Raw genomic sequence first — 266,003 nt, 5'->3', positions numbered from 1 at the left:
TGTTCTGATCATTTGTGATATCTTTACCACACTCTCCAACAATAGCAGCTTTTGAAACCTATGACTTGTGCCAGGATCTAAGCTGCTGACAGAGCTGAAGAGCTCCATGGCTTGTTGCATGTCTTGACAGACAGCTGATCCCCTGCTATGTTCTGTTTGTCTTTCTTCGCTGGCTGTAGCTGCGCTGTCTTCTGAGGCTCTTTCTTGCCTCCAAGGAAAGACATCAAGACGTTATGTTCTCACTTGTGTGGTGCAAAATGTCCATGAGAGATTGGCCATTATCAAAACATATTTGATAGGAACTTTGTTCCAATTAACATGAAATGTTTCAGCTGACACACGAGTTGTCATCTTTTACAGTGACTGCTTGTTAATGATCACAAATGACTGCTGTCCACTCTCCTGGAAGCAGAGGCATCTGTCTCTCTTAACTATGCGTGCAGTAGAGAGGCTGGGCTAGAGCAGTGCGGTAACATTCAGAAAGGGTAACCAAAACTAGAAATGACCTATTGTGGATGTTTCTGGGTAGTTAAAACAACAGATGAGCTGTATGGAAAGAAACTTGAAATTACGAGAAGTGCAGAGGTATGGTTGGACTGGGACAGCTGACTTTGTCATCACATCACCCATCTGTTTAATAACTTTATCAATGACATAGACAGTGGAATCTAGTGCACCCTCAGCCAGTTTGCAGATGACACCGAGCTAAGTGGTGCAATTGATAGGACAAAAAGAAGGGATGCCATGTGAAGGGACCTGGACAAGCTTGAGAACCTTGTCCTCCTCTGGTCTGCCCTTGTGAGGCCCCACCTGAGCACTGTGTTCAGGTCTGGGGCCCCCAGCACAAGAAGGGTCCTGTTAGAGTGGGTCCAGAGAAGAGCTACGAGGATGATCAGGGGGTTGGAGCACCTCTCCTATGAAGAAAGGCTGAGAGAGCTGGGGACCTTCAACCTGCAGAAGAGATGGCTCTAAGGACACCTCATTGTGGCCTTAGTGATAGGATGAGGGGGAACAATTTCAAACTAGAAGAGGGGAGATTTAGATGAGATGTTAGGAAGAAATTCTTCACTCGGAGGGTGGTGAGGCACTGAACAGGCTGCCTAGAGAAGCTGTGGATGCCCCAGCCCTGGAGGTGTTCAAGGCCAGGATGGATGAGGCCCTGGACAAGCTGGTCTGGTGGGTGGCATCCCTGCCCATGGCAGGGTTTAGAAATGGATGGGCTTTAAGGTCCATTCCAACCCAAACCATTCTGTGATTCTATGATGCTGCTGAAGCTGCTGGCATACCCACTAGTTATACCAGTCCACCTGACTCCATCAGAAGAGAAGGCCACGCATGGTTATGGTGCAAGGCCTACAAACTCTCATCTTGAAGAGCTGAACTCCCACAGAAGCCTACAGAGCCAGTGCAGATGAAGAGGGGCTTTTGTGAAAAGACCAACTATTACTGTCCTGTTACACACCTGGTACTTTCTATAGTTTTGTTCAGCATGTAGAGTGCACAATGAACAAACAAATGTGCTTAGGTCTTTGATCCTATTGTTGGAAAAGGTTTGGGAATCCCTGTTTTAAAATCTCAAAGTAGTTAGGTGGAGATTCTAATTAGCAGGTAGGAAAAGCCAGATCTTTTCATTCACTTCACAGGGAGCTTCCCAGCTCAGTATTTCTTTTGGAGGAGTATGGGTTCTGGAGCCAAACTTTAGCTCCCTCTTCTGAAATTTTTGCCCTGCATCCTTGTCTTCACTTTAATTTCACACTCAAAATGGAATCCATGCAGGCTGAGCTGAAGAGTGATGCAGGCACAGACCCTGATTGCTGTGAGTCAGTTTTAAGCAAGCCCCTAGTTAGCCAAGAGATCAAGAAAGCCTCTTAACTTCATGTATCTCCAAGTGGTGAGACCAAGGATTGGCAGCATCCAGCCAGATAGGTGGGGGAAAGGAGGGACAGGGACTTTTTGTAATACATTTATATCTTCAGCGAGTGTTCACAGCCACATTCGACACAAAAACTTTGTCACAGGGGTAGGCATTGGACAATGGAATAAAGTTTTAATGCAAACAAGAGATTTGTGTTGTATTTTTAATACTAATTTCAAACTCCATGATGAGGTATTTACCTCTGAAAAACGTGTTCTCTCCAGGTGTTGGGCAAAATGCCAGAATTACCAGTTGAAATTTTCTGGCTGTATTATATAGGAGATAATGCGTAATGGACTCTTTCAGCCTTGAAATCTTTTAAATTGATTAACTGTATTAAACAATAGTTTTAAATCACTTTTCTCTCCTCTTTCATCCATGAGCACTGTCAAGGAAGGTCTTGGCATTGAAATAGCCATTATTTAAATGATGCCCTCAAGCACAGGAAGATATATGAGAAGCAAAAGACTCCAGAGGAACTTACCAACTTTGTACTGCTATATAGTTTCTTGTTTTTATTATGTGTAGCTAAATGGAAAAAAACATCTTATTTTCTGGCTATGCTAAATCAATCAAGTGAATGCTAACGTCCCGCTAGCTGCAGCAATTCTGCTGGAATTGAACTAACAGAGACAATGCCCAGAGCTGAGCTGACATCATTGTAGATGGCTCCAATGTGCAAATACAACAGAAAGAGAATACGAACTAGCCATTTAATGCTATCTCTCTCGGAAGGACAGGAAAAAAAGAATCATTATTGATCAAATAGAAACAGACAGGGAAAAAAAAAAAAGCCAGAGGCAGAGAAATCTTATTTTTCAAGCTCCCAAAGAAAAGAAAAAAGTGATGACGAAAATAGAATTCTATCAGAAAGAATGGGTTCTTAATAGTCTTTTAAAATAAAATGCATGAAGCAGTGATGAAGTTATTTTGCTGCATCCCTAAGGAGTTTGCTTTTGCCAGTCTGAGCCCCTAGCACTTGGAAAAATACCTCTGCAGAAAATGATGGTCTCAGCAGAGCTTTTCAGGCTAAGATCACATAGGTAAGAAGCCCTGTTGTGAGCAGCAGTGACAAAGACAGCCCCGTGGCACACAGACAAGCCAGAATGGGAGCTTTGCTCTTTGGGCACTGCCTTGATGGGATTTACAGACAGTTCGTGGTGCCTGAGCACAGGGGTAGGTTTGTGGTTTGGCTTACAGGAATTCTGGGCCTGGGTCAGAAAACCTGTAGACCTTGCCTCAGTTTGGTTACCTGCTGCCTGGAGATGCACAAGTGTTTCTGTCATAGTATTAGTATATAGTCTAGTAAATAGCAAATAGTTATTGCTAGTAGATGGAAAGACCTGTGAATTTCTGTTGATGTTATCGTATTATGGGAAGAGGAAGAAGAGAAAGGGTGGAAATAGAAGAGCTTTAGCAGGCCTGAATGTCAATAGCTTCCATGAGATGCTTTGCCGAGCTAAATGTTGACATCCTTCTGACACGGAAAGTGAGGTTGTGAAATAGATTCTTCAAGCAGACATTTGCTTTCCTATACCAATGTTGAAGGAGGAGACTCCTGAGCTATATGTGCAGAGGCCAAACAAATGTGTCTGCTAGCTACACGTATTTGCAGCAAGCTGGAATTATTCATGATGTTAGAACAGCAACTCAGCAACTGTTCTGCAGCTGTAGATCTGTGATTTAGGGGAGGGGAGATGTACCAGGAACATTATATGCCTGGTCCTGGGGTTAGGGGACAAACTGCTTCATCTTTACCTGCTAGATGAGGACCCAAAAAGAGGGAGCTATTTCTGTCCGGGAGGGGATTGTGTTGCTCTGGGACTGTGATCAGATGCAGAAGCTTTATGCTTTATGCTTTCACGTGAAGCAGGTGTGAGAAACACTCTGTAGCCAATAACTTAGGCTCAGGCGAGGATCTCAGTGAAGTAGTAATTTATTCGCGATTGCAATGGCGGGCGTCCCACAAGCAGGGGCGCACCTACTGGTTCCAAAACACAGTTTATATACTTTTTGATGACAGGACCCTCCCCTGTTTACGCCCCTGGCAGATAGGGGACAATTTCATCCGGCCCCAAAGGGGCCCACCGCTGCCCAGAGCCAAGCCATGAGCAACACAGTCTGTGCCTCTGTGAGAGCACATCCACGAAAACAAACAAACAAAAACCTGCTGCTCAACAGCAGCTGGGAGAGCGAAGAGTGAGAAACCTCCCCGCAGACACCAAAGTCAGCACAGAAGGAGGGGGTGGAGGTGCTCCAGGCGCCAGAGCCGAAGTCCCCTGCGGCCTGTGGAGAGGCCCCTGGTGGAGCAGGCTGCCATCCTCCCCCTCCCCCCCGTCCCCCCCGCCCTTTCTCGATACTTGGGAAACTGACCAAACACCACAACAAATATACCAAAACTTCTAGACTGTTACTTAGATAATGCCTACATCCTCTTTCCCTGCTCATTCAACTTTCCCAACTCATTCAAAAAACAGCTCTGTCAAACATTACATACCACACCTTTAACACCTTCAATAACCCTTTTTAACACTTCTTTTCATCTTTCTCCAGCCTGTACTTTCTCTCCTCCTATTCCTATTTGAAGTGGCCAGCCTGGCCACACTTCAAAGCCTGTCCCTGAGCTTTCCTTGCCTGCCATTCCTCCATCTCTCTTCCTCTCCTTTCCATCCTGGCCCTGACTCCTCCTGAAAATTTTCTTCCTCTTTCTCCAACCTTCTGCCTCACTACCTGCTACACTGTCAATACCATTAGTTTTGCTCTCTGCTTTTCCTTCTCAACTCCTCTCCCGACACACACCTTCAGGGCCTCCCACAGGAGGGCCCCCCACAGTGACTGTTCACTACATCCCCACACCTTCTGAAGCTTTTTCTGCATATCTTGCCAGGCTTTAATCACAAAATGAACTTTCAAGAGCCCTTGAGATATCGGGTCCTCAGGATTCATCCACGAGTACTTTCTCATTCTGACCCCAAGTCTCTCATATGATTTCTGTGTTGCGCATTATTATTATTCCAGCCAGGATCGGCAAGTGGTTATTTCTGCCCTGCCGGTATTACCCCTGGTCCTGGAGGATGAGCTCTTTCCCATTCTTGTATAGCAGCTCTCCTCCTGATCATTCCCATTTCTTTCCCTGTAAACAACATATTTATATACATAATTCCTCCCCAAGAGTATAAGTTAGGTCCTAGGAACTGGTCTAGTAATTCAGCTAGCCTGTCGGGGTCCTCAGTTAAAGACTTCATCTCCTTCTTAAAACTCCTAACCTCTCTGCCAGTAAGGAGAGGGGGGAGTTCACCTAAGAGGATACACAGTTAGTGTTAGTACTGTTAGTATCAGGGAAGGCAAAATTCTCAGTATCTCTTCTACCTTGTTCCAATTCTTGCCAGAGCCTAGAGTACGCTCTTCTCTAGGGACAGTGTTAATTGCAGTCCCTGTCTCCCTTCCTGGAGCGACTGCTGCTGCCACCGGTGCAATATTAGGATTATAGGGAGCATAACTTGGCTCCTCCAAAAAAAAAAAAAAAAAAAAGTAATCTTATTGTTTACACATAAATTTAAAGCCTGAATTTTCATCAGGCCTGTATTTTGGCCAAAATACTGCTGTTTCCTTAATTGGTTCTTTTGTCCAGACTGATACACAATATTTAACCTTTTTTTTTTTATCATCTCCTCCAATTTTGAGATTATTTTTCCAATTTCTTATCATTCTTCAGGAAGAACTGTCGGTAGGCACTCCCCCAGGGATATTTCCCTGTCCCCTGGAACTCATATTTCCCATTTTTCCTAGCCCTTGTCAGTGTGCTGCTACAGAAATTTCCCTCCTGCAGGGTACCACACACTAACGTTCCGATTCTGGAAAATGGGGGTGTACTGCCAAGCACTTCCCCGTGCAAGGGGCACCGCACACCTATGAGTTTACCAGATTCCCTGGTGTACTGCCAAGCACTTCCCCGTACAAGGGCTACCGCACACCAAATTTCCCTGGTGTACTGCCAAGCACTTCCCTGTGCAAGGGCTTACCATACACCAATTTCCCGAGACTCTTCCTTTCTCTCCCTTATCTCACGCTTCGTCCGTCTCTGGCCGTGCCCCTCGTGGAGCTACGGAACCGCAGATCAGGACTCCACACTCGCTTCATACAAAAGTACGTCTCAATCACACGTCACACAGAGTCTCACCTGACCCCCAAGGCAATACGTAATATTTCTGACCTTGGTCTGTGCACAGAGTTACCGGATCAATTCTTAAACCCGGAGTGCCTACCTTCTTCCCTTTCCCACTACTTCATGGATCTTGCCTCTTTAATCAGTCTCGGGCCCTCTGTCAGCTCTCCGCAGAACCGCCACCGTCGATGCACAGGACCGCTGAAATCAGCGGGGCATGCCTTCCTGCTGCTGCGGCGGTGGGGCTCCCCGGTAGGTGACTGGATCCCAGACAAGCCCCCAGATTGTGAGAAACACTCTGTAGTCAATAACTTAGGCTCAGGCGAGGATCTCAGTGAAGTAGTAATTTATTCGCGATTGCAATGGCGGGCGTCCCACAAGCAGGAGCGCACCTACTGGTTCCAAAACACAGTTTATATACTTTTTGATGACAGGACCCTCCCGTGTTTCCCCAGTGGAGTGGGTAATCCAGGTTCACAATCTATCTGATGCTTCACAGACAATGCATGGCCTTCAGTTGCTCGCCTGTTAAATTTCAAATTTCTTTTGACTTTTTTTGCTGCTTGAAGTGGTAATGTTTCTTCACTTACCTGACTTGACTTAACACCATGATTTTCACCTAATTGTTCTAAGGAGTCTGGTTGTCTGCATTTTACAAGGTCGCCTGCTAAGTTTTCTTATCACTGCAAGCATATCTCAATACTCCATTCCTTACCTTTAAACAACGTAACTCTGCAAAAACAGCATTTTTATTCCCACAATTCCCCCCGTTTTTTTTTTATAAATTGTTGATTTTTGCAAAACTTTTCTCTAAGGTGTAATTTGGTAGATATCTTCTTCTTCTTCACCTTCTTTGCTTTCCATCTCCTCTAATATCATCACCTTATCTGAGTTAGGTGGTGGCTTCATGGTCATTTGTTTCAATAGTGCAGTTTTAATTAACCACTGTACTAGTCCTCTTACACAGGGGATAATGCAACAACCAACGGCTGTCAAAACTCCTGCTACTACGATCAAGGATGTACATATGCCTAATTTTTCTGCCAATTCACTGGCAAGGGTGGTAAACCCTTGCAATGCTCTAGTTACTATGCCATCCGGGGCAGTATTGTTGGGTATAAAAGTGCAACAATGGTTGCTCAGTTCACACACACACACACACCTCCTTTCTCCGCAAGCACCATATCTAATGCTATTCTGTTTTCCCGAGCCATTTTGCTGGTGGCATCTAGTTGTTCAGCGATTCCTCTTATTGCATCCCTTGTATAATTTATGAATCTTTGCTGATTATAATAAATATAATTAATCCAATCCACATTCTTATTGATTGTTACCCATCAGAACAGTGACTCAAACCCTGCAGCAATTTGATTCTTGGCTTCCTGTTCATTGGGAAATCCTCTAGGCACCCCAATAGAATCTATGTACGCTCTATCATCAAATAATACTCCTAAGCTTCTTTTACTTCTTCTGGGTATTTGGGATGTTTCTCTTTCAAATGCCAGGGTGAAGGGTATAGCTAATTGAACAAGTGCACAAGTGCCTTCCCAGTTAGATGGCAGGGTGGACCGTAAGATCTTCCCTCCACAGTACCACCAGAGATCTGCCCTGGGGATCTCAAGTCTTGAATAGTTTCCCATCAAGTCCTCGGTAGCATTCAAGGTCCTCGTGCACAAGGCAAATTCTCCCAGATGCCGGGTAGCACTCACACCCTGCCGTGAGAGGCAAGCTGTATGGTTACCTATAGCTGTGGAGAATACAGGGGGAGCCCTGATATTGCTATCATGCAAGGAAGGGAACAGCAAAGAGAGAGACTTACAGGCCTCATTTCTCCAGGCAGTCTTTTCTTGGTACAATGCAATCATACATCGCATCCCCTGGGAATCCTTGGTCCACCCCAATGGGCAGGGCACTAACTGGGCAATCGGTCATCCCGAGGCACAAGCATAGCAATTGCTGTGGTTGAGACTCTGGACAGGATATTTGACCCATTCTATCCAGGCATTCACATCCCCATACCCCGTTTCAATCCCAAATGTTTGAACTGTTGCATTTCAAAGAGGGCCTCCTGTTTTCTCTCCTGTTTTCTCCTTGAGTTTCTCCCTTTCTCTGATGGCAATAGAGGATCGTTTCCATACAGCTATTCTCAATCTGGCTGTTTGGTTTCTCCCAGTTATTTGTTCTCTCTGCTCAATTGTCGTTGGGCATTTAAATCTCCATAACCTGACACCTCACAAGCATCAAACATGACAGATAGTGGTACATAACCCTCTGTCACATTCACCCATATTTTTATGGGGTATCCCGTCTTACTATTATCTGGTCATGCCTTTTCCAAGTTGCCAATTGACCAAGGCTTTCTCTGAGGCCTACAGTCACTAAAAACAAAATTAATAATTGATTTTTCCCTGTCATTATTTTTAAACCTTAGGTTTCCAAATAATTATCAATACAAAGAATAAGATGTACACTACTACTATAACAAAAACCCCTTGGGAGCACGTCAATTCGCTATAGGTCTGTCCTTTCTCTCAATCACAAGTCATATTCATTAGTTACCTGTGAAAATCACAGAATCACAGAATCGTCTAGGTTGGAAGAGACCTCCAAGATCATCTAGTCCAACCTCTGTCCTAACACTAACAAGTCCTCCACTAAACCATATCACTAAGGGCTACATCTAAACGTCTTTTAAAGACCTCCAGGGATGGCGACTCAACCACCTCCCTGGGCAGCCCATTCCAATGCCTAACAACCCTTTCAGTAAAGAAGTTCTTCCTAACATCCAACCTAAACCTCCCCTGGCGCAACTTTAGCCCATTCCCCCTCGTCCTGTCACCAGGCACGTGGGAGAATAGACCAACCTCCACCTCTCTACAGCCTCCTTTAAGGTACCTATAGAGAGCGATGAGGTCTCCCCTGAGCCTCCTCTTCTCCAGGCTGAACAACCCCAGCTCCCTCAGCCGCTCCTTGTAAGACTTGTTCTCCAGACCCCTCACCAGCTTCGTTGCCCTCCTCTGGACTCTCTCAAGCACCTCCATGTCCTTCTTGTAGCGAGGGGCTCAAAACTGAACACAGTACTCGAGGTGCGGCCTCACCAGAGCCGAGTACAGGGGGACAATCACCTCCCTAGACCTGCTGGCCACACTGCTTCTTATGCAAGCCAGGATGCTGTTGGCCTTCTTGGCCACCTGAGCACACTGCTGGCTCATATTCAGCTGCCTATCAACCGGTACTCCTAGGTCCTTCTCTGCCAGGCAGCTTTCCAGCCACTCATCTCCCAGCCTGTAGCACTGCTTGGGGTTGTTACGCCCCAGATGCAGGACCCGGCATTTAGCCTTGTTGAACTTCATGCAGTTGACCTCAGCCCATCGGTCCAGCCTATCCAGATCCTCCTGCAGAGCCTTCCTTCCCTCGAGCAGATCGACATACGCACCTAACTTGGTGTCATCTGCAAACTTACTGAGGGTGCACTCGATCCCCTCATCCAGGTTATCAATAAAGATATTAAAGAGGACCGGCCCCAGCACTGAGCCCTGGGGGACTCCACTAGTAACCGGCCTCCAACTGGATTTGGCTCCATTCACCACAACTCTTTGGGCCCGGCCATCCAGCCGGTTTTTAACCCAAGAACAAGGATGTAAGCAGTGCTAACAGTGTATGATGTGAGCAGGGAGTAACGCAGGCTGCAGGCAAAAGGGGAGGGCACAGAGGGTCTGAGATTGCTGTGTTTGAGATCAGTCATGTCAGATTTTAGCTTCTTTCCCTTTCAAACAGATATTGACAGCGCTGCGTTGCTTCATGGGTGCTCAGTTTGGCCACTCCAAGAGTGCTGTCTGGTTTCTTTCTGTCTGGTTTGTAAATAATGAGCTTTTCTAGACTCCTGACTTGCACAGCCTTGTGCTACTGCAGCTTCTGTGCTGCAGCCTTTAGCAGAGGCTCTGCTGTCAACAACAACCACAGCACTCCCGAGCTTTGCCTTTTATCGGCCTTTTTGGAAACCTTTTCCATATACAAAGGTGCCTCTTTGCTCCTTAGCGCTATGGTAATCTCTCCAGCATGCCAACAGCCTAATCCTACAGGAGGGGGCACCAGGAGAAATGTGCCTGGGGGATCCCTGACCCTACAGCTTGGTGCTGCTGCTGGCTCCCTGCAGCACTGCCAGCCTGGACAGCAGCAAGCACTGGTGGAGGGGATGCTTCATAGGTGCTTCATAGTCTGCTCTGTTCTCACCTCGTTTCTGTAGAGCTTACTTGCACTTTATCCTCTATATGTGGACTTAAAAAAAAAGTTCAATATTTAACATGCCCATGATTATGAGAGCACACTCATAGTTTCAGCTGTTGATAAGCTGACTCATGAATGATGGTGCCCTAATTTCACACTCATATCTACACATCTACCTTAAGGCCAGAATAACACAGTTGCTCCTTATTACTCCTTCTTTCACCTGGGCTTAATTTTGTTACCCATTATTCTGAAGAGTTTTTCATGAGAACAAGTTATGGATGTTTGGGTCAGTTATCTCAGTACAAGAGGCTGTGAGACTGCTATGGAAGAAAAGAAAAATATGTTTAGGAATGTGAATTGTCAGTGATGTACAGTATCAATTCACATTCTAAAAGATTGAATTAAAAGTGATAATTATGTGCTGTTTTTGCTGCTTAAGTGGTTTAATGCCATTAAGACTTTGCTGCTTAATGGAAAAGCTTAGAATCAGACTAGCATGGGAATACTAAAAATTTTAATGGATTTCTGTTCAAGTTGTTCTTCCTATTAGGAAACAAATGTACCAAAATATATAACTAGGTCTTTGAATTCAATTATTAATCCTCTCTCCTAATTTGAAGAGCAAAATTATCATTTAACAGCAGTTCTCTGAAATGGAATTTTAATGATACTAGTCATCTTGGAGTTGAACATGATTTTTCCCAGTCGGAACAAAGTTAGAGGATTCTTAGTGCTGAATCAGTTTTAGACATTAATCCTAAGCAGTTAAAATTATACTGTCAAAAGCAGGTCTTGAACATCTATCAAACAGAAACATTTTCAGTGCATTCTCATGTGTTATCTGGCTTCACTGTATGAGAAAAAGGCTTTGGAAAGTGGTAATTGGAACGGGATTGTAGGAGTAATGTATGGGAAGAGAACTACAGCATATACTTGGAAGGATTTGCAGTGGTCAGATCCATGGCTCTAACATAGATCTGATGGGCTTTGTCAAAATGGGATCCTGTCTACCCAAAGAAATGTGTTGTAGTTTAGGTGAAGTGCTTGTTTTGACTGTGGAATGAGAGAGGAAAGCAGGCAGAAGACTGCCAACAGTTGGTGGCTCACCCTTCTACAGGCTGGTGCTGAAGCAAATGGATTGAGGTGTAACTCAGGCTCCGTGAGTGGGGATGGAGACATTCATGGCTTATAGTGAGCTGCCCTGGGTTACAACTGCTATTGCAAATTCAAAACCAGGAATAATCCCCAGGAAGAATCTGCAAAACTCTCTAGGAAGAATCCAGATAATGGTGGGATGACCCGATTAAAAAACTTGTCCCGTTTCATGGTTAGTCCCGTATTTCCAGCTGCAGCTGCATCTGATTATTCCCTGGGATTTTCTTCCATCCCCTCTAAAAGGGATATAAACTCTATGGAGATCCAGGCAGGTTTTTGCTCAGTGAGGTTAACTACCAAAGCTACTTTGTTCTCAGTGCTTAATGGCAGCTGTTTGTGCTTTATGATTCCTATCCTGGAAAATTAAAGTTAGTAGTTATACTCCACAATGCTGTGCTATTTGGGACAACAGTAATTTGCCAGGAGCAACTTCATGACACATCTGAAAATGAAGTCATCTCTTTGGGCCAGCAAGACGTCAGTCCCTTCACTCTGGTAGTATTTTAGGATTTTAAACAGTATGACTGAAGTTGATACTGACTAAGAGGCTTGCTTGGCCTGTTAGTAATAGTAAACAGAATACCCACAATTACAGCTTGCTTATTTGGATTATTACTTTTTTTTTTCATGTATTTGTATTTTGTTTTGCTTCTTTCCATGCTTTAATGACCAAAAAATGTAAAAGATGTATCTTGTATGTTCCCAAGATCTTTCTGATGGAAGTATCAGGACCTCCTTTACAGTGGTACTCAATTTTCCTGACTTACAGCAGCACAGCAGAGCAGTCTTTTAACTGAAAAAATACTGTGAGATAGAATTCCTTTCCCTTTGAAATTGAGAAATTGCTATAAGTTGACAGAAATGCTTATAATGCAAGTAACCATCTTGCAAGTCTGACTCTGAGGTTCATGGATGTTATTGGGATCAATGGATATGTTGCCTTTTCATCTTCTATGATCCCAAATTGTCTGTCAGGGGTAGCTAGGCTAATTGTAGGACTTCTTCTCTCTGGTGATTTTTCTGGTTGGAAGTCCATCAGGAATACCACCATGATCAACATGAATATAGGTCCCAACGTCATTCCCCCTCCTTGATTTGAAGTGAAAGGTAGGTTGGAATACAGGATCAAGCCCTTAATTTGTTACTTACATTTGATTTGAAGCTTAGTGTTCAAGGTTAAGCTAAAAGGTTAAGGGAATAATTCATGCCTGTGAACAACTCATCATGTTAGACAGAAAGTAATTTGGTCCAAGGCACAGCATGTTGGAAGATTGCCACTTCCTTTCTTTTTCAGCGCTCTTCTGTATTCTCACTCCTTTTAAACAGTCTCCTCACCGCTTTTTGTGTGTAACTGGGCTTCCTTTCTGAAGCCTTCCCAAATTCAAACTGAATTGGGCAATAATTTCCTATTTGTGTTTGATACAAAAGTTTTCAAAAGAACTTCACAGACACTAATCAGGGTAAAAATGAAAATCTAAAATCTGTCTTACTCTAATGTTTCCTTTGGAAACCATTTAATTTCTTACAAGCACACTTTGGCAGATGATGTGGCCCTTAAAGTAATAAATCACAGGAACATAAGACACTTCAGTGCAGCTGCAACATGGCTAGTTAGGATCCTATTCAAGAAAAAGGCTTAGGCAGTGTATTTTCTTTCCTATATCCTGCTGTACTATTTCTCCCCCTTATAGATCATGTGAAAAGACTCTCAGAATGCTCTTATAATTGTCTCCTTAGAGTTACAATCTGCAAATGCTTTTTTTTCTAAAAGATAAAAATACCCAAATCTTAATGGAGCTTTTTTAAATGGCACATCGTTAACTCTCCAACCTTCTTCACAGTTTTGTAAATCTCTTTAATAAGGGTGAGGAGAAGCTTAGACAGGTCTCTTTGATTAAAGATTTGACCTGGAATTACTTTGATTTTGTATTATGGAATCAGCAGGTTTACTGTGGCAGCCTTAACAGAGAATCTTTTCAAGTGTTTTGCAGGTAGAGCTGTAAAGAGAGTAAATGCTATATAAAACTTCCTAAAAAAACACAGCAGAACCAGTTAACCATCAGAACACTATATTGAAAAGATGTATCCACAGAGCATGGGGAACAAACTACCTTGCTACTTTACAGCCTGAATTTGCAATTCCTGTGAGCTCCTGTGGCAGAGTTTCAAGAAGAGGAGGCTGGATTCAGTGATCCATGGTGTCCCTTCAACCCTGTGCCCAGGGTTCCTGTGAAATTCTAACAGTTCTGAGAAATGACTCAATTCAGCAAGAAATATAATCAAGCCAGTGAGTTTCATGGAACCGAACATGCTCAGTGCTCTGTCACCATGCATGACTTGGCTCAGAGGAAGTAACCAAGGACACAAGAGCCTGTGATGCCTTTTAACCCCACTAATATCAAGTCCTATGGCTACAAGTTTCTTAGAAGTTGATGTTCCTCTCCACAACACCTAACTCTCTGCTGCCTGAACACATTTGCTGTATTTGTCAATAGGATCTCTAAAGCTTAGGCAAAACTTTCAGTATGAGGCAGTAAGTCTACACTGGGTTTATTGTACAATATTTAATAAAACCCAACTAAAAAAAAATAAAATCTCTCTCTCTCTCTCTCTCTCTCTTTTTGCTTTCATGGCCTGAATACACTGACAACATCCCTGTAACTGTCAGCTAGGAACAGAAACCTGCACAGAGAAATTAGCACTGCTGTAGAGGTAGCCTTTGCTCTGGAGAGTCTTAAGTCTGTTTGCTAGGCCCGTATGTCTCACGTCAGCATGATGGAGCGTGCCTTATATGTAGTTAAATCTGGAAGACCTGGAAGCATAACCACAGTGTTAAGAACACCATTATAGAGTCAGCAAGGGAGTCAGTCTTAATTTTCCCTGTTTGCCCATTCTTCCTGGTTGTTGTGTGCTGCAGAATTGCAAATGGTGTGTATAGAGCAGCAAGTGTGTGCACATTTGAGCTACTCATTCACTGCAAGCTGATGCCAGCTGAACTTGCCATGAAAACAACACCATCTCACTAGTATGGATGACCCTGCCCATGAGACAGGGTGTCTATATGTTCCCTTTCCTTAGCTGCCCCCAGCCCCTGCTGCTCTCCTTTGCTGAGGTGCCAGAACACGTTCTTTGAGACTCGCCTTGTGCTGGAGGTAAGTGAGTGCAGCCCCAAGAAGGAGGGCTGGTCTCCTTTCTCCTCTCCCACCAGCACCAGGTACAGGAGCAGCTCTTCCCAGACATGCAGGGCAGCTCCACATCGGTACTTTGCTGGGCAGATGGGAGCACTGCTGGTGGGGAAGGGGAAAATGTAAGAATAGAGTGTGTTTTTCCTCCCCCAACTGCTAGACCAGAAAGACCATTCAAAGAGGGCTCAGATCTGGAGGAGGGAAGCAGGGAAGACTCCCAAAAGGAGCGGACACAGTAGAGATGGTGAGAAATAGGCCATGAAGGTGACACTGCAGATAGCTTTTCAGCCTTAAAGAAAAGTAAAAAGTCTTCATGGCTCCTGAAGGAAAGCCTTTCCAGTGGCTGTGGGTAGTTATTTTTGTCAATTTGCAGGGAATATTAAAAAAAAAAAAAAAAAAAAAGACTTCTGGTAGTATGTTCTGATAAAATGTTCTTTCCCCCCTGCAATGACAGCATTAAAGATGCTGCAAGTGAATTTATTAGACTCTTGTGTACCACATGCGCATCCTACTCCAGAACTTGATGGGTGAATGTAGACAGATATTTCTGCAGGATGTTCAATGGTTTTAATCCCTCCTGAGGTTGGTGACAGAGGAGGTTTCAGCCCTTATCAGGGGCCCTTAGCATTTTCTTAGAATAAGCCCCATTTCTAGAGACCCTGGGGAAACTGAGCGCTGATTGGTTTAGTCTGATTAGGTTGCGGCAAGGCTGAAATACTGTTGAGGGAAACAGTGCTGCAGAGGTGCTTGAACAAGAAAAATACCGAAGGTGATCCCAGAAGTAGCTGGTATTCAAAGCACAGCTCAGGTAAGGACACAGCACATCTAATGGGACAGGGTAGAGGACACGGAGCACTAGCAGTGCTGCGTTCAGAGAGCTGTGCCAGATTCACCTCTATAGGCTTCCCGAAAACCTTAGAGTTTTTGGATATTTGCAGATTTGTTACTATTTCTTTTGAGGAAAGATGGTAGATATACATTCCTTAAGTAGCAGCATCTGGGTACCTGCCTCTGGATGCGGCCAAATAGGAGGGTTCAACAGCAAGCTGAACAAAGTAAAGCATTTAGCTGATTCTGCTGTAGGAGTGGGATGCATCTCCTCTATGACTCCCTGGCAATCTGCATACATCCTCCTGAAGAGAGGTGTGATTATTCCTGCCTGTGACAGTCTTTTTGGAAAGGCAATTGCAGTGCTTAAGTCTAATCAAATGCCAGATGACAGGAGCCAGGACAAACCCTCAGTCTCTGTGCAGTGCCGGTGTAACTAGGGAGGTGGTGTGACAGTAATCAAATGAAATGGCTCCAGGTCACTGTTGCCCTTTGTTTCAGTGGGGAATGCTGGCCTTCATCCTGGGTTTGATCCAGCTGCTATTAATATGATGCAAAAACACTCACAAACTTTTCTATTATAATATATATCTCTATAAAGATCAGATCCATAATGTTTGTTGCCAAAGTATGTTGTGCTACCTGTGCACTGTTTTCACAGACATCAGTGAGATCAGATGATCACATCTGCTTAAGAAAAAAATCTCGTGATTCTCTCCTGATTGGTACAGAGTTTTAAAACAATGGTGGAGCATCTAAAGGGACAGTGCTGAGACAAGTCCAGCTGCTTTACAGGTGAGGGGATTATTCACCCCGTCCATGTTTTAGGCATGCAATCTTTTGGCACTCTGAATCACCACCTCTGTTGGAAGCATTCCCCTCTCTCCCCCTGCATTTTCCTCACAGGGAATACAAACTTCTATCTTTGGATATGGCTTTGAAAACCTGAACAGGCTGCCCCTTCACGCCCACAAAGCTAGAGTACAAAAAATAAAAATATTACCTTCTATTCCTTGGAGCTCTGACATCTCTCTCCTGTTCTTGATTTTCATACTGTGCCATTTCCTCATCTATTTTACTGAGTGCATAGGAGCCTTTATTGCTTCAAGTATTTAGATAGAATGAAAACTATTGCTTAAATGAATAGCTCCTGAAATTGTTTCCTTGCTGGGAATCGTTAATATGCCATATGGATTCAACTCATGTATCTGAGCTAATATTGCACCCTGAATTGCTAAAACAATTTATTTTGAACCCTTAACACTTTATTGAACAGGAGAGGATGATTTTTCTTTTTTTTTTAAGTAGTCGAGGCTTCAAATGTGTCTATGCCAGAGTCATTCAAGATATCACCTGTGTGCATTTCCTTCTCCCAGGGTGTTACATATTTTACTCTCCCACCGATGGTCTGAGGACATTTTGCAAAGTTATTGTCTATTCAGATGAGGGGAAAAGGAGGCATAAGAAATGTCACAATGTCTCATGCAGAGCTGAGAACAGAACTGCCCTCTGGCTTCCTAGGACACCAGCAAGCCTCTCCACCTCCCTGGATGGTGGTCCAGAAACCTGTATTGCTCAGGAACAGGGCTCTCTGCAGCACTCAGAAGTCAGCAGGCAATTCAGCAGGACCTGGCCAGAGTAGCTAGTGTTGGGAGGGTTGGAAAAGGCTGAAATAAAAGGGTGAAGCAGGGTAAGGATAAGAGATTGGAGCTGATGGAAGTTTCAAGGCAAGCACCACCTTTGAGTAGCTGACAGTGTTCTCTCAGCATACTGCAAATGCAGAATTAAACGTACTGGCTTTAATCACCTTCCTCAAGTCTTTCTGATGTTTACCTGCTATATGCAAGGAAATAGTCACTCTAGCTCAGCTGACAAATGGTAGTTCATTAGGATATGGTAATTTGATTGCTTGTTATTGTCTTTCTCTGCTCTTAGTATCTGAGAGTATTCTAAACCGTAAGGGAAATAATCTGTCCCGATTTATGTCACCAAAAAAAAAAATTATCCCAAAGGAAGATTAATTCCAAGAAACAAAATTGTCTGTTAACATAAATGGCTGTTAGCTGTAGTGAGCATTAAACCCAAATGTATCCATTCTCTCCACGTGGCACCACAGTTTTTAGTACAGAGGCTTGAGTGCTACATTAAAGCTGAAAGAGAGCTTTATGGCTCAGCTAGGCATCGAAATGGTACCGGTTCGGAAAGCCTGACAGACGAGACAGGCTAAAGAAGAATAGGTGAATCAAAGCTGAGGGTAGAACACTAACTCAGCCCCAATACACCCATTGCTCCTATGGTTTAGGAACGATACTTCTGTTGATTTACTTGCCTTGCCTTGTCTCAGGAGATGAGGTCTGTAACAATGATTGAGAGCTCCCTCCTGAACCTGTGTGGACTTGCTCAACAAGGGGATTAAAACTGGATTTCACCTCAGTAGCTCACGCAGTCTAGCACCAGGAAGCCTGCTGTTAGCAGGGTAGATCAGTTGCCTGGCGTGTGCCTGTGCATCCTTATGAGCTAGAGAGGTGTGTCCCAGTTTTAGGGCAGAGGTGCTCAGGCTGCAGCTTGAAAGCCTGCTGTGGCTGGCTGGGTTGGGCCTCTGGGAGAACAGATTTAGGGAAGGGAAAAAAACTGCTGAGGAACAGCATCTGGGAGAGTGAGGAGTGAGAACCAGCCCTGCAGAGACCAAGCGCAGTGAGAAAGAAGGGCTCCAGGCACACAGCAGAAGTTCCCCTGCGGCCTGTGGACAGGCCCCTGGTGGAGCAGGCTGTCCCCCTGCACCCATGGGTCCCACACGGAGCAGATCTCCACGCTGCAGCCCGTGGAGGAGCCCCCGGTGGAGCAGGTGGATGTGGCCTGGAGAAGGCTGCGGCTCTTGGAGAGCCCCCGCAGGAGCAGGCCCCAGGCCGGAGCTGCAGCCCGTGGGGAGGAGCCCACGCAGGAGCAGGGGTCTGGGGGGAGCTGCTGCCCGTGGGGGACCCATGCTGGAGCAGTTTGCTCCTGGGGGATGGACCCCATGGTACGGAGCCATGTGGGAGCAGTTCTTGAAGAGCTGCTGCCTGTGGGCAGCCCATGTAGGATCAGTTCGGGAAGGACAGCATCCCGTGGGAGGAACCCCACATGGAGCAGGGGCAGAGAATGACTGTGAAGGAGTGGCGGAGATGAAGCATGGACTGACCCCATTCTTCTCCTGTGCCGCTCAGGGAGGACACAAAAGAGGGTGGATGGGGCGGAAGATGGTTTTATTTTGTTTTTAGTTTCTCACTGTGCTAGTCCACTAGTGATAGGTAATAAATTTTATTAATCTCCCTACTCTGAGTCTGTTTTGCCCGTGACAATAACTGATGAGTGATCTCCCTGTCCTCATCTCAGCCCTTGAGACCTTTTCATCGTATTTTCTCCCCCTTTCCCTTTGAGGAAGGGCAGCGAGAGAGCAGCTGCAGTGGAGTGCAGCTGCCCAGCAGGGTAAAAACACTACAGGGGCCGTGCATTCACAGGAACCATTCTGCATGCTGGCAAGCAACCACAGAGTTCACGCCTGACTACAGCACTTCAGCTCTGCAATAAGCACATTTTCCTCAGCTGCAGGAGCTCTTCTCCTACACTTGCAGAGCAAAGCCTGTTTGTCTAGCAGGTGTCAGGGCTGCACAGTCAGCTCAGCGTGGTGAGAGGAGATGCGTTTATTTTTAAGCATCTCTCTTTCTGAAAGCGGGAAGGTAACAGATAGATTCACCTCAATAAAAAGAGTACTGTTCTTCCCCAAGCTTCTAGTCAATACCACAGCTTGTTCTGAGCCAGTCCCATGGGCTGGATGAGTACATTGTTAGAAGCCCTTGCAACACGCAAGCAAAACAGACCCCAAAGGAGCTGACCGTGTTTTGGGAGAGAAAGAACTGTCTGAAAGCTTCATCCTTTGTTCAGGTATGGGTTATTCTATTGCCTGTCATATTTTAACTCCAGTTGCCCTTCAAGCACATATCTAAACTCTTGCCAGTAAGGGATCTTGTAAGTCATTTCATTCCAACTGCTTGAAATCTGATGTTGAAGGACTGGTGATAAAATACCATGCATTAAAATTAAATTGGGAAACTAGCAGCGTGATACAAAATAAAGGGCAGGGTTGTATGTATATGGCTCTTGGCACAATATTAGTTTTGGTCTGTGAAGAGCATTCCCACGAAGTAAATAAATACAAAAATTTGCACAAAGCTTCCCTACTCAAAGCACTCATTCTCCTAGTGACACTCCTAGCCTACCTCTTAGCTCTGCAGCACTTTCTGAAAGATCTTGTTTGCTCTGGATGGGCTGGGGGTGGTGGAAATTATCTCCATTCACAAGATGCAGTGGGACATGGTATTCTATTTTAAGAACAAAAGTCAGATTTCTCTAAGTACAGCTAATGGACTGAATGTTTGATGTAGAGCCCACACAGGTCACTCAGTGATGGTGAAATAACATTATGAGACTTAAACCTTAACAGGTTCCTCGCTCAGTAGCTGTCTTAGAAATAAGCTGTCCTCCTAAATGCTTTAGTCTTTTGAGCTCTGCTGAGTGCTGGGCTGCACACTGTGCTCTCACAACACACCAGTACCAGAGCAAATGCTCCCTGGCAATGGGATGGGGTGCTAAGCAGTGAAAAGGATGGGTAGGAAACCTCTTTTGTTCCTTGCTTCCTTTCCTCTTGTCAGATTGAACAAATGACCCTGATACTTGGGAACACTGTACAGAAACAGCAGGTGTGTATAGGTCAAGCCTAACCATTCTAGCTGGAGTAGGGACTGTCATGTTTGACTTTTTTTTTTTCTTTTATTTCTTTTTCTCGTACAGACGGCTTATTTTATCTTGAGTCCAGTTATATTCACATCTGTGAATCTCTGTGAAACAAAGATGTTTGTGTTTATAGGTGGGAGCTGAGGCTTTTTGTAGAAGATGAGTTATAAAGTGCTTAATTAGGAGGGTGGAGAGCTTGAAATGAAACCTACACCTTGCCATTGAGAGTGGCATCGTGCTCCTCAGCTGTATTGATTAATTCATGCTGCCTTGAAATGCTATTGTGCAGGTTACCTCACCTCTAGCAAATGGTGTTGTTTTTATAATGAAGTGGAAAGGGTTTGGAATAATGAGACACAAAAATAATCACTGTGGTGGAGCAATAGAAAACTCCCATCTTCTTAAAAGATGTATGAAGTGCCTTTTCCTGTGCGATTGGTCAGCACAATGATAGGATAGCATATCACACTGACTGCTCTGCTTTCTTCCATCCGAGATGACGGTGGGAAGGCAATCTCTGAAATGAAGATGAGAACACAGTGAGGGTACTTAAACTGACTACAGGCTCCTTGATCAATGTGATGAGTAAACTCAGACCATGAACAATATATCACAAAAGCACACAGATTACGTTCTCCTTGAAGAGGGATGAGAAGGGAGCCAATGCTTATATCCCCCCCCCAAAAAAAACACACCAAAACCAACCCTCAAAAGTCTGTCAGGCTATTTTGTGGTTATTTTGAAAAAAAAGCAACCTACCAGGCATCTAGGCCTGTTTTCTGAGAGAAAGGAAACCAAATCTCTTTATATTAGAATGGTGGAATAGTCCCAGGGGCATCTCTATCTTATGGTGTATTCACTGTAGGAAGAAACAGGAGGAGAGAAGAGGAGGGAGACTTTTCTCCTTGACAATAGTCTGGTCATCTGTGTAAACTAAGTCTTTGTGATTGCAAATATTTATTTGAGCAGAATGCAAGGGAAGATCAAAACTATTTTATCACATCTGGTGAATAAAGAGGGATGAAGGAAGTTGTTTAGGTACAAGGATTTCACTGCCTTTGAGACAGCATTTCCTATAGCAGCAGAAATTGCCAGCTGCTAGCCAGAATTCTTTTTCTTATTTTTTTTTTTATTTAAAACAGGAAAAAAAAATCTCTACCATTGTAATGGTTCTGAACATTTACATATTATCCTCTGTTTCATACCCTCCAAATACCCTCCAAACCCTCCAAGCTCTGAGTAACTTCAGATTCTGTTAAGTACCAATGCACTTAATGATATTTGCTCCTTACAAATGGGATAGTCTCAGGTTCATTTTGAATTGTAATCCTTAGAGCTATTGCCTTCTTACAGATCCAGGTGAATGCAGGGGTAGCTGGAGAGGCATCTTGTAAGAGAGGATACAACCAGACTAGGCTGGATATGGTACTGTGCTGGCACAGGTATGGCCTTAGCATGGAGTAGAAGACTTGTGCTCTGTCTGCACTTGCATTTTCCAGAAAGCCCCAAATGACTTGCCAGGAATAGAAACACGGTCTGCATGGTGGTAATGATCTTTTTGCTCTCTGCGTGTGTTTTTGAGATGAATACATGCTAAAACTAACCCGCTAGCCATAAAAATCAGTAAAAATTACCCTGCTTGAAATAAAAATGTCAGACCCACTTGGTCTTATTTAAGAGGAAAAAGTCATCATGTGCACTGACGATGAGGCCTGTGGGAAAGAGATTTTAGGAGATTCTCTGTATTCTGTCTCAGTGCAGCACTGATGGCTACTTTGAAGCAGAGCTACTTAAAATAATAGTTTGATGGCTTCATTAAACTCTAAGTTTCTCCAATGGAAAGTGTAGTCCAGAGAGAAGTATTTTTAGTATACTCTTAAAAAGTCAACAGCCCATCCCTTCCTGATGTGTACCCTTGACTGTGAGAACAAATTGTACTGTAACTACTCTGAGTCCCATTCTTGTTGAAAGAGACAAAGTATTCCTCTAAATAAAAATAATAACAATATAAAAGGCTTTATTTGTCTAAACATTTCTGTATAACCTGAATTAGAGAACTGTGGATTTGGGTCCCAGTGTAATATGGATGCAATTGCAAAAATCAATGCATAAAACAGAGCCTAGAAAAGAATTGTATTTAACAGGAGACAGAAAATCAAAACAGATTCCAAACAAATTAGAAATTAAGACCGCAGCAGCTTGAGCCGAGTTTGCCTTATGGGGAAAGCTTATTAATGTAACTAAGGTGATTTTTTCTTTTTCTTTTTTTTTTTCTCTCTCTCTCTTTTTTTTTTTTTTTCCAGAACTCCCCATCAGTAGTATTTGCCCATGTCACATCTCTGTTCTGTGACTTGATATGGCAATGAGAACAGCAGATCAACAACAATAAAATGACAAGATAATTAAAGCTTTACTTTACAACATGTGGGAACTTCAAAGATATTAGAAGGTGCTGATACAAACTCTGAGCAACTGAGCTGTAGCAATATCACAGAACTGAAGCAATATAGCTTTTAGTCTAGAGAAATATGCTGTATTTCCCAGATCTAATAACGTATATTGCATCCTTAATTTGTTTTAGAAAAAAAGATCCAAGTGCTTTGCATTTGTTTAGCCCAATCCAGTCTTAACCTTTGCTAAAATGAAAGGGTCTTGCATGTCATATAGAGGAAAATCTACCAAATATATAGCTTTTGGAAAAGAACGGTCATTTGTGGTTACAATATTGGAGTTGTGGACACTATAGGCCTCTCCATAATAAGAAATCCACTCTCTTTCATATAGGTTCATTTCATTTAAAAATCACTGGAAGTGTTATAACTGTTCACTATCTAAACTATTACTAGGAGGATACGGTTCAGGGGAGACCTTATTGCTGTCTGCAGCTGCCTGACTGGAGAACATGGAGGAGACAAGTCCAAGCTCTTCTCAGAGGAGCACAGTGATGGGACAAGAGGCAATGGGTGCACACTGGAACATGGGACGTTCCGGTTGATTATAAGGAAAAACTCTTCTACCACAATGGTGACCAGAGAGGTTATGGGATCTCTGTCCTTGGACGTGTTTGAGCCTGAGCTGGATGGGTCCCGGAACAACCTGCTCTAATTCAGTCCGCTTCGAGCAGGACCTCAGAAGGTCCCTCTCAGCTTAAATTATTCTGTGACTCTATGATTTTTGAGATTGGAGCTAGATCCTTAACTTCTGAACTAATGTTTATTATCTTTAGTAGTACTAATATATGCATATATACATATATATAATCTCTTGACTGTCTGTAGCAGATGAAATAACTGGAAGGCATTTGACTTGACATTATATATAGCAAAATGGTGCACCAGGTTCATTATGTGTCAGGCTGTTCTTCATGGAGTCTGGAAGTAAAGAAACAACCATGGGATTGTTGCAGTATTTCCCAAAGTCAGCACAGCTGGATAATGGGATTTAGTATGCTGACTTGTGGAGCTGAAAAATGATAACTGGAAAGATAAACCTCTCCTAATTAAAAACAAACAAACAAACAAACAAAACCAGCATGGTATGAAGTTGCTTTTGTGTCTATGCTATGGTAAAAGTAGGAGCAACTTCTGTGTTACAGATTGATACTGGAACGTATTTTACCCTGAGTTTATGTTGGATTTCAACACAGATCTAGATGTTTCTCCAGTGCTTTCCTTCAGGCAACCTATTTTATGGACTGCTCTGTTCCTGTGCCCAGTTCTGCCACTCACCTTTCTGACCCTAAACCATTTCTGGGTGCTAGCATCAATTACTGAGCAGCATGTGCTTTGTGCTTTGCTGTCTTTTCTGACTGAGATTTTTTCTGCCTGCAGCAGATGAAGGAGCTTGTACAAAGTCAGCTGTTTTTTTACAGCCGTCCAGCAGTCCATTAAATGTCTGCTCTGGATACCTGAAGTCCATGGGTCCATTCAGTTTGTTAGTTCAGAAGCTTTTAGTGCACTAAAACACCACTATCCCCTTTCTCCCTTCAGTTACTACAGCATCCTTTAAGCCTCCTCTTTGTTTCATTCATTTTGCAAAATAAAATATGTAATGAGCCCCAGTCATGATCTTCCAACTGTTTGCCTGGTTGCAAACTGTCATTTCCAAGAGGATATATTAATGGTGCTGTTATCCCTTGATCATGTCAATTTTAATGCATGCAAGTGCTGTTTCTGCCTCATTCCCACATAATTACAAGCCTGTGTTTGGCAAATGAGGATATGTTTGCTTTCTTGATTAAGAAGGTTCTAAAATTTTTTTGCATGCTTGGTAGGAAATAACTTATGAAAAGAGCTAGTTTTAGAAGAGAAGCCCAGCAGTAGAGATTTTTAGATTTCCCTAATACTTTCCTCTGCTGGGCAGAAAGCAGTTTGTGAATGCTAATGAAATCAGCTTTGCATTACCCCAGTGAAGTAGCTGTGCATTATTCCCACAAGGAGATGGAAGCACAGTGTGATTAAGTGACTTGTCTGCATTCGTATGGCTGCTGGGATTCCAGTATTTGCTCAGGTGTTGGCTCACAGCACTAGACCCAAGGGCCAATTTGGGATACAGTAAAATTTTTCTTCTTTCATTGTAATGAAAGACTTGGTAATTTTTTTTCATTCCTTTTTTTTTTTTTTTTAATTTTTAACTTATTGAAATTTTTTAAATTTTCTCACATCTGAGGGAATGGATGGTGGGCTGTATATATATCCTCATTTATTTCCACTCTGAGCCCTGCCTGGATCACAAAGGAAGGAGCTGTCCCTTAGAGCCAATCAGTGGTGTCCCATAGTTCAAATTCCCCTGGTAAGCCACCATTTTAATGGCATTTTTCTCTGATGAGCCTTCTGATGTCCCTTCATAGCTCTTGTATAGTCAGGATCATGCGTTTCAAACTAGCTTCTTTTACTGCAGCATTAAAAGAGTCATCTAGTCTATTCCCTCCTATTGCATACTCCTGATTATTTTTTACTGAAGTTGTTTTAGTAACTTTAAATAGTTTTGTTTCTAAAACAAAATATTATTATAATAACTTTTGTCTGTATGAACTTCAGTTTTTTTAAGTTTTTCTGGAGGAACTTGGAGCGTTGGAAGGAGTTGGCTATGGAGGGCCCAAGCCATTTCTTGGTGTACACATACAGTCCAATATTCAAATAGTCCATGGATCTGTTCAGGCAGATTTGTTGAGATCTGGGGACAGTGACACATATGGGGGTCTGTTGGCTGTGTGTGTGTTCAGTTCAGGAAAGCTGCTGAGATCCTCCACTGTGTAAAATGAAGCTGCTGTCTTGGAATCAGCAGTGCTGCAGCTGCTTAACCACAGTGCTGCTTACCAGCCAGCTACAAGACCGATACTCTTATACGCTACCCTGCAGAGAATTGCATAAATTAGAGACCATGCAAGGAGGCCAATAAACACGTTAATTTAGTGGTTGATAAGTGCTGCTGATTCCCATGCTTCTTCCAGGATATAATTCTCTAAACACCCATGTCACAGAGGTGACCACTAATCCCCAGTTCACCGGCAGTGGTGCTGCACCTGGTAACTTGGGGCCGTAGCAGCAGGGAGCTACTTATTATCTCAGTATTTTTTTTTAAGGAGACAGAGGTAATCAGTTGAATGACAGGCTGACTGTGATGCCAAGTGGTCTATTGTGTGCTAACCCCAGTGACAGATGAATGCATGCTTCAAAGAACCAGCATGCCAGCAAGCAGCAACAGGAGTGTATCTAACGCTGGCTGGCTGGTTGGGGGACAAGGAGAAACAGCAGATGGTCCCTTGCATCTGATGCTGTTGTCTCCTGTGCTGACAGCGGGGTCCTTGTGACCAGTATCAGAAAATGAGATTATTCCTGCTGCTTTAGGAGGGATTTCTGTTTATCCTGACAAGGGGAAAATGAACAACTTTTGTCAGAGTTTGTAATGCAGCTCTCAGATCGCAGAGCAGCACTGACTGGGAGGGCAAGGTGGTTCCTGTCTTGGGATGTGAGCGCAGGCCGCGATCAAGGCCTGCGGCCCAGGCTCTGGCATGCGAGCTCCATCCATCCAGGATCTTGGGATCTGCTGCACTGCCCTTCCACCTCACTAAAAATCCAGTAGCTTTTGTATGAAACCATGCCCAGGGCAGTCTGCCAATTACTGTTCATCTGAAAATGGCATTAACCAGCAAGCGTGTGCTTGTGTATGTGCTGGGAAACAGGGGAGAAGAAACAGTCCAACACCAGGTTTTGATTTAGGCTTTGGGGATGTACAAGCCTCCACACAACATGCTTTCTGTGACACATACGTACTGAGACACATTTACATGGCAACTATTATGGTGCATGTTGTTTGTGATTGGGACTGCAGACAGTACTAATTTTCTCCTTGAAAGGCAACAAGCTCTAAATTGCATCAAAAGACCCAGAAAACTTATGAATAACTTTCTATGGCTGTGTGTTTGCTTGTGGCATGAGTCCCTCCTCCAGTTCCTTAGTCTGCTTACCTTCAAAATTTAGGGTGGTTTCTGAAGCCCCAAGTAATGGAGACATGCGCCCACATAAGCATTTGACAGAGATTGTGTTGTTTTGTCAGTTTTCTCACTATTGTAACAAATTACCTTAGTAGTATTAGTGTTATTATTATTATTGTTGTTGTTGTTGTTGTTATTTTTTTGGGCAGAAGGGAGGCAAAGAGTACTTTGCTGTCTTAACAGCCTCAGCCCTCACAGAATCAGTTAAAATGGAAAGTTACTGCAGTGTGAAGATCAGAGCAAAGGCTCTGACAGAGTGCAGCTGGTTCAAATCATCATTGATTAATCTATCATCTCTGATTGAAAATTGGTGGTGTGACGCTGTCAGAGTCATTTCATACAGGACAAGTCTGATGGTGGTTATTCCTTGAGTGGCTTGGCTTTCACCCTCCTTTGCACCGAACTCTCAGAGTGCAGTGGAGAGCCACGGGAGGCCTCTAGGGCATTCTAGAAGACACTAGGGGCCACTGCGAGACTTTTGCGGGGGGGGGGGGGGGGGGGGGGGCGGAGTTAGAGGACACTGGGGTGCCCTGATAGACATGGACAGGCACTGGAGCACACTGGAGATTCATGGGAGGTGTGTAGTGAGCACTGGAAGGACTTTATAGGACACTGGAGAGCCTTAAAAGGTCTCTAGCTGGCGCTAGAGCACACTCAAATGCTCTGGGAGGCCTTAAGTGTGCACTAGAGAGCCCTGAGAGGCCTACACGGGGGCAGTAAATGTTACATACAGTAAGGGTCCCTGGGAGGCCTCTAGGGTGTATTCTTGTGTCCCCTTGTGTCCTCTACTGCCACCTCGAGGCCTTCTTCCTCTTGTGAGCCCTGGAAGTCACCTAGAACCTCCTTTTGGATTATATCACTTTCCCAAGGCCACCTAGGACCTGTCAGTTAGCTGTAGGATTACCTAGAAACCTCCCAGGGATGCCAGTGCACACTCTTATGTGACCTAGAGGCCTCACAGTGCCCCTAGAATTTTCCAGGACTTTCCAGTATGCTCCAGCACCGCTCAGAATTCCCAGAGCCCCCTGGTGTTTTTAATGCACTCTGGAGACCTCACAGGTGTCTACAGTGGCTTCTAGTACAGCTTAGAAGTCTCCCAGGATACTCTAGAGGCCTACCAGCGCCTTTCACTGTAAGCTCATTTGTTCTATAGTCCTACTAGTGCAACCTTAAGTCTTCCCAGGGATTATTACTGGAATCTACTTCCCCCTAGAGGTCTCACTGGGCTATCCAGTGCATTCTAGGACATGCTAGAGGCCCCCCAGAGTCCCCTGGTGTGCTATGTTGCCTGCTTGAGGCCTTTCACGGATGTCTGCTGTCCTCTTGGATGCCCTAGAGGCTTCTCAGTGCAGCCTCGAGGCCTCCTGTTGCACTATGGTGTGATCTAATGCAATCAGGCGGAGCCACAGGGCCTCCCAGTGGACTCTAGTATGCCCTGAAGGACTTGCTGGACTCCCCAGTGTTTTCTAGAGTATCCAGCAGGCTTCCTAATGCTCTTCAATGTGCTATAGTGCTTTCTACATTCCTCCCAAGCCTCAGAGTACAATCTTGTGTTCCCTAGCTGCTTCGGAGGGCCTCCCAGTAAACTCTATCGCATCCCAGGCCCTCCCAGATAGCTCTAGGATGCGCTAGAGACCTGAGGAACCCCACTGCACTCAAGAGAGTGCTAGAGGTCTCCCAGAGGCCCCCTGGGCCTCCTGGTGTAATCTGGCACCTTCTGGAACATTCCCATGGCCCTCCCAGTGTGCTCTGATGCCCCTGTAGACCTCACAAGGCTCTCAAGTGTGCTCTAGCATCCCCTAGAAACTTTCCAGGGCAATATAGAGGCCTTGGAAAGTTTCCTTTAACCTCTAGTATCCCTTGCAGGCTTCTGAAGGCCCCTCATTACACTTCACAGAACACTAGAGGCCTCCCAGTGCACCCTAGAGTTTTCCGGGGCCTACCAGTGTAGTCCAACACCCCCGGAAAACTGTCAGGGCTGCTCAGTGTGCTCTAATACTTCCCGGAGAACTCACGGGACTCTACAGTGTGTTCCAGAGTCCCACAGAAGATTCCCAGGGCACTCTTGAGGCATCCCAGGGCCAGCAGAGCACTCTGGATTGCTGGACGGTCCTGCTAGTGCACCATAGAGGCCTCCAGAGGACAGCAGATTACACTACGGTTCCCTCGAAGGGCTCTCTAGTGCACAGTAGGGCCCACTAGAGGCCTCCCGGGGTCTCCCAGTGTGCTCAAAGGACAAGTAGAGTGATCACAGGGCTCTCCACTGTCCTCTAGGAGTTCCTAAAGAGTTTCCAGTTTCCCACGGCCCTCCACTCTGTTCTAGAGCCTCTGGAGCTCTACAACGGCACCCCAGTGCAGTCAAGCTCCCCTAGTGTCCTTTAGGATGTCCTAGCAGGCTTGAGGTCTCCTGTTGCCTTTTGGTGTGATCTGATGCGTTCTGGAGGTCTTGCAGGGCCTCCCAGTGGACTCTAGTGCTCTCTGAACATCTTGCTGGACTCTCCATTACTCTCTGGAGTATCTGACAGAAATCCTGGTGCCTCCTGGAGGCCTCCCAGTCTTCAAAATGCCCTCTAGTGTCCTGTGGATACTTCCCAGGGCCTATCGGTTTTCTCCAGGGTGCCCTAGAGGAATCATAGGGCCCCCCACTGCACTCTAGAGAGTCCTAGAGGCATCCCAGTAAGCCCTAGAGGCTCCCAGGGACTCCCAGTGCAATCTAGCACCTGCTGGTGTGCCCTAGGGCCCTTTGGAGACTCCCAGGGCACCCAGAGGCCTCCCAGGGCCCTGCAGTGTACTCTAGCACTAGCTAGAGGCCTCCCAGGGCTCTCCGCTGTCCTTTGGGGTGCCCTAAAGGCCTCCCAGTGCACACTACAGGCCTCCCATGGCCCTCCAGTTTGCTCTAGAGCCTCTGCAGGTCTACAGCAGACCCCTACTGTACTCAAATTCCCCAACCTTAAGGGGCTTCTGTTGTGTTCTTGGGAATTCGCATTAATTGCTGCTAGATGGAGGCCTGTAATAACAGACAGTCGTGAACATTGCAGATAACTAATAAGCCACAGAGGGAGAAGAATGTGGGAAGGAGCACTGGTGTTATTTTTCTTCTGGGCTCCATACTGGGCAGTGACAACAGGTTCTAACATGCCTTACTAAAATTGGGTTATGTTTCAGTGAGAGACTTATAAAGGACTCTTTGTTTAGTGAAGGAACCTTTGTGGTTCTTCTTCTTCAGTGTGCTGCAGTATTTGTATGGTGCTGAGGGACCCTGGAAGTGTAACTCAATGCCACACACCCCTCCACAAGGCTAAACAGCTAAAGCATGGGGAGTTGCAAAACTCTGCTGAGATGTTTTGTGGCTGCAGTTCTTATTTCATTCAAAATGGTACAGTTCAATATTGAGATGAAAGAGCATAGGTTTTTAACTAATTCAGCTCTGTTTTTCTTATAATAGTTTAAACCTTAGTGTTCTGAAAAGCATGGTATTTCTCTATCGAAGAGGAAGGTTTATGGTCCATATTTTTTCATTGAACTTCATCTTTATAGAGAAATAGTTCATCACAGATATTTTTTCCTGAGTATTTTTCAAGTACTTACTTGCTTTAATAGAACCATTATTACCATAATTACTTATAAATAAAAATGCTAACTAACCAGAAAAATGCTTTGCTGATCTCCTAATGATGTTTTTCTGGGCTGTATAATGCTGTTACATACTTCATAAGCACAGAGATACTTGTGTATTTATTTTTAAAACTGGTATCATATTAATAAGCTGAAGGCTTCCTTAAAGCAAGGCTTTAAGACAGCCAGATCTTGCTGAACCTGTAATTGCTATTTGCTGGCAGGGTCAACAACTTTCAGATCTCATCAGAATACTGGATGGTTGCAAAACTGCTATCCAAATACAGCAGCAAATATATTACTCTCTGCCTCTGCTCCACCTGCACATTGTAAATAGCTAGAGAAGGAGAACTGCTGAACTGAAGATTCTGAAATGAGAGCCATCAATAACTTAACCACTTATAATTTATTTCTTCATTACTCATTGCACTGTGGCTAAAATTAATGTTTTGGGTTTTTTGCTCTTTTCTAACAGTATTACCATAAGTAAAGGTTCCTTATTCCTGAATTCCTGCAAATTCAGTGCATCTACAGGCAACAGTTTATCACATCAGAATGAACTGATGTAGGCAAAGAATGGTAGGCTGAGAACTAGTTTGCTTGCAGAAACCATGGGCAATCTCGAAAGTGTTTAGGGCACAGGGGGAGAATGTACTTTTAGTTAAGTAACTACTCACACTGGAAATCAGGAGTTTTATTATTATTATTATTATTTTTAAGTTACAAAATTACTGATCTAAGGTTTGTACCTAACTCTGAGGAGAACTTGCATGGTTTGCTTAAATCTTGAAAGTGGCTACTGAGCTCAAAAGGTGTCATCATAACAATTGTAGTCAAGGAGAGCCAATGTGGCTTGAGGAAATTTCTGTACTTTTTGGACAGTCTGTTCATTGCAGCTTAGTGCTGAATGAAACCTAATTTAGTTTGTGTCAGGAGTTAGATACTTTAACATAAAAAATCTGAAGACAGGGTGTTATTCGTGATGTTTGGGTTTCTATAGCCCATTGTAGTAACGTTGTGTAGAGAGTATATAAAAACAGAGGTCCTGCTGCTGATATATTTACTAATGCTGTCATATCTTAGGTTGGGAGGGACTTCTGGGGGTTATCTGTCCTGCTTTGAGGAGGGCATCTCTTGAATCAGGCTGCTCAGTGTCTGCTCCAGTTGAGTTGTAGATATCACCAAGGATAAAAATTCCCCACCCACCTGGCCTGCTTCTGGTGTCTGACCACCTGTATGGTGGAAAAAAAAAAACACCTTGCAAATATCTAATCAGAATTTTCTGTGTTCTAACTTGCATCCAGTGCCTCTTGTCCACATTTCTTTCCAGGAAAACCCTGTCTCCATTTCCTCTACATCTTTCCAATAGGTAGCTGAAGACGGCAATTAAGACTTCCTTCTGCCTTTTTCAGGCTGAAAAAAACAAACAAACAACAACAACAAAAAAACAGTTCTAAGCTTCTCTTCATATACCAAATGCTCCAGGTCCCCTGACCATCTGTACTGAATCCAGCATACCAGTGTCTTGTACTGAGAAGCTGAAAACATGACAGTTGTACTCCAGATGTGCTCTCACAAGTGTCAGAGGGGTAGATTTCTTCCTCTGCACTCATGCTGATTGCACCCAGTAGGTGATTGTCCTCCCTTGCTCCAAGGGCACATTGCTGTTCACGTTGTTCATTAGGACCCCCAGCTCTGTGCATACCTGTGTTGCTGCCTGGGGTTATTTCATCCTAGATGTAGCACTTGGCATTTGCTGAACTTCATAAAGTTCCCTTCAGTTCATGTCTTCAGCCTGCTGATGGCCCTTTACAGGGGTGCTCAGCAGGTATAGTGGTGCTGCTCCTTGGAGTATCAAGCACTCCCCTCAACTTGGTGTTGTCTCTGAAATTGCTGAGAGTGTCATTCAGGTCATTGAAAGACTTTAAACAGCATTGACTCTGATATTGATCTCTGAGGGATGTTACTAATGGCACTAGTTGGGCTTGATGGAATTGAAGACAACGTTGGGGGTTTTTGTTTAATCCTATAAACACAGGAAAACTGGTTTAGGGTAGTAGCTGATGTACACATTTCACCCTGTTGCACATGATGTGCCTGGATGTACTTCCTCTATTGTTGGCTGACTTCTTCCATTCCCTCCCCATTTTAAAAATGAAAATGTGCCACCTATATTAGTTATGATTGTGTGGCTCATATTTCAAAGAGCGGCAGAGTTCAGTCATGCTGGGCTGAAGGGCCCTTTTCTCTTTTTTTTTTTTTTGAGTGAGCAACCCTAGGAGCATGCTATTCTGTGCGTTGCATGCCTTCTATTTCAGGAGAAGCAGATCCCCAGCACATCCTGTGTTTTGGGGTGAAATGTCTCTAAGCTGCTGCTTTGCTGTGTGTACTGCACCAGTAGATCAGGGTGTGTGTTGGACAGCCATGAGGCAGGCAGTGTGCCCAGAATATTAACAGTCGTTGTTTTGACTCATTGCCTCGATTGTCTCCTGCCTGAGTTCAATTACTAATGATGGCCCTGGGGCAGCGTTGGCTATAGAACACTGGCTTTGGGAATAGTTTGTTTTAGCAATCATGTATTTTAATTACAAATGAGGGGAGGTTACTTTGCTCCTATTAATGTGAACTGAAGTTTGAATACCAGGTGCCCTGCTCCTGATAGTAGGAAAACAAGTTAGGTGCTGGGGAGCAGCAAGGGCAGGTGAGCTGGAAGCCAAGGGTGACGGGTAGCCAGGTTGGGCAGTGACCTCCCTGAGCTTACAAACAACTCCTGAACCAAGGGGAGAGCCCATGGCCAAGATCTCTCCCACCTCTTCTGCCCCTGTGGCTCTTCCCAGTAGTTGGATCCCAATTTATCTCTGTGCTGGGTCAGAGCTGGGTTTGAGCAGCTAAGCCTTGCAAGGGAGAGTTTACAGAGCATCTCCGTGTGCTTGGACCCTTACATTACAGCAGGAGATACCAATCTCTTTAATTTGATACCTTGTAGGTACCGCTGAAGCTTAACTATAATACTTGTTTTATAGTCTGAAGTCTTTTTTATAGCTGATAAAGGGAATTAGGACCTGAAGTTTAATCTCTTTTCTCAAGGCTTAATCAGCTGTGAGACTGACCATGCAAAACAGATCACAGGTTGCTAATGAAGATTCCTCTGATCAGTATGAGATATGAGGTGCATTGAGAGCAGACAGGTATGAAAGGAAAACGTATTTTGGCTACAGGCTTGACAAAGTGAATTAGGGAGCAGTAAAGTCAGCCTGCCTGTGGTATCTAGTCTACGTCATATTATGGTACCTTATTTCCAGATTAATATAATGCAAAAAAGGGGATGGTATTTACAGATCAAGAGACTCAAATCCATTGTTTTCCTCTCTCTGACCGAGAGCAGGACCATTTGTTTCTTGCTAGCATTCGTGAGTGTCAGATTTTGTGGCATTCCATCTTCCTTGCTGCTCAGAGAAAATCACTTGCTACTTAATGAAAAACACCTCCCAGGATGTAGAAAATGAAGACCGTTCTTTGAACCTTTCTGGCTTTACTAGGACCTGCCTAGCCTTCAGACGGCCAGCACTTACCACATGATGGTACATTTCATAAATGCCTGTAACACTCCCTCTGATCTTACCTGCTCTGCTTAGGAGAATGCCACTTTATTTGGGAAACAGATGGCCTTCAGTCATAGTTCTGCTACTCTGCTGGCCAAATGGCAAAGTATCTCTTGGTTTTACTGCTTTTCTACTATTTTTCTTGCCTTGAGATTTCCAACTCCATGCTATTTTTAACAAGTATGTTGCATTGCAAGTGTTTTCGTGGTCATGCTTTCAGTCCCCGCTGGCTCCTCTTTGTTCTGCGCAATTACTATTCACAAATTTAATGTGCTACTTATTTGCTCTTCCAGGTGCTTCAGTAGCAATATTATATAAAATGGAGTCTAATGTTAATCTCTGTAGAAGCACACTTAAATACTTTTCTCGTTCAAGAACACTTCTGCTCAATGTTGCACTCTGCTTAAATTTTCCAGTTAACTTGCAAGCCATCTGACAGCGCTTCTGTCCTATCCAATTTGATTCAAACATCTTAGTGATTTTTGTGAGGCAGTATTGTGGATGCTTGACAAAAGTCTAGATATTGCATCTCCTGTGTTCCCTTCATCTACAACTTTGGTAACTTGATTAAAAAAAAAAAAAATCCATCTTATTTGGTCCAGTTTGTTGCATTGGTTATAGTGCCATTGCAATAGACTCTTCAGGCTCACTCCTATTTTTCGAGTATTGTTTGTAAGCCTCTGGTCACTGACTTGGTCTCTAAGTGCCACAGCAATACGTGTATTAAAGCACTTTTCCTTAGGCCAGGGGGCTCTTCAGAGTTGTCTGAAGGAGCTGCGGTTCTCCAGGACTAAAAGGAGAAGGGCCGGAAGATAGACCAGGGAAACTATAGGCTTGTTAGTTTGACCTCAGTGCCAGGGAAGCTCATGAAGCAGATTATCTTGAGTGTCAGCACACAGCACTTGCAGGGCAACCAGGCAATCAGGCCCAGTCAGCATGGGTTTATGAAGGGCAGGTCCTGCTTGACGAACCTGATCTCCTTCTATGACAAAGTGACACACTTAGTGGATGAGGGAAAGGCTGTGGATGTGGTCTAACTTGACTTCAGTAAGGCTTTTGACACCATTTCCCACAGCATTCTCCTCAAGAAACTGGCTGCTCTTGGCTTGGACTGGCATACGCTTGGTTGGGTTAGAAACTGGCTGGGTAGCCGGGCCCAAAGAGTCGTGGTGAATGGAGTCAAATCCAGTTGGAGGCCAGTCACTAGTGGAGTCCCCCAGGGCTCAGTACTGGGGCCAGTCCTCTTTAATATCTTTATCGGTGATCTGGATGAGGGGATCAAGTGCACCCCCAGTAAGTTTGCAGATGATACCAAGTTAGGTGTGTGTGTCGATCTGCTCGAGGGTAGGATCTGGATAGGCTGGACTGATGGGCCAACTGTATGAAGTTCAACAAGGCCAAGTGCCGGGTCCTGCATCTGGGGCGTAACAACCCCAAGCAGTGCTACAGGGTGGGAGATGTGTGGTTGGAAAGCTGCCTGGCAGAGAAGGACCTGGGAGTACTGGTTGATAGTCAGCTGAACATGAGCCAGCAGTGTGCTCAGGTGGCCAAGAAGGCCAACAGCATCCTGGCTTGCGTAAGAAGCAGTGTGGCCAGCAGGGCTAAGGAAGTGATTCTCCCCCTGTACTCAGCTCTGGTGAAGCCACACCTTGAGTACTGTGTTCAGTTTTGGGCCCCTTACTACAAGAAGGATGTCGAGGTGCTTGAGAGAGTCCAGAGAAGGGCAGTAAAGCTGGTGAGGGGTCTGGAGAACAAGTCTTACAAGGAGCGGCTGAGGGAGCTGGGGTTGTTCAGCCTGGAGAAGAGGAGGCTCAGGGGTGACCTCATCGCTCTCTATAGGTACCTTAAAGGAGGCTGTAGCGAGGTGGGGGTTGGTCTATTCTCCCACATGCCTGGTGACAGGACGAGGGGGAATGGGCTAAAGTTGTGCCAGCGGAGTTTAGGTTGGATATTAGGAAGAACTTCTTTACCGAAAGGGTTGTTAGGCATTTGAATGGGCTGCCCAGGGAAGTAGTTGAGTCACCATCCCTGGAGGTCTTTAAAAGATGTTTAGATGTAGCCCTTAGTGATATGGTTTAGTGGAGGACTTGTTAGTGTTAGGTCAGAGGTTGGACTCGGTGATCTTGGAGGTCTCTTCCAACCTAGATGATTCTGTGAGTTGGTCTGGCTGAAAACTAACAGGATGATGAACTCCTGAGTAAAATTCAAGGTAGAGCAACTTTGCTAAACCTAGTCAAGGGAGCTTGTTCTCCCTGGTTGGAACGGGGTCAGAATTATAACATACCTTGGCAAATGCCAATTCCCTAATGCTCCTGCTCCCTGCCAGCACAGTGATGTGCTGCAGTTGACTCTGTATTGCAACAATTGGCTCCATTGCTGCCGTTGTAGTTCTGTATCGTCCCAGTCAGCCTGTGAGCTGATTTTCAGAGAAACCTGTAGCTCTGAAAGTGCTTTTAAGGCCTCTGTATCCTTTACTTTTGTGCTTCAGTGTTGGCACAAGGGAAATAGAGAAAATGGGACTTGGAGTTAGCAGTTAAATGCTCATAGCTAGGAAATGCCTTGTAGTGTGGAAATCCTGCAAGAGGAAAGTCTCCTGTGGTCTCTGTGGCTCATGGACTGGGAAGGGTTGAGAGAGCAAGGGGAAAACTAAGGCTGGCAGCCTTCTCCTGTGCAGCTGGAGGGTGCAGGGTGCTGGTAATGTGTGTCAGGGTCCAGGTGCTGTGTGCCAGGGTGCTCTCTGCTTTCCTCGTAGTCCTGCAGTGCTGACCAAGCTTCCTGTAATGATTCCTGCATGTGGAAATTCATCTCAAAGCACTTGCTGTCACATCTGTTCAATGTACTTACTGCTTTGCAACAATGGCCAGAGCTCTGTGCACATCCCTGAAATGTTTCCTGCTGGGGCACAAACCAAACCGCTTTTAGCAGCGCAATGCCCTGACTTTGTTGGCAATCCCAGCACTGCTGAGGTGCTGTGCTAAAAGTGTCCCCCCACAGTACCTCCTGAAAGACGAGGATTCCTGTTTGAGCCTCGTGTGTGTGCTGCCTAACAGCCTGCCTGCAGTTGGCAGCTTGCTGCAAGAGGACCTACATCACGTGTGGGATTTGTGGCTGCAGTTGAGGGGTGTATCGATCTTGTATATTGTGCTGCTGCTGGGCTCTCTGGGATGGTGGGAGGGGAGGTCAGGATTGTTACAGCTCTGCCAGGAGCTCCAGATTTTTCCCCCCCCCATCTCCAAACTGGCTAAAACAACCTAATATGCACAGTTTTCTGGGAAATCAGGAAGTAATATGAGGAAAAAATAGCATATGCTCAGGAGCATGTCGCCCAAAGAAATGAAATGGGTAATGTTGCCCTGAGCAAATAGGATTTATAGCAATTTCAATATGTGGGTGTGGGAGAAAATGCAGACAAGTGTAATAAAAGAAATATTGGTTGTTTTTCGCAAGCAATAGCTGTGTAAAATATTGTCCTTGGGACAGAAAAAGTTACCTTGATTCTGAAATAATGCACTCAGCCTCTGGCTGTCAGTGTTATATCAAAGCCTCAGTAAATTTTTTATTCCCACAGGCATTATTTTACAGCTATTGTCCGCCATATCAAACTCCATTCATAACGTGTATTTATAGCTGGGGTGATCTGTGAGATTCTTCATAATATATAAAAATGAGGAGGCTGCCACAAAATGGCTTTTGGTTTCCTCTGAGGTTTGCGAAACAGATGTTAAAAGCAAATGATTTAAAGCAGCAATTTTATTAAAAATGTATTAGTGCCATTTGGAGCTTTCACAGCTATTCTCCAGAACTACGCTGGGCTTCCAAGAATGAAGTGTGAGGCTTTGAATCTGCAGCTTTGTTTTTAGCTTATTTTAGGCTTTGAGGCAACAAATCTGCTGGACCAAATTTATGCTAAAGAAATATGTGCCAGATTTATGCCAATAGACCTTCTGGTTCAACCTTTGTGTGTATATATGTAAAAATGTATTCATTATAGATTCAATATATATAAATATATATTCATTCGGCTTTTGTTTCACGTTAATGGCAGACAACTGAAGACTAGCCTTCTAAAGGTATTCAGGCACTTAGTTATGCAGACCACTCTCCAGGTGGATTTACAAATGCCTGAGGAGGCTGTATGTTTCCCTGACATTGGCTTTAGGAGTGACCTGCTTAGGCTTGCCTGGAAGCTCTAGTAAATACTTAGGTACAGTTTGGGAAAATAACCCCATGGGCCAAACGTGTTTTTCCCAAAACACAGAAGGAGCACATCAGGCAGGGATTTCAGCCCAGGTTTCCATGTTCCGGCTGGTGCCTGCCTCCATTTGGGAGGCCAGGCTGTGCAGCTTTGCACGTCAGGGTCACAATCTGCGTACTGACCCAGGTCTCACTTATTTACTTTGAAAGGATCAGCGTGTACCAGGCTGTATTATGCTGGTCAGTCTAGTGAAGTAATATCACAAAGAGTGATTAAATAGGCCAGACTATGCAGCTGGCAGTGAAGACACAGGACTCAGTACCCAGATCATGCTTCTCTGAAAGAAGTAGGAGTCTAGCCAATGCTAACAGTAAGAAGAGCAGCAAGCAGTTGTGTCCTAAGATCCTGAGCTGGCATGAGAAGACTGATTGTTAGTGTGGTATGCTTCCATTCAAAGTGTAAGACATTTGGCAAATGGGTAACATGTTAGTTTGAAAGTTTAAGGTTTTTGTGTTGTCTATGTACCTGTGCTGGTCCACATGCACATATGAATTATTTCACGTGGTCAGAGCTCCAAAGCCAGGAAGGAAACACCCCCATCGGGGCAGAAAAAGGGTTTCCTTCTTGCAGAAGATCTGCAAGGAATAACATAACATATCTTCTGCATTTTCTGGAAGCATGAGGGGTTTGGGTGAAAGCACTCCTGTCCTGCCCAGCTCCCCTTCGCACACTTTGCTTGCAGCTGGGATAGAGCTGCGTCTTTGAAGGCTACTGGAGGAACGTTTTATGTGCTGCTTGGCTTTATGTTGGTTTGGGTAGCTTTTCTTCCATCTTCTCTAACTATTAAAGAGCAAGATAAAATATAAGTGTGGGAAAGACCTTGAGAGTTCAGTACAGCCTATTGATAAAGCTGACACTTATGTCAGCAGTAGTGGAGGAAACTCAGCTCCAGTTACAGGGTAATGGTTGTGCTGCAAACCCTGCTTTGTGAGAATATTTAGTGAGAGAAGACAACTTTGTCTCAAGAAACAAATAAGATCTTCCCTGTTACATTACGGCATCAAGAAATTACATCATAAATTGCTATTTTTGTCATTAAACCGCAGGGCATTTTTTTGAATGTGAGTGTTCATAAATGAAACAAAATGGAGACATTAAAGCAGGCAGGTAATACTTCAAGGTAGTGACTAGATAGCTTTTTTTTCCCACCTCCTGTTTTTATTATTCTTTGCTTCTGATAATAGCTTCTTTAGAGGAGGTTTTAAAAATGGATTGTCCATAATGTTCTGCAGTGTCAGATATAAATAAAGGAAAAGTGCCGCATGTTTTCTTGTCGAAAGCTTCTTGTAGAGCTATGTAATCAGGGCAATTACATCTTTGCCTGTAGTTTGTCTTGTGGGTTTGCTGTGCATACCAATTAAATCAGTCAAGAATTGAACGTAATTGCCTGGCCTCCTTGTACATCTGGCAACTTGCTCGGAGTGTAGTGGTTTCTGACTCCCCTGGATCCTACATTATTTATGACAGCAGTTTTTCTTATCCCTTCAAAAATATATTTTGAGGGCTTTCTGCCTCTTGTGTTTTGCATTTCTTCTTCTGTTTAGGGATCACAGTCAAAGATGAATGATATACATCTGGAAAGCCCAGAGCTACTGCTTTTCTCTCAATGGAAGGAAACGAGAAGAAAGGGGTAGTAAAAGCTAAACAGGTGATGTGGCAAAAAAGGATGGCTGACATGGAGGAGATACAGTGCTTGGGATATCCTGGAAAAGCCAGTATTCCAGTGGAGTGAGACTCCTGGTGTGAGGTGCATGTACTTGGATGGGGAGGAATGACTCAGTGTCTTCAGACAGTAGCTACTCTCTGCTTTTCTCCATTCAACTTGTCTGCCATCCTAATTTTGCGTTCTTTCTTAATCTTCTGACTGTTGGCATAATGCTCTGTACTTACTATATATCTTCCTTTGTGCATGCAAGCTTAGTTCTCCTTTGGAAATATTTTCTTTACCAAAAAAGTTGAATTTATTTTACATGCTTTCTTTGGAGCAAAGTCTATGTCATGCTCTGCAGAATAGTAACTCTGATGTCCAAATTACAACAATTCACTGTACAGACCTGTTATTTCTCTTTACTCTCAGGGTTTCCCAGTTTGACACTAGGGAGCTGCTGAGCTTCAGATCAAATTGCCTCCTTGTACCACCTGCCCTCTGCTCCAGCCATCCTTACGTGCAGCAGAGTACCTCGATGGGTAGCATGCCAACACCTGCAGGGAACAGGTGATAGCTGGAGATGGATGGACATTTTGAATAATGTAGAAAATTCAGTTTTCAAATGGATTCTCGAAGGTCTTGGTTATAAAATGTCATGCCAGCAAAAATGAGGGAAACCAACACTGCCTGGCTGAGAGAACATTATTCTGAATTGAAACTCCAAAATCTGAATTATTTAAAAAAGAAGCCCACAACCCACTTCTGTTTAAAGAATTCCCTATCATCCTATTCTCTACTTCAGCATCAGAGTTGTAGGAGTAATAAAGAAAACAAGATGTGCCCTTGCTTGGAAAAATATTTACTTATATTATAAATGGATTAAGAATGATTAAAGACCAAGTCTTTCAAGGTTGCTTCCAATGCTGTGATATGGTGGCCAGTGAACACTACAGTTGTCTTTTATCAAGCTTATTGCTATGACTCTTCAAAAGCAGTGGAGTTTCTAGGTTTTCTTAAAGATAATGGCTTTATTTGAATTGACATTCTAAATGCAGCTATACTTCTGGCAGGGGAGAGTGGGAATTAATGTCTTGCTTTGCTATGTTATGAGATCTGCAAGTAGATGGCTAATATTTTCCTTCTCTTGAGTTTTGTTTCCTGATTTTAGTAATTTGTTCCATGTACTATTCAATGAAAAATGTATGAAAGGTCTCAATGTTGAAATGAGAGGGCATTCACTGGATTTATCACAGAAATTGAGATGTATTGTGAAAGATAGGCATCTTGGATAACATCACTTTCTCTTTACTGCCAAGCATCATTACGGGATTGGTAAGGAATATTAGATACTCACTGAAGAACTGGCTGTGGTATTGCATAGGTTTGGGGTGATATGGCTACAGCTCATAACACAAGATCAGATTGTGGCACAAAAGCTAAGTAGACTCCCAAGCAGATGAGTAACCTCAGAAGTGCATGAGGTATATGCATTTCTTCAGTCTTCTTGATAGTGGTCAGCACGAGTAGATATCTTATGCTGAGTCTTGAATATCAGCTAAATATGTATTAGAGGATAGGGCTTGAAGAGGAGTTAGCAGTCTTCATGTTTCTGATTTCTAATTTATGAGCTGTAGCATTCAAACATTATTCAGTCTGAGTTTTTGATGTGGTTAGTCCTCTGCACTGAAGGAAGTGTATGGATATTTTCTGAGAAATTTCTTTATTTCCATTAGTAAATTAAATGATGTGCTCAAATATAAGGGATGGAGACCTCATTTTTCAAAAGAATGGTAAAATGAATGCCTAAGTCATTACATATTCCGGGAACACTTGGTAAATTTAGGGCTGCAAGTCTGTTTGCTCATAACAAATTTCAAAATCACATACTTCAGAAAAGAATACCTGTAAAATGTTACTGTATGTTGTTTGATTGGATCTGATATACGTATACAATATGACTTTATTTTTGCTTTAATGTGAGAGGTGTTATGAATAGATTATCCATATAAATTACTAGTGCAAGGAGAAACCAGGGAAGATGCCAGAAAATTTCCTCAGCAGACAGAGGTAGAGGAAAACCTCTGGTGCATGGTGAGGCTGTCAGCAAGCAGGAAATACAGACAGAAAGAGCAAAATGGAGTCTGAGGAGGTGAGTAAGGGTGTTGACTTGATCTGAGGAAGATATTGCAGTCCTGCCTGGAGATTACCTGTGTCCTAGGATTAATCTCTTACACTTGTAGTTGATAGAAACTATAAAAATTGTTGTTACCTGAAAGATGCCTTTTGGCTATGTGTAGCAGTCATGATAATAGCAATAGGCAGTGTTACTGCCAAATGTGCCTGCCATTGTCTCTTAAATACACATAAGAACTAGCAGATGAGTTTCCATTATCATGACATGAGTTTACTGAATCTAAACATATAAGTGAGATAAAGGAGTTATTAATGATACATATGAATTTATTAAAAGAACAGATTTTTCCTATGGAACTGAGTATTAAAAAAGTTACTTTCTAGGCCAAGCTATGACTCCAGTGCCAGCAGAACTTTGGACACCTCTGTCCGTTTGGGAGAAAGGGATGGTGGTTGGGTGTAGCTGTTGGAAGTGGGATGCTGAGCCAGGCTGCCCTGCCAGCCAGCCCTCTGCTAGGCCCTGGGGAGGACAGGAAAGGCTTGTGCATCGTGGAACCCCAAAGATCTCAGTGTTTGGCACTTCTGGAACTCCAGAAGAACAGAAATGTATACAGTAGGAAGCCTCATTTGTGTTGAGATTAAAACAAAAAATAAACAGCTGGAAAAAAGTTGAGGGGGAAAACTTAGCTGTGATATAAACAGAAGACTTGAAGGACAACTGTAGGGACAATTTTAGTCAGGCTTCAAATATCCCTACACAAAATCAAATAATCCTACACCACACTTCACAATCCTGCCCAAACGGTTAAGTGAGGATGACAGTACCTGCAGGGAGATAAACAATGCAGTCTGAGAGTTTTTTCTTAACATTAAGGCCTTCAACATAACATAGTAAGATAATATTTAATGATAGTTCTTCATCTAACATGACTTTCTGGCCTTTAGATGGTTAAAACAATTACAGTTTATGAAAATATTGGGGAAACTCAGTTTCTAAAATACCCTGTGATCTTGTGTTAATTTGATTGAACACTGGAATTTCTTGAAAACCCTTGACTTTTGGTAACTGATTGGACAGCTAATTAAACTTGAATTGTAGTAAAATACAAGTAACTTGAGGCATTTTGTCCTCTAAAAGCTACCAGAAAAGGTTTTGCAATAAAAGCTGAAATCCTTCTTCTGACTACGTTGGGAAAAATGCTTTTCTGGGGGTGGGTGAGGTGTAGAGTCCATTTTTTTCAGCAAGGTAAACACTACATCCTATCCTTTTTCCCATTAATGGAAACAAGTGTTTTTATGGCTGACTTAATATGTTCAGGGGGTGGGGGGGAACAGAGGAAGAGATGTCATAACATGCTTGCATCACTAACTATGAGCTGCTTCAAGATCTGTAATGGCTTCTTGAAACTTGTTTTGTGTATACTTTCTCTGAAGAGCAATACAGCGTTGTATAATTATGTCACTAAAATGTGAATCCTGCCTCCTCCCTCAATAAATTATAGTGAGATATAGACAACCAGATACAAGTTTCTTTTCTGAGAGTTATGATAGTGGTAGTCCAGGGATTTGCAATTAGACTTTCCCTCCTCTCGTGCTTTGATTGCACTCCCTTTCTACTGGACTTAACTGACAATTTTTGTTTTCAAGGAGAAACTCTCAAAAATAGCTTTGTGTGACAAGATATAGCTTGGTAGTAATATAGCTGAAAAGAAAAAATAAATTTTCTTTTTCAGATAGTCTTCTAAGCAAGTTGCAGAACTTCTTTAATACACTGAGCCCAGCACAAGACTTTGAAGAACCAGCCTTCCAGTCATTAAAAATTAAATGAATAAACAAAACAGTTGTTTTTCACCCAGCGTACTGTCACTGTTAGTTTAAAAGCAGTCATCTGATTTACTTGCAAACCAGAAGTCTAGCATAAAAACTCTTCAGTGCTGCTATAATTGGGTTTTATAGGCAGCAATCTGCATCATCCTTCATTTGCACATATAGTGCAAAGGTATACCTGCTGTTCCTTGTTTGAGTGTAGAAGGACTGGGAGACTAAAGAACAGCAGCTTCTTGAGGTCTTTGCAGTAATGCCTTTTCTACTTTTGGGTTTCTTTCAAGGGGAGAAGATTCATGCATGGAGATTGAGGAGTAAAGGGTATCAGGACTGGCAGATGGGGTAAGAAGCCAAAACATATTGCAAAGAAATTGAGATTCCATTTTTGAATTTAATTCCTCTTCTTCCTTTTCTCATCTCTCCAGTCTGCAATATTTTGGGTAAAACACTAGTAAAATGTGTTAATTATTTTGTGTGGCAAATAGAAAATTCAAGTACAGCTTGAGCTCTATTCTACATTCCTGTTTCGAATCAATCCTGAAATATGGCACAAACATCATGGTCTGTCCCTTACTGATCTCAGAGGGCCTGATGTGCCTGATCCCCAGTAGAGAAGGCAAGAGTGATCCCAAAGCAAAATTTAGGACTGTACGTCTGTACAGCAGGAGCTGTGTCATACAGGACACAAGTTACTTGTGCTTATGATGGATCATGAGAATGCATGGTTCTGTATTTTAGTGGTTTTACGACCTCTTCCTTCTGCAGATTACTTAACTCTGCTTGCTTTGTGAATGTGGTACTTTGCAGCTTGGTTACCCAGGAGCCTTCCTGACATCCCTGCTAGCCTATTGCTTACCATACAAGTTCTGCTGCCATGTAATCTAGCCCAGATATCCCAGTGACTGGAACACAGGACAAGAGCCTCTGCAAAACTCTGGGTGTTTACTGAATTGCAGTATCAGGATATAAGATTGGACAGGATATAATCATCTGGGGTGACAGCTGGCAAGACCCTTGGTTTTAAGAGCAAAAACCATGAATGCAAAATCTCTCAATTTAGAAGACAGTCTTCAAGCAAGGTATTTATGAACCCAGATGTATCATCGGGTTATAAAAGCAGGGTAAATAGATAAATTATGGTGAACTCTGACAGAGGTGCACATTTAAGCGCTTCTGAGAAAGGAAAGAGCTCGCACTAGGCTGAAACACCTAGATATTTCTGATGCTTTTTGACCTGACTGTGACATGTTCAGAGAGTGTAAATTGCCAGGAGAGTAGTGGTTGTCCTGCATCTAATCAATGATTATAAGGCCAATGTGCAATAGGTATCATTACAGAGTAGTGTGGGGCACATGCATGAAAAGAGGCTGGTAAAAGAGAATTTCCTGACTGTTTTAGTCAGGAAAAGCCAGTCTACCAGCTGAGAGGAAATTAAGGTAATAAAACCCCCTCTGACTAGCAGGCAAGAGGAAAAACACTGAAGTTGTAGGTTTGAGAGCTGCATTTTTTTAATAGAGCCCTCCCTAATGAGATGACTGGTACCTGGGAACAGATGAGTGCCCTTCAGTTCAGCAGAATTTAAGAGCTTAAGCTCCTTGTGGTAAGAGGCCACTCAGAACAGCTTACTCAGCTCTCTTTATCCGTCCATGTGTCTCTTCTCCAGGCCTTCATGCTTACCCTACAATCTCTCTTACCTTGTGTCAAGGATCCACATCTGAATTACAGCGTTATCATTTTCAGGCAGGAAATGCAGATGCTAATACACGGGGTGATATTTGTTCCCTTCCCCTACTAGTAACTCTCACTTTGTGATTTGTGAGTGTGTTCCTCTGTCTGAAGCAGGAGCCTGTTCCTCTGTGCTGCATGTGCTGAGATTTCTTTATAGAGGACCACTGAAGAACGTAAAGTGAGCTCACGCATTGGTTGCATGTGGAGAACGTGGCAGTAGCTGTTTTGAAACCTGAGAGGTGGCTCTGTAGCAGTCAGAACAAAAGACATGCAACTGGGAAGGATTTGTGCAGATCCAGGCCTCTAGCCTCACCTGAGGGAAATTCAAGGCCAACAATGTGTTAATTGTAATCTAATTTAAATATGCACTGTAAGTGTGATTTCTTTCCTTCCTTATTCTCCTGGCATGAAGTGTTATTAAACTCACAGTTGTCACCCAGCTCTGTTTGTTGGCACTCTATGGCTCAGTTACTACGTCAGTTATCAAATTAACTTTTTTCCTTTCCATTACAGTTACCAGTCTAATAGCATAATAAAAACCCTACTACCCCCTGGGAGCAGGAGAAACTGCAAGGTGTTTCTTCATGTATGACTGCCAGGACAGAGCGACTTTAGCTGAAATTATGGATGTTCAGCTGGTACTGAAAACACCAACCCACAGGCCTGGCTTTGAGATCTGTATTTATTTTTTTTTGTACTTCCAGATAGCAGGGGTGTTCTGCAGGCTTCTATCCTCTCATTATTAGTAATGAATAATAATTCTGACAGGTGTCATGGCATAATCCTTAATTTGCACATTGAGTTTTGCACTGGTTGTGAATGTGATGTGCCTGCTGAGTGTGAGTAAGGGGCAGTGACTGTGTTGGATCCTACTCCAGAGCCTTTTTCCCAAGATAGGACTGTAGATGTCAGTGTTTAACTGGCGCAGTGTTACTGACTGCCCTGCTGCATTAATTTAAGTCAACGTTTGGTTCTGACTCTTCACTGCAGTGGGGAAAAAATGTGCTTTCAAACTGGGACTCAGCACCTGAAAAGAGCAGTCTCCTTCAGTGAAGCAGTGCTTGATTCAAAAGCCCTTTTCCCTCATTCATAACAAAATTCCCACTGTGACCTTGCATCTTGCCACAAAAAAAAAAAAAAGCCTTGAATTGCAGGCTTGTAAATATGTGCTGTTGTTTGGAATCTGTTTTTTAATTCATGCGATAGGATGCCATGCACTATTGCCAAATGTTATTCATGAGAAGCAAAGAATAGTTCTGCATGTTTTTAGTATGTCCCAAGTCTTTGAATAAGGATTTTCACCAAAGAATTGTTCAATTAATTTTTTATGGGACAACTGAAGCCTAGTGGGTGAGTTTGAAGACTCCCATTGACAGTAGGAGGCTGTGACTGTAGAACATAGCATATTTTTTTTTGCACAATATATGCAGTTTTTCATGTCTTAATTATGTAATCGTAAGTCCTGATTCTTATATCTGATTTGAAGGGCACTAAGCATCTTAATTATAGTTTTGAAAACGAAGGTAGGGTAAAATTATCCAAATTCTGGAGCATTTGCCAAACCATGGAATTGAATTTCATACCATGTGAAGGCTGCAGATAAAAACAAACTTAGCTAGCATGTATTTTGTTCACAAATTAGGTGTGCTGGATGCATTACAATCTGAAACAATTAATTTCGGATCCGGTTCCTGCTTTTCAGGACAACAGGCACTGCCTATTATAATAGGCTTCCAGGCAACTGCATCCAACGCTACCCAGCAAAATCTTCCAGCTAATAGGATGAGATGTAAATAGGACTTGAGTTCAACATGCTCTGATTGTCCTGTGCCAGAAGTAAACCCTGTGGAGTGCTTGTTGCTCTATGCTTGCTTTGGAGTGCTTCTTCAGCATTCTAGTTAAAATTTAAGCAGGTGAATAGTATCAGTTCCAGTTGCAATTGGAGGACATAAGTAATTCCAGTAAGAAAATAAAGGAAGATTTCTTGTAAAAGAAATGAGATTTTTCCTTCGGGATAATGAACTGTAAAGATATTATGGATGGGAGAGTCAGGGTGGTCCCTTACCCAGTCCTGGTATTTCCACAAGGTGGGGGAGACAGGGAGTTAATAATTTAATCAGGTGGTAATTTTTGTGTCAAGGTTGTTACTGAAGAAAACTTGTCCAGGTTTGGCCAGCTTGTTCTATTAAACGCTCCAGGAGTCCAGTTTGGCCAGGACTCTGCTGCATGTGTCCTGTTCAATGCCCTCAGCCATGGCAAAATGGGCCAAGTTGCACTGGGTTTGGGTCTCATCTGCCCCCAAGAACCTCGCTTTGATCCCCTGTGGCTTAAGTGTGGAAATAATGTCTGCTGGGGGGACAGGAGGGAAGAAAACGGGAGTGGGAATCCTGCAGAGACACAGAGGTTGGAAGCAGAGAAGGAGAATTATCATGTTTCAGTCAGAGCTGCTTCCAGTAGAGAACATAAATGGGGCTTACCAAGGACCCGAATTGATCTCTTCTGGATTATTGTGTACAGCTCTGACCCATATCCAATGAAAATAAACTGGTGCAAATAGAACCTGCTAGCATGTTAAGGAGAATAGAGAGCTTATTTTATGAGAGGAGAATAGAAGAGGTTGCCTGGCTTGATTAGCATAGTATAATGAAGGCCAGAGAGGATATATTTACTTATAAATATATCAAAGTGATAAATTTGAAGCAGGGAGAGGGCTTCAGCTGGAGGCCAACTAAAGATTAGCTCTGAGTAAAGGCTGTTGGTGGTAGGAGGGTGAAGGGCTGGAAAATGACTGATTTTTCCTGTCCATGGAAGTGAAAGCCCCGATACAGTGAAGTGAAGCACAGTGCTGAAGGTGGTGATGGAGCAGCCTAAGGCCTGGCAGATGGAAGGTCCTGTGACTCCCCAGAGCAGGTTTTGAGGGAAGGGAGCAGCCCAGCACTGTGGTCAGACTGGTCATGATGCACAAGGACCTTCCAGATATAGGAATCTCTGGACTAGATTCTGTTTGTGTCTCTGTTAATATTTATGGGCTTCAGTGGAGCTTGCCACAGGCAGGAGGGTTTGCCCGTGCAGATGTCAGACTAAAGCTTGTCCAGAACCTTTTAACAGAAGGATTTTACATTGTTTGCTTCATGGCAGCCTCCCACTTCTAATTAAATTTAAACTCAGTGAGTTTTCTGGGGTACGGGAGGGCTCTGGTGTAAAGCTGGAAATAACAATAACCCAGTTGTTAATTGGAGAGTCACAGAGTTGTTTGGGTTGGGAACTCTGGAGGTCATCTGGTCCAACCCCTAAAGGTGTACTGTGGGTTCCACACTTCTCCAGACAGAATTGGGCTCAAACCTTAACTTGGCATCTCATATTTTTGAATGAGCGAGCTTTACTACAGTGGGATCCAATTTTGTACTCTCTTCTAATCAGTTAGGAAAATTTATTTAAGAAATGTATATGTAAGCCTATATTGGAAACAGGTGTGTCCTAACCAGAGTCTCTTAGGAAAGTGTGTTAGAGGCAAGAACTGAGAACAGCATGAGCTTTGGGAACTGTGCAACCGGATTTTCCCCGAGTCCAGGTGGTTATTAAAGGTGCTCAGACTACCGCATCCATCTCCATTAACGGGAGGTGCAGACTGTTTCCCTATACTGCAAAGCTGCATTTGTTTGCTTACAGGAGAAGGCAGCTGCTGCTGGCTCTGCTGGTCTCTGAAATCCTTTAAAAGCAGTTCAGTTGTTACTGTACTAGCTGGACATAAAGCAATATTTCTTATTTTATCCAAAGATGTTAGTGTGCTGTGGGAAATACAAACTTTTGCTAGCCATTTAGTTAACTTCAAAGATTAATTTCCATTCTTTTTGCACTTTCTCATTCAAATGCATGCTAGGAAATGCCACTTATCAGTAAGAGCCTGAGGCTTTATTAATGCAAAATTCTTAATTAAATTTGCTAACAGAAGAGATTTGTCATCACTTATATACCTCTATGTAAATATTTAACCATGAAAGAAGAAACTTGTAGGGTCCAATCTTGCCGTCTAAACATGGGCAGCTCAAGGATTCTTAAAGCAGATGCACGTGGGTCAAAATGGAGCAGGGATGACCCACAGACTTTTAACACTACCCAGAGGCTGTTCTTCCCGTGTCATTAATTGCCAATAATTTAACTGCAGTGGCTTTACCCTGTGAGTGTGCTGTCTGCACCAAGGTTCTGTCACTGGGAGCCTGTTAAATTGAAAGCTGACTTAAAGCTCTGCACAGAGCAGCTCCCAGGGGAAATGGAGATTTCTCTCTGGGAAGATTTTCTGGATTATATCCAAGCTTTGGACCACTGTACCTGCCATTCCATATAGGAAACGTGTCCAGTTTTCCATGTTGGACTCAAGTTTAGCTATAGCTTGAGGCTCTTCTTTACTTCAGCATTGTGTAGAATGGCCTTTTGTCTTTGAAAAGGTATAGCTGAAGAAAATGTATTGCTGAAAAATGTATCTGAATCCCAAAACACTTACTACAGCCTATTTTGAATCATTTGTAGAGAGAGTTGTGATTCAGCATCTCCTACAATCAAACCTGGCCAGGTCTCTCCACTTGAACAGTCTTACTCTCTCTTATCCCTTAGCTGAAACAGGATCTCATCTGCTGTGATCTTAGAGTTTCTGTAACCTAGAAGAAACTTATTGAAAGTCCCAGGAGAACTTGGGGGTTCACTTCAATACTTCTCCTGCCTATTACAAGAAGAATTGGCATCCAAAGTTCAAGTAGGCAGCCTGTTTCCTATGTGTTTGCAGCAGGGAAAAATGCTCTTGGGGTTAGCACATTAGCACTTTAGCTTGGATTAGATACCTTTGTTTACCTCATGAGGTGGTCTCAGAGTATATCACCTGGATTCCTTTTGGACAAAACTGAACTATAAAACATGATCTAGGATTGCATCTAGCTTGCTGCAATGACCAGTGGGCGTGTTGGTCTGTGGGACCAACTAGATTTGGTCTGAAGGTGAATCTTTCAAAAATGTGCATAATGCAAATATTTGTTTTTTAGCACTACCTGTTTTATTCTGTAGATCTGATACCATTGTGCTGTGCTACTTGTCAGAGCAGACATAACCTGAGCTCCTTTACAGCTGATAGCAAAGAACCTCTTTGATCCAGGAATTTATTCAGTGTCAAGAAGGTAATCCCATGGAATACATGTAAGTTGTCAATAGACAGCCATTTTTTGCAACTCCATAACTTGCAGTTAAGACTTGCATTTAACTTTGTATTATTGGTATAAGTTGCACTGCCTGCAACTCAAGGTAGGATGTTAGTACATTTTAGTACATATGTAGTACACTTCAAACACTCCAACAAACCTAACTTGATTTTGGGACAGTCCTGAGATAAGCAGCACCAAAAGTTGTCATGGGAAGCCAGGCTTTTCGTCATTTTTAACTGGTGAGATGCTCAGTAAAAAGAAATAGCAAACATTTCTAGTGAAATGGAAATGCGGTCGTGCTGGAGCACTCTGTAAAAGGGTGCCTTCCTTCAGCTGTCAGCCTGGCCTTCAGGTAGGATGGTGACCCCCTTGAATGTAATGTCAGAATTCCTCTGGATTCCACCAAACAAGGCTCATCCATCTGCCAGCCTTTGATACGAGGTTGTTGCGGGGAAAACAAAACCTCTGTTCAAGTCTGCCTATGCTGCATACAGATTTGCATGTTTTCCCTTAATGTACTGTCCACCTTCCAGGGCTTAGACATTTTGTTCCTGTTATTTCCTTACAGCAAAGCAGAATGTTCCTGTAGGTGGTTGAAATAGGTGACAATACTGATCTGAGGCTCTGTGTTGTTAAATGAAATGGTATCTCATGCTCTGGCAGGGGGAACTCACTGGGTGTGTATGTGGCAAGTTCTAAATCATGATCCCCATCACTTTATGTGGGGCTTGGGGTTATTCTGGGTAGAGTATTTCCTTTAACTTGATTTAAATCACATCAAATCCCTTGGTTCTGGGGAGGAGAGGAAAGGTGGTGTAATTGCAGAGAATTAAAATCCTCAGGCAGGGTTAGTTCAGAATATGAAAACTCAGTTGCTGGTTCTGGCAGTTACTGAGGCATTGCAGGTTTTCACAACATGTGCCACACACCACAGTTTAGGAGTCAAATCCTTGGTTCATGCCATGCTATACCCTCAGCCATCCTAACTTGCATCTGGCAGGCTTGCCTTTATTTACTGGAATAGCTTGTATCAGCCTCTATGTAATCTCCATCATTTGTACCCCAATATTTACAGGTAAAGTGGTGTTTCTAGCCAAATGAACCCATCTGCTTAGACCGAGACAATTCATTGCATGCTGCAGCTTATTTGCAAACGTGCATGTATATTGACTTAACAGAGGGAGCTGTGAGTGAACAGTGTGTGGTTCCCTTGTTTTAAATGTGCCATCTTTGAGGCCTTTTTGTTAAAGGTTTGGTTGCATGGCACTTTTTCAGGGTTTCTTAGGAAAGGTTCTTCAGTGTCTGAAGTATTCAGAGCACCTGGAAACAGCACTGTTAATCCCCAGGAATTGTAAAGGATGGCAGTAGCGTACTCAGCAGAATGCAACACTTCAGCTTATAGGGTACCACCAAACTGGAGATAAGATCTACTTGTCAGCCCTTCATTAATACAAGCACCCAAGTGACCTTAGGCAATTTCTTCTCCTTGCTTCTGTTTCTATTCCTGTGGTTTTTTTTTTTTCTTTTTTCTTCTGACTTTGCTCTCAGTAGAGTGCTTTTCTGGCAAGAAATGTCTGTTATTTTGTGACTCCTGCTATAAGGACGATCTGCTCCTGCTTCACACCTCTGGATGCTGTGATGCAAGTGAAAATAAAAGCTTTTACAGAACAGTGTAATTATGATGATCTTTCTAATACCCAGTTTGTGCTTCAACAGAGTGTCCAAGACAAGTCTCTGAGGTCCTGGCTGGGAACCAGTGGGCATGTTGCTAGAACCTTGCTCCTGCGCTGGTGGAAATGGGCTTGCTTCATAAGGGAACTGGGAAGCTTGATGATTGCCAGGTTCTCCTCCACAAAAGATTTGTGGGCAAAAGGCAGTATATGAAAACACATCTTCAGAATGGCCTCAACCGTTTGCAGTTTGGATGGCAGCACCCTGAACGAGTGTGACCAACAGTAGTGGAATGCCTGCAAGCAGTTCTGTCTTGTACACGTTTTGAGTTTTCCAGTTGTTGGCTTTAGTACAGCCAACCCCAAATGCGGGCAGACAAACCTCTGAACCCACAGTCTTTCCTTTTAGCATTCAGGTACTCTGTTGCAACAAGTATGCTAATACGTGTCAACACTTTGTGCCAGTGCTTAGCTGCTTCTGCAGTGAAAGACTTCACGCTCAGTAGGTGACAGCAGCAGTGGTGTGCAGGCTCCATGCTAACTCTCTGCTAAGGAGGACAGTATGATGCAAAATGTTATCTCAGCTAATTTTGGACAGTATATGTCTTCCATGGGAAGAAACCCTCCCCCTGCCCCAAATAAACCCCGACTAGTTTCACTGAACCCTCTTCCATTTCAGTCGTGCAAAAGTCTGCTGTGTTAAATGCTGCTATATTAAAGAATTGTGTGATTATCAAGGAAGTGTTTACCCAGTGGTTTTGAATTACTCACATAAAATCTCCCCGGCTTTCTAAATATTGGAACAATAAGTAATACCAAAAGTTAAACTAGTGGATAACTTCAGAGAGATCATGCTGATTTCCATAAAAAACTACTAACTACAGAAACAACTTGTTGATTTGTTTACTGAGTGTCAGTAATCTTTCTTTAAGCTCGGACAAATTCAGCAATTTCATGTGCCTTTTTCTGACCTCGGATTTTTTTCTACCTTGGACATATATTTGATATGATATTAGAGTTGTCTGCAGTAATCCTTAGGGATGTGTAGTCTCTTTCCATGAGATCAATAGCGCTTTCCTGCTAAAGTGCTTTTTTTGTGGGTAGTCATTCCAAACATGGTGCGCTCCGTAAAAAGCCCTCTAAGTGTTATTTGAAACAGATTGAAGTTTGCACCTTCTGTTATAATGTTTTTCAGAATGATAGAAAAATAACTTCTGTACAGAAAGCCTTTTGCTCAGTCATCACAAACGCTGTCATCTTACCAGCCACTGGCCTCCAGTTTTCACAGAATCACAGAATCACAGAATCGTCTAGGTTGGAAGAGACCTCCAAGATCATCTAGTCCAACCTCTGTCCTAACACTAACAAGTCCTCCACTAAACCATATCACTAAGAGCTACATCTAAACGTCTTTTAAAGACCTCCAGGGATGGTGACTCAACCACCTCCCTGGGCAGCCCATTCCAATGCCTAACAACCCTTTCAGTAAAGAAGTTCTTCCTAATATCCAACCTAAACCTCCCCTGGCACAACTTCAGCCCATTCCCCCTCGTCCTGTCACCGGGCACATGGGAGAATAGACCAACACCTACCTCTCTACAGCCTCCTTTAAGGTACCTATAGAGAGCGATGAGGTCTCCCCTGAGCCTCCTCTTCTCCAGGCTAAAAAACCCCAGCTCCCTCAGCCGCTCCTCGTAAGACTTGTTCTCCAGACCCCTCACCAGCTTCGTTGCCCTTCTCTGGACTCTCTCGAGCACCTTCATGTCCTTCTTGTAGCGAGGGGCCCAAAACTGAACACAGTACTCGAGGTGCGGCCTCACCAGAGCCGAGTACAGGGGGACAATCACCTCCCTAGACCTGCTGGCCACACTGCTTCTTATACAGGCCAGGATGCTGTTGGCCTTCTTGGCCACCTGAGCACACTGCTGGCTCATATTTTTTCCTGCATGTTTGTAGTGGGCAATGGATGTGGTATATGTTGGGGACTGCTGATGTTCTAATGATGGTTGTGGTGATTATGACACCAAATGCTGACATAATCAGCCTGCAGGATGATGCTCGTACAGAAAAGCCCAGCTTGGGTGGGAAAGACTCAGAATGGCTCAGTTGCTGGATGTTGGTCTGCAGCACTGCAGTAGCAATGATTATATTGGAGAAACATCGTATGCAGGGGCAGCAGCTGTCTACCCACTAGATTACCAGCATGGTAATTCTCTATAGAAATTCACTAATTTCATTTTTTCTCTCTCTGACCATGTAAGCTAGTAATGTATATGTATGAAAAGGATGATTGAAAATTGCAGTGGAAGATTGTGTCCTGAAGGCTTGTTACTTTGCACGTGTAGCTCTTGAAAGAATGTCTATCTATTCCTACAGTTTTAATATCAGAGTAAGTGGAAATACCCAGTTTCTGGTCCATATGCATGTTCTGCAGAACTTAAGATGCTTGAAGTCCTTGAGTTTCCCCTGGCTGTTTGTGTGGGGCTCTCTAGCAAAGTGTGGTGGCTGACAGAAGAGCAGGAGGAATGTGGTTTCCTGGAGGCTTGGTCTCAAGTTAGGTAGCCTACAGCTTCCCAGCTGGGCAGTCTCTGGCAAAACTCCTGAATGCCTGCTATTCTGGTGGCTGAACGGAAGCACAGAATTGTTTCACACTTTTTCTTTCACGCCAAAGTGCAAGCCCTAAACCTCTTACCCTCTAATTACATTGCACCTTCAGTTTTCAGCTTCCAAGTTTTCAGAGATTCTAAATATCTTTTGATGCTTTTGTTCTTGTTGAGAAGTATAGGAGTTGACCATGAAACTGCACAGAAGAGAAATGTATTCATTCACCTTAACTTTTATTCTATTCCTACTCTTTGGAAACAGCTCCCAGACCTCAGAAGAGGTTGTATGTGTTATAAGGGTATAGACAGTCTGTTAACTAACGTAGAGAATTGGAAGCTCAGGCTGAAAACCAAATAATTTTTAGTCTTTCCTGTAAAAGATGGTGGTAAGTTCACTAAAAGCTCTGATAATGCTGTTACTGCTTAAAGCTTTTCTGCTTGCTTTTTTTGTGTTACAAATACTTACTATAACGTTTTTTTTTTTTTTTTTCTTAATAGCCTGCTTTTACCTCAACCTTGCTCTACTGTGGTTTTAAACAAGTTATCAGAGGGATCATGCTCTTATCTTTGCATGTTTTGGGGAACTGTGATTTTATCTCCTCTGCCCAATTTGTGTTTCTTCATGACTACAAGGAAGTCACTTCAAGATTAACTGCAATGGCTGTTGGTGAAATGAACTTTTGTACGAAGAAAGCACCTCACCAAAAGGCACTGCAAGGAGTATGGTAGATCTTGTGTGGAAAGGTGTAAGAAATATATTACATAGGGCCTAACTCTTTCCTTTGAAAAGAGTGAATTCTAGTCTTTACCCTGTAACGGTAGATGGAAATGGGGAATGTTCAGCATAGGTTAGGACTGAGCCCTTACTGTCCAAAATTGGTTAAACAGATGAAATGATCAGAAGACTTACAAGGTTGCATGGTTTTTTTTTCTCCACCTATTTGAATTGATGATGGGTTATTGTGCCATGCAAAGTAGCTTCAGCAATTTTTCTGAGGGTTCAGTTAATACTAGTTCTGCTTTCCCTACTGTCCTGGTTCCAGTTAGGACAGAGTTAATTTTCCTCATAGTAGCTGGTAGGGTGCTATGTTTTGGATTAGGATGAGAAGAGCGCTGATAACATGCTGATGTTTTAATTGTTGCAGAGCAGTGTTTACACCAGGCCAAGGACTTTTCAGCTTCTCGCTCTGTCCTGCCAGCGAGCAGGCTGGGGGTGCAGCAGGATCTGGGAGGGGACAGACCCAGGACAGCTGACCCAAACTGACCAAAGGGGTATTCCATACCATCTGACGTCATGCTAAACAATATATAGGGGTGGCTGGCCGGGGTGGGGGGCCGGCTGCTCGGGGATAGGCTGGGCATCGGTCAGCGGGTGGTGAGCAATTGCATTGTGCATCGCTTGTTTCTTACACATTATTATTATTAATACTATTATCATTATCACTATTATTATTATTGTTATTATTATATTCCTGTCTTAATAAACTGTCTTTATCTCAACTCACAGGCTTCACTTTCCCGTTTCTCTCCCCCATCCCAGAGAGGAAGGGGGGAGGGTGAGCGAACAGCTGTGTGGTGTTTAGCTGCCAGCCGGGTTAAACCACAACACCTCCATTCGCTTACTAAACACACTTCAGAGACAAAAGCTTTCAATACTCTGATATCTGCTCCTGTTAGTACTGTTTTATCCAGAGTGCAGCTTCCACCTACTGCAGGGATTTAGGGAGGGGAAAAAAACAACAACAACAACAAAAAACAAGCAAGAATGTATTTTCAAAGTTGTATAAAATGTCTTTAAAGTGCAGGGAAAAACAACTCAGCAAACCTCCCCTGCCTGGGCACCACAGAAGAACTCATGATGACCTGCTTGATTGTTTTGCTTGTCTTGTTAGTTGTAGCATGTGATATGAACAACACACAGCTCTTGTTTCTCTAGTATGCCCTTCTCTGGCATCACTGGTCTTGTGAGCAAGTACATTTCCTTGTTACTGTGCCCCAGGGGCTGTGGCTCCTGCACAGAGGAGCAGGGTGTGAAGCTGGGCTGCACCATATTGCTGTCAGCTCATAGCCAGCCACCCCCCAGCAAGGTGCTCTGTATTCACTTGTGGAAGCAAAAGCAGGTGGAAAGTTGATTTATTCCCTGCCTGGAGATTTCTGCAGCATAAGATTATCTGTGGGTGACATAAAGGCAGCGTAGCTGAATATACAGGGGCTCTGCTGGGAGCTCTCCTGCTTGCTGGCCCTGGGCACACAGAGACAGGAGTGGGGAGAGAAGGACACGGCTGTGAGCCTGTTGTGCTCTGTGTCCAGGCTGATGGGATAGCCCCTTGAAGGGCTCTGCAGATGAAACAACTTGGCCAGATTGTCAGTCCTTCAGGCTGTTGTGGTTTTTGGCATGATGTGATTTTTCTCTATCAAAACCAAACACAGCCTTTTCTCTGCGAGAAATTGGCCTACACAGGCTTATCTTCAGCATGGAGGTTGTTGGCTTCTGTTATAAGCTTGATTTATCCATTTTACTTGCTGGTATGAGGCACCCACCATGTTGTCCAAGGTATTTTCATTTAGCTGGTGAAGCAATATGTGAGACTTCTGGGTTTGATGCTATGGTGTCCACCTTGGAGGTGTAAGTCTGCAAGGAGGGGACATCGCTGCTGGCCCTCTTGGTCCTCCTTTGTATATGAATTCACCCCTATAAGGAGAGCAAATTGCAGAGGACCTAGTTATACCTCTTATGCTGTTGGTGACATTGTACCTTGTTCCTGGTGACCACCAGGAAGATGAGATGCATCCTTGTAGCTACTTATAGACTCCCAGTGTCTGATGGCATGAACCATTGAGTAGGGTGTATGGTTACATGGGGCAGCCCCTTGAACTGGGGTGAATCTCTGACTTTCTAGCCTAGAAAGAGGCCAAGGTAGTTTCTTCCCAGAAAAAAAAGCTGTTCATTTGTACAATTACCATATGGCTTGTAAGCCATTGCCTTGATGTTGCCTGTTCAGGACAGCTTTATTAGTACTTGTGTACCCCTGTTCTTTGTGGGCGCATGAAAAAAGAGGCCTAATTTGTGGAGACTATGCACTTGGACACGGTAAGAAGTTACAGATCAGCTAGTTATTTTATGTGACAAGCTCTTGCTGTCCTGATGGTAAGCCCTCTCTGGGTGCCTGCCTGCAGCAGACAGCTCAGCCAGTCCTTTCCTCCCTGCTACAGTTCCTGTGTCACAGCAGCTACTATGCTGTGAGACCTGCATGCAATTCCTTTCATTTAATCTGCTTTCAGAGCCTTCTGCAAGGCAGGTATTTTACCACTGAACAAGAAATGAAGATGATATTTACTATAGGCACAGTTTGCCCAAAGCCATCGTTAGCAAGACAACTTTATTAGTATGTTTTGAAAAGGTAAAAGCAGGGTTCGTGAGCCTAGTGCCCTGACTTTGTTATCTGGATTTTGGAAAGCCAAAACCAGGCAAAATTGTCTGTGCTTCAGACAAGACCTTTGAAAGAAAATTGTTTCCTTTTGCAAGAAATGTTCAAGATCGGAGGACAGTACCTGGCAAGCTCTTCATTTGGAAATAATTATTATTGGGCTTTGGGAAATGAGGGCACATGGAAGCCCTGGGGGAGCCTGGTGTCCGAGGGTTAAGGGGCAAGGGTCACCTACTGTGACTCCTGTTATGATGCCACAAGTCCAGTGCTGAATTCACTTTCCAGCACACAACGACTGTGAATACTCTTTTTTTTTTTTTTTTGAGTGGAAATGCAATATGTGATGAGCTAACTTTTATCTTGTGCTTCCCTAAACCTTTGGGACAAACTCATCACTTCTGCAAGCCGTTTCATGTTGCTGAGGAGCCTGTCTGGGGATGGCTCAGTGTGTGCATAACAAAAAAGTTAAAAGGAGTAAATGCTGAGAAATGATGAAAACTATGGCTCCAGCCCTTTCTTGAATCCTGGCCTTCATGATAAGAAGCTGCCTCATGAAGCACTGCCTCCTGACTTATTCCACCATCCGTCCTCGCACAGTTACAGTGCCCTGTTAACACAACATTGAATTTATTCAATGTCCAGTGTATTTATCTGGTTAGTGCTGCGAGGGACAGTGCTGCTGACGTCCCCAGGAGTGAGCCAGTGCTGCACGGAGAAGCTCGGTCAGCTCAAGGTGACACCAGCGGTCCTTAGTTAAACAGAGCTTCAATCTGGAGCTCCCAGTAGGTTAGTGTCAGAGCTGCATCATCTTCCTTGCTGTGCCTCCACATCCAACTTTCACAGCATCACAGTTGTTTAATTATTTGTTGGTTGTTGCTGACCTCAGTAATTGTCTGCAGAACTTCTGGAGGAAAAAAAAAAAAGTATCTAGGCCATTTAAAAAGCCCTTTCTTTGATTAGTCGCTTCTCCAGGCTTTGGGGACTTTGCTACCTCTTCCTTAGCAGCCGGTTGGGGGTGGCAGCAAGGTTAGAGAGCATCCTTGGTGCTGTTTTAGGTTAGTGCCACTCTGGCCCTCGTGATGCACAGGAGGGTGCAAACAGCCTATTTTTGAGTTGAAATGGGTAATGTCAAGAATGCATAGCTTCTAACACATGCTGTCTTATGAAGTAAGCATGGGATTGTGTGTTTCTGATTGCTTCTTGACTCAAAGTGATAACGGAGAGTCATTTGATCGAGACTCAGCAGGAAAACTACTAAAAGTCATTTAACTCTTAGTGTGGATGTCTCTTCCTAAAACACATCCATCTCCTGAGAGATGTCTTCATCTATAATAAATAAAAAGTGTTGTATTATAACATCTTAATATGCTTTTTTTCCTGATCTGGGCAAAGCTCTTTGCCTTTTAAAATTCCCCATGATTTCATTCAGGAAATATATATAACAGTTTTATACCTATATCTCATTTTCTGAGTGGGTTTGTAGTGAGACTGTTGTGATATTTGAAGTGAACAGAAGCTTTTAATTGTGATTACAGAACTGTTTTAATCTCTCTGTAGTGGTGAATGTAGAAATGCAAACTATTCCTTACAGTATAGCCATGTTTTACTTAATTTGGTGGGATTTTGATCTCTGACTCCTGTGGATCTCTGATTTGTTGTATTGAAGTGCCTCCTGAGGCTCCAATTGAGGACGGCTGATGAGACTTCACTGCTGAAATACAGTGAATACCTTCAGTAGCAATAATTACTGCCTGGAGCAACTCAAGAGCTGGCATGTTATTGAAATGTTCCTGTTACAACTCAATTTCTGTGGAGCTAACAGGAGAATGCTGTCCTCTTCTTTACATAAGATTTCACTCTTTACTCCTAATTATGAAGGATCGTGTTAGGATGACAGTTTATTTTCATATTTACTTCTCATTTTCCTGTTCTTGAATGGTTTTAGATATCTGTCGTGTCTTTTAGGAACTTTTAAATGAAAACAGTTGTATCAAAGGAAAAGAATGTGTTATTGTTTTATGCTGTTTTCATATCAGATGTGAAAAATTTCTGGCAGTGCATTGCAAATATACCAGAGTGGTCCTCTGTTCTCAATAGCAGTGATTTGTGCTATTTCCTCTAAGAGGAATTTCATCCTTAATTTCTCTTTTTGTCTTCAGAAATGGTTGAGTTTCAACTGTAATTAAATGTTCTGGAGATCCAGTCGAACAAAGATCCCCAGATAGTTATGTCATTATTTATGCTGATAATAAATAAATAGTAGAGTTCTTGTTTAAGGTCCGCTAGCTGTACTGAATGATGAGACGCTGGCATGTTCCCACAGATGTGTTACAAATGAGGGGTAGACTTTTGTTTTGAAAGAACCGTTTGTGGTCAAAACCAGAAACTTCCTGAGGGATGCATTTTTGATTAAATGTAAACTAAGACTTTAAAGCTTGCAGACTTGTATTATGTTTTTGTAAAGATTTTAGAGCTCCCACTGTGCATTAAAGATCCCAGTCTCTTGTTTTCAGGCCTGGCAGTGAAAGAGTAGCTTGGTGAATCCCTGTATATGTTTTCAGGATAACGTGTCCAAGGAGATGAACTGTCTCATAAAACTAGCAATATGTGAAGCATTAAATATGTACATAACTCAGAATCACAGAATCGTCTAGGTTGGAAGAGACCTCCAAGATCATCTAGTCCAACCTCTGTCCTAACACTAACAAGTCCTCCACTAAACCATATCACTAAGGGCTACATCTAAACGTCTTTTAAAGACCTCCAAGGGTGGTGACTCAACCACCTCCCTGGGCAGCCCATTCCAATGCCTAACAACCTTTCAGTAAAGAAGTTCTTCCTAATATCCAACCTAAACCTCCCCTGGCACAACTTTAGCCCAGTCCCCCTCGTCCTGTCACCAGGCACGTGGGAGAATAGACCAACACCTACCTCTCTACAGCCTCCTTTAAGGTACCTATAGAGAGCGATGAGGTCTCCCCTGAGCCTCCTCTTCTCCAGGCTAAAAAACCCCAGCTCCCTCAGCCGCTCCTTGTAAGACTTGTTCTCCAGACCTCTCACCAGCTTCGTTGCCCTTCTCTGGACTCTCTCAAGCACCTTCATGTCCTTCTTGTAGCGAGGGGCCCAAAACTGAACACAGTACTTGAGGTGCGGCCTCACCAGAGCCGAGTACAGGGGGACAATCACCTCCCTAGACCTGCTGGCCACACTGCTTCTTACGCAAGCCAGGATGCTGTTGGCCTTCTTGGCCACCTGAGCACACTGCTGGCTCATATTCAGCTGACTATCAACCAGTACTCCCAGGTCCTTCTCCGCCAGGCAGCTTTCCAGCCACTCATCTCCCAGCCTGTAGCGCTGCTTGGGGTTGTTGTGCCCCAGATGCAGGACCCGGCACTTGGCCTTGTTGAACTTCATGCAGTTGACCTCAGCCCATCGGTCCAGCCTATCCAGATCCTCCTGCAGAGCCTTCCTACTCTCGAGCAGATCAACACACGCACCTAACTTGGTGTCATCTGCAAACTTACTGAGGGTGCACTCGATCCCCTCATCCAGGTCATCGATAAAGATATTAAAGAGGACTGGCCCCAGCACTGAGCCCTGGGGGACTCCACTAGTAACCGGCCTCCAACTGGATTTGGCTCCATTCACAACTCTTTGGGCCCGGCCATCCAGCCAGTTTTCATCCTAACAAAGCGTACGCCAGTCCAAGCCACGAGCAGCCAGTTTCTTGAGGAGAATGTTGTGGGAAATGGTGTCAAAAGCCTTACTGAAGTCAAGATAGACCAAGGTAGACATCCACAGCCTTCCCCTCATCCACCAAGCGCGTCACTTGGTCATAGAAGGAGATCAGGTTCGTCAAGCAGGACCTGCCCTTCATAAACCCATGCTGACTGGGCCTGATCGCCTGGTTGCCCTGTAAATGCCGCGTGATAACACTCAAGATAATCTGCTCCATGAGCTTCCCTGGCACTGAGGTCAAACTAACAGGCCTATAGTTCCCCGGGTCTACCCTCCGGCCCTTCTTGTAGATGGGTGTCACGTTTGCTAGCTGCCAGTCGACTGGAACCTCCCCTGATAGCCAGGACTGCCGATAAATAATGGAAAGCAGCTTGGCTAGCTCCTCCGCCAGTTCGCTCAGTACCCTCGGGTGGATCCCATCCGGCCCCATCGACTTGCATACATCCAAGTGCTGTAGCAGGTCACCAACCATTTCCTCATGGATAGTGAGGGCCACATCCTGCTCCCCATCCCCTTCCACCAGCTCAGGGTACCAGGTATCCAGAGAACAACCGGTCTTGCCGCTAAAGACTGAGGCAAAGAAAGCATTGAGCACCTCAGCCTTTTCCTCATCTTTTGTAACTAAGTTTCCCCCCACATCCAGTAAAGGATGGAGATTCTCCTTAGTCCTCCTTTTGGTGTTGATGTATTTGTAAAAACGTTTTTTGTTATCTTTAACGGCAGTAGCCAGATTGAGCTCCAGATGAGCTTTGGCCTTTCTAATTTCGTCCCTACACAGCCTCGCAACATCCTTATAGTCCTCCTGAGTAGCCCGCCCTCTTTTCCAAAGATTATAAACCCTCCTTTTTCTCCTAAGCTCGAACCACAACTCTCTGCTCAGCCAGGCCGGTCTAGTTCTGCATCGACTCGTCTTTGGGCACGTGGGGACAGACCGCTCCTGAGCTGTTAAGATTTCCTTCTTGAGGAGTGCCCAGCCTTCCTGGACTCTTTTGCCCTTCAGAACCTCCTCCCAAGGGACTCTGCCAACCAGTGTCCTGAACAGCTCAAAGTCAGCCCTCTGGAAGTCCAAGACAGCGGTTTTACTGGTCTCCTTCCTGACTTCGCCAAGAATAGAGAACTGAACCATTTCGTGGTCACTCTGCCCGAGACAGCTCTCGACCACCACATCTCCCACCAGTCCGTCACTGTTTGTGAACAGAAGGTCTAGCGGGGCACCTCCCCTGGTAGGCTCACTAACCAGCTGCATCAGGAAGCTATATTCCACACTCTCCAGAAACCTCCTAGACTGCTTTCTCTGGGCTGTGTTGTGCTTCCAGGATATGTCTGGGAAGTTGAAGTCCCCCACGAGGACAAGCACTGACAATTTCACGGCTTCTGCCAGCTGCCTGTAGAACTCCTCATCAGTCTCCTCATCCTGGCTCGGCGGTCTATAACAGACCCCCACCAGGATGCTTGCCTTGTTGGCCTTCCCTCTGATCCTAACCCACAGGGACTCAACCTTATCATTCCCAGCCTGAAGTTCCTCAACATCAAAACACTCTCTAATATAGAGAGCCACACCACCACCCCTTCTGTGCTGCCTGTCCCTTCTGAAGAGCCTATAGCCAGACATTGCAGCACTCCAGTCATGAGAGTGGTCCCACCACATTTCCGTGATGGCAACCAAGTCATAGCCTTCCCGCTGCACGATGGCTTCCAGCTCCTCCTGTTTGTTGCCCATGCTGCGTGCATTAGTGTAGATGCACTTCAGCTGGGCCATTGCCATCTTCCCCGGCTCTGCCATTGTTCTCCCCGGCACAGCTCCAACAGGCCTTCTTTCAGCCCCATCCCCCTTCTTTCCTAGTTTAAAGCCCTCTCAACGAGCCCTGCTAGCTCCTGGGCTAGAATCCGTTTTCCCCTTAGAGATAGGGACCCGTCTGCGGCCATCAGGCCGGGTGCCGAGTAAAGCGCCCCATGGTCAAAAAAACCAAAATTTCTGTGTTGGCACCAGCCTCTGAGCCACGTGTTAATCAGGTAGGCTTTCCGTATCCTCTCGGTACCCCTCCCTGCTACTGCAGGGATAGGTGAAAACACCACCTGTACTCCCGCTCCATCCACTAACCGTCCCAGTCCCCTAAAGTCCAGTTTGATAGCCTTCAGGCTTCTCTCATCAATATCATCACTGCCAGCCTGGACTATCAAAAGAAGGTAGTAGTCAGAGGGGCGGACCACGTTGGGAAGCTTCCTGGCAACATCCCTGACTCTGGCCCCAGGGAGGCAGCCAACTTCCCTACAGATAGGGTCAGGTCGACAAATAGGGCCCTCCGTTCCCCTGAGAAGGGAGTTGCCTACTACAATCACCCTTCTGTCTTTCTTGGTGGAGGCAGTCTTGAGGCGTGGAGTCGGCTTCCTCGCCCTAGGCATCCTCCTGGGTAGACTTTCTACCTCGTCCTCACCCACCGGTCTCTCAAGCTCCAGGGCCTCAAATCTGTTACGTAAGGGCACCTGGGAATGTGGGGCCGGTATGGGGGGGCATTGCCTGAAAGGTCGAGCAGGGACCTGTCTCCATCCCTCCTCAACTTCTAGGTCGCCCCCCTCTGCCCGACAGCAACAGGGCAGGGGGTCCATCCCCATTTGGGGTGTCTCACCCCAGTACCTCTCCTTCAGGCCCTGCAGGGAGTCACTCCACCAGTCTATCTCCCGCTCACACTCCCTAATAGCCCTCAACCTCGCCACCTCCTCTTTGAGTTCTGCCACCAGGCAGAGCAGGTCGTCCACCTGCTTGCACCTCACACACACGGCGCCTCTGCCTCCCTCAGATGGCAGCAACAGGCTCAGGCAGTCCCTGCACCCAGAGACCTGAACTGCCACATTTTTGAGCAGGCGGTCAGTCTGGGTGGCCACAGACTTTCTAGTGAGAGTGCTCTGCCTGGTGCAGACCATCGCAATCCAGTTAGCAGTCGACAGCCGTTAAAGATGTTGTTTTTATGTGCGGGGGGAAACTCCGCCCTCACCGCCCTCCCTGCTCGCCCTCCCTGCTCGCCCTCCCTGCTCGCCCTCCCTGCTCGCCCTCCCTGCTCGCCCTCCCTGCTCGCCCTCCCTCGCAAACTGCCGCGCCCACCCTTCTGACGCGCCGCGCCCTGTTTGCCCGCCCTGTTCGCCGCGCTCCCTAGGGGCTGCTTTTGAACGGCCGGGGAGGGGGCGCTGCTGGCTCCGCCTACGCCTCGTCAGCCTCCCTCGCGGGGGCTGCCGGGTCCTGGCGGCTCCCTCGAGCGGCCTCGATGGCGGAAAAAAAGGCCTGCCTGTCCCGATCCCCCGCTCCGCTGCAGACCGCGTCTACCCCGGAGCCGATCGCCTCGGCAAGTGGCTCAACTCTTATTAACCACAAACAGTCAGCATCTGCAACTGAAATGACAAAGCGCATAAAGCACCAGGCATGAAGGCAGAAAGGAAAGGATGAGCAATGCTGGCATGGCAATTACTCTGCTCTCGAAACTGGGCCCTCTGTGGAGACTCAAACTCCCGAAGTGTGACACAGATGATGGTACTTTGCACTTGGTTTGCACTTACATGTTCACAGTGCTGTACAAACATTTGTGGTAATTAATCCTCAACTCTCCTGTGGGGAAGATTATTATTATTACTTACTCCAGTGACAAGTCTGTAAAAATCACAGGCTACCACTGTCTGGTTATTGCTGTAGTCTTGATGCAGAGATCCTGAGCAACTGGCACTTAATTTGTACCATGATGTCATCAGAAATATACTAAACATCTCCAGGAGGTCCATGTTATTGCAAGCTTTTTTTAATCACGTATCGTGAACATGGATGATCTTAGGACTGTGAACTAGTCCCTTTCCTGCAGGTAGTTTCTCAGCAGCTATAATCTGCCCAGGGAAGTTCTTGTTGTAAGGACTGTCATTATAAGAGCTCGCTTACTCTCCTTGTGGTCCATGCCCGGTTTTAACACACTGCGCATCATTCAGCATGATATGGCCCAACACTTGCTTCCTGATCTGCTCAAGGAAGAGTGGTAAGGTACAGATGTGCATTGCATTGGATACTGTTTCAGTTGATACATTAACCTTAATGCAGGATTTTCAGAATTTTAGTGGCTTTAATCTTTTCTCCCGTGTCACTACTTCTAGTTTTTGGTTTTGTTATAAAGAGAATAATAGAGGCTAAAGACCAATTGCTTGTGCAAAATACTGCTTGTGCATATTACTGGGTCAATATATTTGTACTTGAATTAATGCAAATATGCAAGACAATATTCTGATCCTGTACTCTTAATTTGTACATGCAAAGTACGCTTGAGTACATTTCCCATGTGTGAATCTGTCATTTAACTCTGAAGGTACTACAGATTTGAAGAATGGTGTGTGTTTGTTTTTTTGGAGATCTCCTTGGTGGCTTTGGAGATCTTGCTCTATAGGAGAGGAAATGTTAACCAAGCTCTTCATCCAAAGTGAAGCTCTTTGGAAGAGTCTTTTTTTATTTTTTATTTTTTATTTTTTATTTTTATTAAATCACATTGTGTAAATGAGAGTCCCAAAGGAAAAGACTGTGGCTTGAAACAGAAAAACATCATCCTGAATGTGGAAGAGGGGAAGTAGTTAAAATATTTATTTCTAGTAGGTTGGAGAACAACATATGTTAGGCTGGCTTGACTTTTTCCAGGCATAAACTACTGTGACATGCACTGCTACGCACAGCAACAAACACTACCTAAAGCAGAACGCCCCATGAAGCATTCAGTGAGCACAGGGTGGTGGAGGCAGGATGGTGTTTGTTTAAGAAGAAGCTGATGTTTGTCAGAAGATGTGGCAAATACGACATTATTTTTTATTTTCTACACAACCTGTAAGGTATCAGACATGTTCTAATGAGATTCTGAAATACCAGGCTTATAAATATTGATCGAGGATGTTCATTCTCATCCACAGAGAGATTGCATTTTGCAATTATACAGCTTCACTCATGTGAACTGTATTGCAATTTGTTCTTCTGTCTCCTTCACAGGAGGAACTGTTCAGAGTTACAGTTCAATCTCTGTTCTCAGTCAACCCTCTTTTGCCACCTCTATTTCTGAGCTGATGAGATATTTAAAATTGCCTGGTATTTGAAGGATGCCAAACAAGGAGATTTCAAAGGCTTGTGTATGAAACTTAAGAGGTGGCAGCAGTTGTTTTCTGTTAGAAGAACGGGAAAGTTGGTCACTATTTGTCGTTTTAGAGGAAAATGATCTATTTTCACTTAGAGCTTTCTAAAAATGTTGACCTATGCAAAATGCTGTAACCCTGGAGTGCACTATGCTTCTTGTGTCTTGCAGTGAATGCACGTGAAATTTTGCATTAGTCTTCGCTTAGTTCATCACAGTAAAACCCATCTGAAATTTCCAGGCCTTGTTTAACTTCAGGCTTGGGGAGAGACACAAAATGAAACAGGCACCCTCCCAGTCCCTCAAAACTAAAGAAACCACCCACCAATGCTCCAGTTTCCTGGTTCACAGCCCTGCTGGTGATACTTCATCAGGTGGGCTTAGTTTTTGAAGAAATTTGAATATCACAACTCAAGTCTGAATGTCACAACTCAACAACCTTTTGTTTGAGAGATGCAAGTCTTTCTCTTGATGTCTGAACAGCGCACTGATTTGTGGGCAGTGTGTGGCCAGACAGATTGCCTTCCTCTCCTTCAGCCTTCACTGAGGTATTTTCACTGCTGCATCTGAATATCCACTGTTAGTGATGGCTGACAGGTAAATACTGTCTTGTGAGAGAGAACATAAGCTGTGTAGGTAATCTTTTGCTGCTTGTTTAGTGTTTTCTAAGCTGAAGACAAAGCTTTTGAGTCTGGTTTGAAGTGAAAGATACTTAGTGAATGCTGCAATGGGGAGAAATAGCTGACCTCAGCTGCTTACATATAATCCTAAAACAGGGAAGTTGAGCTTTGCATTTCCAGTCTTGAGATGTATACAACTGAATAGACTATAAAATGGAGAAGCGGGTTGAAAGGCACCTCATGCCCAGAGGGATGGCTGAAGGGGCACAGAGAGGTATTCAAGTTGGCTGCTTCTGGTCTGTCTCAGTGCTGTCCCTGGGTCTTGATCTGGCAGAGCTGCCAGGCTGTAATGTCTACCTGTTCCTGTGTCACACCCTGAGCTTTCCTCACAACCCTGCTCTACTTTTCTGCCTTCCTGCACTTGCTTGACCATTTAAAAAAAATAAATAAATGTACTGCATGGAAAGTCGATAGCTGTTTGCTGGGGGGCCCCCTTCAAGGCTTCTTGCTGCGGCCAACAAGATGTTGGCCAACAAATGTTGGCCAACACTGACATGGGGACTGACTGCCCCTTCAGCAAAAAAAAACTAGGAAGGGGAGGGAAGGGGAGAATCAAATGGCTTTTCAGAGGCACTGCTTTCCTGTGCCAGCTACAGGCTTCTTGCCTGCTATCCCACAGTTGGTTGTATTTTCTGTTAACAGTAATTTTCTATCATTATGACTCCAGCCTTTGTTCTCTAAATAGAAAATAAGGATAGGCCATGCAGTGAATAGATCAAAGCTGCTTTAATAGTATGCTTTTTGTCAAATGTATGCAGCCACAGCAGAGCTGTATACAAACGGAATGCTGTTAATCTTATTTTGGCACCAGTGAGAGCATGTAAATGAATTAGATATTGAAGTAAAATTACATCCTAAACTTCTTGCCCTTGGAATTATCAGAAATTGATTTTTGGTATATATCACAGTTACTTCATGCACAACCATAATGCATTTACTTTCTGTCTAGTAGAAGGGCTTGTGAATTTACCTGATTCTGGGAGCATGAACCCATGTCAATAATAAGGCAAAATGAAACGCAAGCAAAAATCCAAACCCTTCAGAGCCGAAAATCTACTCTCCTGGGCTGTGATTTGGCAAACAAAGCAGGGCCATCTTGTATTTGAGCCCTTGGAGAAACAAGTATATTGTTGCAGAAGGGAATGGCTCTTCAGGTGTCTCTGTTCCTATTGATGGTAACACTGAGGTGGTTGCTCTGCCTGGAGATGTTTCTACATGTGGCTGGAGTGGGTATCATAGCTGTGGTGGTGGAGGAGAAAATCCACTGTAGAAGGAACGAGGCAGAGGAAGATGACTCATGACTCACCTCTCCAACCTAGCAGAGCATATCTGCTGTGAAATATGAGGTGAAGTTAAAGCAGCATGAACTTAGGAATTGTTTTTATGATGTGCAAACTGTGCTGATAAATGTACTGTGGGAGAGAAACTCTGCAGAGAGTGCCTGTGGTAAGTGGAAGCTCCCCATGGGCTCTGTGCCAGCCAGACGTCGTATGGCTGAGGCAGGTACCGTGCTGAAGCTGAGCTGAAATCCTGGCAAGAGGCTGAACAAATCTTTTTTTGGAAAGAATCTAGAGAACTGGGATTCAACAGTGCATGAAGGTGACTGTATATGTTTTGGCCCTCTTGAACCTATGCTGTGACAGTGGAAATCCCCTGAATATATTCCTATATTGGCCTGGGATGAGGTTTGCCCTGGAATAGGTTTCCTGGCATTATGCATGTCAGCACAAGATGACTTCAACATCTCATCTGTAGAACAGCTGTGTGGCATGAGATATTGCCTGCTTGTAGCTTATTAAACTGGTGCAATAGGATCTACAAGAACAGGTACTTTATCCTTTCTTAGTGAAATGTCTTTTCTATGCAATTAAATACGACTACAGTATTCATTTTTTCCTCTGTGTTGGCAATTGTGTGCTATGTTTCTCTCTCCCTCCTTCATCCCTTCTTTCCCTCATAAGCTGCATTTTACTGGTGGCTGCGGTGGCCTGCTGGATTTTCCCTTCAGGGGTATGTTTCCTACTTTGAACCATCCCTTGTGTCACTAGAGGTTCTTACTGCAGGTGACTCAATATCAGGCTGAAGCCTTCAGATTCTCTGGATGGAAGAGCTGTGATGTGTAATTAGCTTGAATTTAGAGACATTAGTTGCCTTGAACTAAATGTGTGTAAAACTTCTGGGTTTTTCATCCTTTGATGGAGAAAAGACCACAGTGTTCAGTCATGGATGTAAAACTCATCAATGCTTCAGGCAAGTGCTGTGGTTTGTGGTGGCATGGATAAATGCCAAATGTGAAGCTCTGCCTGATGCTAAGCTACAGCGTGAAACTGTTTGCACTTTGGAAGTCATTCAGTGCAAACACAGCTTTTCCAGCATCAGGCTATGATGGGACTGGCAGCAGTTTTTGGATGTTCCCCTAATGCAGTGCAGCATATATGAAGAAATCAAATGCTTCAGAGTGGGCAAAATACTATCTGTAGTGCATGTTTCCCCCTGATATTAAGAGGGAGTGACTAGGGCAGAATTTGTACAAAAATGCATTATACTACTCTTCATCAGTGAAGGCTGAATGTAAAGATTTCTCATTGAAATATGACTTGTGGTATGTCTCAAGGACATATGCAGACATGTTCTCTAGGTACTTATCTGTGAAGATTTTTCACAAGTTGATGCATTGCTACCTTACGTTTGTTCAAGGACAGCTCCAGTGTAGAATGAGAAGAACTTGAACAGCTTCGGGTGGTTCTTTTATTATAATTCAAAATTAGAGAGACCACATTTTTCATAATTAGGGATAAAAGCAGGAGCAGTTGACTGACTTTTTTATTAAAGAATAACTGAATATGCTTGGCAGATATGTGAATATGAACATGAATTATGCGTTGGGATTATTAGTAATAAGATGGTGAATCTTTCTTGTTAATGCAGGGAATATGTCCCTAGAATTGTTTGCTTACCTTCAGTTCAGTCCCTGTGTTTTAGGACAAGAAAAATTAACATTACTTATCACTGTCTTTTCACCATTTTTTTGTAGCCAATTATGTCTCGCATTCATAACTCAGATTTTTAGTAGAATATAAATGAAATAGGCAGATTACCTGCTTATTTTTAGTTAATAACATTGCAGCCAATGAAGATAAAAACAAAGGAATGGGAAATCAATGCAACAACTCCAACTAAAATTAGGCAGCCAAACTGTTAGCGAGTAGGGAAGGAGAGGGGCAAAAATGTCAGTATTTGTGCTTAATGATCTGCTAAGAAATGGCATCCTTAGTGAGGTATTTTCTACCTCTCTCCCGGGGAGGTAAAGCTGTCTGTTTTCTGAACTTCAAGATCAAGTTGTTCCTGTTTAGTTTAAATAGGAAAATGTCTGAAATCCCCTAATGATTGACTGGGCCATGCTCTTCAAAACTGCCTCCTGGTAGAGCTTCCTGGCACCATATCTGTGCTGGATCCAAGAAAAATGAAAAGGTACTTGAATACCTAGCTCAGATGTGCTGGAAGAGAGCTGAGCTCCTGTCACCTATGGTGCTGGCTCACTGAGGGGAGGGCACGCACGGACACAGTGATTTTCCTTTTCAAGCTGTCAGGAGCAGCTTTTTTTTTTTTTTTTTTTTTTTTTTTTCTGTTTTACAGTTCATCAGTGACTTTTGCATTAGTAAAGCACTATTTTGTCCACCACACATCTGCCTGTCACTTCCTGCTCTCCAGAATCAGCATCTGTCTGTGGATTTTCACTGCTCTGCCTAGGGCAGATTCTCCACCAGCCACTTCAAAACTGCATTGCGTGACTTGAGATGGACAAAGCACTCTGCAGATGGATGACCTGGAGATTCCCATGTGGGGATTTTGGAATTGTATGCCTTGGGAGGGTTTGGCTTGCTGCTCTTCCCTTTGGAGCATTCCTGCTATAGGTTCATAAAACATCAGACAGGAGCATCTGTGAAGGATGCTCCTAATGTAACATGAATCACTGACGTTCTCCAGTGCCTGAGGGTGAGTTTCATTATTGTCAGGCTTGGTTTTATCCAGGCGAAGCTGTATTAAAGCAGAATTAGAGCTTGGTATTTATATTCTTATGCTGATTTGAATTGTTTTTAATTTCTTTCTAAGTACCCAGATGTGATCATTAAGCATAATAGATGCCTCTTACCATCTCAATTCATTACACACCACAGGCCAAAATATGTACTTATTAGCTTGAGTTCTTGTTTAACCCTTTTTATCAAGCAACAGTTTTGGAAATGGATAACACAGCCGAGGAAAAAATGTTACCATCATACTGGCTGCTGTAGTAAGTTGTGCAGCAGAAAAAAATGTCATGTTGCAGCAACGAGACCATGGTCTATTAGATATTGTATGGCTGCAATTTTCACTCCTGCTTTCTGATTATTGGTGCTGAGACTTTAATCACATGCGTTTTCTTATTGTGCTTAACAAATTATTTAGCACATTCTACCTTATTTAAGGCACATGAAGAATAACAAATAGGCCTCCATCATTCCCTGTCCTGAGGCAGGGATAGAAAGGGAAATTTAAGGCAAAACAGCTTTGTAAAAGAAAAAGAGGGACTCATATCTAATGGATTTGGGGGATAACAAGGACAGGATAAAATTATCCTCTCAGGAATGAAGTGCACAAAAAAGGGCAAGACCATTTTAGGAGGTGCCTGTGGCCACATTCATTCTTGGGTTGCTGCTGTAACCAGTCCGTTATATATCATATATTTTGGTAGTGATGCATAGATCTGGCCAACCACTCACTGGCTGTGAGGAAGATAGTACAACTAGGCTGACTTCAGGATATTCTCAGCCATAGCTGCTCATTGGAGCAACATTTGAGTTTTGTTGTAAAATCTGCTGGTTTTAAGCTTATGAATAAGGGGTGTGTGTGCATGTGGTTGATGGTGTTTGATTTGCATGGTGACCAGGACATTGTCCAGGACTGCTGGAGCAGCTGAGCACCATCATGAGCACACGTAGGTAGTAGGGGCCTGCCATCATTTTCTGGAGTACTCCAGCAGAGGGTATAGCTTTGTGGGGGGCCATCATGTGGTAAAACAGAGTGAGTGGCTGTGGCGTAATGACCACACGGACACCAGGGTTCTTTTAGGATCAGTAACTGCTGCTACTCTATTGATGACATAACTTCATTATATATCTCCCTTATCGAGGACAGGCTCCCTTCTTATACCATTTGCCCCACAGCAGTACTTTTCCACTAAATATTCATTGGTCAACAACTTTGCCCGGCAACCGCAAACACCCAGCAACTTCCATGCCTTAATGGCTGGAGAACAAGCAACTTGAGATGGCAAGGCATCTCCTCAGTCATCCTTCTTTGTTCCCTCTAAACTCTTTACATTCCTGATGGCCTCATCGTTAAGAGTCCGATGTTACCACCAACCATGGGGCTTATCGACCCCCATGGCCACACTCCCACAAGTGGTAACTTGCTTTTGTGTCTGGAGGCTGATGGTGGGAAGTGATGGGAGGGGAAGTAGCCTGCCAAAGCTGCAATCTGGGGAGAGGCACTGGTAGGGGTCCCACGGTTCAGAGCAAGCAGCAGGCTGCAGTTACTAGAGCTTCCTTTCCTTTTTGGAGGCTTTCCTGATTTTCCTCAAATTGCTGGTATCATAAGGGAAACTGATTTAGGGCCATCTCTGAGGGCCTGTCACAAACCTAGGGTGAGAGAGTGTGTGGGTACTGCTGTCTCCTTTGTCTTTGGGTTATTGGACGTACCAACATGGTACCAACATAACCTGATCTAGTGGGTGGAATCACTGCACGCTACAGGGAGTAGAACTAGATGGTCTTCAATGTCCTTTCTGACAGCTTCTACATTGGCATGATGGGGAAAAATAATCCTCTTAGCTGATTGTAGTTGCTTAACTAGATACTTTGAGCCCATGCTTTGCCCATCCTCACATTAATTTTCACTGATAAGAGGAGCAAAAGGGTTGGGTCTGGCCTGGGCCCATGCTGTAAGTATGCAGGCTTGCTGCAGTGCACTCATCTTAGGTTCCTTGCAGTGCTGTTAACAAAATTATCCCATGGGCATATAATTTTTCTTGCATAAACTACTATTCCTTGCTTTGATTTACCCATTAATACAAAGGCTTTATTGTTGCTTTTCTTCTGGAAAAGCAACCCTTTTATTTTTCTTTCACATGGCAAAAATATTCATATTGCAGCTCTGTGTCCCCCTCGCCTGGGGGACAATCCCTGCTACTTTGCTGGTATTTGATATAAATAGATTCTGAGAAGGTGAGGCAGGTTCAGCAGCTGGAGATAAGGACAACGAAGGGAACTCCGCCGGGATGAAATGATGTTGCGTGGCTGAGAATTTCTTGCTGAAGCAGTTATTGACTGTGAAATGGTGAGAGTTGACAGGTACTGCATGACATCTCTTATAGAGGAGATTTCCTAGAGATCTTTGGGCAGGTTTGAGACTTTGCACTTGGCTTTTCACTACCTGTTTAGGTAAAGAGAACTTGAAAATGGAGAAATGGAATAACTGTACTGATATTTTAACTTTTTACTGAGTACTGTAGATGAACTGTTACATTCATTTCACTGGGAGGAGAAACAGGCAATTGGATTGGGCCAGTGTGAGGCTTCAATACTATTTTCTGATGTTAATACTATTTTCCAATGTTTACCTTGTAGTCTTAAATTTTCATTTAGGTTTATATGAATATGTGACAATTCCTTCTTGATTGCTTTGCATGGAAAATACAGCATCTATGCACATATTGGAAGGATAAAATAAAGGAGGGTGCACCTTCTAGTTACAGGAGAGTAGTAATAAAAGTGAGCATACCAAATGCTGCCTTTCATTTCAGATCCGTGGTGGGACATAAATATTTCCATGCCAGTCTTATTTTCCATTGAGCACAGTAGTTTGTCTCTAGGCATCCTCTTTTGGGCACAGTCAGAGAAAGAATAAACGGAATAAAGCAAGTATGCTCCAGTCTTTTGCCTACATCAAGTACTCTCAGGAATTGATAGTTTAGGGTTTTTGACCCTCTGGGAAAGCAGAGATTCCTTAGTATATCTTAAGGAACCTGACAGGTTAAATCATGCTTTGGTTCCCTGTCAGATGATTATGCTGGGGAGTGAGCAATTTCATTAGAAAATGGGCTCTGAGAAGCAATATTAGGAGTTGCAAAACTCTCAGTCAAAGCTGAGGGTGCAAACTAGAATTTTGGCAGATGAGGATGACAGATAAACACTAGCTGAGATCTTTAGAAATGAAAAATTTAGAAGCACCTATCAAGAGACTGGGTGGTAATACATAATGTGCCATTTGCCTGTTCAGATTCAGTATAGACTTGCAAGAACGCTGCTTTCTCTGCTGACAACTGTAATATATCTGATAATGCTACTGGACTCCGGTACTGTGTATAGCTGTGCTGCATATTCATTTGTTTTGTGTATGAATGAGTCTTCTACTTTGTTAGAATGATGGATTATACTTGGTGCAGATGGGACTGGTGTTGGCTGGGGTCTCCTCTCATTAGTTTAGCGAGGAAATTCCTCTCGATTTCAGTGGGAGCACACTTATGCCAGTGCTGGAGGGCTTTTGAAAGCTGGCTTTGGCCCATGGCCACTCGCAGGGCAACGGTAGGCTTTTGTGCCAAGGCAGCAACATATTAAATACTTGTACTATTTGTCTGCAGATGAGGCATGGGTGCAAAGATACAAACCCTCAGTTCTTGTTAAATGTCATTTTTCACCCATGACACTAGAATTTGGCATGCTTCCATCCTCTTCAAATGCTCTTGCAAGCGCATGGCATTGCACAGACTGGGAAGTTACTCCTGGTAGTGTAAAGAATATTGGTGACAGTAAGCTCTGTTTTTCTAATTCATTTAAAAAAAATAAAAATCTTTGCTGTAGAATGGTTTCTGGATAGCACTGCTTGAAAACAGCATCTTGAAAACATTCTAAAAAGAGCAGAGGAGCTGAATTACTTGGGAATTTGCTAATGAGAGCACCGCGGTCTTTATCTGTTTTGTGCTCTGTGCAGCTACCCTTCACTAAATCTGTGCAACTAAAACAGCCAAGATCTGCATCAACTTCCCCAAAACAAATTAAGGTCTTGATTTAGCAGTTTAATTACTTAGGAATGAGCTGTGAACTTCCCAGATACTGGTTTATGATGTGTGAAGCTTTAATTTGAGCCCCCAGTCAGGTTAGAATCATCAAGTTAGAGTACTTCAATATTTTATGTGCATTTTGTCCATGGAGGTACGGTCAGACGTTCTCCTCTGGCTGTGAGCTCAAGTTCCCGGGGAGTCAGGATGGGGACCTCTTAGGGCTCTCACTACAAATCCCAATCACTTCCTTCCTGACATTCACTGAGAATCCATTTTGTAAGTCTTTGGTAGATGATGAACATAGTTTGAAGGCTCACAGCTGAGATCAAGACCATAAGATTCCTTCCCCATCTGATTTCAGTCTTCTCCACTTCATGTCAGCCTGTGGAGTCCCTGGCTGAGACTGCTCTGTAAAATTCTCTCCTGTACAAGTAAGTGTACGAAAAAAACTGGAAGAGGACAGAAAATGTATTCAGATCTTGCCTTCTGCTCCTCTCCCTGCTCTATACTGTTTCAAGAGGTGTATGCAACCCAGTATTGTTGTCTAGAAGCATGTGAATTCTTTTTGCTGTATTCTGTCTACTTTCAGCCAACACTTTTGGGGGTCAGGTGAACCTCAGTGTGGTGAGTATTCTTGAAATGACAGGTATCTCGTTTAGGTGGCAGGCTGACTGGTTCTTTATGTGATTGTAGAAGCTTGTTAGCAGTGATTTTGCTCTTGGTTTTGTTCCCAAGCATTTGGCTCATCTGAGATTTAAGTGGGCATGCGATCCTGAGTGACAGCCGCCAGTTCCTCATGGCTCGGAGTGGACTGTGTTAAACGAAGAACCAAGTTTCCTTCAGTGAGGAAAGGATTGATTTTTCTGTAGGAGATGAAATGTCATTGCAGAAACTGGTTTGCATATCCCAGTATGTCGGATGTTTGTGTAGCAACACGTAAGAAAAAGAAGTATTTCTACAGGTTGCTGAAGTTATTCTCTAAGTTGTTTCCGGAGAAGGAAAATACTTGGTGGAATATGGGGCATACTGAGTTGGTAAAGAACCAAAAGCTCATATCTCCATTTCCCAGCCTTTTGCATTCTAGATACCTGAGCTTGGTCTGAATAGATGAATCCCAGAGCTTATGACTCAACACCATCATTTCAGCTTCATAGAAGCACATTCCACAAATACATGGAAAAATAAAGCTGTTCGCCTGGTCTTTTCTAGCAGTAGAAAATGAGGCTTCATGTGATATAGCACTAGTTATTGTGTAGTGATTTAGTAAGCATTTTAAGAATCCATTTATTCAGGGCTAGAGTTACACATTTTTGTCCTGAGCAGCATCTTGTTTTGTTAAATCAAGGCGCTGCTGACAGCAGGGAGGTACTTAAAAGCAGGATGACTAATTCAGGGGTTTTATGTTAACAGTAAATATTTTTGCTTCAGCATTCGTAGGAAAGGTCATATAGATGTATATTGCTAATTCTAGTAATAATTTTTATTCATTAGCTGGTCAGCAGTGATCTATGTCTCTCCCAATTTACCTGAGCCTTTTACGAGCAGCTCTGACTAACATCTGTGGCTCTCGCCTACCCAGGGCTGAGCTCCTTTGTCTGCCGCTTGCTGTGTTTTAGTGAATCACTCTGCTGAGGAGCTTTCTCCACACCTCTGCTTCTTAGCAAATTGCCTTCTGAGCCCTGGCACTGAAACGCAATTGGTTATGCTTCATTATCTCATTCAATAGAAATTCAGTCTCCTGAAGACTGCAGTTAAGTTTCCTCTTTGCCTGAAAGACACAGAATTTAACTGCAATCTCGTTGGTCTTCTCTGAAGCAGGGAAGGGAGGACAAGGCAGAAAAATACTGAACCAAACCAGAGGCAAGATGCTTTGGCAGACTATTTGGTAGCTTCTCTCCACTGTATAACTTACACGTGGAAGCTGTAAGGGCTCTGACTGAGACAGCTTGCAGCCACAAGGTGTTGGTGGTGGCTTTAGGCCATGCTGTTATCTTCAAGGCCTGATGCTTTGGCACAGTGGACTCATGCTGCTCATGCCACCTCCAAATTCTCTGTTTGAGAAGATCCCTTGTGTTTATCATGCATTAACTTTATTAGAAGAGCTACAGGTTCTGTGTTCTCCGTTCAGTAAGGATAGTTGTAAACTAGTTGTAAACTACAAAAGTAGGTTGGCTGGTCATAACTGGAGGTAGTTGTTGCCCAAATTGAGGGTAAATGGTTTACTGACAGTAAAAGGAATCCCTACTTCACTGTCCTTAATCCCTGTTCCTGTCTTAAGGGGAGCTGAATGCATGAAAGACTTTCAGCCTAAATTTCTGGAGCTTGAACTCCTGCTGAGGCTAGGGCTATGATTAGTAGAGGATGGAATGATGAAAAGGTACAAATATTTGGTTAATATTTTTTTTTTTCTTTTTTCCCTGTGGAGTGTGGAATAGGAGGAGGTGTGGTGCTTTATTCTGTGTAAACCCAGCGCTGCTGTTCTGCAAAAGTCCCAGACCCTGGGCCTGTAAGTTTTAGCTGCTCCCAGTCCAAACCACTGTCCCCTCCTGGTTCTCCTCTTTTCAGGCCTGCCTCTTTCTGCCTGCTGTTCTCAGGCTTGCTGAGTTATTCTGTGCCACTGTTGTAAGCTCAGAGGATTTTTCAAAATGATGGCTTTATTTTTCTCTGCTCTTCATAGTCCTGCCAGACTGCCCTGCAGCAAAATGCATTTCAGGTGTGAGCTCTCACCAGTCCCTCTAGGAATAAGTCACTGCTTCATTTCTCATCCGTAAAAGGGAAGCGATTGCTTCTTCTGTCTCATGTGATATAAGAATAGAAAGTTCATTTGTAGGTATGGGATGTTGGGACTCTGTAGACACGAGGCTGTCCAAGTTTTTAGGAGAGTTGTAAATGTTTTTCAAGGCATTTCCCTTCCCTTCTGCTTTGTTTCTGTAGGATGGTCCTGTAGAAAATCATTCATTAGCATACTATTTTGGAACAGAAGAAACATTGTTCTTCAGAGAAGGTGAGCAGCATGAGTAACATTCCGTTGCCCCCCACTTAAGCACCATGACTATCAGTGTCTGGTTGAAGATGAATGTAGCTTGTACTTCCCAGTTGTGTGTATATTTAAAAAAAGGAAAAAAAAAAAAAGCCTATGGGAATTTTTATAAGTTTTGCAATTCTACCAAGATGCAATATAATGTGATGGCCTCACTTCTCTTTAACCCCCCAGATTCCAGAAAATAAGCAAAAATCTCCAGTTACAAATATACCACTGTTTCTGCCTATTTTCTGTCCCTGGGAAGAGAAGGTGAAGCTCCATAAAGCTATGCTATGCCTCCTTCCTCTGCATTGCCACCACCTTTATGTGGGCTCAGCTGTAATACTCCTCTGCCCACTGACGCCAGTCCTTGCTCTCCTTTCCCATCCCCTCCTAGGTGGGAGCCGTGCTGTGGGGCACTCTGCTCGTGACTGTAGACGAGTAGAGCTGTGCACGGCTGAATTATCCCGTAAAGGCAAACTGAATCGTTACTATCAGGTGTTAAAAGTGAGGAACAGAAGCACAGCTTGACCATGGGATGAGAGGTGTGTAGATCATTTCTAAAGGCTGCTAAAAGCATGTTCAGTGGGGCCTAGAGCTGGAGGAGTGATGACATTTCCTTGTTAGCTGCGTTGCTGCTGAGGTTCAGGTTTGAGGCAAACTAGCAGCCAGCTAGTTTGTTCTAAAGATATTTAGATCATGTTGGTTATTACTGTATGTGACAGCAGTAATATCACCTGACAGGTTTCATCACTGCTAAGTGGTTCCCTTTAGACTTGGCTTTTGTAGCCACCTCAGGTTGTGACATACCTTTAGGACCCTGGGGAAAAAAATAATCTCAACTAGTAATCCATCTTGTCTCTTACATGGCTGGTTTCCACTGCCAGAAGCGTCATCTCCCCAAACACAGAAATCACAGATCTGAATTTCTTAATTCAGACATCTTGAAGTGAAACAGCAAATCGGTTTTAATTTGCAGAATGCTTATGTATGCCAGCATCAAGTGGTGTCTCTTGCCTTTCTTAGTTTATTGTCCAAAGCTTCTCCCATTATTAAGTGACTGTGTTGGTAAAGAAGCTAGGAAAGCCCATCTTCTGAACCTCGGAGCCCTGAATGCATAGTAAGCCTAAGTCATCTGTCACTGTTTGTCTGAACACCCTGGCCCTTTCTGCAGTCTCTCCATATTACCCGACCCTTTCATAGACAAGCATATGAATACAGAGAGAATTTGTGAGGCACTTAAGGCCTCCATTTCAGGTGATTGGAAAGGGACTTAGATGTCTGAATCCAATGCAAGACTGTGCTGAGATGACTTGTTCAGTGCTTTGCAGAGATCTGTGTTGGAGCAGGGCATTAAACAAGTCCATACTGGTAGCTTCATGGTGGATCATCCTCCCTGCTAAAGACAAGACTACTCAGTCATGCAGGCTGTCTCCGGCCCTTGATGAGCTGCCTTCTATATTGACTTTGCTTGTTCTTGCCAAGCCAATTTTTGAGTCTCTGGTAATAAAGTTTTTGCTGCTGCCTGCCCTCTGCCCTCGTTAAATTGCTGATGCATCAGGCTTATGGAAGGGGTTGGAAAGCTCTTCTATCCCATTGTGTTATGCTGTGATATAGAATGGACTACTTCCAGTTACAGATAGCTGGGTGTAGACATTATTCTTGCATGCATGTTAAATGGTTGAGTTTGCATGTAGAGGAGAGCTGGCTTAAAGGGAGTTCACCTTTAAGAGTAGTGATAACTCAGGATGTTTTCTTGCAATATTTTCTTTGCTTTTCTGTTAGATTCCTCTGGATTTCTGTCAGTGACAGCATGCCCCTGGCTGTCATTACTTGCCTGCTTTCGTTAATGTATCTTTATTCATTTTTCTAGATTGCCAGTGAAGATTACAAAAATGCACCCTGCTTTTTGGCAGATTCTCACCTTACCCTAGTGTGCTCTTCCTCAACAGATTGGGGCTTTATCTTGCGATGCTATCTTTTTTAATAATGTTACAGAAAACTGTCAGTAATCTGATGTCCCAGCTGTTCTTGGTTTTGAGAGTAAAATTTGAGAGACATTGTGCAGAAAGCAAATATATTCCAGCTGCTTCTGTAATAATAAACAAGTACTTTTGTGACTAGCAGAACTAATGAAAACTGGTTTACTATGGCTTTGTGTCTCATGGTTGATTGGCTTTTTAACTAAATTATTCTAAAGCTATAGAAGTGAGGTGGAGCTTTATAAGCCATCAGAGAATTCACAACAAATGGAGATAAGTTCAGGGGAGAGAATATTTTGGTCAGGGGAAGAGCTTTAACAAAGTTTATAACTAAGAGTGAGCTCTGGAGGATTCGTGGTAGGGTACAAAAAAAGTAAGAGGTGGAAATCTCACGTCTAATAACTGAAAAATTTGAGAGGAATTTTCTGCAATTAGGGCATACAAAATGAGTTTTTCCCATGAAGGTTTCTTGATGGTTGATAAGGGTTGAGATCACAATGAGTTCTTACAATCTCTGTTCACCATAATATTTTTTCTCCTTTACCTGTCTATTTTTCTTTAAGTTTGAAGGATTTAGTACCATTGAAGACCTCTATCCAAATGTAATGCCATGAGCAAATAGGTTTACATGTGACCATCACAGCAGGCAGAGAGAGTCTCACGGACAAAGACGGAGCTTTCACATAAAGCCCCAAACCAACCTGGCATAATTTAAAGGAGGTTTGCATGTTCTTTCCTAGAAATGGAGCAAAGCAGGCTTTTTTGGGGAAGTATATGTGTCAGGTTACTCAAGACCTGCATCTGTCCTGACACCCTGATGATCTCAGCATTTGTTGTTACTTTTCAATGGTTGCTCTGCTTGTCTTTCCGAACTTCTACTTGGGCACTGTTTCCTTATTCTTTGTACAATCCTTCCATTTCAGCTCCTCCACTCACAGTGTAGCTGTTTGGAATAAGGATGTGCTTGTTGTGAATGTAGTTAGAAAGGTAGTTCAGTGGTACTTTATCCTGTCGACTGAGCTTCTGAGGAGATCTTCGGTTTATTGAAATACCGGGGCATTAACTGAACGCTTCATATTTCAGGTATAAAATGAAGTCCACAACTAGGTTTTTGTTGGCTTTTTTCACCATCCTTTAGTATATTTGTCTAATACTTCACACTTAAAGACCATTTTTTCCAAATACCTTTTGTTTTTCTTTTCCTTGGCTTTTCAGTGATATGTCAGCAGTTACTTACGTGAAGAATTTTCTAGCTGAACTGCTATGGGTGATGAAAAGCATATTGGTTTGGTGAAAGAGCAGCTTAAGAAATAAAAATAAAAAGTGAAAATACTGATGTAAAACATCTCAAAATCCCATCTGCTCCAGGAAGTGAAATGCTTTGAAATCCCAGGGAGAGGTAAAGTGCAGCACAAAACCTGTGAGAATGTTTTTTTTTTTAACAGTAGGCAAGCTACTGACCAGTGATGCTGGCATTGTTTTATTCCCTCCAGCATTTTTTTTCCTGTTCATCTTCTGAAAAGCATTAGTATTGGCTTTTTCTCCTACCTCAAGACAGTGTGAAGTGTTGTATAAACATGTTGGAGTGCCTGTCTAGTATCTTCCTGAAAGGATTCTGGGATCCCTGGCAGACCTGCTTTGGCAGTCCAGCAGCACTTATTCAAGATAAATAAATAGTTTCATGCAGTGTCTGGTTAAAACAATTTTTTTCCTGAATTATCATTATGTTGTGCTTAGCCAGGTGAAAGCAGTACCTTTTTACACAGCTATAGATAGTTACAGATGGATATGATGTTTCCCATATTGAACCAGACAATGGATAGTATGAGGAAGACTGTAGGCTGAGTCCCTGGCATTTCCAGCAGGATTTGGGCTGTTGTTTAATGACATTACAGATAAAGCTCATCCCTATATTTAAATGACTGATGGATACATCCTGTGATCCGTGCAGGCTTTAACTTAAAGTTGAATTATGTGGAGTCAGCCTCTTGTAAGTACCTGGAACTGCAAAGAGCACCAAAATGATGCATTAGGCATTCAGCTCCACAATTTAGCTTTTCAAAATCCCTCTCCAGCTTCTGCCTAACTGGGGAGGTTGCAGTGTTTTCTCACAAAGTTACTTTGGCTCTTAGTTTCTGATTTCCTACTGCCTGGGCTGGAATTATTAACGTCTTGACACAGCTGCATGGTTAGGAACCCAACTGGCATCTTAGTACGTGACAATCCAACCCAGGCTGGCTTGTGTTTAGAGCTCAGGTTTCCCCCTACTTGCTAATACAGCTTCTTGTGCAGCAATGCTCCTCTGTTGATGTCTCACTGTCCTGGTGATTATCTAATTATTGCATACAAAGTGGGACAGCTTTAGCACCTCAGATTGAGTGAGAGCGTGTCATATGGGCATTGCTATCAGAACTGTCCTGTGTCTGCACACATCTTATTTTTAAGTTTGTTTTTAATCTGGTACCCTAGGTCACAGTAAGCAATCTGCTTTGGAACAACAGGAGCTCCATCTTTAGAAAGTTTGTGGTCTTATTCCTAACTCTTTTTCTTCCTGGCAGCCTTCCAGCTCCTCTCCTATGCTGCATTGCCGTGAGCTTGTCTTGTCTTGTCCCTGTACCTGTGTAAACCTCAGTGTAATGGTTTATTTTCAACAGTTGCCACCTGTTTGTATGAGTGCTTCTAAAGGTGTCCTTTTTCTGATGACTGCTGGTGGTGAGTTCACACCTGAGGCTTTGAGCCTCCTCCCCTCAAAAACTCCTATGTGGATCTCTTCAGATGTCCTGGATATAATTACTCTTTAAGAGCTGTACCACCAGCCTCTTCCAGAGGAAATCGTTGTTGTCCTTTGTGGTAAGGAACATCTCTTCCTCTTGACATATAAGCAAGGAAGGGTCTCATAGATCATTAATATCCACTGTCTTTCCTTACTTGTTTTGTTCCATGTCATACTGCCTGGATTTCCCAGGTATCAAAAAGATAGCATGACAAAATGATTTGCCTCTTTGTAAGGGATTTCTGCTGCTTTTTCAGTCTTCAGAAGTACCTGGCTGACTTCACCACCTTCCTCACGTACCCGCTATATCCCCACAATGTCAAAGGACTGCAGTCACTTCAGAGGTGGGGGCTTGACCTATAAGACATACACACAGTTCTGTTCAATGCACTTGTACTGTCCTATATGCACCAGTCAAACAGATCAATTTAACTATTCCTTACTCCATCTTAATGTGGAAGATTGTGGAACAGTTTCAAGCAAAGCTTGCCAAGTTAGGGGTGGAATACTCCTCTTCTAGGTCATGTTGCCACTTTTTGGGAGCTAACATAGTCTTTAAGAAGAGCTGTTTTGTCCCTTAGATAATGAGATTTTTAACTGAAGCAAGTACTAGCTAAAATCTTTATGGTACCCTCTCCAATGCTTGGTTTGTTCTTTATCTGTAGTGAAAATAGCTTCGTGAAGGGTGTTTAGTCACCAGTTACAGTGCTGAATCACGAATGATGAAGTTTTTGGCAAGCTGGGATGAGGGGCCACAACTGATACTGAGAAAGTGTTGTCATGGAACAGAACAGACACGTTAATTTTTGATTTACTCATAACCCGGGGGGGGGTGGGGGGTGGGGAGAGGGAGTAAATCAATCTTTGCCAAAGGGAAAGAATTCAATCAATAGGAAAAGACACTTGCTTTTCAAGCTAGTGTTAGGGTATTAAAACATGAGTAAAAAAATAAAATAAAATTAAAAGCCATAAAAATGTCTTGACAGTGTAATTTTAATCTTAAAATTGCCAAAGCATACAAGTGGATTATAATGTCTTGCAATAATAGAGAAATGATTGATGACTTGGATTTGGAGTGACTTTTTGATATAGAGCATGGAGAATAGGGTAAATACATTTTACAGTGACAACACATTACTTTCCTTTTTTATTTTCTTTATATTATAGCTGTATGGGATGTTTTTCTCCAAGGGAGAAAGACAGGTCAATGTTAGGCAAAGAGATAGAAAGAGCTTCATCAAAAGAATTAAAGTCTAGGGACAGGCAGAGAGAGAGGTTTATGTGAGGTTGAGAGAGACCCAGCAGAGCAGAAGAAAAGAAAAAAGATGAAGTAAAAGAGTCTATTCCAACAATCTGTGTTGTATGAAAAGTATTCCAGGTGGCTAATTTACCAATTTAATTCTTGTATGCTAGGAGGTGGTCTAGACGTATGTGGGCTTTCCCACATTATTCAGAGCCCTAAGAAGTCTCTTCCGTTCTTGGAATCAGATCTCCTCAAAGAGAACAAGTGAAAAAAGCTCCTTTCAGCAGCTTTGCGCTCATTTTCCCCCAGTAGTCAGCACAGTACATGTGCTTTACAAGGGTTTGAACATGCTGCTCCTTAATATCCCCGTGGATACTGTTCTGGGTTAGCTTCCCTTCTCCAATGTTTTCCCTGCTGGCTAGTAGGGTTAGTACTTAGAATTCCATTCCTCTTACTCTGACATAATTTCTTGTGAAGTGTTCCTTAATTTTGAGGTACTAAATTGATTTATCCCTGGGTTCTTTATCAATGGGCACACCTAATTATGGAAAACAGACTAAATCCATCCCCTTGGTATGAGATTGAGAAGAAAGAAATCTTTTCTTGCAAGATTTTCAGCAGCTTTCCTATGGGCACAGCCTGGAAACACTTGAGCTATGTGAATGTTTCACCTGTTTCCTGCTGAGAGTCAATAAGCAATAGTCCTGCTGGCAGTAGCATCACCTGGTCTGCAGGAAGAAGGTACTAATGGTAGCCACCCCTCAAAAACCTGGTTAGAGCAGATGGATGTGATAGCTCTTCATGCTTCAGGTTGAATGGATGAGGCCATCTCACCCTGCATGTGGTAGTGGAAATGGCAGGAAATTACTGTTTCAGGCCTTGGTGTGTGTATATGGCGAGGCCAATTAAATTAAACTGAGCAGACTGATGGCAGCAGCCTTGGACTGACTTTTGTGTGTGAGAGTAAAACTGAAAGATGAGGGGGCTCAGTGGGGTGAGCACAGATCTGGGAGGAGGTAGATATGGAGCTTCTCTAGGGCATTGGCTCGTGGCAAAGACCAAGTGAGACATCTGAGTTAGGAGGGAGGTGTTTCCTCTTGTTTTTTTGTCCAGGCAAATGGGATGTTGTAGGTTGTTTAATTGCAATGGCACTGAAGGAAGCTTCTCACTCTCATAATCCCTTTTCATGCTGAAAAAGAGCACTCAAGAGTCTTAAGAGTTTTACCTAAGTAATCAATTTCTTAGCCATTTGCATCTTGGAAATGATTTTACAGTCTAGGGCTCTCAATCTTTTTTTCAAGTACATAATGCAAATCTTTTTAAGGCTGTGTAATGCATTCAGAGAAGAAAGGGGAGCTCATGGTTGAGCTGGGAGGTGTTTTTTATTTACTTTTTTTTTTACATGGAGCTATGGATAAGAGGAGGAAGGGGAAACTGTTCCATATAGGGACTGAAAATCACTATTATAACCTTCTTCTGGAGGTCTAAGTCCTATAGAGGTCTCTGCCTCCGGAAAGGAGAGCAGACCTTCTTATATTCTTATCATCTGTGTGTCTTTGCTATCTCTCAAGCATCTTGGAATGGAGATTCAGGTCTTCGATGAGTTTGTAAAGCATTGCTTGTGTCTGGTGCTGCCCAGGTAAAACTAGCTGTGTGAACCACTATGAAATGAACTTATCTCTGTTCTAGTGCTGAGAATTACTCAAATAACTTTTTATGTTTGATCCAAAAATATAAAATGCTAATGGCAGTAATAAGCTCCTGTAGGGGTTAACGGTCTGTCCCCTGGAACCAATGTTTCCTGGATGAAACGAAACATTACATCCCATCTTTTTTCCCCCGTATACTATGATTTCCAAATGGATGGATAATTGCCAAAAATAGGGAGCTAGAAGATCAATAAGAAGCATATGGTGAAAGTGCAAATAGAAAAATCATGTATCATTACAATTTTATGTATTTCTAGTGTTGATAGTCAGGTGACCTTTTAACACAGACTAAAAAAGCTTTTAATAATTTTAATCAACTTCATTTCTAAAGAGCGCCATAGTCATGAATAAGCCTTTGCTGAGGATTGAAGCTGTTCAGAAGGTTTTGTCTTCCTTTAATTAGTCTTGATAATGAGGCCTCATTTTAGAGGAAAACCTAATTTAATGGTCTTGGTATTGAATGACCTTGATGTGGTTAAGATACTTGTCTATATGTGTGTGGGAAATGCAAATAATGGAGGCTCTTTTGGCTCCCAGCCCATGAGCCTCAATAAGGTACTGGATGTTACTTTAAATTTGCTTGCTTTGCAGGTCAGATTGAAGGATGCCTGAGATGAGCAGTATTTTTTTTTTCCTGCTGTTGGTAGGTTGAACCTGCTGATTAATGTACCTCTTGCCCTTTTTTTTTTTTTTTTCAAATGGTTGAATTCACCCTCCCTTTGAATTTCCTTTGCGGTGCTAGAGGCTTCCAAGATATTTTATTTTCTTAAATATGTGCTAAATGAAGGCTCTGACTCATCAGGGTCTGATAATTGAATCCAAACTTGTAACTTATTTTAATTACAATATGTTTTAATGTGCTGTGCAGAATTTCTGTAACAGGTTGCTCCTGCAAGTGCAATTCTGCTTGAAACAGGAAGGGCACTTATTTGTCACCCTGCTTCATCCAGAGACCTGTATGTATTACAGTATGTAATATATAGGTACTTTTTATTACACCTTGAGCTCAAGATGTTTATTTTTGTACTTTTTTTCTCATACATTTAAGATTTCAACTCACTTATTTCAGCATCTGCTTTATTTGTATATTACTTTATATTTTATGTACATCTTAGTTTTTGGCCCTAAACTAGATCTTAAGCAACATACATGAATTGCTTTCTCAAAGTTAGTGGAAGCCCAGGCTGGAGCATACAACAGCAGTGACTGGAACAAGTTTGAATTGTAGAGAAAGCTTTTTATTGCTTTCTGACGGTTGGCTAAGTTGTGAGAACAGAAAGCAAGCTGCAGCTTTCCTGGGAGAACAGCATGAGACCTAGTACACGGGGCACTGGGAACACCAGGTTTCTGTATCTAGTCTTGCTATTAGTTTGCTGGATGGTGAATGAGTCACTTTATTCTCCAGGATCTGTTTTCTCTTCTCTAAAAAAGAGGAAGATGCAGATTGCCATGCTAAGCTTGGTGATCTACTGATGGAAAGCTTTCTGTAAAAGCCATTATTACTGCATAAGTAGTGTTAATTAGACGTTGTAATGCAAATGATAGGAAGGAAAATGGAAATGACCTCTTAAAACTGAGCAATAATAGTGATGATGTGGGTGTCTGTGTGGGAGTGAGATGGAAGAAGAGGAAGAAAACAAGTGGAACTCTCCAGATTGTTTCCCTAAAAGGCTGGATTACCAATTGGGGCCTTTTCTGGGTGTGCATGGGTACACAGGTGCACACGTGTGGGGAACTGTGTGATGTGGCAATGTCTCAGGTGCCTCTAATATCCGAGCCCTTACCATAATTCACTGCATCTTTCAAGTGCCTAATCATACATGTCACCCCAGAAGTTGGTGGGCAATGTAGTGTTAAATTTTGCCTGTTAGGATTAGTCTGATGTCCTGCTTCCTTAGACAGAAGGTGCTTTTCTGCCCCACTGAAGCATGGCTGACATAGCTCTCAGCTGCTGGCATCCTGAGATGCTGTGCTACAATATAGGCAGATGTATCTGAGGAGCAGGGATAAAGTTTGGTTAAAAAAAAAAAAGTAATTTTAAATTGTCTAGTTTGTAGGTGTTTTTTTTTCCCCATACCGGTGTTGCTCTGTCTGCTTCTGTGCTTCCTGGCTGTGGATGAATGCTGATTAAACTTTGGTCATTATGTGTTTGAACATCATGTGTCTTGACGAGCTGTTGAGGAATGTACAGTTATGATGGATGTAATGTTGGCTTTTCACCAGCTGTGAATCAGGATAGGATCCTAGTTGTGCATTCATTCTTCCTGATTGTTCTTGAGGGGAAAAAGGGAGGAGGAAAAAAACACAAAACAGAACAAGCCTTATGTAATGATCAACCAAATCAGAGCATATGCTAGGCACTGCATATGTGCTGTGTGTCTGTTCTTGCAGCATCTCTCTTATTGATATGCACTGGGATGTTTAGACCACTGTCTTTGAACTTATGCAGTGAAGCAACGGTAGCAAAATATTTTTACTTAGTGCTATTTTAGTGTGTCATATATTTGCTTCTGCTGTGGCATATTTTTGCTTATATTCTAAATATTGCAAAGTTAAATTAAATCTTTGTCCATGAATTATAGTGCTTAAAGATTCAAAATTTTGGTCCCTGAATATCCATAGCCTTAAATCTACAAACCTATAAAACAATAGCTATATTTCTTTGTGATTTGTATCTGACTGTGTTTTTTCAGACCTTATGCATAGAGTACATTGTTCCCAAATGATATCATCTCCCTGGAAACCCATAAAATCATCTTGTGTTTAACTGACTATTAACACCATTGCCCTGTTTAAAACTAGAATTTTATGAAGATGACTAGGAAATGTACAGATTACATAAGGATTACATTACACTGCTTTGGAGCTGCAGTGCAAGCTGTTTACAGCAGAAATGCAAATAGCTCGACAATCTTGAGCCTTCCAGTCTTCTCTTTGCTCTGTGGATTACTGTGATGGTTCATTTACATTTACTTTGACAATGCTACCTGCCACTGATAAAGAGGTGAGTCTAGATTTGAGGGGAACCGTTTAAATAACAGCATAATTGTATTTATAAAAATTGTCCCTTGGGGGCAGAGCATGGCTACAGATGAGCAAAACCCATTTTCCTTCATGTAATCCATTACTGTTAATTTGTTGCTCTCTTTAAGAGCCTTCAGCTGGCCAAGTGGGAAATTATTTCTTGCCTGTGTACTCTTGCCTCTGAACTCAGAAATGTCAAAGGAAAGAGTAAAAATGGAAGAGTGGGGGGAAGAATCCAACCTTGCTTTTGTGAACTCTGCAGCTCAGCCTGGGCTTCAGAAGGGCAGCTCTGGAGCTCCCACCTCCTGCCCATCTCAGTTAAGGAAAAATAATCTGTTAAAATGGAGCCATGACAAGATGTTAAGAATTCTCCTAAGCTTACCAGACAGTGAGGCAGAGGAAGCCTTGATGAAGCTGATCATAGTGGAAGGCTCTGTCATAGGTCAGAGAGCTCAATCTGGAGGAAAGTAGGACAGTAAAGCTGGGGGAATGGATCGTGTAGCATTGGCAATAGCCCAGTCACAGTAATTGCTGCAGAGAAGGGAATTCAGAGTGCAGGAAATGGGAAAGAGAAAAACCGTCCATAAAAATCAAGGAGAAACCCTTACTGAATGTATTGCTGAATGTACAATGAACATGACCTATACTTTGAAGATGATGGCTTCCCTCAGAATAGCAAAATAGGATTTGTGTTCATGATACCTCCATTCTCCTAAAACAAATATTCTGCTTGCCCAGGAACTGATTAAAGGCTGCATTCTTAGTCATTTGGGACCTAAGAGAAAAGGTAAGCATCCTCCCGTGCACCCTGTCCATGTGTAGTCCATTTGGATAAAGCTGATTGCTCTCTCCAACCTACCTTGAGCTGATGCAGATGACTTTACAGGACCATGATCCTGATGCTTCCTTACTGATTTCTTTCCTCTTGCATCTCCCTTCCAGTAACGTGCTCCTTAGAGGAGGGGTCTGTAACCTTTTATGTTCTCTACTGAACGTCAACAGCTAATGTGTATAGAAGGGAGGCTGCATGCTGAAAAACTGGGAGATGATGGCAACATGATTTGCAGTAAAAACCAACTATGTTCTGTATGTGTTAGAGCCCTGATGGGTTTATGGCTGTTAGCTTCTGACTGTCAGTAGTGTAGGTGGTCCAGGTGAACTGGGTTAGTAACAAGAACGCTGCTTGCTCTCTGATATGCAGTGGAAGGAGGGAGTAGAGCGTAATACAGCTGTTAAAAGTTATGGGAGAATTAGGGTAGTGCCAGGACTTTGGAAAATAAGTTTGCTTGCAGCCAATTCTAGTGACTCATTTTCCATCTCTTCAGCCTTCTGTAAGAGGCATGCTTGCCTTGAGCATGTGTTTTCCAACCACAACTGGCTTCCTCTGTAATGCTCTTAAAACTTCACAAGTTTTTGGTATTGTTTCTTTCAAGGATTCTGACATATTTCAAAGTACTTTGTGGAGGTGAGCTCAAAGCTTGCAGGATTTATTACCTTGTTTTCTACATGCCTGGGAAGAGCAGTACTTCCCTTCGGAAAGAGATTCTTAGGCTGAGTGAGCCAGTGACAGATGGAATAGAAGCAAGATGATCTCTGTCACTTTTGGTATGTTTTAAACCACACACAGACTGTATAATTGCTTGGGACCATCTGATTGAACATCTTCTGTTGGTCCATCTGGTCTCTCCTTGCCTCATGATGGCCTAGGTGACACAGTCCTTAGATCAGTCCTTGCAGTGATCTCCTTATGTTCTGAGCACTTAAAAAGAGCATCTATGTTGGTTTTATTTTTGATAATTTCGCACAACATTCAACGTGCCTTCTTTTAGTCTGTAGCCTCTAATCTGTATTTCCTCTGCTTCATTTTAAGCCTATTTATTTTTCTGAAATGATGGATAAACTGTTCATTATAGATTTTTCTTCTATGGAGTGATACTGTACCCATGACATGACTGCTATTTTGTAATTGCATAGGCATTAGAAAGTAAGTCAGTTTTGCATTTCATGAAAAGGTGGAAATTCATAGTTTTTTCCCCTATCTTTAACCAATGTTTTGTCATACAGATTTTGGTGATGTTTCTGCAGGGTAGGCTGCAGTTTTCAAGGTTTCTTCTTGTGTGAATTCCTCTTTAAGTTCTCAAGTCTGAGAAGTTATTGACTCATTTCCTTTGTATCTTGTTCTGCTGTAGGTGGGAGGCTTATGGTTAGGAGGTGAGGCTTTCCAGACCAAGCAGTGGGAAGCTGACGCAGGTGAGACACTCTGCATGCTACATGGATAGTCTTTCATGTTTAGTTTATTGGAAAAGTGAAAACTGTGCAGGAGTGGAGGTTCTTCCTGCTGCATTTGCAGTGGTACAGGAGAGCAGGATCTCTGGTGATGAGTTATCATAGTGGAGGCCAATTGTGTAGGTCAGGCACACAGGTATGAAGATGATTTCAATCTTCGTCCCTTAACCCTAATATTTTCTTCTTAAGGAATTACATTGTAAGGAGACCAATGTGAACATAGTTAAGTATTTCAAAAACCAAAAATAAATTAAAATCCACAAAAAACCTGCAGAAACTTGGGGTTAAGGCTTTTTGTTGATGAACTCTTCTCATTGATGCATGGGCATAACACGTTATAAATACAAATGCATTGATGTTTCACAAATAACATAGCTTTGTACTTTTGGGTTTCTATTTGTTCTAGGTGTTTCGCCAAATCCGTAAGAGTCATTTATATCCGCAGTGCGTAGAACTTGCCATCAATTAAACTGAACAAAGTATTTGCTGCCTTCTGCGAGGATAAAGCAAGCATCTTGTGTTCTCAGCCAAATTAGCTTTAGAGTTTAACTGCCTTTTTTGGATTGAACCTTGCAAGCTGCCAAAATGACTCAACGGGGGGAAAAAAAAAAAAGTGAGGCGTTCAGTGAGGTCTCTTCTTGGTATAATGGTTATAACTCTATCGTTAGTCAGCAGCACAGTCTTTAATCACCGAGTGTGCTCCACTCAGAGCCTGGCTGGGAGAGGGGTGCTGCATCCGAGTGCAGTGCCACAATCTGTCACCATCAGCTGCTGCTTGCAGAGCTCTGCAGATGGTGTTTGCTCTCCCTGTCCCTCCCTCGTCTCACAGCGCTGGTAAGGAATGCTTAGAGTTGAGTGATGTTGAAAGAGGATGCCCTGTACCTCCTCAGGTAGGCATTTCTTCATCTGTGTAAATAAAACAAGTTTTTTTTTTTTTTTCCACTTCTGTCTGTCTATGGCAAGGCACAGTGAGGTTCCTCAACTCCAAGGCTCCTCTGTTTCTGCTGTCAGCTAACAGCTTACCACCACCAGCAACTTCAGGTGCTCTTAGGTATGACCAAACTCTTACCTGAGGTCTGGGCTGGGCAAACACATCCGCTTGGTAGGACAGGAAAAACACTGTTACTAAATACCTATGTCAGGATCTGAAACACTGGGACATTCTTGGAGGAAGTGTTACCAATTTTTGTCCTGTTCTAACTTCCCATGTGGCCTCTCCTTACGGCTGCTGTTAGGACACAGGATTAGTATTTCCTCTAACCCCGTATGGCTGATCTCATGTAACTTCAAGTCTGAATCTGGCAGCATGAAGCCTCATCTGTTCCAGAAAGCCAGGCATCCAGTGTGTTGTGGTGGCTTTTATTTCTCTCTTGGCTCTGTGTATGAGACCAACAGATTTATAACAAGTGTGAGGTTGTAGGCTGTTTGGGGTCTTGCTAGTTGGATCAGCCCTGAAACACCCCTCACAACAGACTTCTTTTTCCTTCTGGCTTCCTAGCCTGGTGCTGAATGAGTTCAGCAGACCCTCCTTGCCCTTCATCAGTGCATCTCCTTTGGGAAGGAGCAGTGGTGCCTTGCTTTCATCTCTGGGGCTTTTTCCTAGTTTTGTCTCTTTGAGAAACATTGGCAGGAGTTTCCCCAGACACTGTCTTGGGGTTGGTTGAGCCCTCCCCAAATCTTCCTCTGCAAGTCTCAATGCACCTGGGCACCAAAACCTCCCAAAGCTGCTGAGGTTGGGTGTGACAGACCTCTCTGAGTCCTGACTACCGGTAACAGAGATGAGCTGTCCTTGGTACCGCAGCGTCAATCTTTTTCAAACAAGAAGAATAGACTTTTATTTTTTATTTTTATTTTATTTTATTTTCCTGCAAAAGGGAGCAGGCAGAAATGTCTGTGCTCTCCCCAGGGAGCTGCTCTTTTCCTCCAGACTCCTCCCACCCCTAAAAGCTTTTGGCTGGTGTTTTTTCTCTGGGAGAGGAAGGCGCTTGTTCAAATAATCCTGCCTCTCCGGTGTGGTGCGGGCATTGTGGCCGCTGTCGCAGGCTATTCTCCTCTGTAGTCTCAGCAGCACTAACGAGGGGCATGTGCTGTTTAATGCATTTTATCCCTCCTGTCTGCCCTGCCTGGGGGGCCGTTCATTGTGTTGCAGTGTTGCTTTTACATGAGGTATTGCATCAGGCAGCACAGAGGATGTGGTGCTGAATTTAAGCAGCTGGAGGTCGTGCTGTGTGCTTTTCAGGGAGAGCGGAAATAGCCACTGGCTCTTTCCTCTTTTTCAGTACAATTTTGTGCATCTGAAGTGTTACGGCTATTGTATATTTCCAGAAGAGGTTGCTGAGTTAGTAGCCAGGGTTTTCGGTGTGGTAGTTCACCTGTAAGCCTATCAGAGGTGTTTTTTGTCACCACGACAGCCCAATGCAGCTTTCAGTGGGACATATTTTACTCATTTGACGTACTTGAACAGTCTGGTCGTAGCTGGTTTTGATTGTTTTGCAAAGTTTGATAGAGAGCAAAGAAAAGAAGTAGTGTAGGGTTTCTGCCTTTGGTGCACCACCGCAACACAGGCCAAGTTTATGGGGTCGTTTTCCTCTGCCCTCTGGAGGGAAGCGATGTTATGCCTTGTCACACTGGCAGAGCAGGGTTCACAGATGATTTCTCTGAGCTAACTTCCCCAGTGTGAGTCTGTGGAAGGAATCTTGGTGGACTACTGACTCGTGTGTGTGCAGGCATCGTGTGTATCCTAGGTTTCTGAGGAAGCGAGGGATTGCCAGGGCTTTGCACAGATGGCTCTGCACGCCAACCAGTGGAACCAGCTTGTGTCATAGCTCATCACTTTTTAATGACTACTTCAAACTTGTCTCAAAGCTGTTTGTTAGCATGGCCTTGTGGCTGGCATTTATACATATTTCTCTCTTATCCTGTCAAATTCTTCTTCTTTTTTTTTTTTTCCCCCCATGGTAGGCTGCTCTTCTTTTTCATTTCACAGCATATTTATTTTAAATTTTGTTTTACAGTTGATAGAGATGGTTTGCTTTAAAGTGAAATGAATTGGGTTATCCTTGTGCAGCAGGTTTACCTTCATACTACATTTTTTTTGTGATGTTTATAAACCGAATGAACCTAGAGGGTAAAAAATTCATATCTGATAAGCTATCATTTAGAACAGTTGGTTGCTGGTGTTGCTAATATGAAAGTAAGTAATTCTAAGGCAGACTTAATATTTGAGTATGGCAAAAGACAGAAATTAATTGTCCTGAACTACATGGTTACTGATCTGCATCAGGTCACATTTGCACACATTATTTTCTGTCTTGCAGCTGCATTGTTTTTGCTTTCTGGACTGTGAGAGAAAGGTCTTGGCAGGAACTCTATCAACCAAGAATATTTTAAAACACAAGTGGATGTTACCTTTTCTGCATGTCCATTTTACTTGTAAAAAGTAAACATGTGAATTGGGGTAGGCAGCAGGAACGCTTTCATCTTTGCAGTGACACAGAGCTGCTTTTGTTGCAGACTCTGCAGCGAGTAGCTGATTGAAGAACAGAGAAGAAGAGCAAAGTGCAGCCCACTATGTGGGTCATGAGGCCATCAGAAGTGAGAGGTGTACTGGGCAGTTTCACTGATTCCCAGTGCCCTTATCTCTTAAGAACTACAGAATCAATTTCTAGCACACATCCACTTCATCTTACTGGTTTTGGTCACAGCTTGTTCCATAGACATTAATGCTATTTCTCCAAACCTTAGGTATCCAATTATAATTATGATAAAGCAGGTTCCATAATACAAATTGCACAGATAAAACAGTCTGTGAAGATAACATGACTTTGGGCAAATTCATTGAATAAACAGATTTGTTACACAACTTCCCCAACACTGTCAGGGAGCTTGCCCTCCCCTTGTACCTCTAGCTCAGCCCAGAGGACTCTGATACTCCCAGGGAAAAAAAATGAGGCAATTGCTAGTATAAATAATTATTTCAGGGAACATGAAGGAAAAAAGTCTGAAAGCAGAAGAGAAGTCACTGGAGTTTGTGTGAAAAATACACGCAGATCTCTGTTGGGTAGAGTTGAGCTCTGCAGAAGCATCCCAGTGGCCAGATTTTGCTTGCTGGGGTGGTGCTGCCTCCCTCCCCTGGCCTGTGCCCCTTCTGTCTGGGTGTATTTCAGTGCATGCAACTCTGACAGTAGCAGGATTCCAAGAAAATTTGAATGCCAGTATAGTCCTTTGGTTCATAGTGGTGTGGATTGAGTAGTTTCTAAGAGCAATACATGGGGAAGCTTACTCTGAGTCTGCTGTTTTGTATGAATTTCCCAGCCTTTGGTTTTCCTTGGGACTGAGGATTTCTGTTCCAGGAGCAGTATTTGTAAAAGGGCAAATTATCTAAGATGCCTCTGAATATATGCATAAGTCTCTATCCAAGGGAAGATTTTCGGCCTCTGAGGCAGAAAATTATTCAAGCTTCCCAAGTGTGTCAAGGGCTGTTTTACACCCTATTCTTGATATACGCAGGGTGTCTTGTCTGTTTTGCTTACATCTGTGATGGTCCTTCTATAATACCTTGTTCAAGGTATACATCAGGCTGTTCTGTTACATGTGGCGGCACCCAGATGGGTCTGCAAGCTGCCTGGACTTGCATATGGTCGGTGGTGCTGGGTTAAGGGCAACACATGACTGAGAGTTTGAGGTCTGCATAAAAGAATCTGGGCAAAGCTGTACCTGTAGGGGACCTGTGCCAGGCTGAAAAACTAATTCATTTTTACCTCCAACGTTCAGAGCTCTTTCCATTTACCTCAGTGTTACTACTTAAGAGGGGAAAAAAAAAAAAATCTGGATTTCATTACCTCCTTGAAAGGAAACAAATAATGCAAAACTCCCTGATAAGTAGTAATAAAACTATTTCACCTACTGTAAAAGAGGAATATCACTTCTATATGTGACTAAATTGAGTTTTGAGCACAGGATAGCCTGCAAGGGTGTTTATTTTCATAGTATGCCATCTCAGGAAACTTTCAGCCTTACTTGAAGAGAAAATAGTATTTGAATTAACTTCCATAATTTTCAGAATTATAATCAATGCTACCTATCTGACTCTCTAAAATCTTGGAAGTTCTTCCTCTTTGTGGTGTTCCTCTAAATTAGCTGTTTCTTGGCAGTTTGAAAGATATGAGCTCTTTATCATTTTTTTTCCTCTAGGGATTTTTTTTTCTTTTTTTCTGATACCTTTTTGATTACAGCTTTTGGCAATGATTTGACCACTCCTTCAAGATTTGCTATTGCTTTCCTATGTTTGGGCAGATAAATATCACACTGCTCACTTGTGTTTAAGTAAAACCATGACATTTTTTGTATTATGCTTTTTCAAACAAATAAGAATATTTTGACCTGTAGGTGGACTTTGTGTGTTCCTGCTGTGAAAGCAGACTTGGAGTATGTTTCCAGTTCTTCTTTTTGTTTCACCTGTGGCAAGAAAGTAAATACATCAATGTTTACTTCTTAGTATGTGTTTCTGAAATGGGTTTAGACAATGGCCCTCTTCTGTGAATTACCCTGTCGTACACAGATAACATGTTATGTTCTGCTTTATTAGGGAATGTATATGAAACATGCTAATTTATACATAAAGACTCAAAGAAAACAAATGAGTATCAGAAGCATTAATTTAACAACAAAAGTGTCCACTTTGAGATGGGACTGGTGTCAGGGAGATGAGTACTACTGATGTAACATTTCTGACTGGTGTAATAACTGCCTTAACCGTACCTGTTGATGCTTGTTTCTGGAATACCAACTACATAGTTTTTAAATGGCACTTACAAATATCAAAAATAAGAAATAATTTAGTGCAGGTACCTTCCTAGTCCTTACCCTGACACCATATTCCTGCTGATTATTTAACTTCTTTGTAACTGTAGTGACGAATTTTGTTCTTTTTATCTGTTCTCCTTGGTACTGGGGGAAATATTGTTTCTTATACTGCGTTGTTTTGTTCTTTGAAAGGGCAGTCTGTTACCTCTTTAGCAACAGTATGGTAATTGAACACTTTTTGAAACTTTTGGTATGTATGTGTAACTTCAGGGGACCTACATATATCTTGCTGCTCAAAGGTGAAATGTAAAGATATATTTTCCTCATTATCAGGGTTATGTATATATTGTGATGAACTTCATATCTGGTACCTCTGCCTATTTATTTTTGTAATCTTTGTAGAATTGATGTAAGTCTTTTTTTTTTTTTTTTTTACTGGAAATATGACAATATTTAGGCAGCTAATTCTTTATGCTATTGGAAGAAACATAGAGCAACTCTCAACTCTACATGAATGTTTCATTATATTAGTCCATAACGTGCAATTGAATATTGTATTTTTGACACACAAAATAACTAGAAATGGCATTAGCATTTTTTTCACCTGAAGCGAAGGAAGGTGTCTGGCAGGAAAAAACAAATGAAGGAAAGGGAGTGGAGGGTGCATCCTCTTCTGATGCTTTAGTTGGATTTTGTGATTGGTGTGGCCCTGTACTTTGTATGTGGACTCCAAAATTCCTGAGGACGAAGGGACAAGGTTTTGAGGATCTCAGCCTGGCTTGCATTTTGTTGTGATGGTGAAAAATAGGAGTTGACTGAAAGAACTTAGCTCAGCATTGCAAGCACAGCAAATGAATATCAAAGGCTGATGAGTACTGTCATTGAAATGGCAGGCAGGATAGTCTTTTTAATGTGAAATCAGACTTAAGGAAGATGGCAAAAATACCTGTTACCTAGGTCTGTATTTCTTGATAAGTAAGAAAACTTGTGACTCTGCCCTTAGTTAGGTAGTTTTAAGTTTGGTAGTTTTTATGTTTTAGCTGCAGCCAAAAGTTTGTATCTCTGCTAGTGTGGTGTACTCCAAAGAAGAGTATTTTTCCTGTAAATGTAATTCAGTGACTTACAGGAACTGTTTTTGCAGCCTCCTTTCTATGTCATTGGTAATGGAAAAATAAATGCAGAGCAAATAAAATTTCATACTGGCTAGAGTTAAGAGGAAAATAATTTCTAATACATTGAGCAAGTTTTGTTATATATATATAGTAATAAATTGTGGAATGGGCTTTTCCTTTTTTCCATCTGTATCTGTCTTGGGTCTTACACAACCATAACCCAATTTCGTACTTCTTTTTAAACTTTGGGTCAAATTCTGCTGAAAAATTCTTAGTGACACACAGAAGTGTCTTACAAAAAGTGCGAAGACCTAAGAAAGATGAACTCAAATGATTTTATTGATGTAAAATGTTTCACTGCAGTCTATTTTCAGTGATTTCTTATTTAAGCAGGCAAAGGTACTCTTTTTTTTTTTTTGCTATAAAACTTCAGCTAGAGCTGAGGGAAAACCTTGTGGTGAATGTTCTAATGTTCTTTCTTCTCAAAAATGCTGATTTAACAAGGTGCAAAACTTCCCCAGAAGTGACTTTTTTAAATTAATAAGAGATGCTGTTACCAAATTCATGATGAAGTTTTGAAGTCAGAACATCGTACCCTACATCAGCAACAGGGGCAGCCCTTGAGTGGGCATGGTGGCTGTTGTTCAAGGCTCCTTGGGAGGTTTGGTCTCAGCCTCTGCTGTTGGAGCTGCTCTTCATTGTGTAAATTACATCCTAGTGTGAAGCATACTTAAACTTATGGCCTGTGGTACTCGCTATATGTCATGACTTCTTTGTTTGTTTCTTGTCTGCAGTAAACATTCATTTATAAAAGTAGTTCATCTCTAAAGGAGTCCAGTCTCTGGCTGGCAGTGATAACTAGAGATTGTATCGCTTACTGGATTGTGCAAGACCAATGTTCAGGAGATTTTTCACTGTCTTGTGAAGCAATTATTCTGGGACCTCATCGTCTTCCCCCTGGAAATTTCTTTTAAATTCCTCCTGTTCCTCCTTTCCCTTGCTGCATGGCACTGCCCTGATAATCAGCCTGACACATGGGCTGCCTACATGACCTTCCTCAAACCCCAGTCTCTAAATGGGCAGTGATGGCAGGAGCCCTTTGCCAGGGAAGAGGGCTGGTCGACACTTTCTATTTTCCTGCTGTGCTGTTATTGAAGGTTAGGAGAGAGCTGGATCAAAGCCAGAGGCAGCAGGCTCAGCCCCCTGACTAGAGCAGCACTGCACACACCATCCCATCTCTTCCCAGGCTCAAGTCCCCAGCAGTTGCTTAAGCATGCGTATTTATCGTTTTGCTTCTCTGTGCAGCAGTCTGATTGTGTAGCTCTGGTGACTTAATGAGCACCTTTGGGATCTGGGCGCTGGCATTTCAACCAAAGAAATGCACTTGCTTGAGCTGGTTGATACCAGCTTAGTGTGGGAGAAAGGAACAAATCCCCCTGGCTTGAAATGCATTGGATAGAGAAATAACCATTAAACCTTCTGATGTGGCAGCACCATTCCTGTTTGCCGCTGAGAAGTTTTTAGCGTCTAGACAAAGAACAGAGTAAAATAAGTATATTTACATAAACTTTATTGGGAAGGAACAATAACAAATGTAAACAGCCATTTGTGCATGTTAAGATAACTGAAGCCCGGTCTCACCAGCTAGCTTTTAAGATGATCCCTGTGGGAGTTGCGCAGGAACTTTCCATTAGTTGCATCGTTTCACATGTAGCAGGTGTATGATGGGGATTTTTTTCCTGACACAGCCATTAGCTGGTGCTGTCAGATGCAAAATACAGCGTGACTCTATTGATCTGCCTTCCTTAGCCCAACATGGACAATCTCATTGTCCTCTGGGTGAGCCAATTTCCATAAGTGAGCTTAGAGGAAGATTACTCACTCGTACCATGCACAACAAAGGCAGGATGCTTCCCCTCCTCAAAAACTGATTTGAAAGAGAACAATAGCAGATGTACAGAAACTATTTAGTTCCACTACTTTTTGCCTGCAGCTGCATTGAAAACAAGGCAATGAAATGATCTCACTTTGATGCAGAATTCAAGAAAAGCTGCTCAAACTTGTTTTCTGAACTTCTTTTCTCTGTGGGCTTTTGTGTGTGTATGTCTTAAAAAAAAAAAAAAGGGGGGGGGGTGGTGGGCAAAAAACAGAACCCAGTCCCCTTAGTCTTCCTTTGTGTCCATCCTCTGTCTTGTTTGCAGTATTGCTCTTGCTGGAGATATCACAATGGTAGCGACCCATTGAGAAGGATAGCTCATGTCTCAGTCTTGCAGCTCCAGAGAAGAGTGGTGATTACTGTTGGGGCTTAGAGGATGTCTGTGACTTGTGGTTGATATCAAAGCCATAGTTACAGTGAATGCAATACCACCCCTTACTCCTGCTAAAATTAGGAAAAGGAAAAGGCGGATTTAACGTGACTGGAAAAAAACAAACAAACAACAACAACAAAACAACTTTGTGCCAAGGTTGTCTTTTTTTTTTTTCATAGTCAGTTACTGAGTTCTGGGAAAAATGGAAGCTTTTATCTTTGCCATATCCTAAAAACCAAGCAAAACCCTCAAACTTATTTTCATTTTTTTGTATTTATTTTTCATAAAGTAAAACAAACCAAACCACAAACCTGCAGTTTTAAAGCAAGATTAGTTTGTGGTGTTTCCCCTTTCTTTTTTCATTTTATGAAAAGTGTTAAGATGTGTTTTTACTGCTGTATTTGTATTCTTGTGAAGCTCCCTGCCACAGGTTTACCAATCCTTTTAAAACTAAAAAATTGCATCGTACGTTCGTGTTTATGGATCATGAAGGTTTGAAAGGTATTGATGGTTCACTGTCTCCGTCTAAAACTCCTTGAGGCATACCTACTCACCGTCAGCTGTCCTAGGGGAGCTGTGCACCTTTTCCAAGTCATTGGGATATCCATCTGAAATGGGCTTCCAGGCTGAATGGGTCTTTGATCTTTCTCTCATGTCTTGTTCTGAAGTACTATCTTATTTCTAAAAAGTTTGTTGGAATGATACAGATTCCGTAAGATTTTGAAATTCCAGGTCAGTGGTCATAAGTGGGAGATGAGGTTGCTGAACAGAATAGGGGCCAGGGACTTGCCTAGAAAGGTGCCAGTGGGTGACCAGCTAATGAGTTACTTTAATTCAGCGGAGTGTTGAATTGTCTTTAAGTGCATTCTTACAGCTCAGACCATGAGTAGCCCAATGGTAGGAGCAGTTTCTTGTATGACTGAAAGTGGTTTTGTTAAATTGGGGTCAGCATCTGTAACACTGTGCAGGAAAGGAGTCCGAAAATTATAATTAAAATTACAATCAGGAAAATACCTGCTGGCTGGCCAGCATTAAAGTCACATCAGCATTGCTAAGTACAGTTAGGGAGTAGCTGCAGCTGGAGAAATGAATGTTCTGCTGGGAGCATGCTGGTACGGTGACGGTGCATGCCCTTTACTAGCAAGGGTCTATATCAAAGCCAAGGGCACGTATGCCCTGTCTGCAGGCCGTACACCAGGCCCTGCTTCCCAAGACTACAAATGCTGAGCTGAAGACGGTTGGTAGTGCTGGATCAGAGAGGAGAACTTAATTCATTGCTGCTGCCTGAGCCCGAGCCCAAACTGTCTGCTGTATCCCTCATTGTGGGAGCAGGGGTTTGGGTGGGCTGTTGGGTCAAGCACCTTTGCTTCCCTCCTGTCCCAGCAGTAGAAGAGTGGTGTTAACTCTGCAGTTACACTGCTAACAGCAACAAATTCTGGTCTATTCTGTTCCAGTAGGATTATAATGACATTATCTCATTACAGTAGTGCTAATCTTTCAAAGCCATCTTCAATGGGAAATTAAATTAGAAGGAAGTTGTAAAAGTACAGTAAACGGTTGTCCTTGTGGACCTCAACAGTGCATACAATATTAACAGGGCTGGAGAGTCCAGTTTGCACTGAAGATTTCCCTGCAATGTGGAAGTTGATATCTATACCTACAAAGACTTATTTAAATGTTTCTAGCCAAAGTGGAAAAAATATAGCAATACAGTGATGTCTGAATGGTAATGCAAAGGCAACCAGTTTGGGCAAAGGTGGAAAATTACCATTCCTGAGTTCTACAGAATGATGAAGTTAATAATGTTTCAGATTACTCTCCTACCCCCCAGAAAATGTGGATATAAAAGTGACTTATATTGTAAAAGAGCTATTTCTCAACTAAACTGTCCTTTTAACTGGTGGAAGGTGTTTCTGCCCTGAAAAGAACTTGAAATAGCTTAGCTCTGCTGATACATAGTGTTGTCTTTCTGGACGAATATAATGCATTTCTGTTTTTATTAATTTCTTAAGATGGGCAGCTTTTGTGTAAAGGGTGAGTTTGGATAAACTCTCATTTTTGAAGTTGTCTGTGGAATCATCTTATATCCTGTTTGAGAGAGAAGACAATGCTATGGAAATGAAAAATGAGTTTGTGCAAAAAGTTATCTTTCCTCCAAGATACTACGGAAATAGTGTTTCACAGCAGGGTTTATTACTTTTCCCTAAGATATATAGACATGTGTTATCAGTTTAATGCAGCTATTGGATTCATAGAGGAGTAACATCACTTCCAAAGTTGCAGATAATATTGAGTAGATATTCTCAGAGAGTCAAAGAACTTTGATGCCTTAGTTCAGCTTTGGCCTTCGTTGTTTGCATCTCTTGGCATCTCAAGAGATTTTCTGTAATTATTGTACTAATTCTAATTTTCTGTTCATGAAAGTATAGCTAGTACAATCCAGTTATTTCACTGGAGAGAAAGTTACGCTTGAAAAGATATACTAGAATATTTAAATGGAAATGGCATATGGGAGAAGTAAGAATCTTCTCATTGGATATTTGGATTATCTGCATTGAGTGGGTGTTGCACAGATACTTGTTTAGCCCAGGAATCATGTTTCTTGAAAGAAGCAGATCAGTTTTCATTCAGTGAAGAGATTTAAAATCTGAAGATAAACTTAGTCTGCCCCCCTCCCCATAAATATGTATGTAAATATACACAGTGCTTTGGAGATTTATAGGAAGTAAAACTTTAGGCTCTCTCTCCATACCAGGATTACAATAAAAATAATTTCATTCTACTTTTTGTATGAAAAGGGTAAGTGCTCAACCCATTTTCTTTCCTTGTTCTTGATATTAGTATTGCCTCATTATATTTAATGAATGCCATCTTCCTGGGTGTAATAATTTCTGAGAGGGAGAGTAATCTTTGAAAAGCCTAAGAAAAAAAAAATCAAAGGGAACAAGATAATTAAAAGGACTGCTACTATCTGATGATACAGGAGTGCATATGTTCTCTGCTAGAAGTGAAAAACCTGTGTATAATCAGAGCTCACGTGTAAACTCACATGCATCTGGATAAAGTCAGAATTGAGCCTAGTGTTGCAAGTGGTGGTGGTTATTCAGGGTAGAAAGCTATTCCCTCCAGTCGTGCTGGAAGCCTCTCTGCTAAAAGTCATAATGCCATCCTTTACATTTTGATTTGAATGCAGTGAATTGCAAATGTCAACTTCAAAAAACATCAGCAGTAAATCGAGCTTCTCATTTGTAACTGTAAGGAAGAATATTACTGCTTCAAACATGCAAATTGATAAGTGTGAAAACAGGCTTTTTTTTGGCATCTACCTTGAAATTGTTGATCTGTGTCTGCATGGTTGGTGCCCTTGAGAAGTTTAAATGATTAGACCAGTAACATTTGTCTAGATCACTCTGTATTTAGTAGTAAGAGTCTCTTGGGCATTCAACCACTTGGCTGAGTGCAAATTGTGAATCCTAGACATACAGTACAGGAAGGCAATCAAAATGTGGTATCTATCTACTTTCTAACTGTAATGTAAATAATGTTTCTGTGCCAGCTCAGGGAAGAGTGCCTGAAGGTATTAGGAGCAAAAAATGAAATCATTGTCAGGTGCGCCTTGCAGGGCTTTCATTGTATGAGTTACTACTCAACACTAATAAGAGATGGGACAGCTATTAGTCCAAAATTGCTCATATGAAGTGAAACAGCAAAAACTCATTTTAAACCTTGACCTTTCTGGTGCTAATCACTGCTGCAGGGCAGGAATTACCACTGCCCTTTGGAGTCTGATCATTCAGTTATCCTGCCCACGTGAGCACGATGCTGCAACAGTACCTGTGAAGTGGTGAGGAACTTGTGATGGATGCCATTAAATAAAACTGCCTCAAAATTTGGTAACGGTTGTTATAATGATTTCAAGGCACAATGGACAGATCACTACTGTGCTCCCCTTGCCTCAGGCTAAATGATGAAATTATTTTCAAGCCACCTGGCTAAAAGCAGGATATCCCTTATAGGAAATTTGTACAGAATTTAATAGATGCTTAACAATAACTGATACTTCTTAATGCCTATAGGATTCTTGGGGCATTTCTCTATGTCCTACTGAATACTAGCAGGCTTGCTCACAGGGGGCACGATGAAAAGTCAGTATGCCAACTGATTTGGTGAAAATACCTTCACCCTTATGCTTTGTTTTATTTATGATGAAAGTATCAGAATGTGTTTTGTGCTGCTTGGGGAAGAAAACATAAGGTTGGTGATGTCCGCATGAGCTGGACAGAGGCCCTGCACTTCTGTGATTGAGTGGAGTAACTCCTTGTGAAGCTGCCTTGGGCTCAAAGCAGTCACAAGAGTGCTTACCCATCTTCTGTTTGTCTCAGCTTGGAGTCAGAAAGTCAGAAAGTTTTCAATCTTTTGGAGAAAACTTTAGAGAGAAATTTCTACTTGTTTTCCATCATCAGTTTCCACGGAACTGAAAGGTTCCATGTTGTACCTTTTAACAAGAACTGTAAATGGGTGCCCAGGTTTTCTATGACATTGTCTTCTATCCTAGACCATTCTAAGGGTTATAGACCTTGTCAAGCTGGATAAGAAATTGCTCAAAGGGCTGGTGGCAGTCAAGTCTTCTTTGAGACTGCTGTTCATAGTATCTTTGGTAGGATCTCTCCTGTTGGAAAGAGTAATGCATTGTCTACTACTAACAGACTGATACCTTTCTTCCTCTTAATAAAGAGGAAAATTATAGTTTATTGTCAATCACAAATAGATTGCATAAAGAATATTGCTGTTCCTCTTTAAAAGTTAAGACTGCAGCAAACCATGTATTTCTTCATTAATTAAGTGATTTCCCAACAATCTGACTTAATTTGACCTCTGATCACTCCCCATTTTTGTCTTGCCTTATTAAAATAGCTTTTTCACCCGTTTCTGGATCCATCCTTCCTCAGTTTTGGTGAGGGAGAGTAACAAGCTTTATTTCAAAAGGAATGAGAACCTCCAGAGTTTACTACCAACTTTATTCCCAGAGAAGATGTAAAACCTTCCCTGGTTTCCTCAGAAGATGCAGTGGCTGTCAAGGTAAAGCGTGCTAATTGGCATCTTCATGTTGATGATCTGTCAACTCTTTGCTCCACCAAGGCTTCAAAATGCAGCATTAGTGTGGCTGGAGCTGAATGAACATGTTTTCCCCCAGCCAGCAGTGGTCACAGGAAGCAGTGTGTGGTCTAAGCATGCAAACTAAGCGTTCAGTAGGAAGTCCAAGCTATTTGTACCAAGGGAACTTTTTATAAAAAGAAGGGAGATACTTTCTAAGTTTCATGTTTATCTGTCCACATTGAAAAGGTGCCTCCACTCCTTGGATAACTGTGAGAAGGTTGTCAGGTCACAGTTCTCCTGATTGTGCCCGTGCTTTGTGTAGGAACAGAATTGATGGGTTGAATTTGGTGCTATATTTTATTGCTCCTAAAGTTTCTGTTAGGGTGTACCAGTGACAGTGTAGCCTTTTGTCTGCTGGGACCAGGACCAAAACAACTAATCTCATCTCAGGTGCTGCTTTCCAAATGCTTCTTGGTTTCTACTGATGTGGACCTTGGTAGAACAGGTGACTAGCTCGTCTGGCCAGGTATGAGCGGCCAGATATGAGCAGCCAGATAGCAAAACTGCAAGTGGGTTGTTGAAAAACAAAAAGAAAGCAAGCTCTATGGCTAGGGTGGCTGTTAGCAGTATCCTCCTGACTGAAGCCTGTCCTGTGGCTGCTTGGTGCAAGCAGCTGTGGGCACTGCTGGCCATTGAGCTGCATGCAGAGCATCTGCTCTTTCCACCAGGGGCAATCTGGGCCATGAGGCATCTTGTGGCCTTGTTCTGCAGGGTGCTAACATGCTCCACTGTCGGGGGGGGGGGTATCTCCAGGTCGTTTCCTACAAAGGCTGCTTAAATATTTTTATTTCAAACACAAGAAATGGACAAGTAACCATTGGGCTAGCATGTCGTACTGCCACCATAGTATTTCTTGTACATTTCTCTAAACCTCGAAGGTACTTTAAGTCTTTTAGCTTTGGTTTCCTTTTCTACAAACTTGTGTTTTATCTGGATAAGCTCAAGTTCTTTTATGCGGTCTCTAATTGATTACATTTTTACTGAGGTGGTACAGACAGAAAACAACTGACTGATGGTTAACTTCTCAGGTTGTTGTCATGTATTGATGCTTATGTGAAAAATCAGTGTATGAGAGAGGTGAAAGATAAGCATTAAACCATGCCAAGTGGAGAGAGCAGAACATAGGTTCAAAAATATTAATGAGGGCATGTAAGTATTTAGCTTCATTTATGAATAAAGAGCTAAAGTAAAATGCAGTATTCTCTTAAAATTGTATGACTCAGCTTTGGTGTTTCCAGCTGAGGCTGTCTGATCTCTTCAGTAGCTGGCAAACCCATGGGGCCAGAGCATCATTGGTTTATGTTGGCAGTCTGTTTGGATTGCACTTTTATTTATTTTTGAAGATGGCTTGTCCAATTTGGTGGCATGAAAAGGTTTTATTTTGCTGTTCAGCTAGAACACACAGCATTTACAGGCTGGCATGGAAGAAGGTGGGTGGTTTGTGTGGGAAGTGTGCAGGATAAGCAGTACAAGAGAGGCTGCATGAAGAAGAAAAAAAGTAATGTACTATTCAAAGACATTCAAAAATTAGAGCTATAGATCTAAGGACTTGAATAGAACAATTTGCAAAGCATTTTAGTGGCATTCAGTATCTTGCAAAGTTAAAATACTTCCAGCAGTGCCTTTCTTTTGCCTTTTGCTAGGAAATCCTGGGATAAAAACCAACTCATCTGCAAAGTGGCAAGAAAATATGTATTGATTAGATGGGAAGAGGTTGGACATAGCCATTAGCAATCCAGAGATACAATACAAGTGCCCAAAAATGTTTTAGCTGAATTTAAATGACTTTTGTGGGGTAATGTTCATACAGCTTCAGAGTTGTTTAACTATCTAGCTAGCTTCAGAATATGGTAATGGACATTAACATCTGTTATATCAGTGATTTTTATTGTTAGGTAATTAATTTCTGATTTTGTGAAGCTTCCTGTGGTGATAATGAAGCCTGGGGTATGAAGAAATTCTTTAATGTGTTCTGTGTGCATCATCCTGTTCAGTAGCCTTCTTTCCTTTGCGTCTGCCTTCCCCCCCTCCCGATTACATTTTTTATATCTTGCTACCTTGCAGCAGAAAAGACAACTGAAGCTGTGGGATTGGCAGGAAACACATGGGTCTCTGAATCCAGTCTGCTGCAGTCACAGGCAGCTGTACAGCAGGTGCTGGATGTTGCTGCGAAATTGTCTCAATTCATTCTTGCACATCTCCTGAGCCACTGCGAGGAGATCACTCAGCAGCCCGCGTATTTATTCAGAAAGTGGGGTTGTTTAGGACAAAGACCAAAAAGCTTCACCTGCTGTATGTCAAGTGCTGCAGTGGAAGAGAGCAGGACGAAGCAACCCCAACTCCACAGTGCTGACATCCACGGGAAGACCTCGTTTTCCTGAGCAATCCAGATTGCCTTGCTTAGCATCGAGCTATAAGTCTGTCAGTTGTGTTTAGATACTGGAACTGAAAAACCCATGAGAGAGACAGGCTATTTGTACAACGGGTTGAGAGTGTTTGGGTGCCAAGACTTTAGCTTAATATTTTACAGCCTCTTTTATCCTTTTAACTCTACTGAGGTCACTGAAGTCAGAAGAGGGATGAGGTTGCCCCATTCTCTTTTACTGCTGTTGAAAACGGTTTTATGCATACAGAGCTACCCTTAGTTTCTTTTCCTCCCTCCAAAGTCTCTCTTTTTTATTAGTCCTCCCTGCTCTCCTCCTCCATAGCTTCTCCTCCTCATGCTTACTTTCCTTCTCAGTTTCCAAATTGCTACATTCATCACTGTCGGCTTCCCCTTCTTTTGTAAACTCCTTCAGCTTATCTTCACTTCAGATAAATAGTTTTGATTTAATATTTTAGATGCTTCCAGGTTTCTTCTGAGTTTTTTCTTATGCATCATCTTTGGCATTTTTTTTACACAGATATAAATATTAATTAGATTTGATTTTTTTAATGTAGAGGGTTGTGAAGACTATTTTGTACTCTGATCCATATTTCATGTGCCAAATTTCATGCAATCAGCAGTGCTCAAAATAGGGAGGATCATAGAGACAAAAAAAAATAAAGAGAACTTTACTTTTCTTGTAATAGTAGAAGAAACTTGTAGTTTAGGAAGAGGCAGAGAAAAGCATGGGTGGAATATGGCATCAGAGCAATGTGTACCAAGAGGAGTTGGTTATTTTTGGTTTAATGTACTCAGGCTGACTTTGATGAAATGCACAGATTTACACTAACGTTAGTCTGTTATTGCTAAACTTGCTCCCATGAAGATACCAGATATGGAAACGATGAAAGATCTAGAAAAATCAAAGTCTTACAGTGATATCATGTGTGGGCTCTTAGACCTGCCTAGCTTTCTCTGTGAGCTGGATGTAAGTGAACCTGATGGAAAAGAGCCATCAGAATCCACCAGAATCCTTCTCCATTCTGCTTCTTTTCTGTGGCTTTTGCAAAAGGGACATCTGTTTTCTTAGAAAAATGCAATATTATCAACTCTCAAAAATGGTTTGTGAGATGCTGGCAAAGCCCTTAAGAAAACAAAGATAAGGCTATTAGACAAGATAGACTATTACAGGCTTTTGAATTCCTTTTGGAGAATGATCTACGGAAGTTCTCAGCTTCTCAAACTCCCTCTCTTCCTGTCCTTAGGAAAATTCATTTGAAATGTAGGTGCTAGAACTGAAACTCTTTCAAATTCCCTGACTGTGCAGGTTGCCATCTGCTGAAGCGGCATGCTTACCTTGTTATTGCCTCTGTTTTGAAGCCTGATTTGTATAGGTTTCCTCCAGCACTTTTGTGGTCTATGGGCTGTGCATTGATAGTGCTCCAGAATAAAGCCTGACAAGGCTAATGTGGATAACGAATTGTTCTCACAAGTCACAGTATGGGGTTTGGGAGAGAGATGGGGGTTGTTTTATTTGAAGGTTACAGGGCGGGGGGAAGAAAATCTTAGTTTTGAAATTTATCACTCTGTCTTGCTCTCTTTTTATTTGGTCATGTCACAGTCCTCTTTGTCTTCCCCTTGCCTCAGATTTAAGCTTCTTGTCACAGCTCTTCTACCTTATCTGCAGCGTGACTCCTCACAGCACGTATTTCCTACACAAATTTCTTGATGTGTTGCTGGGTTTTCTTCACGTTCAAAAGTTCCTTTGTCAACTCTGGGTCCCCTTAAAGGTGTCACAAATTAACCTGGTTCATCAATACTTTTCCTCTAGCTGCCCCTCTATGTCTCAATAAATGATGCTTGAACTGTGCTGCCTGTAGTGAATCTGGCTGATAATTTTGGGTATTTGTTTGCTTTTTTCCCTTCTCCTTCATAAGATGCTGACCAAGAGATTTTTGCACACCGAGGAGCATTTACAAATCTATAATAACAATCTTGAATTTATTAGCAAAACTTCTTTCTGCATCAGCCCCTTTTGTGATTTCTCTAGTCTAGACCGACATGTTTTTCTGTTTTCAGGATCTTCTGTCCAAAACAGTGACTATAGCTATAGAACTGACAAATTGAGAGTTTAAATAAAGAGATTTACGAAAAACCTGGATGTGGTTAAAATGGCAGGGAGAAGGGAGCTAACATGCTATTAAAGAATGCTAAACATTAAGGAGAACACTTTAAAAAATACATGGCCTATAGCTGGCAGGCTAAAACGATATTATGTTTTTAGTGTTTCATCTGAAAGCTTATATATAATAAATGTCATTGATGTGACTTTGAGTGAAAATATCACCAGCTTTGTAGTAAAGCTGTTGGAATGTAATGTTTATTTTTTTTATTCGCCTACTAAAAAAGAAGTAATTTTTGGATATATATATATATTTAATTGCTGCATTTCCCTCAAAGGACCCAAACAGAAGCTCTAATTTATGGTCTTCATAACCATGGGCAGTGCAGGGAGTTTAGACTTTCACTTTTGTTATTGTGGCCTTATTAAATATGAATGTACTCTTGCCACATAAGGGAAAACTAAATCAGACCAAATTTGTTGCACTTTACATAATTATGCTTTGAGAACAACGTATAATTAATAAAGTAATTGTAGATTCAGGGTATGGAGTGCTATTACCACTTAAATCTAATTTTTTTTTAAAGGTGAGAGATTCCTGTGTATATCTGGGGAAAACAAGCAAACTACAAATAGAGATGTCACCTTAATAAATGAAATCACTGGAGTGATAAATTCCTCTGTCCCGTAGAAGGAAATGGTTTTAAGCTCAGGTGAACCCAGATGATCTCCCTTCCCCCATTTTCTTAATTTGAATTTTTGTTGTAGTTATGAAGTTGCCTAGTTAAATTTAAATTGATATTGAATTAATACTTTATAGCTCAGTTTTTAATGTGCCAAACAAAAAATACTTATGGACTCTTTCCCAGTGTAATAAGGCAGGAAGAATATACCTAAAGACTGATGAGGAAGACAGGAATTTGTCAAACTTGTGAACCTTAATAGTGGATCTCCTATACCTAAAAGAAAAGGAAGAACATTGTACTGTTATCTTTTTTTTGGTTTTGTTTTGTTTTAAATAGGCTTGAGGTTTCTATTTCTAATGTTTTTCTTCTCTTCTATTGCTGTATTTTAGAGAACTGAACAGATTAAATCTTGCTCAAGCAAATATGCTGAAAATATGCAAAGGAAAATAGAGTGGCACCACATCATCTGTGCATCCTAGTTCTGCTGAGGCTGTTTGTTTTCCTGGGCCGGAGGAAAGCCTGTGAAAATCAATGCTTAGGACCTAAAGACATCTGCATGGCAGATGGCTGGCATCAGTTCTCCTCTTGCTTGTGCTTGGCACTACTATTTCCTTATTTTGAAACAAAAAACAAACACAATACCCAAGTATCCCTAGTGTAATAAGCCACAAAACATATTTCTGTGCTCATCCATGTTGTGTTCCTCTTCTCCAGAAGGAACCTGGGTAATGTTTCCAGGACCTTCTGTACATTTTGGCTGGGATCAGTGAGATCCTAGCTTGGGTGTCCCATGGTAGAGTCTGGGTACCAGTGTCGTGGTTAACAAGGCTGGAGGACAGTGCTCATCAGTGTTCACTGCATCCAGGAAAGCAAAATCAAAATGCATTTCTTTCCTTGACAGCAGGGGAAGAGTTGATAGAATGTACCTTAACTACTAACAAATTTAGGATCTTTCACATAGTTATAAGGCTGCTTAAATTAGTTCTCTCCTCTAATTTTTAAACAGAACAGATGCAACTTCTATTCAAGTGCCTCTTTGTTCTGCTGTTAAGAACTGTTCTGCTGCAGTTCTTAAAAGCAGCTGTGAAGACATTTCTCGTTGAAACACCATAGATAGAAAGAGCTTTAGGTTATGTTTCTCCAGTCTGACACATGATCTTATTTATCTTTTCTCTTGCAACACCACAGTAATGAGCTGTGTCTTTGTTTGGGAATCAATATTGGAATACATTCTTCTCAGCAACTGAATTTTGGAGCAGTCCTGAGAGAAGGTTTAGGGGGGTAGCCTGATTCCCTCTATAACTGTACTTGCTTTATTAGTTATAGCTACTGCTGGTTTATGCTGTGGGTGGTAGGTGGAAGAAAAACAATACAGACAGAAGCAGAATCCAAATGGAAGAGCATCCAGGCAAGAGTTATTTCTTTAGAGTGGTTACGAGTGGGCTATTTGGTGGTGGCATTTTAGTGGAGCTATGTTGGGGCAATTACTTAAACATAGAGCTGATTTATTTCCTTTGAACCAGTATTAACAGGCATATAGCTTTTCTAGCTAGCTGAAACTGGTGGCATCACTTTTAGAGGGGAAAAGTAGATTTCAATCATAAAGATAGCTTGTCTTTTTCACAGATTACGATAGAAAGATGAAACCAAAGTTTACCATTTTTTGTCCTACAGTCCTGATTTCCATGTAACATTACTGCTGTCCTAACTCTTCTCAATCTGTGCTGTCAGGGCAGGGGGGTAATGAATAAAATGGTCACTCGAAGTTTCCACATCAGATGGGTTCAAAAGAAGTAAATCAGCCTAGAGAGTAGAGATGATTTTTGACAGCTACAAACAGGGAAGAGATTCTGCTGAAATTCTGTTGAATCAACAGTGTTCACCAGCTCCTCTGCTAGTTTCAGATATACTGTGTGAATAGTTCTTTTCTGTAAGCTTTTCCCACAAAAATAACTTCATGTTGGATAACCAGTGGCTGCCTGTTAAAAGCTAGCAAATTGAAATCGCAAAGAATGTTTCCCTTGTGCTTACACAGAAGATAATAAAAGGTTAGGGCAGGAGTACACAGTATTTTTTTTTTCTCCCTTTCTCTATTTCCTTAGACCAAGAGTCAAAGCTTGCCTATAGTTTAATCCATCTCCAGATACTGGATTTCAATGTGAGAGAAAGTGAATAGAATTTAAAGGTTGTTTTCAGGCTGGACAAGACCCAGTGTTGCTTCCTGCCTTAGTATCTTCCTGCCTTAATATGTAAAAAGGAAAAAAACAAAATCAGAAAGGAGCAGGATCAATAGCATCTCTAAATACATTCTCTTATAGCAAGATATATTAGATTCATTTCTGTCCCACAGGAGCCTACTCAAATTGGATGGAATTTTAAGGATGAGAATTATAAATGTAAAAACTCTCTCTCTGAATAGAACCTGAGGTAGCGGAAACTTCAGGGAATTAGTGTAATAATTCTTATGACTCTACAAAATAAGCAGCCAGCCACTTTGTTTATTTGTTAAAGCTTCTGAGTAGCCTTCAAGGTTGTATGAAACAATTACAGCTTTTACTCATTTGTACTTGCAATTCTTTCATCTATTATTGCAGCCTGTGAGACCCTCTGTGTCCTAAAAAAAACCCCCAAAACAACACAACAAACCAAAACAAACAAAAAACCCACAAATGAATATAAAAATATTAACATATTACTAAAAGGTATGTGTGTTAGTTCCCAAATTATCATCTATTTGTATCACACCTGTCACTAAGGAGTGTGGTTAAATCCAGCTTTAGGAACAACTCTAGATATTCCGTAGTACACAATTCAAAAGCAAAAATGTGTGTGAATCATCTCAAAATTATTTCAACTCTTTTGGCTGAAGTTTGAGGAAAAGTCTATTTTTAATTCCATTTGTCTTCCTGCAGTATACCCTTGTAAGGCTGATGTATTTCAGATGTTTTTTCCTTACTTAATGTTCCTGACCCTTGCGTAGCCTGGACTGTGTGGCTGGGTAGAGCTGGCCAGTGAAACGTTACACCTGATGCTCATCTCCAGCATGGGCTCTGGGGCTTCTCACTGATTTATCAGCCAGTGCAGAAAAAGTTCCAGGCTGCCGCATCTACACACCTTGGCCGTGATGAAATAACCTTGCATCTGATAAAACAATAGCGTGTGACTAAATGGCAGGTAGCATGCAGTTCTGACATTTACACTGCAGGATGAAGGATTCTTTCCCTTCTCTGGCCAGACAGCAGACCACACGTACTCTGTCAGGATGTGTTCAGGAACAGCCAATGAATAATTTCGGCCCTTCCTAAGCCAGCCAGCACATCAGCTCGGAGAGAGTATTTCTGCACTTATTTATTTTCCTTCCTTGTCTGGCTTGGTTTCTCTTGCTGCCCCCCCCCCCCCCCCTTTTTTTTTCCAGTGGGGTCTGCCGTGACACCAGACCAGCTATGACTATCTCAGGGGGGTGACAGATGCTTTCTTTGTGCTCAGTTTCACTTCCAGGCCATCACCACAGGCATAACACACTCTCTAAGCTGGATTTTTCACCTCCAGAACTAGAGGCCAGATTCTAAAAAAAAAAAAAAAAAAAAAAAAAAAATCCCAAACCCCAGTTTCTTTCCTTTAAACCAAGTATAGGTGCCAAAGTCTATTGGAGTGATCTACAAAACAGCACCCAGTTGCTCAGGTGTTTAACAGCCCACCAGCTGCTCCTGGTCTGTCAGGTGTTGCTTTGGGCCTAACATTGTGTTTCTGTGCACAGCTGCAGCAGCACATGTCTGTAGTCTGTAACTAGGAACATCTCTCTGGAATGCGCAGGTGAGATAAAGATAAGGAGCCTGGATGTCACAAGCATGCTGTGGCCTCTTATAACCCAGCAATGTGGTGTTCAGCACAAGGCACCCTGTGCACAGCTGCGTGGCAGCTCGGGCCTTGCATGTGGGAGTGCTCGCCACCTCTCACTTGCTGGTTAAAGCACTTTCTGAGGATCAGGGGCTCTGGGTGAAGCTCCGTCCCTGGACCTTTGAACCCACATCCCATGTCTTCCAGGAGCATGCGAACTTTGTCATTTTCTTGATGTTTTCTGTGGTGCTTGTGGGTGCAGAGCCCACTGGCCTGGGACGGCACAGTGAGGCTGTGGCTCTGCAGGACACTCGCCTGTTGGGATGAGGCCTAGCTTCCAGTGCCTCCTTCACCAGTGCTATTTCCTCATCTTAAAAGCAAACAAATGAGAAAAACAAATCCCTAAACCCTTGGCTACTAAAGGTACCGTGCTCCGGAAATCCCATGTTGCCTATTTTGGCATGCTTAATGAAAAGTAATCAAATAGAATGATAACTTTGAAGCAGAAGATGTGGAGATTTTAAGGGAACTGCCCCTCTTTTCCTTGATTTCACAGGCTTGTGTTTTCACAAGTCATTTCCTAATACTAAGTATCTTTATTTGCCTTTTTCTTTCCATTTAATCAAGTGTTGGAATTTGGGTAAACAACCTTTTATATACAAAGCCTTTGTGTATAACAAATGATATAGGGAAGTCATAAAGAAGAGACAAGATGGGAAAAATACTGTTTTTCTTGGCTTGTCTTCACACCCTGCAGGCAAGATTCAACGCACAAAGTGGTTAGCCACTGATATACTGTTTCATATCTAAATGGAATTTGCTATCAATTTTTTTTTCATTCTAATTCTTTTAACTTTACGCTTACCTGGCTTCTGGGGAGGCAAACACCTCAGTTCCTTTCTCTCACTTTGTTTCCTTGTATTGCAATATGTTGGAAATAGGGCTGTGAAATGAAAATACTGTTACACAACAGTGAATAATACTACAGTAGCTATATTAGGCTATACTAACCAGGAGAAGATTTAGTATCTTCTCCATGCTTCAGGTCAATTAATTTATAAAATGAGAACATCTTGTACAAGGACCAGGATAAGTTGAAATTTGAGACTTAAGATCAGTTGTATGCCACGTTTAATTAAGCAAATATAATAAATTGCAAATAGTGATTATGGAAGAAAGAAGGAGGACTAGAGCAAGGCCACATATTGGGAAGAAGCTTTTCTGCAAGATTCTTAGGAGTAAATGAACCCTTTCTTTAATGATCTGTGCTAGTCTTTGAAATGAGAATATCTGACTACAACAGTTCTGAAAACCTAAATTAAAAACTGTGAGGAAAATCCAGTTGTGCTTAGGAAGTGTTTGTCAAGATGACTTTGTAGTCTACAATGGCAAAAACTGAAGTGAAACGTGGGTGGCAGAAATCCCAGGCTGGGCTCACCCCTCTCTTCTTTCAGAAAAGAGATGGAGTTTTGAGGATAGTGATGAGCAAAGCCAAGGGGTCTTAATGATCCCTAATGAAACAGTTACTGGATTCAGGATACTAAAACAGAGAGAAGCTGCCACACTGAAAGAGTGCTTCTGGATTTTTGGGTATTTGAGTGGTAATAACTTATAACCACTCTTGGTGGGCTGTTAACTGATACTGTTTAATAGACTGAAGTGAGAAGCATAGGGGAGGTGGTAGTGGTGATGGGGAGGTACTGAGAGAAGATCAACTGTTGCTGCTTTTTATATAGTGTAAAATAACAGCACTGAGGCAGGGCAGTTCTGCTGAAAGCTTGCTCTTCCTTGGAAACTGAGGGGTTCTCCAGTTGCCAGTGTTAACAGGACTTTGGATATGCAGCATCTTCCCTTGAGGCAGTATTTAGTGGTATCTAACAATGTTATTTTGATTGATGGGGTGGTTTGAGAGATCTTTAATTCCCACAGAAATTTATTGCTGCTGGAGAATGATAGTGGGGACCTTCCACGGTAAAGAGGCTTGTAAGAAACAGCTATTTGTCTTGTACTGCATTTGTAGCCTTTCATTAAACCCTTAGCCTAACTCTTAAGCTGAAGATTGTCAGTGATGTGGAGTTTTTCAAGTCAATACTTTGATCCATGATATATTTTTTTCCCATCCTGTCATGTGTTGGACAAGTACAGCTAATGCAACTAGAAGCAGTTGAAAGAATATTAGGAATGAGCATGAGGAGAGGAAGGAAAGACAGATGGACTAGACATTTTAAATGCCTCTACAAGTGGTATATAATTAATACCAATTACAAATGAGTCACTTTTTGATTGTACAGGTAGTGCTTACATGTATTTGCATCTCTTGCTGAACTATCATTTTCAAAGGCAAAGTTCTGTCAATGTATGAAAGATGATTTTACACAGAATGGAGATAAGTTAATAGAAACCACCCCAGAGTGAACCAAAACCTTGGATAAACTAAAGAAGATCTAAAGGATTGCATATTAATCAAACTGTGACACGTTGTTCCTGAGTATTTGTGCTGCTGTCACTTATCTGTGTGGAAAGTCATTTTAACACCATTCTCAACAGAGTACAACTGCCTTTCCTAAGCCTTGTTAGAATCAAAGGTGCCATCAATCCTCATCTGATTTTGGAAGGTAGTATAAAATCTTTTTGCTTCTCAGTTTGCCATGATGGACAGCTGTGTGTGAGGGAACATTTCTCAGTATTTTAAACCTTAATTTATTGTTGCAAATGTAAAATTTAAAATCAACTGGAAAAAAAATACATTTGTTCTGCAAGTCTGCTTATGAAGAGGGAGTTTTATTAGTTTTTAGGTCTCACTCAGTTAAGCAGTCTTTCTCAAATTGGTAAAGGCATCATTAAGTTCTGCATGAAGATGATCTGTATTATGGTAACAAGAATTATCATCCCTATCTGTAGCCAAGCTGAGGTTGGCCAGGAAGTTCTTTGAGATTCACTTAGTTTTGTTGTTCTTTCTCCTTTGTTCCTATTTATCATGCAGTAACTAAGCCTACTGTTTTTTTCCTCCTGTGACAGGAGGCATAAGTGTTAAAATGCTTATTAACATAAGCCAAAGTTACAAATTTAAATACACCCACATTCAAACTGGAAACTTTCCATCTGGGCCCATCTCTGTGTAAAACCTGTCTCTGGTGCTGTTTTCAGACTGTTTGGAATGAAGTACTGGAAAGATCAAGATGTTTTGCTCCCAGAGGTCTGTGGATGCATTTTGGAGAGTTCTGTATAAATGCCTTTTTCTTTAAAAACAAACAACAACAACAACAAACAAAACAAAACAAAAAAAAACAAACAAAAAACAAAAAAAACCAACAACAAAAAACAAACCCACAAACTTAACAATCTCTAATTTATATAGCTGTCACTTCTTTCATCTTCAACACAGATGCAACTGCATTAATGCTGCCTTGTAGAGATTTTCATTTGCTGTAATGTAATATAGCACACATAACATGTAGGCTCAATCACAGTTAGTTGTTTAAGTGGTTTTCATTTGATTAAATATGTAATGGTTTATTTGGCAAGCCCACTAGTTTGATTGCTTCACTCCTGGCAACTCCATTTCTGTTTAATTTGCTGGGTTTGTGTTTTTCAGGAAGAGGCTGGAGTAAGGAAAAATGTTGAATGATTACTGACAGTGCTGCCTTAAATGCAAAGAGAAATAAAGTGTGATAGAAAGGTGGTGCTGCTTAAAGATGCTGTGCTGGTGCCGGATAGAATATTTTAAGATTTGTTTTCATCTAGCATGAGTTAAGTTGAAGGCTGGATTCATGAGATAAAATGACATCCACAGCTAGGTTATGCTGTTCCTATGAGTCTTGCATGGAAATCACGATGCAGACTTCACCATTATGAATGGTAGCAAAGTTCTTGTAAATGCAAATTCTTTATAAGAAAAAGTTAGCTAAGATTTGTACTTTGCTGGATGATGAGAAGCAAGGTTTGCAGGAGGTTAGCATCAAGCAATACAAGTTCATAGTTAGTGATGCTAAATATTGTAGCGTTACAATCTTACGTGCTCACTGCATTTATTTTGTATGTCTCTATTTTGTATATTCCTTTTTCATTCAGTTACAATATCCCTCATCAAAATAATGCTCATCAAAATAACTCTACTAGGAAAAATCTGAATACAGGATTTCACTGAACATTGCTTTGCTTGTGCTGCTAGACAAACCCCTACGGTGAGATGGAATTAAAGATGACATGCTTGTAATCATCTGAGACCAAAAAATTATGACAGAGGATATTAGCTATCCCCCAAACAAGTACAACGCATCAGAAAAGTCATAATTTACCATTAAAGGAAATCTTAATATTTCAAAACATGGAAATACAGTGTTAAAGGCCCAAGTAACATTGTGACAATAATAAACCTGCTCAGTAGCAAAACTGTTTTTCAGTAGAATTATTTGGTATCAAATTAGGCTTTAAAAAAAGTGAGGACCTTTTTATATTAATTTCTCTCTTCTCATCTTGTAAAAAAGCACTTGATTTAAGAAATGAATTGCTATATTATTGAGCAAGTGAGCATTGTTAACTTTGTGTGTAAATATGTTTGAGATGTTTGTACTGTTTTCTTTCATTGGCATGGGATAGTTTAATGTATTAAGCCTTGGTAAGGAACAATATTAACTTATTGATGTTTCTCTGTCATCTCTATCTATCAAGATGGAGATGGATTAGTAGGGGGGTGCAAGTGGATCAGGCAGTAAGGTTGGTGTAGCTACATCAAAACATTTAGTAGACAGATTTGCTAGTGTACTGAGTGCCAAGGTCTTCTGGTGCCTAATTCCTCAAGTAATCAGCAGCTTCTGAACCTTCAGCAGGCAGTCTCAACTGAGCCAAGAACAGCCAACCAACAATAAAACTTACTGTGTCAGTGCTAGGGCAGATAACTGCAACGTCACGTGTTCCACCAAGTTGCAGCAGGACAGACTAGCTACAAAGGGTTATTTATTTAAGGATTACATGTCTAAATTTTCTGGGAAGAAGCCCTATGCACCCCAGACTGTCTTGTGTAATGCTGATGAATTTGTGTTCTGAATCCACTTAAAAATAATTTTCATGTATCTTTATTTTTTGATTCTGTTTTCTCCTCCCTGTCATCATACCTGTTTTGTATGCTTGTTTATGAGCACAGAGACACGTAGTTGCTCTCTGTTAATGTCTGCAAGCTTCTTGTCGTACAGCTCTTCAGGAATATACTGGGCAGAATGACTGTGAGGTCCCTTCCAGCCCTGCATCATTCTATACTTGGACATAATATACATGGTGTTTTAATGAATTTTGATGATGTGGAAGAGTATAAGCATCTCTTATTTATTGAGATATAAAAAAGTCCAACACATGCTAAATTCCTTTAAATTAAACTTGAGTCATTTAACTCAGTTTAACTAATGGTTTTACTTATGGTCTCAGATCACGTAAGCCTCTCCTCTCCAGACATGTGCTATACTTCTCATACCTGAAAAAGCTTAAATCTTTATTAAAATAGGGAGGAAGGAACAGAATACACTATTTCTATGGGTTGTGTTTTTTGTTTTGATAAGATATAAGAAATACCAGCCTATTTGTAATGTTTTTCAGGACAAATTGATTTATATCTAGAAAACCTATATGACTTCCCAGCACAGAGTTATACTGTTGATTCATTTCCTTCCTTCCTGTTTCAACATGTGCTGAAAAATAAACACATTTCATGTCTTGGCAATGATCATGAACTACCTCAATTTGTTGAGACCCTTGAGGCCTGTGTTTAAACAAAAAAAATGGACAGAATCGGCAAGTGAGCATTTCCCTAAATGGAGAAATAATTGCCTAATTTGTGGCAGGGGAATGGTGACTACCTGACAATTACAATTTAGTACAGAATGAGACTTTCTAGTGCTTATTTGCATTGTTCAAGAGGACAAGAGAAAGAAACGATCCTCTTCCCTTTCCCACATGCTCAGAAGTCATACATCCCATGGGAAGCGAACCCAGCACCCTGCTGGATGCCTCTCGAGGAGCATAATGGGGTTGGCACTGCTGCCACGGTGGGCTGGGCACAGGCTGGGAGAGCACCTATTTCTGTCTTGCTTCTTGGCTTTTGCTTTTTTTTTTCCTATCCTTTTGTGGATAAAGGAGTAAATAGGAACTTCGGTGTAGATTTCACAGATTCACAGATTCACAGATTTCTCTAGGTTGGAAGAGACCTCAAGATCATCGAGTCCAACCTCCGACCTAACACTAAGTACTCCACTAAACCATATCCCTAAGCTCTACATCTAAACGTCTTTTAAAGACCTCCAGGGATGGTGACTCCACCACCTCCCTGGGCAGCCCGTTCCAATGCTTAATAACCCTTTCGGTAAAGAAGTACTTCCTAACATCCAACCTAAAACTCCCCTGTCGCAACTTTAGCCCATTCCCCCTCGTCCTGTCACCAGGCACGTGGGAGAATAGCCCAACCCCCACCTCTCTACAGCTTCCTTTCAGGTAACTGTAGAGAGCGATGAGGTCGCCCCTGAGCCTCCTCTTCTCCAGGCTGAACAAGCCCAGCTCCCTCAGCCGCTCCTCGTAATCCTTAAGATTTCCTTAATAAAAGGTTGGACGAGTCTTCTCATTGCCCCCACTTTCATTCAGGGAAGTGCAGAAGTTTGCTCCTAGACCTGTGCAGCTTCACTGAGGTATAAGCATTTGTGGTAAGCTTGGGAAGTCACTGGACTCTCACAGGTGTTAATACTTGTAAAAATACTGCCAAACCCCACTGGTGCAGCAGTCCTGCATCATGCCCAAGAGAATCACATCGTTTGCTTAGACTTTATGTGAATGTTAATTTTTTAAAATTGTTTTCAATTTTGAATGGCTTAGTGGTTAGCTTTTGTGGCTTTATAGGAAGAAGTTAAAAGGACTCAAAAAAACAAACAAGCAAACAAAAAAAACACACAAAACAACCAGTGAAACTTAAGAATCTCTCAGGAGCTTGAGCAAGGAGAAAACATAAAGTGCCACAAGTTAAAGTGTCATCCTAAATGTAAGCATCTCATTGTTCAGCACTAAAACAACTAATTTTCTTTGGTCAGGGAATCATGTGATGTTATCTGAACTCAGCAGTGTGATCTGAGTGAACTAGATTATCCAAACTCTTAAAAATAATGAAACAAACAACTGTGCCCTTCATGTAGCATTCAAAAGCTGCTTCTAGTTTCACCAACCTCCAATTTCTTCTAGGATATATCACTAAAAACAAGTTCAACTCCAGCATGTATGTCAAGGGAAAGCCTCTAAAGAATAAACTACCTCATTTTAATATTTTCTATATTTAATATAGGAATGCTTTGTTATGTAAAAACAGTTCAAAGATATTCTGTTAATTTAGCATGGAGAAAGTGGTGAAAATCGGTGCAGTCCAGGAAGCTGAAAATTTTTTTAATTAAAAATGCCAGGCTAATTTGTTTCACTCCGAGCTGTTGCTATTGTGCTATTGGGCTGTTGTGCAGTCTTGTCGGCTATTTGTCTGAATATAAATAACTGTAATTTTCACACTTGTCTCTTCCTACAGTTTCTCAAAACGTTTGGTTATAGCATCAAATTAATTTCATATCTGCTGAGCAGGTTTTTATACAAAAAGTTTTCAATAAAATTATTTTATCTTTCATAAAAACAAATAAATGGACTAGCTGAGCAAAGGAGTATTGTTTGCAGCTAGCTTGAACAAAGCTCTTTCTGTAAGCTCACGACTCCCAGGCAAAGCTGCTCTTGCACCATCAGGGCTGGGTGGGAGCCCAACCCTCCGGGCTGCCTGCAAACAGAGAGATGGAAGTGAACACTTGTGACAATGAAGGGAATGGGTGTACCGAGTCATGCTGCCAGCCTCCAGCAGCTTGTGGGCTTCCGAAGCTAGAGGTGGTATCTGCATATATATCTGCAAAATACCCCTGCAAGTTTTAAGTGGTTCTTAGCACTCGTTTTCCACCTCAGGCACGGGAAGAAGATAGGACTGGGTGCAGTGTAATTCTTCTTTGGTGATAGCGGAAAAACGTCACACTGGGTATCTGCATGCCAGTGCTTCAGGGGCTTTTGGATTAGTTAATCAGCTGACCAAAACAGCAAGATGTCTCTTCAAGCAGGCTGATTTCAGAAGGCTTTAAATTATGGCTATTTTGGGAGCTACAGCTGCTTTTTTGTATTCATGCAGCTGGTGAGAGACTGGTAATTGGGCTCCCATGTAAAAGTTTCCAGGTGTGTAACGAGGAGGAGCAGGTACCATTATACCAGATGTCTGAAAATGTTCAGAGTAAAGGGTTGAATTTTGTGAAGTTGAAAGGTTTTTTTTTTTTTTTTTTTTTGTGGAAGTACAATGACAGGAAAACCTTTAGCAATAGCTTACGTAATCTCATTTCTCCCAGTAGGATGCGATTAAAAGGAAAAATGTTGGGTTCACATTTGTCCCAATTATTTGGGGAAAAGGATGGATGTACACACTGGAAAAGCAGCAGCAATCTGACTCTTTCATTACTGACTATAAAAATGGCTGGAAAGGAAAGTCAGCTGACTCAATACCAGCAGTCTCTGAGTGTTGCGGCCCGCCTTGGAAAGGTATGGCTTGTCTCTCACCTTCAGGCAAATTGGCACCTATGACACCACTGTCAGATAATACAAGTTACCTGTGGAAATCAGCTGAAAGAGTGAAAAAACAAACAGAAAAGTAGTAACCCACGTTACTCCCTTAGCTGTTCCCTTCCTAGGATGGGAAGAGGTCCTCCGTTATCAGGAGCTGTATTGATCCTAATGGGAAGTGAGAGGCTCTAAAAAAAACTAATAAAAAAAATAATAATAAAAAAGAGGCTCTACAAAGAGCTGCTGGAATCCCAAGTGTGCAAGATAATGAGGCAGTAATTACCTAGCAGGAGAATAACAGGTTTTCTTGCATATGGCTGATCTTAACTCAGCTTAAAAGGTCTAAAGTAGAAGGTTGTTGACTGCTGCTGTTCTTACTGCTTTCTGTATTTGCAGGCTGTCCAATATCTGTAAGTAGTGGTCATAAGCGAGAACCTTAGTGATGAGAGAGCTGAGCAGTCTGGTTCTTATCCACAGAGTTTCTGGTGTTGGTGTCTCAACTTGAGGAAATAATGGGGTTTACTTTTTAAAAACAATAAGGTTAGAATTTTATTTATATTCTTTCAAAACATTGGTAGTATGCCAAGATTTACTTTATCCAACATGAATATCAAAAGCATGATTTGCCATATCATGGTAAAATTGCTGCTCTCTTTAATATATACTTTAGCAATACCCTTGTGCTACAGGTTGCAGGCAAAATGTTTTGTCCCATTCCAGTTTTCTATTTATTTCTAGAAACTTAGTTTAATCCCAAAAATGATTAGTAATGATTTGGAATGAAGTGACATTTCAGAGGCTTGCAAAGGCCATTTAAAAAAGTGTCCTCAAACCAGCCTCTTCTCACAGAGCTTGTGCTGTAGTTACCCTCAGTCCTTCAAACCCTGCCCAGTGTTCTGGACTCCAGGTTTCAGTAAACAGTTATAAACAAATTATGAGCAGCTCCAAAACTATTGATGTCTGACTGGATCTTCAGTGTTGTTTTTTGCTGCAGACACTCAGGCTGTAACTGCTAAAAGAGACTAACAGGCGTACTTGTGTAAGTGTTTTTTTAGAGACACATTGAAAAGCTGATGTTGTGGTCTATAAAGTAGAAATACGTTAACGCGGAGGAATGGGATGAGATCCCCCACAGCATGAATCCCATTAATCTCTGTGGGTAATGCTGTGTTACCCATGAGATCCTAGAAGCATTAATCCCAGCTGTGGCTAGGGCTTGTGTCTTGGTGGTGATGCTTGGTCCTAGATCGCTGCGGGGCACTCTCAGGGCGTAAAGTGCCATGTAGGGGGGGAAGCAGCGTTGCTCTGTTGTACTTGTGAGCAGTGCATGGGCCTGCGTCTTCTTTCTCCTTGGCTCCAGGTGATGTGCCTTCATCGATGTTTTCAGTCCCAGAAGGTCCCTGTTGTGATAGAGACAGGGTTAGGCCCTGGGAAGCCACGCTGATGGTGGCTTCTGTACCTCCTGCCATGAGCACAGCTCTGCCTGCCTTTGTGTGGGAAGGAATTTGAGGGAAAAGGGACAGGGACGTAGGAGCAGCAAGCTCTGTTCTTATCAGTTCTCCTTTACTCCAGTGAAATGAGATTAAAGATGCAGGTTAATTGAAGAGCACTGGGAAATCTTGTATCCTGCAAGGAATCCAGGAATGTCCTAATGATGGATAATCATGTGAAATCATGTTGGTATAGCTTAACTGCATGCATTGAGGTGCCTCTGCACTTTCCATGAATTGTAAAGATTTATGAAGCTTCTGCTCGTGACAAGTGCTTGCTTTCCTTACTTGTGCATTTCCATATTCTTCTGTCACATCCATCCCGTGAGCCAACTGCTGCTCCCCCTGGGCTGCACACAGTGAGCGCCCAGCGTTATTTGCAGGTACCCAGGGGGTGATTGTTTCCGATGAAGAAAGATGAAACGCTTAGTCACCTCATGAAGAATAAGTGAAGGTACTAGTATTTAGCAAAACGCATTTGCAATCTGTGTCTGAAATACTCATTCCAAATTTATTGTGAATATCGGATCATTTACAGGAATGGATGTTTTGTGGTATGACTGTTTGGTGGCAGAGTATATAAAAATTCACAACCTGTTTGTTCTTATTTAGTTCTAAGTCCCATTTACTTCAAGGCTTCCTGGATCACACCTGAATCACCTTTTTACTAATACAGTGACATATCTTTATAAATCAGAAGGTTTATGGCCTTGACTCATGCTCTTTTTATTTTCCATCCATCTAAACAACCCACGACTATTACTAGATAGGTATATTAATGTTCTTTCCCTCAAATGTGCAGTATCACAAAATATTGTTCAACTGAACAGTTTTTCTGGTGCTTTTCAATTTTTGGTACGAATGTATAACCCTAGGAGGTATTACAGGCATTCCTCCTCCTCCCTCCCTCTTTCTGTCCCGATCCATAAACTCCATTCAATTCACTTTGGAGCACGGATGGTGAATTACTGTAATGCAGAAACCTAATGTGAGTCAGCGTGTGTTTATGACGTTTGGAATCCAGTACCTGAAAAATGCCTTTGAATCTGGCCCAGGGCAGTGACAACATGAGGACTCTACACAGTGCTGGAAATAAGGGAGTGGGGTACTTCTGTGGAAATATTGGAGCTTTGGTTTATTCTGGCTGTGGTTAATGCCATCATACACCCAGTCTGCCATCAGCACCTGCTGTATGGTAGAAATTACTTGTTAGTGCATCACCGTTTTTATTAGTGTCCTTGGTGGACTAGAGATCCAGGAATTATATGTTGAGAGAGGCACTTGTTCATTGATTTTATTAAAATGAAAAGAAATAATATCCTGGGAACATTTTGATTGTCTTAGCTTTTGCTAAAACTTTTTATAAACCCCAAATTTTGGGTTTAATATAACTTGGCCGAATGTGTCTAACTTCTCACCTTTCTGTGGCTGTCAAAAACCACTATTTATTAGTGCCTACAATATAGCTGTTTCTGCACTTTAGAGTTAAACATGATCTTTAAAAGTGGCAACCAATATAACACTGGGTGTCAGCAGTACATCCATCATGTCAGAACGCTGTTTAGCTTTATTTTATTTTTAGCTGTTTATTCTAGCAATATTTACGTCTCCTTATTCTTCATTTCTATAAAAGCCATTTCTGTTTAGTGTGTGTTTAGATCTCTGCTTCGTGCAGGTGGAAACAGGTGCAGTGTTCAAATTATATCTTGGTGCCAGGCACCTCAGGGACGCTGCTTTTCTACAAAGGGAAATTTTGGAGGTTTTAATCATGACAAGAGAATTTTTTTTTTGGGGGGGGGGGGGGGGGTATTAAAAAGTATGAAAGCATTTAAAAGTCAAATGAAAGTCCCTAAACAATGTGAAATCTGTCCCCAAATCTGTTTTCACTTAAATCTTTGACCAGGATTTCATTCCTCTGATGTATCAAATCAGTTTATTAGGGATCACTTGAAATCCTTTCTCCTTCCCTGTGTAACACCTAAGCCCAAGGTAGGATTTCTCCACTTGCCTGTGAACGTGTAATTTTTATTCAAGGAGCCATCCAATGAGTCATTCTTTCATTCTTCTGATGGTAATCAATTTCCTATTGTCTTTTTCTGGCATATTTCCTTCTCCCAGGATCTGGGATAAAAGTGATGATAACATTCTGTCACAGATCTGTACGTTCTTAAAGACAAGTTCCCTTGGGAAAGAATGTATTACAGGTAAAGATTTTGCTTACTAGCCCTGTAATACAGCAATAACTACATATACTAGAGCTCTTTTAAATATTCTGGCTCTGGTTTTTCATCAAAGACCAAACCCAAATCCCATCAAAGTCAGTGGGAACCTACTGACTTCTTCAGACTTCCATTAGAGGTACAGGGACTACAGAGCACTTCAAGGAAGTGCTTATATTCAAACACCATTCTTCAGAGCATCTCTTTAATTTTTTTTTTTCCTGTTAGCAGAGACAGCATTATGGATATCTTCATCCCTAGGAAAAAAGGTTATTTCTTTAGATGGGAGTTCAGAAGCACTGGCCCAGTTTGGTGTTGTAGCACAACTCGTGCCCAGCAGAAAACTCGGGGGAAGCAGGGAGAGGTGATGACGGTGGATTGCCCTCTGTCCAGGCACTCGTTGTGTTCACAGCAAGCTGGCCCTGAGTGCTAGGTTGCTAGGAAGGGCTGAGTGGTTTCTGCTGAATCACTGCAGGGAGTTTATTGTGAGCACAGCAGCCTGCATGGTGCCCTGGCAGAGTCTTGCAGGGACCTCCTGGTCCAGTGTGCATGGTCCTGTCTATGTGCAGGTGTTTCCCTGCCTGGCACAGGCCACTGAACTGCAATTTTTCCTCACAGGGCTGTGCCTTATAGCACATAGATAGCTTAGAAGTTTCATTGGAGTTTGTGAATTTCTGGGGAAAAATAAAGACTACACCAGTGGTATTCTTTTAACGCTTCTGAAATTCACATCTTTCTGAAACTGGATAGTTGTTGCTCTGCAACAGATTTGCTTTCCTATACAGTTCTGCTCCTAAAGTATGTGCTTTGAAAGGATGGATTTTGAATATTTGTATCTCAAAACATGAAGCAAAAGCAAGTATACTCTTCATAAGTTACCTCGTTTATTCTGTTTTCCTTCCAAGTACGTGCGCCTGGAACTTTCCCGGTTGGTTCCCCAGTTCCAGGTGGTTTCCTTAATTGCAGGTTTCCCCAGTGCAGAGACAGAACTTCAGCTTTAATTACCTTTCTAGTAGTGCATAAGGATTTTTGGTTGGCTAATCTCAACTACTTCATCTGTTGCAGAGTCTGAGATGAGCATTTTGCCATTAACATGCTGTCATAAGACAAGAGCAGCTCATGTGCTCATACAGAATCACAGAATTGTCTGGGTTGGAAAAGACCTCCAAGATCACCCAGTCCAACCTCTGACCTAACACTAACAAGTCCTCCACTAAACCATATCACTAAGCTCAACATCTAAATGTCTCTTAAAGACCTCCAGGGATGGTGACTCAACCACCTCCCTGGGCAGCCCATTCAAATGCCTAACAACCCTTTCGGTAAAGAAGTTCTTCCTAATATCCAACCTAAACCTCCCCTGGCACAAATTTAGCCCAGTCCCCCTCGTCCTGTCACCAGGCATGTGGGAGAATAGACCAACCCCTACCTCGCTACAGCCTCCTTTAAGGTACCTGTAGAGAGCGATAAGGTCACCCCTGAGCCTCCTCTTCTCCAGGCTGAACAATCCCAGCTCCCTCAGCCGCTCCTTGTAAGACTTGTTCTCCAGACCCCTCACCAGCCTCGTCGCCCTTCTCTGGACTCTCTCGAGCACCTCAACGTCCTTCTTGTAGCAAGGGGCCCAAAACGGAACACAGTACTCAAGGTGCGGCCTCACCAGAGCAGAGTACAGGGGGAGAATCACTTCCCTAGACCTGCTGGCCACACTGCTTCTTACACAAGCCAGGATGCTGTTGGCCTTCTTGGCCACCTGAGCACACTGCTGGCTCATGTTCAGCCGACTATCAACCAGTACTCCCAGGTCCTTCTCTGCCAGGCAGCTTTCCAGCCACTCATCTCCCAGCCTGTAGCGCTGCTTGGGGTTGTTACGCCCCAGATGCAGGACCCGGCACTTGGCCTTGTTGAACTTCATACAGTTGATCTCCGCCCATCAGTCCAGCCTATCCAGATCCTCCTGCAGAGCCTTCTTACCCTCGAGCAGATTGACACAGGCACCTAACTTGGTGTCATTTGCAAACTTACTGAGGGTGCACTCGATCCCCTCATCCAGATCATCGATAAAGATATTAAAGAGGACTGGCCCCAGTACTGAGCCCTGGGGGACTCCACTAGTGACTGGCCTCCAACTGGATTTAACTCCATTCACCACGACTCTTTGGGCCCAGCTACCCAGCCAGTGTTTAACCCAACCAAGTGTACACCAGTCCAAGCCCCGAGCAGCCAGTTTCTTGAGGAGAATGTTGTGGGAAACGGTGTCAAAAGCCTTACTGAAGTCAAGTTAGACCACATCCACAGCCCTTCCCTCATCCACTAAGTGTGTCACTTTGTCATAGAAGGAGATCAGGTTCGTCAAGCAGGACCTGCCCTTCATAAACCCATGCTGACTGGGCCTGATCGCCTGGTTGCCCTGCAAGTGCCGCGTGATGACACTCAAGATAATCTGCTCCATGAGCTTCCCTGGCACTAAGGTCAAACTAACAGGCCTATAGTTTCCCGGGTCAACCTTCCAGCCCTTCTTGTAGATGGGCGTCACATTTGCTAGCTGCCAGGCGACTGGAACCTCCCCTGATAGTCAGGACTGCTGATAAACGATGGAAAGTGGCTTGGCCAGCTCCTCCGTCAGTTTGCTCAGTACCCTCGGGTGGATCCCATCCGGCCCCATCGACTTGCATACATCCAAGTGCTGTAGCAGGTCACCAACCATTTCCTCATGGATAGTGAGGGCCACATCCTGCTCCCCATCCCCTTCCACCAGCTCAGGGTACTGGGTATCCAGAGAACAACTGGTTTTGCCGCTAAAGACTGAGGCAAAGAAGGCATTAAGCACCTCAGCTTTTTCCTCATCCCTTGTAACTAAGTTTCCCCCCGCATCCAGTAAAGGATGGAGATTCTCCTTAGTCCTCCTTTTGGTGTTGATGTATTTGTAAAAACATTTTCTGTTATCTTTAACAGCAGTAGCCAGATTGAGCTCCAGATGAGCTTTGGCCCTTCTAATTTTGTCCCTGCACAGCCGCGCAACAGCCTTATAGTCCTCGTGAGTGGTCTGCCCTCTTTTCCAAAGATTATAAACCCTCTTTTTTCTCCCAAGCTCGAACCACAACTCTCTGCTCAGCCAGGCCGGTCTTCTTCCACACCGGCTTGTCTTTGGGCATGTGGGAACAGACCGCTCCTGAGCTGTTAAGATTTCCTTCTTGAAGAGTGCCCAGCCTTCCTGGACTCCTCTGCCCTTCAGAACCACCTCCCAAGGGACTCTGCCAACCAGTGTCCTGAACAGCTCAAAGTCAGCCCTCTGGAATTCCAAGACAGCGGTTTTACTGGTCTCCTTCCTGACTTCGCCAAGAATAGAGAACTGAACCATTTCGTGGTCACTCTGCCCGAGACAGCTCTCGACCACCACATCTCCCACCAGTCCGTCACTGTTTGTGAACAGAAGGTCTAGCGGGGCACCTCCCCTGGTAGGCTCACTAACCAGCTGCGTCAGGAAGCTATCTTCCACGCTCTCCAGAAACCTCCTAGACTGCTTTCTCTGGGCTGTGTTGTGCTTCCAGGATATGTCTGGGAAGTTGAAGTCCCCCACGAGAACAAGCACTGACAATTTCACGGCTTCTGCCAGCTGCCTGTAGAACTGCTCATCAGTCTCCTCATCCTGGCTCGGCGGTCTATAACAGACCCCCACCAGGATGCTTGCCTTGTTGGCCTTCCCTCTGATCCTAACCCACAGGGACTCAACCTTATCATTCCCAGCCTGAAGTTCCTCAACATCAAAACACTCTCTAATATAGAGAGCCACACCACCACCCCTTCTGTGCTGCCTGTCCCTTCTGAAGCACCTATAGCCAGTCATTGCAGCACTCCAGTCATGAGAGTGGTCCCACCACGTTTCCGTGATGGCAACCAAGTCATAGCCTTCCCGCTGCACGATGGCTTCCAGCTCCTCCTGTTTGTTACCCATGCTGCGTGCATTAGTGTAGATGTAGACTTTCTAGAGAGAGCAATCTGCCTGGTGTAGACCATTGCAGCCCAGCTAGCGGTCGACAGCCGTTAGAGGAGTTGTTCGTATGGGCGGAGGGGGGAACATTCTGCGCTCTCTGCCCTCCCTTCTTGCTCTGCCTGCGCGCACTGCTGCGCCCTGCCCTGGTCGCCGCGCTCCCTAGGGGCTGCTTTTGAACGGCTGGGGAGGGGACGCTGCTGGCTCCGCCTATGCCTCATCAGCCTCTCTCGCAAGGGCTGCCGGGTCCTGGCGGCTCCCTCGAGTGGCCTCGATGGCGGAAAAAGAGCCCTGCCTGTCCCGATCCCCCGCTCCGCTGCAGAACGCGTCTACCCCGGAGCTGATCGCCTCGGCAAGTGGAGATACTCTCATATATACTGAGAGTATCTTTTTTGGTAGCTGGTATTTACCCATGATGACTTTTGTGAGTACCTCCTAACTGATTTTGGATCTGTCTCTGTATTTTGCAGGATTTGGTTTTAGGTACTGTAAGAGGCAGCAGAACAAGCCCTGGGATATGCAGGCAGGTGGAAGAAGCAAGGAAGAGCTTTTAACAGGAAAGAGCCTTTAAAGGAAAACTGCTTTCAAAAAGAATTTTATTAAAACATTTATTTATTTATTTATTAACACCACTGCCTGGAAAACAATTTATTTTGATCTGTAAGACTTTATTTAGATTAACAGTTACCCTAAAACCATAATAACCATTACAAAAAAAAATGTGGTCATTCCCATCCTAAGAGTTTGGGAGTAATTGGATTTGTCTGGGCTGCTGGTAGCAGAGCTCTCACCTACGAACACCAGGGACGAGGAGCCTCAGCTGGTGTGGTGGAGCCCTGCTTCCCTATGGCTGCAGGAGTGGGAGTGAGCTGGTGTTTGCAGACTGATTAGCTGTCGCTGATCCAGTTAATGATTTTCCCTTTCCAGCTATTTCTCGGAGTCTGTAATGCTGTAAAAGAACTGCATAAGAAAAAAAAAAACAACAAACACAACACAAACAAACATGCCGTCATGTTTTATCAAGAGGAGAACCTGGGTTTGGACACTTGGTGTTTCTTCTTGATGTGCAAACACACAAGGTCATAATATGCACCTCAGATACCAAGGTTTAGCCTTAAGAAGCCATTCTTGAGGGGGGTCATAAATCTCTAAAGGGAGATAATGACAGAAGTGCTGATGCAAACTGATTATATCAGTCTGAATGCAACTGCCAAAATACAATTAAAGAAACAGCTTATATTCTCTGTCTCCTAGGCAGGATATGATTGTTCATGTCATTACCACACTTGTTATTTTCTTGGTGACAATTGATTTAATGTACTGTTTGGAAAACGTATGTGCTTATTCTCTCAGTGCTGATTTATGACGTGATAAGAAAGTGCCAAATTTTTTAGCAATAAAGCAGATCCTGTGCAGTGTGGGATATAGTCAGCATTTCATCCTCTAGTCCCCAAAGACTAATGGATAGATTGAGAGAATTACTGTTGGCTGCCGTTTAGTACAGTTGCATTTAATATAGGTGATGTGTGGCACTAGTCTGCCGGATTCTACTGTTGTGCCTAGAGTTTTGGAAAGCAGAATTGCTCACTGTAGCTCTGCTGTGCTCCAAAAAGGCTCAAACTTCACACAGCTTGTGGGCATGAGCACTGGCTTTGCTGGGAAAGGTGGTGGTTCTTCCACGTAGTTCTTCCACCCCTGCCCTATGTCTGCTCAGGGGATAAAATTCTCTTGTTGTTATCTTCTGTGGGCATGCTAAAGTAGGGAGGGTCCAACCAGAACTCATGACAGTCAACGGGAAGGGGAGCTCAGGTTTGGGGAGGTTATACTGGTGCGTTTTGGTGTTCATCGGGTAAATCTAGAGAGCATTGGTGGAAATGGGTGATCTGAATCAGCAAACACCTTTCCACATTGTACCAGTAGTATTCTTGTCTTTTATTTATATTCTTAAGGATTATTTTTCTGAAGGGAGGTTTGTACTGATTAACTGGTAAACAATTAGAATATGGATTTTCAGTGGAGTAAAGTCATTATCCAAGATCTGGCACTTAGTTTTACAGAGTCAAACGAGGTATCTGCTGTATCACGTGAAAAGATGCATAGCTCTGACACACATTAGGTTGGCTCCTTAATTTTACAGTTGGCTTTGCTGTCCAGTTTGTAATAACTCTTCTTTATTTACTAGACTCATTTTGACTCTTTGCTCTGGCTCTTGAATAGAAGCTGGAATTAAACTTAGGCAGAAAAGGTGCTTTAAAATAAATCAACAGTAAATGTGCTGAGTAATGAAGAAAAATATAATCAAAATATATTTCCTATTTTCCTTGAAAGTGTCATCTAGCGCAGATTTATAAAAGGAAATGTTTTCAGCACTTGGTGAAGTGAACTGATTTCTGGTCAAAAATCTTTTGATTTTGGATTGTCCAAGCTAGTTTTTATTAATAGATTATAAAAGGGAAAAAATCTGAATTTTTGAATCCTAGCTGTTCTTTTACTTTGGAAAAAAAAATGAACTGAACTGGAGTGAAGGAAAGAAAAAAGCAAAACTAAAGAGAATATATTCTTGAAATCTATTGGAGAGGTAGCTAAAATGTCAAGGCTTGGTTTGTTACATAATGAGACTCCAGCTCAAATGCTTAGACAGTGACTCCCTCACCTCATTTTTTCAGAAACTTTGTCGATAGCATATAATTGCAAAGATTAGCACTTAATTTGATTTGTTTCAGTAGGGACCCAGTAACTTTAGGCAGTGATGAATATTTTCATAATACATCGAAACTGACGTCTATAAAGAAAAATGCATGTTTGAAATTTAAACTAAACTATTTTGAATATAACCAGTGCTTATTAACTGTTGAAAAAGATGAAACAAAATCTTTTGAATCAATAAGTTCCAGTCATTAGATTACCAAATACCAGTCATGATTTGCTCAGCTCCATGGCATCAAGATGCCCCGCTCTCCCTAAAAAAAGGGTATTTATGTGCATACATAGTGGGTGCCCGTGTGCTCTACTGTACTGCAGAACCGATGTTTTCTGAAGTCATTGCTTTCTATGTTGGTGATCTGGGAACAGCCATCAGTAGGGCACAGAGTAGAGCAACAACCTGCTGAGAGGTGTTGGGCAACCCAGGAACTTGGGGGGAATCTTAAATTTGGCCCTGAAAGGGATGGCGCAGGGGGTTTGAGACAGGCTCTTCTTGGAGGTGCTCAATGAAAGGGCAAGAGTCAGCAGACGCTTAAGGCAGAGCCCTTGCAAGGGCCCTTTCAACCTGAATTATTATTATTTCAACCTTTCAGGGTTTTGCATGAGGGCTTCGCTGCCTCCAGCTGTGGGTTTGCAACTGGCTGATGGTGCTGTGCCCTCCTGCCATGCCACCCTGAACTTCTGTAGGTGCATATTCCATATTTTTCAGTCTTTCTGTTGTGGCAATGTGTATTCTCTCTACGTGCTGTTGAGTAATGCTGCAAGTATCATTAATGCATAAGGATTTATTTAAAACTATTCTCTCTGAGGCCTGAAGGAAAATTTCTCATTGTTTACCAAGCTGTATGTATAATAAGCACTTGCATCACTTACTGAATTCCTAGTGATATGGGAAATACCCGTGTATTTCCCAATGGGTTGGTGAATATTGTTGCAAATCAGCTTGCTTTATGAACGGCTTTGTATCGACTGTCGGTTTTAATCTTGCTGGTGTTGTTTGAGTGTTTCACAGATAATGGCTTTTGCCTCAGATGGCTCATAGAGTAATGGAGATTTCTTTAATGAGGATCATTATTATTTGTAATGCACTGACCTGATCATGCATCAGGTTTCCATTGTGCCCTATAAAACCACAGGGCAAAAATATTTTCAGTTTTAAAGAATATCCAACCAAAGCATAGGTCAAATGTCAGCAAAGCTGACTACAAAAAACAAAACCAAACCAAAACAAACAAACAAAATAAAACAAAAAAACAAGTCATGTTAATAAAATAACTTTTGGGGGACGAGAAGGAAAACAAATGTTCATGATTTAATTAAAGCTGCGAAGAAATCGGACGCTTTGAAGTTGTGTGTTACTGTTTCTCTCTTGTATGGAATCCACATTTGACCTTTCAATAGAATAGAGTATCTCGCTGAAGAGAAAATGACTCATTAAAACTGAATGTGATAGATAGCACCTATTAATCAATGGTATGGAAATTCTTTAGGCTTCGGACTAGGTGTTTAGATGCATCTCTTGGGAATCAATATTGTTTCCAAGTGACTAAAACAAAATCAATAGGAGACATAGATTTCATTTTGGTTACAAATCATTAATTTCCAGTGTTTCTGAACTTTAAACTACAAACAAAATCTTTGTAAAAGATTTTGCCTTTTAAAGAATAAGCAGTACTCAGGAGATCCTGACAAGTTATGTCATCTGAGGTACAGCATCTTGCAAGCATCTAATTCACTATTCCTGTGGTCTTGCAATGTATTGGTACTGCAGACTAGCTGTGAGCAAGATCCTGATTGCAAATACTCCATCAGTGCATTGAGGGTCTGTAGTAAAAACTGAGATTTTTCTGTCATTCCTTTCTATGTTATCTTATACTCTTCTTTGGAGTATGCTCCTGTAGAAAATGCTGATATGATATAGAAATGCTGTGGCTTGGAAGAAATTTTCTCTCTCTGTTAAAGAAACAAAAGTGAAAACACCCTTGAGCCATAGGGATGTAAAAAGCTAAAGCAATAACAGCCTTTAGGTTACTGCTGAAGACTTAAGATGGGACAACAGTTAAATCCTAAGGAAAAAAAAGTGGTAACAGAGGAGGTTGGGGGAGCAGAGCATGAACTTCTCTTCTGGGAACTTAGAAGCCAGTGAGTCATCTCTCTTTATTCAAGGGGCAGGGACAGAAATGAGATTTTTATCCCACAAATATAAGGAAGTGAATTTTGGGGCATTGCCTGTACTGCACTGCAGCATTACATAGTCACTACCTTATGCTGTTTTGTTGAATTTTTATGCGAGAAAGTTAGCAACTCCCACACTGAGCACCTGACCTGTAATACTGGTGCTCAGGAAAGAATAGGCCTATTGTGAAATTGTCTCCTCATTAGCTGTAGCCTGCAGAACATTCATCCTGGTTCCCATCACTTAAAGCCTAATCAGTGTCCTTGCTTTTATTTTGTTCGATGATGCATACAGAGAAGAAGGCATTGCTGTTCTATCTTGGTAATGCTTTGTACAGTTCCACCTCCCCACCTCCTTTCTGAAGCTAGGTTTGTTTGAACAAATATGATACTGGGAAAAAGAAAAATTAAAAGTGGGCTACAGAATTTTCACTTTTCTGCTACAAAAGGTCAAGAGCTCTTAACATAGACTTGAATCTCAAGGTGTAATGGAATGTTATTGGAAATTCTTATTGGATTCATATTTGCACTCTTTTGTTCTTTGACGGTTTCAAGATGTGAATTCTCCCTGCTCCTCTGTGGTGCTTTGCAGTGAAGATTACTAGAAAAAAGAGAAACACAGTCTAACTTCCTCTAGCTGTTACTCTGTTGATAGTCAAGTGTGCAATTAACACAAAACCAGATTTAATACAAAGCATAACAGAGACTTGCAGCAGAAGTGAAACTTCAGGAAATCTGGTAAAAGCTGCCAAGAGGAGGAGAGGTTGCTGCAAGAAAGAAGTAGAGCTAAAGGAACTCTGATTGGAGTTGAATGAATGCAATAATAAAGTATTTGAGAATGTTCTTGTGAATAAAACCTGCTGATTTGATTTGCTGATATTACATGGGATTTTAATCACTTATTTGCAAGCATCTGGTTGAGCTAATTCTTATTCACATGAGCAAAACATAAAGACGAAAGTGCCATGAATACTTGCTTAGATTTCTGAGGTATTCCCACTAGAAGTGGCTTAGTCCTTTTGCAAAGCTTTTTTTCTTTTAATTTGCACCAAAGACTATCAAAGTTACATGTGTAGTGAGGGAACTCTTGAAAATCAGTGTGTTTGTTGACCATAGGTTAAAAGAATGGAAGAGCGCTGGCAGCGTAGATCATAGAGAAGAGGAAGGGGTGACTCAGTGTGACTGTCCTGAAGATGTCAGTAATATGGGGCTACCATTTTATGGACAGAAATGGCTGGGGTGGTTATTACTGCTCTCAATTTAAATATTAATCCAAAGTCTTCAAGAGTTAACCAATTAATGATAAATCTTTGGTACCAAAGGCATTATATGAGTATTTAATATGGCACAGCTTATAAGACAGTAAATCCCACTTCTGAGCAGCTGTAGCTGTTTGCAAGCCTTTGAGAAGCACCACGGATTTGTGGTGTGCAGCATTAATCTACAGTGGCTTGGCCACTTCAGAGGTGTTCCAGGTGTATTGGTGGGTTACCTGAGAATGATCAGGTTTGCGCAGGCTCAAGTTTTGTATCTTCTTCTCTCTTAATTTTATGCCAGGTCAGATATCATTCACCCTTCCATAGCAGGCACTATACTGTAATGCATATTATAGCAATATAATGATATGTGTCCTCAACAGCTAAGGAGCCCTTTCTGTACTCAGAACCACATATTCTTCTGGTCTTTGGCAGAAACATCATGCTGTTATTTTTAATTTTGTTCTTTTTTCAGACACACACTGTGTGGTCTTTAACATCCACCTGAGTGACTGTGAGACTCAGCTCAGAGGGAGAGTCTTTATTAGGTCAACATCTTTCATCTTCTCTTGCCAGTTTTAAAATTCTCTGTGTGAGATGTCATCTACCCTCTCCCCCCTGAGGTGTGTGAACCCTGTGTCCCATAGCAAGGGAAGAACACACAAAACCTCAAGGGGCTACATGGTGGGAAGGAGACTGAGTCCTTGTCCTGTATGCCCCTTACCCAGGATGGTATGTGAGATCACTGTATGGGATTTACTCTATTATGTAGCATATCCAACTTCTCTGACGATTTCACGCTTTCATTTTTTTCTTGTGCACAAGTAGATGAGGAAAGGTGTAGAGTCCACACCCTCTTCTAAGGCTTGTTTCTTCTTTTTTTTTTTTTTTTTTAATTGTTGCAGCTTTGTCAATTGAGTCTGTCACTCCCACCCCATCCCTTCACAGCATAGGAGCAATTACAGCAGAAGAAAGTCCTCTTGCTTGGATGGTTCATAGACCTCAAGGAACTGTTTTATACCTATATTATCTAAAGAGTTGCTGACTGGAGTAGTTTGGCTTTTCTCATAGCTGAGCACTGAGAACAGTAGCAAGGTCTTGGGCATCTCTTTGGGCCCCCTTTGCTCCTACATTCAGCTCTGTGCTCTGCTGTCCTCCCCTATGGCTGTTGTAGCATGCTGAGGTTTGTCACTGTCTCTGAGGCTTTGTCAGGTGTGTGCTGTCCCTGATAAAATCAACACTGAGTTTTACTACAATAAAATATTGATACACTTAAAATGAATCCCAAGTTCAGATCCTGCTAAGACTTCTGTATGTGTTTAACTATTTGTGGTGGGTGTCTTCTCTGTCTGTATGAAGTAGAGTTGAATACATGCATGTATGCATGCGGGTGGGAGATTGCTGTGATTTTGTCATTCAGGTTCACCATTTGTTCGTGTTTACATTTATGAGTAAAAAGAGCTACAGAAATTCAGTGGAGGAAAATATTCTTTCCGCCCCCTCACATTGTTAGTCTAAGTCACAGCAGTGTTTTTTTGTTTGTTCTTACAGGTTTCTTTGCTAGGGCCCTACTCTCATCCCTAAATTGATTATTTTTGCTATAGGTTCGTATTTCAGTATGCAGATGTACAAAAGAGGCTACCTTCAACCCATACTCTGTACCTGCTGAGATTTGATTTTGGAATGACCTCGTTCTCTTGAAGACTGAAGATCGTACTTTGTAAATTAATCTCTTCTCAAGGCCCAATCCAATCTACCAAGTAAAGATTGAAGGAACCTCCTATAAAAAGCTTATGATAAAGTCCAAATGAGACCACTGTAAATTTCACCATGTACTTCAAACAAAGACAAGTGATTCAAAAACATTTATTCAATGTCTTCTTTGAGACCAAAGGTGCCAATTAACTAGGCCTTGCTGCAAGTTGAGTTCTTTTTGCTGTCAATAACCGTCATGCAAGATGCATTAGTTCTCTTACAGGCACTTACCACGGAAATTTTATGCCTACCTTAAATTTAAACATGAGTTATTGAGAGAGAAACGTACAAGAGCTCCTACTAAATTATATGCATCACAGTTAATACAATCATTTCTTTCATGACCTGGTGAAACAAATGACAAATAAATGGTAGGTCATTTTGCTGATAACAATGCAAATATGTTGTTAAATGGCTTTGGAGCCAGATAGAGAACATCATTACCTTTGACCTAATGTCCAGCTCTACATTGCCACTTTCTAACTTAATCCTGAATAGATCCCAATTAAAATCAGTTTAGTTGAAGAACATTTTAGGACAAGTTTGTGTTCATCTGCTTAATTATATTTCCTAATCAGGTAAACTTTAGTATCTGTCATCATTGATTCCTGAGGCTGGAAGTTGAATATGTCCACGTGTGGGAGCAAATTTCAGCTGATAGGACTTTCATAGCCTTCATTATTGCTCTCACAAATACTGACAAAAAGCTTTAATCAGAAGCTGCTAGAAGCAAGTTAGTCAAATAAGAAGTCAAAAAAAAAAGTACTTTTCTTAAGGTTACTTTTGCAACAGTACAGATTTAAACAATATCTTCCTTTCCTTACTATAGTAACAATTGGAAAATAAATGAAGTTTCATATCTCATGGTGAACATATGTCTGGAAATGGTTTAATTAGGAGACTAGAAACAAGTTTATCACTTACACTGATACTGTGCTAAGGAGCTGTGAGGGGCATTGTCTGGTGTCTCTTCTTGTCTATCCAGTGTTTATGAAGAGTGGCTTTTTGGTTCCAAGGTTTTTAGTGTCTGATGCATGAACTGAGGTGCTCAGGCAAGCTCAATTCACCTCTAGCAAGTTATTTTTGCTACCAATAATAAACTGTATAGCACTTTAGGAAGTTGTAGAGTTTATCAGCTGCCATGATTAAGCACTAATGCTATCAAAACTTAAACTTGCTATTGTCCTACTGACTTTGTCATGCTGAATTGTGTAATACAGTGGGAATGCTCAAGTAAAAAGAGGAAGAGTAGTTTCACACCTTGACTTAGCAGAAGTAACTCAGTCTGTAGATGTTTAACCTGATTGGTGTCTTCTGACAAGGAAACCTCAAGGTTCATTTTGTATAACTTAGGGCTGGGCATGAGATTTTTAGTTGTCACTCTTATGGTCAGAAGTGGTGGGGAAGATAGCAAATTTTCAAGACTGGGAGAAGGCAGAATAATGGCTTTATAGGCATAGTTAGAGGTATATAGGCTCTTCTCTAGACTACTGGTAGGGGATAACTTGGTCTTAAGTGGAACACCCAGTTTTAGCTGCACTGGTGGCTATTCAGTATTAGTTGTTTATAGTTTTGGTATGTACTGTTTGCAAGCACATGCTAAAGCTGGAGATGCCTAATGGCTCTGCTATTATTGTTTATGCTAGATAGATCTAGACAGCATCCTCCCAAATGTGATTTTGTTGCTGCAAGAGAGGAGGCAGGCAGTTATGCTGTAGATCATGCAGGATTATTGATTTCAAATTCAATGTACACAGACTTTGATAAACTCAAAGAGTTTAGGAGGATTTCCTTTGCTTCAAATCTCTTGTCAGGTTTAATCAGTCTTGAAACAATTTTAAAGAATATTTTTAGGCTATTCTTGAACCCAGGAAGGAAGTGGAAAAAAAATCCTCAAAAAAGCCCTATTCCCTATGTTTTTATAGTAATTTTTAATTATTATTATTTTTTAATTTTTTATTGGAAACAAGTATATGGAATCTAATCTTAAACCACAGTTACACAGGCTCCCTTGCTGCTGTGGCTGCTTTTCCAGGCTGGATGTGTTATCACAAGTAGAGATGCCTTAGGTGCCATATAAAAAATAAATATGTCCTGGTAACTTGTTGGGGCTGCCACTGAGTCTGCAATACATGAACAGGAATGAATGAGTCTTGTCTCCCAAAACTTTTTTAGAAAGCTTTAATTTTGAAATAAAAGAGCAGGCGAAGATGTGAAGAATTGAGGTAAAGAGACTTGTTCAAAACCATGTGGGAAATCATTAGTGAGGACATAGCTTCTGTCACCTGGATCCCAGATCCCCAGATCCCTGTCACATGTCTCAGTAAGGAGACAGTTTTGTTAGCAAGGCTTTCCCTGCATGTTATTTATTGCTTCCATCTCTCCTGGCCTTCTGCAAGGTCTTTGGGAAGCAATTAGAATGGATATTTGAAAATCCTTAGTATTCTTCCCTCAGTTCTCTCTTTTTTTTTTTTTTTTTTTTACTATTTTCTTTTTATTTTTGTGGGACTGGGTTCTTCTCCAAACATTTAGAGGCTTCCCTGTCTGTGACAGACTTCATAATTTTCATGACCGAATTACGTTACATTACTGTTCCACACAGACATTGTAGTGATCGATAGCATAAAAATAAGATGTGGCTACAATTCCCACCGAAGAAAGATTAACTGCCTCTATAGATTTCAAAGAACAGAAGGATATGAATGGAGAAAGGAAAATAGCCTACTTTTTCCCCAAATGCATTGGGTATACAGAGGGCATCCGTTATGCCAAATTCCCTGTTGTACATGTGAGAGAAAGGTTGGAAGTATCAGGTGAGTTGTGAGGGCACAGGTCGGCTCTCTGCGAACACCTATTTGCTGTGAATGGGTGTTTATGCTGATCCCAGGAGGTGGTTCATGACAAAGGGATGGATGTTTTTGGCTCAGTTCTGAGTGCTCTTGACAAGTAGGAAGATTAATGAGTTGAATAAACGAAAAATGTATCAGGAGGATATTTGTTCTATGGAAAGATGAAGAATATAGAATGAGAACGCTTTGGGTGTAGGTGTGCCAAGACACTTGCAGAATGCAAAGGTGTGGTAGGATCACCGAGACTGCAGAATGAGAAGCAGCTGCAAGGAAGTTCCTGAGGTTCCCCGCGGTGGGTACCACTGCTCAGAGCACTGCCACAGCACTGTGCACCTACCCAGAGGTCAAAGCTTTGCACACTTTACTGACCCCTACCATTCTGTGAGGCTGATGAAGTGAAAATGGGAATTCTATCCCTCTCGAGAAGCATGAGCCTTGGTGATGGCCAAATGATGCACTGAATGCTAAACATGGGCTAATCTGTGGGGCCGGGGGGGCTGTTACTGAGTCAAAATGCAGTGGAAGGGAAGGTAGGCACTAAGCTGCCAGCTCTACATGGATTCAAGTGGCTGAGAAATTCTTTCTGCAAGGGTGCGATCTGTCAGGGCCCCGGTATATCAATAGGGGTTGCATGTCCCACCCTACCTGGGGGTTTGGCTGCTGACGCTGAAGTCTGACCCCCTGACTGCTCAGAAGAGCTAGGAGAAACCTCATCCACCCAGAGCCCCTGCCCCTTGGTCCAGGAGGTCTTTGTAAGCTCAAACACCTCTCCTTTGGCCCTTGCCTGAGCTGTGCTGTAGGTAGACCCGTGCCTTGCTGGTCCTGACCTCGTTTGGCTGACTTCTTGGCTGGACCTGGGACCTGCCTCTGGTGGTCACTGTGGCTGCTGTCATGGAGCTGCTCTGCTTCAAGTTCCAGCAGGTCACACCGTGTGAATTCAGGGGCTGTGTCCTCTCTGCATTTGAGTGAGTCACTGTCAAGTCCTATGTAGCTCGACTTGGAGAGTCTGAAAGAGAGAAGCAAAGCTTCAAATCTGATTTGGGTGGCCATGGGCTACCTGGAAGTGCAGGCTGTGGTCTGCTGTTACCTATCACTTGGGGGTCTGCTAGGAATACCCTGCAGCAAGGCTGGGAGACTTGCCTGCCCCATGCAGTAGTGTGGGTGAGAAGGGTAGAAAGATGGTGGAGGAGCAGTAAGCACCTATCTTAATGCAACTATATTAATCTGGTCTGTGTAGCACTTACCTGAGTTTCTGTGAGGATTTCTTTTCCACCAACTGACCTTAGAGATGATAATGCTGCCATTTGCTGTAATCTGTTATTTTTCACTGCAAACCCCAAGTGTGTAAATGCTGAAGGTTTTGTGTTTGGTCTTGCTAATGACCTACAGAAAATCTGTTCTGTTTGCCCTTGCACTTCTCATTCTTCAGTTTGTTGAAAGTCCTGTGTTTAATTGCAGTCAAACAGCTGCTGTTTCTCTAGAAACATGCACGTTAGAGACATGAACGCTTAAAATTAATAAATGTAGCGTGATGAACCATTTAGTGTGCATATGATTTTTATTCTGTCTGAGGCACATAACTGAGCAAACATGTATCGCTTGTTCTGCACCTTCCAAGAATGAGCAGAAAACTCCCTTTTCTCTATGCTTTGTGAATAAAATTCTCTCTTTGCTAGTTTTGTTCGATGTGAGCAGCACCAAAGCTGGGTTTTGTGGTTGCCTTGTTATGCGTGTCTCAGTATGGTCCTTATGTCTGCTGAGTGAAATTTACGATGTTTATGATGGCTGATTTGTAGGTTTGGTCCACATCACTGAAGACATGCCCACATGTGCTAGCAATGGTATGGGAAAGAACATTCTAGTATTTCTAATGGTACCTGACATGACACTGAATAGCCAAGAGGGGATTCTGACATGGCTATGTGGCTTCTAGGACTTAATGTAGCTTTTGAGAGCTAGCTTGGGTATCTCTGTGCAAGTGCTGTGTGCAGTCTTGTAATAGAGATACGACTTGCCACATGCAGGTAACCAAACAATGCCGAAACACTCAGGAATTTGCATGGCTGGCTGGCAGCATGAAGGATATTTCTGTTTTATCCTCTGTTCAGGACAATGTGGAGTCTGATTGAAATCATTGTAGGATAACAGTTCTGCAGGTGCATGCGTGCTTGATCTTGAATACTTGGTAGAAGTACTGAAAAAGGAGCTGGTATTGGTGGAGTGGGGAAGGGTGGGAGACAGTGTGGACCCTTGTAGCGCTACACCTTGATTTCACCTCAGAAGACTTCTATGTCAGTCTTCCAAGTAAAGCTCAGTTTATGCACTAAAGCATGATTTATTGCAAAGTTTAGATCACACTAGGTAGTGTAGAGTCCAAGGCAACTTCCCCTTTTCTGTGAGCAAATTTACATTGTTCTACAGGATCCTAGTTAAAAGACAAAATATAAAATACTATTGGAGGACCAGTTGATATTTCCTGTAGTGTTTAAACCTGAGCTTTCAGATACAGTTGTATACAGCCATAACATGAAATGCGGTAATGTTTGGGAGCTTTAATATTGAACCAAGAGGAATTATAAACTCAACAGCTGGACATCAATTCCACAGCATTAATTCTGTCACAAATCAAATACATCAGAAAAAAGGTCTTGTCATCAATAGTTTAATGCCATGTAAAGAATGCAAATAATTCCACACAACTGTGCAGTTTCTTTACAGGAGCTATTTTAAACCAGAATCATTAGATGCAGTACTGTGTGTTAATGGCAATTAGCTTCTGACTACCGCTAAGGGTTCCTCATCTACCATTGACATTAATTATTCTATTTTGGCTCATTGACTTGCAAAATCACTAAATGATTCCTTTGTTACAAAACACCACATTCAAAGAGCATATCTGATGGAAACACAGGTCTGCTCATCATCTTATTGCTATTGAGAACTTGTCACTTTGGAGAAGAATTGGAGAAAACAGAAATTTTTGCAAATGGTTTTCAAAAGAAATTAAAGTTGTTATATTTAGAGTGTGTCTGCTTGTCACTCATGCTTTAGCTGTCTTACAGTAGAGGGCAGAAGTGAATTCTTTTCAATTTGCAATCTTCAGGCTTGTAAATTGAAAAATTCACATCTGCCCTTTCTAGCTTAAGAAAGATTGACAGCAAAAGGTCACATTTTCAAAATGAATATGTTATGAATTACCCCTTATGTTGTATCATTATTTTCAGATTTTATATTGGCCCGCTGCAATAGTTTTTGAGCACCCAGTAATCTTTAACATAGTTATACTTGCAACACCTATATGACAGAGGGAAGTCCTATTATCTTTCTGTTTGTAACCAGAAAACCCAATTGCAACAAGTCTTGTTGACTTGTCTGTGGTTGCATGAGAAGTCTGTGATAAAATCAGTTGTCATGTTACTATACAAGTTGCTCGACCCCTGGTTATGTTGTAGTGTCTTCTGCAAGGTGGGACTCCATCTCTGTTTCTAAGGATGAGGATGCAGGTTTTATCTCACTCTGTGTGCTTTCTGATTTATTGCTGTAAAATTTCTGACATATTACCATACATTTGAATGTTTTACAAGGTTTCTGACTTGAGGCACTGACGAACCAAGGAAACAGTCGACAAAGATCAGCAGTCAGCTGGTGCATGACAACAAACAAGAGCAGGAATTCCAGAGAGCAGCAGGTAGAGACAGTGCAAATATTTGTGTTTCTCATCTTTGCAGAGGTCACAAATTTGGGTTGCAGAATGTTAATTAGACACCTGCTTTGCTTTGTCTGAAGACAAAGGGGAAAAAAAAGGCTAGCTTTCTCGTGTGTCATTTTTTGACAGCTTGAAGTAGCGTCATATTTTTTTTGGTGGACAACACTATCATTACCTGCAGTTAAAATGTTTTTGTGGCATTCATTCCTAGACAGTGACAGTCTAAAAATCAAACCCATTTGGGAATACAATTAATACTTGGAAGGAGGAAGAGTCTGAGATGTATAATTTAACTAAGTGACAATGAAAGGTCTGACATAATCAGACAACTATTTTAAGAGTTTGAGCAGCAAGCAAGGAATAATTACTCAGGATGGATTGAGGGATAAAATTAGGAAAGGTCAGACTATAAAATGGTCTCTAAAAGGAGATTGCAGGAGACACTTTAGAAACAAGAGCGGTAGAATTTTACTGTAAGTACTTAAAAAATGGGTACCACTAACCTAATAAATAGTGATTTTGCATCTAACATTTGTAATTCATGAGTGTTGGGGAGCTTGGGGTACCTGAGTGGTTTTCCACTAGAGCAGCTGAATGGCTTCAGCTCAGGTGCACACCGTGCACTAAAAGCTGTATAACAGTTGGTTTTTGGAGATGAAGATTACCTCCTACTCTGGAGCAGAGGAATGGATAAGAGAAGGTTACAAGGGAGCATGGATGCCCAGGCTTCTGGGGCAGGGTCTAGGATGAAAAGCATGAGTTGTACCAAAAGGGATGGGAATGGGAGTGGTGGTGATGTGGCAGTGGAAAAAAAGGCAGCATCTGGAGGCATGCAGGGAAGAGGCAGTCTCAGAGCGAGGTCAGTGCAGATGCGTCCTTTAAACAGAAGCAAATGGAAGTCTTTGGGGAGGCTGGGGAGGTCCGTCAGTTGGAGAATGGGGGAAGAAAATGAGAGATTGCTTCTTAAGGCAGCAGAGGGAATGGCAGGCACAAAAGCCTAGTGCTGGGACTGTGCCTGGATAGAGTTGAGAAGCTCCGTGCTTCAGTTGTTTTTCACATCATCCAATGATTTTATTCATGTGTTTTTGGGAATTGAAAATTTCCTTTCATCTGCAGTCTGCAATTTCTCATTGGCTATTCAACATATGTTTCTTTTTGGGAAAAAATAGTGACATTTCCGTTGGCATGAAGTGCTACCAGAGGAGTTGCATGAATTTGCATGAGCCACTTTTTATTTGTCAAGTGCTTGAAGATGCTTCTGTGTTTTTAAAATATAAAATTCTCACTGAGAGAAAGTATGTGTCTGGGTGTAACCCAAGAGCCTGATTCTCTTCACGTTCACCTCAGTTTCATACCAAGGCAATGCTGTAGACTTGTCTGAGTAGGGGCAGTCTGAAACTCAATATCTCCTCCGTTTGTGATAGGAACTGTGTAACAGTAATAATTCATGTTCATAGCTTAAAGAAAACAAACAAAAAAAGCCCAACACACCACCACAAACTTGTTTGGATAATAAAATGTTCAGTAATGAAGTAATCATAGATCGGTGGGATCACCTGAGGGTTTTTATATATCTGTCTCTCTTCCTAATATGTTTTCCTCTTTGCCTAACCATCCATTCATGCTGTTTCTCCTCTGCAGAAACACAACACAACGCTTCTGCTGACTGGACAGAGGGTCAGATCAATACAGGGCAAATTCCTGTTAATGAGATTTTGATTCTTTGACATTTCAGTCAATGTTTACTTGAAACACATGGTGGGAGTCTGATGTTAGCAATCCGGTTCTCAATCGTTTCTGAAGTAGGCAATCAGAGATACTGGTGTCTTTTATTTATTTATTTATTTATTTATTTTAAATGGAGGTCATAAATTTGTGTTGCTCAGTGTTAATTAGCTCCTTAATATGCCATTGGTCTGCATACCATTGAAAGCTTACTTTCGTGTTGGTGCTAGCTTTTAGAAAGAAAGTTTCAGTTTATTTTACTAGACAACCCCCATGTCTCTTAATTAGTAACTTCCCCTAATTTAATTCCATGGCAGTGACTATATGACAGATGAACTAGTCTTTTGTGTGCACGCGATGCAAACAGCATTTTTATTAAACATCAGAGGTGCACAACCAAGCAACACATCCATCAGTTACGTTTCTATTTGCTGTGTTTTGCCAACATCTAATTTCTGGGGGATTGCACTTTTCTGTTACCAAAAATGCATCTCAAAGGTGAAATCTCTCATTTCATGAGAGAGGATGAGGTAGCTATTTTGATGTTAAAACATTACTTCTTGTAGAGTCTGGGCTGTCCTTTGCCATTAACATGTAACCTGGGTCACTTTATGTCCAAATCCTGCTGTATGCAGGACAACGGAGATCATCAAATGACAAGTCTCTTCTTTTTTGACCAGGCTTGCCTCTATTTAAGTGGAGTAATGAGAGGACAGCAGAAGAGCCAGGAACAGGTAGTAATGGTTGGTGTGTGCCCAGTTAGATAATGTTTTATCTCAGAGAGGGCTGGAATGCCACGAGACATCGAGTGAGGACATACACAATACAGATCACTGGCAGGTTGTAGAGGTATTTGCTGTGATATCAAAGATAGATGATATCTTCTGCACTGGTGGTTGCATTTTGAGAATTTCTTTCAAAAACTGTTTATAGGTACATATCCTAAGGAGAGTATCTCTTTTGGATCCAGAGTGTGTAAAGTAACTTAAACATATAATACTGTGTAGTGCTAGCGCTTCCCTAAGATGCTGAACTCTAAGTGTGAGTTTTAATCCTGACAGTCTGAAATAGAGTCTAAATGGTTAAAACCGGAGTACCTGACTTGTATTGACTGTGTCCTGCATTAGATCTCATTTGACAGTCTCCAGCTGTGGGAACTAGGACTGCTGCTGTGATCTCCCTGTTAAACAGGTCATTTTGAGCCATTCATTATAGCTCACCACTTCCTGCAAGTATAAGGAGTTTTTCAGGTATCAAGCAATGTATATTCTGTAGAGCTACTGCAATCCTTCATTTGAGAGGGGCTTGTCACATCAGCCTGGCCGTGAAAGGCCTCTCCTTAAATGTTTTATTTTAAAATAAAGTGTAGCTCAAGGCCTGGTATGATAACTTCCAGTTAGTTAAAAAAGAACCTGCTGGAGGGCAGCATTTTGAGAACAGACAAACCAGCATTTGGAAATTCGGCCAGACAGAGGTCTACAAAAGGTCGCTCAGAGATGCAAGGAGAGAGTTGTTCCAGATGCTCCCTCTGTGCTCTGTCTCTGAATTTTCTTGACTCTGGGGACCCTCTGCATAAAAGAATGAAAAGAGCCAGGTTCTAGGAACGGGCTGACCCTCTGGCCAATGCAGATTGGTCAGGCAGCTGCAAAGCAGCGGTCAGAATACAGTCCCGTTAAACGTGATGAATTATAGCTTCTCTTTCTGAAGAGGGAAAAAAATCCAAATCTACTGAAATTGAAACATAATAAAATAAAATTCCTCTAATGCAGGGTAATCATGTGAATTTGCCTTACACATTGTGATTTACAGGGCCTTAAATGTACTTCCAATTTCTGTCCCTTTTATTCTGTGCAGTCTTGGAAAACTGATCGGTTGAACTTGGCTTTGAGAATAACACAATGCAGCCAGCCTAGCTCTTCTCCCAGACAGAACCATGCTATTTATTCAGATGAAAATATTTATTAAACTATTCTTGTGCTGGCTTTGCTATCCTTCAGGATAAATAAAAGTTTCCAGTCCAATTAATAGCTAACCAAAAATGAAGAATATTTGTTTGAGATCTTGGTGGATGAAATGAGTCTCAGCAAATACTGCAAATTACTCCAGTAGCATCTTTTCAGAAATATAATACTGAACTGCAATTGTAGTAAATTATCGGCTTTTCTCTACAATGCTTTGATCCTTAGAGCAATTTTTTTTTCTTTTGCTAGTATGCATACCCCCAAAAAAGAAATGTAACAAGATGCTTAAATTGCTGAGTGTTGTGTGTGATATCGATTGGGCTCATTGATGCTGCATTATCTAAGACTAAATTGGCATCAACTTTTTTTCCCTCTGAATCCTGAAGATTTTGTGTTCTTTTTAATTGTTGGAGGAAGGTCAGCACAGAGTGTACCCTCTGGCTTTTAACCTTAGACAGAAACGTCCTAAATGAATAGAAAACTGCACGTCAGTGAAATGAACTCTTGCTGAAAGCAATGTGTAGGCTTCTCATGTTTTGCGTTTGTGATGACACAAGCTTTGACCTTGGCATGTATCTTTTTGAAAGACGAGTCACATTTGTTGCCTTCAGCCTAATAGCAGTGCTGATGGCAGAAACTATGCACTTGCATGAACAGCAGCTCCTGACCTACTGCAATTTGTAGCCCTAGTTGGAGAAACACTTTAATATTGAAGTGCTGTTCTCTTGTAATATCTCAGCATAAGTTTCTCAGCTTCTGTCTTTCTGCAGTCAAAATGGAAGTGGTAAGAGACATGGATGGTTAGGGCTTGATCTGGTAAATTAATTTCTTTGCCCATTTGGCTGAGCCTGGCGTCTGGTAGTTGTAGAGAGCTAACCTTGTGGACTGGACTGTTCCTACAGCCAGAGGGAATTTCTGAGCTCATCCCGTATCTTTTTTTCCAGCTGTGGCAGGCAGGAAACAGGAGTCCTCTGCAATATCTCAGCCTTTGGCCCCAAAGAGCAGCAGTGTGGTGCATGGGTGGAAATGGATGCTGTGGGGCAAGGAGTCCTGTTTATTTCCCCCGAGCATTCAACTCAGCCTCCACGGTGTCCCACAATGCAGATCTGAGTAATGGGAGGAAATACAGGTCAAAGTTTTAACTTATAAACAACTGGCAGGCTGGAGGTGCCAGCACAGGCTGCGGTGGCCTTTGTGTGAGAAGGGCATCGAGCCCAGAGAGGTCCACGTCTCAGTGCCAGCTGATCCTGTGCTGCTGCACTGGTAGGAGATTAATTTCAGCACCTACTTCTGAAATTATTTCAGGGTGTTTGCATCAAATGCTGTGGCTGAATGCAATCAGGTTGAATGCACAGGGAGAGAAGTTTATTTTCCATCTACCTGAGCTTACCCAAAATTAGGAAAAAAAAAAAACAACAAACCTCAAGCCCATTTCCCTCGGGGTTTTGGCTCGTATTTCTTTGTTGAGACAGGAGATTCATCAGTAGAAGAATAGCTTCCCATCTGTTAGGGATGCAGAAGAAGAGAAATACATTTGGTACTCTGATTCCCCCCACCTAAGTTCTGCTCTCCCTGAGGAGAAACAAATTTGGTTTTCCTTCGAAGCCCAATGAGGGCAAGAAGAAAGTGGAACAGCTGAAAAACTTCTCAGCATTTTAAAGAATATTTGGAGGATAAACAGGCCTGGAGGCATCACAGTGACTTTGAACAAAGCTGGAAGCATTACTGGCCTCTGTTTGCAGAGGTCTGTGTAAACAGTTTCCAGTTGGGTGAATTTAGAGGCTTCCCTGGTTTGATTTGAAATTTCACTTAAATTGTCCCCAGTGTGTCAGGGACACTCTCAGGCAATGGCAGTTGGGAGATTTTTCATGTCACCAATTTGACCATCTGCCTTTGACAATAAAACGTGTGCAGCAGTTGATGAGATGTTGCAAGAAAACACAGAACGTGCTGGGAAAAATGCTGTGAGCAATTCGTGTCTCATTTCTCCCCGAGCCTTCAGCCAGGGAAAGCTGTGGAGCAGATGCAAGCCCAAAAGGAGGGGATTTTGTGCACTAAATAAGTGAAATTGAAATACCAATCTTCAGATGTGAACCAGCTATGAGAAACATTAGATGCTTGCACAATGTTTATGGGAGTCTGTACAAAACCTGTGTGTGAAATCTCTATACAGTAAGCTGAATATAATGCTTTTGTATATGGTTCTTCTGAGTGCTGTTTTGTGAGCAAGAAGATGCTGAAGAGTTTGTGGTTTCTGCCTGTGATTTAGCTTAGGATATCCAGGTGGAGTTTGAAACACCTCATCCATGGGTTCCTGGAGACAGCTGATGCTGAGGAGTGCTCTGTATCCGGCAAACCTGGAAAGTGTGTGACTGCCAGCTCTGGCTTGGAGCGAGGGCTGGGGGATGCAGAAAACCCTCTGGCTCCAGCTCTCTGTCCCACCAAAGTGGGCCAGGTCTCTTTTTGTCTCCCTTCTCATTCCTGTTTCTGTGTTTTCCATCGAAAAGCATGCTTCAGCGTGACTGCGCACGGTCTGTCTTCCAGCAGGAGAGGCTGGAGAAGAGATTAGAAAAAGAACCAGGTTCCAATTTCCATTCAAAGATCCCTGATATGGTCCCAAGGGCTCTGCTGTCCATGTGCCAAGCTGTTACTTGTACAAGTGTGTTACTGTTTATGCATGTAATGTGTCCTCTTGGTTGCTAAAAATATGATAGTGTAAAGGGAATGTTTAGTTGTTAATCAAATGCCTTAATGGCAAGAACTGTTTTTTTCAGAGCTGAGCCTTATTCATGCATAGAAAGAATTTCCTTTGATTTACACCGAGCTCCTTTTGTAGGACACATTTCTCTGGTGGTTAGTATGGTTTTGTTAATCTTTTGTTGTGCTGTGTTAAATGCAATTATTTTCTGATGGGCAGAAAACTAAAGAGCAGCATTCTTCAGGAGACCCAGCTGAGGGTGTAAAGAATGACCTCACAGAACCTTCCATTAACAGGAACCTCTGACTGAAGCTGCGCATGGGATGCTTTGCTCATCCTCTGATCTTTCTCCCTGCCATTTTTTTTCCAGCAGCAGCAGCATGCTTCCCTCTTTCTCAGTCACTGAGATGGCCATGCCTGTTTCCCTGGAAATAGCACTGAAGCTGAGGCCCTGCAGATCAGCTCCTGCGTGCACTGCTCTGAACCATCCGACCCCAGCCAGAATTCACCGTGCCAGATCTTTGGTCTGTTTACTCAGCACACCCGACACCAGGCTCCTGAATTCATAGCTTTGCTGTGTTGAGGTCTGATGTGAGGCATGGCCGTCTTCTTCCCTCTTTTTCTCTTTGAGACCATGTTTAGGAGACCTGGATTTATTTTTGCCGTTCTGCAGAGCTGTAAATATCAAGGGGCTCTACACAGTTATTAGTGTTTTTCTGCCCTGTAGGCTTCAGAAGGTAAGATTTTTTAGCATATGGGAAGATGAGACTATTAGAGAGACTGCTGTGAAGTGTTATGTGAAACACTTTGATTTCTTTTCTTGCAGAGCACATTATGGGTCATGTTGCCCTGAACTGTTCTTCTTACACCCACCTGCTGTCTTGAGCTCATTTCCTTACATTGAGAAAGTACCTGGGAAAGAATTGACTCAGAAAATAGTTCATGGTGATGTAATCCTATAAGAGTTTAGAAAAGTAGGCAAAAGAGATGTTTTAAATGAAATAGTTTGTCATTTTGGGCACTGGAACCTGCACCTGGAGATGTTTTCTCACCGGTAGGGGAGATCTACCTTTTGCCATGCTTATTTACTGTAAGTTTTTCTGAGCTCTTTGAGGAATCTTGGACATAGATGCTAGGATGTGAGGTCACATTTCTACATCAGTTATACTGATGTAGAAATAATATCATATATGTTATATATAACATACATGTTATGCTAGTAACATGTAACATATATGTTATGCTAGGATGCAAGGTCACTCCACATTTATTGTGTGGAGTGAAGTAATGGAGAGCCAGCAAAGGCTGTTTATAAATTGGTTTTCTAAGCACTGTTGGGCTGTTCTAGAATTTGTGCTGTGTATTTCCTAGCATTTCATCCGCACATTTAGCAATCTATACTCAAGATCACTTTTCAGTTTTTCATTGTCAGTTCATGGCCTGCCAGAAGAGTGAATTACTTTTCTACCTGATCATCTGCTTATGCAGGCACAGAAGAGAACTTTTAGATCATGTTTCTGCTCTGTATTGTAAAATCCAGTGTTACTACAGGCAAGAATTTTATTTTAACACAGTATATCTCTCAGATTTCCAGAACAAATCCCATATGTAGCTCTGTTCCTTTCAAGAGAACCCCCTAATAACAGACATCTGGTCTTTTCCTGTATGCATTAATTTTGCTTCAATAGCCAATAAATGTTTGATGTGCACGTAATAATGCAAAGAAAAAGTGACTTTCTGCTGTGTTGTATTTGCTTTCATTAGATATTTCAAAGAGGATGTAATGTTTGTAGTGTTCCCAGATGCTTCATGAAAACAAATACTAATACCTAATTACTGCCTTACAAACACTTTATTCTATGTGGCAATAATTTATAATTGAATAGTATTAATTAGACCAGAGACTCGGTCCTGATCTAAGAGGTATCTGCCTTTCTGATCACATTTTTCCCCCCTTTAGCACATACATCCTTGTCATTTTCATTTTGTAATAGAGACAAAAGAAGTAGAATCTTTGTTAAAAATACATTCTTACTTATGATTTTGTCAAAATTTTACTTGAGTTTCTAGAAAAAGAAAAACAGTGAATGAAGTCAACAAGTTGTCTGGTCCCTTTCTCTACGTTACCATGTGTCATCATGGTAGCTTGAGGACTGGCAGTGGGTTAATGTCCTAACTAAAATCAATTATTTCAGAAAGTGGTATCTGTAATCGAATCAGAAACCGTTCATGGAAAAGAAACCAAGCACCAGACAAAGAGTTCAGACATAGGAAACACTGTATATCAGCACAAATCCAATAAAAGTAAAATCAAACCAACAGTGACATTTTCCTAGTGACAGAGAAATGTGGTACATGCTGCAATGAACTCACTTGCCTGGGGACCCGTGGTGACCATCAGCCTGCAGACATGATGCATGATGCTGAGTGTTTGACTTGCAAGTGTGCTGCTAGAGATGCTTTTTGCTATTCCTGACTGAAGCCAAAACATTGTTTTAAGAATAATTTACAACAATGTATTCTGGTTGATGCATTTATATCCTGTAGTGTCTTCTTTCCATGAAACTCAGACTGTGCGTTTTATGTAATATAGGACTCATTAAAGCCAAGCATTGTCAGTTAAGAAAGTGTTCTCCTTGCACAAAATAGTAAAATGGGCTTTTGATGCAAGTGAATTCATATATAGACTTGGGTGCTATAAACTGAGCCTTGTATATGCAAACTACTAAAAATTTCATACAAATGCTAGAGAATGTACCATCCAGCTATGTTTGGACTCTAGAGATATTCATATTTAGCTTTCTATGGTGAATATGTTTCTTGACAACCTGGTAAAATACAAGATAATAAAGAGACACAAAATGTAGCTAATGTTCATTGGCAACATATTTCTATGTATGTTATTGTCACAACTGAATTAAATTATATTAAAAAAAAAAGCTTGCTAGTAGGTTTAAATTATTACTTAAATCATGAATTATGTCTGTTAAAAAGTCTAATCAGACTTTTCAGAAAATCTATATTATTCTGTTTTCAGATGGATTGGCTGCAGTGGTAATCAAGAGAAGAAGAAAACCATAATATAGTCCACTTGAAACCTGGGGAAAGAGAAAAGGTAAAAGACCTTTAATTCACTAGTTGCAACTTTTTGGTTGTTTCTTTGGGAAACCATGTCATTACTGATGAATGGATTCTCTGATAATGTTGAATAATCAATTCCTATTTATTATAAACCCACAAGGAAAGAAAATTATTTCTTTTAATCAAAAAGAAAAAATGAGATGGTATAATACAACATTCAAAGAGGCTAGTAAATACTATAGCTGAGTTAAACTACTTGTTATGATTGACAATAATGGCTTTTATTCTTGAGACAAGGCTAACATTACCTTGGCTGAAATGTGTGTTAGGATTATATGGTAGAAAGTTGTTTTATTATTAAAACTTAATTAGGCACGAGAACCATTCATTGGTGAATTTGGATGGCAAATTTTATCCTTGGCGACTTCTGCTTTTTGGGTTTTCCAGTGGGTTTCTGTCCCATGCACTCAGGGAGCAGGTAAGGACCAGATGCGGGTCAGGAATAGGAGTCTGGTGACGCACTGGGCTCTCCTCAGGGACATTCTGGGTTTTACGATCACCTGCTTATGTGTTACCTTTTTGGTTACTTGTTTGTGCTGTGGTAGTCATTGGACTCTTTGTTGCTGAGGTCTTGGTTTTTCTAGGTGTGTTTTGGAAACCTGGGATCCTTATAAATTTATTTAAGATGGATTGAAAAGCAAGGAAAGAAGAAATAGAAAATATTATTTAGAGGCAATATTCTTAGCTGGTGATGCCATTCCTAACCCAGCTAACGATGGAGTTACACTGTCCTTAGGTTTCTGCCATATGTTGCTCCTGTCTTTTGCTCATACATCTGCAAACTTAGCAAATAGCCCAGAAATTTCAGTGGAAGCTGTAACAACCCTGTAGTGCTTCTTAGACCGGTTCAAGGCTTCTCAGCAGAGCAGACAAAATTGTATTTTCTGATCCAAGCCTGAGGGCTGGAAGCACAAGCGAGACAGAGGATGGTTCAGGGGGGAGGTCTGAAAAACTGGGTCACTGACTCACGCTCCCTGGGGAGGCTGGAGGGAGCCGGGAGGCTGTGACTGCTCTCCAGCCTCGGAGAAACCTGTGTTTGTCCACTTTGTTTGGGCCAGGAGCTGCCCTTTTGTAAGTAGGTGAAAACTATCTGTCCACCGTTAAAGTTCAGTCTTGGTTGCTATTGTCTTGGGGTGACTGAAGCCAGGCAGCTTCTGTAGAGATGCTAGTCTTTTCCCATTTTTTAGCAGCTGTCTCTGGTGTTTTGTTGTGTGTGCCCAGTCTCTGAATTGTTCCACCATTCTCTGTTTTCAGCCTTTTTGAGTTGAAGCATCTTTTCTTCATAGTATTTATTGTCTTGCTGAGACAGGGAACATCCCTTAAGAGGTTTAGGATGCCAGACGTACATGATGGCAAATCTTCCTGCTGCTGTGGAATGTTAGCAGTGCAGTGGTGGATGCTGGCTGATATGTAGTGTTGCTGCCCACAGCCAGGAAAAAGATCATCCAAAAGGTAACAAAAATGTTCTTCTTTTCTCAAGTGGACTTCCTGAAGGTCTGAAAATGATCACTTTTTTATGTTCCTTCTCTATTGGACATGTACTCTTCCCAGGGCTTGCATTCAAATTTTAAGTCTTGCAACATACTTATAGGTGAAAATGATTATTTTCATACCTTCTATCTCTGAGCAGGTGAATATGTTAGCCCCTTTAGGAATATTTTACATATTTTTCTCTTTCTGAATCATGTTTGTAATGCACTTCAATGAGCAAGGTTTCCCAGTGTTAGCTGCATAGGGATTTATGCAGAATTTAAGATTTAAAAGTATTTATTTTTTTTAGCATCCTCTTGTTGCTCTCATGGCTTGATATGTAATGGCTCACAAAGGAGACCAGGTGCAAAGTGTCCATAGACAGCAGGTGGAGTTTGGGCTCTCAAATCCACAGGGAAATGTTCTGTTATCCCCTGTTAGCATAAGAAGTTTCATGGCTGATATAAAGTAACACAAGGGTTCAGATGACAATCAGATTCACATATGCTGTTTCTAGAAAGACAAATTGCAAAGGACTCTTGAAGATGCTAAACTTGCGCTGTAGTTGCCTATAACGTGATTTTGAAACTGGAGCGAAGAGAATAGCAGAGCGAGCTATTAAAATTCAGTTTTACAACCGGCAGAAAAGGTAGCGTGAGCTGACTTCCACTGGCATTTGCTTCTGCTCTCTTTTGTTCTTGTTTTGCTTAATTAAAGAGCACAAATCTAACCTGAAAATGTCTGTACAAGTACAGCATACCTCTATTTCCAGGGTTTATCTGCAGTAATGTTAAGATAGAAGATTTTTTCTTTATTATTATCTTTTTTGCAGGCAACTTTTATCTAATAAATATAATGAAGGCAGCGAGGCAGCTGTGTGTTTCAGTTTTCAGATGGTGCCGGGCATGATTAACATAGAAGCAGGCAGTAAGGATTAAACGACAAACTCAAATCACTTTCAGGCTCTTCCTCAGGGCACTGTTTATTAATTCAAACAGCAACAAAAAAAAAGAAACTCACAAGGCAACACAAAATGAAGCATCATTCCTCAACCAACACAGCTGCTGGCTGCCTCCCTCGCTTGCCTGGGACTGGTTCCAGGAGTCACCTTCCCCTGCTAACCCTGGCAAAGTAGGAAAAAGCTGGCTCCCTGCACAAGATGGGCTGGAAGAAGGGTCACTGGGTTTTGTAAAAGTCAGGCCATGTTACATATACAGTTAATACGAGGGTTTGTGGAAGGTGGGGATTCAGGGTTGGGTGCTCAGGAACACACCCTGCATTGCTCTTAGGGGCAGGTGTCTTACTGTTGACCCTTGAAGCAACGTAAGACAGCTCCTCTCTGAGCTTAGGCAGTAATCTATATCCTAGAGGCAAGGCCATGTGGGTGACTCCTTGAATTTCCTTTTACATGGTGTTGTTGTTTCTGTATCAAATCTTCTGCATTCTGTAGATGAATATCATGAATTTGGTCAGTGAACGTTAATCATGACTGTGTCCCTTTAACAAATGTAATGATATATAACTAGGCCCACAGTAAGTAATTACTTGGACTCTCTTACTAATTAATTAGCTGAGGATGTTTATGGTCTGTTCAGCACAAGAACAACTGGCATTATCCATTAAAAAAAAAGAGCATTTGCAGAAACGTTCCCAGTGTAAAGTGTGTTATCTTAATGCTTCATTTCAAGAACAAATGTTAATACATTTTTTTTTCTGTTGAAATAACTTAATTCCAGCCCCTCTGGTTCATAGACAAGTCATTCATTTACTCCAAGTAAATATTCCAAAGTCTTCCATTATGAAATCGTAGAAATTAGAGGTGAAAATGATGTGTTTATTCCTGCAGCCCAGTCCTTTTCCCTCACAGAGTTGGTTCTCCTAGAATACATGCTGATTTTTGATACTACAGAATAGCCTCCCCCGGGAGTTACACAAATTGTGTTAAATTCCGACATTACTGAAATCAGAACTTCTGTTTTTATTGAGTGATGATTTCATATAACAGATATCAACTCTGCTGTTAAGTATGGCAAGCAGAAGAACTGGAAATTCTCCTTACTTTGGCTTAGTGATGCAGTGGGGTGGATGATCAGATCTTCCCAGTGGAAATTCCTCTAGGTGTGGAAAAGCAGTACAATTGTATGTCTGTGTGTCCTGCTGTTGTAACATCCATGGCAATAAGTCGATCCTCTGAGCCACAGAATCTGCTCTCAATATCAGTGCTTAGAAAAAAAAAAAAAAAACATGTAACATTTACTAGTCATATTTCCTAGATGAACAATGGAATAGAGGATTGCTCAAAAATATTATTACTGATTTCTGTTGGTTTGGCTCTCCCAAAGGCTGGGATGATGAAGGTCTGTGCCTTAACTGAGGCATGAGGCTTCATGAGTTACACTGACCCAAGCTCTCAGGGAAGCAGGAGGGAGGGTAAAGGTGACGGTAGAAGGGAAGAAATGAATGGTGGCGATAAAACAGTAAGTAAGTGTCCTTTCATTTAACAAGTGCCAAGGTACTGTGGAGGCTGGGGCAAGTGCTCGTTGGGTACTTTCTGGAGAGCTGTGGCTTGGGAGCTTGTGTGGAGTGCTCAGGAAGGGCTGGAGTAGGGTAGCAGGAACACAAATGAGTACCACCAAAGTTCATGGGTCGCTTGGACCTCAGTCTAACAATCCTTGCAAGGATTTTCTTGTGTCACCTCTCCCTCAGTTGCTACATAATCCCTGAAGTGTTTTTATTTTGAGTGCACAGTGCCACAAAACCTGATTTTAACGGGTGAAGTGCTACCAGCAGTCGCTCTGTTACCTCCCATGTGCTGACAGTGGCTCTGAACGTGGCTGGCTGGTTAGTGGGTCTTTGCATGAGGTCATTCGCATATTCCAAAGGTTAAAGGGAAAAATTTCCGGGTCATTCAAGCCTTTGCTTGTTTGAATGTGTCTGCCTGGACTTGATAAAATAACAGCAATTAGTATCATCTTTCTGAGAAACAGGAGTGATCTTATCAAATTTTGGGAGTAGGTTAATGCTAATGCATGATATTTATATGGCTTTGCATTGAAGAACTTCAATTTGCAGCATGAATAGTTCAATTTCTATTTAGGGTACAACTCCAAAGGAAGTATAATTACAGTTAAGGGGTGTCGCAGAACTGGTGAAGCATGAGGTTAAGAAAACACAGGAGATATTTTGTGAACACATTTTAGGGTTATGCCTTCCTAAATATAGAGGAGGCATAACTAAATAAGAAACAACTTACCAATTGGTTTGGGCATTTCACCTCTTGAAAAATGAATGAATAAATAATGATGCTCTTGACTTTGTTCACTTGATTTTTGAAATATCCACCTCTGCTAGAGCCAGCACATATGAGACTATCCAATCTCCCCAAAATATACATAATTAGTTGCACCTATATCAGAATCTCTTTTACATCTGTCGTGTTTGAGCTATTTTTGTTAATGAGAAGGTTATTCAGTACCTTGTCAAAGCATACATAAATCTGCTTGGTGGCAGTACTTATAATTCATTTGAAGTGGATAAAATTGATATTCATTTAATATGGACAAAATTTGAAGATGCCTATTTTTCTTCACCTTTCCAGTTTGTTTTCCCTTGCACAGCATGAATAGTTCGTAGTGACCGTGATTGTCCCCCATACACACCTGTTTAATCATACTTTTTCTTCTTTAATCCACCCATTTACAGCAATCTTTGCTTTTAGCAAAATATTGAGATGCAATCAGGCAAAGCTGTCAGATTGTTCTGTGTCTGAATGCAAGATGCTGATTACTGTTGCCACTGTTAGCTGAATAACACTATTAAAGGCTTTTATGAAGTATTTGCATTGCTTGTTCATACAAATATAAAATCATGGCAACACCACGGTGAGAAAGGAAACAATGCTCATCTTGTGACACATTTCTTCCAACACAAGACAGCAACAATAATCTGTGGAAAATATCTGTATACACAGCACATTTGACAGTGTCTTTTGGTTTGTTAATTGCTAAATTGTTTAAACAGCAACACTCTCCATTGCATGCAGATTGTCGAACAGCTCTCAGCAAAGAGGGCAGAGTTGGTAGGGATGTGCATATCCTTGCCTCTATGGGATGTCCACACTGCTGGTGCTCTCCTGGAGGATAGGGAAGGAAATTGGACCTACAAATATGAGGTAGAAAATAGGGTAGTGGATTGTGTCATTGCAGAAGGTTTGTCTGTGGGACAATGTGCCTACTGTTCTGTTAAGGTTTATTACCACTGGATAAATCTGCAAGGAAGACAATGCAATGTTGGCTTAGAAAATACGGTCTTTGGAGGTGCTGAGTGAGGGAGCAATTCCAGAGAAATATCACCAAGCTAGGAGGTTTTCTACCTGAGGCAAAGAAGAAGGGTCTTGGTTTGTCTTGCAAGACAGTAACGCCTCGAGTTCTCCTTGCAGTCAGCTGCAGCTGTAAACGTAATGTAAATAAAAACACTTGCAAATGGCCAGGAAGCCTGTGTGGTGGTGCTGAGGCACATCTGCTTGCGTCCTCTGTCACTTTGGTATTGTTGTATTGTTTCTTGTATTCCCCCATAGCAATTATGCCACTATTACAAAAGAAAGTATCCCATTGTTTTAGTAAGAGTCATTCATGATAAGCTTGATTACAAAGCCGTTCAGCAGCCAGAACTCAGCAGAGCACAGAAATCTCTTGCTGCAGCCTCATCCATGGCAGCAGGGAATGCCATAGCAGTATGGCCAAGGTCTGCAGTGGCAACACACGTGAAGAGTAACTGCATGAAATAGCGATGTTAGAAACAGCACAAAACCAGAATCCTTGTAGTGACCTGCTGATGCCCCTTGGCACCTGTCTAAAAAGTGTCTGTGTTACGGTAATACACTTGGGTGAAAATTGTCTGCCTTGTCTTATGTGCTTTATTGCTTGCAAATATCATTCTGAAATACTTGCTGGTGCATTTCTATTGTTTAATAGCCACTTAATAAGATCGGATAAAGATTTTACATTTTGGCTTTTGCTTTCAATTTGACAGGCACTTTGCAGTGCAGTAATGGCTCTAGTAATCAGTTTTCAGTGTCGCGTGACTGAGAGTACTGTGAGTGTGTCTGCTCTTGTCCAGCCATAATCTGAAGTTATAAACACTTCTTCCCATACAATTCAAGAAATTGCCTTTGTACTTCTCACTTTAATTTGTGCCAGTTACAGATGTAGGACTTTCAAGGAACCATGTTGATCAAGAGTAATTTAATACCTGGTTATTTTTGCAAGCTTTATAATATAATGATTTATCCTATGCTTTAATAGTACCTGTTTTCATTCTTACTACTTTGTGTCTTTTGGCTGATAAATATTTAGAATAGAATAGAAATAATTTTGAACTAGCACCCAGTTATATCTTCTATGCTCTAATAAGAGCTGAAAATATGACAAAATAACTTCAACTGACCTGAAAGCAAATATAATGAGAATATGGAATGAAATAGTTCCATTGTCAATGCAGGGCAATCCATAGTCGATGTGTGTTTCCCTTTGAAATGTGTTAGAGCCACTGAGCTCACTTTATAAAGGATCTGCTCCTTTTGAAGTTCCCAACCTAGAGCAAGAGTTGCAGACCTGAGGGTCCTGGCTTCTGCTTTGGAATCTGCCATGAAAACATGATGCCTATGCTGTGCATGCACCTTTTCCACTTGGCCCCTGTTTCCCACCCATCGCCTATTTGATGATAATTAAAGCAGAATGAAATGTTCTCACAAAAATTCCATAAAAATTACATATACTCAAATTGGCCAAATATTCAGTAATTTCACTCTGGTTAGGCCATATCAGCCCATTTCTATCTGCCAGTTTCAATTAATCCATTGCTGAAATGCTTAAAGCATGCAAATGTCTCTGCTGCCTCCTGTCTCTCCGCTTGGCACATGAGAGTATGATGGGCTGAAGACTCTTGTCATCCCCTTCTGATGTGGTTTGCCAACAGATGGCCACAGGTCTTTGAGGACAACCCTGTTGTTGCTACTTTCAGCATCAACATGAAATTTCAGCACTGTCTGGGAGGGGAACGTGACACAAACCTGAGCTGGTTTCCGTCCTCAGACATTCTTTTATCAATTAGCAAAACCGATGAAGGATTTGACACAGCCTTGGGAGTGTCTGTGTCCCGCAGGATGCGATTTGCTGCGCATACTGATGATGATCAGATCCACAGGATATTGGGGGATATAGAAGTTGAATTTACGGTACAATTTTTTCATATTGGGTAGGTAGTTTTTCCTTTATTCTGGAAAGGATGGAGTGCAAACCCTGATGCTTTCAGGAGGCACAGTTATGCATAGTATATTAGGTAAACATCTCAAGTAGAAGCAAACCTTTTCAAACCTTCACTCAGGCAACATTTACCGAGTAGTGTCTTCAGTTCAGTATCGTGTAAGTGCTGGTTGGTAACCAAATGATGGTTTGGGGGAGTGCTGCTTTAATTAATGTGATCAGTATTTCACAGTGTAAGATATAGCACCCACGCTGCTAAATGGAGCAAGTGCCAACACTGGGGTTGGTCAGGACTTGGCTTCCAAGGTGTGTCAGTGACTCACTTCCCCATCACTGACCCCATCACATTTGCCTTTCTCACTGCAGACCCTGTCATGAGCCCCAAGATGAGTAAATTGTACGATTCATCGAAGGAGAGATTGTAGCAGTGCACAGTGCAAGACTGAGGGTTGTCAGCTGAGGCCATGCTCTTGTAAACAGTCAGGAGTGAGAAAAGAGTAAGGAGAAATCGTCTTGTTAAAATAAAATGTTTGGAGAGTGCTGAGACAAGAGGTGTACTGAAGCTTGGCTTCATGCACGCTCCATCACAAGATGGATATGTCAGTATTTGTCTGCTTTGCACAACCCTGGCTTGTGGCTCTCAGCCATGTCCAAATGGTGAGAAACACACAGCACTTCAAGAGTGGTCATCCCGAATGTAAAGGAGCTGGAAACAATTCTGTTGGTGCTCAGATTGACATTTTAAAACAGATTCAGAGCCTTAGTTTCGGCCTTTATCATCCTCCTATTGAGCGCACACAGTTCACCAGTCTTAGAGTCATGTCTGGCCATATTCTTATACCCTCTAGGTACCTTCAGCAGCCCCTGGTAGGAAGCGTGCTTTGGTGTTTTGGCCACCTTCATTCCCCTGTTCACCATATGCTGTCACAGATTTATTAAGGATTACATCTGCATAATCACCAACCTGCTTTATTTCATCAGCTGTTCCAGTTGGCAGCACCAGGTGCTTTCCCCAGTCTTCCTGCTTTTTTCCCTTTTGGTTTTGATCACAGCCCACAAAACAAATGGTCCTCCTCTGACCACCTAAATGGCTGCCATTTTCTTATTACCATATGGCTCATCCCTCAGTGGATCGTACAGTGCTCTCATATCGCCTAGCCAACAAGCTTTGCTGCCTGACGTTCCTCACAGATTCAGGGCTGTTTGTGGTTATTGTTTGTGTGACTTCTTGTAAGACAAAGTGAGCTCGGTGTTGTGCCCTTCCCTGAGACTTCTGCATGCTTCATCTTCACATAAATAAGCCTTTTATTAGTCCATACATCTGTCCTTTTAGTGAAATGGGATGGGGCTTGCCAACAAATGAGGAAAAGCTGGTTTTACTTTTTAAATTAACATTTCTGCCTTCAAAATAAAATAATATGTTAACTTGATGACCTGTTGACTGTCTCTTAGTAGAAAGAAGCTTTTGTTAATGTCCAGGTAGTGGTCATGTAAGGATTGCAATAATAGCCCCAACCTGAATTTATATCACAGATTTTGATGTGTTTTGGGATTGTTTTTATGTTTTTTTTTTCTTTATTTAGAACGCAAGGTCCTTGGAAGCCATCTGGGACCTACTGTGTTGTTTACCATAGAGATAATACAGTGATACATTTTAAACTGCTTTTTAATGTGTTTTCTGGCAAATTATCTGTTGCTGTGCTAGGTGTGAAATCATCTTAAGGGGGACAAGTGGTATTGGCATTTGTGCAGGCTTGTTGTTTCTAACTAACATTTGCATTAGATTACAATGGTAAATGCTGTCTTCAGTGAAGAAACATTTTGCATGTTCTCAATGGTATTTTAAAATGGAGTATTGCTAGTCTGAATATGAGTCAGCTGAAATTACAGAAAATGTTTCCTTTAAAATACCATCTGAATAGAAACAGCTGTCATATCACACATAACCTGAAACAAAGCCTAGCACGAAACTTGCTTGGCATGTAATAACCCTAGTATTAGAATCTATAATGTTTTAATTTCTTCCTTGGAATATCTTTTGTGCACTTGGCATAGTGCATTTGCATATGAATGGGAAAAGCAAAATTATATTCCTAGGTTCATGCAAAGAAGCTAATTTCTAATGCTATCAATAGGGGAACTTCATTTTTATTTCTAGCATCATTGTATCAGGCTAAAACTCTTCTTATTGCCATCAGTATGTTTGTCAGATGAAGTTCTGAGATCATCTAAATATTTTATGAAGTTCAATGAACAGTGAAAATAATCTTGTTAAGACCTGTTTCACTAGTAGATTAATCAGTACTATAGTTTCTCTTTCTTATAGGAAGTTATTACTATTCAACTTAGCTTATGGTCATCTTTATATATATATATATATATATATAAACTAAATATGAAGAATCATTCTCTATATGTATAGAGTCTGTACTTAGTTTTATATGGTAAACAAATGTGGGGGAAAAGGTCAGAAATGGTATTTTACATTGGTCCATTTTGATGCTATGGAATAATATGAAATACCATTTTTAGAAGGGCGATTGAAATGAAATCTTGAGTGTATTTGAAATCAAAATGATCTGAAGGCACAGCAAACACACAAGACATTTTATTTATTGCAAAGAAGTTTCACAAAGAGGGAAGATAAGAGTGACTGGGTAAGCAAGCAGCTTTTAGATAGCAGATAAAACTGTAAAATGAAAGCAGTAGAGTGAAGGACAGAAAATATTATACGTCTATTCTCTGAGCTATATTATCCATTTCATGAACGGTGAAGCAGCAGGCTGACTTCCTCACCTCTCCTGCTGGCAATGTAAAATGAGCTACTGTATTTAGTCAAATTGTCACTTTAGATTAATGATTTCAAGAAACTCAGCACTGAAATATAATCAATGTGCTGAAACCTTATCCTGAAAGGGGAGAGATGGCTTATAGTAAAAACTGAGTGGAATATTCAGAGCAACCCTTACTTCATAACATTTAGGGCTGGCACAGGAGATAGATGAAGAGCATCATAACCTCATGCTGCTCTTACTGGAGGCCTCATTCTTGTCAAAATGAGGCTGTGTTTGGGTCTTTAAAAACGTGTGAATGATGAGCTGCACTAAAGGCAATTTGCCGCTAATATTTTTGTGTTTTCCTTTCAGCGTGGTGAGGATTTCAAAATTCAAAACCCAAGGGTAAAATGCAACCTAAAGAAAGAGGGAATGCAGATTAGATGTAACCCATTACTCTGTGTTCATTGTCATTAAACAAGCTCAGAAAAACGTGCTTTGAAGCCTATATAGATCTTTTTGCACTAAAGCAGTTGGGCTTTACTAGGGTTTATTAAGCAGTCAGGATGAGCCACATGCTTCTGAACTTGGCGTGCAAATTGAAAACCTCGTTTTGGGGTTAAAAGAATGAATCCAATGAAAAAAATAGTTCTGGGAAATAATAGGGAAATGTTTTAAGAATTTTTCTTGTTCCTGACTTACTGCATGGTACCTGTGTGGTGCAGGGGATTGTGATCATCAGGCAACCTGATATAGTGTATTGATTCAGGAGCTACAGTCAATACAAAGAAAAAGGATGCATCAAAGATGGAGGGGGAGCCTTTCAGTATTGACTCTCTTGTTTCTGATGGCCCAAGTGTCAGAGTTGATTCTGGAAGAAGTTTAATTTCCTTTGCCCTCTAGGTATTCTCTTAAATAAAGAAAATAGTGTAGCAGGAATTGCATCAAGACCAGTGAAGATTCCCCAGGTACTTTTGTCTTGTAAAATCTCAGGAAGATTTTACACAAGATTTTGGGCTATGTAACAGGTTTTGGGCTATGTAACAGGTTCTGAGCTATATAATAAGCATACTAATCTGTGGCCATTGCAGTAACTCTAAGATGTCCTATTTGTCAGCAGCTATCTGGAGTAGAGGGAGAAGGATACCCAGGTGGAGGTGCATAACATGAATAACACGAGGTCTGGGAGTGCTTCCGATGTAGGATAGGATTCAATTAATGCTGATTAAAACATTTGGGAATCTTTCCAGATACACGGATCCTCATTCATACAAAAACTAGACAGAAAAGAGTAAAAACAAAAGCAAACAATAACAACAAAACAAACAGGTGTAGCATAATTTAAATACACTGAAGGAAGGGAAATGAAAGTGTAAGTACCAGTTCATTTGTCCTGAGTGTCTGATAGCACAGCGGTTTCTGAAAGACATGGAAATTGCCGTATTGCTGTGCCTACTAATAGGGTGCAAAATGTTGGAACGCAGTTGTGGCATCTTTGAATTCCCATCAAATTGCTAGCATTACTTAAACATCCATTCTCATGACTGCATTTATTGTCCAGTGGTGGCTTGCTTGCCTTTCACTGTGTGAGAATCTCAGTCCTAAAATCAAATCATGTTTACTTTGCTTTTTTCTCCTTGGTCAAGGATCACAATCCTTTTCATACTGAGTATTTTGGTACTTAACCAATTAAAACTCCCCTTCTCTATCTAGTAATCTACCTTCCTGTCCTTTCATCCTTTCAGTCCACTGCTCAAGTATTACAGATCTAGAAGACTTTAAAGGTTTTGTATTACTTCCTTTATACTTTCCCAGAACTGCCTAGAGGTTTGATTTTTTTTTTTTATATTTTCTTTTATTTTAAATATTCTTCCCTGTCCAAGACCTCTTGTGATAGTACCAGCCCAAGGATATTGCTTGCTGTTGAGTTGTAACACCCCAGGCTTAAAGATGTTGCTCATGCTTTTGCTGCTCATGATGTTGTTACAGAAAGGGCAGTTTGTGCCTGCTGCACCAAAATGATACATTTGAATCTGAAATCAGGGATTTTGCAGTACCCAGAGAAACTTGGATCTCCTTTGGTTTTCATATTTATTTTAAATTCATTTCAAAAACATAGAATAGTTAGTGGGCCATATCTGTGGAGCAGTAACCATGTTTGTTGATTAAAGGGTTGTTGTTTGATCAAAAGCATTCATAACAATTACAATCAAGATAACATCTTTAATTCCTCAAACACCTTGTAGGCAGAAGGTTCCTCAAGCCCATGGCAAAAATATACACTGTACAAAAGAATTGTTTTATCTTCACTGACTTACTATTGCCTCAGGGCTATGATGCAGCAGTTGTTTCAACTGAGTATGAGTTAATCAATGCTGTGCTGTAGATAGATTTTATTTGGATTTTTCCTAGGATGTGTGTTAACGGTATTTTTTCATTTGTATAAAAGGCTTCAGCAGCACAAGAAGCAGATTGATCTTGCCTGAGCTCTCACTTGGGAAGAGAGCATCCTGTTGCCCCTTTTTGTGGCATTGTCTCTTAGCTGTTAATATACCTGCATCTATTGTGCTCCTTTCCTTGTTCTTTCTGTCTGGCTGGCATTTCAGCATGCGTGGGTACTAATCTATACATGTAGGGACAATATATTACGGATGGAAGAATTGTCTGTATATACTAACAAAAATCTCTTCAGTTCACAAAGGTTTTTTTTTCAGTAATGTAGCTGTTTACTTCATCCTAAAAAAAAAAAAATCAACTACAGAGAAACTACAGCTTCTCAATAGTGGGGAGGCTAGGCCCAGAAATTTAATTTGTATTGCATTTAAACAACATTTAAAATAACCAAAAGCAGTATTGGATCTCTTCCACTGAGAGTTTAGCAGAAAAAAAATAATTTAAAAACATGTAGAAAGGAAGGGGAATCTGTGCTTAAGTGGCATTCACTAAGGGGATGCTATTGTTCTCTGACATATCCTATTGTTATACAAAGATAACATCCTTCATCAAGTACATGATCTTTTCATGAATATTCTGATTCAGAATCAGGCTTTTATTAAAGAAGATAGGAATAAACGTATCAACAGAGAGGGATTTTCCCATGCTCAGGCAGAGCTGGAATTTATAATTCTGTAGTATAGTAATGGCTTGTGGTTCAGGTTTGTGCTCAACTGCTATGAAATGAAAATGGACATGTGGGGTCCATCCAGTACCATCAGAAACATAATGGAAAAAAGGAATAAATGCCTAGTGGATCACCACTTTATGTATGAGGAAAGAGCAGCCTCATGTGCTGCTGCAGGGTTTATACTAAATGGAGAAGTAAAAAAAAAAAAAAGTATTAAACACTGGCAGGTGATGAGAACTTCATAGTTTAGAAATATGCACTTGAACAAATGATCTGTCCATGTTAATCATGGGTATTCTTGCATCCCAAAATTAATGACATCCATAGTGAATAATATTATCTAGCCTAAAATAATTCCATACTCTATCAAAAACAGCTGTCTTCTCATTTCTTGAAAGTTGAAAACACCTTACCTTGATTCTTTTATTTCAGGTTTTAGTTTTTATTTCAGGTTTCAGCTTTTATTTCCATGTGTTTCAGATACTTATGCTCCAGGGGTTAAAGAAACGGAGTTGGAAACTCTTCTGTACAAACTAATACATTATAGGCACTTCTAGTGTCCCTTCACTGACCTCAACAGCAATCATGTAGGCACATTTTCTGTTCAAGTAACAAGTGTTGTAATTCACATACTTTGTGAATTAATTCAGCTTCGATAAGCAGAAATTGCTAAATGGTGTCAAGTTATGAGTAGAAGTTTTATGAAGCAAGATCTTTCCCCCTAGAGATGAGGCTAACAAGTCATCTGGTCTATTTCAAGGAAAAATACATAAAACCTGGTAGGCCTCATAAGACTTTGTATTCACAAAATCATCTTATCATTGTCTAATTTTCACATCAGGACCAAAGTATGCTAAGCATGTCTCAAAAACTATACTGTCATGCAGTAAATTTTGCAAAACACGTTAGTTTTATACTTGCTGCTACATTGGTTTGTTACTTGCATACCAGATAAATGTCATTTTCTATATAATAAGGATTTCAAAAAGCAGTCAGTCCTCATTTTAGTATGATGATACCATACAAATGTCTGGCTTTTCATTTTTTTGGTGCGTGGCTTCAGAGAACATATAACTTCTTGTCTTTTTTCCAGTTGCAATGCAATCAGTTTTGTAGTTATAACAAGTTCCAGTTCTGTACGTGACTGATTTTAGTTAATAAAATCCTTATTGCTACCTTTTCCTGTAAGGGACTGTTGGACATAGTCAGAATTTTATCATCAGAGCTGCACATATTTTTATAATGGATTCCATTACGGAGAACAACTTAACACAATGCAATGCAAATCCTGATCAGTGCTCTCCTTTGGTGTCACCACCAGCACAGTTTGTTAGAAATGGGGACGAGGACAGGCTGATTAAAAACAAAATAGGGCACTGTCCTTGTTGAGCTATCTGAACTTTGTCTTTCTTTTTCAGCTCTTCAGCTCATTTCCATTTCATTTACTTGCTCTAGCACTCTGATTTTTTCTCCAGTGCTTCACATATTGACCACTTCCCTCCTGCCTTCTCTGACCTCGTTCTTCTACACAGAGACTTTTACAGGTAGGTGAGGATTTTGAGTACCTCAAGGATAGCTTTTTATGAAGTGATTGTGATCTGACTGTGTATCTAAGTTGAAGGAGTTTATACACAAGCTGTCCCAAAAGATGCACTGGATAATGTTTCTTACATAAAAGAAAGTAGAAAGCAAGGTGAGGAAATTGGTGGTTCAAGCCAATAAATGCTTTCTATTGTGTTTGTTATTGTACTTTAGGGTTAGGAACTCCAGAGGTCTTCAGTGAAATATTGGAAAGGAATACAGTATCCAGATAAGGAACCTCTGTAAAACCCTGTCATTACAAACTCTGAGTCACAGAGATTTTCATTTATGGTTAGTTGTCTAAGAAGAAATGAGCCCTAGGTAAAACAGACCATTAATTTCATCAGCTTACCACAAATTCGTGCTAGTCCTAATATGGTAGATGTAAAAATCAGTAATATGACTATGGCTTTGCACAGTGGCTGCTTATGAGCTCCCGAGAGGCTGCTTGAACCACCTTTGCCATACTGCAGAATCTCTCAGCAATCATATTTTCACTTTATTTCTGTCAACAGAAAATCTGAGACCCACTAAATTCAGCTGAGGACATAGCTTATTCAGTAGTCTGGCCACCAAATGTATTTGTTGTCTCTTTTGTTTTCTTCTCTTTTTATCTTTTCTAAGCCTTTTTTGAATGATAAATGGCTGCTGTAATTAGCTATTCAGCAAAGGTAAGAACTTGAGCTCTAGCAGCTACTGAAATTCTTTAATACATGTACATTTAGGCTGAATGTGATTTATGTACCATAGAATGGTTACTAAAAAACCTCCTATTTCATGAGAAAGGAAACATTCTTTTTATTTCAATTGAAAACATTTTTTTCTTGTGTTTTACAAAATGTAACTAATTTCTTTTACACTTTCATTGATTGGATTTTGCAATTCAAAACATCCTTTACCCATACACTAGTATGTATTAAAGTTAAACAATTCATCTGAAATGAGATGCTTCACACTCAATTATATCTAAATTTCTCATCTACAACTCTTGATTTCAATCTTTGGTGTCTGTACAGCTATTGAGGCTGAAACAATGTAGAAAGAAAACACTGTTATTTTCAATTTGTAGCAATTATACTCAGAGTGAGGCAGATGTGTTTTTCAGCTTTTGCACATGGAAAAAGGCAGGCGACGTGGAAAGGTTGGCTGATTTCTGTTATACCTGCCACTATCCCCCTAAGTATGCACATAAGGTCTGAAAAACAGCTCCTCTGGAAGACAGCAGTGCTCAAAGATGCTTAAGATCACTTAAGCATTACCATAGCTAGGCCTTGAGTCTGCGCTTATGATGAATGATTAATTGGGAGAGCTTTCTTGAACTGGGGCCATAAGTAGGTGCCTAAACTTTTTTGTTTTAATTTAAATGTGGTGAAGTCAGTGGTATTATGTACATGTATCCTTTGAGGTAGATTAGCAAGATATCAAGAGCATTAGTGCAGCCTGGATGCCCCTACTCCCAGGACACACCTCCCATGCCCAAGAATAGTAAAACATCATACCCAGATCTTATTAGTACAGAATCTGGAATTAAGCACCCACCAAAATCCTCCCTACCATTGAATAGTTGTACACTAGAGCTGAAATCCTCAGGACAATGTTGGGAAGTTATAAGTGTATGTTTGCCTGAATTGGAAGGTGTGTAGCCAAAACCTAATTCATTGTTTCAATAAATAATACAGATTTTTCATCATTTTAGAGCTTCTCATGGAATGCTGTTTTAGCACCCGTCCTGGGCATCCCTAGAGTCCTGAGCCCTAGAGACAGTGAAAATGTGAACCCAGATCCAGGTCTTTTTTATTCCTAGCTCCTCTTGGGATGGTTAATGGAGGCTTGTAGCACCTTGTGAAGAAAGCTGATAGTCTGCACTTCCAAGATGAGTGCTCATACAATCTCTGATTTGTTCTGTTTCATTGTTATGCCTAAGGAGGTAGTACCAGCTCAGGACTTTCTACAGAATATTTTGTTATGGTTTGGAATAGCTGTGTCCCTTAAAGAGTGTGTTTAAAAGTGTCCGAAACTTTAATTTGTGTTTGCTGTGGTTGTAACTTAAAAACTGCATGGAAATTGAAAAGATGATGAAAGCAACCTAGACTGGATCTAATGAGCTAGATTCTGGAATAAAACAGAGGACACTACATAAACCATAATGTGCCTGATCTTATGCCTATTGTAAAGCAGTTGTTCCATTGTTGACTTTTTTATTATAACTGGTATTCTAGTTAATAAAGTTCTTATATATAACATAGGACTTAATAAAGTTCTGGAGCACATTATATGGATTTTTTTCTCTGATTTTTTTTTCCCCCACAAGATATAACAAGAATGTTATTTTGTCCAAATAGCATTTAATGTGACATTTGTGAATGACCTTGGAGCAGGGCCTAGAAACTACAACCTTCTGCGCTTAGTGATGTCAGCCTGCAGAGCTGTGCTCCATGCTGTTCTCTCTGGCTCTGTGAACATTTCTAGTCTAAGAAGTAGAACAGCTCTGAGAGAAGAAACAGAGCAAATGTCATCATTGGATGTTATGGCCTCACAGTGGGAAGGTGTGCTTGCAAAATAAAGGTGATAGAGAGATTATTTAGAGCATAGGAGAAAGGCCAAAATGACAAGACTGACTGCAAAGTTCAGGACTTCTTTAGGTCCCACCTTACACCTAGGGTCCTTTCTGAGAGGAACATGTGTCTGAGTTGGCATCAGGAGATGGAGCTGGATACAATTCACTATCTCCTGGGTGAGTGCTTTGGCTGCTGTGTTCCTGGGGAGGGGACAGGGAGGCTCTGACTTTCCCAACTCCATTGTGAGTCTGTGCCCAGTCTCTAGGAGAGTTGATAAAAGAGCTCAGGCCATGCCTTTAGCAGAACGCTAGCCTGTATTGGACAGTCTGGTCAAGTCCATGCTCCAGGAATAACCTCTTGCCTGCTTTAAAGCAGAGCTAGTCAAAAACAGATTCTGCAGCAAATTACTCCTTGTTGGGGTCTGTAGAGAGAGACAGTGCTAGAGACAACACAAGACATTGAGCCACCTTGACCTTCACACCACTCATATCTACGTGGGCTGAGGGTGAAGGCCCCTGAAAGGTCAAGGACAGGACAGCCTTTTCCAATTTGTGGTGTTTTCCCTTTTTCCCTTTTTCCCTTTCCCTCTAGACACCTGGAGTCTTGCCTGGCTGCTTTTGCTGCAAGTCAGCTTACCTTTCTACCAAGAGACTCCTTGATTTATAATGTTGCATTTCTTTTCTCATTTGTCATCTTCTATCCCTCCTGCCTTCTCATCATTAGTTTGGCCAGCTGGTTTTTGGTTTGGTTGCCACCCACACAGAACTTAAATTTGAAACAAACAACAAAAAAAATCAGCAGTGTTGCCTATGATGAGAGATATCCAAGAGTGTGTCCTTTAAAATAGAAAGTTACTTAATTCTGTCATCTCTGTGCTGTTAATCCTCTCCTGTCACCCTTGTAAACTGTAGTTCAGGATGGGAGATGGCAAAGATGAGCTGTGCAGTCAAAACATAGTTTGCAGACTGACACAGATTTACAAAGAGTTCATATATTGTACACTGGTTCCCAAGACATGGAAACTGCACGATCAATTTTTGCTAGTTATTTGGATGCTCATTATGAAGACAACTGTGACCATCTACAAGTCATTTTGTGATTACATTTCTTTTTGAATATAACTATAATGTAACATAGGCTATTAAATTAAGCACTGGAAATAGTAGAGTTAGCTATGTTTAGATTTAATTCATACATTTAGTGGTCCAAAATCAGAGTTTCACAGAAGTAAAGTCCTGCTGAGCACAATTAAGCTGCATTCTGTTATAGGATGCTGTCAGCAAAATAAAATGAAGACTAAGATAAAGTATACAGAAGCTGCAATGTACTAATAAATTGAATACCTGCTAATTTACCTGCAGCTTATTTGTTCATCAGTTATTCTGAAGATATATAGGTAAAGGAATTAGGCTAGGGAAAACACATTATTAACTTCGTTTTCAGATGCTCAGGCTTTGTGTCTATTTGTAAAGCTAGTGCTTCAACTCCATGCAGTGTGAAAGGCAATTGTACTATCTAATACCTGTAAAACGCAGAGAGGAATCAAGTTTTAAATTGCATTACAGAAATACTAATAGAGTTTTCAGTTTCTTTAATCATGGTATTTGGAGGAAGATAAATGCTGATAATGTACAGATCAAGTCTTTTTAAACGGATTGGCTTTCTGCAGAATTTCCAGTTTGGATGTTGCAGATTTCCCAGTAGTTAACACGTTTTCTGGCTGTTAAAAAAAAAAAGAAAAAAAAAAAAAGAAAAAAAGAATTAAAAAGAGATCCTGCACAGTTGCATCATATCTAACATGCTCCAAATTAAAAAAAAATATATCCAAATTTTATGTGTGTTATTTAAAGTTTGAAATTTCCAGGGACATTCCCACACAATAGATTTATCCCTGTCTGAGTCCTGGGAGTACAGATTTTTGCATGTTGTTAATAGGATGCAGTGGTTGGGTTTTGTGGGGAATGTGAAGTATATTCTGAAGTATATATTTAATCATTCAGATGTTCAATTCTGATAGCATTTCATTGCTATAAATAAGTTCATGAACATTGTGGGTGACCTAGCATTGCACAAAATAAACATGTAAGTTTTCATAAATATAATTTGCAGATCCCCCAAATTCAAAGTACAATTTCTGCCACACATTATTAAAAAAAAAAACACAACACACTCAAAAACAACAAACAAACCAAAACACTAAGTTGTTTAGGCTCATAATTTACTGGGACTTTTCCTGGTAAAGGCTGAAGTAGAAGTAGTTTACTCCATTGTTGCATCTTATTCTTGGATGTATTTATATATACTCCTTTGCTTGGTCTTATTTAAAGATCTGCAGTCTAGCAGAAGGCTATGAGAAGACATTCTGTTAAGGTCTATCTCATCTCCAGCAACACCCACGAAAATAACGGTTGTGAAGGAAACAAGCATTTCATGTGCTTGCTTCAAATTCCTTCATTTTGGATGAACATGTTTTTCTTGGGACTTGCTTTGCTGTCACAGATGGAATGCAGAATACAGTATTATTGCATCCATCATAAAATCAAAAATTTTGCACTATTTTAAAACCATAAGTCTCATGAATATTGGCAAACAAATTTTGAACGGGAAAATAAATCTCATTCAAAGTGGGAAAATGTTAAGATACCCCTCACTTCATCAATGAAAGGTCTTAGGTGCAAAGGTTAAAATGGTAACTCAGCAAACTATACAAATATTTTCTATGTACAGAAATGTATGTTTTTCAGCTACGCTTATTAAAATGAAAGCTTATATGCTTGCTTAATAAAGTAAGGGTGTTTTTCTGAATAAAAGTTAAAATAAGAAAGGAAACTCATCAGCCAGCCTGCACTGAGGCTTCCACCAGATCTCCTATCACCTGCCTATTACCTGGTGTTATGGGAAAGAAAATTATGAAAACAAAAGCTGTCATGTTTTTATTATGAGTTTAAGGTGTGACCAGGCATTGCTGGTACTTTGATGAAAACATCTGCTTCCTGAGTGCCTGATTACGTGCATGTCTTTGAAGAGTAGGTGTTGTGGCTTTTGGGTCTCACGTCTGTTGTGGAGTAGTGCTCTGCTCTGTCACATGCCATGCAACAAAAACCCAAAGGATAAATCTTTACACGTTATTATTTTTTATTAGCATCTTTGTGCTTTTTCAAAACAGAAAAAAGATTTCCTCCTCACAGCGCCGGTAACCTGTATTGATCCAAGTACGGTAAAAAGCGGGGTCTGGAATAAACAAGGTGGTGCCAAATGGCCACTGCATGAGTCTTGGCAACGGGGGGAAGTGGTGTGGAGGGAAGCAAAAGGCTTCTCCTCCTTCAGCTGAATGAGGCATTGGTGTCCTCCTTGTCTCTCCCAAGCCCAGAGCTCTGGGGCTGGGACAAAGTTAGGTGGCCTCCCCAGAAGGCTGGCAGAACAGCAGGCAGCCAAATGTGCTTGAGAGGCATGAGGACAAAAGGGAACAACACAGCCTTGCCTCGTGGTAGCAGACGCATGTTGTATGTGATTTGCAGTGTCCAATTAAGAAAGTATAACTTCTATGCTGCATAAAAATTGAAAGCAGCTGATTCTTATGTGTAATCTGTGAAGGTGTCTGTCAGACTGTTTTAAAAACAGCACACTGCAAATTGGAATTTACCAAACTAGCAAAATGCCTTCAGGGGAATTTTGATGAGCCTTTAGAAGAAAGGGCACTGTCAGATAATTTAAGCAACTCTGAGAAAACATGCTGCAAATGCTTTTCTTCTTCTTGTCTCTCGGGGGGGTGTGAGGACGGGCGCCATTTTCCTGCCACCAGGTCCGCAGCTGCCAGTGCAGCGCCACTGAGGCTGGTGCTCCTGGCTGCTGTGGGAGAGAACAGTTGATCTACACAGCAACCCTGAGGTGTTTTTTGCTGTTTTATCAACCCTGTCCCACAACATCTTCCCTTTTGCCTCACATGTATAGCGCCAAAACACGAATTTTGTTCTATTGATCTCATTCCCACATCCCAATCATGGGGCAGCTGCCTGCACTATATGGCCCTCAGGCTGGGGCTGATCTTGGGGCTGCAGCTCCTCGTGCTGCGGCTTCTGCAACTCCAAGCTGTGCTGGTCTGTTCCCCCACGGTGCTGGGACATGCCTCACCTTCCTTTCCAGCTCCAGCTTGCAGGTCCCTGGCAGAAGCTGTCTTCTACTGATGTTTAAGCCAATGTCCGTGTGGGCAGTGCAGGCACTGGAGTCGGTAAGTTAAACCCAGTACAGGGCTTTCAGCTGCAGAGATGGTGGTGGATATAATTTTTGTTGTGCCTATTGGGAACACAATTTTACTAGAAATACAACTGATACTTTGCAATATTTAGTGCTGGTTTTAACAAAGAGTTATGTGAAAGTTGAAATAAAACCTATAGTTTATATGTCCCTATTTAACAGAAAATACGTACAAGCTGCTTTTATATTTGGACATATCCCTTTCACTGGCATCACACCTTATCTAACAAAGCACAGTTTCTTACGTTTTTATGAACTAAAGATTACTGCTACTCTCAGGAGAAACTGAAATCTGACACAGTGAAATCTTTTTGCCATTATCATAAAATCCAAGGTGTCTGAATAAAAGAAATCTGTTGGCTCTTTTGTCCTTTGGTTTCAGTGGACCTTAAATACAAACATTTAAGACCTTGAAGCAGAGAAAGGCTTAATACCAACATTTTATTTTCCCCACCCTTAAAACAAACAAAAACAAACAAACAAAAAGCCCAAGTATTTTTAGGGACTAAAATTAGATTTACTAGACACTAATAGTATATTTCAGGTTTTCATTTTCCTTTTTTTTCCCTCATGATCACTGCCATCCTTTTTTTTATTTCTTCAGTTTCTCAAAGTTTTGAAAGAGATCCCTGAACTGTTTGGTACTTCCAAACTATTTCTTTAATGTTTTATTGCTGTGTATCACTGATATTTAATGATCTGCATATGGCCATGTTGAAGAGTTTATTCCCATGAGTTTTATCAATGATTGTATAGGCAATATATCCATGAATTCTTAATTTTCAATATTTTCCTAATTTTCCTTTTTGAAATACCAATATTTACAATTAGATAAATACTACTGTTTCATTAAGATATATGTATATATTTATTTGTATGTTTCTGTCTCTGCGGGTAGACCTGGAAATATTTTCTTATTCCTCTTAAAACTAAGCATTCTTTCATTCTGCATTCTTGTATCCTTTATCTTTCTGTTGCAAGCCTGTAACTGAATGTATAGGCTGCCTCAGGTACAGACTGCTCTCATATAACCCACTTGACTGCTCAGCATAAATGAGATTTTTAATGGTCTGGTTACTTGTCATTAATTGGCTCAGACAGGCTTGAATTTTATCACACATCTTGACCTTTATTGAACCAACAACTTTCACAAATATAAAGGTCAGCAAATTCTGGCCTTAGCACCTCTTTATAGAATTACTTTGATCACATATGCCAAAATCCAAATCTCTGGTCTCTGAAAGTGCTTCCATAAATACACCTAATCTAGCACCTGAATGGAGCTGAAACATTAAAATATACTTTACATTACCAGGTTTCAGTAATTCAAGCTTCTCTGACACCAGTCTGCTTCAGTCTTTGAGAGGGAAAAACCAATCCACAAAACTTAAAAACAACCTAATTTCAAGAATTACTACTGTAAAAAAAAATCAGCCTTTGGATCCTATTGCCTTTAGGACGGCTTTTTAAAGGCTGTTTATGGTGGTTACACCAGGAGTAGTTCAGGGCTGCAGAGAATGGAGGCAAGGAGCAGCATTGTTGTTGCTGGGAGCCACCAGCATGCTGCCTAGCCAAAGCTTACCTCTTCATCTTAATGTGTCTTTTTGTCTATTCACAACCTGAGCATGATGTGACTCGAGTAATGCTTGGTTAACTTGTGCGTCTGTCCTTTAAAGCATAGAGTAAAGTGTTAGCAGCAGCGTTGTATATAGTAAAAACATTGTATGGACAGGTATGGACTTCCCTTCCACACAGAATAAGCAATGCTTACTGAATCTTAGAATCATAAAATTATCCTATATAAATCCTTAATCCTTATCATATATAAATATGAGCAGTATTCATGAGGTTACTGTGTCTGTGGAATTCAGGATATGAATGAAAAATTATCTGCAGTCTGTAAATCAGTGTCTTATATATTGATTTTTATATGTTCTATATGAAAGCAGTCAGGTTGAGCCTGTGCTTCTAAGTTCCTGTGTTTTTGTCTCTGAGACAACACTTAGCATATTTAGGTTCAATAGAGGAAGAGTTAAAAAAAAATACCGCAACAAAAAAACTCATTTTTATCACAAGAAAGTTAAGAAAGCTTATTTGTGGAGCAGCCCTTCTATTTGCAAGTGTGATTCATGGCCTGCTTGTGCTCTCTGTAACCTTTTTGTGAATGTAGGGCACTGTTGTCTACCCATGTGTGCTGCTCCCCTAGTCCTATGGGTCCATAGCTATTAATAGTCCTTATTTCTGAGCTTTCTTGAACTGTGCTCTTCTTTCCCTGTAGTTCATTTGTCCTAGGTGTTTATGTCTTGTAGATTTGACTTTTGTGAGTTGTAGTTGGGGTCAGACACTCTCCTGTGTCAATATTCTCTGAAATCTGCTAGGGTAGGAAGAGTACAATTTACAGTTGTGCTTGTAAATGGCAGAAGCAAATATACTAATGAACCTGACATATGGCATTACGTGAGAAAATTCTCAGTGGCATTGCCCTTGATTTTAGCTGCAGTCCTTTAAAGCTGCTCAAACTGCATGAATCTTTGGGCACGGCTCATGCTTGTAAATAAGTGAAATATTTTATATACACAATTTCAGATGTCCCTCTTTAATTTTATGAGTAAAAGTAAGTGATAGTCTGCCCAGAGTAAGCAAGACATTGAAAGTTACAAAACGTTTAAGGTGGAAAGCTAGAGAATGACAGTAATTCAAAACTCCTATATTTATTAGGACGGCTTCTCTTGTTTTTTGGTGCACTGAGCCCCAGGTACAAAGGCTGAAGGACAATACGTGTGAAGTAACCTCAAGGTCTATGAGGGACAGAGAGATTTTGTGACAAGTGCAAACAGTCTGCTTCTTTTTGTTATGCGTATAAGTACTATGTATCTTAAAAATATTGAAAATCTAAAACTTTCTATGCTTTCAGTGCAAGATTACAAATCAGAGTTTGGAAGCCCCATGATACTAAATATTGTTGGCCTAGCTGTCAGATTTTGAGATAAATATGAATGGGATATTTTTAAGTACAGATGCTCTATATGCTCAGCTTAACAAGACTATATTCTTTCGTCAGTGTGAGACGTCTTCTGTTCTTCTATGATGAACAAGAAGATTCAAGAAATAAAGTGTCAGTATTGTGGGCTGAGGAACTTTGAAGGACTTGTCAACTTCATGTACTTTTAGCCATGGAAAGGCAGCACTAAAGTGTCCAGAGAAACTGTGAGTCTAGCCTGAACTGTTTACTGTTCAGTTTTAATGGTGGAGTGGTTAATTGTCCTGCTTTGCTATTTAATGCTCTAAACAAGCCATCTAATTTGGGCACTTTTGTCATTGACAGAATCCTTCTAAAGGTCTTTCATTTTAGAGTTTTTACTCTAATACTTAATGCTTTGAGGCAGCTGCCTTCTAGTGATGCTGTAATACTTAATGCTGTCTCGGTTATTGATACTTCCATGTCTAGTATATTTTCCACTCAATCTCTATTACTTTAACATCAGAAAACTCTCAAGAAACTATGAAACATACTTCTGCTTCTAAACTGTGTTTTTGTCATACAGGATTATTATACAATCATGAGCTCTACTGACTGCAGGTATTATTATTTTCAGTACTTCTTTTCCCCTTCAGGTAATGTTTGTTTGTCTAGTGAAAACAGCTACTGTCTACTTGGTATCTTAACACACTTAATGTAACTGAAGTAAAACCTGACAAAAGGCCTCTCATTTTTGAAGGTCAGCAGCCAAGCCAAAGAAAGGACAGGAACAGTCACTAGCCTAGTTAGAGAAACAATGTGTGTAGATATTTGTTTCTTCATTTAAAACTATCCTTTCAGATGATAAAGAGCTGTCAAAAGCTACTTCAAATGAATTTGCCTGCTGCCCTCCTCCTCTTTTCCCCATTCACTCTGGAAAATTTTTGCCACATGCAGTGTATTTAATCACAGTTCTGAAATACGTATTGTGTGTGGTTACATCTGCGTCAGCACAGCTGATGAACGCAGCATAGATGACTACTCCTCTGGAGCCTTTGACTGTAGTTTCTCCAGGTCAGAGGAGAATATATTTATGGGGTCATATATATATGATGCTTAAGATAATGAGACCTAGATCGTAACTAAATTGTGAAGAGCTAACTAACACAAACAGTACATTATCATTAATCTTAGAAGGAAGGTGGAAAATAGCACATCACGCCTTAGACATCTATCTTGGTACGATTTAAATTATGGTCTCAGTATGAAACTGGCTAGAAATTAAAAAAAAAAAAATTACTATTATGTTAAATCTCAGCATTTTATTAGTGTGCACGTTGGGATCAGTAATGTTTCACTTCTTTTAAAGTAATTCTTACTGCGCAGAGTAAAAAGGTATTAAAATTTTCTCACAATTTAGGCATAGTCACCCTATCATCATTTTTATCATTTTAATATCCTTCCTGGGGTCTTAAAATATTTTAATGTAGTAAATGCTTTCCTTTCACTTATTCTAAGCAATATTGACTTCACTATGACATCTTATTTCAAGATTAATGTTTCTGTATTGTATAAGATCGTGATGAAGTATCCAAAATAACCCTTAGTTGCTTGTTTTAAGAAATCTGATAATTATCTTGCCCCATGGCAGGTAATTTTGCTACCGTTACATTGAAAAATACATTATTATTTTCTTTTCCAATTCCTATTAAGATGAATATTTTTCAACATATTAGAAGATCATTACCAACTCAAAATAGACTTATGAAACTGGTAATTTGCCTGTCAAAAACAGGCCACAGATGTAGCTGAGAGAGGTATACTAATGGAATGGCACTAATGCAATTTCACAAATAACTTAATGAAGCATGTAAAGCATATTTCTTCCATTAAGTACACATAGCATGGAGTCACATCTTCCTTACTGGGTATGAAAAATATTTTTAATCAGCTTAAAGATGAAGAGACTCTTCAAGGTTATGCTACTTAAAGCTATAAAAAGGAAAAATTCAAACAGAAGACTAAAAAGAAAAAGCAAAGCAACAGTATCTCTTTGGTATGTACCTTTCTTGAGGCCCTTAAGCCCCAGGAAGGAAGAGCCTGATGTAGGTGGCAGTGCTTCAACACACAGGCGGTTGCTCTCAGATGTTCTGCTGCCTTAACCCAAAGTGTGAAATGAGGGAAAAAACAAAGTAGAGATAATGTTTCAGACAGTGTTAAGCCCAAAAGCACTGAGACAAGAGCCTACGCTTAACGCACGTGAGGCTTTGCAGAGCTTCATACTCCTTTGTAATCCTGTTGGGTGCAGTCCTAGCAACTGAAACCTGTGTGAGATTTGCCATGCTCTTTAACAGTGGCAAGAATTTGTAGGTATTCCTTGAGAGTATTCATCCATAAAATTCATCACTGATGTAACACCTCTTGAATGGAGCAATGGGATGCATGCAGGCAATTTTTTTTTTTTTCATCTTTCCTTATTCCTATGCTTAGGTGACAGACTGTGCCATGGAGCCATGTGCTGCTGTCACTGCCTCCTCATGCCTTAGGAGAGAGCTCTATCATTATTCAAATGAGTACTGCACCAAATGATAACAGAGAGGAAAACAAGACAGAAGAAATGAAAAAGCAGTACTATAAACTAGGGAGTCCTGCTATGAATTTATTTAAGGTGTCATGGCTTAACAAGAATGTGTTCAGAGGAGTTAAATAGTAGACCCAGGGCTATTCCCGTATGCTTTCCAAATCTTTCCTTTTCTAAAGGTTGATGTGATGGAGCATGCAGTTGGCTTTTCACACTGAGATCATGTATTGCTGAAAATCTATACTCCCAATTACAATTTTTTTCAGTCTCCAGAGTTAACTTGGCCTGCCATGCCTGGTTATGTTAGTGTTATTGTGTAATGCCATTAACAATAAATGCACTGAATGCCAATACAGTGTTAAGCAGCACCATTCAGAGTGACACAGTTCTTTTACTGCATTTTACTTTTTATAAAAAGAACATAAAATCCTTTTAATTTCCATTTTCTATCATAGGTACTAGTAAATTAATCTGTGTATGTTCTTGTTTACAGTGCCAAATATCAAGGAAGTAATACCTGCATTGTAATACTGTCCAATGCAGTGCAGACTAGGGGAAAAAGTTTTCTCTTTTTCTTTTAGTTATGTTTTCACTAGTAAAGCTTTGAGTCAGCAAAACGTTTAAGAAGAAACTTTATTCATCCAAACATTTTAGCTTGTACTCATGTTCTTGACTAATGTCAACAGATAGTGTTAATGGATTTCTGTTTTAAGCTCCGATACTTGTGTTAAAGCTACTTGGCTGATGACTACTTGAGATCTTCAAGCCACCAGTAATTCAACAAAATAGGGCAAATGCAACCTTGAGTTGAACTAAAACCAAAAGCATCCAACACTTTGGATGTATTTAAAAGTAAAATATATCAATCTGATTTTTTTTTCATGCAAAAGAAAACGCCTCATTTTAATTTTTGAACATTTCAGAGAAAATTTGTTTTGGATTAAAATGCTGAATTTGAGTTAGAAAATGTTGAAGGAAAATGTTCAAATTTATTCATAGTTGTAAATCATTCTTCTGGCGCTCAGAAATGAACTTGGATTTTAACCAACATATTAGTTTTTAATCCAATTCTATCTGATTGAGTAAAATAGTTCATTGTGGTGTGTGTGTCTCACTAGTTGGATGCAACAAATGTCCTAAGTACTGGCTGATTCCAAATATGGTTGTCAGGGGAAAATTTTTCTTCCAGTATTTCAAATCCTCCAATTCTTTTTTCCCCTCTAGCTGTGAAGGAAAAGGTTCTTTTATTCATTCTTTCATAAAAGAACATTCCTTGTATGAGAAAAACTGCCATACACATCCATAAATGTGAGAACCAGTAAAAGAGAAGAATTGCAGGAGCTCCTTTCATTAAATGACCACAAAACAGGGTGAAGGTTTCACTAATCTTGTTGGTTTCTTACGCTGTAGTTCTCTGTAGTCATCCATACCAACACAAACAATTTGGAATATATAGAACGGAAAAAAGTTTTTGGAGTTAGTAAAAGATTTTACTAAAAAAAAATATTATTTGTCATGTTTTGGAACAACTAGCTTTCACATTGTAAGATTATTTGGCATGTCATTGAAAACTTTTGGAATATATACCCCCTAATTACAGCTTTATTGAAGAACACTGCAAAAATCATTCACTGTCTAATAAAATCACTGAGGGAGTTTAATTTATGACATCTGTATTTGTGATTAATACCTGTGCATATGTTTTGTGTGCGGAACTGCTAAAGTCAATGGGAATTTGCAAAGGAAACAACGTGGATCTACCCACCTAATTTTTGCCCCCAAGGCAGTCCATCAAGTGCAAAGTTTTGCAAATCAGATTTATGTTCCACTTCTCAGCTATGAGGCTGATTTCCCTCTGGCCACTACCTGATAGAAATCAGGAATTAATATCATTGATTTCAGCTGTTACACTCATATTAAGTCAGCTTAATGGAAGGTCACTTATTTAACACACTGCAGTGATGTGGAACAAACAGTGCACTCAGTTGTAGCAGCAGTAGTATTGCTATTTCTACTTTCTTTCCTGTAGGGCAAGCTGAAACAGAAAGATCCTTTCTTTTCCTTCTGGAGTTTAAGTTTTGTCAGGGTTAAATGTGAATGTTTAGGAAGGAGGAAAGCCCAGTATCTGGTCTGTCAGTGTAAACTTCTAGTATGGATCCTTTTCTTAAAGATAATAAAATGATGAGCCTAGAAAACATGTAGTGAATATTGACCCTTTTTAAAATATCATAAAATGACATAGTAATAGGGAGGTGGCACATCTTAAAAGCTTGTAGTGTTCTGAAGGGTGCAGAAGAGAGTTAAAAGTGGTTTACTATTTACTGAAGTTGGGGGAAAAAAAGATAAAACCATTGAGAGCCAACAGAAGTAGCTGGCTTACTCCAATAATTATCCATGAACAATTTTTCTAATTATGGATGAAATCCTGAACTTCTTAATCTTGCAAAAAGCTACTGAAGCTAGAAGCAGGATAGATCACAGTATGCTGTTAATTATTTTTTCATGAAAGCTTTCTTTTATGTTTGGCTTTCTAGCTCTCTGCCCCTGTTTTTCCTAATATTTCATAGGTACAAGGCAAATTTGGTAAAATCTGAATTCCCAGCAAGCATGATGTGCATAGAAAATTAGCTGATACTTACTCACCTATCCATAATGGTGATTAACCTATGTCTATCTTAAGGGGGTTTTCACAACTGTTCACAGTCCTCGTGATGAATTCATAAGCCCTATTCAAAAGGGGAAGGAAATCAAATTAGTGTATAAATGATATGAAATAAAAACCACCAATCAGTAAACAGAAACTATTTCACATAAATTGGAGTCAAAGTGTCTTTTCAGAAATTGAACATTTCTCATGCTGAATTAAAGAGATCAAGAATGAAATTACTAGTCATGTGTAAACTTTAACACAGAAGCATGCCAATAAGAAAGCATTACCAGGAATTTAAAAAAAAAAAAAAAAAAAAGAATTTTCCTTTTTTCCATATTGCAATGGGTTTTAATAAAATGTAAATTATAATGCAAAAACAAGTATATGTACATGCAAGTAAATATGAATTGCCAGTTTTCTTCATTATTTCATTTACTTTTTCAAATTTCATCAAAGGCTGCATTCTGTAATAAATATTTTTCAATGTTGTAGACTCATACAATAACCCAAGTTGGAAAGGACCCACAAGGATCATTGAGCCCAACCTCTGGCTCCACACAGGACCACCCAAAAATCAGATCATGTGTCTGAGAGCATTGTCCAAACACTTCTTGAACTCTGGCAGGCTCAGTGCCATGACCACTGCCCTGGGGAGCCTGTTTCAGTGCCCGATTGCTTTATTTATATATATATGTATGTGTGGGTGTGTATAACACTCTTCATTTGTATTTTAAGTAATGGATTTACCTTGAAAATAGATATTTTTTATGCTGTTATTTTTCAATTAATAGAAAGAAGAAGTTATTTTCACTTTCTGTGTATTGACTCTTTGTAGTAGACACTTTGTTATGGAAGAGTTGCTCATAAACCTGTTTCTATTGGAATTTTGACAGGGTAGAGAGGAAATACTGTTTATAAGGTAAATGCTGCAAGCAAAGCCTGGCTTCCTGTAAATCATTTTGCTATCTATGGGGACTCCCTTTGGTCTACAAAGTGAACATACCTTTTTTTTTTTATTTATTATTTTTCTCATATTATACTTATCAATTCCTAGTGACACTGCTGGTATTATTTGAACAGACTAAACTGGCACTGAAAACTCAGCCAAACTTCATACGTGGCAAATCTGTACTGAATTCTTCTGTTGGTGCTCAGTTAAGTCAATGAAGTTGCACTGATGTAAGCGAGGGCCCAGGGACTACAGAGTTTATTGCTAACTGCCACAGATGCTGCGAGGATATGTGAAGGATAGTGAGCAACTCAGGAGCTCTGCTGGCAAAGGTCATATAATTGCCAGTGACAGTGTCCAGCAGCTGGGAAACACAGCCTGTTGTATGAAGTTATCAGCTGGGTGATATGGAAAACCAGGCATTTATTGTTCATCTGCAGATCTTGGTGGTCTCTGATTTTAAAAGCATATCCTGCACTTCATTTTTAGAGTAGGATTTCTTCAGCTGAAGGATTTTAAGGGCGTGAGACTGAATCAAAGGATTTATTTTTTTACAAAAATGTAATGATAGCCTGCTGATTGAATGTTCGCTGTCAGAACTGCGCCGTGCAGGAAGGTCTATAGTGAAAATTGAATGTAATATGACTTTGCTATAATAACTGTAGAATCTTAAAGAATTTGAGTGCTTCACTCTATGTATAGTGCTTTTAAGAAAGATTTCCATTCCTTGTCAAATGTTTTTTGGTTTCAGAGCAACGAGGTTTCCAGCTTTGTTCTTTAGCACCAGGGTTAGTAACCAAAGAGCTTTGCATTATAGCACTGATGGGAGAAAGATAGAAGACAATGTCAGAAATGAGAACAAAAAATACTGGGAAATTCTTGATCTGCATTAAATATAAAAACTATAAAACTCGACAGCAGAGATGTGCACAAATAGGTTATACTATTTAGCATTGATTGTATTGATCCAGATAATGCAGAAGCTTCATCTGTGATCAAAATACATCTCTGCTTTGTGTTATGTTGTACTGTCCACAGATTTAGCATTTTGAATCTGTTAGCTTGGACACTGACCTGGGGGAATTCAGCAAGGCCTTTCAGAAGGCAGAGGGAAGCTGAGGGGACACGGGACAGTCCCTGTCCTCCTGAGAGCTGCATGGAAGTGACAGCCCTGCCTGCCCTCAGATCCTTACCCCCTGCAAGACTAGAGGCTGATTCTTGTTGAGAAAAGAGAAAAGAAGAGAAAGGAATGGAGAAAAGTTGCAGCTAGTTTAGATTTCTCTCCAAAGGCTGCAGATGCTTCTCTAAGGCTGGGGCTTGGAAGCTAGTTGGCATAGCAGCTGAGAAGCCTTGGTCCTACCACTCAGGATCCTTCTCACAAAGTTCCCTAAAACAAAGCATAACGGCAGCCTGCAGAAAACCTGTAAAGGAGGCAGCTGGTTGGGGATCAGTGTTCAGGAAAGGGGAAAGAAAGAGGTGACACCTTGGAGATTTTTTTTATTTTGTACCTCTACATTTTGTTGGTGAGGCTTGAAAGACTTCTGGGTAACTTGCTTTAGTGGGGACTGGATGTAGGACATACACAGCAGCATTGGCTGGGGGTTCACAGGCAGTCTTAGCCTTGATGTACTCAACATGCAAGGAAAAGAAACCAATGTGGTGCCAGTTATACTAGGAAAAAGTTCTTGACAGGAGAACCATGTCCAGGAAAGGGGTTGTAGCAGTGTCAGGAATTCCTTGGGCTCTGCGCTGTCTGTCCATTGTCTGTGCTGAGTCTTTTATGGTCTGACAAAGCAGAGCGAAGCATCCTGCACTAGGATCTGTGCTGTTGCAACAGATTGCTTGTCTGGTGCAACTAGTTAATTTACAGATTCCTTGGTTATTTCTACATCTCAATAAAGGTTATTTCTCCCTGTGTTAATCCTTTAATTGCCCAGGTTTTCCTGTGTCCTACTATAGCTTCTTTACCTTTGCCTTGGGATTGTAAGTTTTGGTTCTTGCTATTGGTATTGCTAAGGCTGTTGCCAGGCGATTTTATTTATTTATTTATTTATTTATTTATTGAATTAAAACTGGCAGTTTGGGCACAACAGCTGTCAATTTTCCTTTAACTAGATTTTAATCCAAGGCATGGGTGTTTGGCAGTTTGTGGTTAGTGAGTTTCCTCAACAGCTTCAAGGAGTTGGTTTTGCTTTCCCTGTGCTTATTCCATTTCTTCAGAAAAGTCAAGTGCTTCACGGATTAACGAAAACACAGTAAAAGCCTTTAATGCATCCACTTCCCGATTGCATTCTGAGTGCTCAGATTTAACTTGCATGACCTTGGTATTACTCTGGTTGATATTCAATCTGTAATTTCACTCTTAATCTTTCAAAACATTCAAAAGAGGGAACCAATCTTGTTCAATTTCAGCAACAAGTGTTGCATCTCACGTAGTCAAGGTCAGTCAGAATAGAGTAACTGAACTGAACGCTAGGATTAAATACTTGGGGAAAATTGGACATAATCACAATTAAAGAGCTTAGCAGTACAATCTCAAAATTACTTTTGAGATAAGTGCAAAATCTCATTATTTGTTTATGGATTTTAGGAGGCATTTTTCTCTTAAATGTGTCTGATAGTTCTTGAAATGAAAAAGTAGCAAATTTAATAGCAATAACAGGTTGTAGGCTTCTACTCAAAATGTAGTCTACCTGTGGTGCTTGTGATTGCAGAGTTTTTTGTTGGATTTTAAAAATAGATTATTGAATTAAGAAGCAAAATGAATCACAGATGGCAAATGGGTAATAACCTTTGGAACTGCATGAAAAGCGTCAGAGTTATGAGTTTATTATTAATTGATCACATACTTAAATCTGTAGAAACGTGGGGTGCATGTGTGCCTGAGTATGTGTAGGCATACCTGAGGTAGCTTCAAATGAGATGCCATGTTTTTCCAGAGCAGTGAAGACCATACTTTGGTACCAACCACACAAAACCTGCCAGAGAGGCTCGCTGATATTGCTACCTGAGCTAGCTACAACCTGGTATATATCTACAGCACACTGATACCATAATCACAACTGCAAAATGGACAGAGATGTAAATGTACCTTCAGATGTTCCATAGTGAGACAAGCTCATCTCCTGAAGGTTGCATTCACTGCTGTGTTTTTCTAGTAGCCTTCTCTAGCAACTTAACCTCATTTTGTTTGTTGTTGTCTCTGTAATATCACCCATGATCAGCTCATTGCAATGAGTAGCCTGATGCTTGGTGGAGAGCATCAGGCTCCTGTCTTAGACAAGGGGCCCTCTGGAGGTCCAATCCAGTCAAGGTTTCTACAATTCTGAGAGCACATTTTCTAATGTATAGTTTGAAGAAGTGTTTGGTGGAGAGGGAAGAAAGAGGTATTAATTACTGTCAGAATTGATTAAATCAAATTGTATTAGATTTAGTGATCACACAGACAGCCGTGCGTGTCTTTAGTTATGGTTTTGTGAGGAGACTTCTTTCCTAAGGCGACATCTTTCTTTTGGGTGTCTGCAGGATAGATGTAACCTGAGCTACATGAGAAACTGTTATTTTGGCTTGCAAAGTGATTGAAATACAGGAAAACATTAATAGAAAAAAAAACACAGAACACCTACAATTAAATGTAAGCTTAATTTTGGTACACATGAAAAATTTTTTGAAACCATAAGAACCATTAGAAAAAATATTTCTAGTTTTAAAAAAAGAAAACACTTTTTGGACTGAAACAATTCGATTAACTCAGCTTGACTTTTCAAATAGGTTTATTTGTTCTAAGTTGTAAATATTTGTGTTTTTTTTTTTTAATTGACTCTCAGAGGCTTAGAATTAGAGCCTTAATGGAACATACTGTTTTATTTAAAGCTGAAAAGGTGAAAATAAAAAAAAGAAATAAAAAATTAAAAAAAAGAATCAGTGTGTCTCTTAGATCTTACACACAATGTATCACATACTTTTGGAGATGAAGGTAAACAGATTATAAAGATCTACAATGAGTAATACAGACACTGCAAATGAAAATCTGTTATCTTAAACCTAAGTTGACATATATTTGATTTTGAAGTACAGAATGTTTTAGGTACTATGCCGTGAAATGAGTATAAAATACAGGATCTTCCTTTCTTTCTCTTTGTCCCTCAGCAGGGGACTGCTCATAACAATGAGATAAAAAAGAGCAGAGATGCACCCTTCCTTTCAAAAGTGTTGCTGAATTTCTTGACAATGATCTAGTCTTCAAATTACTGAAAACAGGATGTAAAAAGGTCTTCTGCTGAAGAATAATGCAGCAAATATATCTGGTTATATTTTTATTTTCTGGTTATATTTTTATTTTTTGAGTGCTCCTTACAAGCCTCATTATTCCTTGCCCTATGCAAAATTCAAAGAAGCTGCTAAAGCATTTAAACCCCTGAAAGCAAAAATACTCTGAGTATAGGCCAAAATATTCCCCTTATTTCACTCCGTGGCACTGTGTCTCAGGAAAAATGGCCATTTACCAGGAGCTGACTCAAACACAATGAGGTGGAAAAACATGACCTTCAGAAGGATGATTTAGCATGTAGATCATAGAATACATTTCTATTAGGTTGCTCGCAGCTTGGAACCATTGAGGATATTTGTAAAAGAGCTTTGCAAATACGGCATGTTGCCATGTATACAAGCTGCTATCATTAGGAGTAAATTTTGCTTAATATTGAAGGTAGTTTGTTGGTATTGACACAGTGGAATTGTCATATCACAGACATATTATATATGTTGTGGTTTAACCCGGCTGGCAGCTAAACACCACACAGCCGTTCGCTCACCCTCCCCCCTCCCTCTCTGGGATGGGGGAGAGAAACGGGAAAGTGAAGCCTGTGAGTTGAGATAAAGACAGTTTATTAAGACAGGAAAATAATAATAACAATAATAATAATAATAGTGATAATGGTAATAGTATTAACAATAATAATGTGTAAGAAAACAAGTGATGCACAACGCAATTGCTGACCACCCGCTGACCGATGCCCAGCCTATTCCCGAGCAGCCGGCCCCCCCACCCCGGCCAGCCACCCCTATATATTGTTTAGCATGACGTCAGATGGTATGGAATACCCCTTTGGCCAGTTTGGGTCAGCTGTCCTGGGTCTGTCCCCTCCCAGCTCCTGCTGCACCCCCAGCCTGCCCGCTGGCAGGACAGAGCGAGAAGCTGAAAAGTCCTTGGCCTGGTGTAAACACTGCTCTGCAACAATTAAAACATCAGCATGTTATCAGCGCTCTTCTCATCCTAATGCAAAACATAGCACCCTACCAGCTACTATGAGCTACTTAACTCTGTCCTAACTGGAACCAGGACAATATATTATATATATTCTTATATTGGGGGAGCTTTGCTACCCATATGTAGAAATCACCTTCCTTTTGACTGCGTTTGAACAATTGTTTTTTAAATAGAAAGTGGCTGCTTATAACCAAAATTTTAACTCTAAGGCAAGCAGAGCCAAAACAAGCCCTTTTTATATAACACAAAAGGCCCTGATCCAAAAATCCTTTCTCCTTCATTTGCTGCATGGCCCAAACTTGAGGGAATGCCTTCTCTAAATACTGGCAGCATTCCTAGCCCCTTTGTGTGCTTCCTGGATAATTTTTGTTCATTCCATATGATGCATAAACTCCAAACATCTCTGTCCAGGCTCTGTAGCTGATTGTAGGCTAGGCCTCTCACCATGTGGTCCTAGAAACAACTTTTATGCCAGAAAGATATTACTCAGGTCTGCTATTAATAGTAATAGACTGTGATAATAAGGTTGCATTGTGCCAAAATTCTGAAAAAACAGGAATGTATCGGCAGGTTGGATAAGGGGTAAGAAGTATTAAAAGCAAAAAGAATTGTTGTAAGGACTTTTCTACAATATTTGTATTAAAATACTTAAAATCCAAGTGAGTAATTGGATCTATAAAAAATATTGGGTCTATTGGGTCTGATATTAAGATGAGGCCGTATTTGTCCCCCTTTTTCCTACCATTACATTTACCCATATCTCTAATGCCCATTGTCCTTCCCCTAAAACTGTGTCTGCAACTCTGGATGCAGGAGTTGGCAGGGTGTGCCTCCACGGCTGCCCAGCTGGGGAGCTGCACTCTGCAAGTCAGAGCCTGGATGAACACAGCAACGTGTCTCCTGGCTTCTGTTGGACAAAGGAATGGCCATGCACGTGGCATGGCTTAATGCATTCAAACATCCATGTTAGCACTGGTGTCAGCTCTTGGACCTTTTGGTATCCACTGGATTAGGTGGCATGACTTGTGGAAAGGTGAAATTGTTCCCGTCTTCCTCTTTTGATGGCATTTTTGGGTGAGAGGCAGGTATGTGCTGATGTGCCTGCACTGGAGGTTTTAATTTGGATCAGGAGAACATTTTGAAGCTAGTGAAGCTTTTTTGGTGATCCCTCTATATGAACTTTGGTGTCAGGATACAGTCTTGAAGCACATGAACTGTTTTCCTTCTGGATGAATCAAAACTTAGAAGACATATTCTGGGACTGTAGCTGAGTACTCCAAGTGCAAATGAGCTTTCAGTCCATGGGACCAGACTAAAACTATTCTGAAGCAGATGAAACATTCTGGAATATGCATACCGTGGATATCAGGACCTCAGCAACTTTTTACTCTATACATCTGCTATTATTGCATGCTGATTAGTAAGGAATATATGCATAGCTTAATAACCATCACTTTTTAAAAACGTGATGATAATTGAGGAAGAGAGCAGGAGATTTACAGCTCCTTTTTCTCTACTAAGCATTGTGTGGCCAAGTGACGTAGGCATCGCTCTTTGACTGCGCAGTCATTCCATCCCTGCTACAGCACGATTCAGCCCTTTTGGTGCTGGAACATTACAAAGGCAGATGTGGCCTTTCAGGCTGACTTCCTCCAGAGTACTGGCCACAGACCTTCTGTGAACAAAACCTCCTTGAACTGGAGTAGCAGAGTTGAGTGAATGCTAATGTTCCTTTTCCAAGAGATAATACAATCTGTTCATAAAGGAATTAGGAGACTTTGAAGAGAGTTGCCAGGACTTGCAGTAAGAGTGACAGATGCTTGAGCAGCCTTAGAGAGTGGTTGTATGGAGGACTGTGTAAGAGAGTTACTGGGGTGGAACAAATTGGGTCAGGCAGAGGAGCTAAGACAAGAGAAGAGTCAATATTTGGAGTGGAGGTGCAGACTGTTGTTGTCCAGGATAAGCAGGGTAAGAATGCTATTGATCTTAGGTATTTATAGAGCACCCAGCACTATAGTATATTATGTAATCGATACTTCCATTTTCAGGGGCACTCGTGAGAAGCATGACATTTTAGAGAAGCTGCTGACTGAAGTGGAATAGGTCCTGGTGCCTGCATGTCTCTGCTCATACAGGTACCTAAGGAGACTATGTGAATCAGTGCTCAACTCTCCAGCCATCTTCTGAAGAGGGAAATGGCTGTCTGCATGTTTCAGATTTGACATTGACATTGAGCTTGTAGCTTGTCTGCAAATCACATCATTTTGATGCAAACTATTCATTTCAAATGTAAAATTCAGGATGCAAATTAAAGATTTATGACTTTTCCGTCTGTCAGTTTTGATTCCATCATGTATTCATTAGTCATGCCCTACTGTGCTGCCCTGTAACAGTTCTGACTGATGTTGACCACAGACATTATAAATGATCCCTTTTGATACATTAGTTAATTACAAAGGAAATCAGCCTGTTCCTGGCAAATTCAAATCCATCTTAAAATTTCATGGAGAGGCAATTCATTATGAAGAAAGTTATTTATGAATTTACTAAAAAAGTGAATCTGTTCTCATTAAAATAAGCTTAAAGGTACAAAGATGATGATAAAATGTCAGTTGCCTACTTAACTCTTTTGGTGCATGTTTCACTGATGAGCTGAGAGACTCTGAGACTTTTCAGTTAGCACCTACAATTAAATTCAGCTAATGCAAAGCAAAAAGGTAAAGGCTTGGAAAGAACTTGCTTTAAATGTTAAAAAATAGAAGTATGAAGGTACAGACATAATGTATATACACAGATTTTCTTACTTAAAGGAACATTTAGATGCTGATCAACTTTTGTCTTTGTCTTCCTGGTAAAACATGGGAAGTTTTGCACGTAGCCATGATTTCCTCCAAGAAGAAGGTAGGATTTAAATTCAGGGTTTGCACAAATATTGCCATTTAATTTAGAAAGACATGATAGAATTGGACGTGACCTTTGGAAAATTACTGTCCTTTTTTGATTGTTTTCTGCATCTTATCTCTGGATAGGATTTTCCATCATGATCCAGTGTTTTCAGATCCTGAGATGAGGTATCCTATATGTGGGCAAAGATAACAGGCTTTCTTTCTCCAGATATTTACTCTTGACATGTCAAGGGCTCACTTAAGAGCAGGAGCTGAGAACCGGTTGGCCACTATACCTACCCATCTGACTGTCTGCAAAGATTGAGAGATGTTACTAAACCATCCCCTTATCATCATCAATAAATTGTCCATAAGAGGTGATTTGAAAAGGATGGAGGGTACACAGATATGTAAATCTACACAGAAATATGTGAAGGTGCTCTAAGTCTATCTTTTCAAGGCATCTGAAGTCAAGAAAAGCATCAAACTTGACAAATTAGGTGGTAGATTTGTAGGATGTGGTCACCTATGGGCTGAGAGATGTACTATGTCTCTGTGATTTGACACAGATAGTTGCTCTGCCAATCAAACAGCAATAGCTGTCATTCCCTAATGACCTCCTGGTTTAAATTTTCATTGCAGTTGATTTTGCAGGATGGCAAAATGTAACTTTTCTCTGACTGAATATGCAATCACTCTTGCATTTGTTTTCGCAGGTGTTTCTTTTACCACTCTCTGTAACATCAGTAAAATGAAGAGGAAAAAGATGATGATAAGTGTTCTTGGGAATGTGTTTACCAAATGATTGAAGAGTAGTTATCATGGCTTCCATACTGTAGGTGTTGTTCTGCCTTATTCCTGGCTTCCAAAAATGTATGTTTTTTCATATCAAAATTACAGCTTGCAGAAGAACTTTCAGTTGAAAAGATGATTGCTTGTTTCCTCTCAGTTATTTCTGTGATATTGAAAGGTCACTGACTGGTAGTACTCTATGAGTATGTACTGCCTGGGCCCATAGGTACCCAGGGACAGTACGTATACTAGCATCAGTGAAGGAAGATCAGTCACCATACTCATGAGTATGTGGAGAGCTACAGCAGTGTGGTAGAACAATCTCAGAAATTAACTATACATCCATGAGTAATTTATTATTTTTTTAGAGCTCAGATTAAACCAAATTTTAATCTCAGAATTCCTTTAAAACTGCAGTACTTTACAGTCAAAATTCACTTATCCATCTGGATTCTCTCTCTTTTTTTCCTCCTTGTTTTTCCCAGTAATACCTCTCTCTCCAATTAAACCTGTTTTTAAATCACATTCTAAAAGGATCTGATGTTCTGCCCTACAGGTCAGTGATTACTTGTGGATATATCCAAACTGTTCTCTAATATTTCAGATTCTTCAGGCCTGAGAAACATTTTAGTTCCATCTCAAGAGCAGATCTCTGAAGGAGACAAAGATCCCTCACCTTGTTAGCATTTCTCCCTTGATACCTGCTCTGTGTCACCTGGCAGAGCAAAGGGAAGGCTACCACCACCCCAGTGTGCTGCTGCTCTTGCTTTACCTCTACTGGGGAGAAATTCTAGCTTGGTGGAACTGTGTTATTGTCTGATAAATGCAGAAATGTCTGCATAATGGTGCTAGACGATCTCGTACTCTTTGTACTTTTTTTGAGGTCTCGATTGTCATCTTCTGGTCTGGGATGGGTTAATAGCTTACAAAAAATAATGAAAGAAAGTGAAAATGCTCACTATCTCTTGGCGATTCTCTTTCATGAATATTTTTAGAAGTGGTGATAAATGTTTTCTTTTTTTTTTTTTTGCCTATTTGCATTTCCTGTCACTAATTTGTGCTGCCGTTCTCATGGGTTTCCTTGTAATGTAAAGTTAGGCCCGTTTTAGCACTATAATTCTATTTGCATCAGGAATTTCATGTCAGACCTTTGTAGGCATCTGAGATAGCATTGGATCAGCTTGCAATTCCTGTGAAACCCGGAGCAATGTACTCTTATGTAAAATATTGGAAATGAAGAAGGGCAAAATGACTCATTCAGAAGTACTGGCTAAATCAGTTTTAGATGCCAAAATTGAACACGTGATGACACAGTGTTTCATTTTTAATTTTATTTTGTTAAATTTGCCCATTTTGCTAAACAGTAGGTTCACCAAACATCCTAAATGTAACCTAAATGGTCCACTATGTTTTTCACCAATGTTTTTGTCATTATATTGTTTACAAGGTAATGTATTCTCCCCCTGGCAGTCCATTCACATCTGTGTGGCAGTGACAATAAACAGTCACCTTTAGATCCAGATACAATACATCCACATGCTTTTTAGTTCAAATCAATGTCAAATCAGCTAGTCAGGCTGGCTAGACATCCCACTGAAGTTTAATAAAACTAGGTCAGCTATATTGTACAGCCCTTTTATTTTGCTCTAAAGGGGATGTTTAAGTTAAAGAGACAAATGTATGGTTTAAAATTAAAGCTTCTGTATTTGTGGGTCCAGCAGCAACTGCTTTGCCTGTGGAAAGTCTCTATGATCTGTTAAGCTTTCAAGAGTACTGTGCAGGCTAGCATGAAATATCAATAATTAGAAACTGAGCTGTAAAATTCATGGGAATTTATGTATGGGAATTTTCTGTGTTGGGAGTGAAGAAGTCACATTCCAAATGAAGGTGATCCTATTTCCTGTCTTGTGGTTCTCGTAAGACATACTTGCTGATATCTCATGGTCCATGAATTTGCATGGCTCTTACTGTTCCCTAGCAGTCAGGAAGAGACAGATTGGCAGAGAAGGGGTGTGAACAGTTACAGTTTTCTTCTTGTTGAAGGCTGTATCAGAAAATCATGCATCTTTCAGTTTCCGTAATGCTAATTTATTTCTACTGATCTCATTTTTTGGTTATCTTAGCATCTTCTACATTAGCATAGTTATATGTTCTATTGTCTCTGAGAGGTGACTTTCTTTTCTTCAGGTGAGCTGTATGCATTGCCTTTCTGTCAGCATTGACACAGTTTTGTGGGCAGGAAGCTCTTTGGTTGCATTTGGTCGCTGTGGAAGAATATTGCACAGCCAGCTATGCAGGCTTGTCTCCAGCTCCTCCATACGTGGGCCTGGCTGTTGAAATCATGTTAGGGAGAGTGTTATGGTGACAAGATTTTTTGCAAGAGTGAGGAACTAAAATTCATAACCTAGAAGGTCCTTTCTAATCCTGCATACTTCTGCTTCATGATTTGAGGCAGAGTTGGCCTCTAGATACACCTGGAAGAGCTTTGAAAATGCTAAGACCTCTGATTGTTCTTGCTTTCCCGTGAGTAGCGGGAGGAGAGAAGGAAATGCCAGGATGAGGGAGCTTCCATTTTCTGTCTTGGCACCAGCTGCAGCTACTTTAGCTTTCCTGATTTAGTTCCCAGTGCAGTACTTCACCATAATCAATTCCAGAAAGTATGCTGGTTTTCTATGAGCAAGTGTATATCTCAGAATGGTGCATAGCCTCCCAGGTGCACAACAGGATGAAATGCCTGGTAGTGCCAAAGGTTGTATACCTTTGAATCCCTCATGAATTAAAATTTCTACCCCACCAAGAATCTAAGATGGCTGCAATACCAAAGTCTGCTCCACCAATACTATTTAGACTTCATTGGAAAACAGTTTTGTCCCAACTCATTTTCAGCTGCAGAGTCTCAAAGTATTAAAGCAAAATGGAACCTAATTTCCCCAAACAGACAGTTGCTGCTGCTTAAGCAGGGTTTTGTGGAGGGAGGTTGTTGCAAACCCTTTTCCCCTGTAGCTGTGGCTTTGTCTTAAGAGTCTCACCACACTGGCGAGCCAGAGGGTAAACTTGTTCTTCCATTCATTTCAACAGCACACTCTTCATTTAGGCTCTCTGATAATCTGACCTAGTGTATAATCTAAATCTGCGTGAGAAAATTCCCTTCTCAATTTAGCAAAGCATCAATGAGAATTTAAACTATGAAATGCACTCATGGTACAAGCCTATTTCACAAAAGTTCTTGTGGCGCTTCTGAAGCCCTTTCTCTGTGTGAATGATCTGTAAAAGAGCTGAAAACACTCATGAACACATTCATTAATTTGAATGTATTCAGTGAATGCCATTTGTAATTATAACTCAGTGTGTGAGTAGCTTATAAATTATCATCCATGAAGCTGCCGTGGGGATTCACTCTGTGTTGTTTGCTGTTTGTGTGACACAATCGGCCCCAGCAATGACGTGATAATATTGCAGTGCTCTCTCAGTGACACTTGAGCCTCCAAATAACTATCTTACTGTGAGAACCCAGAGGAGAGTTTTGGGCTGGGGTGTTCTGTGAGTGAATGTTAGAAGGGGGACGGGGAGGGAATAAGGCCTGTTAGAGGTGTGCGAGGGAGAACAATGTCAGGGCCGGGACAGCAGGCAATGGCCCAGCTGAAGTGCATCTACACTAATGCATGCAGCATGGGCAACATGCAGGAGGAGCTGGAAGCCATCGTTGTTGTAACAATGTGTAGGGACAAAATTAGAAAGGCCAAAGCTCATCTGGAGCTCAATCTGGCTACTGCTGTTAAAGATAACAGAAAATGTTTTTACAAATACATCAACACCAAAAGGAGGACTAAGGAGAATCTCCATCCTTTACTGGATGGGGGGGAAACTTAGTTACAAGGGATGAGGAAAAAGCTGAGGTGCTTAATGCCTTCTTTGCCTCAGTCTTTAGCGGCAAAACCAGTTGTTCTCTGGATACCCAGTACCCTGAGCTGGTGGAAGGGGATGGGGAGCAGGATGTGGCCCTCACTATCCATGAGGAAATGGTTGGCGACCTGCTACAGCGCTTGGATGTATGCAAGTCGATGGGGCCGGATGGGATCCACCCAAGGGTGCTGAGAGAACTGGCAGAGGAGCTGGCCAAGCCACTTTCCATCGTTTATCAGCAGTCCTGACTATCAGGGGAGGTCCCAGTTGACTGGCAGCTAGCAAATGTGACACCCATCTACAAGAAGGGCTGGAAGGTTGACCCGGGAAACTATAGGCCTGTTAGTTTAACATCAGTGCCAGGGAAGCTCATGGAGCAGATTATCTTGAGTGTCATCACGCGGCACTTGCAGGGCAACCAGGCAATCAGGCCCAGTCAGCATGGGTTTATGAAGGGCAGGTCCTGCTTGACGAACCTGATCTCCTTCTATGACAAAGTGACACACTTGGTGGATGAGGGAAAGGCTGTGGATGTGGTCTAACTTGACTTCAGTAAGGCTTTTGACACCGTTTCCCACAACATTCTCCTCAAGAAACTGGCTGCTCTTGGCTTGGACTGGTGTACACTTGGTTGGGTTAAAAACTGACTGGGTAGCTGGGCCCAAAGAGTCGTGGTGAATGGAGTCAAATCCAGTTGGAGGCCAGTCACTAGTGGAGTCCCCCAGGGCTCAGTACTGGGGCCAGTCCTCTTTAATATCTTTATCGATGATCTGGATGAGGGGATCGAGTGCACCCTCAGTAAGTTTGCAGATGACACCAAGTTAGGTGCATGTGTCGATCTGCTCGAGGGTAAGAAGGCTCTGCAGGAGGATCTGGATAGGCTGGACTGATGGGCTGAGGTCAACTGCATGAAGTTCAACAAGGCCAAGTGCCGGGTCCTGCATCTGGGGCACAACAACCCCAAGCAGCGCTACAGGCTGGTAGATGAGTGGTTGGAAAGCTGCCTGGCAGAGAAGGACCTGGGAGTATTGGTTGATAGTCGGCTGAATATGAGCCAGCAGTGTGCTCAGGTGGCCAAGAAGGCCAACAGCATCCTGGCTTGTATAAGAAACAGTGTGGCCAGCAGGGCTAAGGAAGTGATTGTCCCCCAGTACTCGGCTCTGGTGAGGCCACACCTTGAGTACTGTGTTCATTTTTGGGCCCCTCACTACAAGAAGGACGTTGAGGTGCTCGAGAGAGTCCAGAGAAGGGCAGTGAAGCTGGTGTGAGGGGTCTGGAGAACAAGTCTTACAAGGAGCGGCTGAGGGAGCTGAGATTGTTCAGCCTGGAGAAGAGGAGGCTCAGGGGTGACCTTATCGCTCTCTACAGGTACCTTAAAGGAGGCTGTAGCGAGGTAGGTGTTGGTCTATTCTCCCACATGCCTGGTGACAGGATGAGGGGGACTGGGCTAAAGTTGTGCCAGGGGAGGTTTAGGTTGGATGTTAGGAAGAACTTTACCGAAAGGGTTGTTAGGCATTTGAATGGGCTGCCCAGGGAGGTGGTTGAGTCACCATCCCTGGAGGTCTTTAAGAGACATTTAGATGTTGAGCTTAGTGATATGGTTTAGTGGAGGACTTGTTAGTGTTAGGTCAGAGGTTGGACTCGGTGATCTTGGAGGTCTCTTCCAACCTAGGTGATTCTGTGATTTTGTGATTCTGTGGTCCTGGTAGGACTCCCAGCCTGGATGATGAAGGAATCTGTGCTGTGGGATGGGTGGCGGAGACCAATTCTTCTGCTTGCCCCTGTCCCCCAAAGAGAGAAAGGAAGAGGCGAACATGTGTCCAGCCAGTATCAGTGTTAGCTAGCCTAGTACCATATTTTTCACAAATACTGTGTGACATGAATTCTCTAAATTAATTCGGGAGGTTCAATAAGAGTTTTGTGGTAACATGGTGACCCTTATAAAGTGTACCTGCAGTCCTGTATTTCCTTCCTTCCCCCAGTGGTGCCTTACCCACAGTCCTACAATGAGGCTGTCCCGGCCTGGTTCAGAAGAGTTCCTGGGCCTTGAGTCCGACCTGCCAGGTGGAGAGCCCACCAACGAGCTCTTTCTGAGCTCTTTTCTCATCTTCTGCACCTGCTGATGAAACTCTGCATGTAGCACATTCATAATTACAGTATGTAGAACTGTTGTCTCAAGATGTAGGCTGACACTTAGGTGATTCATTGAATTCGTTTTCTCTCTCCCTTTCAAGACAACTTCCTGGTCTCCCTTTGATGAATCTAGCTCTGAGCCTGTTATGTGCACAGGGCACATACTGCCACTGAGCAGTTGGCACCCGTGTGCATCTCCATTGTTAAAGTAATGATTTCCTAATGGCTAATGGTTGCTGTTAAGGTTAAATCAATCATTTTAGATATGATGAGGCAAGAAGACTGAATCTCAGTTTGATACACAAACCAGGATAGCTTCCTTAATTCCTTTCATTTACATAGAACATTAATTAATAGGAATGCAGAGAATTTTAGATGTCCTGTTTATGCTGATACTTAGCAACCGCATAAAAATAAGTTTACCGTGCCCTTTACTAAAAATTGATTGGACATCTAATTAGTTAATATGATATCTTTGTATATTTTCATTATCATTTTTATTTCCTAGCCAGTGAGTTTATAGAAAATAAAAGAAAGGCAAAGTCCTCAGATTAGAAGGTGATATTGTGGAATATAGTTTGACTATAGCAAGATTAACAGGGTGAGTGAAGGTGAAGGAGATGATATTTATTCTGATAGCATTAATTGGTGATCTAGTTATGGCATATTCTGGTAGTTAGTGTAACTATTTTGATGTTCTGTTGCTTAACAAAGCTATAATATAATTGAAGTTGTAGTGCGTGGCACATTTGTGTTTACACTGTGTTTCTTATTCCTCCCTACATTGCTTACTGAGGAAAATAGAAACAAGATCATTTTGTGGTTTGGAATGATGTAGTCCTGAGAGGACAGTATTTGCATCTCAAATATTACTTGAAACTTAGCTCTATTTTTACCTGTAAACAAATGTTTATAATTTGTATATTTGTTTAATTTGTATATTATGCACGCCTCCAGAGAATAGACCAGTCAAAACCCTGAGCTTTCCAATTATGGAAATAGCTGTTTATATCGGATTTTTAGAAGTAATATTGATAGTGCTATTCACTAGGACCAATATCTGAGATTCCTTCTTGGAAACATTTTCATAGCTTGCGAAGATTATTTGCTATTCAGGGGTTTCAAAAGAGAAAGGAAATTGGAAAAATTGGGCCTTTGTGTGCAGCTTGCTAGAAGAAGTGATGGATGAGCTTTGCTTTCCTAAGCAAGGTCTCTTTTGTAACTCTGCTGATACGAGCTAGCTTTGGGTTTTCTCACATATTGCCAGTTCCAGCTGCACTTGTGAGACCTGTCTTGGAGGCGCATCTGTTATTTTCATGCAGCATTTCTTGCAGTGACAGCATTCAAACCCAGAGTTAGTCATAGGTTAAGTTCTCTAGTGACCAGGAAAAATGGTGCAAGCAGCAGTCTTTTTTAAAAGACCATCAGAATTGCACATTGAGAGATGCTTTCTGGTGAGACTGCATGACTGCACTTGGCTCATAAATCCTTGCTACAGAGCAGTTGCTGTTTCCTCTGCAGTCTGGAGCCGGCATTGTTTGTTAGCACCCCACGAAGCACCTGAAACTGTTCTTCCCAACACTGGGCAGTCATGCAGAGAGCATCATGTGGTAAGAGTTGTTAAATGTTCTCTCTTTAAGAATAAAAACTGGATGATCTATAATACAGATTAGTAAATTCTGCAGGAAGATCAATTGTCCTTGTAAAAGTAAAGCTCTTTTTCTTCCTGTGTCTATTAATATTAATAATCATGGGCAGTGAGGTTGCCACAAAGATTCTGAAAATTTATATTGAATCTTTCTGAAAGTTAGGAAATCAACATTGGAATCTTAAAATGGAGACAATATTGGAAAATTTCTCTTGTTCATTTCTCATTTGTATTGACATTGATTTTGGGTGGCAAGCAGTGCTAACATAAAAAGAAATAAGAGGCCATTAATATTCACCCTATCAAAATGAGCATTAGGCCCTCATGATTCATAAGTTCTGCGGTAAATAGGCTTATAGATGTCACTGTTCTTGTCATCATCTTAGATGTTTCAGTTTCCTGGGACCTGTTTAGGATTTGTTTCAGGTTTGTAGAGTATGGGAAAATTGTTTTTACAGTGAGCATCCTGAAAGTGATATCTGGTATCATTTGGAAGTCACTGTTGTTAAAGCTGTTCCCCAAATACCGTGGATCTTTCCACAGCAATCACGGGTTAACACTCTCTTAGCATATCATGTCAAGAGCTATGGGCTGTACTGTCTCATGAACTGCTTTGCCACCATCAGGGTACCCCCAGGCATTTCGGACCCAGTTTTGTCCCTGGATTCATCCTGCCCACTGGCTTTCTTAATGAGACTGGAGCCGAGCCCATCGCCTGAGGGAGCTGCCAGGTGCTCCTCTGGCATGGCCAGTGTCCCTGAGCAAGGGGAGAACACATTGCACTTCCCTGGCATGTGCATGGTGATCATCTGCAGTTTGACACTGGGACTGGGCTGTTTTACCTGAACTGGAGAAATGCATACATCACACCTTGTGTAGAAGTCCTCTTTAGCTACAAAAGCATCTTTAGGCTGGCCACAAGTTTCTGTCCTATAGAAGTGGAGGAACAAAATAGCCATGGAGATGTCAAACAACACAAAAAATTGTAAGAACGCAGTTTCTCGCCTTAAATATGGGCACTGACAATCCAAATAGAAGTTTCTGTATAGCTTACCTTGCTTTTATCCCAGACCCCCTGACCATTTTTCTTCTACAACAAAAGTATTAGGGTAAGAGTTTAAATGGCAACCAAAGATTAGCAAGCCCGAAAGTACTACTTTCCAAATCTGGGAAGTCTGAGTGAGATCAGAAGCACTTCAGATTTAAGGTCTCATAGTCAGAACTTTGATTTACATGGGAGCTGGCATGTAAATACCTTTGGAAACATGGACTGAAGAAATTGTAACTTGTGGAGCTCAGATTTACTATTCCAAGTTGGCTGAAGTGTTTTTTTTTTTTTTTTTTTTTGGTGTGTGTGTGTTTGTTTTTGTTGTTTGTTGCAAATGTTACGCTTACTTCTGACATGCTAGAAAGATTTTCTGTCTGGGACTTGATTTTAAGATACTAATAAATTACCAAATATTGTAATAAATAATTGTAATGATAAAATCACAGGGCATTCTTGCTGTCTCTTGTGACCTCCAAAGTATGCCTGAACTTTTAAATACGTATTTTCTCCCAATAATGCTCAAATCTTATTTAATGAAAATTTATTCCCCTAGACTGTTTCACTGTAACATCTCAGCTGATTGATTGTCAGTTCAAGTCTACACATTAAACAGGCCTTTTTTTCCTGGCGAAACTGAAACTCGAAGTCACATCACAACTTACCGTTCTCGAAGTAGGTGCTTTAAAAGATGGTCTCTGAGCAGGGGCTGCACATAAATCTGACAATTTATTACATTCGTTAGTATCTAGATAAAGGTTATTAGGCAATAAATCAAGGCCATGTCTCATTACCCTTTAGTACTTGGGATGTTTTCGAGGTTTTCATTAGGGAGTCAAGTTATTTTCTTTCCCGCTGCTGAGCAAAGAACTCCTCCAAGTGGATATTGTCTAAACTGGCGTATTGAAAAATTAAGACCAGGCCATGTGAAAAATGCTAATGACTCAGGCAGTTTATTAATCCTCCTCGAATGAATACAAAGAAGGAGATGTTCTTTCCAGATGGAGACGTGGATGAGTCACTTAAAGGGCAGCTAATATGCAAGGGCTGTGGAAGAGGATGTGACATGGCAGATAGAGGGAGTATCTAACAGTGCAGCTTTGGCTGTGAAGATAAACTGGCACGTGAAGGTGTCAGCTGTGAGCTTTTATCTCACTTTTAGCTAAGAGATTGGAAAAGCAATGACAAAGTACAATCAGGCCATTTCTGCAGTAGACCGTAGGGGAACGGGTTCAGTTCGGATCAGCAGTCACAGGACTTGTGGGCAAATTCTGTGCCCAGTGGAGCTGTGTATGCAGGCAGTGAGTTAACTTCTGAATGCTTGTCTGGTGCTCCAGCTCTTTTCATTCTTCAACATGGGGCTGGTAATCTTAAGTCAATTGCTTTTCTCAAAGCATCTCAGCATTCAGTCGCTGTTTATCTGGAGTCATCAAGGAGAGAGGCAAGAAAAATCACCAAGGTTTAAAAAATAATAATTGAATTTATATAAATGTCAGTAGAGGTTCCAGCCCAGCTGTAGGAAAATAGGTTTGAGAGGTTCCTATATATATCGGGTCCAATTTACTCTGTTATCCCATATTATTAATGATACTTGTATCCATGCTAATGTTCAAGATAGGTGTTCACAAGAGATCTTTGCTGTAAGCTGGCAACCACATTCATTTCTCCTCTGTATGTATGTATGTACTGTGCATAGGGATGACTAATGACTGCATGAGCTTTGTGACATTTACAGCCTAAAATCCAAGTGAGTGTGAAACTAGACCACTCATAGGTTTATGTCCTAGTTCCAATTTACTGATTTTTTTGCTAAAGATCTCACTGAAACTCAGACTGTTTTGCATTGGGTCTGGTTTTCCAAACAGTGATTTTGAACTACGGATAACTCCTGTCCTAAAGCTGCTTTTATTTTTAGAATAAAATAGAATAGAACAGAGCAGAACAGAACAGAACAGAATAGAATAGAATAAAGTAGTTCAGTTGGATGGGACACACAAATATCATCAAATCGAACAGCCTAACCACCTCAAGGCTAACCAAAAGTTAAAGCATATTATTCAGGGCATTGTCCAAATGCTTCTGAAACACCGACAGGCAGGGGGCATCAACCATCTCTCTAGGAAGCCTGGAGCAGTATCTGACCACCCACACAGTAAAGAAATCTTTCTTAATGTCCAGTCTGAATCTGAAGCTTTTTGCTATTCCCACGTGTCTTGTTCTTGGTTACCAGAGGGAAGAGACCAGCACTTCCATATCTTCACCTCCTCAGGAAGCTGCAGAGAACCATGAGGTTGCCTCTCAGCCTCCTTTCCTCCAGACTAGACAACCCAGGAGTCCTCAGCCTCACCACATAGGTAGGACAGGCCTTCCAGCCCTTTTACCAGCTTTGTTGCCCTCCTCTGGACACATTCAAGGACCTTAACATCCTTTTTATATTATGGAGCCCAGCACTGCAGACAATATTCAAGGTGAGGCTGCACCAACACTAAGTATAGTGTGAGAATTAACTCCTTTGACTGGCTGGCTATGCTGTATTTGATGCACCCCAAAATGCAGTTTCCTCTCTTGGCTGCCAGGGCACACTGCTGGCTCATGTCGAGCCTGCTGTCACCAGCATCCCTAAAGCCTTTTCTGCCGAACTGCTCTCCAGCCCCTCATCTCCCAGCCTCTACACATGTCTGGTGTTACTCCACCCAGGTGCAGCATCCGGCATTTCCCTTCCTTGAAATCTGTATTGCTGCTGATTGTCCAAGTTAGGATTCTGTAAGTGTAAATTTTGCTGTGAAACTGGTCTTTTTTCATTGTACATCTCAGTGTCTAAAGCTGTTCCCAGGACATTGATGAGGCTTGAGGAGGGGAGAGGAAGTCTCTTACCTCAGCTGCTGCACCCCAAGCTGTGGAATGGTGCGGACTGTTGTCTGCAGTGCTGTGTGAGCAGGCAAGAGCAGTTCCACTTCTGGGTTACAGCAATTCAAGCTGCATGGCTATTTGTCAAAAGAGTTGTGAGTCTGGTCCAGGCAATGATGTTTTTATCATTTTTTCCCAGTGAAAGCTGTGCTTTACTGTCAGACAAAGCAAGTGTGATAGCAGGGTAATTGCCTAACACTCTTCAGGAGAGGTTTAGGGGAGCAGAAAAGTCTGAGACTGATTACTATTGTATGATCCTTTTTGCACAAAGTTATAATCAGTACTAGACAAAACCTTGCCGTAGAGTTGGTCAGTGTGATTTTGAACAAAGCAAAGACTGACTGAAATTACTGACTTTTATTTTTGATGATGAAATTAGCGAATTTTGATATAAGTGCCACTTGAAAATAAAGTCATTCAAATTTGCACAGCTGACAGGATTATTCTGGAGAAGAACACCAAGATACCAAGATATGCTGTAATATAAAGGTTAGTAAGTTAAGACTTGCATTTGTAATGAATCTTAGAGTAGATCATGAATATATGATTTTGAATTTCTTTCAAAATTTTTTTTTTCTGTTGAAATACATTGATACATCTATTTCAGAGCAGAATCAGGAAACCTGTTATATGATATTCCTGTATGCCACCAGAATAACTGGGAAATGAACTTTCATTTGCTATTTCTAATTGGGATATGCTCAGTTTGCTGTTTTGTCAAAGAACCTGTTGTAAATTAAATTAGAAGTTGCTTGGAACCTGTTGTAAATTAAATTAGAAGTTGCTTGACTGCTTATCAAGTTCTTTACTACATCACTAGGAGAACAGCATGCCAAAATGACTGAAAGTTAATATCATGTTCTCTGACATCAGTCTAGTGATGTGTAGCTTGCAGAATGAATTTTCATTGTCAGTAAAACTTTAAAAACATTTACATATATCAGACTCACAATTCTGGAACCCCTTAATGTCCTTTCAATATATGACATGGATACTAGAAGCAAAGTGACAGCTATATGTCTATCTGCTAGATTGTTCATTATCAACTGAAGACAGGGGCATAATATCATTGCACATTTACTACTGGGAATGCTAGTAAAAAAAGAAATAAAGATGGAAAAAATGGAAAATACTGTTCACAGATCATAGTTTCTGCTTTGGTGGCAACATGCAATATAAGATTTAAATATTTTCCGAGAAGTAGGAATCTCTATTTGCTTTTTTTTTTTTTAACTACCCCGAATTAAAATGACCCCAGTCAGCCTTCATATATTTTTTAATTAGATCAAACCAAATAAATGCTTGGTACTGTGACATTACAAGGTAAAGCTATAAAAGAATAGTGGGACCAAACTTTTCTCAGAAGTAAAATGCCCTGGACATTAATACTTTAACAAAATCAAATAAATAATGAAAAAAATCTAAGCAGAATTTTCTCCTCAATGTCCAGCAATTCATCATTTTACTAAGATGCCTCCTCTCCACTCCCCCTGCAAGATCCATTTGCATGGATCACAAGACCTGATGGGATGCAGGCAGGATCCTTGGAACCCCATAGATGTGGCAGCTCTGGGTGCTGAGCCTCCCCAAAGGCTTTGGGTTGGTCACTCTTGCTGCTGTCCAGGAGCAGTGGCTCATGTCAGCAGTCTCCAGAGCTGCTTGGAGAAGCAACTGATAAGCAAGTAACAGGACCAGTGGAAGAAAAAGCAGCCAGCAGGAGTGCCTGAGGAGTCTTTGGAAAGCAGGGGGATCTCAGGTCGTACACACGAGGCATACTGGCATGTTTTGGCCGCAGCATTGCTGTTAACCAACAGATAGCATCCGGTTCATCTTCATTGAATCAAAACTCACAAAGCAGCATATGGAGCAGTCCTAAGCTGGCTCAGTGCTCTCCTCATCTGCAATCTGCTTTGATTCTTTGTTCCCTTTGGGGACCAGAAAGCACATCCCTGGTGCTTTGTACCAATAATGCTGTTTTGTCCCCTGGGAGATCCCCACTGATTTGTGGAGGGCTTCTGAGGCATTCTTCTTGATCGGCTTCCACTCTGACATCAATAACAGGAGCAGCCGGGTAATGGGGATGGTCTCTGAAGTGATGAATCCACATGTACACAAGGAGACAACAGACCAGCCAGGCACTAATCCCATTTCAAGTTTAGATAGTCACAGTCCCAAAAGCCTGCTCGTAGCCTTTGCCAATGTTCTTATCATTATTTTCAGTGCTGGAAAGCCAAGAGCTACTCCTCCAGCTATGGTGGTTGTCATATCTTGCATGATTCATGCCTCCTACAAAGAATTTCAAATGAAGCAGATGATAGGAGCCCTAGTTTTACTGAAACAGTTTACCATTAAGTGTTTTAAAGGCAAGAAACAGCAAACTGCACTGCTTAATAGCATGTTTCTGCTGCAATGACGCAATGTGCCTGTCTTGTTCCTTTGAGGATAATATTTTTACTGTTGTGGGTGTAATCTGTGTGAAACACGAGAGTTACCCCTCGCTTACAGCTGCAGCATGGGTAGATGCAGTGCTCTGTGGCATGCTGCAGCTCTGACATACTGCTCTGGCATGCTCCTGATCTTTTGGCTGTATTCATTACACTGGCTTAACTGAGAGGTGAAGTACAAGTTGCAGTACCCCAGTCCCATTCTCCCTTCACCACCACCCTGCTCACAAAGCAGGAAATTTTATGTATTTCTTAAGAAAGGACACTTAGGTTTGCTCCAAGCACAAGCACAGCTAAGGCCAAAGCATGTGTTGCTGCTCTTTAGACCGGCTATCTTGCAGCTGTTTTGTTTCAAGCTTTCTTTTTATTTAGTGCTGTTCAGCATTGTTCTGTGGCAAGTCTTTGTGTGTCACGTCACCAGCCATGTTCACACCTGGTACAGTCCTTGGAGCTTAACGGTAAAGGGATGGAGGTAAATTAATGAGGAGTGTGGAGATTTGCATGGGCTGGCACAGGACAGGACATCTAGACGAGATTTTTGTTGTTGTTGTTTGTGAAAGTAAACAGTTTGCCATTTGGAGGCTTCTGTTTTACAACTGCAGGTAAATGCAGATGTGTTTGTTCTTTGGGCAGTAGCCTCATGGTTCCTGTAAACTCTGCAGAAAAAACATTCAAGTGACATCAATGTTTTTTCCACTTGCCAGCCTACTAGCAAGAAGTGGTGGGAAGGAGCTGGGAAAGAGAGAAGAAAGCTCTCTTTGAAGGACAGCTGCATTTTTGAGTGTATGTTTTCACATTTCAGCCTTTGATTACATTTCAGAGTGCAGCAGTAATCCCATAACTCCTTGTGTTTGTCATTTGCAGCAGTAGCAGTGGCTGGCATCAGTGAACTTTAGAGAAGTAGGTTTTCATGTATTGCTTAATTGGGTCAAACCAAATGAACACATGGCACTTTGGCATTACAAGGAAAAGCCATAAAAATAGAAATATAAAGCAGGTACATCTTGGCATGTTGTATATTTTTCTCTTGCTCACTTAAAAGCCTTTGTGAGTAAGAATTGAGAATAAAATTATTTACATTCACAACAATGAAAACTGCTTGAGAAGAGCTACTGCATAGGTAGCAGAGTGCATCCAGCAACACTGCAGATGCAGCTGCAGGCTAAGTCAGGAGGTGCTAAAGATTTGTCTTAGGCTGATGTCACTTAATTGATAAATTCCACGTATTCATTTTTTTACTGCTAATGCTCTATCAAACCAATAAAATACATCTGCAAGAATGTCTTCAGCTGGTAGTCTGTTTCCATTGTGAGTGCACTGTTGGAATCAGAATGTATTTCCTGCTTTACTTAAGATAGATCTCTTATTATAAAATACTGTCAGAGAAGTAGAATTGCCACCCACTGAAACCAACATAAGTCATGGACAAGAGGGAATATAAATGGATTTAGGGCTGTAGATAAGAGCTTTACTCTGTTTGCTACACTCAGGCATCATTGCTGGTCTTCAGGCTGGGATACGGCTGTATCTTGGCAGAGCAGGTTACCTGGTGAATATCTCTTAGCTTTGGACAGTAAGGAAATGTGTACACACTTGTTAATACAGTGAACCCTGATGTGCTGCTGAGTCCCCCTCAGGAGTGAACTGATTTAAAGGTCTGATCCTTCCCCATGAAGAGAAAGCAGAGACCTGCAAGTGGCAGCTGCCTTGCTGCCTTTGGAGCTGTCATGACTGTTGTATCATCTTTTATCTCGTTTTGCATACGCGTTGACTCCTTAGAGGAACAGCCTTTTGGTGCAGCACATGTATGTCAGCTACACCTTATGTTTCCTTCTCAGCTGCCAGCTGCACTTCTGGCACGTATGTTGGATTGCCTCCAGTGTGAAAGATACTGCCTGCAACTATAAAGGGCCAAAGGATGAGAGCCTGTGGATGGCAAACCTCTAACGAGTAACCCATGCTACAGCCTCATCAGTCAGGGCTGCCTCCTGATCCTTTTGCGCTCTTGGTTCAGGTCTCAAAATGTAGACAAAAATATCCCTGGAAGCTCTTGGTGTCACAGCCCTAGCTACAGTGTTCCCAGATGTCATTTTATTTCCATTGTCACCTGTTGCAATGCTTGCTACCAGGGATGAGTGATCTCAGTTGTCTTGAATTTCTTTACCACTTTGACATGGCAGTGGCTATGTTTCACATTAGCTTTCTCAGAATACCATCCTAAAGAAGTAAGAAAAATTATCTTTCTCAGTTCATAATGAGGCAAGTAGGAGTTTGTGGTTTGTTTTCTATTTGAAATTTTGGTGGTCCATCAGTTACCATGGTGACAAGAGTGCCGTACCTAGAATTTGATAGCTGGGAACAAGAAGAGATCCCAGCTTTGAGCAAGGAGTAGACAGTAACGGTGCATGTGCGAGACTGTGTGTGGGCAAGAGTCTGAATAGGTTGTTGTGCCTAGGGATTTAAAATTCACATTCATCAAGACATTTGTCATTCCTTTAACTCATTAAACGAGAGGCTTCCACTTGGGTTGAAAAATTTGTAGGATTCCTTTTAATTATTTTGGCAAACTTTGTAAATTAAGCTGTCTAAATGCATGGCAGACTTGTCTCCATCACTAATAGTTTTTTGCATGCTTCACATATGAAGGATTGTTTGCAGTTAGTCTTCCGATTTCTAGAGTTTTCTCTCTTTTTTTTTCTTTCTTTTTCCCCAATCTCTGTAGTATTACTGCTGCTGAAAATTTGAATCACTGTTTGAATCACTGTTCTTTGAGACCATTGGAAATATATGCTTTTGGGTGATAAATTTGTTTTTCACACATACAGCAAATAACATATGGAGGAAATTATTCTAAGGAACAGAAGGCAGAGAGCTGTAGGATTCAAAGTAATTTTCCACAAAACAGTAAGGATTGGTAGCTAACAGGGGTGGAGTCGGCTGGAATTTAAAATCTCAACCCTTCAATATTTCAGGGTAAAATTTGGACTTATTTGTCTGAGTCAGACACCACTACCACAAATGTAGATTTTGACTCCAGATGAGAAACACTCAAAGAGTGGGTCCAGTTTACTGATCTGGATATTTCGTGATAAAACACTTGCACAATTTCTCTGAAGGTTAATTCAGACAGTGATTTAGCCTTCTTTAGGTACAATCATAATGCACTTTCTCACAAACATATTCAAGATTTCTGAATGCTCCCAGGGAATGTATAACAGCTATGTGATGTTGGGTCTGTTTGCACAGACCTAATCCAGTTGCATTATTGCAGTAGGTCTCTCAGTAGGGTTAAGCAGGTCATTTAAAAAACTTAGGTACTCTGTGCTGACATTTAACTGTCACTTACAGTGACTCCCCTACCTTAGAGTTTTTCTCTGGTTCAGAATACAGTGAAAGAGACTGCAGATCTGATATTCCTGGTCTGTGAACCAGGAAGCACTAGGAAGCATCTCAGAGCACGCTCTTGCAAGTGTTTTGCTGCACTGCACGCATCTGTGATTATCTGTATCTTCAGATAACAAAGAGTCTGCAGTCGTTCCTGCTCTTCAGACCTTTGGAATTTCACTCAGCCAAAGCCTTAGGAGCTGGCTGGATAAAATGGAGGTCTTTCGTATATTTTAAGGATTTTATTAATAATTTTATACTATGAAACTGCTTAATATCCCACCACTGGGAACTGTGATGCTTTCCATTCAGTTCAGAAGTAATTTTACATAGGGTGGCTGCAACCTTTTCCTTTGCTGCCTCTAATAAATATTATATGTCTGACATTTGAGCCTTGCATCTCACGGTCACTGGGATCCTTCCCATAGCAAAGCCTAAGGTCCTATTAGACGAAAACCCAACTGTGCTGGCATCTAAACTTGTGAAAGCATGCTCTCCATGAAGTGTCTTGAAAATGACCACAGCATCCTGGCTGGGAGCAATTTCAGTAGCTCAGCTGATCTTGCAAAATCTCCACTTGGGTGACAGTGCAAAATCTTGTCTACTGAATAACAGCCAGCTTTCCTATTAACACTCCAGGATCTAGATTAACTCTTCGTGATGCAGGAAGAATCAAATCCAAGGTATCCCTCCAGCTACGTGTTGTACCTCAACTTAGCAGAGCCAATGCTACCCAAAGTGCTGGTATATTTTTGCAGGCATTAATCATTTGTTTCTCCTTAATGTTATACTTGTATTGTTTTTTTCCTGTATTTTTGTTACATGTTTGTAGAAAAAGGAGGAAGGATAAAAATTGCACTTGTAATTTACTTGGAATTGCTTGTCTGGCTCTGTGGTCAGGCTCAAAAACATCCCATGCTCAAAACAGCACCAAAATTTCTCATATCTTTAAGGCTGAATAGCTATTTCCCTTCCAGAATTACTCTCTTTTGGTCTCATAAGAAAATATCCAGCCTTTTCCATATCCATACAAGCTTCCTGTTCATAATGCATGTTGGTAGGCTGCATTTTTGCATTTGGAGACTCTAAGATGTTTTGTAGGTTCAAAATACAGAGTCAAGCAAAGGAAATTGCAGCCCCATTTTTAAAAGTTTTATGGGCCTTGGAAAACGCATGATCTAAAGAAGAAATACACTTCCCTGTTAAACATTGCCCATATTCAGCACAACTTTTATTTATAAACGTTTATATCTTTGCCCTTTTCAGACATCTGTCATGTCAGAAGCCTCAAGAAAGTACTCTTAATCGGTGCAGAATTTAGACAAACTAGGAAGATAAAGAAAAAAAAGAAGGAGAAAGATGATGTGAAAGAATGACTTGCTTCAGGGTTTAATTGGGTCTTAAATTACCATGAGTCTATAGAGGAGGCAGAGGTCCAGGGAGGAGAAGGGCAAACAGCTTAGAGATGAAGTGAGTGCTTGACTGCGAGCTGAAAAAAGGAGAGAGAAGAGAAGACGCCAGACTTAGAGAAACAAGGGTGCTATTCCAGGTTCAGTGGGTGGAGTGAGAGAAGCCCAATGACAAGGAGCTGAAAAGCGCTAGTGTAACTTTTCTGCAGTACACATACATCCTTTGCTCCCTGTTTCATCGATAGACACACATTTATTATAAAACAGTGCGTGGGGGAACCACATGGTGGTTTCCTATATCTTTTAAAGAAACGCATGTGAAACATTTCATGATTTACCACCTGACAGCTTCTTTAGATTTCTTCGCCTTTGCTTTTTCAGTTGTCAGAGGCAAATGTTTTCTGTTATTTGTCGCTAGCTCTCTCTGCCCTCCTCCAGCCTCCCCCCAGCAGCCACAGTGTGTTGCCACGGCCCTGGGCGATGCTTCGTGGCTGTCAGTGACAGAAATCCCCCTGCCTGCCTGCCTGCCTACAGACCGAGCTTGCTCTGCACAGCACTCAGCAGGGTGGTAGGGACAGGAGTGACAGAAAACATGGCTTTTCAGGGCTCAGGAGAACAATCTGTGAGGAAGAATGTGGGCATGAGAAAAGTCGAGGTGGGAAGTGTGTCTGCTATTTTTCAGGCTCGAGAGACTTGAGGGGTGGTTCAGTCTGTGCAGAGAAAACTTTCCATGACACACAGATGCAAAGCCCATGGGAAAGATCTCTCCTGAGCAGGATTCATAACCTGTGCTTTAACTGGTTTTTATTCCCCAGTCACGTGTTAAATATGGAAAATGATGAACACATATGATGAGACACAACAGCAACAGATAGAAATGGCCTTCTCTAGAGGTTGAGTGTAGGAAACTGGGACTTCAAGGTGATGGGGATAACTTGCGAATCTGGATAGACTCAGATGGCCTCTTACACACAGCTGAGGACTGCTGCTTGCAAATTCTTTTCTTTATTTCACACAACAGTTCTCCCCCTTACAAGAAAAAAGACAATGTATAAATCTGTCAGACCAGAAGATACCATAATAAATCTCACACATGCATGACATATTTACAGCTTTATATGTGCCGTTCTTGATGGATTTGGACAAGCAGCAGGCTAATTGCTCTTCTCCAGAGAGGTTAGGAGGAGAAGAATCATTAAAGAAAAAGTCCTTGGCATAATAAAAATTCTGATTGTCTTTTCCAGCCTTCTCCAATGTGCCCATGGAGGAAGGGTGGATTACCTAATTTAAAAAAAAAACAAAAACACAAACATATATTCGTAGTATATTTCCTTAATATCATTATGTGAGAACTGTTTTCAAGAAGAAAAAAGATGAATAAGGCAGGTATCAGCCCTGTCAAGGACAAGCAACACTGGAATTAAAATTCAAAATGGATTATATTTATTTGAAATTTTCCCTGTCATTTAGTAGAGGTTCTTTAATTTGTTTCTCTCTCCATAAAATTGCCTATTGAATTTAATTAAGTGCACCATAGATTTATGAGTCAGGGCAATATGAAGGTTTTTTTTTTTTTTAACAAGCTTATCTGTTCCTTGGATGAGTTTTCTCAAAGATGTTGTAATTATATGCCCTGATTACTGCTGGCACAGCAGAAAGTTCACTCATAGGATAGGCAAGACAGACAGTTGTCATGGGCTTGATGAAATCTGTTAGTCCCCGTGGCCATGCAGCTATACATTGCTTAAGAAATCATTGTTGATGATGCAACTTTAAATTACTTCTGATGGCACTTATACTTTTATATATATACCTGATATATCTCAACTAGGATTATCCTAGTATATTTACTTTCCATATTTGTCTAGACTCTTCTACGATTCTCCTTATTCATCTTTTCTTTCAAGAAATAGAATATCTATATGTCTCATTTTATGTTGATACAAATGGTTAGCTTACCTGTGGACTCCTTGAAATCATGCCCATCAATAGCAACAACAAAAAAAATAGTTATTAAATTTGCCACACTACAAAAGTCCATTAGTAAAAAATTAGTTTTTGACCCTTTCTGACTAGAGATTTCCAGATAGGTGGTGCATTAAAGTTAATGAGGTAGCTAATCACAGTTTGTCATTGATGGATATATAATCATTAATCCAACTTTAGGTTATTTCTGTAAATCGTGAGATAAGAAGGGAACTGATTAGGTCTGTTTCATGTGTCTGGCTCAGCTGAGAGAAGAGCTGTCATTCCCGTGAGTAAGGGGCAGGTTATTCGTGTTCTGTATGCCTGTACGTATTGTTCTGAAATATACCTATATATACTTACAATTGTACGAGCAGAGTCCGACCCAACTGCATCAAATTCAGTGGAAAGCTCCTGATTAAATACAGTGAAGTGAGAGGAAGCACAACCTCGCTTTTGAGGCTTCCCTGTACCTTCAGTGATTATAATATGTTGAAATAATTACTCACTAATGGAGTCTGAACCTTAGAGAAATGTAGCTGCAAACTATATGTAAAAGGAAGGTTTACTATGTCCATGATAAAGTTGCTATTTTGGTTTTGCATTTGTAAAACGTTTAATAGGATGGTTTTAATTCACATATACAGGAATTTAAAAAATCATTATTTTTTTTTAAATTTTAACAAATGTAAAAATATTCTGGTCCAAATTGAGCCTGTGGCAACATTCTCATTGCTTTCAAATGGGCTGGAGTTTCACCTGCAGTATTTTATTTATCAACTGGAAATTTTAGATTTCCAAATGGATGCCACACCATATCCTGGGTTATGGATCAGTCTAGGGAGGTGCTGTGTTTGTTGGGGCTTCAGTTTTTGCCACTATTTCTATTAAAGCTGTGTGAGAATTTCATAAAATCTATGAAATTTGAGGCTGGTTTATTTCAGTTCTCTAAAATGGGGTAGAAATAGAAGAAGGAATTTCAGGCAATTTCAAGAAGCCAAAGATATTTGGGATTTTGGTCAGAAATCACAAGCTCACTTTGATCAAAATCAAGTTTTTGTTCAAACCTGGTGGTTTCAGCTGAACTTCCTGTTCCAATCTGAGATTCGTTCAAACTCTAAATATAACTGTAAGAGAAAGGACAGCTACCAACTGATAATGGATGAAATTTTGCCTTAAATTTTCCAAGCTGAAGTGTCTCCATTCATTAAGTTGTATGTTAATGGCTGCTTTTTAATAACAGTTTGTACTGTTGTTTTGCTTTCCTTTTAGTAACAAAATTGGTGAGATGATGAGGACTGACATATTGTTTTGGAAAGGCATGAAAATGTGTGGGTATGAGAAAGGCATATGTGAGAGAAAGAAATGGGATGTAGTAAGTAAATCAAACCCTGATATTTTCCATTCCTTCTTAGAAAAAGAGGAAACACATTTTAACCTTTAGTTTAGATCAAAGAATTAGGAGAAATGAAGTAGATGTTTGTAAGGAAGATGAGAGCATTTACAATTATAACATATAAAGTGTACGCTTTTTAAAATGAAGATTACAGTTTTCTCTATCCTTGTGGTCTTGTCTGTTAAGCTACTGGTTGCTGTCATAAGTTTCATGCATTTAAAAAAATACAGAAACAGTCATGCAAAGGCTATAAGCTTTCAGAGTTATGTTCTGGTGCATTAGCCATGGGAATTCCTGTCTTCTACAGGAGAATTTTTTTTTCAATGAACTCATTTAAAAAATATGAGATGCTTCCTGCGACTTATGTTCACAGGTTATAAAGGCAAAAGAGAGGACTCTGATTGTCCAGTCTGACCTCCTGTACACCATAGGTCACAGTATTAATTTCTCTATGCAGTAGAGCATATCTTCTAGGAAATGGGGAAATAAAGATATTAAATAACCTTTGTTGAACTGCTGCCAAGATAATCTAATCTCACGAAACACTGCAGGTGTTTCTGATCTTAAGCAGTGTAACATAATGACCTACTTTAAACATGCTTCTTGGGTGATTAAAAAGGATTTAAAGTTGGTCTTCAATTTCTTTTTAAATCTGTCCATATCTATATGTACATATGAGCTCTTCTGCCCTAATAGATATTTTCTGTGTGGTCATATCCTTTAGACTGTATATATAGAGAGACTGTCTGGGAAATGATTTTCAAATTTTAATTGTTTTATGACAATTGTTTGACAAATGAATCTGAGTTAGTTCCAAGCAGAGGCTGCATGCCTGATAGGGATGAAGGCATAGACATTTGCACAGGCACAGTATGTAAAAGCCTCGGTTAATTTTTTCTGTCTGGGGCCATGAGAGTGAGATCCCTGGAAATCCTCGTGTAAGGAGCTCTCCAGAACCTCAGTTCAAGACTGCAATGGGAATTTTTAGGCTCAGGCTCCAGCAGCAGAGAGCAGATCACATCCGTGCAGGGTAGCCAGGGCTGGGGATGCCATGCAGCCCATGAACGAAGGAGACTTCGTTAGGACCCTCAGGGATTGAGGTGCACTAAGTGATGGGGCATTGCCCCTTTCTGAAATGCCTAGAGCATGAGCCATAAAACTGCAGCAGTTTTACTGTAATTTCAGTCACAACTCTCAGAGTCCTAAGAAGCATATTGTGTTTCAGAATCAACATATGCTGACATTTCCAAAATGAATTTCTCCTCTCCCCTAGGTTTTCTACTTTATAGGAATCACAAAATATCAGAATTTCCTCTCCGTTGCTGACTCTATCCTGAAAAGTCTTTATCACCATCGCTGCAGTTCCCTGTACCTTCTCTCATCTTTGGTGCTTTCCAAGGTGGGGAAAGATTAATCAGATTTCATGCAGCATGGGGATCTCTATGGAGCTATAAAATGGCATAATAGTGTTTCTTATTTATTCTCTCTTCCTTTCTAATAATTCATAACATTTTATTTACCTTTTTAAATGCTTCTGAGTAACAAGCTGATGCTTTCATGGTGCTATCTATTATAACTCTGAGATATCTTTCTTGAGGGGTAATAGCTAATTTAGACTCAGTCACAGAATATGTATAGTTAAGGTTACTTTTCCCCATGTGTTACTTTACATTTATTGACACAATTTTGTCTGTAAGTTTATTGACTAATCATTCTATATCATGAAACTCTTGTGCAAGTCTTTGCAGTTTGCTTGCCTTTTTACTACCTTCAATAACTTGCAAATGTTACTATCCCTGCTAGCCCTATTCCAGATAAGTTATAAAAAAACCTAAAGGCAGTCATCTTACTACTTATTCCTACTTTAGTTTCCTTTCCTTTTGATCTGTTATTAAGCCATAACTAGACGTTCCCATGGCATTTTATGAACCTTTTGTTAAGAATTCCTACCGAAAACTTCTAAAAAATCCAAGTAGAGCATATAAGTGGCTTGTCCTTGTCTTTCTGAGAACTGTAACAAGTTTCTGTGGCTTACATGTACAAGATCAGTGTTGTCTCTTTTTTATTATCAACAGATTTGATCCTGGATTTACTATTTTTTATTACTATTCTATGATTTGATTGGGTGAAGATGTGCTTACTGACTTGTAATTTTCTAGATCCCCTCAAAACTCTTTTTGAAAAACTGGGCACCTATTGGCTCCTATTTACCATCTTGCACTCCTCTGTTGCAAATAGTATTTTAAGTGGCTGGTATAACAGTTCTGCAGTTTTATATTTAAGATTCACAAGGCTCCTCTGTGTCTTATCCTTTTACCATTTTTTGATGTCCTCTTCTCTTAACACAACAGTTTAAAACCAATCCTAAAGTATACATCCAAACACTGTTGAGTCTAAGTGCCTGCACATATCCCAGCTATAGTATTTTGTTAGATTTTCTTCTATGGCATTATCCTCCTTGGATGCTCCCTTTCTACCTCTGCTATCAGCTGGTCCTGCAGAAAGACTGATAGCCTACATGCTTTGGCTATTCTTTAAAGATTTATTGTTAGTTTTAGTGTCTTCTGCAAGTTGTTTCTCGAGAAAAGTTCTCAAGATCTTTTCTTTTTCATTTGTTTGCCTTTTAGCATTTTTATATATAGCTTGCTAGATATTATGCTTTTTCTTGTTTCTGTCCTTGGAAACATTTGCAGTATTTGAAACATGTATTTTTGTCTCTGATAGATGCTGTTATTGAACCATATTGGCCTTTTTGAGCTTATTTAAGCTTTTTTTTTCATAGGTTGCATGCTTCAGCTGATGCTGTTGCATAATCTGCCACCTTCAAAAAGTAACTGTTTTGGCTGCTGCTTCTTAGTTCCCTTTTTGAAACTAAGCACAAGCACAAGGGATTTTGGGTTCCTCTTCTTCTGTGTTATATCCTGCTACACTGGGGAACTCTTCTGTAATGCTAGGCCTTTGGAAACAATATTCTGAATAAGGTCATAAGCACCATTCAGTGTGAAATCAAGAACTGGGTTTTAAGAGTAATGGTTTTTTTTTTCTTGTGGGTCCCCATATAGTTACTCTGAAAACCAGATGTTTTTGTTAGCTGAGAATTTTATCTCAGAATCACCTATATTGCCAACTGTACAGTTTACCTGAGTGTAGTTGAAGTTGTCCATTATTAATTATGCTTTTTGTCCTTGAAGATGCTCTTCACAGTCATTGTCACCTTTCTGGTAACTGAGTAGTATAAGCTTACTACCGTTCTTTTGTTGCTGAGGACTGGAATTACAATCCATAGTGATTCTGTTCCTTGTTGATATGTTTAATTTACTTATCAAAATTCATTCTGAGCTTTCTTTAGCAAGCTGCATATATTTGTTCTGGTTGCTTATTCTTAGACTCAAATTTAAGTCTTCTTTGTTACAACTGCTTTGATGCTTCCTACTTGCATTTTCTTCATTTTCGTCTTCTGCTTTGCTGGAGGATACAGAGCTGTCCTGAATTTGCTCCTAGGAGAAGTGTTATGCTGAACTCTATATTCCACTCCTATCAACTTTCTCTACTTCAGCTCAGAAACATTCCCCTACAATCATTTTAAGTGCCAGTACTGAAATAAATTTCCTGGAGAGTCAATGCCATATTCATCCGTGGACATGCTAGACAAACATCTGTCAGGAGTGATATAGAGATATTTGAACCAGCTTTGAGGCAAGGAGATGGGCTATATGACCTCCAACTATCCCTTCCAGCCCTATGATTTCTTTTATATTCATATCTGGATAAACACATTCAACTTCTGTAATCTTAAAAAAGTATCAGATCCATATTTTTTTTCTTCTGTAGTTGGAGGTAGGAGCCCCTTGGAGATAAAGGTAGTGGATAATCCATTGAAGTACAAGAGAGAAGAATTCTGATGTACTTTTTATTACTATTAGGACTGTAGTACAGAAAAAAAATTTCTTTTCCTCAGATTCCTTGTAACAGTCAGCCATAACTCCAGTAAAATAGGCAAGTGTTTGCTTTTAAGAAATATATTTTTTCTTTTAATGGTGATGATTCTATGTTCAAAGTCTATGAAGTACCCTGTGTTTGGTTATATTATTTCCCATTGTCATGGTTTGGACACCCATGATTTGGTGAGACTTGGCAGAATTCTTTCAATCGTATTAGGATGGTCAACTGGCTTGAAAAACACAAAGTCAAAAACTCACTAAAAATAAATGCAATGGAGATCTAAAAAATCGATTTTTTCTAATTTATTTGTTGGTAAAAATGTGTACTACTGAACAGCACATCTCTAGTTGTTGCAGTTGTTAGGTAACTATGCAGCCTAGGTTAAATAGAGTACTCCTGAATCCTAAAGTAATACCCTTTTGCCTGAACATACAGTCTGTGAAAGCACTGGCTTTCACTCAGTGTTTGTCTAAAATAGCACAAGGGGCAGTCAAGCCATACTTCATTCCACTTGCATTCAACACACTGCTTGCTAAGAATAGGTGGATATCATATTGTATAAAAAGTAGCATAATGGCATGTGACTGTGTTTTCAATGAGGGAGGCAGCGTGTGACTGTACTGTCAATGAGACTGCTGCCTCACACTTTGTTATGCAGTCCTGCTTTCATGAAATCAAAATCTGGGTGGCTCATCAGACCCACTCAAATACTGTCATAGTGTAACTTCATCACACAAAAAAGTATTTAAGACCTTCTAATCACATTACAAATAATTTTGATAATTCCACATGGTGCTGATAGTGAGCAACAGACTTCAGGAAATATTTTCAAAATATCCATTACATAAAGACGTAGACACTGTATATATCTGTGAAGTACACAGAATCCCTGACCTGAGGTGCAGAATGGTGTAGATGAAAGCACTGACAGAGTTATCTAATGGTTAAATAGGAAAATTAACACAACCAACCTGACATTAAATATGTTGTATTACAACCAATTTAACATTTTCCTTGGTAATGTCAAACCAGTTTCACTATCTTTCACTATCTTTCACTATCACTTTCAGTCTCCCTGGTAAAACTGGAGGATGCAAGTCACAAGAATATAGAGATAAGGTTATATGCTTTTAAATTTGAAATACAGAAAAGATTTAGAAGGTATGTCAGAGATATTAACAAAAATGGGGGAGTGGAAGAAAGAAATAGTAAGACAGAAACACAACACTGGTTGACTGAAAAAAAAAATATAAAATTCAGCGTTTCAAAAATTTATGCCCATGGGAAAAATAAACTGAAATATAGATGCATAACAGTGGACTCTAAATCCTCTATAATTGTTTGGGGAAGAAATCTTGGAGTCATTCTGGACATCTCTCTAAAGAATCAGTCCATTTCTAGCAATAAAATAGATTTTGAAGCATTATTAGTAAAGGAAATGATAGTAAAGCTAAGTACATCATCACACCACCATATATTACCCATTTGTTCACATCTTGAATGTGTGCTTATGGCTCTGCCCTCTCAATGATGATATACCTAGCTCTGGAAATACATGGAGAAAGGTAACATGGATGGTCAGAAGCTCTGGAAAGCTTGTCAGTAAGAAGATACAAATTGGACTAGAATTCTTCAGTCTACAAAGGGAGATGTTTGAGGGGAAATATGACTGTTAATGCACAACATGATGTGAAGATGGCATGCAGATCACAAACATTTACTGTTTCCCATAACAGAAAACTAGAATTTCCTTAAGCTGTTAGGCAACAGTTTTAAATAAATGAAAGGGTGTGGTTTTTTGTATATACTCAGTTGCAAAATTAATTATTACTGGAAGTTTTTTACAAAACTGTAAATAGGTTAAAAAGAGGATTAGGTGAATTGCTAGAGAATAGACACAGCGATGATGATTAAACATGATTGCCTGGTTGCAGCCACTGTTTGGCTCAGGAAAACCTAAACTGTTGATTCCTGGGAGCAGTGAGTATATGCACGAGTGGAAATATCACTCCTTTTTATTATAGACTCTTTCCTGCCCAGTCACAGCTGGAGACAATTATACTACAGCTACACAAACATTTACACAGACCTCATAAAGAAGTTCTAATGTTCTCACCCAGAAAACTGGCATTCAGTGACCAAACAAAGAGGGTTATAAGATTTTATATGCATCTGACTAACACAGAATCCCGTGTCTATGGATCTAAACCAGAGATGATACCTGTTAGATGGAAAATCTGGTGTTTGGGAATTCTGGACCATTGGCCATCGTGGTCTTCTGTCTTCATTTGCAGTGTGTAGAATATGAAATGATTACACTAGCTGAGTCTCTTGTCCTCTTTCCATTCCTATTATTAATGTGCCCCATTCCTCTGGTGTTTATTTATTTATTTGTTTGTTTGTTTGTTTTGGAGCAAAAAGACTTCCAAAAAATTTAGATATCTGAGCATCTGAGCATATTGACTGATTTCTGGCTGAAGCCTGAAGATGGTTTGATGATTTTTCTACTGCTGAGGAAGCACAATTTCTGACATACCTGCACATAACTTAAGCTGATCTCCATTGCCTCCCGTCGACCTGTGGTCTCCCCATTAAACTCCCTGCTCCAAGGGGCTGGTGGTTGCATGTTGTGTGAGGTGCTGGCCGCCTGGCTAGCCACACGTGTGCAGTAATAAACTGGGTCTTTCTCCTCTTGTAGTTATAGCTTTTGATTAAATATGTAGATATTTGTATGTTTGAGACCTTTAGCCTTCTGTCAAATTGGCTGAAATTGTTCAACAGGTTCAAAACATGCTTGAGGGAAAATAGCAAACTGACAGATGGCAAGGCAACACAACATATGCCTCATTTCTTAAGGAACCAGGCTAAGAATACACCATTATAATAGACTACAGGAAGGAGGGCAAGGAGTGACAAGAAAACCATAGATTAGGAAGTCAAGAATACTATCTGAAACACGCTTCTGTCTCTGCATGGTCCTTCTGTTTCTATGGGAAGCACCTCCTATTTTTGCATTTCTTTTGGAGCTGCACAGTTTCACTGAATTGGTTGATTCCATCCCTTAGCTCTGACAAATGTCAAATCTTTCTGTCTCAGTCTGATAGACTATACCATGCTGGGATTCATCACTGGTAACTGCCACTAGGGAACAGGTCGAATTAGAAGTTACTTCATTTAATTGTAGTATAGAGCTATTAGCTTTAGTTACAAATAGCGCTTTAAAAGTCTCCTTGTAGAAAACTAAAAAGTGAGACAAGTTGTCATTGTTTAAATTGCCTTTTATGAAGCAATTTTTTGTTAAATTGCTGCTCATATATTTTTTACTCATCTGCTCCCCTCAATTCCTTGGTGAATTCAAGGTGGACAAAATATTTTCTCTTCTACTGCTATCTGTTGCTGCCATTACATAAAGGCTCTGGCAGTCATAGTATTTTAGTTGTAAGAGAGCATCCTGCAGCAAACACAGTCTAAAAGTTTCTGTTTGTTTTACTGCATCGGTTTTATTTGTGAGATTGAGTTTTGGTGAAAAGCTGGTTGCTTATACTGGAGTATTTTTACTGTCCTTGCTTGGGCAAAGCATGCATGTTAGACATGGAAATTAGGAAGAATTCTTGTGCTAGCAACAAAAATTTACACCCATTTAGAGACATGCAGTTAATTTCCTTAGATTTTTTTTTTGTATCAGCTGATTAATTTAAACAATCACCCCTTCCTTTTTTAATCTAAATGCCCCCTTATTCACTGTGTTACAGTTAATGCCACTCTGCTCTCACAGTGCTGCTGCCAGTGCAGTAACTGTTGTGTGCTGAATTCATTGGACTGGTGCATTATAGGCAGAACTTCCTCCATTCTTCCTCCTCCATTCTTCTTCCTCCCTTCTTCTTCCAAGTGCATCCATCTGCCTGCTACCTGCAGTCCTCCTGCGCGCCTCCAACAGCTGGCCCACTGGGGCTTTCACCCAGAACACTGCTATCCGTGAATATGTGAATGCTTACATACTAGATTTTAGGTATTGTGCAGTGATTGTGGTTACGTTTGGATGTTGTGTAATATTTCCTACTATAGCTTATATATCCTGATTTGTTCCCTTTATTAGCTGAGTTTTCAAGGATTCTGTTAAAAACAAACACCCAAACCTTTGACAACACCCTTGGAATGAAAAACGTCTTTAGCTCTGCCAGAGTCATCTTCACTGGTGCCCTTCATCCTTTGGGGAGCTGTATGTTTAAGATGCCCAAATGAGACAGCTATGTTCTGGGGACGCTTCCATTGCACAGTACTGATCAGATGGCTGGAAAGAAGGCAAATCACCATCTCCATTTTCTTGTATTTTCTTGTATTTTTGAGTGTTGTCTTGCAATTTAATACAAGGAATCTGATCCTGATCTACATCCCATTGGCTTCTTGCTAGATTTCTGTGAAGAGGTGTCAATGGATTCAGACTCTGATGTGAGTCTAGTTAGGCTGCTAGTGCTGCCAACTCCAAATTTAGAGAATTGTGAGTGATGTTCAGAAAAGGCTCATTCTTCTTTCAGGGCATTTTTCATGAGAAATGTTATTTCATCCACTTCCTTTCCCAATATTGAATATGCAGAGTTTAGTGTCTAGGTAGATTTTCATTGTGGCTCTGAATGCAGTGTTTGAATTCTCTAAGGCACTAATTTCAGGATGTTGGATTAGTCTTTTTAATGAATTAGGCAAGTGAACTTATTACACTATGTGAGTGTTGTAATAAAATATAAATTTCTATTTTCAGAATGGTTTGGGATGGGTTATGCAAGACACCTGCATAGATGGCATGGTTTTGCTTGTATTTTTCAAGACAATTTGCACAGTTTGAGATAATTTCTACCAGATCTTCTTTAGATATATCAGATAGCATCGCAATTTATAATGCTACTGTAAAGTAAATCAGATGCTTATCAAATTAATTGAAATATATTAAATTGTATAATACAATAGCAAATATACTGTGTACCAGATCATATATGTTAGTAATAACCTACTGCAAAACACTAAGAGAGTAATAGTAAAGAGAATCAAAGGACTTCTATATATTTTTTATTCCTCTTGATGTTTAATGAATGCATCATTAATATCAAGGTTTATGCTGGTGCTATTTAACATTTAATTTAGTGGGGTTCGTATTTCTTCATTAATTACATGGTTCAATTCAAGGGGCAACTGTTACATACACTAATAACAGGCATCCATTCCACTTACAGTAGAACATCAAAAAATCTTGTATTGTAGGATTACATCCACTATCTACAGTCCTTTTTGATATCGTCAGCTTCTGAAAACAAAGGCTAGTCAGCTAAATTGACTCTTTTATTCCTCCCTGGGGGAACTCAACAAGAAAGAGAGCTAGGGCTGTTAGCATTTAGCCTTTGAAGGCTTTAATAAAATATTTTGATTCCCTGAGAAATTTCAATCTGACAAATATGATTCAGATGGGGGGTTAATTGTCTAGTGGTGGAATTAATGTACTACAGTGTTGTGTTAGCAGCAGATAAGAACAGTACCATCAGGTGTGGAGTAGCTGTATGTAACTGGGATAGTGCAGCAGGCCAGAAGATGTTGTAGCAGATACTGATATATCAATACTTTAAAGAGGAAATTAAGAAATTGTGTTAAATTTGGGAGTTTAGGAAGTTTCAGTGTGAGATGCCCTGGCACAGTTTATATATTTGCTTGCATTTGTACACATTATCAGTGTGTTTCTGTTGCATGTGAGGTTTTCACTGTGTACCCTGCTATGGGTGAGCTTTGGCTGCTGAAGAAAGTCTTGACAAACGTGGATTTCACTGCCAGAGTCCCACAGGTTGGTGGTTCAACATGCCAGATGTGAGTCTACAGATGTTCAGAGAATAAAGTTGTGAAGGGCGTAATATAAAAATACAGTATTTTGACATGCTGTCTTTAAAGTCATTACACAGGGTGAAAACAGATGTATGGTTTTTTAGATTAACAATCAATGCACTCTGTTATTTCCCATTGCACTTTTTAGACCCTGCCTAAAACTTTTAGCACCTTGTCAACGAAATATGTCCAATCAGACAGAAAGTTTAGGTGTGTTTGACTTATCGATTTTTTTTTAATTTTTTTTTAAGGTATCTCTACAGATAAATAGGTACATGGCAAAAAATAAAGGAGAGTGTTTGCAAAGGGTTTCTTTAAGGTTAAGTTATGATAGTATTACTGCTCTTGGACAATATCTAAATTTATGACTGCCGTACAGCCTTGGGGTTGGAGCTTATAGGTATTACACCAGCTACACTTGGGAGGCAGGAGACTGATGGGTTAGGGAGGGAGAAAAGAAGAGGTGGAAAAAACTTATGAGGCAAACATTTTTGTTTTTTTACAGAAAGCTAATTTCCTTGTATTCATGAGTGAAAAGCTATTTTCCTTGTATTCATGAGTGTCTTTCTGGCCTCAGTGTTGTACTCTTCCATTGCTCAGTTTTTCTGACCGTCAGGGAGAATGTTTGAAACACCTTCATCATCTTTTCTTCCTTTTGCTTCAGGCCATTAGAATGTGTATTGCAGATAGCAAGAAAAATAGCATTAACATAGACAGTACTTTGTATCAACAGGCTGGAGGGGAAACAAGCTGCTGGAGGCAGAAATCAAGCTTTAGTTGAGAATATTTTTGAAATAAGAAAGAACAGTACTTCCCTTTAATAGCTGTTATGGAATAGCTGAACAGTTTTGCCTGAAAGCTCTCCAGAACCGCATGCTAACTTTCTTCTTTCACGTCATTCATAAGTATCAGGTTTTCTGTACACTTCTTTCCTTAATAGGTGCAACATGGAAGTGTAACTTTGTTCTCAGTAAATTTTTACTTATGATCAAAGTTCAGCCTCTGTGGGAATGTGGAGAAAATTCTGTGCTTTCTTAATAAAATATCACAAAAAAGTTGAAAACCAAATTTCTGATTTAAAAAAAAGACACTCTGAAAATGCTGCGAAACCACTAGAATGGCACAAATGTAACAGGGGAGAGAGCTTATGCTAGAGCTTCTCATCTTCCCAGCAAGTTCATTATAATAATACATTATTCAGTCTTGCTTTACTGGATAAATACAAAACACTAGTTTATATGCAATGGAAGCCAAAGATATTGCCCTTTCTCATATGTGCAAACATTCATTTGGAATGACTGGTTGTATGGATCTGCACATTGCACATCAGATTATTTATTTATTTTGTAATAGCAACATTAAAAGAAAAAGTTATTTTTATAAATGGTGTTTGCACAGCTGATGTTTCTTTTGATGTGTTCGTAAGTCTTTGATGCTTCTACCTGGGCATCACAGTTGTAACCTCCCAGTGCGATGAGCAAAGTCTGGGCTCCTGAGGAGTATCCTCAGTTCCCTCCAGAGACTTAACAACTGCAGAGCAAGCACGCCCAATTTGTAAAATCTTCTGCTGCTTTGCAGTCAGTTATCCTTTGGGAAAGCAGCATTAGATGAGCGCATAGTTTCAAATTTCATGTTGTATTCCCTTGGTTTTGGTGTTCCTGTCACACTCCTATTGTTAATTGACTGTAAGTAGTAATTTAATTTCCTCCCTCAACCTAGGGCTGTCTGTTTAGCTTCTCTGTATTTAGCAGAGGCCCATTAATCCATACTATTGACTCAGAAGTCCGTCAGTATAGCAGCAATAAAGACAACTTTCTCTGGTTTTGGTCTCTACAGAATCCCAATAACCTGCATGTGATTATTCATGTGGGAATCATAGATTTTGGCTCTCAGGGAGGTGAAAGGGAGTGAAATTTCCCAGTATTGTGTGATTCTCTTGGTTATAAGTAGGCTAACTCTTCCACATAGCCACTGTGCCTGGTTAAATACATTAAGACAATATTTTTTATTTATAAGTATACATGTGTGTGTCACTTCCAGTGTAGCTCCCTGTTAAGAGCCAGCCAGAACTCTGGCCTTCTGGGGACATTTCAAGAAATCTTAGACCTCAAGGGTAATCTATAAATCTCCAATCAATATATCTCAATAGTTCCCGTTTTGAAAAGCAGCTACCCTGTGAGTAGCCTTTAAGGAAAATTACTGATGTAAAAAAGAAACTTTTCACTAGTCTTTCACTTCATTGCACCAAACATTTATTTGGTGAGTAAATACAATACAATGATTATAGTTTTGGGAAAGCTTGGGATTTTGGGTAACGTTGCAGAAATTTCTGGCATCTGCTTGTAATCCACCCATGCTGACGAATATTTGATGTCACAGTTTTCAACATTACACTTGGAATAGGCTTAGTTTACAAGCTAGAAGTAGATGGAAATTGCTCAGGCGAGATTTGTTTTGGTGAAGCAGCAAAGCTGCTGCTAATAAAAAATAGAGCTTGCATGTGTAAATTGTCTCTTCAAACAAATCTTTAAACTGTTTCACACAAGGAAGTTTGTTCTAAAATGATGAAAAAGTAAATGAATCATCCTAAAGTGATTCATATTAAGAAGGTTTTTGCAAAGTGGTTGTCATAAGCAACTCATCTGAATCATCTGTAACAAATTCTGTCAGCGAGGCAAGGTTGTCAGCTTTCCCTGAACAACAAGATGCAGAATAGTTGCAGTGTGATTAGAGATCTCTGAAAGTCATCAGAATAATCTGACCCATGATTTTTCTGATCTCAGACTACTGAATGATATGACATTAGCTGCAGTCAAAAGACAACATTAAGTGAAAAGGGTGTTTCTGAAGTAGAACATTGAAGTTTTAGGTTATTCCTAGAACATTCAATCTTTAGGTTCTTCCTACATCCAGATATGATCTTAATTTACAGTTTCTAATTTCTCTGTCACATTATATTTTTTCACCCTGAGAGTAGCGCAGTGAATGGAGAGCAACCCAATTCTTCCAGCCTCCGTACTTTGAATACAATGGTAGGATTCATTTAATGCCAGTCGATCAGACTGCAATTGGCTGTGTGTTTTTCTCTGACAATTTATGTGAGTCTCTTGGGATAAGCTCCATTCTGAAAAGTGATTTAGACACTTTCAAACCTTCTTATTGGGACTTTGGCCTTGCAGAGGGGAGCTGTGCATAAATACCTCAAAGGCAAAAGCCTGAATCCCTGAGAAAGGAGAATTGCTCTTACAAGACCGCTGTGATATTCACAGGTATTAACATCACCGAGGGGAGGGAGTAAATACCTCAGTTCAATGGGGAATGGCCAAAGGGCCGAATCACTTTAGGGAATTTCTGAAAATTTCAGCTCAAATAATTACTCAAAACTACAACCAGCCCTAAACAGAATTTGTCCTCTCTTTGTTCCGGTACTCATGAAAGGCTCAGGCTTTTCCCCCGTGTCTCTTTGAAAGTGCGGATGTCCATCTCTTTCACCATAGGGCTAACTTGCCACAACATAGCAAAAGCATGATAAGATATTAATTCTTCTTGGTTTGTTTGATTCTGACAGCTGGTGAATTTTCACCTGCTTTCATTAAAGGTTTTTTTTTCCATATCCCGGTGCTAGTTTTCCTGTATGAATAAACTCATAATCATTTTGAATTATTTCCTTTCCTTTCCTTTCCTTTCCTTTCCTTTCCTTTCCTTTCCTTTCCTTTCCTTTCCTTTCCTTTCCTTTCCTTTCCTTTCCTTTCCTTTCCTTTCCTTTCCTTTCCTTTCCTTTCCTTTCCTTCCTTTCCTTTCCTTTCCTTTCCTTTCCTTTCCTTTCCTTTCCTTTCCTTTCCTTTCCTTTCCTTTCCTTTCCTTTCCTTTCCTTTCCTTTCCTTTCCTTTCCTTTCCTTTCCTTTCCTTTCCTTTCCTTTCCTTTCCTTTTCCTTTCCTTTCCTTTCCTTTCCTTTCCTTTCCTTTCCTTTCCTTTCCTTTCCTTTCCTTTCCTTTCCTTTCCTTTCCTTTCCTTTTCCTTTCCTTTCCTTTCCTTTCCTTTCCTTTCCTTTCCTTTCCTTTCCTTTCCTTTCCTTTCCTTTCCTTCCTTTCCTTTCCTTTTCCTTTCCTTTCCTTTCCTTTCCTTTCCTTTCCTTTCCTTTTCCTTTCCTTTCCTTTCCTTTCCTTTCCTTTCCTTTCCTTTTCCTTTTCCTTTCCTTTCCTTTCCTTTCCTTTCCTTTCCTTTCCTTTCCTTTCCTTTCCTTTCCTTTCCTTTCCTTTCCTCTTCTCTCTTCTCTCTTCTCTCTTCTCTCTTCTCTCTTCTCTTCTCTCTTCTCTCTTCTCTCTTCTCTCTTCTCTTCTCTTCTCTTCTCTTCTCTTCTCTTCTCTTCTCTTCTCTTCTCTTCTCTCTCTCTTCTCTTCTCTTCTCTTCTCTTCTCTTCTCTTCTCTTCTCTTCTCTTCTCTTCTCTTCTCTTCTCTCTCTTCTCTTCTCTTCTCTTCTTCTCTTCTCTTCTCTTCTCTTCTCTTCTCTTCTCTTCTCTTCTCTTCTCTTCTCTTCTCTTCTCTTCTCTTCTCTTCTCTTCTCTTCTCTTCTCTTCTCTTCTCTTCTCTTCTTTTCTTTTCTTTTCTTTTCTTTTCTTTTCTTTTCTTTTCTTTTCTTTTCTTTTCTTTTCTTTCTTTTCTTTTCTTTTCTTTTCTTTTCTTTTCTTTTCTTTTCTTTCTTTTCTTTTCTTCTAATGGATCCTTCTTTAAGTTCCTCTTCTTTTTTAGATGTTGACATCTAAAGCTAATTTTCCTCTTCTTATCCCCACTGTGGTTTCCTTCTGCTTAGAACTGCTTTTCCTTTTTCTTTTTCCTCTTACCCGTATAGATCATTGCTGAGTCATCCTCCCCCTGTTCTCACTAGTGCTAGGGAGCAGGAGCTGCACAAAAAATTCGGTTTAAGTGGTGCTATTTCTGGACGCTGCCATCTGCCAGGTTTTACTTCCATTTCAAACAAACTTTCAGTTCAGTTTCATCTTTCATTTGGAGGCACATCTGCTCATGAATGCTTGGTAATCACTGGTGTGCAGCACACACCTGTACTCAAATGTATAAAGGAAATAGAAAGAAAGAGCTATATATTCCCAGCTTGTTAGCTATTAAACAGGTTAGGCAGGAAACGGGGACTCTGTTATCTTTGCTTGTGCAGATCTTTATTTTATAAACAACGTTTTCTCAAAGGAGTAATAAAGAAGAACAAACACAGAAGAAGGATTACCAAGATTCTCTTAGAGTGAACCTTTTCCAATAACAAGTTTATCAGGGCAGTGCATGTGCAGGGGGCTTGGCATAGTGTTAATTTGTTGCTACCACCGAATTAACTATTCTCTATTTTGTTTTCTTTCCAATTCTACATCCATGATTACACATTCATAAAACTGTCCTTCCTTCCGAGCATAAATACAACTGCTTTGAAAATATAATTGTGTGTGTTTATCAAGCACCTAATTTGTTTTACTCGCCAGCTACTAATTACACAGGAAATATAAATGAATTGCAGGTCATATATTCCATTTAAAATACTAACAGTAAAACTTTCCAAACCACAAAACTGAATTTAAGTTTCGGCATGGGACACACAACATGCAGTACTGTCTCTAGCAGTACTAGTAAAAGAAAATAAACGTCTGAGCTGATAGCACATTTAAATTTGTCAAAACATACTGAGTGATAAGTGTGCATTCTGTTTAAGTGAATTGTTTTGGTAGCCTAGAGAGCTTTCTCTCTCTTTGGTTCCTACATAATCTGAGTCTATCACTGCTAGAACTTGTTTATAGTACAGCAGAGAAAACCAAATGCAAAACAGACTGAGAACATGCTAGGATTTGGTTTTATCCACCATGTCATTCATTTTATGTCTCATCCATTTTCTGAAAAAGATATGTAAATTCTCTCTTGCTTCCGAGTTGGATTATTGTACCATCTCAATCCATTCAAAGTAATAAAATGAGATTTAATAGACTATGTTAGTTAATTGTTAAGGAAACATGGAGTTTTAATCACTGTGACAACCACAGATCTGGGAGTAGAGAGCAGAACATCTTTTGCATATGTAACAACTCTTAGAGAAATTTGGTATTAGCCAGCAAATTACAGCTTTCACACCAGTCTTAAAACTACTGTTTCAAATTTATAGTACTGAACAAATATTAACTAATTAAGCTTAGTACCACATTTGTAGGATTGGTCAGTGAAGAGAGATACAGTCCTGGCTATTTGGAATTTCACAAATGGGAGAGAAGAGCAGTGACTTCTGGAATGAAACCTGATGCTGCTAGAGCATATGATAAAGAACCAAATTATCCAGCAGGAATAGAGTTGTTGTTTTTAGGAGTATCACAACTCCACAGCAGACACAGGGCTGAACTCACATTATATGCTGGTAAATCAGTTCTTCTGAAAGTTGTTTCAAACATAAGTGACCAGACTAGGCAGGTAAGTGGGAGCCATCAAAACCGTAGTCGTGGGATTTTCCCTTTAGTTTGCTGCAACCTGATATCATCATATCTACTAGAAATACATATTTGTTTTCCCTCTCCTATGAAAAATGAAGTAGTTAAAATTCCTGCCCAATGGTATATGATTGGGGCCCAACCCTGGGTTATTTTACTATTGGAAATACCAACCATGCAAAAGCCCTCATCTCTCTTTTCATGATTTTAATTTCTGATTAGTTGCATTGTGTGATGGATGATAAATGTTTGTTCATTATTTTTCATGGCTATATTAGGGAAGGAATAAAAGAAGTTACTAAAACGGTGGTAAAATGTTGAGACATCTTACCAGAACAGGATGTCTCGGATACGTGGCTGAGAGAACATTGGGTAAACAGTACATTGCTAAACCGATAACCTACTTCCCTATTTTAAGAAAAACTAACATACCCGAATAAGGAAAAGAGAGAGAGAGGAAGACTACGGCCTTCATCTGTGCGACCACCAGAAGAACAGAGACGACCCCTTAGCAACAATTGACGCAGCCGCAGTAGAAGAAAGGGCTACGCAATGCAACCCCGGAAAGAACTGGTGATAAAAGGGGACGAAAAAAGGGGAAGTTGCGCGCCGTTTGGAGGAGCATGGACTCCCCAGCTGCCCAGCGCTGTTTTGCTTGCTGATCGCTTACTCAATAAACTAATCGACTTACTATAAATTCTTTTTGGCTAAAGAGTAATTTATAACACATTGGATGTCATTGGAGGAAGGGGTTCGTTGGGGAAAATCACTGTTTGCAATGGTGTTTGCAGGTAGTGTAAGAAATCTATTATTAGTAAGCAGGAAATGTGACTGAGCACAGAAAATCTGGAAAAAAATCTGTTCTCTAGAATGCAAAGATAGTCCATTATTGGTGTGGCAAAAATGAAGAATTCAAATATTCTCTTCTATAATGGCTGACTACAGTTCATTAATAACATGCCAATTGCTTATATGGGCTTTTAGCACATTTTGCCTGGAAATCCAACAGAACTGTTAGACTAATTAAAATGTAATAAGCTGTTATAAATAAGAATGAGATAAGCAGAAAGGTATTGATTTTCTCCAGCCAAGACATATTTAAACATAGAGAGGAGTAGCTGAAGAGTTGTGCTTTTTTGCAAATAGAATTCACTGAATACGTATAGAATTTATGCAGTTTCCATCGATGACATTCCTGCTTCCCTCTTTTTTTTTTTTTTTTTTTTTCCCTGCAAAGTTAAGAAAATACATCCCCATTTACTAACAGCTCAGGTTACAGCAGCTTCAGGGGAATCATCTGAGATTTGGGGAGAGGACTGCTGCACTGACTTAGCTGTACAAATGAAAGCAGATTTTGGCCCAGGCTGTCAAATGTTGCACACATCTCAGCAACCTCCTGCACTGGGTCTTTTCTTTCTTTTTTCATCAGGTGAAAGGAGAGGGTAAAAGATCATTCTAGGCTTGTTTGAGAAGCCAGTTTATGGACAGCATTTCCCAGTGGTTTGTGTTGCACAAGATTATTTTAGTAACCATTTTAAGTGGTGGAAGTGTCCTTGGTGCCATCAACTCAAATTTTGTCAAAACATAGTACCATGCTGAAAGTGCATAATTGGAGTATTTCAGTGATGGAATGCTTGTTCTCATGGCATTTCCTGTAAGACTCACAGAGATGCTGGGTCAAAAGATTTAATTTTTCCATATTATTCACAAAGATTAATTTTATAAGTGTGTGTAATCCTTCTGTGCTGTTTATGGGCATTCTTATTTTGCAGTTGCAGAGTAGGAAGGACCTATGTATCTTTTTCTTTTTTTTTATTGTGATTTTTCCCTTACATTTCACCAAGCTATGCTTGGATTGACCTTGGTGACTTGGTTAATTTTAGTGTTTTGATTTTCTACTGGTGTACTGAAAGGAGAAACTAGAAGAGACTGATCTGTCCCCAAAACATCAGCTCTGCTAACCAGTAAGGAATTGATTAGGGGAAAGTTGCCTAAATAACTCTAGGAGCCAAAGCTGCAGATTAGCAATAAGCCAAACAAAAAACAAAGCAGCTACTGAGGTAAAATAACGAGGTAAAAATTTTACCTGCTCAGGTAAAATATCTGACTATAGATTTTCTGGGCATTTTAATCTTGAAACAGAAACACCGGTGCTTATCAGCACTATGTTCAAGTGCTGGGTTACCACATGTGCAGTCTTTGTTCTAGGTGTAGACAATTTTTTATATATCAAAAGTTGGAAGGAAAAAAATATCGGTAATCTGACCAATATCTCATAGGGTTATTAGGGGAAAGCAGAGAAATCATCCCAAAACCTTCCAGGAGACTGCATTTGCCTATTGATATAGTATTTAAATAGGCAACATATCCTCATGCAAATTTGCAAGTAACATGCAGAAACTGAATTCTGTGCAGGGACAATGTGATTCCTCCAGGCTATCGAGGATGAGTCTTCTGTAGTACTTCAAATAACGTGTGGTTTAAAGGATGTATTTTAAAAAGTATTTAATCTAATTTTAGAGGCTCACATTGGAGAAGGCCATCACCTTCAATGGAGAAAAAAAACCACACAACAACAACAAAACCCCACCAACCTGTTCCAGTGTTTAATTAGCCCTTGTGATGGTAAATGACTTCTTATTCCAGGTTGAATTTGCATGACTTCAACTCCCATCTGTTGGCCCTTGTTTTACCTTTGTCAACAACTTTGAAAAGCTGCCATCACAGCTCTCTCTTTCACCTGTATGTATTGTGATCAAGCTACCTCTGAAGCTACGTTTGAGAGCTAAAGATATTTAATGTTTTAAGCCCTGCAGCGTAAGGCATGTTTCCCAGGTAGAGAAGCACATTCGTGGCTCTCCTTTAAACTGCTCATCATTTTTGCAGATCTTCCTTGAGTTATACTGCAGCTTAATAATGTTTTCACGGATGTTGTGCTTAGAGGTGATACTGACTTTGTTCTTCAGTTGCCGTCTTTTTAAACATTCAAGGATGGTATTAGTCCTTTCTGCCGTTGCAGACTATTGGGAAATCATCTTGAGGCAATTACTTGTGACGGTCCCTAAGCTTTTCTCTGTACCTCTGTTTTTGATTGAAGACCATGACTTGCCTCCAGATGTATTACATAGCAAAGTACTGTATTTTACTGGTGGCAGTTAACTGGCAGTAAATAACAGGTTTATACCATTTGTTAATCTGTAAGATGTCTAGTCACTGCTGCCCTTTCTGCATTGCCTTTGCCCTTTTAAATACACACACTGGCAGTACAAACACCCTTAAAATTTCCTCTGTTTTGAGAAATGCTAAAATTAGACCTCTGCGGTTCAGAGAGATCTTCAGCTCCCTGCTCATCATCAGTTAATTTGGAAATAGCAGTAGCTTGGTCTGGCTCCTTCATGTCTTCAGAAAAATCCTTTTTTTTTTCCTTTTTTTTTTTCTTTCACTTACAATATCAGCCATCAAATATAAACCAGAAATATCTGTTCAACTTTTCTACATTGATTGCAAAAAATATATAAAAAATAAAAAAAACTTTATCAAGTAATATTTTTTCCCTGATCTACAATTTTCTTTTATTCTTATGTTTTCAAATATTGTTGTAATATATTTAACATATTTATCATAGATTATTGTTTGCCTTAACTACCAGTATCTATCACTAATATTTTAGAATTAGAAACATTCATTGTGAGATTATTTTCCCTTCACTTTACTCTTGGAAAGTCCAGGTTCTATTGTTATTTTCATATTACCCTTTCCCCAGAATGGTACTTGCGATAACATAGTTCATTTGAATATGCCATTGGAATTCTAGCTATTTGACTAAAACAACTTTTTAGATATTTTCACTAATTTTATGAAAGTTGCATACTAAAAGCATGGAATGTAGAAATAAAAGCTTGAAACTGAATCTGAATTCCCTTAATAGGTGAATTTTCATTGCTTTTCAATGGGATTTGGGGACCCATCTCTCCTTAGCCTCCCTGAAGATCATAGTCTAAATCTGCACAAATACTCTGTTACATGTGGAGAATTAGCTTGCAAACTGTTCATTTTATCCTTTTATTCCTCAGAAATACCATAGGGACACTTAACATTTTATTCTGTATCTAGTGATTTTAGCAACATTTCAGCAGTGTTTCCCTTTTTATATATAGGGAAAGCATCCCTAAATATGGAAGGCATCTGAATTTTTCTTGCAGCTAGATGAAGTTCTGCACCAACTTTTCACTTCTCCTTTAAATTGTGTCCGTTGTCCTTAAAACAAAGAAACAAACAAAAACACAACTTTTGAAGAATCTGAAATCCAAGGTAAATTCCATGTAGCAGAAATGTAAGTTTGTTGTAACCCTTCATTTACCCCTATATTTGTATTATAGCAATGCTCCAGCATGGCTGCAGAGTTGAGTCCTCTAAAATGTGGCAAAATGTGGCATTATACTTTGGGATGACTGTCACCTGCCCTTTATATTCCCAGAGCTGCAGCTGTAATTACATAGGCAGCAGTGCTGTCCCTCAGCCACATCTGTCTGAATGGGGATGTTAATAGTGGCTCACAGAAAGGAACCAGAAAGCAGTTTTTTTTGTAGCTTAATTAAAATACTTTTCTGTTACTTTTCTGTTTCCTTCCCCGTCTTCTGTGTTGGGGCTTGTTTGGTTAAGCAGATGCATAAACGACATTGATGCCAGAGCATGTATTATGGATAGTGAAGCAAACTCCCCTGTTGACTGATCTTTTCTGCTCAGAAACATTGACCATACAATTTTAATGTTGGTTTGGAGATATAGAAGCTATTTCGTGGATGGAAGAAAAATACAAATCAAGACTTGACAGGTAAAATTTGCAACAGTGATGGTTAGAAGATATGTAGGGAGAAAAAAAAATTTGAGGATTAAGAAAAAAAAGAGAGGTTTTAAAAATAGGTCAACAAAAAAGATGGGGATCTGACTCCACCTCATAGTGTGCCTCTCAGGAGTAAGGCCATGTAAGGATGGGATTATAGGGAGAGGACAGGAGATCCTGGGCTGTCGGTTCTGTTCCTTTAGGTAGGTGGCTCGGGCACACTGACCCCTGGTGCCCCAGGGGGTTGTAGCTTTGCGTGAGGCAGGACCTCGATGTCCAGACAGGCTTGTTCTCACCTAACTACTGGTTTCAGGAAGAGGAAGCTCTCCATGTTGTCTCTTCAGAAATAAATAAGTAAATATATTTTTCATCTGGGTTTTTGATTTTCATCTAGGCAGGGCTACTCATCTAAGAATTTATGAGACTTTAATATTAAAATGATTTCTGTTGAATAGCATGGCCTTTTGATGCTCATTGTAATTTCTTGAAGACTCCTTGGAGAAAAATCTTTGCCTGATTGATGCATTTATGAAAATGTATTTCATGCTGCAAAATGTTTTGATAGACGTGTCATGCCCGCAATATTAAATAAATAACTAAATAAATTCTTGGTTAGAGTCAGGGTGGATGCAGGCTAAGAACCTGAATCTGCCAGAGATTTGAATGTTTTGGGAGTAGCCTGGGACTGGGAGATTTTGCTGAAATGTTAACGAGTAGGACCTCGAGCCTCCAGGCTCTTTACAAATTTAAAGCCATTCCAATTAAAGCTGCTGCAGGAGTCTGCACAGAAGGACCTTGCTATAGCACACTGCGTTGTTTAGTTCATCTGTGTGGCTATGGTTGCTGAGAGTTGCAGTTCTTTTCCGGTCCCTCTGATATTAGTCACTGAGCTGTTGAAGCAGGCTCTGCTGCATCCCCAGCACCACACACTTAGTAGCTGCAATTAGCATTTGCTGTGAAACGCCGCATTGACACCCATCTTGTGCAAAGTGCTCTGTACTAGGTAAGCACTGTACCTGTGTACACATAATGTACAGCAAAATCCAGTCCTCGCTGCAGAGACCGCATGGCTGCAGGCCTGCTGTGGACTTCGTGCTGTTCTGAATGAGGCTCTGCTCAGGCTGGGTTGCAGCTCATTGCAGGACAAGGACTGAGCAGGACAAAAAGCCAGGAAGGGAAAGGTACCGCAAGAGGAAATGGCAGGGTGGATGCTCTTGCAATGGGGAAGGTAGAAGACTGCTGTTACAGAGCCTTCATATGACAGGGCTCCCAGATTTCCCCCACCGACCAGCATTGTGGCTGGTCTGAAGCACGGATATTTGGCTGATGGTAGGTTGTCACATTTATTAATGGGGCCTTGATGTCTAAATTCCCAACCCAATGCCTGTAGCACAACCAGTGCCTTTTAAAACCAGATGAAAAAGGACAAACAGTGGAGCAAGGGGAAAGTCCAGCAGCAGCACAAACTGTAATTCCCTCCTAAGCAGTGATCTTTCTTCAGAAAACTGTCCCTTAACCTTTTGCACTAACATGATTATTGACACCATATATCTAATAAGAGCCACAGCAGAAACTCAAGAAGGCTTGCAGCCTGAATACATGAACAAGTCTTTAATCTGTTTTATGATGATGGAGTGAGAAGTAGTACACTCATGCATTATTTTACCAGTAGCTAAGGTATAACATTGTGTTTGCCTGCACTTGGTAACAAATCCCAGAACAACCATCATAAAAATTCTCAGCACCTCTTTCTCTTAGAGAGACCAAGACGAGATCTCGACAGATGTACATGTGTACTGTGGCCTCCCTCAAAAAATGGGTCTGAAATGTTCACCCCCAGTTCTCAGAGATAGGTCTCAAGAGGTTAATCCTGCATGGGAAAGATTAGTCTAAGGAACCTCTATGCGAGCATGATCATTGAGCTGTTAAGTTTCTTGTGAACCTTGTTTGAATATCAGGCACCGAAATGGGGAGAGAGTACAAAACAGCTTTCATATTCACAGGTCTTTAAAAATAGCAGTCAGGGATTTGCTAAGAATGAAAGCTTTTTGGTTTCTGATCTGCAAAATAACTACCTTGGGATTCAGGCAAGTTTTCTTTTTCTTTCTGTTTGGCAAATTTTCACCACAAACTCATCTGAACATTGGCTACAAGGGACAAAGGAAGTGTTTTACTTAGAGGTTATTTCTCCTGCAGGTATTCTCCTGCAACATTGAGGATTTGTTTGCTTAAACCTGTAAAGAATTTAGTTCATCTGAGAACGAGGTGGAAAATTCCCATGATAAAGCTTACAGCTGAGAAATGTATTAGACGTGCAGGAGGGGTGCAGGTATATGCTGAGTCTAAGGTTAACGTGAGACTATCGGGGTGAGGAGGAAGCTAAAGCAAATGCCATGGGAACAGGGGAGAAACTGCTATGGAAACAATAAAAAGATAATGGAAAAGTCAATTTTTCACTAGTAATGGCCGCTCTAGGACTCCTCGCAGAGGAGGAAGAGTAAGCATACCTTATTTCATGCCTGCATTGCTAAGCAACATGCTCAGATGAGCTGGTTTGGCTCAGAATGGAAACAATGAAGAAAAAGTGTGTTGTAGGGGAGAAGGTGGTAGGTGACACAGATCTCATTAATGTAAAGAAAGCCTGTTGCAAGCAAACCTACCGACTGAGCAGGTCCAATTTGCCAGATTTTCTGCTCTACAGGTATATCTGTTGAAGTGGAGTTTAGAGAGAAATGTAGGCATTAGGAGCCTGGATTCTCTGTGCCTGGCTCTGCATCCAAGTCCAGGTAAGCTCTGCTTCAGTCCCAACAACATCTCTTGCCTGTGTGACAGCTGGTGTCCATCTGTCTCCCAAGTGAAGAAAATTTTCCCTCTGGGTAACAGACTTATTTCCACTCCCTTTTTGCCACCAGAGTGGCAGGAAGGCAGCAGAATATGACCAAGGTTATGGCAGAGTGATAAACATATTGCTTTTCCCCAGGCTGTGTAGGAGTTTTTTAAGGTGACTGGGATTTGCCAAGGTTGTTGTTAAACCTGAATTTCACTGGGAAAAGCTAAGGATTGGTAAAAGAGTGACACTAGCCTTGCTGTATGCACAGGGAATGGGCATTTTGGCATTGTTCCTCTCGTAGGATGTGATCTGTAAAGCAATTGCTGGCAGTTGATCCCTCTTCCAGGCAGCACCGCAAGCTGAGTGGAGAGACTCTGGGGCAGAGTTCCAGCAGCTTCTTTACTTCCTCAGTTGCTGATTAAGCTTAAGAATATATGTACTTTGTCTTTCTTTCATTCCTTCCTTCTTTCCTTTCTTTCTTTCTTTGATGCTGACAAGTCCTGAAGATTTGGATTTGCATATGGTTTTGCATTATTTTCTCCTTTTCTGATAATACCTTTGAAAAAGAGTCTGAAACATAGATAGAGCAGTTTCTATGGCATATCCACCCTGCCCAGAATAAATGCCTACACGTGCTGCAAAGAAGTGAAGTTACTACTCAGGTATTGATGAGGTTTAGGCACATCATGTTACTTTTTTAAACTTGACCCTCTGTGGAAGCTTTTTGTTCTGTTTTGTCCATTGTTTTCTGGGCTGCTTACTGTAGTCTTATCTGCCCCATTACATACAGTTGATCTTTCATTAGATCCCTTTGGGGAACCAGTCTTGCAATGATCAGTAATGACTTTTTATCAGTCAGGGTGAGCAAGAATTGTCTTAGTGTAATGCCTAATTATAGCTGTAAATTTTTTTGTTGTTGTTGAAGAATGAACCTCTTCCCCCTCAACCTTTAAAATCAACGTATTCTGACAAGCTTGGCCTTTAAAATGTTTTGAAGTTAAATTATGTAAAGAGAGGAAATCTAGCAGAAGACTATCTTCTGACATAAGCCATGACATTTTTATTTAAAATTCTGCATCTACTGCCAAGGATCCTGACTGCTTTGGTGATCAAACCATAAGCCATCAGAATCTGGTGTTATATCGCTTATATAATTAGACACTGCCCCCTTTCATGAATAACAATAATTCAGAAGTGTTCAGTTAGAAATCAGAAGAAACCTGAAATTATGACAGCTTTTCCCACCAACCAGCTCAAACAGGAGTGTGTAATCCACTTCAGAAACTAGGGGCACATGAAATGTTCCTAGGACTCAAGAGATGCAGATTCCATACTAATCTTAAACTAAGCCAATATTTTACTCTCTTTTCATCTCTCACAAACTTTATCATTAGGGGAGATTTCATCCCTCAAACTAGCTTAAGTGGAATCTGTTTACTTATTTGTCAGAACTCCTCTGTGTACACAGAGCCTGAATTTGTCACTGGACGCTAACTCAGCTGAAGTCCAGCATCCAGCAGTTGCTCAGCTATAGACACAATACTAAGAGCTATTAGTGTTACCCCGTAGCAGTTCCCAGGGTAATACATAATGGAAAGCAGGAGGTTTTCTGCCAGGGCTGCATGTACAGAGTAGTTTTATGGTAAAAAATCTTGGCTTTGACTTTAGGGGAGCTTTGTTTAATTTCTAGATTTGTCACAGACACATCCAATTGTAGTTATGTCTAATCTCTGTTCCCAGAACAAATGCTCTCCATAAATAATATAATTAGCTAATCTTGTAATAGTACAATACTTTCTGTGACCTTAAAAGTGGCTATGAATTTTAAACCACCTTTTCTTATTCTTTATCTTGATCTTGTAATGAGAGCAAGAAGATGTAGTACCTTTGCTAGTCCCTGGGAGTCACAGTTTTAATACTTATTGCAGCTGCGGAAGCATCGTCAGCTGGGTGTCAAGAAGGCAGTGTTGGCTGGGACCCTTCCTCTGAGAAATTCTGCTGACAGAAAATGCTGTTTCTACAGACAAATATTGTTTCTGCAAAAGTAAGCATTTTTTTTTCTCCATCAAAATCTTAAATTCCAAATGTTACGTATTTTCTGACAAGATTTTCAATTTTAATTTTGGGTTGGTTTTGATCTGAGATGGATTTTCTTTCAACTTTACTATCGAATGGCTTCATATCAAACCATCCAACTACATTTTCTTAAGGGAGGCTCCAGCTGAAGTAGCATCTGAATGTAACTGATGCTCAGTTACCTCACTGTTGTGCACAGAAGTGGAAGAAAATTTTTCTATCCAACTCTTTCTGCACTTAATCATACATTTCATGGAGCTATGCCAGTTTCAGTAAACAGTTCTGATGTGAAAACTAAAAACTTATTTTTCTATTTTCAATTACCATACTTGTTTAAATAAAACCTATTAGGACCTTTTGTATGGTCAAAACGTTTTTATTCACAAGAAATTTTCAAGTTCTCATTCTGAATAGGAATTTGAATATCTTCGGTGTTGTATTTTGATATGGTGAGACATCAAAATCCTGACAATTCTAATCAAGGATGATAAGTTTACTGTAGAAAGACTGTAACACAGAGAGAGATACCTCTCATTTTAAGGAATGTGAGATGAAACGCAGCATTTTCTGTGTTTCAGTCACTATGCTTTTACTATAAACAGGATTTAAACCCAGCAGTCTTGAATGCACATTTACCTTGTTACTGTAAGACTACTTTCTGAAGGATTTAGCAGACTGAGGAAGAAGCTCTGACTCTCATTTCTTCTGTGGCCAATGGGCTGTTTGGCCAGTGGGTGAGAGTGTGAAAACACTGCTTGCACCGGCTGCTTCGCATGACTGCTGGAAGAAACTGTGGTATTTGTGAAGTGCATTTGGTGAAATTTACAGCGTTACCGAGCAATTTATTCGCACAGTAATAACACTTCCTGGTAAATACAATTCAGTAAGTAAGGATGACTGTGCATTCCAAGGAATAAAGGCTAAATATCTGGAAGTTAAATGGCACAAACATTGCTTTTCTGTGGAAAACGCTGCCAGAGCAGCAACCATTCAGTACAAGCCATCAAAGTCCCGAGGCCACCTGAAATGCCAGATGCATCTTCTACATTTTTTAAAAATTGCATTTTAGAGTGTTTAAACATTTAAATTGTCATATAGGCAGTTTTTTGAATATATAAGTTAAAACTCTTATATTTCAGATAATTTCTGTGATTGTCCTGCTATCTAATATTTGAATCTAAAATCTTCAGCTATATAGATTGAGTGAGAGGACGTACTAGCTGATTCACAAAGCTTTTTAGGAATCTCAACCCTTAGAAATAAGTGCTTCACTGAAATCAATAGGAATGAGAAGTTCAAGTGTATTTTTTCTGTAGAAGGCACAAATGAGATACCTCTCTGCTCTTCGTGTCGGTTAAACCTGAAGCCAGTCTTTTTGTTTTGTAAGGTGCTATTAGCTTCTGTTTTGTAATTCTCCACTCCTAATGTATCTACTTATCTAAAGTATTGAAGACACATCTTCATCACTGAAATATTTGCCAACTACATAATTGTTTTCTAAATATACTCAATGTTTGATTTGTACAATTCTGTTCAATGGTTTGGTTGCAGTAGCCCCAGACTAAGTGAGACAGGAAAGATGACTAGAAAAGTAAGTCTGTTGTCAATAAGCTTAAATTTGCCAGACTACAGGGTTCAGCTCTAAGGCAATTTTTTTTTTTTTTTTTCCAAAATTTTGGAAAAAAGCTCTGGTAAATTTGAAAAAAAAAAAGCAACAAAACACTACACGTAATTTTGTGCCTTTGAGAGTAACTCAGGTGCAGCCAAATCCAGATTGCTGGGAGCAGATATATATGTCCCCCTCGCCCTCCCTCAGCAGTAGTCTGAGCAGATGGATGAGCGTAGTGCAGTGCCCTGAAGGTGAACCAGCTCTGGGACATGTCTCAGGCCATGGTGCAAAGTGACTAGATTTAAGGGCCCTCCACGGAGATTACTTGTCACCAATCCATATTCCCAGCTAGGGATTTGTTGCAGTTGATCCTGGAGACAGTGCTTGTGCAGGTAGGTCCAAGCACATGTGGGGCTATTAATGATCCACATTGTATCCCCCTGAAAATGAAAAGCCAGCGTGGTCTTTATGACTTCATATCCCTGCAGCAAGGTAGGAAATTATTATTAATGTAACAGTGAAACAAACAGCTAACACTCTCCCAAAGCAGAGTTTTTTGTGTCATGTATAGTGACCTTTAAAAAGGCTGTCAGTACAATTTTTACAGTGCTTTCTTAGATACTGCTGTGCATTTTCAGTTACAGGGGTTTTAATTCCGTAGTGGCAGATCTTGTATTAGAGACAAACCATAAAAATCCTGTAATATAATTATCGAATTAGTGTGCAAAACATGCATACAACATGCAGCCTGGTTTCAGGTGTATCTATATACAAGTATGATTGTTTGTATCAGTTCTGGGTGTGAATTTAGAGGGGATTGGCAGTGCCTGATGGGGCTCTATGAGTGTGGCCATCACCAGGGTCTTGGTCCTGTGACCAGACAGGACTTGGCTGTCACCTGGAGGCTTTGTCAGGGCAGAGGCTGGAGTGGCACAGGCTTCATCCCACTGCCCGTGCTGACCTAAAGGAGAAGCATGGTGAATTCCTGCAGGAGAGAGGCCAGAAAGGCATGCTGAGGTCTCTCTCAGTGCAAAATATTTCCTAAGAATTTCCAGTGGAGATTTTGATTTTCTTTTTCATGTTTAATGGCCATTGTTCGGGTTGGTGGTGCTGGAAGCCGTGGAAGAAATCCTTGATCCCAGTTGGTTCCAGTTAGGACAGAGTTAATTTTTCCTCCTAGTAGCTGGTAGGGTGCTATGTTTTGGATTAGGATGAGAAGAGCGCTGATAACATGCTGATGTTTTAATTGTCGCAGAGCAGTGCTTACACCAAGCCAAGGACTTTTCGGCTTCTCGCTCTGTCCTGCCAGCGGGCAGGCTGGGGGTGCAGCAGGAGCTGGGAGGGGACAGACCCAGGACAGCTGACCCAAACTGGCCAAAGGGGTATTCCATACCATCTGGCGTCATGCTAAACAATATATAGGGGTGGCTGGCCGGGGTGGGGGGCCGGCTGCTCGGGGATAGGCTGGGCATCGGTCAGCGGGTGGTGAGCAATTGCATTGTGCATCGCTTGTTTCTTACACATTATTATTATTAATACTATTATCATTATCACTATTATTATTATTATTGTTATTATTATGTTCCTGTCTTAATAAACTGTCTTTATCTCAACTCACCGGCTTCACTTTCCCGTTTCTCTCCCCCATCCCAGAGAGGGAGGGGGAAGGGTGAGCGAACGGCTGTGTGGTGTTTAGCTGCCAGCCGGGTTAAACCACAACGGTCCTTTTGGCGCCCAACGTGGGGCTTGAAGGGTTGAGATATCGACAAATTTGACCAGAGTGTGTTAAATTAAAATTGGTGTAAGTATTGGACCTGCTTAATAGTTGCTAGTCACAATGTTGATTGCCTTAATCTCCAGTCTGCTGTGCCTGTTTTCCAAATTGAGTTTTATGGTGCGTTACTTTCTGTTTGTGCTCCCTGTTGCACTGTTTATCCTTTCCGGGCCCTGGTTTAAGATTGTTATGGTACTGTGCGGTGTAACAATGGCTTATGAAATGATGAAATATCTGGTCACGACTATAACCTGGTATTTGTACTCAGCACTGACGTCGACTCTATACTTTGGAACCCATATCTCGGAAACTATTAGCAATTACACCTATTGCCTGTTTTTGTCAGGGAGCCAATCTGTGAAGGGGACAGGGGAAGACATGTTTCCCTACCTGTTCACTCTCCCTTTCTCCTTCACCACCACCCTCTTATCCCCCGAGCTAGTTACGGTGGTTCTCCGAGATGTTGAATATCCTTGGGATACTCAGACCAGCCTGCTCTTGTTGTTATGTCTCCTGAATGCGCTTCAGGTTTTGTTGAGGGTTAAACAACTACTTAGGCATCTCATCCGGAGATCTGTCTTGAGGCGGGATAGTTGCGAGTGGCAGGGAGTGTGGGAGGATATGGGCAGGTTTCTAGAGCAGTGGTCACCTCCAGTGTTTTGGACATTCACCCCTGAACAACTGCAAAATCCTAAAAAGCTGGCAGAATGCTTGAAAAAAAGGTGTCATGACTCTGGCAGTTCCAAAGTGACACAAATCACTGTAGCGTGCTGGGGTCTGGCTTGTGCCTATCGAGCTGCAATTGATGCTACTAGCAACCCAGCTCCAGCTCCTGCAGCCGCTCCAGCTCCTGCAGCTGCTCCAGCTCCAGCTCCCGCAGCCACTCCAGCCCCTGCAGCAGCTCCAGCTCCTGCAGCTGCTCCCACTCCTGTGTCTGGGTCAGAGAAACGAGCTGTAGCAGTGCAAGTTGACCCCGCAGAGGGTATTCCAACCCCTGTGGCAGACCCTGTGTTTGGGTCAGAGAAACGAGCTGTAGCAGTGCAAGCTGACCCCGCAGAGGGTATTCCAACCCCTGTGGCAGACCCTGTGGCTGGGTCAGAGAAATGAGCTGTAGCAGTGCAAGTTGCCCCTGTAGACAAGGTGAAAAAATGGTATAGAGGCTCAGGTCGTTTAGAACGCAGTCTTCTGCTAAGTCTGGGCATAGTGAAGACGAGGCGGGGCCATCAAAGGTGCAGGAGACTGAAGATGAGGATGGGGATGTCGAAAAATCAACAGTAACTACCCGGACTCTATACCAGCGTGAGCTACGAGATGTGCGAAAAGATTTTGGTCGCTGTATAGGTGAGCAGCTTGTCACCTGGCTGCTCCAGTGCTGGGACACCGGAGCCAATTATGTGGAATTAGAGGGCAAGGAAGCCAGGCGGCTGGGATCCCTTGCTAGGGACGCATGCATTGACAAAGCAATTGGAGATGGAGCACGATCTCGCAGCCTCTGGAGGCGTCTCCTGTCAGCTGTGCAGGAAAGGTATCCCTTCAAGGAAGAACTTGTATGTCTACCAGGCAAATGGACCACCATGGAGAAGGGAATTCAGTACCTGAGGGAATTGGCCGTACGGGAAGTAATTTATAAGGCCCTAGACGACGCACAAACATCCACAGATCCAGATGCAGTCCGGTGTACACCACCCATGTGGCGGAAGTTTGTACGGAGTGCACCATCATCATATGCCAGCTCATTGGCAATACTAACCTGGAAAGAGGAGGAGAATCCCCCAGTGAATGAAGTGACTAAAATACTCCGGCAGTACGAAGGAAATCTCTCCTCTTCCCTACAGGCCTGTGTCTCGGCTGTGGAGAAACTCTCTGAAGAGGTCCACCAACTTAAAGAGAATTTATCTTCCCCTCCCTGAACGAACCAGTGTCCACCAGCTAAAAGAGAATGCTTTGGAGAAACTTTCTGAAAAGATCCACCAACTTGAAGAAAGATTATCTTCCCCTCCACCTGAACGAACCAGTGTCCACCAGCTAAAAGAGAATACTTTGGAGAAACTTTCTGAAAAGATCCACCAACTTGAAGAGAGATTATTTTCCTCCCCACCTGTACAAACCAGTGTCTCAGCTATTAGGCGTAAACATTCATCTATGCAAGGAAGACAATATGGTGGGCACACACACCGCGCCACCCTGTGGTTTTACCTACGTGACCATGGAGAGGACATGAGAAAATGGGATGGAAAATCTACTGCGACCCTAGAGGCACGGGTACGTGAATTGCAAAGGAAAACAAGTGGGAAAAAGGAATTCTCTGAAAAGTTTGCTGCTCCAACTTCCAGCAGGCAGTCCTTTAAACACAGAAACGAAGATTCTGACCAGGACTAGAGGGGCCCTGCCTCCAGCCAGGGGGAGGAAAGGGACAATCGAGTTTATTGGACTGTGTGGATTTGATGGCCTGACACGTCAGACGCACAGAAGTATAAGGCTTTGGTAGACACCGGTGCACAATGTACTCTAATGCCATCAAGCTATAAAGGGCCAGAGCCCATCTGTATTTATGGTGTGACGGGGGGATCCCAGCAGTTAACTGTATTGGAGGCTGAAGTGAGTCTAACCGGTAATGAGTGGCAAAAGCACCGTATTGTGACTGGCCCAGATGCTCCGTGCATCCTTGGCATAGACTATCTTAGAAGAGGATATTTCAAGGACCCAAAAGGGTTCCGCTGGGCTTTTGGCATAGCTGCCTTGGAGACAGAGGACATTAAACAGTTGTCTACCTTGCCTGGTCTCTCAGAGGACCCTTCTGTTGTGGGGTTGCTGAGGGTTGAAGAACAGCAAGTGCCGATCGCTACCACAACTGTGCACCGGCGGCAATATCGCACCAACCGAGACTCCCTGAGTCCCATCCATAAGCTAATTCGTCAACTGGAGAGCCAAGGAGTGATCAGCAAGACTCATTCACCTTTTAATAGTCCCATATGGCCAGTGCGAAAGTCTAATGGTGAGTGGAGACTAACAGTGGACTATCGTGGCCTGAACGAAGTCACGCCACCACTGAGTGCTGCAGTGCCGGACATGCTAGAACTCCAGTATGAACTGGAATCAAAGGCAGCCAAGTGGTATGCCACAATTGATATCGCTAATGCATTTTTCTCCATCCCTCTAGCAGCACAATGCAGGCCACAGTTTGCTTTCACTTGGAGGGGAGTCCAATATACTTGGAATCGGCTGCCCCAGGGGTGGAAACACAGCCCTACCATTTGCCATGGACTGATCCAGTCTGCGCTGGAGCAGGGGGAAGCTCCTGAACACCTGCAGTACATCGATGACATCATTGTGTGGGGTGACACTGCAGAAGAAGTTTTCGAGAAAGGGAAGAAAATAGTCCAAATCCTTCTGAAGGCCGGTTTTGCCATAAAACAGAATAAAGTTAAAGGACCTGCACGAGAGATCCAGTTTTTAGGAATAAAATGGCAAGATGGACGTCGTCAAATCCCAATGGATGTGATCAACAAAATAACAGCTATGTCTCCACCAACTAGCAAAAAAGAAACACAAACTTTCCTAGGTGTCATGGGGTTTTGGAGAATGCATATTCCAAATTACAGTCTGATTGTAAACCCGCTCTACCAAGTAACCTGTAAGAAGAATGCTTTTGAATGGGGCCCTGAGCAACGACAAGCCTTTGAACAAATTAGGCAGGAAATAGTTCATGCAGTAGCCCTCGGGCCAGTCCGAACAGGACCAGATGTAAAGAATGTGCTCTACACCGCAGCCGGGGAGAATGGTCCCACCTGGAGCCTCTGGCAGAAAGAACCTGGGGAAACTTGAGGTCGACCCCTGGGGTTTTGGAGTCGGGGATACAGAGGATCTGAGGCCCGCTATACTCCAACTGAAAAGGAGATATTGGCAGCATATGAAGGAGTTCGATCTGCTTCGGAAGTGGTCGGTACTGAAGCGCAGCTCCTCCTGGCACCCCGACTGCCGGTACTAGGCTGGATGTTCAAAGGAAGGGTCCCCTCTACGCATCATGCAACTGATGCTACATGGAGCAAGTGGGTTGCACTGATTACTCAGCGGGCTCGAATAGGAAACCCCAGTCGCCCAGGAATCTTGGAGGTGATTATGGACTGGCCAGAAGGCAAATACTTTGGGATATCATCAGAGGAGGAGGTGGTTTGTGCTGAAGAAGCCCCACTGTACAACAAGCTACCGGAAAATGAGAAGAAATATGCCTTGTTCACTGATGGGTCCTGTCATATTGTGGAAAAGCATCGGAGATGGAAAGCTGCTGTATGGAGTCCTACACGACGAGTTGCAGAAGCTGCTGAGGGAGAAGGTGAATCGAGTCAGTTTGCAGAAGTGAAAGCCATTCAGCTGGCTTTAGATATTGCTGAACGAGAAAAGTGGCCAGTTCTCTATCTCTATACTGATTCATGGATGGTAGCAAATGCCCTGTGGGGGTGGTTACAGCAATGGACGCAGAACAACTGGCAGTGCAGGGGCAAGCCCATCTGGGCTGCGGCATTGTGGCAAGATATTGCTGCCCGGGTAGAGAACCTGGTTGTAAAGGTACGCCTTGTAGATGCTCACGTGCCCAAGAATCGGGCTACTTGGTGTTTAGCTGCCGGCCGGGTTAAACCACAACAGAACCATAGTAACTCATGGCAGAGGGCCCAGTGAGGCATTAAGTCACTGCCAGGACTCTCTGTTATCTAAACAGTTGTATAGTTCCATCTCATTCAAGATGCAGTAATGTCTAGGAATGATTTTGCTAAATATTGCCAGGACAGGCAGTTTTATTTGTTTTATAGAAAGGGGACTGATGGAAGGGCTTTGGGAGGAGCTGAGCCAAGCTGTTAGGATTAGAGTTTCTGGAAGGCTGGGGAAGAATAGAGAGGGTTCTTCTCCTATGCTTTAGGTTTTCCTGTTATGTTAGGTCATTTCCAACTAGCTACCTTCCCAGCCTTTTGGGAGGCTCTGTAACAGAGATCAGTTCCTCAAGAAAGAACAAATGAATTTGGAGATACACTTATGTTGTAAAGGAAGTGGTTTGTATGCATTATCTCCTACAGAGAGAGATCCCATGGGAAAAATACTCTCTGCCTAGAAAAATTGACTCATATGGGGTTGTCCATGAGCAGAATGGTTCTTGTAAATAAGGTTTATCATCCCTGACCTTACACCTTACAGATCTGGACTCCAGGATGGAAGTTTCCTGGGGACACAGGTATACTGCAGACATGCATGTTACCATACGTTGTAAAGCCGGCACATCTCAAAGATTTTGGTAAGAAAAGTGGTGCACAAAGGACAGGGTGAGGTCTGTCATTGCACACATCGAGTAATCCACTAACAGATCTGGCTGCAGATGCTTGGCCAGCTCTCTGTCCAGGGGTGGATAAACTGGATGGATTTGCTTTGTGTTTGGGAGGAAGCCTGTCACAGGTGAAATGCTCTAGAACCTCAATAACATTTTACTTTTCAGATAAGTGAGTTATTTCTGGCAGAAAATAAGGTGATCTTAAAGTCTTGAGGAGATACTATAGCCAGTACAATTTTGTTTGGTGGTAGTGGGAATGTGCATTGGGAGCAGCATTGGCAAAGAATCATGAAATATTTCCCTGTGTTGCAAATATGCCATCTATTCCCTGTGACAGCGTACCCAAAGTAGACTGCTGTACCCGCTCTTCCCTTGGAAAGAAATATAGCTGTTTAATTGACTTTACTGAGAATAAGATCAGGCTTAACTTCTGTAAATCACAATTCAGGGCTGCCAGTTTGCTGGAACACGTGTCCTGTGGTTCCTTCCTGAACCTGGCCACATCCCTGAGGTGCAGATACCTTCTGGCTGTGCGGACAGCTGTCACCTCTGGGTCCTACTGCGTCCCACGGCAGCGCTCAGTGCGGGCCTGCCCTGGAGAGAGCAGTGGGTGACACTTTTGAGTAGCTTTCTCCTGATGTGCAAAACACAGGGAAAGGAGAGTAATCCAAACTGGAGGAGCAGCTGGCATGTCTTACTTTTTGTCTGGAATGAAGAGCAGGTAGGGACCAGGCAGTGTACAACTTCTTCTGCAAAGGCTAACAGTGATGTTCTGCCCTTAAATTAGCCTGGTTTGCAAGGCACCACTAAATTCTTGTGAAAATATCTCCATTTAACTGTAATAGCTGAACTTCAAGGCACATCACAGCTATTACCTCAAGCCTAGCTAGCAGCAATTTAGTGATGACAGTAATGTAGATTAAATAAGATCTCATTTATAAAATTTCATCTAAATATCTTTAAAAGAAATCAAGCATAAATATGATTTGTTTGTTTGTTTTTAATGAAATAGGCAAGTCACACCTGTGTTTTGGTAGGTGCCACAACTTTGCTATCAGACAGTGGCATTTGTCATTACAGCAAATGTCTTGGGTGGGGGAGTGCTATAAATCTGTAGCAAAACTGAGTGGCATGTTCGTGTTAGAATTGGAGACTGCTCTGAGTTTTTATGAACCACCTCAGGAGCAGTGGCTGCAGCTTCCTTGCGAGGGTATTTGCTCTGATATTAAGGGGATGGCAAGTCAGGGAGAACAATGAGCTCATATTTGGCCAGGATTTACCACGCACTTTTACAGGCACTATGATGTATATTAAATAGACCCAACTTGCTGATATAATTTTGTCCCTCTAGTAATAGAAAGGAGCCCATTTAATGCCTGTATTTATGGTCATTGCTCTATCCTCCTACACCATGTGGAAGAAAAGCAGCTGTGATAATACATGTGTATGTTAAGGATCTCATTTAAATTCTTCCACTAGTTACAGCGCAATGGGCTTTTGGTGAAGATGCTATAGCTTGTCTTTACTGCTTTTCATTATCAGACAAGTTTCAGACATTTACTAGTATTGTAGGTTAATTATAGCCAGAGCTGTGCTGTTTCCTGGTAGGCCCAGGATAGCTCTGGTGAGGATATTCCTGCCAAAAAAATGGACTGTTTCTCCACAGCAGAAACTAAAATTACACTTCATCGATTTCTACCCAGTCCTAACAGTGAAAAAAGGCTCTCAGACTTTAAAAGCTGAAGTGATATATCTGAAGTTGGGTAGCCTGTTTCTCTGGGAGGTGGTAGAGTCCCAGGCCCTAAAAATGCCACTGCACTGCCATTTTATTTATTATTAATTCAGTGAGTGTATCAAATAGCTAGAGGCATCTGTCTGTTACATTGAGGCCTGTCCCAGCAATTCGAACACGCGGCTGCACAAAGGGACAACCTCTGAATATTCTCACCTCCATCCCTGACCTCCTCAGCAGTCTGCAAAACAAAAGTAAAGGCTGATGTGTGAGTTACACACACAAACAGCTATTTTGGTTCCTTCCTCTTGGTTGTGTGGTGATGTTTTACCCTCTCCTTTCTCTAAGGGAGGTAAGGAACGACTGACAAGTGTCTCCAAGGGCATTCAGTGAAATGAAGCTTCTGATGAATCCATAAATGCTCTACAACCTTTGAACTGAAAGTGCCTTGCTGCTGCCTATGTCCCCTCTCCTTTGCGCATGGTGCCCAAGGGTTGCTAGCATGGGCACCTGACCTGACCTCGAGGCTGGATGCTGGCTCTGGCAAGTCTTCATAGCTGTTGTTGTCAGATGTTGCCTTCAATTTTTGCATCTGAAAAGGCCAGATTTTTCCAGTTACCTGGGAGATTTCACTCCATTTGCATTTTTCCTTGTGTTGTTTTATCATAGCAGTGCTTTTGACTGAGGTTCTCAAGGTTATTTTTTGCATTTGAAATGAGCAGAGTTCAGGGGAGAAGCCTTCAATGTCACATCTCAGCAATCTGTTTAGGCTACATTTCTGCTCAGGGCTCAAGATACAAAGTTAAAGGTACAATCCTATCAGTCCAGTTCCTTCCTTTCCTCCTGTTCATGTGTGGTAAAAGTACAGATTAGAACCTCACTGAAACATGCCAACAGTTAAAATCTTCTTTTGGGTTCTGAAATAATTCATCCAGATTTCAGTCTCGTTGAGCTTATTCTAGGGCACTGGAAAAATGCACGAGCCCCAGACAAAGATACAATTTAATGTGCTTTTAAAGTGCATATTCACAGTTAAAATTGACTTTGTGATTCTCCTTGCCTTTCTAATCTTTGCCTAAAAAAATAGGTTTGCAAACACATCCAGTCTAGCCAATATCTCTATTTAAATCTGAAACCCTATACTAGGGAGAATCTTTTCCAGTTGCTTGGTCCTGTTACCCAGAATCACATCTCTTACAGAGTACCCTATTATTTATGACAACTAGCAGGATGACGATCAGCATAAAACTGTAGAACCAATACAAATGCCTCTTTCCAAATGTATGCTGAAAGTATCTGGAGGCATTAAAGAAGTCAAGTGGATCAAGGAGTAGCTACTACTTCGCAGACATCTGGTAAAAGCACAGATTGATTCTGAATGTCCTCCAGCAATGAAGTAGTGCTATAGATAAAGAAGTAACCAGTATTGTGAGAACATCTGCTAATTTTTGCGTTCACTGTAGAATATATGCTATGAGGGAAAACGTTGCTCCCTCATTCATATTACCCGGATTGCTTCATAATTTGGGCTTAATGGTGCAAATCGGATAATAGCAAAATTGTTCCAAATTTGTAAAAAATATTTGGCTAATTTTATTTATTGTGAGAACCAGTACAAAATGTCTGTCTAACTTTGTACTTCCTGATGGCAGCTCACACAGGGTCTGTAATTCGTTCTCCCCTTCCTCACACACAGTTCTGCTTTGCCTGGGGGAACAGCCTGGCAGCAGTAAGGATCTCCAAAATCCTTAACTCTTCAGATGAAGATGAGGGAGATTTTAGCAATGCATGGGCAGCATAGGGTATGAAAATTCTCCAAAGCAATAGCTCTGCAGCAGTTGGAGCCCTAGCCTCAGGCATTGAGAAACTGGGGCATATTGGGGGAATGCTCCCCTATGCTCCCACCTAATTTTCCCTAAATTTATCATTCTTCCTTAGGCAACTCCCCTGTAAAGCTCTGCATTGTGGGCCTTCATAAGAACAGTAGTAAACAAGATATCCTGACCAGCTGCTTCTCTATTTTATGAAACACTAACGTAGACCAACTTTGCCCTGCATGTGACTTCACTGGAGGCTTGGGGTTTTGTTGGGTGTGCTTGGGCACATTGTGGGCACCTGGGGCTTGTTGGGGGGTGCTTGGGCTCACTGTGGACACCTGGGGCTCATTGTACCTGCTGAGGAACCAAATTGTTTCAGCTGCTGAGGAGCTGATTCTTCCTCCTCTGCTGTTTCTGGTTTGTTGTTGGTGGTGAAAGGAGTGTGGAACCTATCATTTCTAATGGTAGTTTCAGTAGGGCTATTCAGCGTAAAAATATTTCGTGCTTTGCAGAAGGTATAGGAATGGCAAAACGTCTGGAGGGAACAGAAAAGGTAAGATTTGTAATGCTTGATAGTGAGACCTTCCGTGAATAACAATGTGTTTGCAAAAGATTTTGGGTTTTCAGTGGGGAGCTGCTTTTTTGTTTCAAATGGAAGCTGGCTTTCAGTTAATATAGATTTATCCACTTTGGGATACAAAATCCTGCTTTCTGCTCTGTGCTATTTTTTCTGAATGCCACAGGAGGCTTTATTTTTCCCTGACAGCTAGCTAAAGGGCACATTTATTTGACAACTTCTTCATCAGTGAAAAAGTAGAAAATACATTAATCTAAGGCTTTATGCAGTCTAGTTACACCAAGGATCTCAACAGAGTACTTCAGGAAACGATAGCAGAAGCTTCTTTCAATGTTGTGGGGTTAACTGGGAAATCGAACTTCTTTAAGTCAGTTCTAATGTATGCTATGTGAGAGAACTGCTTTTCAGGAATAAATCCAGGGTAAGGGGTCATGGGTGAGTATGAGGGTTGCTGGGGAAAACCCAGATGTGAAAGAAGCACAAAAAATCAGAGGGGTTCTTGGCTTGCACAGGGTTAGCTTGAGCTGCTGGGAGTAACAGTGTTGTAAGTTCTGCCCCCAGGATGCACTGTAATTAGCTCAGCCTGGATTTCGTAATTATTCATATTGTACCATCATGTAGAGGCCTGGGTCAGTGTATTATGCACACAAAATTCACAGACAGGTTCTTGTACTGAAGCTCTCTGCAGGAAAGGGAAACTACAGTGGCATTTCTTATGGTATGCTCTGTTATTGGCCCCATGGGGCTGTTCATGGTCTTGGTGGGACACTGTAGGAAACGCACCTCTGGTAGGATGTGTGCCCCAAAGGGACAGCAGTCTTCAAGTGAGTGAAATTCATGTGTACCTGCTGCATTCAGATGGATGAATAATCCTGGAAAACCATGAAATGTTATGTCTAAATGTGAGTACATGGCTTAAGTTTGTATAAAATCAGAAAGTAAGCAAAGAGAATGGACGGGGAGAGGGCAGAGAGTTGTGAACTGCTTGCGTACACCAGCTCAGGGCACAGCCTGAAGTACCAGGAATGAAATCCTCGCTCCTCTGAGGGTTTTGTGGTTCTGTCATTGACTTTGGTTGAGTCAGGGTTTCCCTAGTCTTTGTTTCCTTTTTATAGTCTTTTATTATCATCCTGAGCAACTGAGAAGGTTTGGGCCTCTGCAGATAAATCCTTTTCAGGCATTGACTTTTCATGACAGTTTTAAATGTCAATCTGTTCTTAGCTGATGGATTAGTGAGGCTTATTACAGACTATGTTAATTTAGTCTGTACGTGTAGATCTGCATTTATAAGTAGCATGGAAACATGTGTTAACATTTTTACATAATGATAGGTAAAGCACTCAATGTTTGAGATGTCAATGAGAGTTGGCTGAAAGGCTGTCTGCAAATTTTTCTCCTGGGCAAGCAGGATCACCTGCTTCGTGTGGTGATCAAGAAAGACCCTTCCTTGCATGCAGAGAAAGCAAATTTACTTATGTAAATTGACAACACAGCCAGTGGGCATTCTGCTTGTAATGTAGCCAAGTCCCACCTAATATGAGACTGATGTAATTTGATTTCCATTAAAATGTAGTATTTGAGGTTTTATCAATTCTTGCCTGCATGCAAGATGTTGCTGATGTTACTGGCTGCAAGAAAGTGTGGAAACCGCATTAGTGTTTAAAATAAAATAATATGCCCTCACAGGGAGCCCGGGGGAGGAGAATGAGGCATAGTGATAAATCCACTAGTGACTATTTTAAAATGGATTCCTTTGTGAGATTTACTTTTATACCAAGAAGAACCTGTGCATGTTACAGATGATGAGCTTGTACAGTTCTTTGTAAGACAGTATTTCTGGTACTCACAAGAGAGTAGACTAAACAGAATATGTGAGCTAGTAGTTTGTGCAAGTTAAAGTGGAACAATCCCTTTTAATACTTAATTAGATTATGGGGAATCTTTATAATTTGGAATGCTTATTTCCAATATGCATCTGCTAGAAACAGTATCTTAATCCATACTTCTGTTTTTAGCATTGTATAGTTGTCTTATTTATTTTATACCCAAGTTTACTTAATATATTAATTCTGAATTTGACAAAAAGGCTGCCAGGCAGGTAAACTTGGTGCTGGGTCCTGTCTTGTTTGCACATATTACTGAGGATGCTGAGGTTTCTCATTGTTAGCTGAGTGCAGTAAAGAGCTGCATATCTATGGAGGAGCCAGAGAAGAATCCAGATTTCACTGCTGTGACTTTGAGATAACAGCAGTGAAATGCAGAAGTGTTTAACTTTGAATGTATGAAGAGAACGAATCTGAGTAATTCAGTTTTTTTTTATATAGTCACATTGGTGATGACGTTCTTCCTTGCGGGCTGGGAATTAAAGGCAAAACATTCATACTGAGAAGCTCTGTTTGAATGGGATAGGAAGTTGAAATCTGCACTTTTTTTGTGCGACAGAGCTACGAAATGAGTCATTTTAGTCTAACACTAAACAGCTTATTCCAATAAGGCACACTACTACCTTTTAAAGCTACTCCCTCTGTTCCACTTCAGACTCCAGCATTGTTTTTTCTGTTCTGCTGCTCTGGAGATTTGTGTTAGGATTTTACAGAAACAATTCGCATAGTGACTCTAAAGAAGAAATCCAATAATGATGTGCTTATTTGTTTAGATCACCCCACCCACACCTTGATATAGTTGTTAACAAAGTGAAGTTACTGACACCAGTATCCTGTTTTACAATGGTCTATAAAGAAATGCCTGGTAATTGTGGGTGGTTGTGGTAGTAGTGAGATTTTTTTTTTTTTAATTAAATGCTTGGATTATTTCTGTGACTTTGGCTTCACTTTGGGGTGTCATCTCTGTTAAATGCTTGTGGTTTGCCCTTACAAGACAGAATGTGATAATGGGAAATATAGTATGTTTAAAATACTGTAGGATTATGTGTTTCTGTAGCCTCTCTGTTGGGAGCAGGTGAAAGCAGAGCTGGGCCTCTGAGCAGAGGCAGATCATGACACTGGTTCCCCAGGACTGCATGGGGTTCTGCAGACAACTATTGGGTCTGGCACTCTCCTTTCCAGCACAGATAGTAGAGGATGTGTGCTGGGGTTGTAAGGTAACTGTACCCAGCCTTCTCTGGAAGGGATGCCCTATGGCTCTTACTGTGGCTGTATGCCTGAGGCAGTACTATGCAGGGCAAAGAGGCAGAGGAATTGATCTCGGGTGCAGCAGTGCTTAGGAGGAGTTTGACTCTTCAGATATGCACTTTCACATATGATCATCAGCTCAAAGCAGTGAACACGTCTGGAGTTCAGTGGTGCCAAGTCTTGCCCGCTTAGATGAGGTTTCCATTGTGTGTACTTCTGGTGCCAGGGCTGCCCTGATGACAGTATCCTGCTGAGGGCAATAGTAACTGAACCTACACTGATATGGACAGAGTCGTCCTCCATTCCTACTGAGATTGAACTGATCTAACCTTACCACATCTAGTTTGTTTTGATGTTGCTTCCCTTTCCAAGGACATAGCATTACTGTACTGTTAATGATGCATCCCTGTATCTATTTGGCACCAGTGGAGCAGCATGTTAAATGCAGATCTTTAGAAAATGCATCTTTACAGCTGTCTAATCTTTGTATTTGCCACCTAGCAGTATACAAATGAACCTGGGGCTGTGTGAGTCAGCATCATGGGATGCAGCACAAAACACGTGTGGTTTATGAATTGAGCGGATGAGCTGGAAAATAGCAGCTGAATTTAAGCTGCCAAATTGGTGTAACAGAGGGAGACTTTAAAGCACTTCTTCAGAGATTGAAATGAATTGCTGTAGGTTGTGGTGCCCATGACCTTTAGATATTTTTGACAGTGAAGCATAACCTGTTGTCATGAAGAAAATCCCCATTGCAAAAGGACACCTCTTCCATTATTCAGTCCTTTGGTGTGTGTGGTTAAGTCATTTTATTTTGGAAAAGTTAGTATGATTATAGCATGAGGATGCCCTCTGCTTTAATTCAATCTCCCTGACCTAAGTTCAAACCCATCACATGTTGTAGCAACTGCAAATAATTCCTTTGTAAGATTGTCAGAAGTGAAATGAGGTTAAGTCAAAACCCCACAGGTCTGCAGAATGTATGACTAACGTGTATGACGGGGTGATTGGCAATTGCCAGCTGGAAGTGTCAGTTTTAAATTGTCCTTGGAAGAGTTGTCATCCTCAATCAAAGTTTCAGCTTGGTGACAAGGAAATTAGAAAAGAGCCTACAAAAGCCGATCTCAGCTTGAAAATGTCCGACAAAAGGATAAAAGTTCGACAAGATAACTTAAGAAAGGATAAATATTAACTTTCTCTCTGCACAAATGTTAATGGCTAACACCGTGAGCTGCTTCCATGCTGATTATCTTCTGACTTAGCCTCATTAGGCCAAATTTTAAAAATATTCAGGGACTAGGCATGTAGGTGACTAGTGGGAATTTTCAAAGCCTAGGAAAGGCTAAACGACTAGGTCTGCCTCATCATCACAGCACTTGGGTCTTCAGCCTGACTGGATGTTAGGGCTTGTCAGAGGAAAGCAGGTTCCTAGCTTACATCTCTGAGATGCCAAAATATTTGTGCAGATAAGTCTGTCGTCTTTGAGGCTGCTTTTGTAAGAGCCTTTTTGGTTTTGGGTTGGTGTATTTCTTGGCTCAGATGCCTTAAATGCTCTTCAGGAATGCAGATTTATTCTGAAGTTGATTTTTGAAATTCTCTGGGTTAAAATAAGGTGTCTTTACAATAATAAATACACAATGAATACAGAGGAGTTGTGTGCTCCAAGTGTAGGTCTTAACTGGGACTTTGCATAGGTGGAGTTCTCCCTCCACTGAGCAGATTAACAACTGATGGGTTTACATCAAATGTAGTCTCTTCTTGGCTTTGTCAAATGTACATGTTCAGAGATCTAAATCCTGCTTGTGCTGGGGATGTGGGGAGTACATGTGTAATGACGTTGCTATAGCAGCATAAACTAGTGCACTTCTGAAGGTGCTGCCTTTCTTTCCTTGTTTTTGCTTGAATTAATCTCCCACCTTTATCTCCAAACAGTAGGAAAAGACACCAGCCACAATGAGTTATCCATGAGCTGGATTTCAGAAGCCACTGGGACCTATGGGTGGTGGTGGTGGCGTAGAATGTTCTGTATTTAAAAAACAAAAACATTTACAGAGTTCAGTTTTATCGGTGTAACAGCCGTGGAAGTTCTACTCATTAAAAGAAGGGAAATTTGGGGTAGGAAATTAAAATGGACTATCTTCTTTCACTAGTACTATAGAATATCCAAAGAAAAATCAAAACTTCTTTACCGCTCTTTCTGCTAGAATAATTAGAAATGTCTTTGTGCAGTGTATCCAGCTACTTTTACGCCTTCTCTGCAAGGTATCTTTCAAACTTAAATTTAACTTGACACCTTTCTCAGTGACCATTAATTCAGTTTGTAAGAGACTCTGGAAACCTTTGATATTGATACTGTGTTGCTGCAATTACTGCCTATGGTCCTGCAGCCATACTAAAATAAAAAGGCCTGCATACTTTGCTTTCAAGTCAATCCCTTAGAGGCTCAATCAGTTTGATTTCTGAAACCTGTGCTTGGCAGTGAAGCTGATTAAATTCTGCTGCTATCGAGGCTGTGCACACTGGGTTCAAAACCTAGGTGCAATGTCATGTTCTCGTAGTGGAGGTTGTTATACCAAATTTTGATGCTTTAGAATCCATGTTTAAAAAAGAAGCCTTCAAAGGGTATGAAAAAATGTGTGGAGTGGGGCAGTAAATGAGCTCCAAAGCAGTAGATCAAGCTATAGGACACAGACTTTTTGCTCATGTTGAGTTTCTTTTCCAAGCATGTTTCTTGCAGTAGTCACAGAAGTTGTGTGTAGGAACATGACCCAGCATCAAGGGGACATCAAGTTTAGGCAGAGACTGAGTGCATTAGCAAATTAATGCCTATGCTTTGATGCAAATTTCTGTCCTTTTTTTGCTGTTTAAGGAAATGGAGTAAATTGCTCCAGAACTAATTCATTTTAATTAGAACTTAAGTGAAGTATTGCTGACTTCCCTGCAGGTTACAACTGCGCTGTGCTTTGAGAGTCTAACACTACATCCAATTTTCAAACTGAATGATAGAAAAGACTATAGGTTTTAAGCATTGATTCAGTGCGATTTTATAGGACAGTCATGGTTTTTCTGACTTTAAGATCATCTGCATTAGCTTTTATAACATTCAGGCTTGTCTAGATTGTAACAGAAAAATTTGTCAGAGTAGACTCCTCCATTTCCAGTGCCACAGAATTGCCTGCTCCACCCTCCCATTACATCAGACTGTCTAGAAATGTCCTAGATTACTGTTATTATTTTGGTTACAAAAGCAACACTTCTTTTTACCACCAATTGCTCTCATAAATTATACTAGGAAATGCCTGTCAAGTAATAGGAAGCAATGTATCCTTGGAAGTGAAAGGGAGGGAACTACTAAAAATAACCCACTCCTCATTAATTGTAGCGTACTTCTCCAAAACTTGCAGTCAAGGCATTGAGCCAGGCAAGAATAAGAGCTGAGTAAAAGGGAGATTTTACCACTTTGTTAACAAAGGTAGTATTTGTGGAAAAAGGCAAGCCCATAGCAATGTAACTCAATCTATGCTGGTAGAGTGCTTTCTTAAGAGAGAGTTTTTAATAATTCTTGGTAATTCCCAAGTACACTGAAGAAAAACTTAGTCTAGTGAGTTGTGATGGAAGTCGGTTAACTTTGTATTTTCTCAGCAATGCAGCAATCCTACTTGCCTTAAAACAGACTCACTGAACTAATGTCCAAAGACTTTTCTTGAGTGACTCAAGAGTAGCTTTGACAATGAAGAGCACTGAGTTGTCTTTCCATAGTATTGGCTGGTGTAAATCCTTGCACTTTGACCATAAATAGAGTTGCTGTGTCTCATTGCCAAGAGTCTTCCTGCTAGAATGTCAGAAGTGTATTTACCACTGCAGTGTCTTTCAAACATATATGAATGGATATCTATAGAAAAATGAATGGTGTTCTTAAAGGTGCTCATATACCTGAGGATATCTGGTTGGAAGCTTTTTATTACTGGCAGTAGGAAAGACAAAATGCTTTTCTATGGAAAAGAATTACCCATTTGATATCAGTCTCTGGGAAGGAACGTTAAAGAAATACACAACTCAAGAATTACTTAGTTATTTGGAGCAAATAAAAATTAAAAATACTTTAAATTCTTAAAATTAATGGGGAAAAAAATGAAGGAGGGGGAACCTTTCACCTCATAGAATTAATTTATATCCTGACCTCATATAATTGAAGAGACCATGAAGAAGATAGGTGGCTTGATAGGGTGAGGGAATTACAACTTGTCAGCGTAGACTGCACTGTTACTTTTCTCAGTTTTGGTCACTTAGGACGTTTAGTCTTGTAAGGTTCTGTGGAAGCAACTAAATCCCAAGCACTGGGTTCACTATTTAAGGCTGCCTGGATAAAGGGCTCTGCTTCTGTAGCTCTGCAGTGCACAAGAGTGGCCCGATTTATCCACAGTGCTTGTAAATTTTCTACTTCAAGCTCCGTTATGAAAATTGTTGGTCTCTGACATCTGAGCTTACCATTTCTTTCTGTGAAATTAGTCGAACAGCCTCACTGATGCTAAAGTTGAGAATATCTGAAATTGCTAGTGGGATGCTGAAACTCGTAGGGGAAGGAATTTACTTCCACTAGAAGAACGTAGTAGTTAACTGAATTATTTTCTTCTTAGGGCTGTGAGCAAATGCAGAATTGTTCTTTTCAAGTGAAAGTGATATATAAATCCTAACTAAAGCGCAGGCTAATGTGATGCAAGCCCATACCACGTAACTGCATATAACTGATGAAAGAGGAGGCGTTCATTTCCCTGAATTAATCTGAAGGATGGAAGAAAAAAGTAAAAGGAATTATTCTAAGCATAAGAATGCATCAGAGAAATAATTTCGTTATGGGAAAAGAGACTTGCATTTCATGCTATTGCTTTCCAGAAATGAAATGAAAAGGCAGCTCTTGTATAGCTATGTATTTACTTTCTAAACAAACCCAATCCTATTCAGTCTCAGTCCTTTTGTAACTCTAAATCTCTTGCTGATGCAGGTTGACCTTTTTGCTCCAAAATTTAAAATCAAAATGCAACTTACTCCCACAGACACAGATATAGCCCAGAAGGAATGATAAGGTACACAGAAATAATAGCATAGTTTGTATGCAATTGTACATAAGAGATATATAAGGTCAAAGCAGCACCTAAATCCAGTTTTTGATTGGGGGGAAGGCTGTACTTTGTACATCAGGCAAATACAGCTTGGAACGCTGATTGCTTAGGTGTATGTGTATATATATATGTATAATAAATAAATATATTTATTCCATAAAGTGAACAGATTTTAAAACAAATAGTTGGAAAACATTAAGTTAAATGTAGTATATCAGGGTTCTTAATGGGAGCAAGAAGCCGTGTTTAGAGTGCCATGTGAAGCTCTTTCAGTAGTTGTCTACAATATATCTGACATTCTCCACCCTTAATACCTCTTGATTCCAAGTAACGACTCATACCCTGTCAGTGCTAAACAGATACAAAAATGTTTTCAAGCCTGTGGGGTATGGGAGGGTTTTAGTGTCTCTTACTCATGGTTTTTGACAGCTTACAGCTCTCTAATAACCTTGCTGTTAGTGGTTTGGGCACAGCACTGCATGAACACTCTTGTTGATTGAGGACCACAACCATAGCCACTCAGCCTTAGGGAGCTGGCTGACTTAACGTTTATGCACTCTTGAAATGTGGAGTATCATGTTCTACTCCAAACCTGGAACTCCTGTTCTTTCAGTGCAATGCATATCTGGATGTGTAGATGAGAAGACTGCTGTGTCAGAGTTCATTAGTATCTTTACACCTGTGTTTTTTCTGTAAGAATACAGTATTTCCTGCATAAAATATTTTATTTTTTATTAAAGTGGGAGTAAATGAAT

At 41.2% G+C, this 266,003-nt stretch overlaps 2 long non-coding RNA genes across 2 annotated transcripts; both read left to right on the top strand.

Moving 5' to 3' along the window:
• Positions 1-56,353: 56,353 nt before the first annotated feature.
• LOC308177100 lies at positions 56,354-235,682 on the top strand. The gene is made up of 3 exons (XR_013938870.1): positions 56,354-56,386; positions 155,698-155,775; positions 234,841-235,682. It is a non-coding gene; the product is annotated as an uncharacterized lncRNA (long non-coding RNA).
• On the top strand, positions 87,800-98,443 carry LOC308177099. Its single transcript, XR_013938869.1, has 2 exons — positions 87,800-92,102; positions 92,545-98,443. It is a non-coding gene; the product is annotated as an uncharacterized lncRNA (long non-coding RNA).
• Positions 235,683-266,003: the final 30,321 nt, after the last annotated feature.

Source organism: Anser brachyrhynchus (genome assembly GCF_964034855.1).
Source record: "Anser brachyrhynchus genome assembly, chromosome: 13".
Lineage (NCBI taxonomy): Eukaryota > Metazoa > Chordata > Aves > Anseriformes > Anatidae > Anser > Anser brachyrhynchus.
Note: the sequence above shows the minus strand (reverse complement) of the source record. Positions and strands in the feature narration are given on the sequence as shown.